General features: G+C 46.3%; 5 protein-coding genes and 2 non-coding genes across 19 annotated transcripts; 3 read left to right on the forward strand and 4 right to left on the reverse strand.

The window, feature by feature from the left end:
* Positions 1-1,510: 1,510 nt before the first annotated feature.
* On the reverse strand, positions 1,511-57,506 carry ZC3H7B (zinc finger CCCH-type containing 7B). 5 transcript variants are annotated; one of them, XM_087448861.1, is made up of 24 exons: positions 57,145-57,506; positions 51,163-51,294; positions 35,516-35,574; positions 32,510-32,543; positions 32,176-32,373; positions 31,002-31,160; positions 28,020-28,100; positions 27,124-27,180; positions 21,300-21,342; positions 20,613-20,806; positions 19,946-20,270; positions 18,908-18,966; positions 18,050-18,212; positions 16,080-16,241; positions 14,187-14,392; positions 13,023-13,123; positions 11,809-11,990; positions 9,499-9,584; positions 6,040-6,173; positions 5,792-5,897; positions 5,571-5,679; positions 5,160-5,293; positions 4,862-5,025; positions 1,511-4,474 (listed from the first exon to the last, which is right to left on the reverse strand). In XM_087448861.1, the coding sequence occupies exons 3-24, from the start codon at positions 35,566-35,568 to the stop codon at positions 4,228-4,230; spliced, it is 2,997 nt and encodes a 998-aa protein (XP_087304987.1). In that variant the 5' UTR covers positions 35,569-35,574; positions 51,163-51,294; positions 57,145-57,506; the 3' UTR covers positions 1,511-4,227. The 5 variants fall into 5 exon arrangements, with proteins under 5 accessions (XP_087304987.1, XP_087304988.1, XP_014648732.2 ...); XM_087448862.1 differs by lacking the exon at positions 51,163-51,294 and having other exon boundaries at positions 19,946-20,096; XM_014793246.2 differs by lacking the exon at positions 51,163-51,294 and having other exon boundaries at positions 57,145-57,505.
* A 6,774-nt stretch (positions 57,507-64,280) lies between these two features.
* On the forward strand, positions 64,281-91,369 carry RANGAP1 (Ran GTPase activating protein 1). Of its 4 annotated transcripts, none has more exons than XM_014793245.2 (16): positions 64,282-64,509; positions 67,165-67,314; positions 72,149-72,276; positions 73,500-73,559; positions 76,186-76,365; positions 78,862-78,996; positions 81,747-81,905; positions 83,038-83,151; positions 83,566-83,665; positions 83,751-83,835; positions 85,150-85,339; positions 86,530-86,649; positions 87,923-88,025; positions 88,645-88,733; positions 89,002-89,123; positions 90,342-91,369. In XM_014793245.2, exons 2-16 carry the CDS (start codon positions 67,203-67,205, stop codon positions 90,409-90,411), a joined length of 1,767 nt encoding a protein of 588 aa, XP_014648731.2. In that variant the 5' UTR covers positions 64,282-64,509; positions 67,165-67,202; the 3' UTR covers positions 90,412-91,369. The 4 variants fall into 4 exon arrangements, with proteins under 4 accessions (XP_087304991.1, XP_014648731.2, XP_014648729.2 ...); XM_014793243.2 differs by lacking the exon at positions 64,282-64,509 and adding an exon at positions 66,439-66,541; XM_087448865.1 differs by lacking the exon at positions 86,530-86,649 and having other exon boundaries at positions 64,281-64,509.
* Positions 91,370-97,963: 6,594 nt separating this feature from the next.
* On the forward strand, positions 97,964-103,539 carry CHADL (chondroadherin like). Its single transcript, XM_087448584.1, has 7 exons — positions 97,964-98,005; positions 98,106-98,202; positions 99,355-99,566; positions 100,092-101,786; positions 102,339-102,505; positions 103,209-103,395; positions 103,489-103,539. Exons 1-7 carry the CDS (start codon positions 97,964-97,966, stop codon positions 103,537-103,539), a joined length of 2,451 nt encoding a protein of 816 aa, XP_087304710.1.
* A 2,698-nt stretch (positions 103,540-106,237) lies between these two features.
* L3MBTL2 (L3MBTL histone methyl-lysine binding protein 2) lies at positions 106,238-123,412 on the reverse strand. 2 transcript variants are annotated; one of them, XM_004437899.3, is made up of 17 exons: positions 123,308-123,412; positions 122,713-122,953; positions 120,942-121,075; positions 118,462-118,585; positions 117,525-117,604; positions 115,827-115,944; positions 115,250-115,384; positions 114,871-114,959; positions 112,289-112,520; positions 111,768-111,844; positions 111,466-111,570; positions 110,625-110,772; positions 110,179-110,261; positions 109,608-109,842; positions 109,047-109,112; positions 107,948-108,064; positions 106,238-107,476 (listed from the first exon to the last, which is right to left on the reverse strand). In XM_004437899.3, exons 1-17 carry the CDS (start codon positions 123,329-123,331, stop codon positions 107,364-107,366), a joined length of 2,121 nt encoding a protein of 706 aa, XP_004437956.1. In that variant the 5' UTR covers positions 123,332-123,412; the 3' UTR covers positions 106,238-107,363. The 2 variants fall into 2 exon arrangements, with proteins under 2 accessions (XP_004437956.1, XP_087304990.1); XM_087448864.1 differs by having other exon boundaries at positions 109,047-109,115.
* A 16,803-nt stretch (positions 123,413-140,215) lies between these two features.
* On the forward strand, positions 140,216-140,319 carry LOC147913716 (small nucleolar RNA U13). Its single transcript, XR_015556429.1, has one exon. It is a non-coding gene; the product is annotated as a small nucleolar RNA U13 (small nucleolar RNA).
* A 46,750-nt stretch (positions 140,320-187,069) lies between these two features.
* On the reverse strand, positions 187,070-265,766 carry EP300 (EP300 lysine acetyltransferase). Of its 5 annotated transcripts, none has more exons than XM_087448868.1 (33): positions 264,464-265,766; positions 260,680-260,723; positions 257,811-257,853; positions 244,277-244,914; positions 235,460-235,636; positions 234,032-234,293; positions 233,064-233,177; positions 231,251-231,496; positions 224,782-224,875; positions 224,070-224,207; positions 222,011-222,128; positions 221,139-221,313; positions 215,219-215,296; positions 214,634-214,743; positions 212,829-212,966; positions 211,986-212,423; positions 210,518-210,697; positions 210,148-210,292; positions 208,168-208,286; positions 206,735-206,974; positions 206,219-206,307; positions 204,166-204,276; positions 202,140-202,196; positions 201,399-201,476; positions 199,400-199,467; positions 198,297-198,447; positions 198,029-198,175; positions 197,281-197,394; positions 196,329-196,494; positions 195,007-195,171; positions 193,769-193,930; positions 190,630-190,911; positions 187,070-190,353 (listed from the first exon to the last, which is right to left on the reverse strand). In XM_087448868.1, exons 1-33 carry the CDS (start codon positions 264,555-264,557, stop codon positions 188,152-188,154), a joined length of 7,383 nt encoding a protein of 2,460 aa, XP_087304994.1. In that variant the 5' UTR covers positions 264,558-265,766; the 3' UTR covers positions 187,070-188,151. The 5 variants fall into 5 exon arrangements, with proteins under 5 accessions (XP_087304994.1, XP_087304995.1, XP_087304993.1 ...); XM_087448869.1 differs by having other exon boundaries at positions 204,166-204,246; positions 257,805-257,853; XM_087448867.1 differs by having other exon boundaries at positions 257,805-257,853.
* Positions 198,615-198,721, reverse strand: LOC147913717 (U6 spliceosomal RNA). The gene has a single exon (XR_015556416.1). It is a non-coding gene; the product is annotated as a U6 spliceosomal RNA (small nuclear RNA).
* Positions 265,767-287,726: the final 21,960 nt, after the last annotated feature.

The following is a 287,726-nucleotide window of genomic DNA, read 5'->3' on the forward strand; positions in this document are numbered from 1 at the left end:
ACCTTCTCCAGGAAGCCCTCCTGGCTCCCCAGCCTGGATGAGGTGCCTTACCTGGCACCTGGAGTGTCTCCCACCACTGCACTTGTCACATCAGCCTACACTCTTCCATGTAGGGCCGTCCCCCCGGCAGACTGTGGATTCAAGGGAAGCCATGTTTCTTCAGTAATCTTGTATCCCCAGGATCTGAGATGCAGTGGGTTCTCAGTTAATGCTTAGCAACTGAACCAAATGAGGACCAGAAGAGAACGTAGAGGAATTTATGAGAATTTAAGAATTTAGTCCACGAGGTTCACCGAAGTCCTGTTTATCTCTGATTTTCTGAGTTCAAGGGAGGTGCTGATGCAGGCTCGTGATCCCTCCTGCCTGAGGAGGGGTCTGCATTCTTCTCTCAGGCACTGTACCTTGCCACGCCACTTTGCTTGTCCACGGTGCAGGCAGGGGTGCTGAGAACCCCAGAACGTCAGCGCTGGAGGGACCTTTGCCGATCGCCTAGGGCCCAGTGGTTCTTGATCTTTTTTCTACCTCCTTTCTGAGGGTCTTTGGAACCTTCGCTGAACCTCTGGGCTCTAAGATGTGGACACCAAACATGCACGGTCGCTGTGGAGAACAGACACGCTGTATCCACAGGGCCACGCGCAGAAGCTCCCAATCAGGTTGGCTGCTTCTCTTACTCATCTGGTCATTTTTCAAGCATCAGAACCCCTACTGCATACCTGGCCCAAATGATTCCCCAGCCTCAGAGAATTCACAGGCTTGGACCTCTGTTCCTGGAGCCTCCCCACCCTGCAGTTTACAGCTGTCTGGTGAGAGCCTGCCTTTGCACATGTGCAGCCCCTCCCATCAGGACCCCCCTCCATCACCTGCGACCACGAACAATCCAAGAGATTTGAAAAAGTACCTCCCACCCCAGCAGATGCAGGTGCCCCCGACTGAGAATTCCCGGCCTAATACACTCTCTCTTTTTAAAGACGAGGAAGCTAGGCCTGTGTGACTTGGCTCTCCCCTGGGCCCAGAGGAGTCTGGGTTGCAGTTGGGATCATATTCCAAAGCATGGCACGGCCCCTCACCTTTCTGGAAAAGCCACCCCCACAAAGGGCACAGAGCCAGCCCTCTGGAACCTGGGTCGGTGCACGTGGTAAAAGTTGGGAGGTGTGGGTACCGCTGGAAAGCCCCACGCAGAAGGCTGGGAGCAGGCAGGCTGCGGAAGAGCCAGCAGAGGGTGGCTCCTGGGGCCACTTGTGCAGAGCACAGCTTGTCCCTGCCAGCTGAGGTGCTGCCTGAGCTGGGTCAGCTGGGCTGCTCTGTTTATACAGGGACACGGACCTTCCGCCCCTCACCCCTTGGAATGTCTGCCTTGAGGCATGCCCAGCGGCAGCCAGCTCTGCTCCATGAGTACAGAGCCGCCCAGGCCCCCGGGCACAAGTGCCAGGCAAGGAGGAACAGGAGTGACACCTCGGGGACAGAGGTCAAAGTGCACACGTTTATTTTCTAGAACAAAGGCTAAAAGAGGCAAGTTTCTTTCATTTTATTTTAAGAAGGACAAAAATTGTTATTAAAACATCTACATTATTATCAAGATACTAGACCTTATGCATATTTAATATTAAAGTGTGGTATTCTTAAATTTTTAATACACAGACATTTTAAAAGGACCATTAAATTGATTACTGCCCAGCTGAGAAATGCAGCATCCCTCTTTGCCCCACCCCAAAGGGACATTCACATCAGGGGCACCTGCTGCCCATCACCATATTCACCATGACGTCTTGTCCCTGCCTGCTGGCAGTGGGGACAGGCTCCTGATTCAATTCTCTGAGCCTCCTGGCAGGGTCACTACTGAAATAATCACCCTTGTCATCAAAGTATACTCCTATCCCTGCCACCCTACTCCTTGCTTCTCAGTCTCTTCCCAGCCCAGGGATCCAGCCTGGCCAGGCCAGGGAGCCCCAGACCCCAAGGGCCCCTGGACGGATTACACATTGAAGAAGAAATATCTGGACTCTAATCCTATTCCTTTGGGTGGGAGACAAACACTGATCATTTTCTTCCCTGAGCACTCCTGCTCTCTCCCCGCTGGGCTGGGGTGGTCTGGAACCCATCAGGCAGAGCTGGGCCCAGGCGGGGCCCCTTCTGCGCCTGCTGCCCAGATCACCTCCAACCCATGGCTCCAGTTTCTGAATCCTTGCAAATGGCCTGATGACCCTGAAAATTCCTCCTAATTACACTAGGATGACTGCATTTTCCTGCCAAATTCTTTATCTGTAGCCCTCATTAGAAGTGATTCCTCGGATACCACACACATATATAATATTATATAGAGCGATATATTTAATACCTGTGTATATATGCATCACGGGGGCGACATATATACACACTAAAAACAAGGCTGGTGACAGACTGCAACACCACGGATCAGGGAAACAAGTGTCATCAACATTCACGGCCACAGCCCCCACCTTGGGTGTGGTCTCTCCTCCCCTCCAGCCAGGCCACCAGCACCCAAACTGCAGTGCTGGCCTGCTGGGGGAAGGGGGCAGGGAGAGGAAAAGATGCATGCCACAATTATCGGGAAAAGGGCAGGCAGTGGCGGCAAGAGGAACAGTGTTCCCTGCAGCCCTGGCGCCCGTCATCACATCATCGCACACTATCAATCCTTGCTGGAGGAGAAATAAGGGGCATTCCATTCTCTCTGTTCCATTCTCACCCCCTCCCCTGACTCCAGCCGTGGTCCCCAGTTCCTTCCGGGGGTCCCCACCATTGTGCCAATGGTGTGGGGCATTCTGGAATGTCTAGGGAACCAGGGGAGGCTGGTCTGCCCACAGCGGGTGGGATGGAGAGGACGGGGTGCACGCAGACGCTTCAGATGAGAGGGATGAGAGAGGGTTTGGTGGGTGGAGGCAAGGACTGGGGGTCAGCTAGGGTCCCAGGCAGCTGGCAGGGCTGGGGATCAGGGAGGGGCTGGGACAGACGGTCATAATTGTATGTCCGGGTCTAGGGGAGAAGGGGGAGAGGACCATGCTGGGTTCCCAGGAAAGAAGGGCTGTGTCCGATCCTGGAATGGCCCATGGTGCCCAGGGTCAAGTCTCCCTTCTCTCCATGTCCCCCAACCACCACCCTGCCCTCCCCCAGCACCTCATGCAGAACCTGAGCCCATGGGTGCCCTGCCTGTTACCACCTTGCCCAAAGCAGGCATGGGGAAGTAACCTTTGCTGCTATACTCCCTACAACCATCCTCAGGAGGGGACTGTCCCTAATAGGGTGCTGAAAGACCAACCCCTGAGCCTCCCTTCCCCAGCCCCTGGTTGGCGCTGCCCGGGACTCTGGCTGCACACGGATTCAGAGACTGTCACATCTCTGCCCAGAGCCCGGAGGCGCCTGTCGATAACCGGCCTTGAGTCTTCTGACCACATTTTGCATCCCAGCTCTACCTCATGCCATGGGCTGGAAACCCCGGGCAAATCACTCCTCCCTTCTAGGCCTCAGTGTTCCTATCTGCAAAATGGGGGTTTGGGCTGGGTCATCACCAAAGGCTCTGAGGATCTACCGTCTACATTCAGTGGCCCATGAGGGAGAGGGGCTGGGCTGGTAGCCTCACTAGAGACAGCCAGACTCCAGAGTCAGCTCCAGAGATGATCCAGCCCAGCCCCTCCCACTCTTCCAACCAGAGGGGAAATTGAGGCCCAAAGGGGAATTGACCAGTACAATGTTTCCAGCTCCATCCTGGGGGCGCATTTTAAAGCTATTGGGGCCTCCTGCCCTCTGCTGTGTCCTAATCTGCCCCCAGGGAGGTGGGGGTAGGGTGAGGGTGGAACAGGGAGAAGGCCCTCCTGCTGCAGGTTCAAGTGGGGACCCCACGCCCCGCAGCCCTGAGCTTTGGGCCCCCTTTAGGAGCAGACAGAAGTTAAAGCTGTAGGCTGAAGCCGGAGGGGTCAGCCAGGCCCCTCCCTCTCCAACCAGGAGAGCCGAAGGCGGGGATTGGGGGAGGGTCTGCCCAGGGTTTCAGCCAGAGGAGGACCCTGGGACTGCTTGGGACTGCAGCTGGTGCACCTGGGTATGCATACTGGAGCGGTGGGGGCAGAGAGGATGGACAGGGCTCCAGGGGGCTGGGGGCTGCCTGACGAGGGCGGCCCCCCACCCCCAGCCCTGGCCCGTCCTGGCCCTTCCGTCAGTCCCTCGGTCCCCACCCCCACCCGACCCTGGAATTTCACCCATGGCCAAGACCTGGCCCTACTCCCCCGTGACGGTGGCAGCAGCAGGGGCTTCTGGGGCGGCACCAGCGGTGTTCCTGTCCTCTTGCAGCAGGAAGTTGTATTTGCCGAAGTCGTCGTCCCGCGGGCAAAGAAGCATGTCCTTGCGGGCCTTGGCCAGCTTCTGCTTCAGCACCTCGCGCCGGTCCAGCCACTCACTGAGCTCCTCCTGCCCGTGAGCGCAGCGGCACTTGTCCCCGTCTGGGCAGGCCTTGCCCTTCTGGAGCCTGTGGGCGGCAGGAGGCTCACTGCCCAGCCCTGTGCCCTTCCCACCACGGCTGCTGGACTTGGGGACGGCCGCTTAACACCCCCCAAGACAAGCCTGTCCCCAGGCAGCTTCAGTCCCGGTAGAAGCTGGCATGTCCTGGCCTTCTCCAGGACTGACCCAGGGCTGCAAAGTAGGGGTCTGGGCAGGTCTGAGCCTCCCTCCAATCCTACCCCGCCCCCATGCCCTCACATCCGGGAGCAGCTGTTTCTGGACACACCTCGCCCTGCATGCCATCTCCAGGCCAAGAGGAGCCAGAGCTAGCCATGCCTCCATCTCCTCAGGCCCCCCAACATGTCCACCCACAGCCTGCCAGGCCCGTCCCATGGCCCTGCCCGCCCGGGAGCACCTGTCGCAGAGCCGGAACTCGCCCATGGGGAAGCGGTAGGCCCAGCCGCTCGCGTCGCTGTCGGACGTGAAGACCTTCTCCTTGTGCTTCTCAGATTGGATGTGCTGCTGCCACTGCTTCTTGCTGTTGCTGTTCTTGCCGCAGAGCCAGCAGTGGTAGCCCATCTGGGGGCACAGCCACCATGGGTGCCCGCTCCCACACCTCTGCCGGCACCACGTGCCCCAGGGAGGCTGAGCCCCTCCCCGAGGCCCCTCCAGGTCCGGCTCAGACCCGGCCCCCAGCGTGTGTGGGGCATTACCATGATGTCGGCGTAGTCCGTGGGCATCTGGATCTGCTTCTCCCCTTCCCGAGAGCTGATGGGGGTCCCTTCCCCTGGCTTCCCTGGGTTGTGTTTCTTCAGCCACATGTCATAGGTCTGCTGCATGTCCAGGACTGGTGGGAAATAGGGGACAGAGTGCCCAGTGAGAAGGGATTCTCCATCCATTCTGCCCCATGACCCCTGCTGGCCTTGGGAGCCGGGGGTATCCTAGGCCCTGTGCTGGGCTGTCCAGTCAACTGCAGACAACCTAGAGGGCGTGGCCTGTGCGATGGGGAAGGCCCGGACGGCAAGGGGGTATGGCAGGGGCACTCGGGCCTGCCGATAAGTCTGGGTGCCCGGCAATGAGGGGAGCCCCGGCCAGGTCCCACCCCACCCGGGCTGCCCACTCACTCTTGTTCTCCTTCATGAACGTCCACATGTCCCTCTCCTCTGGGCTGTGTGCGAAGGAACAGTTCCCCACGTACTGGCACTTGCGGCCGTTCTGCGCGTGGATGCAGAGCTGTGGGCAGTTGTGGGGGGGGGGCCCTGCTGAGTCAGCTGGATTGTGTCCCTGCCCCATGGGCCCCACACCCGAGGTCCAACCGCCACCTGAACCCGACCCCGGCACTCACATCGTATTGCTGTGGGAAGTTGCGAATGGATGGCAGTGGCCTCACTGACACCCATTTCCTCTTGGCCTTGGACATCACCAGAAGGACCCGCCGCTCCTTGGTCCAGCTGCAGGACAGAGCAGGGGGCCAGTCGGGGAGTGCTCAGGGCAGAGCCCAAGCTGTGTGACCTCCACAGAGAGCCCCGGCCTCTTCACTGTGGTGCTCAGTGGGGTCCCGCCCCGCCCGCGCCCCCGCCTGGCCCCACTCACCAGTGCCGCGCCTTGGCACTGCAGTACTTGAGGTCTTTGTCAGGCTCCACCACCTGCCCGTTCCTCCAGCACTGGCCGCACACAAACTTCATCTGCAGGTCAAAGGTGCTGGGCCCATGCGTCCGCGGGGCACCCTGTGGGCAAGAGGAGCTGGTAAAGCCGCAGGCACCAGGGCTTAGGGGTCCGTCATGCAGGTGGCCTCTGGGAGCGTTAGGGCTGCCCAGAGCCCTGGAACAGGTGGGTCCATTACCACTTTCCAGCAGGAAGTGACCCCTCAACTCCAGGCCCCATGGCGTCTCAGTGTGGGAGCCAGACCTGGGACGGGGCTCCTGACTCCTGATCAAGTGCTCTCCGCCTTATCTGGGTAGTCCCCACGGGCCTGCACTGTAGAACTGCTGGCATTTCCCTGGACACAGCATGTGACCTCATACCTCCCTGCTGTTGCACATGCTGTTCCCTCTCCCTAGAATGCCCCTCCTCTGTTCTTCATCAGGCTTGTTCTAGAAACTTTCAAAATTTAGCTCAAGTACCACCTCCTCCAGAAAGCCTTCTCTGGAGCTCTCCTAAGTAGCAGCTGCCCATCCTATGAGCTCCCATAGTACCTGAACTACCTGATGTTGATAGACTCATCTAGTTATGAGGGCTGGGCCTGGTGGAGAGCAGGGCCAAAAAGGTGGGAAGCCACTTTCAGGGAGTGGGGCTGGAAGAGGCTGCCTGGGACGATGGGACAGACCTCTGGGCAGCCCTGGACTTTCTAAGACCCCACCATGTTCATTCCCCATCCTCTGCCCCAGCCTCTCCTTTGCAGGCAGGAGGGCATGCTCTTCTGCACCCCTGGGATAGGGTGGGGGTGAGAGGTGGGAAAAGTGCCCACTCAGCCTATCTCCTGCCACCTTCACCCCCCTCATCCAGCTATGTTGGCTAACCTGCTGTCCCTCCCATTAGCTGGAGCATCCCCGTCCTCCCTGGAGCCTCAGATGTGGGGTCACCCTCTGGACAGCCCTCTCTCCTCCAGGTTGGGGGGGTCCGTGTCCCCTGCCATGGGAGCACCCCTGTGTCCCTGGCACTGCCTGGCCCAGGGCTTGCCCTGGAGCAGGAAGGGGCTCTGTCCTTGCTGCTTGTTGACTGATCCTGGCCTGGTGCTAGGGGACTGGCAGCCTGGCTCAGCTTCAGGTCAACAAACACATCATCCCCAAAACGAGGTAGAATCGCGCCTTTGTAACCAGGACACGGCCTGTGCTAAAGCGGGCAGGAGGTGTGTCCACATCACTCCTGATTTTTAGGTGTTCCACTGGATTCCCACAGAAGCGTGAGAGGACACATGTCACAGTTGAGGGAAGTGGGGCCCAGAGGGGCTTCACCATGCCAGTTCACTGAACTTCCCTTTTCACAACCGCACAGTTTCCTGGCTCCTCGCCGCAGCCCTGGGGGCAGACGGGATAATTCCCATTTGACTGAGCAGAAACAGAGGCTCACACAGGTTGCTAACCCACCCCCGAGTAAGTGGCCTGAAGACAGGGACCTGGCGTGAGGCAGGTGCTCGTGCTTCTTTGTGGGATGGCACAGCTGCGCCATGGGCACGGGCCAGAGCAGCTTTTTCCCTGGCATTCCATGCTCGGCCTCACAATGCCACGGGCCCCGCCCTCTGAGGGCAGGCAAGCAAGACACCTCATGCCTGGGCCATGGCCAGGCCTGGCACAGAAGCCCTGTTCCTGCACCAGGCCCGAGAGTGGCATTTTGGCTAGGCAGAGGGGGCCCCTGGCAGCAAGAGGGGGTTGAAGCCCGTCACGGCACCCTCAGGCAGCTAGGCCTGCACCCGTTCCCGGGGACCCCAGCAGCAGCCCTGGGCAGGATGAGGGGGGCTCACAGGGATAAGAGGTGGCGAGGACTCAGTGTTCTCTCTTTAGAAGATGACAGTGCAGGTCCAGCCTGAGCCCCTCACTGCTTCCCAGACCGGCTCCTGGCCAGGAGCAAAAATAAACCACAAAGGGGGGAGAGAGAGGGAAAAAAAGGACAGGAGAGGGACAGAGAACAACCAGGAACGAAGGGACCAGGGAGACAGAGGGAAGACCCAAGCGGGCTGGGCAGCCCTGGGGACAGCCTGGCCATGGCCCACCCCACCAGCCAGCCTGCCCTGCTTCCTGGCTCACTGCCACACCCAGGTTGGCCTCAGGAGGGGCCAGGGCCCAGCCTTCTCCCAAGTTGATCAGTGGCTGGGACCGGCATGGTGAAGGGTCGTTCCTCACGTGTGGAGGGCACGGAGGCCTCACTTCCCACTCACTGTCTCCTGGGCCCTGAGACTATCCCTTCTGTCCCCACTGTCATCTAAGCTTACAATGATCCCTACCTCCTGGGGAGGGTATGAGGATCAGCAATGGCAGGGGGCAGCTCCTGTGAGCCTCACACCCACCCTGGGAGACGGCAGGCAGGATTATGATCCCCATGGTATGGATGAGGAAGCCTCGGGGGTGACGGGAATGGTGCTGGGAATGGTGCAAGGTAGGGAGGGAGCAGAGCGAGCTCTAGACAAGATGTCAAAGAACCTGGGATTTACTCCCCTAAGTGTACTCCTGGGCAAGTCTCTAGCATGCTCTGAGCCTCAGTTTCCCCATCTGCAAATGCCACAAAGTGACAGCTCACTTCTTCAGGACCAGGGTGAGGATCCAGAGGGATGGGAGATGATACAATCAGCAGGTGAAAAGTTTGAGAAATACCAAGATATTTACATGGTCTCAAAGTATCTCCCCAGAAGATATTTATTAATTACAAAGAGGACAAATACAACTTTATAGGAGAGAAACCTTTACAGTGCAGGCACCTTTAATCAAGTTATTACCAGTAAAGGAACAAATCGAGATGATGTGCCTCCCAATGAGTGAATTGAGAAGAACATATCATCTCTGTGGTTTGAGGAACCATCAGACAATCCCAAATGGATGGCCTTTTACAAAACAACTGGCTCTTCAAAAACGTCAATGTCATGAAAGACAGAAACTGAGGAACTACTCTAGATGAAAGGAGACTAAAGAGACACAATAAATGAATGCAGTGTGTTACCTGGGATTTGGGGACAATTCACAAAATCTGAGTAGTACACCATAATCTGAATAATTACACCAATGTTCATTTTGTGATGTTGATAATTACATTGTGGTTATTATGTAAGAGAGTCTCCTTATTTTTAGGAAATACACACTGAAGTAAATATTTAGGGGTAATGGGGCATCCTGTCTGAAACTTACTCTCAAATGGTTCAGAAAAAAGTGTGTATATTTCTGTATGTGAGTGTGGAATGTGGTAAAATGTTAATATCTGGGGAAGCCAGAAAAGGGTACACATGAATTCTTTGTACACTTCTTACAATTTGCTCATAAGTCTGAAAATTATGTCTGAGTAAAGGTTTGGGGGACGGCCCTCGTGGGGCCTGATCCCACCCCCAGTGCCAAGCCGGGGCCTTACCAAGCTGCTGCTGGCCTTCCCTGCATGGGCCTCCATCTGCTGCCAGTATTTCTTGGATTCCTGGACAATGTCTTCGTGGGTCATGCCTGGGGAGGGCAGGAACGGACATGGGTGTCCCTGAAGGGGCTCAGCAAGGAGAAAGGCAAGGGATCTGTGACGGGCCAGTGCCACCCTCAGGCCCAGGCAGAGGAGCCCCATCCCCCAGTAAGGTCCTGCCACGGAAAGCTGTGGGGGTTCAGGGAAACCACTCATCCTCTCTGGGCCTGTTGTTGATCTGCAACTGGGGACAGAGGCCTGCTCCAAGCCCTCACAGGGACTGAGAGGAGAAAACGTAGCCAAGGGTAGGAAAACGCAGGAGAATGACGTCGGCTCTGCAGCATGGCATGGTGACCCCTGCCCCCAGGTCAGTGCCCCTGTCTCTTCCTTAACCCCTACCTCTTTTAGTGGGGCCTCAAGCCTAACCCCCACTTGGCAGCCGCTAGCCCTCCAGTTCTCGGGGCTCCATGCCTGGCCCAGCCCACCAGCCCATCACTGAGGGGCCACGGCTCTTCACTGCCAGCCGGCAAACAGCCAACACCCAAGCCTGGTGGCCTGGTCTGAGGGCTGACCCTGAGCGCACCCTCTGAGGTGCAGCTTGGAGCTTCCTCCATGAAGCTGCCCTCCTCCCAATCCCCTCCCCCTTCTAGTCCCTTTCCCAGAACTGATTTCGTTTTTGACCTTGTCCTAGGGATACTATTCCATGGCGGCTGCTCGTCATCAGGGCTTACTCTACGCCAGGCACTCTGCTTGACATCCATTTTTTTGCTGATTCCCAAATATGTGTGTCCAGCCCAGATCTCTCCTGTGAATTCCAGACTCCCACATCTGGCTGCCTGCCCATCTCCACTTCCAACAGGCAGCTCAGAACCCCCATGGTCCCCACTGAACCCTGATGTGACCCCTCAAACCTGTTCCTCCTTCAGCCTCTCCTTCCCAGAACATGGCAATGCCATTCCTCCAGTTACTCTGGTCAAAAACCTTGGAGTCGACCTTGACCTTGATCAACAACTCCTGTTGGCTCCACCATCAAAATCCACCCAGAATCTCATCACTCCTTCCACCTCCACCGCTGCCAGCCTGGTCTTCCTCCACCCGTCCCCGCCCCTCTATTCTCCACCCGGCAGCCAGAGCAACTTTTTAAAAATATTGATCAGATCATAAAACTCCACCCACATAAAACTTTCCAGACTCTGCACATCGTATTTAGAACAATCCCAACTATTTCTATTTATGACTTACAGACTTGTACACACTCCGGTCCCTGCCCACCTCTCAGGCCTCATCTCTGACACGCCCCCTGCCCCACTCTGCCCGATGCACTAAGCTGCCCTGCCCTCACAGACAGTCTTTTTGTATCAAGCTTGCTCCTACCTCAAGGCCTCCAGCCTTGCTGTTCCCTCTGCCTGGAATACGCTTCCCACCCTTCCCTGCTCAAATGCCACCTCCTCAGAGAGGCCTCCTCTGACCATCTTACCCCAAATGCCCCTACCCTGAGTGCCTCTCCATCCTACTGCTCTGCTTTTCTTTCCTCCCAGCACTGGGGCACATCTGAAATTATATCACCCTATTTCATCCACTCGAGAGGACATCTATTGTGAGATGCACCATTATTTCATCTTACACACACACAGAAGAAATGCTGCTAATTCAATTATGACATGCAGTGGAGGAGAATGTGCATCCGAGAATAGATGGAGTACAGGATTTATTAACTACGTGTCATGCTGCCTGCCTTGGCCTCACTCACAGATATCAGATGTTCTCTGAGAGCAAGGACCTTGGGCAGGTCTTGCTCAGTCCCTGACACAGAGCAGGTGCTCAGTGAAACCCTGACTGATGAATGAATGAGCGAGTGAGTGAACAGCTTTCATTCTTCTTAACCCTGAGACAGAGATTACGATCGCCATTTCACAGATGAGCGAACGGAGGCTCAGCAAGGGGAAGTGACCTGCTGACGCCCACCCTGGAAGCCAGTGGAGCAGGAGCCCGGCTCTGCCTCCCTCTCCCTTCTCCATGCGTGCTCCTGGCAGTGCCCGCACAGGGATAAACCCAGGATCTTCCAGGCCTGGAAGCTCCCTGAGAGCAGAGCCTTTGCAACCTCTGTGACGTCTAGGGGTCTAGGAAGCACCGGCTCCTCCCCGGCAGCCCCTCCCCCAGTCACTGCCCTCCTCTGCACTCCTGAAGGTCCCTCCACCACCTCCATCGGCCCAGGCCCGACCCCCTTGGCCAGTTCCATGCCTCCCCTTCACCTGTGCCTGCCCGGCCGCGCACCTGAGTATTGCTGCAGCAGCCAGACCTTGAGCTCGATGAAGCTGTGCGCGAAGTGGCAGCTGTCCTCGCGCAGGCAGCCGTAGCGCACCTCGTGACGGCACACGTCGAACTGGAAGTGCTCCTGAAACTGGCGGATCTTGGAGTACTTGAGGGAGGTGGAGCGGACGATGTGCACCAGGCACCTGGCGGGCAGGGGGCGGGGGGCACCATGCGGTCTGCAGCCCCCAACCCTCCCCCACCACGCCTAGTAGGGCCACTCTCCCCCAGTGCCGGGCAAGCCTGAGGGGAGGTGCTTCTCCCGGGTGCCTCCTGCCCTGTTAACCGTTTCTAGAACCCGATGGCACAGTAGGTAAGAGGTGGGGGTCCTACACTCAGGCAGTCCTGGGTTTGAGTCCCAGCTGTGTGCCCTCCTCTGGCCTCAATCTGGGGCCAGCTCAAAGAAAGCTGCCAGCAGGAGGAGGGCACCAGGTCCCACTGGCCACGAGGCTGGGAGAAGGGAGTGTCCGTGGGTGGGAGAAGGGGCATTTCCCTCAGGTTCCCCAGCTTGATGCTCCAACACTGGTCCTGTACCCAGAGAAATACTAATCAAGCACCTCCTCTGGGCCAGGAATTTTAATTACCCTCACAGCAACCCTAGGAGATTGGGATCATCATCAACTTTACAGATGAGGAAACCAAGGGTCATAGTGGCCAGAAGACATCAAACAGGCCATTGCCCAGACTGGGATTTGGACCCCAGTCTGTCTGACTCCAGGGCCTGGACTCCATCATCCATACTGGGACAGAGCCAAGGGGAGTCAGAGGGAACAAAGGTGGGTCCAGGCCTGCCCCAGCCCCTCCCCGTCACTGTCTGACGCCGATGTCATGACAGTGGAGGGCATGAGACAGGAGTCAGGGATGTGGCCTCCCACTTGCCAGCTGAGTAAGCTACTTCCGAGCCTCGGCTTTCTCATCAGTACAAAAGACAGTAACTCCACCCTCACAGAACTGCAGAAATTATCATAATTCCAAGAGAAGCTTGGAATACAGTAGATGCTTAATAAATATGGTCCTGTCCGTTCCAGGTGGATTCTGGATCTGAGTCCCAAATTCTGCCCCTTGCCTTGACACCCCAGGTCTACCCTCTGGCCTCAGCTGCTCCCCAGGCATCTGAGCTGCCCCAGGGTGTCCCCTCCATGGCCCCCAGCCCCGGCCTGGGCTCAGGTCCCACTCACTTGTTGTTGTAGAAGCTGTGCTTGGCAGCCAAGTTGGAGCAGACAGATGGAGAGTCCTTGGTGCCTTTGCTGATGATCCGGGGTTTACTGTCAAAGCAGATCTGTCCAGGGAGAGGCTGGGCTGGGACCTGGCATGGCTACCAGGGAGGGACAGACTGGGTCCCTGCAAGCTCTGCTCTTCGTCGGGGGAGTGAGGAAGGGAATCCCAGGGTCTGCGGCCCCCGCCTCTCTGGCTCTAACTCACAGATGACCTGGGCCTTGGCTCTCTGATCCCATCACTCCACATGCCTGGGGCAGGGGTCACTCCATGTCTCTGAGCCTCAGTCTCCTCAACTGTAAATTGGGGATAACGACACCTGCTCTGTCCCATAGGTTCACTGTGAAGCTCAAAAAGGATATAATGGAACTGCAGGTGCTTTGTAAAGTACATGCAGCCACCTGGCTGTGAGTGAGTGGGCAGTCAGCCCTGAAGGGAGTGGGCAGTCCACCTGCTCCAAGAGTCAGAGGGAAGGGCTGACTGTGCAATGGATCAGGGTTGGGCTGAGCTGCACCAAACCCTGCCAGCAACCCGGACCCAGAGCTCTCAGTCCACGGAGATGGACCTGACATTGTCTCTGACCTCATCCCCCTGGGTGGGGAGGCAGGGGGCTGGCAGGGTCTTCTGTGACAGCTCTGGGGAGGGAACTGACAACAGCTTGGTGGAGCTGCTCGGATCACAGCTGAGCCTCAGAGGGCCTGGGAGGCCTCCAGAGACAGGGCACAGCCTGGACACGGGCAGGGAAGGGGGCAGGAAGGTGCAGTGGGCATTGAAGCCAGGCATAGCTGGAGGAGGCGTGGGGGCGTCGGGATGAGTAGAGCACCTGGCACTGAGCCTGGCCTGTGACGGCCGTAAGAGCAGGTGTGATTATTTCTCTGGCCTCAGTTCCTGCCTCTGCAAAACGAGGGGGGTGGATAGGATCTGGGCTCTCGCACCATAGGATCCTATGGGCCTAACTTTCTGACAGTCCAAGGACCTACTGATTCTAAGATCAGGCCTCCCAAACCCACAGGCTCCAGGACTGCCATTCCACCATGGAATATGCCACAGAGCCCCCTCCGCTGGCCCCATCTGTGCCATGGACTGTGGAGGTGACAGGTGGGGGCTGGGGGAGGGCGGGCAGGTACCTCACAGAGGAAAGTGAAGATGCCCTGGTGCTCCTTAAGGAGCTTGGCTATGGTGAGGCTGCCACGCTTGACGCCCCCCAGCGGGTCAAAGAGCAGGTCACGGTTGAGGGTGCCCTTCCGCTCCTCGGTCCACACGTCGATCTCCTCCTGATGGTAGGCGAAGGTGCAGTTATCCCCGTACTTACAGTCCTGCTTGTTAATCATGTCTGCAAAGAGGCAACAGGACACACGTTCCGCCAGGCGGGATGGCAGCCCGCAGCGCCCCCAGGCCCACCGCTGTGGCTGGAGGGGCCAGCCACCACCCGGCGGGGCTCGGGCTCATCTCCCACATGGTGGGGTGGTGGCCTGCTGACCTCGAGGACTTAAGAGAGGTGAACAGCAGAGTTTGGAGAAAGCCCTTCCCAGGCCAGGCCCCTTCTTTGCTCTACACCTGGGTGTGTGCGGGGGGTATCCGCATGTTCATCAGCAAAGCATGGCAGCCATCCCGGCTCCACCACCCCACGGGGCTGCCTTGTGCAGGTCAGGCAAGACGAGGGTGTGAAAAGGGCTTTGTGGAAGTATACAAGACTCTAAATAAACACAAAGGATTTTATTATTATTATTCACCAGGAAAATACCACTGGTTAAGGGTGGGGGCGTTGGAGTCCGGCAGACTCAGGCTGGATTCCTGTCATTTCTGAGCCTCAGCTGTCTGTCTCATACGCAAAGCACATGGGTTGTTATGGGGATTAAGTGAAATAACAAATAAAATTCCTGGGGGCCAGGGAGCTGGGAGGGCAGCAGGCTCACAACCCGGAGACCTGCCATTTCTCGGGGGTGAGAACTGTTTTTCTTTCTCTCGAGAGCCTCCCTCACACTCTTTCTAAACTGCCCCACCCCATCCCTCTGCCAGGCCACAGGTACACACGGCCGAGCGGGCCAGATGCCGGTGATCACCACAGACTGTTCTGTGTGTAACCAGCTCTGCACCCAGGGGAAGCCCTGCAGGGAAGGGCTCTGGAGATCCAGCCGCTGCCTGAGGAGGAGCAGAGGATGACCAAGTTAAAGGGCACAGCACGTGCAAAGGAGCCAGGGTTCAGTGTATTTGTGGAATGGTTAGGGCAGACTTATAGGCCTCGTAGAACTTGGACTTCATCCACACTGGCTGGGGAATGGCTGACAGAGGCCTTCAGGCCCAGCAGTGATAAGGCCTTAAGATCCTGCTGGGAGGACAAAGAGTTGGTCCAGAAAGCCTGGGTGGGCTGCTGCCACCAGCTGGGTTGGGGGACAGAGGCGGAGCCTGGGGAGGGCTCCTGAAGCCTCAGTTCCCTCACTCAGAGTTGTTGCGAGCATGGGTGATGGTGGGTACAAATGGGCAACACTATAAAGGGCCTCACAATATCACGACTGGACATGGATTGCCTTGTAGACTGCACCAAGACGCTTGGCTGGGGAACAGGTGAAAGCATATAAGGTACCTGACAAATGGCCGTTAAATATCGACCAAACTGACAGGAACCAGAAGTGAGGACAAGGACAACGGCATCATGATTTTTAAAAGCTAGTCTTTATCGAGCCCTTACTATGAGCCAGTTTTAAAGGCTTTACATGGATTCTCTCCACGTCCTTCCAACAGCCCTTTGGGACCTGCAGCAGTGACAGAAACTAGCTCTCCATGAACTGTCTGACCCTCACGCTGGAGAGCACAGGCCGCCATATGTAACATCCCGAATGTTCCCGCCAGTCTAGGGAGCTGGTCAGGGTAGGAGATGCTCACTCTGACGTGGGATTCATCCTCGGTGACCCACACCTGCGCTGTCTACCTCTGTCTCCCTGTGATGAGGAGCAGAGCAGCGGCTGGGCGAGAAGAGCTGGGCCCTGCTGTGTTGCCCGCCCCTGCCGCAGCCCACCCACCTTTGCACAGGTAGTAGGAGCCCACGAAGCTGGTCTTAGTGGGCCGGGGCCGGATCCGCTTCCAGGTCTGGTCCTCGGAGCTGCGGAGCCGGCCAAGCAGGATGTCCCGCTTGCATTTGTGCTCAAGGCCCTCACGGTAGGTGTAGTCGCCTGCCCTGGGGCCTGTGGGTACAGGGTGGATGGGGACTGTGATGCCGGAAGCAGAACTGAAGAGTGACAGCTAACGGGCCCAAGCAGTCGGAACTGGCCCCTCTGCCTGAAAACCTCCCTCCCTTGCCTGGGCTTCCCGCCAGCTCTGCCTTCTGCTCCCTGGAGACAGGGGGCCCGCGTTGAGCCAGTTCTCAGCTCCATAGCCTTTCCACCACCACCACGACTCTCCAGTGAGCCTGACCACGTCAGCGTTTCCCTACAACGAACTATGAAGACAGTACTTGACAGAGAGCAGGCCCCGACAAGAGCCTGCCCTCTCCTCCTGCTCCGGAATGGCACTGCCCAGATTTATTCTCCCTCTCCTTCCCCTTCCCTTTCTCTCTTTCCTGCTCCTCTCAAATCTTCTGACCAAGGGCCTCCTCTCCCCTGACAAAGGGGTGGGGCGATCTCCTCAAAGAGACCAAGAGGAAATGGCCCTTGTGGGGACCCCATGTGATCCAGCTGTGCCTGAACCAAGTGTATACCACTTCATGGGGTGTTAGTCTGCCTCCCCAAGGCAGGGGGCAACGGGCATGTGGACTGGGGAGGCAGTCTGTGGTCCATGCAAGGAAAAACTTCCTCATGGGCACAGCCACCCAACAAGATGGCATCCTGTTCCCCGCCCACAGGAGCTTTGGGGGCATGACTCTCAGTCATGACACGTATGTGGGGTGACACGTATGTGGCAGGGGGGACGACGGGGCAGTCCTGCAGTGGGTGGACGACAGCAACCAGATGACCTCTAAGGTCCTGTTAACTTCAACACCCCTGAGATGGAGAATTCTAGATGCTAAGACTTTTATTTTTTAATTTTTTATGAGGAAGATTAACCCTGAGCTAATACCCAATGCCAATCCTCCTCTTTTTGCCGAGGAAGATTGGCCCTGGGCTAACATCCGTGCTCATCTTCCTCTACTTTATATGAGACGCCGCCACAGCATGGCTTGACAAGCGGTGCATCGGTGTGCGCCGGGGATCTGAACCTGCGAACCCCGGGCTGCTGAAGCGGAGGGCGTGCACTTAACCACTATGCCACCGGGCCAGCCCGAAGATGCTAAGACTTTTAACCCTGGGATCCCAAGAGAATATCATTCTAAAACTTCAGGACTGTGGGATTCTGGCAAATGAGATGCTGTGAGTCTTAAGAGTCTAGAATTCTGAGATTCTAGGTGTGCTGAAAATTGTCTACCAACATTGGGCATCTATTCTGAACTGCTTCTATAGTCCCCTTGGATTCTGGGGGCTGGGAGCCTAGGAACTACATTTCCCAGACTCCTCTGCCAACTGAGTTCTGGGCAAGGGTTGAATTTACCAGTGAGATGCACTCAGGTGCGAGGTGGACCCAGAGGTGGAGTGTGGAGGCAGGTGCAGGCTGCATTTCCTCTGGTAGATGTGTTTTTGCAGCAGCCAGCTGGACTTGCCTTCCACGGGCAGGTACCAGCCTCCGGGCTGAGGGGCGGCCATGCTACTGGCCAGGAGTTCTGGCAGCCCCAACCTCTGCATGAGAGCAGCACCACCCAACTTCGGGTCCTTGCCTTGCGGAGGAGTAGCCTACAGGCCCAGCGGAGCCTCCTGGCTTCCACTCCTCCAGCCTTTCCAGCAGTTTTGAAAGCCCCCAACTCTCATGTTATGTCCCTATCTGCTCAAAATACCTGGAGGGGATTCTGTTTGCCCACTTATCTCTGACTGGAACACTAGGATTCTGTCTTTCTGGGATTCTATGCTCCTGAGATTCCTGGCATCTCTGGGCAGAGGGGTGCAGTACAAAGGGGTGACATTACCTGTTTTGGGGTAGCACAGCTGGCAGGCCTGCTTGAACTCGTGGGTGGCAGCCAAGGGGTTCTTGATCAGCAAGGCGGTGTTGGGCATGGAGGGCTCTGGCTGTGACAGGAGGAGGTTGGCCATCTTGGGCACTGGACGATGGCTGGAGCCACCTGGGCCAGCCTGGGCACCAGAGGTGGGGGGAGCTTTATGACCCCCCCATCCCACCCAAGAGCAGAACTGTAGCCCAGGACCTTCCCTCTTCCTCTACCCTCCCAGCCGGGGAAGCTCCTTGTAACATGAACCAAGAATCCAGAATATCAGGACCTAGTGGGGGTGCATGGGTGACAGTGATCTTGGCCCAGAACCTTTCCTTGGTTGAAAACCCAGTAGGAAAGCAGAGAAAGAGGAGTGGCCCAGACTGGGGCTTAGGTACATGCCCTCCCTCACCCACTATCTCCCAAGCCCCGAAGGCATCAGCAGATGGGGAAGAAGGCAAGACTCAGAGAGGTTTAGTGACTTCCCTGGAGCCACACAGCTACTGTCTAGGCTGAGGCCAGAGTCAGGCCGCCTAACTTCTAGTCAAGTGCTCTCCTCAACTCAGAACCTGGCTGAGTCCCAAGACCAGGGATGTTACTAACCCTGGAGAAGTTACTTAACCCCTCTGAACCTCGATGTCCTCTTCTGTCAGACACGTGGCTCAGTTTGGAAAGGGTAGGAAGAGACCATCTCTGGCCCATCTGCTCTGAGGGGGCCCCTCCTTGGCTTCCTTGGGGGGTGCAGCACCTTATACCACACGGAGGGCTCACCCCCTACTCTGGAGCCCGCAACCACTTTCCTTCCACTCCCGGGAGGGCAGGAGGTGCCTGGTCACTCACCGAGGAGGCTGGTTTCTGAGTACTGCTGGAGGGACGATGGTCCTGTGAGTTGGTCTCCTCTGTAAGGAGAAGACACGGGGTCACGTGCCCTGCTCTGAAGGGCATGAGGGGCCCTCTGAGGACTGTTTACTGTGTATTTCCAACTTGGAGAAGCCGCCTAGGCCACACGTCCTCTCCTGTTTCTGCTGATCCTGACTCTACCCCACGGCCACTCCCGGGGACAGAGAAGTGTCCCAGCCTGAGCATGTCCACTCTGTGCTTACACCTTCCGCAGCCCCCGCTGCCCCTGGGAGGAAGCCCAAACTCCTCAGCCTGGCTCCCAGGATCTCTGAGACCAGCTTCAGGTCTGCAAGGCCCCCAACCAGCCCTCCCCTCTGACCAACGGCTCGGTTCATCTGCCAGCCCCTCCACCACAAAGGCCTGGGTCACACTGCTGCCTCTGCCCGCAGATGGCCTTCTCCTTCAACACCCCACTCAGCCATCACCTCCTCCAGGAAGTCTCCCTGGGCTCAGAGGCTGAGTAAAGCCGTCTGTGCTCCTGCAGCCCCATGAATCTCCCTCAGCCAGGAGCGCCTTGGGCTAGGTCTGACTGTCATAAAGCCAGTCCTGCAAGGGCCTAGATGGGTCTGTTTCCTCTCTGGGTCCCTGGGCCCCAGCTCAGAGTGGTGTTGACGGAACCCATAGCCTTGCATCCCTTCCCCCAGCCTCAGGATCATCCCTCTGGGACTCCACCAGCCTAGCAACCCCAGGGCCCAGAGAGAAAACCCACAGAGGCAGAGAGTACCAGACTGCAAGTCTGGAGTCCTGGACTGTCCCAGCCCTGCTGTTTGATCTTGCACAAGACACCCAGACCCTCACGAGCACTGCAGGAGACACAGCAACTCATAAGAAGTGGTCCCGGACCACGCAGGGGTGGAAGGGCCTGGACTTTGGCAAAACAGAGCTGTAATTCCAACTCCATTCTCCAGAGACTGGAGATGTAACAGCACTTTGCAAACTGTCAATGGGGTGGGGGATGAAGGTGCCACCGGGCCTCACCCATGAAGGAGTTGGGCTTGTCCAGAGAGCCACGAGTCGACGACCCAAAGCTGTCAAGGGCATCCAGCCGGGTCTCCGAGTACGGCAGCAGGTCCAGGGAGTCCAGTGTGGAGCCTGGGGGGTCGAGGGCATCCAGCACAGAGGCAGCCAGCTTCTTGGAGGGGTCCATGACAAGACCAAAGGAGGCAGGGGGCAGTGGGCTGGAAACAGGGATGGAGCCACCCACCACAGGTGGCAGCAGCGGGGTCCCGCCGGGGAACACGGGTATCAGCTGGGGCAACTCGCTGGGCACGCTGCTGCCGGGCAGGCCACCCTGGACCAGAGACTGAGAAGTGGGGAACGGAGGGAGGGGTTGGAGGAGAACTTGACCGCCAGGCCTGGGCATAATTGGGTACTGTGGGCCCCAGGCAAGCTGACCGCTCTGTGCCTCAGCCCCGACCTGTCCCACTGGGTGGAGCCAGGGATCTTTACAGTCCCTTCTGGTTGCACATTCTGTAGCTCCATGTTTCTATCCTGAGCACGTCCCTTCTCCTCCCAAGGCCTCCGTTTCCCCAACTGTGACATGGGATGGGGTCTCCCCCCGCCCCTCCGGGACATGAGGATGAACGTGATAGGGTCCCAGGTGGGAGAGGGATTCAGGGGAGCAGGAGGCAGCAGCATGGCTCACCAGTGAGTCCAGGAGGGTGTCCAGCTCTGGACCAAAGACGTCCCCGTCGGAGAAGTCGTCTAGGCTCTCGGTGCTGGGGAGGGCCCTGCTGCTGCTGTCCAGGGGGGCCAGCAGGTCCAGAACATGAGGGAACAGGGGCATCATCGGGGTAGAGGGGAGGGGGGCCGGGGAGCCTCGCAGGTCCACATAGCACTCTGTGGATGGAGGGGTGGGCTCAGTAGCCGCAGGAAGGTCCTCATCCAACACCTTCCCGCCTTTCCTCAGCGCCTGCCAGGAAGGCCGCCTGTCCCGTTGGCCTGACCCCACTGGTGGAGGCTCCGTTGCAGTGCAGGAAGGCCACCGCCGTGCGGGAGAAGGTCCCTCAGTCCTACAATATCTCCCCGATGGGCCCGGCTCAGAGCCTGGATATCCCACCTCTGGGGTAAGCAAGGCCCTCTCGAAGGGCTTGAGTGGAGGACCAGCACTACCCCACTGTGAGACACCCCCGCCCTCCCAGGCGGGGGAGATGCGCTCTCCTTCCTAAGTGTTTTCCTAAACCCACTATTTTCTTTCATGCTTCAGGGAGTCCCCAGGGCAGAGGCTGGGAGGGGCTAGACTCGTCTGACTTTCCAGGGGTCTTGGGAAGGAGGGTCTGAGCCCTCCCTGGGGCCCCATCTCCACCCCGTCCCCTTGCATCAGGGACACTACCTGTTTCGATGTCATCTATAGACCCCAATCCATTGGAAGTTCCCTGTGGAGAGGAAGGACATGGCAGGTCAGGCAGACGTGGGCTGGGAAGGCCATGGTGCCCGGCACTCAGGGCCCCGGGCCCCTCCCCAAGTGACTTCTGCTGATATTAACCACAGGGCTGGACAGGCCAGGCTGGGAGGCAGGGGGGGTGGGGTCAGACAACCCTCCCATCTGCCCCTCATCCTCGCGGGAAGTGCCCTCTGAGCCTTGGTTTCCTCACCCGTCACAGGATAGGGGCCATACCCTGGGGAGGGTGGCAAGGGTTTTACCAAGTCCTCCGCACATTGTGCCACACAATAGTTTACAGCTCAAAGACAAAAGTGCCACTCTCTGAATCACCAGTGTCCCCTTCCCCAATTACAGCCTCAGGCCAACAGGCCAGGTGGGATCCCACTGCTACCTGTGGACCTTCTGTTGGAGGAAAAGGCGGGTCGAGCTTGCTCTGTGGTCTTGCCAAGCTCCTCACCCTCTCTGGGCCTGTTTCCTAACTCATAAAGTGAGGATGACGCAGTCATCCACCTCCCAGGACTGTTATAAGGATGAAATCACCTGACATTTGTACAGAGCTTAGAACAGTGCCTGACACACAGGAAGAGCATTACATGTGTGTTAAATATGTAGCATAAAAATTTAAATCCAAGCTATCACGAGGTTGGCCTGGGTGACCTGGGTGTTCTGATTCACCAGCCTCCGTGTTCCATCCCCATGGACTTGCCTGGCTCACATCCACCTCCGGGCTGTGGCCCGAGTCACTCCTCAAGCCTGGCACATCCTCCCCTTCTCTAAGGCCTGCACTGTCCAGGTACAGTCCTCCTTCCCTGTTGAGGCCCTGGGTGACCCATCTCCTCTGTGCCCCAGGGAGGCTGGTAGGAGGACCAGACCCTCACTGCTAGCCACCCCATCCCATGGATCAGCAGGAGCAGCAACAGCAACAAGATTTATCCAGCGCCCTGCCTCACACCAGGCCCAGGCCAGCACTTCACACCCCGTCGAGTTTAGCCCTTGGTCCAGGCGCCCTGCAAGGTGCTGTCCCTTGGCAGAGATATTGGTCCAGAGAAGCTGCCACTCACAGTCAGAGTGTCTGTCTGACTCGGGAGCCTGCCCTGACCCCATCCCCTCGGCCTGTGCACTCCCCACCCCACCGGCACAGAGCACTTCCTTCTCACACCCTGAGCCTGTCCCAGGCACACAGCAAAGACGTGCAGCTCAGTCTCCAGGGCGTGTGTGGCCGTCACAGACAAGCTGCAGAAACCAAGGCCATCACGCAGGATCAGAGAGCTGCTCCTCTCCCGGTAAGTAGATATAATATTCGAGGGGAGAAAATAAGTGCCAGATAACCATCTCTAGGAACACCTGTGTTTCTCCCTGCCCAGCGCTATCTACGGGCCCCCAAGACAGTCACCCTCTCAGCCCCCTGCCCATCACCTGGCCCCAGCCCAGCTCTCCAGGCTCATCTCTGCCCCCTTCCTGCTGATGACACTCATTGAGCACCGCAGGTTCATGGGGCACCCCCTCTCTGGAGGCGCTGTGCTAGGAGCTTTCACGTGTGACCCACTGTGATCCTACAACCACCACGAGATGGCAGGTACCAGCACATCTCTAAGAGGTGGAGGGGCCACCTCAGACAAGGGGTGCACTCAGAATCTGAACCAGGGGCCGGCCCGGTGGCGCAGCGGTTAAGTGCACACGCTCCACTTCCGTGGCCTGGGGTTTGCAGGTTCGGATCCCAGGCGCGCACCAATGCACCGCATGTCAAGCCATGCTGTGGCGGCGTCCCATATAAAGCGGAGGAAGATGGGCACTGATGTTAGCCCAGGGCCAGTCTTCCTCAGCAAAAAGAGGAGGATTGGCTTGGATGTTAGTTCAGGGTTGGTCTTCCTCACAAAAAAAAAAAAAAAAAAGGATCTGAACCAAATACGCCCAGCTGCAGGGCCCAAGTTTTTTGAACCCTGGCGGGCAGAACTGGTCCTGCGGTCTAGGCCGTGTATTCCCTCTCCTGCCTCTAGGCCTTTGTTCAAGCTGTCCCCCTGGCTAAAGTGCCGCTCCCTCCTCACCACCTGTCTGAATCCTGCCCCCCTGGCTCTGTGAAGTCCTCTCCAAGCAAGGCCGCCTCAGGCTCTGTCTGTTCCTAGAACTCACAGCCCTCCTTGCATCTTGCTCTCCACGCTGCCAAGAGGCAGCTCTGGCACAGACCCTGTGCCTGCAGGGCCTCTGCCTGTTTCCCAGGTCAGGAGGAGCTCCCTGTGGGCACAGCTCGTGCAGTCTCCACTACTAGGCTCACATGTGCAATGACTGAATGAACAGTACTCCCGTGCCGGGATATTCAACAAATATCTTTTGAGCAGTTGCTGTGCCTGCCCAGTGCAGCTCTACTGGCTGTGACGGGCAGTTGATACATCGCACACTCACTCACTGGCCTGCAAGGATCCTGGAGGCAGGCTCCCCATCCCTGACCCCTGGAAGAGCCTTGTGAGCTGGGCTGGAAAGGGAAGGGGAGCGAGCACCAACCCTGCCTCGGGCACCATGCTGGCTTCCCAGGCCTGCTCTCATTTCATCCACGCAACTACCCTAGGAACCAAGCACAATTATCACCATGGTACAGAGGGAAACCCAGGGCTCAGAGAGACGAAGTCCCTTCCAGTAGGTCATGCCCCCAGCGAGCGGAGACCAGGCCCGTCTACTCCAAAGCGGCGCCACATGGAGGCACAGAACAGAGGAACCCACAGTCCCTGCTCTCGAATGAGCTCATCGCAGAGCCGAGGAGATACACACACACACACACACACACACACACACCCCCGTCTGGTGCTTGAGTAGATAGAGGTGAGAACAGGCAGGTTGAACAGGCTGTGGAGGAGCCTGAATGCCAGGCTACAGTATCCAGACATCGATTAGTAACATTACTTTTAAACCTATACTTGAAAACAGATACTTTAGTTAACAACCGCTGAGGGTTTCTATGCTGGGGAGAGACCCATGAGGCCAGGCTGACAGAGTTCACCTTGCAGCAGTGCTGGGGGACAGGAAGGGGAGGCCAGCCACGACCTGGACAAGTGGGATGTAGCCTGAACCAGGGCAATCACTGCGGGAAGGGAAGGAAGGGTGGGCACACCCCATCACAAACCCAGCCAGGGTCACCCCAGAGTTGCCCTATAATGCACAATCATGCCTCTATCAGCAGAACATGAAAGGGAACCACAGTTTCTCAGGCCCCAGGAATGAGGCAGGAGCCCCTGAGATCCAGCAACTCTGTATAAGATCTGTCTGGTTAATTCCCTGCCTCCCCATCACCACTGGCAGGAGGGAAGAGGAGCCCTGCACAGTCCCCTCCAGCCGCCCTGGCCTCCTGGCTGTTCTTCCCACACACCGGACACACTCTTGCGTTAGGGCCTTTGCACTGGCTATTCCCTCTGCCGGGTCCCCCAGACCTCCTCATGGCTCATCCCTCATCTCCTTCAGGTCTTTGCTCAAGTGTCTCCCTCTTCCCAAGGCCTTTCTTGATCACTGTTAAGACTGCAACCCTTGGGCCGGCCCCGTGGCTTAGCGGTTAACTGCGCGCTCTCCGCAACTGGTGGCCCAGGTTCGTATCCTGGGCGCACACCGACGCACCGCTTCTCTGGCCATGCTGAGGCTGCATCCCACATACAGCAACTAGAAGGATGTGCAACTATGACATACAACTATCTACTGGGGCTTTGGGGGAAAAAAAAAAGGAGGAGGATTGGCAATAGATGTTAGCTCAGAGCCGGTCTTCCTCAGCAAAAAGAGGAAGATTAGCATGGATGTTAGCTCAGGGCTGATCTTCCTCACAAAAAAAAAAAAAAGTCTGTGTGTGGTGTGTTATAAAAACAAACAAACTGAATAACACAAGATGCGATCCATCAATTAGACTGTAAGATCTATGAGGGTGGGGCTCTTTGGCTGTTTCTCCCTCTGCTGTACCCCCAGTGCCGAGATCAATTCTATGCTGTGCACGTAGAAACACTAGATAAATACTTTCTGAATTAATAAATAGAATCAATGCTATCCCCCTTCAATGCCTTCCCAACACTCTTATGATGAAGACCCAGCTCCTCACCAGGGACTAGGTGGTCTGGCTTCTGTCTACTGTTCCAGCCCCACAGGAGCCCTACCTCCCCTCCACTTGGTACCTTCCACACTGAGTTCCTCCCAGCCTCAGGGCCCTTGCACATACCTTCCCCTCTGTCTAGAGTGCTGTTTTACCTACACACCCTGCTCCTGCCTACTCCTCAACCTTGGGGTCTCAGCTTAAAGGTCACTGATGCCCAGTCTAAATCAGGCCTCCCAGGTCCAATGGCCCATGACTCCCCACACTCTGCCTTTACAGCTCTCATCTGATCATGGAAACGATCAGGCTAATGTCCATCTGCCGTGGATCGTGAGCTCTTTGAGGGCAGGGACTATGTTTGTTTTTTTCACCACATACCCAGCCCAAGCTCAGTGCCTCGCAAATACTGGGTGAACTCAGACTAGTCCCCTGACTCCTTAGGCCTCGGTTTCTCCTTGGTAATACGGGGTAAAGAGTACCTCCCTCCAGGCACTGGTGTGAGATTATTTGTGATGTTCATTCATTCATTCACTGCTACGGTCTGAACGTTTGTCCCCCAAATTCCTATATGGAAATCCTAACCCCCAGGGTCTGGCATTAGGAGGTGGGACCTTTGGGAGGTGATTAGGTCATGAGGATGGAGCCCTCACAAATGGGATTGGTGCCCTTACAAAAGAGACCCCAGAGAGATCCCTGGCTCCTTCTGCCTGGTGAGGTTACACCTAGAAGGCGCCATCTATGAACAAGGAAGCAGGTCCTCACCAGATGCTGCATCTGCCAGCACCTTGATCTTGGACTTCCCAGGATCCAGAACTGTGAGGAATAAATTTCTGTTGTTTGTAAGCCACCTAGTCTATGCCATTTTGTTATAGCAGCCCAAACAGACTAGGACATGTCAGCAGCCTGGGAGGTCCCCAGGCGCAAGGACATGCCTGTGTCAGCTCTGGCCCAGAGCCCAGCCCAAGGCCAAGAAGGGGTTCCCTGGGGGTCTGTTGAGTGAATGGATGAAAGTGCTGTAACACTCTGGAGGGAGGGAGGCCCGCTGCTGCCTCGCTGTGTGACACAAGCCACGTCCCCTCCTCACTCTGTGCCTCAGTCTCCCCTTATGTACAATGAGGAGACAGGACACCAGGCTCCATCAGCACTCTTACAGCCTGTCCCTCATCTTCCAAAAAGCCTCCAGGTCCACCTGAGCAGCTCCTGTGTGGTGAGCAGTGGGGGCATCTGATGCGTGTGCTGGGCGCTGCCACCATCCCCAGGACAAGGCCTGGGTGGTCTCGTCCAATGGCCTTTCTTTCTCCTTCCTTACCCCCCACCCTGCCTGCTGCCATTGTTTTCTTTCTCAGGGGTCTGTGAGGGCGGCTACCCCTGACGGTTCCTCTGCAGTGACCACTCCCACCACCAGCAGCCACGGCCCGTCCCCACACTCTGCCCCTGTGGTCACAGGAAGTGCTGTGCGTCCCAGAGCTGTCCTCATGAGCCTGGCCCAGGTCCAGGCTGTCAGTCATCCCCTCTTCCCAGGGCAGATGTCTGGCTCACAGCAGTGGGGACATGGAAAGATTGAGCCCAACTCCTCAGTCTGATGCCCTTAGACCCATTTCTTTAGGTCATTTATACCCCAGAGAGTGAATCCAAAGCTCTCACGACAGATGAACCAAGACAGGTTGCTCCTGGGGGCGGGGAGGGAGGCTTGGGTTCTGGCTTCCGTCCTACCTGATCTGCCACACCAGCTGCAGTGCCGTTACTGAGCAGAGAAAAGGTTTCCAATTCCTGCCAGAGATTGGAGAGAGGTGGGAAGAGATGAAGATTCTGGAAAGATGCTCTGGGTCCCATCAGCCAGGGCAGCAGAGGGGCCCCAACACAGGCAGCTGGGGTCTGTGGGGCCCTCTGAGGCTCCCTGCCCCAGGCCTGCCGGGATCACTCGCTCTGTCTCTCTGGGTCAGATTTGGGGGTTCTCTTCCTGCAACCACGACCTCGGGCAGAGGACTTCCACGCACACACTCCTCCTGTGTGCTAGGCACTGTGCCAGCCGCTGTCTCAAACATCTTCTCATTTTGATCCTCCCATGAACCCTCTGGGGTGGCATAATTATCCCCATGTTCCAGATGTGGAAACCAAGGTGGAGAGAGAAGAACTGACTTGTTCAAGGTCACGGTAGGGACTTTACAGCCATACGCTTTCTTACGTGTGGCTTCCTGACACACAGTAGGTGCCAAACGAATATATGTGGATCTGAATAAGCCAAACAGATACCAACATTTCAAATATGCATCACACAGGGGTTATTTGAGAACACAAGGCTGGAGGACACCCGTGTCAACTCAGGCCATCTCTGGGATGTTGAAGTTGGCAGGGGAGGGAGAGGGTTTTAACAGCTGGTGTCTAAGGTGAGCTGGAAGCTTTGGCTGTTCTTTCCTTTTCCAAAAGGTTCTGGAAGTCGTTCCAGGGCTTTCAGCCAACAGGGAGGGAAGATCATCTGTCGTCACTGCCCTCTGTCCTGGCCTGGCCCTGGCCACCCTCACCCACTTCTCCCAAAGTCACCTGGTCCCCCTCTTCAGCTCTCCCCATCTCCACCCCCGCCCACTCCCCAGCGCCCAGAGACCACCTACCTGGGGCCTCTTATATGCCTTCCGAACTCGCAGCCCAAGCTTCTGAGCCAGCTCCTGACCAAGTTGAGTTACACTTTCATCCTGGGAAGGGAAGACACAGGGTGGAGTGGGTTAGTCTGCCCCGGCACACGAAGCTGTGCTCCTGAGACCTCGTGCAGCCCTGCAAGGGGGCTGCTGTTACCCTGTGTGACAGACAAGGAAGCAAGGCCTGGGAGGGGACACTGGCTGCCCGAGTCACACAGCTAGTGCGTGGTGGGGCTGGGACCAGGAACCCAGGCTTCTGCTTTTCCTCTTACTGTGGGGAGGGGAAAGGAATAATTTTTATTTTTTATTTTAATAATATCTGTGTATTTCCATAATTGAGCAAGTAAAAGAGTCCCTGTAGAGGCTGAAAGCTTACAGAGAAAGCAAGTGCTCCCCTGGAGCACGCCCACCCTCACCCTAAGCTCCTCCCCAGAGGGAGCACGCCCTGTAGGTCTGACCTGTTTCCCTACAGATCTTCTCTAGAAATTTACATACACGCATACGGAACTATAAAGGATGCTTAGTTTTGCTTTGTGGGATTTTCTTTCTTTTTTTACATAAGTGGGATCATATTATACTTACAGTTCTTATTGCTTCTTTCACCAAACAATGTCTTGGAACTCTTTGCAAATGAGGACACAAGGATCGTGCACAGGGCCCAAGAGCGAGGACGTGTGAAGCTTCAAACGTGCCTGGCTCCACTTAGTGCTCAGTAACAGCACCAGCATCCCTTCCTCCCTCCAAGACTGTATTACTGTACGTGTGCTACGTGCCAGGCACAAGCTAGGGGCCAGGGACACCATAGTCACAGGGCAGATGGGGCCAGGCCTCATGGAGGCTCCAGTCCAGTGGGGGAGACCAATCAGTACATAAAGAAACGGTGACTGTGGTCTGGGCCGCAAACAGACAACGGGGATGCTGTGACATCCTGTGCATTTGTCCACCTCCCCACCTCACTGCTGAGCTCCAGGAGCCCGGGGCCGGAGTCCGAGTCATCTACGGTCCCCGTGCCCAGTATGGAGCAGATCTCAGTCAGTATTTGCCCACAAAGACTGGAAAGCGGGGGAATTCCCCAACTCAGAGTCAGAAGTCTTCACGTGGTACTTTCCTCGGCAGAGTTCCCAGCCCTCGCTGGGCCCCAGCTTCCTCCCCTATATAGCAGGGTATAAACCGCCCTGCCTCCAATGAGTGGGTAGCCATGAGACCTGGATGGATGTGGACCTGCTGTGAAGGCAGGAACATGCTGTATGGATCAGGGACTACTGTCATAAGGAAGGCTCTCGATTGTGAACTAAACTGAACTGGAGAAGCAAGAATAATAAACAAAACGTGTAACAACTGTGAACGTTTTCTGAACACTTACTGTGTCTGGCTATTGTGCCGACTGCCTTATATGATTTTCTGATTCCATCCTCAACACAGCCCTATGATGCATTGTATGTTATCATTCCCATTTTACAGGGGTGCATTTTACAGTGGGCCCACCTGGGCCCACTCCTGGGCCAAACCCAGGCCAGCTCTCTGATGCCAACATCCTTGACCACTGTGCACACAGCCTCCCCTCTGCTCGCCCACCCAAATCCTTCTTGCTTCTTCTAGCCCCCCTCAAGCCCCACCTCCTCCAGGGAGCCCTTCAGGATCCTGACCACTTCTGAGCCCTCTCTGCCCTTCCTGGGCAGAATTTACCCTTCTCTGAGCCCTTTCACACCCATATTTCAGGGATAAAGTAGTAAGGGCACTTTATAGACATGAAACTGATGAGCAGAGAGGGGAAATGCTTTGTCCAAGGTCACGTGGGGGGCCAGGGGTAGAGCCAGGCCTAGATCTCAGGGCTGTTTCCATTTGTCTCCTAGTGGACTGTGGATTCCTGAAAGGCACAGATCCGGGCACTAAATACTTGTTAAGTAGATGAATGAATCGGGGGCGGGGGCCAGTTATGTGTGAGCTGGGACAAGCAAGGCTCTCTATGGGTCATTTCCCATTGTCTCTTCCCCACCTAGTGACAGCCTGGACATCAGGACCCTGGCACACATGGCACTCCTTTTAGCCCTCACTGTAACCCCGTACTCTCAGAGTGCAGAGGTTCAGAGTGCCGACACCAGAATTAGACTTCTTGGATTCAAAGCTTAGCTCTGCCGCTAAGTTCCTTTCTCTCTGCGCCTCCCTCTCCTCATCTTTAAAATGGGGATAGGGCCGGCCCCATGGCTTAGTGGTTAAGTGCGCGCACTCCGCTACTGGCGGCCCGGGTTCGGATCTGGGCGCGCACCGACGCACTGCTTCTCCGGCCATGCTGAGGCCACGTCCCACATACAGCAACTAGAAGGATGTGCAACTATGACATACAACTATCTAGTGGGGCTTTGGGGAAGAAAAAAAGGAGGAGGATTGGCAATAGATGTTAGCTCAGAGCCAGTCTTCTTCAGCAAAAAGAGGAGGATTAGCACAGATGTTAGCTCAGGGCTGATCTTCCTCAAAAAAAAAAACAAAACAATAATAATAATAATAATAAAATGGGGATAATAAGAGAATCTACTTCAAAGGGTTGTTGCAAGAGTTACACACACACAATGGGGCCGGCCCCGTGGCTTAGCGGTTAAGTGTGCGCACTCCACTACTGGCAGCCCAGGTTCGGATGCCGGGTGTGCACCGACGCACCACTTCTCCAGCCATGCTGAGGCCACGTCCCACACACAGCAACTAGAAGGATGTGCAACTATGACGTACAACTATCTACTGGGGCTTGGGGTGGGGGGGAGTTTAAAAAAAAAATACACACAATGTATTTTCAGCAACGCCTGGCACACAATCAGAGCTCAGTGTTAATATCAGTATCTGCAACTCCATGTCACACTGAGGCTCAGAGAGACGTGGTGGCTTGGCCCAATGAGGGCCAGATCAGAGGGCCTGGAGCCTGGACTTGGAGCCAGGCCCCTCGGGTGGACACAGAGCCGCACTCACGTGGGGCAGGGCAAGGGAGCACCGGCTGCTGCACTCGTAGGCCTCCTTGTGGCGTCCCAGCTCGTTGAGGGCGCGTGCCTTGCGGAACAGTGCCCGGATGTTCTCGCCGTCCAGGCCCAGCGCCTTCTCGCTGTCCTCCAGCGCCTTTTCATACAGGCCCTGACGGAGAGGAACAGGTGGCTCTCCAGTCAGTGCCTGTTCCCCTCCCTCCCCTAGGCCCCCTGCCCCCACCAAGACTGAAGCTAGCCTCCCTTCCCTGCAGCGATAGAGGATGCTGGAGGACCGGCGTCAGGGAGGAGGCTCGTGAGTCTGGTGTTCAGACTCTGGTCCAGGGCTTCCATGCGTCCAGCTGAAGGGGCTGCCAATGGACACTGGAAGCCACTGGAGGGGAGGCGCCTTCAAATTCTAGAGTGATAAGCCTGGTCACTCAGCACATCTACTTCCATATCTGCCTTTACTTCAGAATATCATGGATTGAGAGTAATAAAGGCACCTCTGAGAAGAAGTGAAATCATGAAGGCAGCTCAGCATACAAAGCAGAGTGTGAACAGGCATCTGGCAGACTTGTTTATCCAGAACAGTCCACTCTGGATTGCAGAGGTGTTACTGGAGCCTCTGCAGAGCCCACAGCAGAGCCTCCCACAGGATCTGGTGAATGACTGAGTCAGGGAGCGAGCAGGACAGGGAAGGGGAGGAGGCTGGAGCTTGAAGGAGGAGAGAAGGCGGAGGTGACTGAAGGCTAGAGAAAGCAGCAGGCGGCTGAGGGTGTAAAAGGAGGGGAGGAGCCCAGGAGGGAGCAGGAGAGGTCAGAGGTTTGCAGAGAGAGGCTATGGATGATGAGGGTAGCAGTTCTCAGCCCTGACTGTCCACAGACTCCTGCCAATGCCGCGCCATACCCAGATTCTGACTGATTCATCTGGGGTAAGACGTAGGCACCAGTAGCATTAAAAAAATTTTTTTTATTAAGTCTTAGTACTTCAAAAGCTCTCCAGGTGAGTCCGTTGTGCAGCTTGGGTTGAGAGCCATGGAAGTGGATGGTGAGATTCAGACAGGAGGTGGTAGAGGAGGCAACCCTGCAGAGGCTCGCTGGGCTACAGGCTTGGCAGCTGGGCACCTGGGGGAAGCGGTGATCAGGGCAGAGGTGGAGGAGTGGAAAGGAGGGCACCGGGCTCACCATGGTGAAGTAGCAGGCAGCCCTGTTGACATGCAGCTTGCACAGCAGCTCCTGGGGCAGAGCCACCTGGTCGGAGGCAGCGTAGTCAGCCACGTTCAGCCCCTCCATGTACTGCACCAGGGCCTGCTTGTAGTCCTTCTCTCGGAACAGGTCATTGCCTTCAGCGAACAGGTTCTGCACCAGCTTGAGCAGAAAGGCCTGCCAGGAGGCAGGAGGCAGAGGGGGCTGAGGGGGCCTTCTCTATCCAGCTCCAGCCCTGGCACCCAGCCCCCGCTCTCCCTTTTCTGGACACCCCTGCCCTTCGCCTTCCCCCAGCCCCGCAGCTGACACTCACCTCATATTCTTCTTGCTTTAGGGGTAGTGTCGACCTAGCAGGAAAAGGAGAGGGATACAAGGTCTGGGTGAACCCAGGGGTCCCTGCCTCATGGAGGCCCCAGGAGCCAGAGCCACAGGCCAGAGATCATGCCAGGAGTGGGCTCCTCCAGCTCAGACTTCAGACGTCACCTTGTGGATCGGGGTGAGGGGACAGTAGTGTTTTCTCCCTAAATCAACACCACACTGGCCTTCCGTTTCTGATGCAAAGGGTGGAGGAAGGCCTTGCGGCTGCCCCAGGGTCTGGCAGCTAGGCTTCCCCAGGTGCAGACGCTGAGAAAGAGCAGACCAGCTCCAGCTCCAGCCAGCTGTCCTCTGCCTAAGAAACCAGGCCCCTGGGAATGACCAGGCACTACCAACCAAACCTGCAACTGCACGCCCACAGGTGGCACCAAAAGTCCACCTTGGGTCACCATAGCTTGGGAGTCTCTGCCCTTCTTCCGACCCCTCCTGCAAAACACACATGACCCCAGCCAATACCAGGTATACTCAGAGCCTGTCAACCCCTCATGCCAGACTCAACAAATTAGGGGGGTCTTGGGCACCCTCTCCTCTCCTGTGGCCAAAAAAAATGCCAGCTCAGTATGGAAGAAAGTGTCAGCTCAGGAGAACTGAGGCATATCTGTCAGGCTGAATGGCTGAGCTGGAAGGGAAGCTGGGGTTTGTCTCTCAGTCCCTCATGTCACCGAGGGGAAAAGAGACACTCAGAGAAGGGCAGTGGCTTGCCCAGGGTCACACAGCAGGTCATTGTCAGAGCCAGGGCCAGAGTGCAGGCCTGGAGCTCTTTCCGTTGCCCAGAGCCTCCGCTACACCTGGGCAAGAAGGAGCAGCCTGAGTGAGTGAGTGAGAAGAGATGAGAGAGGAGATGCTAGAGATCCCCTGTGTGTGGGCAGGAGGTGGCCCTGACTGTGACACCGGGGCTCACCAGCCCACCCTCCCACTTGCCTCCCCACTGTCAGAGACCAGGGTGCATCCCTCCTTCCCCGCACTGCCCCAGCCCAGGCCCCATCACTGTCCTCCTAACTGGTCTCCTACCTCCAGCCGCTCCCCTCCCAGCAGCAGCTTCATCTTCAATAGGTCACACCCTGTCCTAAAGGTCACCTCATCCTGGTGTTTACGGCCCTTCACAAGGCAGCACCAACCCACCTGTCCAAATCACTTCATGGCTCCTACAGTGCTCTGTGCCCAGAGGTGCCTAATAAATGTCTGCTAAGCACATCAAGTATGCACATGAGAAAACAGCAGTTTTGTAAGGAGGTCCTACCGTGTTATCCTGCAAAGCGGTCCTTTAGGAGGCCAACATACAGGTTCCCAGGAGGCTGTCCTATTGCTAAACCTTCTCAGAAGTCCCCTTTGGAAAGGGGAAGGGAGGACACAGAGCTAACATGCACCCCAATCACTACCCTGGCCCGGGCCTGTTAACCCTCACAATGTCTCTGTGAGGGAAGTGGCATTATCTCCATTTCACAGGCACAGAGACCACCCAGGAAGTGGGGGAGCCAGCATGGGGATCAGGTCTGCAGGGCTCAGAGGTCCAGCTCCACAGAAATCAGTGACTTAATTGAAACGCAGAATTCTTATGCAAGACAGTGTTCTCCAGGTTCACCTTGTTCACCAGACAGGCCTCTGAATAAAATATGAGCACTTCCCCAAGATCAAACCCCTCCCCCAAATGGAAGAAGACTGGCCCCCAGTGAAGAGTGAGGAGGGGGCCACAGCTCTGACGGCCATTCCCGGGCCAGGAAGAGGACTGCGTTCCCAGTTGAGGAAGGAGAGAGAGTGTGCTGTACGAATATAAACTTGAGCTCCGTGAAAGCAATGGGACACTGCGTGTGTGTAAAGGCACCCAGTTTGTGGTGACAATGTGGGTGAGACAAGCAGCTCATGTTTTATAGGTCTGCATGAGAGACCAAAACTGGGGAGCATACGAGGGTATGTAGATGCAAATCCCAGTTTTGTGGGGAATCCTATTTAAGAAAAAGAGCACAAAATGAGAAACACAGAATTGCTAGGGAGGCTTCTAGGGCTTCGGAAGGGCAAGTGAGGGGCCCTGAAGCTTACACTTCATTAATGTCATGATAAATACGCCTCTGAGGATCTATTTAAGAGACATAAAAGAAAAAAGTTAGTAAAAATATTTTGTGTGCAAAGAAGAAAATGAAAAGACGAACATGCATGTGGGTACCAGGGGGCACACAATGGAAAGAAATGTAGGTTCTGGAGTCAGGCAGACCTGGGTTAAAACCCTATCACTTAATAGCTGACTTTAAACAAGTTTCCGAATCTCTCTGAACCTCAGCTTTCTCAACTGTGAGATGGAGATAAGACCACTACTTTACTGGGCTGTTGTGAAGATTAAAAAGACGATGGATGTGGGGCCAGGCTGGTGGCGTAGTGGTTAATCACATGCTCTGCTTCAGCGGTCCAGGGTTTGCGGGTTTGGATCCCAGGTGCGGACCTAGGCACTGCTCATCAGGCCATGCTGTGGCAGCATCCCATATATAAAAGTGGAGGAAGATGGGCAGAGATGTTAGCTCAGGGCCAATCTTCCTCACACACACACACAAAAAAAGATGATGGGTGTGAAGGGCCCAGTACAGAGACTGAAAGATGTGCTCAATGAGCAAGGACTACTGATTTATTATAAGATGTGCACAGACAAGCAAGAGAATTACCAGGGAGCGTATGAGCAAACGTGGCGGGTGAGGGTAAAATGCTACACTGGACAAGACGGAAGGGCAACCAGGCTCAGGGAGTGTGTGTGCATGTGGGGTTCACGGCTTACGTGTGGGGTTCACAGATCCACCCCCTTGGCCCCTGCTATGCCAGCTCCTTCCCACCTCCTCAGTCCCCAACACACGCCTGAACAGCAAAGGCTCAGGAAGCAAGAAAAGGGAGAGCTGGAGAGAGCCCATGCGCTTCGGGCGGAGGACCCACCCCCGCCCGGCCAGCCCTACCACACACTCACTGAATGAACTGCAGCCCCTTCTCGATGTCCGCCTTCCGTCTCTGCCTCTCCATCAGTCTCTGGGGGCGAGAACACAGCTCATCAGTCAGGTAGCAGGGGCCAGTCACCGTCCACTCCCCCCACCCCCCATTCCACCATGTGCTCTCTCACTCCCGCTCTCAACCCATTTATCCGGGGCAGAAGGGAGTCACTGAGGACAGTGAACTGTCTCAGGGTCTACAAAGACCGTCAGAACCATGCCACGTGCTCCTGCCCTCCATGCCACGTCCCACTGGACTCCGAGTTTGTACAGTGCCCTTGATGGGCAAGGGACTGCATGGGGGCCCCCTGCCCTTTCGTACACATCGCTTGGGTTGCGATACTGCACAGGACACCCTCAAGTTCAAGGAAAAGACCTTGTTTTACCACCAAACTCAGTCCGGGAAAAGAGCTACAGAAAATGCAAAATGATGCCAATGATGATGGCTACAATGTAGCACCAGGCACCGGGCCAGGCACTTTGTATAAGCATCTTACTGCATCTTTCAGCAATGCCACGGGGCAGGTGTCATTTTTTCCCCATTTTACCCAGGAGGAAACTGAAGCTCTGAGAGCACCATCAGATTTGAACCCAGGGCATGCTCCTTTCACACCCCTCAGCTACCCCCCGACTGAGGCTCAGTGAGGCTAAGTACTGGCCTGAAGTTGCACAGCAAGTGACTGGTAATGAAAGCGTGCAGGGGACCTGCTTGAGAGACGAAGGGAGTGAAAGCTGAAGGTGAGGGTGCTTAAGGAGAAGGGAGGATCCGGCAGAGCCGTTAGGGGTCTGGTACCTCTAGGGTAAGCCCCACGCTGGCTGGGAGCTCATGGCCAGATCCAAACAGCCCCCCTGGCTTCCCCTCCATGCCACCACACACGGACTGGAAGGCCCACTGCACGTCAGCTTGTCCTACCAGTTAGCAGCCCAGGGCCTTTCCCTGGGTCAGAACCGAGCCTGGGGCTGAGCACTGTCTGTCCTGGCCATTCATGAGCCCTTTCCAGCCTCTGCCCTGCAGTGTGGCCCCCATTCCCTTCCCATCAAATGATTACTGCGAGAGGACTGTGGGCAAGGCCCAGAAGGTGGGACGGCCCCTGCCTGGGGCTGCAGGACAGGCCCTCCTGCCTTGTACTCGGCTCCCACACAGCATCAGCAGACGGCTGGGACGTGGACACAGGGAGTGGATCCTCACTGCCTTGCTGGCACCAAGAAGTAAAAAGGTGTAAAAAACACTCAACTACTTTGGGAAGGGAGCAAGTGTACAAAATTCATACCTTCTAAAAATTCTTTACTTTCTTGTTCTTTACTTCCATCTGTGCCCAAGCACCTTATCCTCACAACGACCTTGTAAAGTAAGTGGGGCAGGGGTCACTAACTCCACTGTGCACATGAGGAAAGTGAGGCACAAAGATGTGAAGTCTCTTTCCCAAGGTCACTGACCAGTGAGTGGGCAAGCAGGGTTGGAACCCAGCTCTGTCAGACCAAAGGCCAGGTCCTTTGTCACCCGCTGAGCTGTGAGACGCCCTGTGGCCGGGGCAGGCCGCTTTGCACCTCACTTTCCTCATTTGTGCAGCATGTCAACTAACTAGCCTCCCCTGGCAAGGTGGCTGGGCGGCTCCAAGGAGATAAGAGCGTGGGGGCAAGGAGCTCAGTTCACGGGACTCTCCCTCCTCTCGCTTGTCCTTCCCAGGGGGGCGAGGCCACACCGAGTCTTCAGGCTCCCAGAACAGTGCTCTTCATGCCAAATCCTCACCTCGAGCAGGGCCATTGACAAGTGTCGACTACATGTCTGCTCGCCCTGCCAGGGCCTTGGGTCTGGGCTCTGCACTCAGACAGACCTGGGTGCGAATGCCAGCATTTGCTGTGTGACTTTGGGCCTTGGTCTCCTGATGGGGAAAACAGGGCTGATGGCAGGTCTTGCCACATTGACTGTCATGAGGGTTCAGGAGACGACATGCACAGAGCACCTGGCGTAGAGCAACAGTCCAACAACCTGGAAATAGTATCATCCAAACACTGCTGTTGCCTCTTGAAAAAAACTCTGCAAGTGTTTCCTGGGGTGGACACGACTGCTATGATCTGCTCCCCCCCAGTATGCAGGCAGTGACGGCCCGGGGCCGCCTGCACCTTGCCGAGCAGGCCTCTTGGTGGGTCTCTCCGTCCTCAGCTTCCCTGTCTGAGAAACAAGCTCTCATCATCCTCACGCCCACCCTACTCCAGGCCTCCAGCCAGAACAGGCTGCTGGGGGATTCCTGCCTCCTGGCCTTTGCCCTCTGGTTCCTTCTACCTATGCAGCCACACTCTTCTCCCTTCCTGCGAACGAAACTCCACCCCTCCTTCAAAGCCGAGCTCCTCTACGGAGCCGCTCCAGACCCCTTCAACAAGACCACCATGCACTCAGTCATCCCGTCTCCCGGGAGCCACAGATGGGTCAGACCCAGTCCCTGCCCTGGAAGAGAGGATCATCTGGAGGGGAGGCAAGGGTGCGCCAACCCCCACAGTGTGGCCCAACGCTGGCAGGGGAGCTGTGGGAAGGCAGAAGGCCCCCACGCGCCTGGACAGCCAGCACCACAGGGCATGGCCCCGGTCATGGCCACCGAGCCCTGCCACTTCTACCTGAGTCACAATCCGGTCTCCGCTCCTCCCCACTGCTGGGGTGTTTCCTGCCCCCAGAAGAGTGGACCAGCTTCCTCATGCCCCCCCACCTCCTTGAGGCCATCACGGGGGTCTTTCAAACCCACAAATTGGACCCTGTCCTCCCCTGCACAGAGCCTCTGATGACTCTCTTTACCTTCGGCTGATCACAATTGCCCCACACCAGCTCACGCCACATGGGAGCCACTGCCCTGTCACCCTCTCAGAGCCCTGCTCAGGCCATAGTTCTCTCAGAAAACCACAGCGGTCAGAGGGGAACGTTTCAGTCAGCTCTCAGCCCTGATGTCTGAGCAGACTTAACAGAAACAAACATGGCCATAACCATCCCAAGGGGTCACGCCCAAGAAGGCTGAATCCACTGCCAAGGAAGAAAGATTCTCTCTCCAGGCGGTATGAAGGCTCCTCACACAGCCCGGCGAGAAGCCACCTCTCCGAGCACCAAACACCCAAAGCAGCAGGGTGGCCGTGCGCATGGGCTCTGGAGAAGGTTCGAACCCTGAGCAGGTTACTCTGCCTCCCTAAGGTGCAGTTTCCTGTTGTGCACACAGAGATTACAGATAGCGCCCACAGACAGGATTAATACATAGGAGGCACTCATTTGAGGGCTGGTACATAGCAGGTGTACCTGACAAATGGTGGCTATCACATCAGAATTCCTATGCTGGGCATTCAAGACATGTGCCATAAGCGCATTATATGCAGATGAGAAGGCCAGGGTGCCCACCCCACCCATGCCTCACACCTGGTTAGAGACATGGAAAGATATCCCAGAGGCTCCATCCCAAACCAGAGTTCTGTGGTGAACACAGGTGGGGTGAGGCACAAAGAGGGTGGAAGCTCCTCGAAGGGGGCGACATTTGAATTGAGCTTTGAAGGTTGAGTAGGAGATGGCTCCTCGGTGTCAGGAAGAGGAGGCCTTCTGGCGGGCTGCACGTGATGGTTTATGAAATCACTGTCATCCCCCACAGTTTATCCACTCCTGACTGATGACCCCAGGGGCTGGGCTGTGCTGGGACCGCATTCGAGACAGGAGGTAAGTGAGGCTCCGAGAGGTCACAAGGCCTGCAGCCAGCAAGTGGGGGCCAGGCCTGGAACTACTGACCAGGTCAGTAAAGAGCTGCTGCTCTCCCCGGTCAAAGGCGTGGTTGAGGCGGAACCAGCCGGCACCTGTGTGCACCCAGGCACCTGAGCTGAGCTTGGTGTCCGCAAATGCTTGTGCCCCAGAGAGGGCAGATGTCCCTGTGGGGTGATTTGGGAGAAGGCTCCTGTACAAAAGTACTATGCTTCTCCTAATTTCCTGTCCCAGGGTCTATATATTGACCACTCTAGAGTCATTCCATTGAATGTAAAGGCCCCAGGCCAGAGCTGGCAAATAGATTTCATCTCACACAGCAACACTGCCAGGCAGATGGGGGCTGGTCAGGGCCATCCTGAGGAGCTGAGCACTAGAGGGGCTTTAAAGAAAGAGTGCCCCCATATGTGAGGTCGGCCATGAACAAGGGGTGTCCAGTGGTGGCACAGATGCCTTGGGCCTTCAGACCCCCTTCCCACCCCCTTGAGAGTAAACTATTGCTAAAATTCATGGTAATACAAAGTAACACCAAGTCAGAGGCCCAGGTCTTACTGGGGCCCAGGATGCAGGCCCCTCCTTTGGCAAGATTTTCTGACTCCCTCAAACCACACTGGTGAGTTAGTCTCCTCTGTGCCAAGTGCAAAGACAGACCTGGACAGGGAGGATTTAATTCAGCTCAACCAACATTTATGACCTTCCTGCTTGGTGCCAGGCTGGGCATGGGGGCGGGGGAAGATACAGAATAGAGCACTCAGGCCTGGCCCTGCCCTCCTAGAACTCCTGGTCCAGAGGGAGGGAAAGACAGGTGAGCTGACAGGAGCCACCCGCTGCAGTGCAGGCTAGCTGTGGGTGCAAGGCGCCTGGGAATCAAGAGGAAGGAGAGGGGCATCCAGGGGAGGAGGCCAGGGAAGGATCTGCAGGAGGTGGTCCTTGGGCTGGATGTGAAGGAGAAGGACCAGTTTCTTGGGTAGATTGGGAGAAGAGGGACATTCCTGACAGGACACCTGCCCAAAAGCATGTGCACTGAGCCTGGTCTGTACCCCTTAATTTCCTGTGGCACCCCACAATCTGCACAGCCATGAGGATGGGAAGCCCAGGCCCACCCCCCTCTAGGGCTGCAAACAGGGGTCGGCCAGTAGGCCTGGCCCTCAACTAGCAGAAAGCCAGAGGGTCAGGTGGCAGTAGGGGAAGGAAACCCACATTTCCTGGGCGCCTGCCATGCACCAGGTACCGTGCTCATCTACCCCCAATTGAGGGGCCTTTTGCTGGCAACTCCAGTGGTCCCTGCTGAGGACAGGAGTGGCAGAGACCACTCCCAAGAGCTGCGTGGTCTGGCTCTAAGTCTGGCTTTGCCCAACCATGCCCATCACAGAAAGCAAACTACTAAGCACCTGCTAAGTGCCAGACCCCCGGATGGAGGGGCACACTGCTTGGAAGAAGAAACCACAGAGGCTGCCAGGACAGTGACCCTGGGTGAGCTGCGGGAAGTAGGGGAACCACATTCATGCCCTCAACTCACTCATTCATTACACATGAGTGGGCACTTCACTTGTGCCATGTCCCACTCTGGGTGCAGGGTACTCAGTCACGACTGAAACAGAATCCCTGCCCTTGAAGGGCTCACAGTCTAGCGACGAAACCAGTCTGGAAAACAGTTACAATATGATGAAATAGGAACTTCAATAGAGCCAGCTAGCCAGCCATCCACCTACCCATCCATCCACCCATCCACCCATCCACCCACCCATCCATCCATCCATGCAATAAGCACTTAAGGAAATGTTCTAGGCCTGTTGGGGATTTAGCAATTAACAAAGGTGACAAAATCTCTCCTCTTTTAGAGCATATGTTCTGGTGGAAGAGGGACATAAATAAATATATTATGTAATACAGGAAGGATACACACAATGAAGGAAAAAATAAGGAGACAGAGTGACAGGGAGCTATGATTATACAGGGGACTCAGGGATGGCCTCTGACATTTGAGCAGAGGTCTAAAGGATGGAAGGGAGGAAGCCGCATGACTATCTGGGGAAATGTGTTCAGGCAGAAGAACAGTGAGTGCAAAGGTCCTGAGGTAGAGACAGATTGGTATATTTGAGGAAGAGCAAGAAGACCAGTGTGGATGGGGTGGAGTAGGCAGTGGGGAGCGTGGTGAACAAGAAGGTCAGAGAGATTAGCAGGGAAGACCACAGGTGAGGCCTCGCAGGTGGGGTGAGGGCTGTGGCTTCCACCCTAGGTAAGATGGAAAGTCACAGGAGATTTTGAACAAAAGGGCAGCTCTGTGTCTGGCTTTGCCCTACATGAAAACGAATCATCATTGAATAAATGAGATTTATTTAAATATTACTACAACTCTACTAGGCAGGAAAAGAGTGCTCCAAGAAGCTAGGAACGTTCAAGGCCACACAGTGATCCTGGAGCCTGGGTTGTAGGGGCCTGGGAAGATGGGCATCAGACAGTCTCATTAACAACGTGCCAGGGGAGCAAAGGCCCCCAGCCCTGGCAAGTACCTAACACCCGACACCCTGCCTCCTCGTCAATTTCCCTCCTCTGAGACGAACATTTTTACAGGTGGTTGTTATAGACTGAATGTTTGTGTCCCCCTCTAAATTCATATGTGGAAGCCCTAACCCCCAATGTGACTGTACTTGGAGATGGGGCCTCAAAGAAAGTAATTAAGGTTAAATGAGGGTGTAAGGGCAAGGCTCTGATCCAGTATTTTGTTCTGGCAGCCTGCATAGACTAGTACAGATTTTCGTAGTGAGAAGTGGGGTGCTGCTATAACAGACACCCAACAACATAGAAGTGGCCTTGGAACTGGATGACAGGTAGGGGTGAAGGAGTCCTGAGGTGCATGCTAGAAAAACCCTAGATTGCCATGAAGGGACTGTTGGTAGAAATACGGACTTAAAGGCGATCCTGGTGAGGGCTCAGAAAGAAAATGAGCAACAGGTTACTGGAAACTGGAGGAAAGGTGATACTTGTTATAAAGTGGCAAAGAACTTGGCTGAGTTGTGTTCTAGTGTTTTGTGGAAGGTAGAATTTTCGAGTGATGAAATAGGATATTTAGCAGAGAAGAGTTCTAAGCAAAGTATGGAAACTGTGGCACGGGTCCTCCTCACTGCTCACAGTAAAATGCGAGAGAAGAGAGATGAATCGAAGAAGGAATTGGTGAACAAAAGGAACCAGAACTTGAACTGGAAAATTCTCAGCCTATCCATATTACAAAGAAAAAGAGAAAGTGTGTTCTAATGAGAACACTAAGGGTGTGGCTGAACAACCGTCTGACGAGGAGATCAGTATGGGTGGGAACTAGATGTACTCAGCCATCGGCACAAGTCAGAAACTGAGACGGGATTATACCAGCGGGAACACTGCCAGTGTGAACTAAAGGGGACAGAGAAAGCTGGACCACGGAATGAAGGAAGGCTGTTGGACTTCTGGATTTCTATGGGATAGCACCATAGAGCTATCTGACTGCAAACAGGCTTTATCCTTCAAGAAAAGAGAAGTATGACCCAGAAGGTGATTCAGAGATCATCAGGGCTGCCTTCTTGGTTTCAAAGGGTGGGGCCACTGCTTCCTTTTCAACAGGCCCCGTTGCTGCCACCCAGAGCCTTGGGCGGGGGTGGGAGGGGGGTACGGGGCGGGGTGGGAGGGGGGGTACAGGGTGGGGGGTGAACCGCTGGCAGAAACTTGGGAGGCAAACTGCTGGCAGAGCTGCAGGGTGATGCTACACCCTAGTGGGCTGGGAAGGAGAGCATCAAGCCCCAAAAGATGATTCTCAAGCCTTAAAATCAAATGGAACTTGCCCCATTGGGTTCTGGACTTGCTTGAGATCCAACACTTCTTTCTTCTTTTCTTTTTTTTTTTTTTTTAAAGATTTTATTTATTTATTTTTCCCCCAAAGCCCCAGTAGATAGTTGTATGTCGTAGCTGCACATCCATTCCAGTTGCTGTATGTGGGACGCGGCCTCAGCATGGCCGGAGAAGTGGTGCGTCGGTGCTCGCCCGGGATCCGAACCCGGGCCGCCAGCAGCGGAGCGCGAGCACTTAACCGCTAAGCCACGGGGCCGGCCCGTCTTTCTTCTTTTCCATGAATCCCTTTTGAAAGGGGAATGTCTATCCTATGCCTGTGCCTCCACTGTACTGTGGAAGCATATAACTTGTTTGGTTTCACAGGTTCACAGCTGGAGAGGAATTTTGCCTCAGGATGAATCGTATCTGGAGTCTCACGCATACCTGATATAGATGATATTTAGATAAGACTTTAGACTTTAGATTTTAGAGTTGATGCTGGAATGAGTTAAGACTTTTGGGACTGCTGGAATGGAGTGAATGCATTATGCATGTGATCAGAACATCAGTTGGGGGGGCAGGGGCAGAATGCTATAGATTGAATGTCTATGTCCCCCTAAAATCATATGTTGAAGCCCTAACCCCCAACGTCACTCTATTTGGAAATAGGTCCTATAAGGAGGTAATTGAGGTTATATGAGGTCATAAGGATCTGATCTGACAGGATTAGTGTCTCTATTAGAGGAGACACCAGAGCTCGCTCGCTCTCTCCCTGTTTGCATGCAAGCACCAAGGAAAGGCCATGTGAGGACACAGCAAGGAGGCAGCATCTGCAAGCCAGGAAGAGCTCTCACCAGAAAATGAATCAGCCAGCACCTTGATCTGGGACTTCAGGCCTCCAGAACTGTGAGAAATAAATTTCTGTCATTTAAGCCACCCAGTCTACGGTATTTTGTTATAGCAGCCTGATCAGCCTAAGACAGTGTTTAAAAGATCATTTGTTCTCAGCTGAAGAGGGAGGTGAGCTTCTTGAGGGTGAGGGCTGGGCATGGCTCAGATAGGGCACTTGGTGGAAGAACAAAGAACATGTAGGCCAAACGAACTTTGTTTCTTTTTAAAGAAAAAAGTCCAAGGGGAAAACTGAGGCCCAGATCTGGCCAGGATTCCACTGCTAGGCCAGCAGTCCCCTCCCCTCAACTCCAGGTCCTGGTTCTGATAATTCAGGAATTTCAAGCTGGACCTGCCTCAAATGGGCTCTTCCCAGAAACAGAGCTGTGAATTAAGGAACCATCAGGACACGATTCCCTCAGCATGTCAGCACAATGTGTGACCACATACTCGGGGTCACACTTGGGTTCAAATCCAAGCTCTGTTTCATATTTAAGCTGCTTAATTTCTCAGTGTTTCACTGCCCTCACCTCTACAACAGGGATACTAATACTACCACACGGGGTTGTTGTGAAGGTTCAATGAGATGATATATGATAAACATTTAATTAACATTAACTATTATTATTTTGTAATTGTTACAATTACTTAAAAAGATGAGCTGGGGCCAGCCTGGTGGCGCAGCAGTTAAGTGCGCAGGCTCCACTGTGGCGGCCTGGGGTTCGCAGGTTCGGATCCAGGGTGTGCACTGGCGCACCGCTTGTCAAGCCATGCTGTGGCGGCATCCTATATAAAGTAGAGGAAGATGGGCACGGATGTTAGCCCAGGGCCAATCTCCTCATCCAAATAGAGGAGGATTGGCATCAGATGTTATCTCAGGGCTGATCTTCCTCTCACACACTCACACACACACACACACACACACACACACACAAAAAGCAATGAACATAAACAGGAAATTGACAGGAACTATAAATCATTAAGAAAAGATACTCAAACTCACAGATAGAAGAATCACACATCAGAACAAGACACCACTCTTCACCTATGAGACTAACTTGAGAAGAGAGCCTGGTTGAGGAGTGTGAAGGACTGGGCACTCCCCAACACTGCAAATACAATGCGAGGGTGAACTGGGAGATCTCTGTGAAGCAAGGCAGCAACATTTACCCAATGAGCCAGGGCTGCCTACCCAGGAGCCAGCTTCCCTTCTTCCTCCCTGGCATAGCCCCAAAACTGTTCCTTTCCCAGTTACTCAGGTGAACCTGCGCTGGGCTCAGCCAATCATAATGGTCCTTTTCCCTGCCAGTGATTGGCTTAGGCAAGGGCATGTGACATCATCCTGGCCAATGAGAAAGGAGGGGAAGTCAGCCAAGGGGCTTCTGGGAAAGGTTTCCTTCATACTTAAAATGTGACAGAAGAAATAATCCTTTTTTTTGCTGCTGTTTGCCAGAGTGTAGTAAGAAGATGAACACACTGGGGATGGCCAAGCAGAAACATGGAAAGACCAAAGGTGTTTAATGACATGTCCAACCTGATAAATTAACAGACCCTGTTAATTTATCTGCCTCACTTCTTATGTGAAATATTAAACTCTCGTTTTGAGGTAGGAATTCTATTACTTGCATCCAAAACCCCTCCAAATGATAAAATGTCCTTTCCCTTTGACCCAGAAATTTCACTTCCAAGAATTTAACCTACTGAAACCCTTGCACAAACACTCAATTATATTTACACAGGGATTTTTTTTTTTTTTTTTTTTTTTTTTTGCTGAGGAAGACTCACCCTGAGCTGACATTTGCTGCCAATCTTCCTCTTTTTGCTTGAGGAAGATTCACCCTGAGCTAACATCTGTGCCAACTTTCCTCTATTTTGTATGTGGGTTGTTCCCACAGCATGGCCAATGAGTGGTGTAGGTCTGTGCCCAGGAGCCAAACCTGCGAACCCAGGGCCACCAAAGCAGAGGGTGCAAACCTAACCACTAGGCCATGGGGCCAGCCCCAGGATGTATTTTTTTTTAAGAGTTAAAAATCAGAAGCAACCTTAATATCCACCAAATTGAAAGAACTAATCAATCAATCAATTAAATTATAGTATACCCATACCACAGAAAATACAATGCAGCTATTGAATCTATATGTATTGTCACGGAGACGCCGCTGCACATAGTTGAGAAAGAAAAAAAGCAGCAGACTTCAGAACACTTTGTGTTGTACGATAACATGTGTGCGATGTGTGTTTATATAAAGAAGGAGCGTGAAAGAATATTCTCCAGTTTAACTGGTTCTCTCTGGGGACTGGGATCTGCCAAGGGGGAATACAATACAACAATTTCCTTTCCATTTTATATACCTCGGCATGGTTTGGATTTTTTCGCAGAAAGCAAGTATTGACCTTGTAATCTGAAATCCAAAATGAGATGACTTGAGGCCAACCCAGTAGGGCAGGGGCCAAGTGGGAACCAGTAGCCTGGTTTTAAACCTGGTGCTCTAGGTCTCCAAAATGTCCACGGGCTGTTTTTCCTGAGAAAAAGACCAAACCATGGACCTGAGAACCAGGAAGGAAACACTTTTTTCCACTTTGGAAAAAGTTAGGAGATGACAGAATTTTAGAGATTCAGATCTTCATCAGACCAGACAAGGATTGTGCCAGCCTCTTTGAAATCTCAATGTCTGGCCTGTGCTTGACACAGAGCAAGTGCTCAGTAAACAGCGGTAAAAGAAATGGATGAATGTATATCAACTCATCCAACCCAGGCATTATATAAATGACAATATGAATGAGTGCTGAATAAATAAGTGAGAAAAACTGAAACCAAGAGAAATTAATAATAGGTAACACTATTAACATTTGCTGAGTGGTTCCCAAGTGTCAGGGGCTGTCATGATCGCTTTACACATAGTACCTTCCATAAGGCTGGCACAACCCTATGAGATAGGGACTGCTGGGCCGGCTCCGTGGCTTAGCGGTTAAGTGCGCGCGCTCTGATGCTGGCGGCCCGGGTTCGGATCCCGGGCACGCCCCGAGGCACCACTTCTCCGTCCAACGCGAGACCGAGTCCCACGTACAGCAACTAGAAGGATGTGAACCTATGACATACAGCTATCTGCTGGGGCTTTGGGGGGAATAAAATGAATAAATAAAATCTTTAAAAAAAAAAAAAAAAAAAAAAGAGATAGGGACTGCTATCATTCTCACTTTGCAGAAGAGAAAACAGAGGCACAGATAAGTTAGGTGACTTGCCCAAGGTCACACAGCTGGTACATGGTGGAGCTGGGATTCAAATCCCAGCAGCCTGGCCCCAGAGCCCATACACATCACATCACCCTTACTGTCGCCAAGGCCCCTCATCTGTCATCATGCTCAAATCTCCCCCACCCCTAAAATAATTTCCCTTCTCTGATCCCAAATCCCTTTTGGCTAATGCACAACCTCGCTTCCCCTTCCCCCACATTTTGGGGAAGAGTTGTCTACACTGTCACCACATCCTCACCTTCCACTCCACTCCCCAACTCATGGCAAGCCCACTCCCACTCCACTGAAGGAGCTTGCCAAGAGTCCTCCCCATCCCAGGGACCTCCTAGTTGCTGAGTCCAGTAGAGGGGCAGGTTTTCACTCGCCTTTTCCAGGACTCTTGGCTGCATCTGTCAGGTCCTTCCCCACCTCTCTGATCGTTCCTGCTCTGTCTGTTAGGGGCTCCTCTTCCTCTGCCCAGGTCTCGAGCCCGATGCCCCGAGCTTCTGTTTAGGGACAATGGTCCTGCTCTCCTCACTGCACACGCTTGCCCCACAGGAGCTCTTGCGTTTCATGATCTCAGGAGTCATGTCGATGACTCATCAATCTATTCCTCCTGCCAGGCTCACCCCTTCCCCAATATTTCAGAGTCATATCTCTTACCTTCTGGGCAGTGCTACGTGGATATCCAACAACCAGGCTGCCTATGACCTCCGTGCCTTTCCTAATCCTAGGCCCTCCACCTGGAATGCCCCCAACACACACACACCTAGCCAACTCCTACTCCTACTTTAAGATCCAGGTCGGATGGCTCCATATCCAGAAAGTCCTCCCTGATGCCCATCCCAGCTGGGCTGGGTGCCCCTCCAACTCAACACATTCCACATTTAACTCAGTAGCTCCTCCCCTAATCCTGCTCCTCCTCCATTAGTCACCAACTCAAGTCAGAGCTCCAACCATCATCCTGTTCTCAATCCCCAACTCCTTCCACCTTTCCCTCTGAAACACTTCTCCACACCGCAGCTCCTCCCATCATCTCCACAACCTCAGCCATCTCGCAGGCCCTCATCATCTCGTGTCAACAGCCTCCAAGGAGCCCCCTCCAATCTGCTGCCCTCTGGTGGTCAAGGATATCTGTCTACCATATATGCCAATGTCACTCCCCTGCTCATAACCCCCTTCCAGGTGTGCGCAGGCACACATGCAAATGAATGTGGGCTTAAAAAAACGTGCAAACTGATTGAGCTCTGTAGTCCAGTAATATACCAATGCCAATTTTCTGGTTTTGATAATGTTCATCAGCTATATAAGGTATCACCATCAGAGGAAGCTGGGTTAAGGAAACTCTGTACTATTTTTGCAACTTCCTGTCAATAAACAGTTAAAAAACAAACAAAACCTTCCATGACTCTCACTACCAGGAGGACAAAGGCCAAGCTGCTCTTCTGGGGCACACAGCACCACAGGGTGGGCCTGGCCTCCCCTCCAGCCCCGTGGCCTGCCCTAGAATATTACACTCCAGCAACGCTGGACCATCCAGCTTCCCATTCAGGCTGCCTGCTCTGTCTGGAACAACCTTCACACCCACTGCCTCCTTCCTACCCTGGCTAATGCCCAGTGCTTCTTGAAGGCTCAGCTGAGGTGGCTCCTCCACCAGGAAGTCTTCCTTCCCTGACCTCCATCCTAGCACAGCACCCCAAGCTCACCACAACCACTGCACTTATCCTAGTTAACTGAAATTCTGTGCTTATGTCCCCATCTCTCCCTAAACTAGGACCTCCCTGAAGGCAGAAGCTGCATCTGATTCATCTCTGAGCAGTACAGAGAAACAGTGCTCAGGAACCTATTCCGAGTAAGCAGTCTCATGAATCCTAGAATAACAGTGAAGATGCTGATTTCAGTCATCATTTATTAAGCACTTCCTCCTACCAGATACTGTTCTAAGAGTTTACACATAGTACTTTTTTTGTGTGTGTGTGTGAGGAAGATCAGCCCTAAGCTAACATCCACGCTAATCCTCCTCTTTTTTTGCTGAGGAAGACCGGCTCTGAGCTAACATCTATTGCCAATCCTCCTCCTTTCTTTCCCCAAAGCCCCAGTAGATAGTTGTAGGTCATAGTTGTACATCCTTCTAGCTGCTGTATGTGGGACGTGGGCTCAGCATGGCCGGAGAAGCGGTGCGTCGGTGCGCGCCCAGGATCCGAACCCGGGCTGCCAGTAGCGGAGCGTGCGCACTTAACCGCTAAGCACGGGGCCGGCCCTACATATAATACTTAATCCTCACAATACCCCAAAAGAAATTATTATTATCATCTCCATTTTACAGATGAGAAAACCAAAGCACAAGCAGGTGAAGTAACCTGCCAGGGTTATGCAGTTAGTAAGTGACGGAGCTGGGATTTGAACCCTAGCAGTTCGACTCCGGAGCCTACACAGTCATCTCCCAACCCAATGGTGCTCCTCCCCCACGCCCATAGGCTGCCTTCAGCCTGGGCCCACACTCCACCCACCTGGCACTCACTGCCCCAGGTTTCATGAAAGTCAGTGCAGATTGCAGACATGCCACACACATGAACACTACCTGAGGTTATGTCCTCTCCACGCCTGGCAGTTCTCCTGACTCACCAGGCCCCCGATGGCTTACTCAAAAAGACCAGCAAAGGTTTAACGTTGCTGTCCCCAACCTCACTCGTCAGCTTTCCAGGTCTGCGTTATGCCTTCCCCACGGTCCTCATGCACCCTGTGTGTCCACCCAAGGACCCTCTGCTCCAAGGAGGTCAGGGAGGGGTCTCGGCTCATTTCTGGAGATCACCCACTGGGTGTCAAACACCTTCTATGGCAGGGGTTTAGAACCTGGGACCCACAGAGAGAATTCAGGGGTCCACGAACTTGGATGAGAGAACATTCACAACTTTTTTTCCCTAACCTCTACCTGGTATTTAGCGTTCCCTTCCATTATGAATGTAGGCAATAAACCACAGTAGTGTCGGCATAAGAAATCACAGCTCTTACTCTGTCACACTTCAGCTACTGCAGACATAACAAAATCTTGTTCACGCTCATCACAACTTCGAAGTCACGGTAGTTATATCAGACTCACTGCTGGATCTTATTTTTTAGTGCATTGATAAAAAAGCCCAGTTGCAGTTCAAGAGAACTGGTTTCCTTTGTAATCTGTGTATTGTACTTTATGCATTTAAAATCAGGATTCGGAGAAGGCATTTGTGGGCTTCCCCAGGCCGCCCAACAGGTCTGCGGTGCAGAGATGATGCAGAAGCCCTGTTCTAAGGAATCATGTTATTTATCCCTACAATAATCTCAAGGGTAGATATTATCTCCACTTTCCACAGAAAAGCGAGGCTTGAAAAACATAAAGTCTTTAACAAAAAAAAGTGAGACTTGGAGGAGTCCGTGACTTGCCCAAGGCCACACGGCTGCTGAGGAAGAAAGCTGGAGGTCCTGGCAGTGCCCCAGGCCCCACCAGGAACCACCTGTCAAGGAATGACCATGAAAGGGAATGCCCATAGGCCTCAGCAACTTGTAGTTTGTTTTCTTTTAACTGGCCACCTTGAACAGAAACCAAAGTTCAGGAAACTTCCCCGGCCTCCCCCACAGCCCGACCTTCAGCCAAACTAAGAGTCAGCAGCAGAGTATAATCCTCTCTCGCCTGCCGCATTCTGGCTACAAAGGGCTTTTACTTTCACGATCTTGTCTTATGCTCCCAACAACCTGGGGGCTGAACTACACAGCAAGGGTTCAAACCCACCTCTCTATCTCCAGGGACCCAGGCTCCGGCTTCTCCGTCACAACCCACCAGCTGTGGTGCTAAAGTGAGATGTTTAAACAATAACTCTTTTTTTTTTTTTTTTAAATAGAAAAGTAATAGAAACTCCTTGTAAAACCCTTGGGAATCATGGGCAAGTATTAAAAAACAAAATCCAGAAATCACTCATAGTCCTATAGCTCAGATTGACTGCTTACCACTGTGGAGTGCTTTCTTTCTTTTAACCAATTAGAAGTCACTGTTCCTGCTCAGAGAAGCTCAGAAATCCTCATGGTTGTACCACCCAGGCATCGAGAGAGTTCCACGGGCTGCTCTGCCCACTTCACCGCCTGAAGACAAGGAGGCAGGCTGGGTCAGTGCAAGGAGCCCTGAGCTGTGGATCCACCAGACCTCGGTTCCAATGCCAGCACTGTCCCCCACTAGCTTTCAGGGCACCCCCTGAGCCTCAGGTTTGTCACTGGCAAGAAGGAGCTAATGACATCCACCTTACAAGACTATGGAGGTCAGAAATTTGTGTTTCTGCTGAACTGGGAACAGTTAGAGCACCTGGCAACTCACAAAATTATCCTGTAAGTGCTTTTCAATCAGTCAACACCGATTTCTTTGCAGTTTCTGTCGAGGCCACTCTTTTTTGGCAAGGACTGCTCTGGACCACCCGGCTACTATTACTCATTTATTCAACACATCACGACAGAACACCTTTCTGTGCGAGGGGCTCTGCCAGATGCTGGGGGAAGAAGGCTAATCAAGTCCCTGGCCTTGTGGAGCTTGTCCAGGTGTGGGAAGACAAATACACAGGTCAGTGTTAAACGTACAAAACAAGTATAGAGATAAGAGTCACAAAGAAACGAAAATGGGAACCCTGCAGGGGGGGCTGGGGCTGGGGTGGGAAGGCCCTTCAGAGGAGGCAGCATTGAAGAGACAAGATGGAGCCAGCCATGGCAAGATGCAAGGCGAGTACGAGTGCAACTGGCAGAGGGTACAGCAAAGGCTGTGGCCCTGGGGTGGGAACAAGCTTAGAATGTTCAAGGAAAAGCCAGACGGCTGTGTGACTGCAGCACTGGAGCGAGGGCAAGCCAAGAAGAGAGTCAGGTGTGAGAGGCAGGCCGAGGCAGGCCCCGCTGGAGAGCCAGTGCTGTTCTGCGTGTGTCAGGAAACCACTGGAAAGTTTTCAGCAGAGGAATGACAGGGTCTCATTTAAATCTCAGGAAGATCCATTTGGCTGCTGCGTGGAGCATGGATGACAAAAGAAGCTAGAAGATTAGTTAGGAGGCTACTGCAGGGACCCAGGCCTGGATCAAGGTGGGGAGTTGAAAAGATTCAGGAATATTCTGGAGGTTATTAAATGTTCATGGCAACCACAACCACGCCCTCACACCAGGTGGTCTTCATAGCTTTCAAAGTTCCTTCATTTGACTCGCACAGCAAACCCAAGGCAGACAGGACTGAATCAGCAAGGCCATTTCACGGAACAGGAGACCGAGGCCAAGACTGATGAAATGATTGTGCCCCAGATCATGCAGCTAACAAGTGCTGAAGCTGGGAATGAAACTCAGGACTTTGGACTCCCTGCCCTGTGTTCCCTGTCCTGCAGAGGGACCGGGCACGACATGGAATGCTCCAGAGAACAAGAGTATAGATGAACCTCTGAAAACTCCAGAAAGGTCACAGCCTTGACCTCCCCTGCGGCCTTCAAAGGAAGTGCTCAATAGATGCTCGCTGGCTGACCCTGGCACTTCAGAAGACACGGCTCTTGGTCACAGGGAATCTGACACCCTGTTCCCTTTCTGAAGAGCTGGAACAAGACAGAGACAGGGTAGGAAGAGCTGGAGGGTGGATGACCCCTTGGTTTTTTTCTTTTTCTGAAAAACAGGGACATTCTTACGTTAGAAGGATGCTCATGAGGATTAATGAGGGACTGTGGACACAAGCACAATACAAATGTTAGATAATTAGGATTTCCAGACAGATAAGAAAAGAGCTTCATGGAGACTGAAATAACTTGAAGGCATCTCTCCTGCATGGCAGCTAAGACCTCGGACTCAGGAGTCTAACAGGCCTGGCTCCCTCTGACTCCTGCTCTCCCACTGCTGTGTGATCTTGGAGACTGTCTCCTCACCTGCAAAATGGGGCTGCTAATAATCATTCCTGTCTCAAAGAGTTGGTAAGAAAGAGATTCAGAAAGAGAAGGCACAGAAAGGGCCAAGCACAGTGCTGACACACGGCGGTGCTAAATGCATGCTGGCTGCCGTCGCTACTGCACCATTGCCGTCGACCCCGTGTCTCAGCCTCTGATACAGGGCTCGGGAATTGCTGCCGAACCGCAGTTGACTATAGACGGGTTCTGAGTGCAGAAATGCTGGTGTCCCTTCCCTCTGGGCCTCCGAAGGCTGCCGGGGAAGCAACGCTCACACACCTGCAGAAGCCATCAGGACGCCTGTAAGAACAGACTTACTAGGGGAAATAAATAAGGCAGGAAGGAGCCCCGTAGCTGGTGATGACAGAGAAAGGAAAATGAGCCCATTTTCTATGGGCCATTAAATGTGATGAAAGGAGCTGGCCTCTGTGGAGGCTCCTGGGAGCTGACACACGGCAGTCACTTCATCAACTGAGGCTGCAGCCCGGGCTTTGGTTGCAGCCAGACTGCCTCAGAGGACACCTCCACCTTCCGCTGACTGAGGTCTGCCACTGCGGCCCCAGCAGTCTCCTCTCCCCCTCCCAGCCATACCCGGGCCCACACTGGGCCAACTCAAGAGCCAGACTGCCTAGGTTTGCTCTGCAGCTCTGCCACTTACACAATGCCACTTAACCTCTCTGTGCCACAGTTTCTTCGCCCGTAAAATGGGGATAATTATAGTGCCTACCTAGAGGGCTGTTATAAAGATTAATAAGCTCATCCAGGAAAAAGAACTCACAACAGGGCCTGGCCACTAGGTAATCGCTGGATTGGTGTTTGTTAAATCATTAAACATTTTAAACCTCTCTAGTTTCTTTCATCTGAGTCTCCTGTCCCATCCCCGGGCACTGGGATTCTCCACACATTACCATCAAACATCATCAAAGTTTAGGGCTTGTTTTCAGAAAGGGAAACTTAGGCCCAGAGAACCCAAGGGACCACCGTGGCAGAGCCTGACTTGAACCTGGACTCACACCTGCTGCCTCCACTGTGGCTGTACCAGACGACCTGCCTGTCCCTTCTTTCCACTGTGCTGCCTTTGCCCGTCTCAGGGCCTCTCCTCAGAATGCCCTTTCTCAACCTATCTTTCAAATGTTCAACTGGCACTTCTTCTATGAAGGCCTTCCACCCCCGGGGAAAAATAAACCTTCCGCCTCTACACTGGGGCATAATTCACTTTGACAACACAATAGCTGAACGTGTCCTCCTGGCACCTCCTCTGGGGCCTGGGGCACCAGGGCTGAAGCAGACCCAGTTCCGGTCCTTGGGAACCTCAAGCTGATCATCCATGTCTGTCTCCTTCCCAAGCTACAGCCTCCTCCCAGGTACAGAGCCAGGCCCCCGGCAGGCACCAAAGAACTGAACGTACATCTCTGCGCTCAGGGCCCAGTCCTCCTTCCACCACTATTCTGCCTTCTCCAGTCACACTTCAGAATCTCCTGAGAGTACTTTCACTAGGCCAGGCCTCCGAGGCCCTGGGACACAGGGCGAGTTCAGTAAAACTCCCTGGCCTTGGGGAGCCTGCTGACCTTTTAGCTTAAGCCCCACCTCTGTTGCATTTGCCCACTCAACTGTCACCCAGGCCTGGGTTCAAATCCAGCTGGGTGACCTTGGGCCAGCCACCTAAGTCCTGTGTTCCTCAGTTTCTTCATCTGTGAAATGGAGATAATAATGCCCACTCCACATAGAGCCACTGTAAGAATTAAAGAGAACGCACGTCAACCTCCCAGAGCAGGAGCAATTGTGGCTGTGGTGAGCCCAGGAATTCCCTCCTCTTCTCCACCCCGGCCAAGCCTCCCCATTCTTTCAAGCTCAAGCTTCCCTTCCTGGAGGAAACCTTCCCTAACTTTTCTCGGTTACCTGGCTACCTCTCTCTCCTCTCCCCTCCCACAGCATTGACCCCGGTATTGAGCATTTCCTTGTTTTCTCATTGGTTCACTATAGTTAACTTCCCTCTTTCCAGCCAGACTCCAAGTGACAAACTCAACCCCAAGCCTGCCCCACAACATCTCACCATGCTCACAAGACGTGCCTAAAAAGTAACTGGCTAAGGTAGCCCAGGACTCTGGGAAAGGGTGAAGATTTGGAGTCAGAAAACCAGGCAGGAATCCTAGCTCTGCTATGTGACTTTCCAGGGAGATATTCAATTCTCTAAGCTTCAGGTTTCTCATCTAGAAAATGAGCATTGAAAAATGTCTACCTGACATGGTTGCTACGGAGGACAGATGAGCTAGCATATGTGAAAGCCCTTTTGTTATAAACTAAAAAGTGCTATTTAAGGGATTATTATTTTCAAATTCTCAAATCCAAACCTACTGATGCCTCAACTTTCCTATACCTAAGACTCAAGAGACTAGCTCATCCTATAGAGCTTCATAGCCCCAAATAATCAACCGAAACACACATTCTTAACTGTCCATCCCAAACAAAAGCCAACAGCCTAGAATTCACAGCATCCATGGAACACAAACCTCATCCCAGCTCAGGGACCACAAAATCTCTCTCCCATCCTCAGATCTCATCCCTCCTGGACACAGGTTTCTCCTTCCCCATCAGGCACCCCATGCCTCAAACCTGCTCAAAATTCTGTTTTGGCCAGGCATAATTTCTAGCTTGCAGTCCAACGTCTATGGGAAGTGAAAACGGGGAAAATAGACTACGGTGGCTACGGTTGTATGCAGGGAGAGGGGAGGAGTCTTGGTAGTAGAACCAAAGATTCCGCTGGAATTTTATGTCCAACAGTTGCTAAACGTACTATAATTATCACACTTGTGTGAAAAATTCAAGGATCTGCATTCTGCTATTTTCATGAGACTCGATCAATTGCAGGCGCTGAGGAAAAGTAAGAACTTGGGGTTCAAAGTCTTGTACCTAGGAACCAAAATCCTAGTGAGCAACCCCAGAGAAATGAAACCCCTAACAAAGCCGCTGTGGGCCCCCAGCCGCCCACTCCCGGCCCAGACTCCCCAGCCCGCCATTCCGGGGCCCAGCCCCTACTCTTCCCGGTTAATGCCATGTTGGCACCACAGTCATCAGGGTCTATCAGAGCGAATCGTTTCTACACGATTTTTTTTCCCCTGGGAAAACTGCTTTGTTTCTCTGAAAGACCCCAAAACCAGACACCTTATAAACACCTGAGCCAGAGAGATTTTCGGGGAAAGAGGGGAAAGGAGGGAGCAGGCCCGGAGGGATCCCTGAGGCCCGCTGAAAGCAGGACGGGGGTCCCAGGCCGGGGTCGGCGGCTCCCGAGCACCCATTTCCCGGGGGCGCCCCCAGGCGCTGGAGCTGGCGCCCCGCAGCCCCCGCGCGCTCCTGGCCCCGCGATCGGGACCCCCCAGGCCTCCGAGCCCAGGAACGGATCCTGCGACCGGAAATGGCCCCCTGCCCAGACCGCGCCCCCCTTTCCTGCCGCCCCCTCCCCCCGGGCCGGGCCGCAGGCCCCGGATCCCCGGGCTCGCGTGGCCGCCGCAGCCGGCAGGGGCGGCCCGTCGGCGGCCGCGGTCCTCCGTCCTCGCCCCTGCAACTGCCGGCGCTGCGGGGCCAAGGCGCACAAGAAGGGCACGGGCGTCGCTGGCGCGCCCCTGCCAGCCCCTAGACACCCCTCGCGGGGGGCGCAAAGCATCCGCGCACCCCGAAGCTCCGGACGCCGAGGAGAGAGCCTCCCACGGAAGAAAATTCCAAGGCACCCCCCCGGGAGCTGCAGGGGCGGCCACATCCCCCAGCGGCAGGTGCCCCCGGTCGCACAATAACTTTGAAACTTTGGGGCAGGGCACGGGGTCGGGGAGCCCCACAAAGGAGGAAGCGGGGAGAGGGGAGCTATTCCTTTATTTCTGAAAATGCACTTTCCAGGTGGCCCCGCGCAGCTCCGGCCTGGCCCCGGTTTCCCGCGCCTCCGCCCGGCCCCGCGCGGCCCCCGGGCGCCCCCGAGCCTCCCGCGCCGGCCAACGGGACGCGGTCGGGCCCCGGCCTCTGCCCGCCGGGTCGGGCCTCGCGCAGCACTCACCTCGGCCGGGCTGCGCTCTCCGCGGGCCTGCGCCGAGCCCGATAAGTGGTATGCTATGACTAGAGGTATGATTACGTTATTATTATTAGTAATAATAAGAGTAAATGCTATTTAATTACGGGCGGCCGCATCCTGCTCCCGGCGCCGCCGCCCCGGCAGCTCCGTCCATGTGGCTCCGGAGCGCTTTACTTTCATTTCCAGCCCCCTCGGCCGGCCACTCGCGGCAGCACCCGCTGGAGGCTCCGTCTCCCCGCAGCTCTGCCTCCTCGGGTCCTAGAGCGCGGCTCCCCTCGCCTCGCGTCCGGGGTGGGCGGCGCGGGCTGCGCACCTGGGGGCGGGGAAGTCCCCCTTCCCCGTGGAAAGCTCATGCCCGGAATCCACCTTTATTTTCTCTAAAAGTGTCCTTCCTTTTTAGGGCTTTTTCTTACGGCGATTCTGCATTTCTGGGCGGACGCTGGTCAAACCCAGCGCCTCCGCCCTTCCCCATCTGTGTAAAAAGCCCCCCGGTTTCCAGTGCTTTCACTGAAGGCTCCACCAAACCCTAGTTGCTTTGTGTCCTTTTCGCGGATGAGGACCAGAGGCTCTGAGAGGCAGCAGGACCTCACTTGGCTGGTGTTTTATGTGTGGGATCTTTCCAGAAAGGATTTGAGGCTACATAGAAGACCCAATAGGTAAAGGGAGGTTCACCAGAGAGACCAGCTGTATTGCATCCCTGGAGTAGGATGCCTCAGAGCTGGCCAGGGCCAGGCTGGATTTGAATTCAGAGCTTCTGAGTCCAAATACAGGGTCACCCCACCGTAGGATGCGAGGAGGGACAAGAATTTGGGGCTATGTTTACTTATTTAATTCTCACAATAATCCTGGAAGATTGGTTTTAGCATGCCCATTTTACAGATAGAAAACTGAGGCTCAGTGATTAAGTGACTGTCCAAGGTGGCAATTCTGACTCCAGAGCCTGTGTACTTTACACAACCTCTTATGCTTTCCACTGTCTGCCCTAAGGACCCTTGAAAGGAGAAAAAAATGCACCTGCACCTCAGAAGTTCTCAAACTCTTCCATCTGTGGGTGCTCTCGCTCTCCTCGCTACTTGAAGATTACAAAACAAAAAGGCAGCCTCTGGCGTGATGAGGATGGGCTTTTATGTCCAGAAATGAAAAGCAGAGTCCAGTGGCCCTCAGACTCACTGTGGCGGGGGGCTTGTTTAAAATGAAGACTTCCAGTCCCCCTCGCCCAGGTATCCTAATTCAGCATTTCTGACAAGCACCCTTTGGAGATTCTGATGTTTAGTGGGAAATCAATCCCTGGGTCACCTGGGATAAACCCAAGATCGTGGGTTAAAGCCACAGGCCCAGAGAGTCCCGAGCTCTGCCTCTTGCTACCTGTGTGACCCCGGGCAATTTCGTAGCATCAGTTTCCTCATTTGTAAAATAAGGATAGGAACACCTAAGCAAGGTTAAGTTTGTTTCAAGGATTACACTGAAATACCTGGAAGGCATGTACCAGTGCCTAGCCCATGGTGGGGGATGAATACATGTTCATTTCCATATCCCCTGTACAATTTACAGTGAAACCCTCGACAATATATCAGATTAGGCGCCATTGTTATTATCACTCCGATTTTATGGATGAGGATGCTGAGGCCCGCTGGATCACTGCATCCTGCCTCAGATGAACTAGCTAGTAAATGATGTGGTGATTCCACCATCCCAGGCTGCCAGTAGAATAACACATATCCTTAAAAGAGGACTGCCCATCATTTAAGGGGGATTCAGTTAGACATCAGCCTCCCGTCTCTCCAATTTGGCATCAACTAGTTAAACTGTCCGAGCTGCCTTAGATGGTAAATGGGCCTTTACAAGACCCAACCAGAGGCAGTGGTGCTTTGGAGAGAAAGACTCCAAGGCTGACACCAGCAGGTTGTTTTCTGGGAAGCCCCAATGTCGTTGGGCAGCAATGCTCTATGTCCCCACATTAAAGCCGATACAGCAGTAACAGCCACCACTTCTTGTTTACTATAAGCTAAGCATGTTGCACATGTTGATTCTCTTACTCTCCCTAAAACCCTGTAAGGTAGGGATTGTTTTTACCTTTTTTAGGTGAAGAAACAGACACAAAGTAGTTAAGTGACTTGGTTGAGGTCACGCAGCTAAGAAAGAGGCAGAGACAGAATTCAGACTGTCCACCTGTCAGGCCCAACCACTGCACAGTGATGTGGACATCTCAAATCTGGATGCATCACTGGTTACCCCCAAGGGCCTGTCGCATGAGTGGGTTGCTGGAGAGTGGGAATCGGACATTCATGCTCTGACCTTTGAGGAACTGCCAGGTACATGGTTCAGTTATCCCTTCTCCAGTCAGCACCTCCTACTCCAGGCTTAGGCCTGCCATGGCCCGGCCCCCAGAAATGCCTCGTTATCTCCTGGGGAGAGCTGGAACGCATGGCAACCTTAGGTGTGACCATGTGCCGCCGTGTTCATTCACTCACTCAGCAAACATTCATTGCCAGGCCCCATGCTGGGTCCTGGGACTGCAGAGAAACCCCATGTCCCCACAGCTCCAGTATAGTCCCAAGTCCCAGCCCTCCAGCAAGGAATCTTAACTTGGGATTTAGCGAAGGACCATGAAGATAGATGCACAACTCGAGGCTTAGGTTGGGGATAGTAAGAGTACTTTCTCCACAGGGTCACTGTGAAGATTAAGTGAGTTCCTGCATACAGAGCATTGATAAGTGTGTGATTAAAAAATAAATAAGGGGGCCGGCCCCGTGGCACAGCGGTTAAATGTGCGCGCTCTGCTGCTGGCGGCCTGGGTTCAGATCCCAGGCACGCACCGAGGCACTGCTTGTCGGGCCATGCTGTGGCGGCGTCCCATATAAAGTGGAGGAAGATGGGCACAGATGTTAGCCCAGAGCCAGTCTTCCTCAGCAGAAAGAGGAGGATTGGCATGGATGTTAGCTCAGGGCTGATCTTCCTCACAAAAAAATAAACAAATAAATAATACGTTCTTCTGGGAAACAGTCCATAGAATTCAGACTCTCAAAGGTGAAGTTGAGGGCCGGCCCCGTGGCTTAGCGGTTAAGTGCGTGCGCTCCGATGCTGGCGGCCCGGGTTCGGATCCCGGGTGCGCACCGACGCACCGCTTCTCCGGCCATGCTGGGGCTGTGTCCCACATGCAGCAACTGGAAGGATGTGCAGCTATGACATACAACTATCTACTGGGGCTTTGGGGGAAAAATAAAAAATAAAATAAAAATTAAAAAAAAAAAAAAAGGTGAAGGTGACTCAAAAAAAGAGAAGAGGAGGACTCAGGAGTTTAGAGACTGAGATAGCCACCAGACTGTAATACAGTAGATGACATGCAGAGGATAAAACATGGTTCCCAACATGTTATTATGAAAATGTTCAAGCATACAGAAAGCTGAAAGAACTATACAATTGTTAACATTTTGCTGTATTTGCTTTCTCACATATTCATCCATCCACCCATCAATCCACATCACATTTTGGTTAAAAACAAAACAGGTAATTTTTAACTTTCTTCTTTATGCTCTTTTGCATTTATACTAATGTTTTTTACATTACTGTCAATTTTCATTAAAAAATTATTTCCATTTTGGAACAAAAGAATTATTAAAAGAGAACATAATCTACCAAAAGCAATTGGTACCGGGAAACCCTCTATAAATGTTAGACTCGAATTGAAGCTCCTCAGCAGACACCATCCTTTCCTATTTCATTCATCACTGGATTCTCAGAAGCTGGAACAGTGCCTGGTACATAGTAGATGATTGATAACTATTTGTGGAGTGAATGAATTCTTTTAATTATGGTTGTTTATGGAGGTTAAAAAAATAATTAAGGGGGCCCTGGGCTTGAACCCAGGGGAGAATGTGGTTTGAGTTGTCTTTAATAGATGATGTAGCCACCCCCTCCCACCAGGGGAGGTGACCCTTGGGGATAAAGGGGCAGGCTCCCTTGCAAGTCTAGTAGGCCAGGCCCACCCACCTCTCTCCAGGGGCCCAAGGCGAGCACCCGATTGGACCTTGGGAATTTCTCTCCACATTCCTCACGTGCCTGGCATACTTCAGGCATTTGTTTTTGATCTGACTAAATGGCAAGTCTGCAGCCTTGGTAGCTCTTCAGGAAACCAGCATAAATATTGTTATTTATTCCATTTACGATTGGCAATTAAGTTTGTTTTCAGTCACCAGAATGGAATTTAAAACACTCAGCTAACGTAAACCAAACTAATCAGAGGCAGCCTGCTTTTCTCTTCAAAACATTCTTTTATAAAAAGCTGCACAACAGAGAGAGAAAGGTCTGGAACACCCCCCCTCCTTTCTCCCCCCATACCCTGCTCACACTCACAAAGTGACTTGTTTTGTGTGCGTGTTGAAAAGGGTCCCAGAGATCTGGCTTCTACTATCTCTTTTCTAAATTACTGTGTATTTTGGGTGGGTTATTTGACCTCTCCGGGCCTCAGTTCTTCATTTGTTGAAAAGACGAAAGAGGTGGCCTAAGATGGCTATCCATCTGACAAAGGCAATGATTCCACTTCTTGGGCCAGGCAAACCGACTAGCTCTCAGGTGATACTTGAAAGAGAAAGAGAGTTGCAGAAAGGAAGGAGAGAGGGAGAGAAGATGACAAATGTGTTGCTTGGAAACACTCATGGTTCTGGACTCTTCTGACTCACTGTGCAAACCCCCTTCTCCTTTTTAAACCCAGTCTCCCCATTTTAAAGGTTTTTGAGATAAAATCTAGATCCAAACGGAATCTGCATTGCTAAGGGGTGCTGTCAGGCTGGGTTTGTGATTTTTAGCTGTGAATGTGAACACTTTTAGGCAGAACATCTACTCTCTGGCTCTCCACGAGCCTGGCCGGGCCCCCATTACCTCCTATTACCTCCTTGGCCCTTGAAGGCTATTGAGTTTCTGCTAAGAATTCCCTTCCAGTTCTGAAAAACGCTATGATCCATCAGCTGGACGAGGAAGGGGAAGATGGTCTAAGATGTCCTACCACCTGCCTTCCTCTCCCCTTCAGGAGGTTTCCATCAGAGGGCCAGGGAAAGTCTCAGGAAGTAAAACTGGAAAAGGGAGCCTGGAGATCACCCCAAGGAAAATCAGACTGATTTGACCAGTCCTAGCTGTAACCAGCACAGGAATAGAATCGGGCCTGATTGGGAGCATTTCAGCCTCTCAGATGATGAATCATTTTAAGCAAATGTCCGGTGACCCTGACTGGAATCCAGTTCAAATGAGGAAACTTGAAGCACCTATGACAGGCGAGGCCCTGAGAGGATGCTGCCAAGAAGGATACAGTACCTGTCCTCGAGGCTCTCCCAGGTTGAGAAGGAAGCTGCCAAGAATACTGTTAACAAGACTGTTATCTCTAACTGTGAAAAAGCCCTCAGAGCCGCAGACCAACTGCTGAGGGGGCTTTCAGCTTGCTATGGAGTCCCAGAAGAAGGTGACTTATTCTGACTGGAGTTCTGTAGGAAAGCTTCCCAGAGGAGGTGGCATTTGATATGGGCCTTGTAGGCAGAGAAGGAGAGGGAGGGTGAAGAGAGGACTCACATCTCAGTAGTTGTGTGAACCGTGAACCAGGTTCATTTTTCTCATCTCTGTGCTGGGAAGGGTGGTAATGATGCCCACTTCCTTTGTGGTTGTAAAGATTAAATTAGCTGAGTGTGAAAGGATCTGGCACATAATATATTTAACTCTGAATCGCAGGTGAAGCAAAAGCATGTGTGTGGGCCGAGCTGTGAGAGTTAACTTTGGAAAAGAAGGCCACACGTGTTGACAGTGATTATCTCTAGGTGCTAGAGTTTCCTGGTAATGTTTACTTTCTCTTTATCCTGTTCTGTATTGGTTGAAGTGTTTATAATGAACACGTTATTTATATAAGGGTTAAAAAGTTCTTTGTGAAAAGAAAAAAAAAAAGCTATTTGTGTTTCTAAAAAAAATTCAAACCTACAGAAAAGTAGCAAAAATGTTCAAATTCCCCCCCAAATACCCTTCACCCAGATTCACTTATTATTAACAGTTTGCCACATTTGCACCCTATAAATATATGTACACATTTTTTTAACCATTTGAGAGTAACTTGCAGACATGCCCCTAATTATTTCAGCATATATTTCCCAAGAACAAGGGCAGTCTCTTACATAATCCAGTACAATAATAAAAATCAATAAATTTAACACTGATACAATACTATTATCTAATATACAGTCAAGTTTTGCTAATTGTCTCAATATTGCCCTTTATAGTAGTTCCCTCCCCCCACTCCTGGATCTAGTCTAGGACCATGTATTGCATTTAGTTGTCATGTTTTTTTAGTCTCCTTTAATCTGCAGCAGTTCCTCAGCTTTTCTTTTGTCTTTCATGACACAGTTTTGGAAGAGTATAGACTAGTTACTCTGCAGCGTGACTCAGTTTGTGTTTGTCTGTTTCCTCATGATTAAATTAATTTTATGCATTGCTGCTGGATGGTGATGCTGTGTCCTTCTCAGTGCATCACATCGGAAGGTGTGCGATGGATGTCAGTTTGTCCTGTCATTGATGTTAATACGGACCACTCGGTTAAGGTGGTGTCGCAGTTTCTCTACTATAGGGTTATTATTTCCCTTTTAATTATCAATTAGTTTGTGGCTATTTATGTGGAAGGCTTCGAATGTCCTTTCAATTTCATGGGTCAAAACAGGCGAGGCTTTCCCTTCAGGAAATAGATACCCATTTCTTGCTGAAAAGATCCAGCAGCATGCCTTCCACAGTACCAGCCTTGTCAATAAAGTTACGTGAACGTTAACCCTTTCGGAAAAGCTGAGACTGCTAGGCCGCAAGGCATTAAGGGAATTGTAGTCTCCATGGGAGCTCGCGGCTGAACGCCGCCCTGTGGTCTCCCCGAGAAAGAGCCAGAAGCCGAACAGGGAGGGCGAAGAGGCAGCGGGCGGAGGTGCTGTGGAGCGCGGTGCATCACGGGACTGGTAGTTCGAAAGCGCGCTGCTGCCGCGCCCGCGCTGGAGAACTGGACTACCATGCCCGACAGGCCACGCGCGCGGGGGAAGGGAAGCCGGCCTGAGCCTTGAACAAATCAAATCAAAGGAAAGAAACTGCCGGCTTTCAAAATCCTCCTCCTCCGCCATCATCCGCCGCCGTGCGGAGAGCAGGTGGTGTCGGAGGCAGAGGCGAGTGGCGAGAGCCGCCGGGAGAGCTGACGGACGAGCGGGCTGGGCATCGGGACCGCTGGACTCGGAGGCGGCTACCCCGACCTGACCTGACCCGGACCCTAAATCAGTCCCCGCCCCGCCGGGCGAACGCGCGCGCTCGTGTCGCCCCACGCGGTGGCGCCGCCGCTTGTTCACGGTAGGGTCGGGGTCTCTTTCCTTTGCCCGTCACCTGCCTGGGATGGGGGCGGGGGCGGCGCCGCCCTGGAACTGGGCGAGGGAGGCGTGGCGCCCCTGAGCGCCTTCTGCGCGCTCCCGGCCTTCTCCCCTGAGCCTTCGACGGCCCAGTACGGAGCGGGTGGGAGTGGGGGTACTGGGGGGCTCTGGCCCCTGTCACAAGCAGGGAAACTAAGGATTAGAGAGGGCGTCTCGGTCGCCCGGGCCGCCCAGCCCCAGCTGCCAGCAGTGGCGTCTCCTGTTAGCGTCGGTGTCAACTAGGGGCGGTGCGCGTCCGCCGGGGCTCCCAGATGGGCCTCGCGCTGCCCGTCTGTCATTTGCCGCCCGCACTCGCGCGTTGCTGCCTCGCCGCCGCCTGCCAAGGGGCCCACCCCCGCGGAGGGCCTGGGATCGGCGTGAGTCACTGCGAACGCTTCGCAGGAGCCATGGGTGTGCGCCTAAGGAAGCCTGCGACGCTTCTGCCAAGAAGGGAGAGGACTGTGTGTACCGTTTGTCTTTGCTCTGCCGCTGACCCTTTGCAAACCTTGGACAAATCAATTCACCTCTCTGTGCTTCGATTTCTTAGTCTTTAAAGTGGATCGTGTGTGTGTGTGTACTGGTCTGAGGAATGGGCCCCACTCCAGCTGAGAGGTTCTGTGTTCCTATTCCATCAGAGGCCCCGCCACCATTTTTCTAGCCTCAAATTGTCCCATCGCTTAACTGCAAGAGGTGGTGGGGTTTCAGGCTAATTTTTATTCAGTTTCAGCGCGTCATTCTTGGAGTACCTTCTAAATGCCAGGCCTTATGTGGCAGATAGAGTGATCCTGTAAAAACACAACGTCAGATCACGTCTGTCCTCTGCTAGAAACGCTCCAGTGGCTCTCCTTGTCACTCACAGTAAAAACCATGGTTCTTAAAATGGTCTTTGTGACTTAGTCCTCTTGTTAATTCTCTTTTCTCATCTCTTGCCTCCTTTCCCCATCCCTCTCTGGGCTCCAGCCCCCCTGGCCTCCTTGCATTACCTCTAAACCACCCCCATCCCCCACAACAGCATTTGCATTTGCTGTTCCCTTTGCAAGAATGTTCTTCCTCCGGATATCTGCATGGCCCAATCCCTGATATCTGTCAAGTTTTTGTTTCTTTCTTAATAATAACTTCTCTAACTATTCTACTTTAAATTGCAACCCCTCCAAGAAATTTCTTACTGCCTTCCTTCCTTGTTTGTTTTTCTTCTTATCACTGGCTAAGATACTAAATATCTTGTTTAGAACATATGTTTGAAGAGGGCAGGGTTTTTGTGTTATTCACTGCTGTACTCCTGCTACCTGGAACAATGTCCAGCATACAGTAGTACTCAATAAATGTTTGTTAAATGAGTGAATGGACGTCTCCTTACCTAGAAGAATAATTCATGCATATTGCTAAAGACGTATAGACAGACAAACCAGGGTGGTGAGGATTCAGGTAAGGAGAAGGGAGTGGGAACCTGGCTGTTTGAGCCCAGAGGAAGCCTGCGGGAGTAGGAGGGTGGGGAGCTATCACAACTGTATCTTGATGAGTAGATTCGGGGATTAGGCATTCTGGATAAGAAGTCATCTCGGTGGGCACCTCCTGGTTCTGTCCCTGTATCAGTCTTTCTTGGTCTCTGTTGATCACCTGCCATTTCCTCTTTGGGAAAACTGAGTGGTCCTTTCTTCCAGTCTGCTGAGCTCCAGGCTGGAAGCTCCTTTTTCCAGCAGCTCTGCCCCTGGTCTATTGTGATGGTGACTGTTGTGATGTAGAGATCTCAGGTCTCCTAGGAGCCCTTGAGGTCTGGCTGCCATGCGCTGCCCAGTCTCCTGGCCAGGGTTGAAACCAGACGTGCAGTGGGCTGACCCCTGGGCCCCACCCCCGGAGTCATGTCAGCGTGGGTGGTGGGGCATTCTCTGGGATGGACGACCTGGATCCCGTAGCCATCTATGTCCTGTTTGAGGAATGGGACCCTCAAACAGAGAGCAGTCAAGATGATCAGACAGGTGTGTGCTTGAGGCAGACTCTTTGCAGCTGTGGGCCTGGGACTCAGGTGCTGTTCACTGGGGGCCCAGGAACTGGGCAACTTTACATGGCTTTGCTAGGTGTCCCAGCTGGCGCAGTTGGCAGAGGAGGACGTGTAGTGAAATTGTAACTCTTCAGAGGCTAAACATGATTTTTCTGCTTTCTTGCTACCTTCTCCACCTTTCTAGACTGTTCCTTCTCTAATGCTGTTTTCATTTCTACCAGTGGTTTAGCTCTTGGGGTCTCCATAGCAGGAGGAGGTGGGTCAGGCTGATGTCTTATCCTGCCTTTCCCAACCAGGGGGCCCCAGGAGACTCCTCTGTTTTGTTTTGTTTTTTGGTGAAGAAAATTAGCCCTGAGCTAACATCTGATGCCAATCCTCCTCTTTTTGCTGAGGAAGACAGGCCCTGGGCCAACATCTGTGCCCATCTTCTTCTACTTTATATGGGATGCCGCCACAGCATGGCTTGACAAGCAGTCCGTCGGTGCGTGTGAGATCCGAACCTGCAAAGCCTGGGCCGCCGAAGTGGAGTGCATGCACTTAACCGCTATGCCATGGGGCCGGCCCGACTCCTCTCTTTTAATGAAACTTTGGCCTCCTCAGTTTGCAGATTGCGGGAGGAGCCTACGAACGTGGCCAACATGGCCTCTGAAGACATTGCAAAGCTGGCAGAGACGCTAGCCAAAACCCAGGTGGCCGGGGGACAGCTGAGTTTCAAAGGCAAGAGCCTCAAGCTCAACACTGCAGAAGATGGTGAGTTCCTGCGGGGGCTGGCCCCGGGAAGGAAAGGGAGTGCGAGAATGAGCACTTAGTCTAATGCTCATGAGGCTCTTTGAGCTACCTTACATGACGTTATTTGTCCTAGCAGCTCTGTGAGGTATCATTGGGCCTATCTAACAGTGAGGCTCAAAGATGGTTTGCCCATGAGCACACACAGGCTTCCCTGCCAGTCTTCTTATAATTTTTTTTTTTTTTAATTTATTTTTCCCCCAAAGCCCCAGTAGATAGTTGTATGTCATAGCTGCACATCCCTCTAGTTGCTGTATGTGGGACGCGGCCTCAGCATGGCCGGAGAAGCGGTGCGTCAGTGCACGCCCGGGATCCGAATCCCGGGCTCCCAGTAGCAGAGCGCACGCACTTAACCGCTAAGCCACGGGGCTGGCCCCCTGCCAGTCTTCTTGTTTGTGGTGGGCATCCCTGCCGGTGACAGGTCAGGCTGGCAGGTGGGAAGGGCCCCTTTATCTCTTGGAGGGGATGGTAGGCAATGAGGGACTACAGTTAGCGGCAGTCCCAACATATAGCCCCTGACTTCTTACTTCAGATCCACCCCTACCTACACCCCTATGATCCCAAGCTGCTCTGGGAATACCTGTCGCCTTCCCCAGGGCTGAGGCCTTCATGGAGCCTCATGTTGTTAAAACAGCAACCCAGGCTCTCTTGGGAGGTTCTGGTCCATGCAACTGGGTGCCCCTGGGAGAGGGATGGATGCTCTTGTCTGTATACCGGCACCAGAACTGGAGAGAGCTAGAAACCAGAATGCAGACCCCGTCTTTCCATCCCTGGCCAATGCATGGCTGGCACTGATCACCTCTGAATAATCTCCTGGCATCTGGAAGTGAGGGCACCTACATCAGTGCTTATAAGGCCTCTTGAGGTTCTGGCCCAATCGGGGAAACTGGTCTGGACTTGCCTGGTTCTCTTGGTGTGTAGGCAGGCTTGTTCCCCTCTGCTGCGTCAGAGACTGCTCGAGTCCTTGGGTTGCTGGGAGTGTGGTGATGCATGTTCCTAACGTCTCTACAGGGCATTAAAACTTAGAGTTCCTCCCTGTGCTTTTATCACTCTTGATCCTTGCATTATCCCTGAGGGAGGGAGGTAGAAATGATTCTGTTTTATAAATAAAGAAAAAGAACTTCTGAGACTTAACTTGCCCAAGGTCGTACAGCTGGTAAACAGCAGAGCCAGGATTTTAACAGAGGTACAGCTGAAGCCCTGTTCCTGTGCTTCTCAGTAGACATTCAGCTCAGTTCAGTAAGCATGAATTTGCTTTTTTTTTTTTTTTTTTGGTGAGGAAGATTGGCCCTGAGCTAATGTCTGTTGCTAATCTTCCTCTTTTTGCTTGAGGAAGATTGTCGCTGAGCTAATATCTGTGCCAGTCTTCCTCTATTTTGTATGTGGGATGCTGCCACAGCATGGCTTGATGAGCAGTGTGTATGTCCGTGCCGGGGATCTGAACCCACGAACCCCAGGCCACAAAAGTGGAGCGCGTGAACTTAACCACTATGCCACTGGGCCAGCCCCATGAATTTGCAAAATGGGGATGACACCTACGTCAAGGGTTTTTGTGAGGATAAATTGAGATACTATTTATATGGCATTTAACACTCTGAGACAGTGTTCAATGAGTAGCCTTTAATAGCACATTCATTAAATAAATCCCCATTTTGCAGATTGGAAAATTGAGGCTCAGGGAGGTGATATGACTTGCCTAAGGGCACAGCTGTAAGTAGTGGAGCTGGGATTAGAGCTCAGGTTTGGCCCTAAAGTCTGTGCAGATACCCACTTCACCAGCACAGGCTGGCTGTGCCTCCTCTCGTTTTATAGGTCACCAGGGATGCCCAGCTCACAGCCCCAGCCCCTGAGAAGCTCCTAACCTGGAATAGGAATGAGGTACCCAAATAAGTAACAGGAGGCAGGGGTGAAACATGCTCCGAGAGACGTGAAGAGAAGCTCTGGGAAGTAAGGTGGGGGAAAGGGATCACTCTTACCTTAGGAGGGCACAGGAAGTTTCCCTGGATGAGGTGGTGTTTGAACTGTCCTTGAAGAAGATTTGAAGGAGAAAGGGCACTGCAGGCAGGGAGAAGCACGTGAGTTAGGCACAGGAGCTGAGACACATAGGGTGGGCTTGGGAGAAAAGAAAGCAGACTCCCCGAGGGAGCCCAGGGCAGAGGCCCTTGAATGCTGCGCTGAGGAGCCTGGCGGCCTAATTATGGGCCCAGAAAGGGACTCCATCTTGGCTGGGAGTGAGCTGGCGTGGTCTGGGGAGGCCAAAGGCCTGTGCGAGGAGGCCATGAAGCTGATGATTAGAACAAGGCCCTTTTCTCTCCCCAGTAAGTCATTTTAAGGACCAAAGAGAGGCCTTTCTGCTTTACATGGCAGAGTAATAAACACCTGGAACTTGTTACTTTGTGGGGTGGTAGAGGCTGAAAAGAGAAATCCCTGCCGCACAGCCTCAGGACAGTGGGTTATTCAGGGCTGGTTGGGGCCCATCCCTAACCTGTTTTTAAGTTACGTTTAGCTCTATTTGGATTGAAAACCAAGTGAGAGAGGCTGTGACCTCCACCCTCTGCTGTCCCTGTTCTTCCCGTTTGGGTGCTTTTCCTTCCAGGCTCGCTCTGTGCTTGTGACTCTCCCCAGGGCTGAACCTGTGGGAAGCGCAGTACCTATGTATCTCTGTGCTTATGGCACTTAGACAGCAGAGGTTAAGTCTTCCCTTGGGGCCCTGGCTTCTCTGTCACCTTGCTTTTAAGGGCTACATAAGCATTCCCTTGAGCAGCCTCCTCTCTCCTCAGTGACCTGGCCAGTCCTGGGATGTTAGAGGGAGCTCTCTTTTGGAGCAGGTCTTCCAAAGGGTGAAGGGTCATCCCAGCCCTTGCCCTGGGTGCCAGCTGCAGAGGATGCCTGGGCAACTGGAAGTTGGAGCTCCAGAGTGGTCACCCGGGAGGGGGGATGGGGGAGGGGCTTCTCTGGGGGGGAGGTGCTGCCTAAAGTCCATGGTTGTGCACAGAAGCCAGGGTTTGGGGAGGAGCACATAGGTTCAGTTTTGGAACACCAGTCCAAAAGCCCGACTCTGCTGTTTTCCCTGAACTCCTGGGCAGAGTTGCTTCATTCCTTGAAACCTCAGCTTCCCCTTCTAGAAAGTGGTGGCTTATACCTGTCTAGCCTTCCTTGTCGTGAAATGGAAAATCAATGCTGGTCTCCACTTTTAGCTGTGTGACCTTAGTAGGCATTTACTTACCCTCTCTGTGTCTCAATTTACCCAACTGTAAAATAGACGTAACAGTAACTACTTTATTAGATGCGGTGGAGAATGTTAAGTGCTTATCTCTGGGTGATGTGACAAGCAGAGGCAAAGAGAGTCCCTTTCCTCACGGAGATCGTGACCCAGTGAGGAACATGGTGTTAATAAAGTTTCCATGTAATGATCAGGCAATTGTTCAGATGAGTGTAAAATTGTCACAGGCTGCACATGAGAGATCGGGGGCTGGGAAACCTGTGGAGTAGAGATTTGACCTGGTTGGAGGTTAGCAAGGGATTCTGAGGAAGTGCTGCTGCAGCAGAGGGGAGAGGGAGAAAGATGTGCACAAAGGCCCCTGGCTTGGGCAGCTTCTTAGGGAGCCCTTACATGTTGCAAGTCACAAGCCTTCTGAAAACCCTTCTGTGGTCTTTGTAGCCTAGAAGGTCAAGTTCACCTTTTATTTCCCATACACATCTCCATCTCTTCCCTACCACATCACCCCACTCCGTCCTGTGCCAGCCGCACTAGAATTGTTTCATGTAGCCTGTGTGTTTTTATTCAGATCGTAGTATTAATACATGCTCCTTATAGATTACAGAAACATTGAAAGAAGGAAAAAAATATATCTGCACACAGCTCACGCATGTAACTACTGTTAATTTTAGTGCATTTCTTTCCAGTCTTTTTTTTTCCCTTAAATGTAGCTGCATTCCTTTTTTTTGTTTGTTCTTTTAATAATTGGGATCATACTTACAGATACTTTAAAAGCTGCTTTGTAACCTGATACATTGAGAATATATTGAGCATATGATGGAAGAACTCAGAGTCGCCCATAATCTTACCACCTAGAGATACCTGCTTTATTTATTATTTGGTTTCTATCCTAGACCCTGTCGTGTGTGTGTGCGCGCGCGTGTGCACGCGAATACATATAACACTTTAGAAGTATGATCAGACCAAACCCCATTGGATAATCTCATTTTTCACTTATCACTATAACATGAATGTTTTCCAAGTCAAGTAAACACCTGCGTCACCATTTATCATGATATTAGTGTAACTGTTTGTATAATGTACCCCAGTGAATTAAACCTATCCTCTGTTGGTAGACGTTTTGTTTGTTTGGAATTTTTCATCATAATAAAACAATACAGTAACGAGCATCCCACACATGAATCATTTAACACTGAAAGCCTTCGTGCTGTCATGCCTGCTGGCCCTCTGATTTGGGTTCCATTTCCTTGCTTGGCCTGGTGCACCCTCCGTTCTGGGAGGCTCCACACACACCACCCACAAGGTGCCCCAAGCAGCCAGTTTCTCTTTTCCCTCGGCTCTCAAGCCTTTCGTACGTGCCTTGTTTTAACACTCACGACGGAGAAATTGTCTGTGTAGCCGTGTCCCCTGCTAGACTGTGAGCCTGTCTGGTTCTCCTTTGTAAGCCAGGGCCTGGCACACAGTGGGTACACCATCGCCATCGGAGTTGTGAGGGACAAGGTGCTGGCTGAGCTCTCTCCTGCCTCAGCTGTTCGTGACTCCAAGAGTCTAAGGTTTTGTTCTTTGGTCCCCGGGCAGCCAAGGATGTGATTAAAGAGATTGAAGACTTTGACGGCTTAGAGGCTCTGCGCCTGGAGGGCAACACGGTGGGTGTGGAAGCAGCCAGGGTCATCGCCAAGGCCTTGGAGAAGAAGTCTGAGTTGAAGGTGAGATATTCAGGGCGAGCAGGCCCAGACTGGTTGGGGACAAGCTTCCGCTCACACTATCACAGCCCCTACCTGTTTCCAGACCCCCTCGGGCCCTTGCCTTGTTGGTGGTCACCACCAATAGCTCCTCTTGCTCTGGCCTCCCTGGAGCATACAGCACTGGCCAGAGCCCCTCTCTCCACGTGATGTGTCCATTCGGGTCCTCCAGTAACAGACGCTGAAATGGTGTTAGGAATGTAAGAGGTGTATCAGGTACCATGTGTGAAAGATAAAGGGAGAAGCAGGGAACTGGCCAGGGAGAGCCTTCAGCTCGCGATGCAGATCTGGCACCTGTGAGGAGGGAAGGGCGCAGAATTGGGCAGTGAGAGCCTCGGGCTGAGGCTGTTCTGACAAATGCTCAGCCTGCCCATTGAGGAGCTCCAGAGCAAAGATTGCCCAGTACAGAGGAGTCTTGTGTTGGGCAGAGATGCCCAGGCCTCCGCTTAGATGTTGTGGCGGACTGGGAAGGTGCTGCAGCCAGAAGCAGCTGGTTGACTGCACTCCTCATGGCTGAATGGCAGGTTCCTTCTTAAAGGTTAGATCCAAGTGGTGCCCCTCTTTGGTCGACACAAAGATTCTTCTAGTGTGTCCCAGAGTGGGTTCCACGGACACCACTCCTTCAAGATCCTCTGTGAGAAAGGTGGAGTATCGCGTTCAAAACGTCAGGAGGATGTCACTGCATGCTCCCTTTCCTAGACTCCCAGTGCATATGAGCGTATTAAAGCCTCGGAAGAGTCATGAGACTTGAAAAAAGAGTAACTTCCTCGCTGCTGGATCCTGTATTGTTTACTCTTCTATTCCTCTGCCACTCAAAATCATGTCACATGTTGCTGCAGCCCACACCGTGTGGGAAACAGGTGTTGGAAAGGAGCACTGGGTCAGGAGTCTGGTGGCTTGGTCCTACCACTGCCTTCCCATGGAACCAGGGGCCAGTCTCCTCCCTCTCAGCCTGATTTCCCTTCTGGAAAACCAGAGGGTTGGACAAATCAGGGGTTTTCCTAACACTTCTCCTGAGCCACCATGGCCCTTGGGGGCCTCCAGGTCCCCCCAGCTTCAGCCAGAGCTGGTCCAGCCCAAATTAAGTGTTGTAGTGCTTGGTGGTCCAAGTCCACAAGGATGAGGTGCTGCCTGCAGGCCGCCTCTAAGGGTCTTAGCTAACTCTTCTTTTCTTCCTCCTTCCGAAGCGATGCCACTGGAGTGACATGTTCACGGGGAGGCTGCGGTCCGAGATCCCACCAGCCCTGGTAAGTGAACAAGGCTGCTGCTCCCCTCCCCTGGGCACAGGGTCCCCTTTGGCAATCCCCAGGACTTTTTCTCACACTTTGTTCACCCTCTGGGTGACTGAGATGCTGAAATGAATGTCAGGCAAGCACAGCATCCGCCCTGTGTCCTGCCGGGTAGGTGGGAGTCAGGGACCCTGTGCGACAGGGAGGCCCAGTGATTCACTGGGTTCATTCTTGAGCTGTGTGGATTGGCCCCACTGTGGATTTTGCTCCCTAAATGGTTACTTGTCTTGTCCTGGCACTTTCCTCCCCTGCACCATGAGGTTCTGCTCCCTCACAACCTCAGTCTGCACGCAGCCCGCTGTGGCCACCCCATCTCCCTCCAGCCCCTCACTTGCTCCATACCACTATTTTTTTTTTTTTTTGAGGAAGATCGGCCCTGAGCTAACGTCTGCCAATCCTCCTCTTTTTGCTGAGGCAGACTGGCCCTGGGCTAACATCCTTGCCCATCTTCCTCCACTTTATATGGGACGCCGCCACAGCATGGCCTGACAAGCGGTGCGTCGGTGTGCGCCCGGGATCCGAACCGGCGAGCCCCGGGCCGCTGCAGTGGAGTGCGCGCACTTAACCGCTTGTGCCACCGGGCCGGCCCCTCCATACCACTATTTTTGCTTTGATTCTCATCATGGGTGGCTTCCTTCTGCCTCCATTTCCCCATTGCTGGTGCTCAGTTGGCTTGAGTCAAGTTCCCAGCCACGCACGGCATGTGTGTCTGTGGGTGTGTGTGTGTGACAGAACAGAACAGAACACGGCTTGCCTGGGCCTCAAGGGAAGGAGGCAGAGCTGGCAATGAGCAGCCTCTCAGTGTGTCCTCCTAGCACGAGGCCTAGCACACGGGGTCCCCTCAGGGTTCTCGGTCAGTTATTGGTGTGATCGTCCATGTTACTGAGGCCCTCACCCTGGTTGTGCTGGGGCTGCCTTCTCAGGCCTCCGTTCATCTAGCCAGCACTAGGGTTTCTGAGACGCCCGTGCACCACCCTCATTTCTCATGCACCTCAGTCCAGCAAACAACTAAGGGTCATCCAGGCTGTGCCCTAATGGGGACCCTGGAGTGAGTGCTCTCTGGGTAGGGGATCGAGGAAGCCCTCAGAGAGTTGGTCAGGTTAGTTACCAGCCAGCCTCAAAGGGTGAACAAGAACCAGGTGAGGCTAGGGTTTAGAATGCAGGTTAAGTAAATTCATTTGGGTGACTGTAAGTAAAAGGATTTCAAGTTAGAAAAGAGGGTGAAGAAAACTTAGTTGTTGGGTTCTAGCTGTGGGCCTCCGTGCACATTATTTAACCTAAGTTTTAGCATTTAATTTCCTCAAACTTTGAGGGAGGTATTCTTATTCCCACATTACTAGTGAGAATAATGCATCTCAGAATGGGGATGAGAGAATTGGGGTTGGGGAAAGGCATGAAGTGCAGGGAAGGTGGAGTGGGCACAGAGGGTTTGAGCAGCTCTGGCCGCTTGAGGCTGGAGGTCAGGTGGGGCCCCGTAACCGGGGGCTGGGCCTTCTCCTGCAGGCGAGGGAGCCAGAGACTGGCCCCCACTGTTGATTCAGCATGGGGAGGACAGAGGAAACTGTCTCAGCTGCCCTGTCCGTGGTGCAGGTGAGGGCAGTGTCTCCTCTCCCCGCTCCTCCCGCCGTGAGCCACCCGCCCCATCTACGCCCAGCTCCGTTTCTGCCCCCAGTCCGGCGGAGCCTCCTCTCCTCTCCCATTTCTCCTGGGGGACTGTAGGTATCCCCAGCCCAGTAAGTTCCCAGGAGAGCTCAGCATCTTCTTGCCACATCTGATCCTGGGCTGTGGCGTGGAGATGTGCATCTGCCTAGTCACCGCCAGAAACTCTGGTGCCTCCCTCTCTCCTACACATCCAGTGAATCCCCAGCTTCTGCAGGTCTCCCACCCTCTGTGAGGTCTGCGGAACCGACTTGAGGCTCGGTTTCCTTTCCTTTGTCTCCGACAACACCAGCCAGCCAGCATCCTCCTCTGTTGCCTGGATTACTGTCTCTCACTCCTGGGTGGGCACTCAGCCTCCAGCCTCCTTCTGCCCGTCAGTCTGCTCTCCTCAGGGTTGGGGGATATGTCTTCCCTGTCCCTCATCCCCCTGAAAGCCTATTGCCCTCAGGCTCAAGTTCACAGTTCTTGGCTTGGCGTTCAAGACTCTTGCCTGATTTGACTCCTTGCTTCCCTTCTAGCCAAATCCCACTTTCCTTCCAGCCTCAACCTCTTCTGGAGTCTACCAACTGCTTGCCCCAGGCACATGCATGCTGCTTCATTCTGCCTCTCTCTGCTCATGATTTTACTGCTGGCTGGAATCTTCTCATATTTGATTGTCTGATTCTCATCCAGACTGAGATCAAGTGCCACCTCCTACAGGAAGCCTTCCCTGACCCCACCCAATGTACACCAGGAGCCATGCCCCAGCTGAATTAGAGCCCTCTGCAGGGTTTCTGGTCCTGAGTATATAACACAGTTCTGTACTGAAATAGTCTATGTCTCTCCCAGTTCTGCACTAGCCAGGGTGCCCCCTGAGGGCAGGGCCTGGCATAGGAGCAGCACCTGGTAGGTGTCTGAAATTGACGTGAGCTTCCTCTGTGTCCAGATCTCACTAGGGGAGGGACTCATCACAGCCGGGGCCCAGCTGGTAGAACTGGACCTAAGTGACAATGCATTCGGACCTGATGGTGTGCGAGGCTTCGAGGCCCTGCTCAAGAGCTCCGCCTGCTTCACCCTGCACGAACTGAAGCTCAACAATTGTGGCATGGGCATTGGTGGCGGCAAGGTGGGTGTAGTGGCCCCTTCCCCCACGTCCCCATTGTCTCTCACCCTCCTTCCCAGCCCAGTCCCTTGCTACATTTACATTTGTCTGAAGTATATGTCCTTGACTACCCACTGTCTGGGCTGGTTGGCCTGTTGTTTTTCTTTTGAAAGGAGAAAGGCCTCAAAGGCAGCAGCCTGTGGCCAGTGGGGAGAAGAGATGGAGTTCAGGAAGATGCGGTTGCCAGGCAACCATCTCCAGTTCTTATGTTGCCTTGGCAACATGGAGGCAGTGTTGCATACATACTCTGACCTACTGGCTTTGTAAAATGCGGGGCTTGGAGCATCCCAAGACTTGCTGTACCCTCAGAACAACTGGCAGAGCTACATGAGGCCTGGAATTTGTGCGTGAGGAGGGAGCCCACGTCACAGCTCACCTTTGTTCCCGGACAGGGCCTTGTTCCGCCGTCTCTGTTGTCCTGCCAGCAAGTCAGGCTGGTCAGTGTAGAAAGGAGGCTCTTTTCTTCCCAGAGCCTGCACCAAGGGAGGCCAGCGCTGTTTATTCTCTTCTTCGTCCAACCTGTGTCTTTTAGGCCTAGATTCTAGAAAGGCTAAGATCCAGTCTGCTTTCCTGTCCCCCTTCCTCTCCTCATCTTCTGACCAAAAGGAGAAAGGGGCTGGGACACAGGAACTGCTAGCGACTGGGGACATCTCTGTGCTTTACCTTAACTTTCCCACCCCAGTTGTTCAGATAACTAGACTTGGGCTGAGAGATCTTGGGTCGAGTGCCCCAGGTGACATAGCTAGTGGGGGACTGATGTGGGATTTAAACCTGGGTCCATGCGGCTCTGTCAGAGCAGCAAGATGAACCTGTGTGATGCTCACAGTGCCACAGGCTGAGGAGCCGGAGTGGCCTCCCTGCAGAGGAGGAGAGAGGTGGGAAGGAGAGCAGGGGCACGCTCCCATGTCCGTGTCAGCCAGCCCTCCCCCAGGCTGATTGGGCAATAAGCTGTGTGTATGTGAAGGCATAAAACAGGTCCAGCGCAACCTGGAGTACGATGTGCTGGGAGAGCCAGAGTCCTGTTTGTAAACCGCCTCAGTTTTCCATCCGTCTCATCTCCGCCATGTGGCAGTCCTGGGGAACTGAGGCTCTCCGAGCTTCCCCGGTTGGCTGGTGGTCGTCTGGCCTCGCCCTTGCCTGGAGTGGAGGTTTGAACCCTCGGGCCAGGGGCCTCCCGGACAGACCAGCACCACTTCAGAATCTGACTGGTAGTTGTCTGTCACCTCCCTCACCACTGATTTGGTAAGACCTTTGGGTGCTGGCCTTCTGAGCTGCACCTCCTGGGAGCTGCAGGCACCGGGTCCTGGGTGTATAACCAAAGCCTCCAGCTCCTTTGGAATCCATGCCCTCCAGCCAGAACATATTAACATGGCCCGTGGGCCACGCACCATGGGAATAGGAGCCCAGAGGATTCAGATGGGAGTGAGATGTGGCCCTATGTTCCGCCACCACCTGGAGTCACACCCTTATGTTCCCCCAAGGACAGAGAGCTGTGTGCATTCAGACTGATCCGCCTGCCAGTCACAGCTCCACTGGGTATTTGCTGTGGGACCTTGGCCGATTCACTTACCTCTCTGAGCCTCAGCTTTCTTGTTTGTAGAGAGGCTGATACCGCCTGCGCCTCAGGCTCGTTTTGCGGTTAAAATGAGAAGGTGTGAAGGTCCCTTTGCTGCGAGTGCCCAGGATCTATAAGATGCTCTATGAATGTTATTTCTGTCCTGCTGCACTTCTTGTGAATCTTTTATATCTTATTTTCCATTGTCTCTCCAATTCCCACCGACCAACCAACATTTTTGAACACTTGCTCTGTGGTGTCACCAGGGCAGAAGCTACGTCCTGGCACCACACCAAGGACAGGACAAACTGGGTCTTAGGCTTTTACCCCCAGCAGCTGAGACTCTGCTGTGTGGCTGGCCTCGGCACAGGTGTGTATCAGATGGGTGCGGCAGGGCCTTGGTCTCCTTGACCAGCTCCCCTTAGGCATTGGGGACTGTGGCAGAGACGCCAGAAGATTTGGGTTCTGGTCAAGGGTCTGCCACTTGCTTAGCGACCACAGGAAAGTTTCTGTCCCTCTCTGAACCTGAGTTTCTTCAGCTGGAAAGTGGGAATCATGATGGTCCCCACCTGATAGAGGGCTTATGACAGTAAAGTGAGCTGTGAAACCCCTTCCCTGGGACCTGTCTTAAAGTTGGCCACTCAGTTAGTGCCTCCCTTCCTTCTGGGCCTTGATCTCCCCTTCTCTAACATGAGGCCAAACTCCACAGGGTGGTGGGACGCACAAATGAGGTGGCAGCTGTAAAAGCCCTTTGTAAACTGTAAGGTGCTGGGCATGTGTGAGCTGTGACCATTGTGCTTTTGGACAGTTCTTTGTCCCTGTATCCACCACCAGTGGGTGGCGTGGGATGTTGAAGACCAGTGCCTCCTGCCTTAGGCCTGGGCTCCTGGCCATTTCCCCCACAGATCCTGGCAGCTGCTCTGACTGAGTGTCACCGGAAATCCAGTGCCCAAGGCAAGCCGCTGGCCCTCAAGGTCTTTGTGGCTGGCAGAAACCGCCTGGAGAACGATGGAGCCACTGCCTTGGCAGAAGCTTTTGGGGTGAGTGGTTTCTGCCCATCCTGCCCCACCGTGCACTGAAGCTGGCTAAGCTTAGCAGGCCAACAGACCTGGGTGTGCATCCCAGCTCTGGAACTTAGCTGAGAGACCTGGGGTGAGTCGCCCTCCCTCTCTGAGCCTGCTAGCTCCTCTTAGAGTGGGGCAGAGTTCCTGTCACGCGTATCTGGAAAGTTGCGTGACCCACCCCCGCAGGTGAATTGGCGGTGGCTCCTGGGAGCACTGTCTGAGAAGATTGTGAGGCTGCTTGGAGCAGGGAGTGATGTCTGCAAGGCTCAGGAACGGGGGTGGTGGTGTCAGAGCAGTGTGAGTGCTGACCACAGCCTGGCATGGTGTTGGCCTGGGCAGGGACCCCTGAGGGTCAGAGTCCCGTCTAGTGGGCAGGGCACAGAGATGGAAACGATCAGACTTGCCCTTGAGACAGGGAGATAGGAGCAGCGGCCCCGGTGCTGGGATGAAGCACGCTCGGGATGAAGCACGCTCGGGATGAAGCACGCTCGGGTGTCGTTACCGCCCCCTCCCCTTCACTCTCCTCCCCACTCCCAGCTGCCCCCCACCTCCTCCCAGGACACTGCTGAGTCCCTGCTGGTGAGCTCTGTGAGAGGGCTGTGCCTGCCCCCTGGGGCTGAGAACTGTGGGATTTGTTGCTCTCCTCTTGTTTTTTTTTTTTTTTTTTGTGAGGAACATCAGCCCTGAGCTAACATCCATGCCAATCCTCCTCTTATTTTTTTGCTGAGGAAGACCTGCCCTGAGCTAACATATATTGCCAATCCTCCTTTTTTTTTTTTCCCCCTTTTTCTCCCCAAAGGCCCAGTAGATAGTTGTATGTCATAGTTGCACATCCTGCTAGTTGCTGTATGTGGGACACGGCCTCGGCATGGCCGGAGAAGCGGTGCATCTGTGCGTGCCCGGGATCCGAACCCCGGCCGCCAGCAGCGGAGCGTGCGCACTCAACTGCTAAGCCACGGTCCGGCCGCAGTCCCCCTCCTCTTAACTTAAATGTTTTCTTTGGCAAACAGTATTCTAGCAGCATTAACTGTACTCACGCCAGAGCAGCGTCCCCCACGGTCCTGCCACTTAAGGTGGTCCACCTGCTGAAGGTCACTTGCCTCCAGCAGAGGGGGCACATTGCAGGGAGAAGTGCCTTGTGTCTTAGTGGACCCCTGGCTGCAGGGGAGCTCCTGCCCCCTCCTCTGGAGCTGGGGGACCCATGTTACCATCCTCGTGACCATCGTGATGTTACAGGTTATGGCTTCGCAGCACCCCTTCCCTCCACGTGCTGGGCCTTCAGCAGCTGTCGTCTAGTGCTCTTAGAATGGGGGTCTTAACTTGGGGTCTGTGGGATACCACTAGTCTATGGATAGAATTCGGGGAGTCTTTAAACATGTATGGGGGAAAATTGCATGCTAATTATCACTAACATAGCTAAAGTGTAGTATTACTTTCAATTGTGAATAGAGACAATAGACCTCAGCATTTTTAGAAATTTCTGTGACTTTGTTACCGATAGAAATCACAGATATGTTCATGTCAAGTTATAGCTGTTACAGATGTATAGAAATATTTATCTTTCTCTCACATCACGGTTACGGCAATGGTAGACCTGCCCCTAGGTCTCGTTATTCAGTGCCGTAATAAGAAGTTACATCTATTACTACAGCACACGTTTGGGGGTTTTTCTAAATATTTTGATAAGTGTCTTCCAATTGAATTGGTTTCCTTTGTTATCCTATATAATTTATCTTAAAATTTAAAAACATTCTGAGGAGAGAGCCCAGGGGCTTTACCTGACTGCCTGAAGGGCCCGTGGCACAGAAAATATGTAGAAGCCCTGACTGGTAATGTGCCTCACTTGGCCTGCCTGTATTTATTTGTGAACGCCCCATGCTGTGCTGGGCGCCCCAGGACAACAGAAGGTGCCTGGGTACAGAGTTATACCGGGCCTGTCCTCCACCCCAGGTAGCAGTGGAGATCGGGATGTGGGCCTCTCCGGGAGAGCTTGGGGGCTGATGGGGTGTGGACAAGAAAAGGTGGCTTTGATGCTCCAGGATGATGACCACCGTGATAGAATAGGGACAGGGTGCTCTGGGGGCACATAGGAAGAGTACTAGACAGTGCCTGGGGGAATCCAGGAAGCCTTCCTGGGGGAGAAAGCATCCACAATGAGAGCTGTAGAATGCATAGGAGTGAGCCTGTCGAGAAAATGCCAACAAATAAGGAAACCAACTCTTCCAGGTGGAGAGAATGAGGTGCCAAAAGGCCAGATGAAAAAGGGCTAGGTGGGTTAGGAGAGACTCTCCTTACCCCCAAAAAAAGGGCGTGACCGCCAGTCATACTGTATAGATAGGGCGGGAGTGCCCCAAGAGAGAAAGGCCAAGTGGAGCTGCATTCTGCAGAGAAGGGCCATGGCCGACTATGGGGCCAGAGCCCAGGATCCCCACAGTGCAGAGGACACCAGACTAAGGAACCTGTGTTCAGAGCTGCGTGACCCTGGGCAAGTCACTTAGCCTCTCTGATCCCTATTCTTCTCTACCTGGTGGAGATTCTAATCCCAGGTAGGTCTCCCTCATGAGGTGGTGGAGAGGGTCAGATGCAGCCGTGCCCAGAACCCCAAAACATCCACGGACAAGCCCCTGCCCGTGCTGCCATCCCACCTGCTGGATGTCACTGGCCCTGGGCTGGCCCCTGGCACTCGGGGGTCCACCTCTCTGCCCTCTCCCTCCTGCCCCTCACAGATCATCGGGACTCTGGAGGAGGTCCACATGCCACAGAATGGGATCAATCACCCTGGCGTTACCGCCCTGGCCCAGGCTTTTGCCATCAACCCCCTGCTGCGGGTCATCAACCTAAACGACAACACCTTCACCGAGAAGGGCGCTGTGGCCATGGCCAAGGTGAGGCGGGCCCCGTAGGCAGGGTCTGGCTGCTGCCTTTGCAGTGAACCCTTTGGCGGGTGGCTGCTCTGCCCCACTCCCTGCCTGTGTGGTGTGCACCCCTTGGGTCCAACCCCTGTGAAAGTGTCCAGCACAAGGCGTATCTCACCAGCTCACTGTGTCCTTCTTGGGCAGCTCTGAGTGTCCGCACCGCCCTCATCCTGAGCTGCTTCCGTGTAGCCCCAGCCGTTGGTGCTGGTTTTGTTCTCAGAGGCTACACGGAAAGCTGCTCCAGCCTGAGTAGTTAACCTCATTGATTCTTTCTCCAGCTGTTGATTGAGCCCCTGTCTAGTGCCCGGCCTTGTACCAAGTGTGGGCCACGCAGAGTTGAGTCAAAGACTCCGCTTTTGAGGAGCCCCTAGTTCGAAGAGGGAAGGGTGTGGCTAATGGGTGACAGTGCAGGGCCGTGAACATAGTCGCTGGCTGAGGTTCAGGCCTGTGGGTGGGAGGGCTCTCAGGGCTCCATGACCCGACAGAAGGTTAGTCCTGCTGCTGTGGGGTGTTAGCAGAGATGTGTGCAAGTGTTGGGGAGCACAAAGGAAGTTCAAATCAGACTTAGGGCAGGCTTCCTGGATGAGGCAACATTTTGGCTAAGTTGTACAGGACAAGTGGACTTCTTTGGACAAAGAGGGTGGGAGGGGTGTTTCAGGCAAAGGGATCAGCAGCATGTGGGAAGGCCCAGAGATGGGAGGGGGCCTTGCTCGATTGGTCCTGGTTTGAAGTGACCAGGGTTCAAGGTGTGTTTGGGGGCTGGAGGAGGCAGAGAGTGGGAGGCAGGACCCTGTGGCCTTGCTGACTCCTTGAGGCTGTCTCCTATAATAGGGAGCCATGGAGGGTTTAAGCAGGGGCGTGATGTGGTTAGATTTGTGCTTCGGGGAAAAGGGTTCTAGCTGTGACACGGGAATGGGGTGGAGGGGGTTTAGCCAGAGGTCGGGAGGCCAGTGGGGGGATGACGAGAACTGACGAGGTGCTGAGGAGGCCAGGCTGGGTACAGAAGAGGACAGGGTGTGGTGGCTGGTACAGGGTGTACCGTCAGCTCGCGGAGCGCTGGGGTGAGGCTGGCAGCCTCACCCTGGCCCTCGCCTCCTTGCAGACCCTGAAGTCCTTGCGGCAGGTGGAGGTGATCAACTTCGGGGACTGCCTGGTGCGCTCCAAGGGCGCCGTTGCCATCGCAGATGCCGTCCGCGGGGGCCTGCCTAAGCTGAAGGTGCCGGCCCGGCTGCTGCCCTCTTCGCTCCGGGGTCTAGGCTTCCCCCACATGCGGGGGTAGCCGCCATGGGTGGTAGAGGCGGTGTGTGTGGGGGGTGGCAGGGGGTCTGGTCTTCAAAGGCGGGTGGGGCTGGGTTCATAGCCCAGTTCTTTCACATCCCTGCCTCTCTGATTTTCTTTCTGCAAGTCTCGTCACCTCTCTGAGCCACAGTTTCTTCATTTTTAAAATGGGAGGAGGGGAGCGACGTAGGTCGGTATAGTATAGTGCAAGTAAACACACTGAGTAGCTGGCCTGTCGCTGGGGAAATGGCATTATTTTTGTCGTTAGTGTTACTCTGCCCAGCTGGAGGACAGAGCCTGCCTTACCCTCTGTGGGAAATGGAGGTTTCAGAGTAGGCCCTCTTAATTTTAGGAGCTGAACTTGTCATTCTGTGAAATCAAGAGAGATGCTGCTCTGGCCGTTGCCGAGGCCGTGGCGGACAAGGCTGAGCTGGAGAAACTGGACCTCAATGGTAACAGGGGTGGTGGCCTTGGCACAGGCCTGCAGGGCGGGCCCTGGTGCCCGTCCTGACCCTCTGTTCCCTCCCCCATGAGCAGGCAACACCCTGGGAGAAGAAGGCTGTGAGCAGCTCCAGGAGGTGCTGGATGGCTTCAACATGGCCAAGGTGCTGGCGTCCCTCAGGTAGGAACTCCAGGTCATGGCCCATTTGTTTCTACTTTTGTTTATTCTAAAAACATTGGTTGAGCCCTTGCTATGTGTGAGTTGCTGTGCTGGACATTAGGGGTGTGGGAATAAGACAGTCAAGGTTTCTGACTCACGGGACCTCACTGTAGTGGGCGGGGGATCAGGAAACGAGACAGAATAATTCAGTTATTGTACTTTCAGCAAAAGGACAGATAAGGGGCTGAGAATGGTCACCCTGTAGAGCGGGTGAGGTGGGGAGGCCTCTGAAGGGACGACCGTTGATCTGATGCTGCCAGGTAAGGGGGGGTAGTGGTGAGGCCAGGGTAGCGATGCAGGTGGCTCAGGATTGTTCTTAAAATCAGTCACTGTTGGCGCCGGCCCTGTGGCTTAGCGGTTAAGTGCGTGCGCTCCGCTGCTGGCGGCCTGGGTTCGGATCCCGGGCGCGCACCGACGCACTGCTTCTCCGGGCATGCTGAGGCCGCGTCCCAGATACAGCAACTAGAAGGATGTGCAGCTATGACATACAACTATCTACTGGGGCTTTGGGGGAAAAAATAAATAAATAAAATTAAAAAATTAAAAAATAAATTGAAAAAACAAAAAAAATCAGTCAGTGTTGGAGACTGACTCTAGAAAGGAGGAGATTGATGAAAGAGAGCTAGAGATTCCTGGATTTGCAGAGCCCACATGGAGGCAGGCATGGGTGGAGGGCTGCCTCCTCCACGTGGACAAGAGTTGGTTCGGGGCATCAGCACCCATCTCCCTCGCCCCTCTAATATCTGTGTCGGCTTCATTCACTTGTCAGATCCTCCGTTGTGTCCCCTCAGCACTAGGCCCTGTGCTGCTACTAGGAACTGGGGGCTCAAAGATGAGCCTCTTGAGCTCCTGGGGAAATGGAACAGCCTTCCTCAGGGGGCAGGGAAAGTCCCACCTCTCCCCACCAACCATAGCTTCCTGTGGTCAGTGAGATGTGGGTGGCATGGTCCTGGGCATCTCAGCTTGGGCAGTATTGTTGCCAAGCTCTGGGCCCCAGCTGTGACATACAGTTATCTTCTTTTTCTCTGTCTCACCAGTGAGACAGTGCGTTCCTTTGGGACAGGGATGAGATCTGGTTCTTCCTTGTCTGCAGAATAGGCCTCCCTGGGTGATGAGAAATGAATGATGGGCTCCCCGGTGACCCAGGTGTCCCCACCCTGGGAGCCTCTGCTCCGCCTGCCCGCCTGGGGTCTATGGGCTCACAGAGCCGGGCCTTGAAGCCAGCATGGGCCCCTGGGCAGGGAGGGTTTGCTTTAGCAAACTCACCTTCTGCAGTGATGATGAGGGTGAGGATGATGAGGAGGAAGAGGAGGAGGAGGAGGAGGAAGGAGAAGAGGATGAGGAGGAGGAGGAAGAAGATGAAGAAGAGGAAGAGGAGGAGGAGGAGGAAGAAGAGCCACAGCAGCAAGAGCAAGGAGAGGAGTCAACCACACCATCAAGGAAGATTCTGGACCCTAACAGTGGGGTGAGTTCCTTGTTTGTCAGGATCAGAGCCCTGGTCCCCTGATCGTGTCATCTTAAGACACCTTCGGGGGGTGATACGTGTGGAAGCCACTTAAGCACAGTGGCCACAAACTATTTTTGATTGCGTGCTCCTCTGAGTAAAAAAAGAAAATCATCCCAATGTACTTATATTTATAAGTCAAGTATAGGGCCAGCCCCGTGGCTTAGCGGTTAAGTGTGCGTGCTCTACTACTGGCGGCCTGGGTTCGGATCCCAGGCGCGCACCGATGCACCGCTTCTCCAGCCATGCTGAGTCTGAGTCCCACATACAGCAACTAGAAGGATGTGCAACTATGACATACAACTATCTACTGGGGCTTTGGGGGGGGTGGAATATATATATGTTTATATATATATATATAAGTCAGTATAGATGTGTTTATTCATTTATGAATTGCAACATGATTATAACGCATATAATGCTGCTGCATTGTGTATATTATAAAACATATGTAAGTATTTCTAAAAGAATAAGGTAAAAAAAAAAACCATAAATAGAAATTATTTTTTCTACCCATCTTGGTGACTGGGTAGGGACAGCCCGGCATTCCAGAGACTGGCTAGGACCGTGACCCAGCTTGGTCATTTGGTGTCCCTTGAGCCTCCAGGCCGGGAGGCTGGTGGAATTAGGGCTGCCTCGTCTATTCCCTCATAGGTTCCCAAATAAAGCTTCTGGAGAACTTTGGGTTGGACAAGGACCCCCACACTCATGCTGAGTTTGGCTTCTTTTCCAGTTTCGTAGAAGCAGTTCAATAAATGGCATGGTGGTGTTAGTTTTTCTGTAGGTGTCTCTGATGCTCACTAGCCGTGCTTATCCAGGCTAAGTCTCTAGTTCCTAGTGGGGTCCGCTTTAGCCCTCACATAACCTCTTGAGTCATTTCTGGAGCACTGCATGTCATGGTGAGGATCCATTTGACTGCGCCAGCTCTCGGAGTCCCAGGGAGATGACTTGCCCCTAGCCCAGAGGCTCCTGTCCTAGGAGCCAGCCAGGGCCAGCATCTGTGGGCCCTCCACCCTGTGGGGAACTGCATTTGAGTAGGAGGAAGAATTCTAGACTCTGAGCCTTCACTGGCTAGAGTGAGGGGCGCATGTTCTGGGTGAGGGGTCTGGGTTTGGACCTCTACAAAACTGCCTGTGCTGCCCATCCCTTAGGAACCAGCTCCCGTGCTGTCCTCCCCGCCTCCTGTAGACGTCTCCACCTTCCTGGCTTTCCCCTCTCCGGAGAAGCTGCTGCGCCTCGGGCCCAAGAGTTCTGTGCTGATAGCCCAACAGGTACCAGAGCTTCCGACTCCACCCCTGCCTGCGCGTAGCTGCTGGAGCTGCCAGAGTGAAGGGACGAGCAGCACGGGGCTGGGAGGGGACTCTGTCAGCTTGGGGTGCGGGTGTGCTCCCAGGTGGCTTTTTTCTAATACATAGAGATGTAAATGAGTGTGACCAGCCCGCCCACCTCCGGTGGTTGTGGATGACTGCACCCACTGCGAACACGCTTGGGCTGCGTGGAGGGGCACACTGACTGCCCCCATGACACCTGGAATGAGGGGGTTCTCCCAGGATGCTCCCGGCACACCCACCCAGGCTTCGCTCTGCACGTCCTGTAGGGCCAGCTGCTTCTGGAATAGCCGTCCTGCCCAGGGCACCTGTGTCGGTCACGTGCTTGTGGGCTCTTGCTCCAGCCTCACTTGTTAGTTAGTTCATTCATTCATTCATTCGCTCATTCAGTCTGAGATGGTTGTCGAGCACCTCCTGTCTGCCGGGCACTGTTCTGAGTCCTTGGCAATGATTTTATTTAATCCTCTTGGTGACCTGAGATGTAGACGTGTTGCCCTTGTTTTACAGATGGAAAAACTGAGGCTCAAAGAGGTTAAATGATAAATACAGAGAAATAAAGCAGGCTGCTCCCAGAGCTGGCTGGGCGGTGGCCAGTTTCCTTTATGTTTATTTTTTTTAATTAATTAATTAATTTTTTTGTGAGGAAGATCAGCCCTGAGCTAACATCCGATGCCAATCCTCCTCTTTTTGCCGAGGAAGACCGGCCCTAGGCTGACATCCGTGCCCATCTTCCTCTACTTTGTATGGGACGCTGTTACAGCATGGCTTGACAAGCATTGTGTCGGTGCACGCCCGAGATCTGAACCTGCGATCTCATGAGAACCTTTCTTCTCATGCCGTTTACCCCGAGAGGGGATGTAGCACTTAAGCAATCCACTGTGTCTGGACATTCACATTGTTTCCACTTTTCTGTGTTCTCATTGAAGTCGAGGTAAGCTTCCTTATGTTCTGGATTTTTTTTTCAGGTTAGATTATGAGAAGGGGATTACTGGGTCCCAGGGAGAATGGTTTGTAACGCTTATTCTCTCATTCTTTCTGTGCTGCACACCTTCTGTGGGCCAGGCCTGTGCCTGGCTCTGAGGGGACAGCATGGGGCGAGGCAGGACCTGTCATTGCCCACCAGAGGCCCGTGTCTTGCCAAGGCCTCTATCCATGGTGTGCCAAAGCCCTGGTGCCCTGGCCTCTGGTGACCAGCCATTGTCTTCTGTGTCCTCAGACTGACACATCTGACCCGGAGAAAGTGGTCTCCGCCTTCCTGAAGGTGTCGTCTGTGTTCAAGGATGAAGCCACCGTGAGGACGGCGGTGCAGGATGCAGTAGGTAACGTGGGGAGGGTGGGGTGTGGATGGCTCAGGCTCCAGGGCTCAGATGATGTTTATAGTGGCCGGAACCCCTCTGCTACCGTGCTGATGTGTGAACTGCTCTCTGACCCCTCCTACCTGTTTTTTTTGTGTGTGTGTGTGTGTGAGGAAGACCAGCCCTGAGCTAACATCCATTGCCAATCCTCCTCTTTTTGCTGAGGAAGATTGGCCCTGGGCTAACATCTGTGCCCATCTACCTTTACTTTATATGGGACGCCACCACAGCACGGCCTGACAAGCAGTGTGTTGGTGCACACCCGGAATCCAAACCCAGGCTGCCAGCAGCGGAGCGCACGCACTTAACCGCTACACCACAGGGCCTGCCCCCTGAAGCCCGTTTTAGTGGGTGAGGCAGGACAGGGAAGGACCGAGGTGTCACAGCCCGTAGGTCGAGCCCTTTTCTAGTGCTGACTGTCCCCTCAGTCTGGTACCTGTGCCCATGTCCTACCTCCTGTGTTCACCTCCTGATGAGGGCAGGAGCAGGACCCAGCCTGTGTGCAGGGGCCGTGCGCCCTTTGGCCTGTGACCAGCCCTTTGCCACAACAAGCACTCTGCCCCATGCTGCTTCTGCCTTGCAGATGCCTTGATGAAGAAGGCCTTCAGCTCATCCTCCTTCAACTCCAACGCCTTCCTCACCAGGCTCCTCATCCACATGGGTTTGCTCAAGGTGCGGCTGGAAGGAGGGGAGGGAGGAAGTGCACTAGAGGTTGCCCTGGCCCGCCCACTAACCCCATCCCACACCTGGACTCCCCTGGGGCCCCTCACCCACACCGTCCCTGGGCCTAGGCCTGCTTAAGCAGATTCAGTTTTTGTGATGGGATTCAGCTTGATCCTGGCCATGGAGCTCTCAGCAGGGGCTGAATGGTGGAGACCTAGGGCCCCCCGGGTGACCTCGAAGCTCACCCTGCCTTCTGCTCTGTGTGTTCCTCTTGCAGAGTGAAGACAAGATCAAGGCCATTGCCAACCTGTATGGCCCTCTGATGGCGCTCAACCACATGGTACAGCAGGACTACTTCCCCAAGGCCCTCGCACCCCTGCTGCTGGCATTCGTGACCAAGTGAGTGCGCCCTTGTTGGCTCACGTGGCAGGCTTCCCTGGCCTGTCACTCAGGCTTATCAGAGGCCCTCACGCCTCCCGGGCTCTTGGCATCCATGTTTGGGTCTCACCGCCTGTGAGGCCTCCTCCCCTGTGCCCAGCTGAGGACACGGGGCTCAGGGACAGTGTCTTTCCGTGAGACAGACAGAGGACGTGTAATGGCCCCCACTTTTGAGATGAGGAAACATGCACTGGGTCAGTTAAGGAGTTTGCTCATGGTCACACTGCTCATGGAGGTCCTGCACTCAGCGATATCTCTAGGAGCAGTTCTGGGACATTCCCATCAGCAATCTAGGCCAAGGGGTCCTGGTCACGCCGGTCTTCTGCAGCCACAGGCCCTCCCCTGGGGACGCCAAATGCTCAGAGACATGGAGACCTGGAGGGTCCTGGGGCACAGTTGGGTACTGGCCACAGTCGTGTAACGAGGAGCCTCCAGACCCTGGGGCCCACCAGTGATGAGTTGGGATGCTCGTGCCCTGTGTGGCCCCCAGCCGACCTCTGGCCTTTCTCAGGCCTCTGTCTCCCCGTTTGCCCAACTGAGTGACATACATGCCCCGTTTCCCTCAGCTCCTGGCCAAATGGTCTGGGATCCCAAGGCCAGCCTGGACCGGGTAAGGTGTCCGTGGGCTGTGGGTCCTGGTTGTACCCTACACTCGCTCATGCCCCCCGGCATCTTGCGTTAGTTTCTTCCTCTGCAGTGAGACGGATGATTTTGATGACAACAGTGGTCAGCCCATTACTTATGAGGGCCCAGGTGGGACTCCAGTGGCCTAGTCTTACGTGTCCACTAGTGGCTGCTGAGGGTTCCCTGGCCCTGTGCCCACTGGAAGGGCCCTTGGAGAGGCTGTCTGGTGGAGAGCAGAGGCCTAGGTTCCTGACTGGGCAGGCCTGCATTCCGGCCAGCCCTGGGCCATGTGGCCTTGGGAGCACTGCCTGCTTCTCTGAGCCTCATACACACCCCACCCCTATCCCTACCCTACCCTTGATATGCAGAAGGTGGGGGCTGACATCTCCCTTGCCAAAGTTATTGTGAGAATTACAAAAATTGAGTCTGGCACATTTCTAGCCTCAAAAATGGCCCCCACCCCTCTTCGCAGTTGGGAGATGGGCCCTGCTGTAGCTTGAGTTCCCCAGACCCCTGCGGTGTCTGCCTCGCCCACTGACCCTTCTTTCCCCGCAGGCCCAACGGCGCCCTGGAATCCTGTTCCTTTGCCCGCCACAGTCTGCTGCAGACGCTGTATAAGGTCTAGATGCGAAGCGGCCTCTCCCCATCCCTTGGCCTGGACCAGTGACTTGGGAAGGGACTCGGATGAATGACTCTGGCCATAGGCAGGGAGGGTCTTTGTCACGTGTGTCGTGTCAGTCCCCCGAGTATGTCTGTCGGTGTGGTGCTTGTGCAGGTGTGTGCTTCCTGTCGGCGTTTGAGTTTTTAATGTCTCTCTGCGGACCTGGCCCTGGTCCCTCTGGAGGGGAGCTGGCCCCCAGGTGAAAGGGCTGCGAGCTGCTCTGCCATTAAACTCCCTGCCATCTGAGGGCACTCCGCTGATCTGTGCCTCAGGCTCGAGGTCCTGGTGGCTGTCCCCACCCACCTTGCCTGCCTTACCCTCCTGGGCTGCACCAAAGCCTGGGGCGTTGCTGTCCGTGTGCTGTCCCCACTGTGTAGTGGCTGGCCTGTTTCCTGCTCCACCTGCGGCCGCTCACTTGGTGGCTGCTTCCTGTCACCAAGCCCTGGTCTGCAGCCACCACTATCCTTGCTGTCCCCACCGTTCATCCCTGCTGTGCTGACTCCTCAGCCTGAGGGGCAGAGACTGCCGCAGGTGGGGCCGTGGAGTGGCGCCCACACTGTGGGCAGGAAGAGAAGCCAGTGGGCAGACACTGAAGGGTCTTGGAGCTGGACTTGCCTGCCATGGCGCTGGCTCTGGACCCAGTGGGGCCGTCCTCTGGCTGCTGAGATGTCTGTGACTGGTCTGGGGGCCAAGCTGGAGGGGGCATCTTGGCAGGTCCAAACCTGTTCTCCAGTCTGGGGGTGGGGCACGGCCCACCGGTACCTGAGCTGCATCTCGGGTGCTCTTACAGGACTTGGGCAGGGGCAGGTGGGGACTGGACTGGGCTGCAGGTGCCCCGCCATGCCCTGTGCTTTCCCCTTCGTGCTCTGTGTGTGTCTGGGCTGTGCCCAGGACTTCACAAATAAAGTCGTGTGTGGCAGCAGTGGAGACTGAGAAACCTTTCACCCAAAGTGGTCCGTTCTTGGGGCCTTAGAGCCCGAAGTCCCAGCTCAGGGTTGGCATGGTGGCCCAGCCCCAGTCTGTAAGGGGCAGTCCCTCTTGCAGAAGAGCCCCCATGCCAACCTTGTATCATCATCTGGGGCAAGCCGCTCCCTCTTAGGCCTGGATGCTTCCTCCGTGTGGGTGTGCTCCCCTCTAACAGCTGGGTGGGTGGTGCCCAGGAGAGCGCCATGACTCATGGGGTTGGGGAGCGTGGAGGATCTCCCTCTCTGGGCTCTGGAGGTCCTGAATTGAGGCTTGTTTGACCTGCCCGGCCCACCTCACCGTGTTTTATCAGCCTTTGGGCTATCTTTCCACTGGCCCCTGCATTGGTCCATTTATGGACCTGGGTCTGGCTAGCAAGGTCGCTTCACAGGGTTGGGCCTGGCTGGGAAGTCACAGGATGTCTGGCCATAGGGCCTGGAGTAGAGGGCACCTACCTTGGGGTCTTTCCCTCCTGTTGCCACACATGGTGTGAGGACAGCCCAACAGACCCTCCTTAGCACCTACCCTGGACAGCAGGCACATGGGGAGCCTGTGTCTCCCATAGGAACGAAGGGGTCCCTCCAAGGGCAGCGTTTCCTTGCTGGCTGTGGACCCCTCAGGTGACATCTTTCTTGGTCAGGTGGCGGAGGAGATGCCCTCTTCCCCATATGAGGTGACATGGCAGGAGGCAGGTGGAGGTCTGACCAACTCCAGCCCCTAGCCCCCTTGCCAGGCCCTGTTTTGAGCTCTGGGGCCGCAGGCGCTGCCTTTTGAGAGCTGCCAGTCTGGTGCAGGAGACCCACAATTGTGGCCCACTGTGGGCAGTGAGGTCAGGAAAGCCTTCAGGAGTTGTGGAGGCAGGAACTGAGTCTGGAGGCTCAAATAGGACTTCTCACCGGTGATATTTGACAGGTGGAAAAACTGAGGCTCAGGGCTGATTAGGACCCTACAAGGTTCTCTGGGCTGGCTGTTCTTTCCCTCCAGGCAACCCCGGGCTGGCCCCTGTTCCCTCCCGGGTAATACACGAGAATGCTTCAGCTCAGACTGAGGGGAGAACCACAGATCTCACTTAACCTCATGACAGGCCAGCAGTGCCTGGCTCGAACCCGCACACTGAGGAGCATCCTTCTGACTGCCCTGGCCCCACTCAGTCATTCAGACCAGCTCAGAGGTTGGGACCCCTGACCAGGCCCAGGTGCAGGGAGGGGCCTACGGGCTCTAACGTGCTCCTTACTGAGAGACCTGCACCCTTTGGAATGTCCCCCCAGACTCAAATGCTCCTGAGAACTACAGCCAGCGCTGAGATTACCCAGGCTCCAGGTCCCTGAGCCCTGTGATTTGGGATCTGCAAGATCACAGATGCTTCAGTGGGAGCAGCCTGGGACCCCCAAATGGGAAGGGCCTGCTCAGCACCAGGCTGTTCCCACTAAAGGGACCTCCACTACGACTTGGCTAAACCAAACCAGCAATTCCACTTGGAAGCTCAGACTAGAAAACCCCCGGGGCAACTTGGTCAAGGGCGCTCCTAGCAGCACTGTCCCTCATAGCAAGAACCTAGAAACGACTCATAGGCCAACATCGGGAAAATGGATCAAGTGCGAAGCCACACGACGTAATGTTACACAACAGTACAAATGCATCACCATGGCTATGTGCGTACCGTGCGTACCACGGATGAATCAATAGCGGTGTTGAGTGAAGAGAATCTCAGTATGATTCCATCAATTCAAAAGCAAATAAACTAAACATGTTTAAGCGTATGTCTCTGATAAACCAGCATTCAGAATAGGAGTTAGTCTGGGGAAGGCAGGGGACAGGTTGGGGTGGCAGCAGCAAGCGTTCGAAGTGATCCAAGTCCACCCACCTAAAAGCCACATTCTTAAAAAGAGGAAATAAAACACAGGAGAGCATTTTTTTTTTTTTTTTTGGTGAGGAGTTCAGCCCTGTGCTAACGTCTGCCAATCCTCCTCTTTTTTTTGCTGAGAAAGACTGGCCCTGGGCTAACATCCGTGCCCATCTTCCTCCACTTTATATGGGACGCCGCCACAGCATGGCTTGCCAAGCGGTGCATCGGTGCGCACCTGGGATCCGAACCAGCGAACCCCGGGCCGCCACAGTGGAGCGCGCGCACTTAACCACGTGCGCCACCGGGCCAGTCCCCACAGGAAAGCATTTTTGACAAAAAAGCACAAACCATAAAGAAATTTGCCTTTGGGCAGGCCCCGTGGCTTGGCAGTTGGGTGCGCGCACTCCGCTACTCCGGGTTTGGATCCCGGGCGTGCACCAACGCACAGCTTCTCCGGCCGTGCGGAGGCCGCGTCCCACATACAGCAACTAGGAGGATGTGCAGCTGTGACGTGCAACTGTCTACTGGGGCTTTGGGGGAAAAAAAAGAAGGACCAGGATTGGCAGTGGATGTTGGCTCAGAGCCGGTCTTCCTCAGCAAAAAGAGGAGGATGGGCATGGATTGTTGGCTCGGGGCTGATCTTCCTCACAAAAAAAAAAGAAATTTGCCTTTGTCAAAAATGAAAGACAATGACCCAGAAATACCATGAAAGTGAAGACATTGCAGCATAGATAGCATGAAGGAATCCGTGCTGAGAATATCCGTCCAAATGAAAATTGGGCAAAGGACATGAGCAGGCAGTTCACAGAAGATGAAACCTGAAAGGCAAACTCAGGAAGAGTTCAGCCTCACTGGTACTCAAGGAAATGTGAAGTAAATCCATGCAGATAGCACTTCAGACCAGACTGGCAAATGTCATTAAGAGAGGTGACACCAGGAAAGACGTGAATCTGTCACACGTACCACATGTGTGGTGCTGGAGGGATGTCCAACTAATAAAACCATGTTAGGGAGCAATTTGGCAGATACTGAAAAATGCATACTTGAAAATGCATGTAGCCTGTGACCCCCCAAATTCCATTTCTAAGGATCTGCTTTAGAGAAACTCGTCTATGTGCACAAGGAGACAAGTACAAGAGCGGCTTAATAAGGGATACCAGAAAATTAAGAAATCACCTGTGTCCATCGGTAGAGGAATGGTTAGATTATGGCCTGTGCATGCAGTGAGATACGGTGCAGAAGCTCTCTGCATCCACGGGAATAAATCTTGAAAACGTTGAGTGACAAAAGCACGTTTGCAAAATAACGTGCACTGTTTAATACATTAGAGAAATTGAATGCCGTATATGTATACTACTCCATGAAAGTGGTTGCCTCTGGGTGGAGAGGGAGGGAGAGAATGAGACGGGTGGAGAAAACGGGGGGCTTCAACTGAGTTTATAATCTCCCCTCTGGGTGTGTACCGGAAAGAAATGACAGCAGCATCTCCAGCAAATACTTGGATGCCCGTGTTCACAGCAGCAATACAGCGGCCAAGAGGTGGAAGCAACACAGTGGCCGCCAGCAGATGAACCGATAAACAAAGTGTGCTATATGTTTACAATGGAATGTTGTTTGGCCATAAAAACGAAAGAAATTCTGACACATACTACATGGATGAACCTTGAAACATTCCACTTAGTGAAATAAGCCAGACATGAAAGGACAAATAATGTATTATTCCCCTTATATGAGCTATCTAGAATAGGCACATTTATAGAAACAGAAAATAGAAGGGAAGTTAGCAGGGGCTGGGGGGAGGGAGGAATGGGGAGTTAGAGTCTAATGGGTACAGAGTTCCTGTTTGGGATGATGAAAGAGTTCTGGAGATGGATAGTGATGATGCTGCATAGCATTGTGGATATACTTAGTGCCACTGAATTGTGCACTTAAACATGGTTTAAAATTGTAAATTTTGTTATGTGTATTTTACCACAATAAAAAAATCCTAAATGTAAAAGACAAAACTGTAGATCTTTTGGGGCCGGCCCCGTGGCTTGGCAGTTAAGTGCGCGCGCTCTGCTGCTGGCAGCCCGGGTTCAGATCCCGGGTGTGCACCGACGCACCGCTTCTCCGGCCGTGCTGAGGCCGCGTCCCACATACAGCAACTAGAAGGATGTGCAGCTATGACATGCAACTATCATCTACTGTGGCTTTGGGGGGGAAAAAATAAATAAAATCTTAAAAAAAAAAAAACTGTAGCTCTTTTGGGAGACAGTGTAGATGAGTATCTTCAAGACCTTGGGAGTAAGGAAAAGATTAATAAATTAAGCTATATTTACCTCCTTGGTTTGCCATTATTGTGGGATAGTCATTGTAGGATAATGAATACTATGTAGCAATGAGAATTTTTCTGTTTATCAAGGCATCATTAAGGGAGTAAAAAGGCAAGTCACAGAGAGGGAGAATATAATTGCAATATTTGTTTTAAAATAACTCATTCAGAATATATAAAGAACTACAAATTAATAAAAACTATAAAAAAACGAGCAAAAGGCTCAAATGGGCACTTTACAGAACACATGAAAAAGTGTTTAATGTCATTAGTCATCAGAGAAATGCATATTAAAACCACAATGTGATACCAGTATACCCTCACAAGAATGGCTAAAGTACAGAAGACAGGCAATACCAAGTGTTGGTGAGGCTGGGGAGCAACTGGCACTCTCCTACACTGCTGGTGAACGTGTAAATTGGGACAGCCACCTTGAGAAACTGTTTGGCAATATCCATTGAAGCTGCAAACAAGCATATTCCAAGACCAGCAATTCCACCCCTAGGTGTATCACGACAGAAATGGTTGTGATGTGTTTGCCAAAAGACATGTGCAAACATGATAATCATAATAGCCCCACCCTAGAAACAACCCAAACGTCCATCAAGAGTGGAATGGATAAATTAATTGTGGTACAGGGAGATACCAAGAAGGCGGAAGTGGGAATCGTCTGCCCAAGCAGGGAGGAACAGTTTAGCGTTGACATTGTTTAGAATTGCTGGGGCATGATGACAATAAAAAGCCAACCAACTCTAATTGGGTTCCATTGTATTTAAATTCCCTCCTGAGGGAACACCCCCTTATTGCCTGCATCTGGGGCAAATCACTCTTCTGCCTCTGCCCCATGCCAGTGTTGTGGGATAGTTCTAGAATGGAATGCTGGAATGCTACATAAAAATGAAAATGAACAAATTAAAAAAATACACATCACAAATGAGTTTCACAAACATAATCTTGAGTGAAAAGAGTCAGACATAAACGAGTACACACTGTGTGATTCCATTGATACCAGAATTGGCTGAGTGACATAAAGCACATGCAGAAGTCTGTGTGTGTGTGGGGGCCAGTCCCGTGGCTTAGCGGTTAAGTGCGCGCGCTCTGCTACTGGCGGCCCGGGTTCGGATCCCAGGCGCGCACAGACGCACCACTTCTCCGGCCATGCTGAGGCTCCGTCCCACATACAGCAACTAGGAGGATGTGCAACTATGACATACAACTATCTACTGGGGCTTTGGGGGAGAAAAAAGGAAGAGGATTGGCAACAGATGTTAGTTCAGAGCTGGTCTTCCTCAGCAAAAAGAGGAAGATTAGCATGGATGTTAGCTCAGGGCTGATCTTCCTCACAAAAGAAAAAAAAAAGTCTGTGTGTGGTGTGTTATAAAAACAAACAAACTGAATAACACAAGATGCGATCCATCAGAAGCACAGATCTGAAAAATCATAGGAGACATAAATGTTTGCTGTGGTCTAGATGAACTATTTCATTTTAAAAGATGCACATGTGCCCAGGAAGATAAGTATTTGGATATTCTTTGCAACACTGTTTGTAATAACAAAAAGTGGGAGGCAACAGAGATTACTGGGTATGTAAAGTGGACACATTGCTGCAGTGGAATACTATACAACAGTCAAAACTAATGGATAGGACTAAGAATCAGCTTGGATCACTCCCAATAATCTGATGTTGAGTGGAAAAACAAAATTGCAGGATATTGTATGTACAGTGTTAAACAATGTATGTAAATGTGTAATAAGCACAAATAGAGGTGACGGTTCTGGAGCGCCTACTAGGTGCCAGTGCCCACCTGAACTCCCACAGCAGCCCTGTGAGCTAGTTACTAATAGTATGTTTTTTCTCACAGAGTAGGAGACTGAGACTCGGTGAGGCACAGCCCAGCCAAGAGGGAGCCCTGGTCTGGGACCCACTGGGCAGCCCCTCGAGGGCCCTCTCTGCTAGGCTGTCCCAGGGACTGGCTGCCCAGGCCAGGCTCTCAGGCCTGGGCCAGGATCCTGAGCCGGCACCGGGCAGGAGGCCCTGTAACTCCAGCCGCTGCTCCCGCCCCTGCCCGCCCCTCCTTCACCTCAGCCTGGGGCTGGGCTGCCCACAATGCCTCCCATTCAGCCCTGCCCCTGCTGCCAGGCCTGCGGCGGGGAGGGGGGCTGCATCCAGACGGGGACCGTCGCCGGCCTTTTCCTTGTGCAGCACCTCCAGGCTGGACTGGCAGTGCAAGGCAGCATGGAGGGGTAAGTCTTTGGGCCCTAGGGGTGCAAGGAGGGCTTAGAGAGGCTCAGTGGCCGCAGGCAAGCCCCTGTCCTTCTCTGGGCCTCTGAGGGGCTGGAGGATGGGGCTCTGGGGTCTCCCTGGGCAGAGATCCCCTAAGGGTCTCTCGGAAATGGGCTCTGAAAAGGCCGTGTGTGGGAGTGTGGCTGCCCCTGTGCGCTAGTCCTTCGGGGCCTTGTCTGAGAGCTCAGCAGCCCTCTGAGCCCTGGACGCCTGTCCCCCAGGGATCTGTCCCCATGGGCCCCCCTCCCTAGCCCACCCTGAGCCTCAGCCTCATCACAGCCTCTGGAGGATGCCGCCAGCCCAAGGCTGGGGCTGGACCCTGGGAGCCCAAGGAGGCTGAAAAGCACGGTGACAACCCAGTGAGCGGGAATAGGGGAGGCACAGGGTGGGGGCCCAGCCCAGGGATCAGGGAAGGCTGCTCAGAGGCCGTGACTCAAGCTGAGAACAGAAGGAAAAGCTGGGTGAGCTGGTGTTGCGGGGTAAGAGGAGGGGGCTCTGGTGCTGTGTGCTTATGGTGGGAGAGCCGAGGGGTGACACTGAAGACTTGGAGCAGATTCCAGTAGGGGAATCAGGAGTCAGGACTCTCCACCAAAGGCAGTGGAGAGATGCTGGAGGGTTTTCAGCTGGGGGTGTCAGGATATATCTGTTTTTTGGAAAATTCCCTTTGGTTGCTGGTGGTGAGTGGAGCACTGGGGAGGCCAGAACCACCGTGGCAGCAGTGTCCCTAAGAAGAAACAGGCAGTGGCTGTAGTTGTGAGATAAAGGGGTCCAGGTGGGTAATGGATGGATGGATGGGGGGGGGCAGGTGGATGCACAGACAGGTAAGTGGATTGACTTTGCCCAAATCACAGCCCCAAACCCATACCCTCAGTTCTCCCAGCCCAGTCTAGGCCAGCTGGGTGGCACTAAGATGAAGGAGGACAACAGGGGAATAAACAGGAGAAGAGGCCTGAGCCACCTGCTCACCTGTCACTGTGGCTCTGACATTAGGCTCCTAAGGGTCTCAGAGCCCACAATACCTGGTCCCCCAAGTCCTGCCTCACAACTCAGGCCGGGCCTGGGTTCCCTCTCCCGCAACCAGGTTGTCTTCTCGAGGTGGGTGCCAGTATGCTCCCTGCCACCGTGGAGCTGGCGCCACATCTGCCTGAGGACTGGCGGCTTCTCCCTCTGCCACCCACCTCACACTGGGAGGTCCAGGCCTCCCCCTGTACCCAGGAGCCTCACCACAGCCTGGGCACACGCTCTGAGCCCCGGAGCCATTCTTTCATTCATCAAGGCTTCCCGGAGCCAATGGGCGGAGACAGTCAAAGGGACTCGCCAGGGCGCCTTTCTGAGCCTCAGTTTTCCCCAGTGTACAACAGGGCTAACAATAGAACCTCTGCAGCCTGCGGGGTTGTGAGGCTCAGGGCAATGACCTTCCCTGGGCCCAACAGAGGAAGACGAATATGTTCAAGGGGCTCTGGGAACAGGACCTGGGGCTCAGTGAGTGGACAGTGTGAGCCCCTTGCCCCTGTGAATACCTGACCCTCCCTCCCTCTCCCAGGTCCCAGAGCGTCTCCTTGGTGCTGCTGCTTCCTCTGCTATTGCCGCTGGGCCCCACTTGGCATGCCACTGCCCAACGCTGCCCACAGACCTGCATCTGTGACAATGTCAGGCGGCATGTTTCCTGCCGGCACCAGAACCTCACTGAGGTGCCTAACGCCATCCCTGAGGTCAGCAGGGGAGGGGTCCAGGGGAGGACAGCAGGAGGAGGAGCCTGGGCTGGCACCAGTGGATCTGCCACTGCCTGGCTGGGAGAACTTAGCAAGTCCCTTTTCCTCTCTGAGCCTCAGTCTCCACATCTGGAAAATGGGAATGATAATAACCAACCACAGGGAGACAATCTATTTAAAATCCTATGTGATTGGAACAAGTAGGTGAACTATAGATAAATATTGAATTAACTGCAGACCCTGCGGCAGAGACTGGGGATATCCTGGGATAAGAGATGGTCTCTGCTCTGTGGAGTCAAGAGCTAGTGGGAAAGAGAGAAGGTAAATGGGCAGTGACAATTCAATGTGAAAAGTGCCAGAGTGTGGGATGCCCTGGTGGCTGGGGAGGAAGGCTTCCTGGAGGAGGTGTCTGATGAAGAGAATGTGGGAAAGGTGAGGGAACAGCACGTGCAAAGGCTAGGGTTAGCAAGGGGCACAGGCCGTAGTCCTTGTGCTGCTCAGCCTCTCTCACCTCTCCCTGCTCAGCTGACCCAGCGGCTGGACCTCCAGGGCAACATGCTGAAGGTCATCTCTCCAGCTGCCTTCCAGGACCTGCCCTACCTGACACATCTGGACCTGCGGCACTGCCAGGTGGAGCTGGTGGCTGAGGGTTCCTTTCGGGGCCTGGGCCGCCTACTTCTTCTCAACCTGGCTTCTAATCGCCTGACCGTGCTGCCCCAGGAGGCGCTGGACGGGCTGGGCTCACTGCGGCGCCTGGAGCTGGAGGGGAACATGCTGGAGGAGCTGCGTCCGGGGACGTTCGGGGCACTGGGTGCACTGGCCACGCTGAACCTGGCCCACAACGCCCTTGTCTACCTGCCCGCCATGGCCTTCCAGGGGCTGATGCGCGCCCGCTGGCTGCAGCTGTCCCACAATGCGCTCAGCGTGCTGGCCCCCGAGGCCCTGGCTGGCATGCCCGCCCTGCGCCGGCTCAGCCTGCACCACAATGAGCTGCAGGCCGTGCCTGGCGTGGCCTTGTCTCAGGCCCAGGGCCTGGTCCATCTTGAGATGGGCCACAACCCATTCACCTATGTGGGCGAGGAGGACGGGCTGGCGCTGCCCAGCCTTCGGGAGCTGATGCTGGACCACGGAGCCCTGCAGGCTCTGGAGCCCAGGGCCTTTGCCCGCTGCCCACACCTGCACACCCTGGACCTCCGTGGGAACCAGCTGGACACTCTGCCGCCACTGCAGGGCCTGGGGCAGCTGCACCGGCTGCGGCTGCAGGGGAATCTGCTGTGGTGTGGCTGCCAGGCCCGGCCACTGCTCGAGTGGTTGGCGCGGACACGCGTGCGCTCAGATGGCGCGTGCAGGGGGCCCCGGCGCCTGCGAGGTGAGGCCCTGGACAGCCTGCGGCCCTCGGACCTGCGCTGCCCTGGAGATGGGGCGGAGGACGAGGAAGAGGAGCTGGCTGCCATGCGGCCCCGAGCCCCTCTCGGCGTCCCCAAGGAGGATGATGGGGCGGCCAAGCCCTGCCCGCGCGCCTGCGTGTGCGCCTCCGAGTCGCGGCACAGCGGCTGTGAGGGCCAAGGCCTGCGGGCCGTGCCCCGCGGCTTCCCCAACGACACCCAGCTCCTGGACCTGAGGCAGAACCACTTCCCCTTGGTACCCCGAGCGGCCTTCCCAGGCCTGGGCCACCTGGTGTCGCTGCACCTGCAACACTGCAGCATCGCGGAGCTGGAGGCGGGTGCCCTGGTGGGGCTGGGCAGCCTGATCTACCTCTACCTGTCTGACAACCAGCTCTCAGGCCTCGGCGCTGCCGCCCTTGAAGGGGCCCCCCGCCTTGGCTACCTGTACCTGGAGCGCAACCGCTTCCGGCGGGTGCCGGGGGCAGCCCTGCGCGCCCTGCCCAGCCTCTTCTCCCTGCACCTGCAGGACAACGCTGTGGACCACCTGGCCCCTGGGGACCTGGCAGGCGTGCAGGCCCTGCGCTGGCTCTATCTGAGTGGGAACCGCATCACCCAAGTGTCCCCTGGGGCCCTGGGCCCAGCTCGGGAGCTGGAGAAGCTACACCTTGACAGGAACCAGCTGCGAAAGGTGCCCACTGAGGCCTTGGAGGGGCTGCCTGCCCTCCTGGAGCTGCAGCTCTCGGGGAACCCGCTCAGGGCCCTGCACGACGGGGCCTTCCGTCCCATGGGCTGGTCCCTGCAGCACCTCTTCCTGAACAGCAGCGGCCTGGAACAGGTGGGCACAGGGGGTGTAGGGGTGGGGGGAGGCAGCATGAGGGCCCACGCAGTGTGCACTCAACAAACTCTGCCACCCCCGCAGTGCCAGGCCCGAGGCTGGGTCTGGGGACCCTGAAATAAGCCAGACACTGTGTGTGCCCCCAGGGAGCTCAGGTATGAGCAACAGACCAGGCAGAATCATATGCCACATGGAGAGGCCTGCCAGGGAGGGCACTGCTGGGACCTGGAGGAGAGAGGAACGTGGGTTCATAGGATTACCTACTGTTGTATGCTTTGAGGGCAGGGCTGGAGCCCCCAAGAGGCTTTGCCATTATGCGGGGTGCTCAGGCACAGCAGAAGGAACCATGAACTGGGGGTCTGGGTGGCTTGCAAAGGGCAAGTGCTTTGGCATCAGATCAACCTGGGTTTCCACACCAGCACTGCCCTTCCTGCCTGCGCCACCTTGGGCTCTCCTCCTCCCTTCTGCTGGGGGAGCACAGGGCTCCCTCCAAGCCTGGGGGTGGGGTGGGCCTGGCAGGAGCTTACACCAGAGGCTGGCACCTCTTTGCAGATTTCTCCTGGGGCCTTCTCGGGCCTGGGACCCCGGCTCCAGAGCCTACACCTGCAGAAGAACCAGCTGCAGGCCCTGCCGGCTCTGCCTGGTCTCAGCCAGCTGGAGCTCATCGACCTCAGTGGCAATCCCTTCCGCTGTGACTGCCAGCTGCTCCCGCTTCACAGGTGAGCACCCACACCTGGAGCCCCAGCTGGGACCCACCAGCTGCTCTCATCAAGCCCCCAGCATCTCCCCAGGGCACCATGTCTGCGCCAGCCGAGCAGCTTTTGGGGTAGGGTCCTGCCAGGGCTGGCCACCCTTCCAGGGGGAACCAAACGTGCACGGGGCTTGGGGTGTACTTCTCTGAGCCTCTGTTCCCTCATCCATAGAGGGAATGAAATCTGTGCAGCCTGGTGTGGTGGGACCTAATACATATGCGTGGGCACTTGGCACAGTCATATAAGAAAGCAATAAGAACCCCGGAGTCAGCAGACCTGGGCTCAAATCTGGCTCTGCGACTGGCTAACTCTGTGCTGGTCGGTCCCTCATTGTAAAGGGGCTGATAGTGCTCCTGTCCACCCCGTGGTGGTGGTGGTTTGTAAGAAAACATTAAACTCATTAGCATATATACATTGGTCTGAACAGTGTCTTGGTCGTCAGCCCTCTGTAACTGTTCATTACTGTCACTGCCCCCTTTTTACAGAGAAGGGATCTGAGGTTTGAAGGGACTTGCTGGGGGTCACGTGATTGGTGAGCGGCCGAGCCAGCACTCTCTCCAGAGTCCGCTCTCACCCGCTATGCCCCACTGCCCCCAATTCCCGAGGGCCTCCTTGCCCTCCTCAGGAAAGCTAAGCACAGTGGTTTCCCCGAACTCTCTCTTCTCCTCAGGTGGCTCACTGGGCTGAACCTGCGCGTGGGGGCCACCTGTGCCGCCCCTCCCAGGGCCCGTGGCCAGAGGGTGAAGGCTGCAGCTGCTGTCTTTGAAGCCTGTCCGGGCTGGGCTGCCAGGAAGGCCAAGCGGACGCCTGGTGCCAGAAGAAGCCCCATGAAGAGAAGACGGTGGGGAGCCGACAAGGTTGGCCTCGGGGCAGGTGGGGGTGGGCCTTGGTGGGTGGGTGAGGTTCCAAAACCCCCAGGGTAGCAGGAGTCTGACTTCTCTTGGTCTCAGGTTCATGTGGTGCCAGATCTGGGCAATGACCCTGTTGCTTCTGTTCAGTAATGTCCATTCCTCTCTCCTCACCTCCTCCACCTTGGGGCTGGGCCCAGGGTGGGTTTGTAAGGAAATGACTATACGCTATTCCATGCTATGGGACAGTGGCCTTTCCAATAAGCCATAGCATGCCGGGACCCGGTGTGTCCATGGAATCAATCCCGCTGTCACCGTAATTGCTGGGTCACTGTTGACCCTTTCCCACTCTGACCTCAAGGGCCCCTCTCATCCCTGGGACGGGAAAAGCAGAAGTACAGGTGTAGAGTTGGCACCGCCTCCCACCCCTTGTCAGCCACATGTTGGACCCCACTCTACATCGTTCCATCACCCCCTTGACATCACACCCACCATCCCGACAACCCATTCACACCCGAATGCTCAACTATAGCAAAATCTCACAGTATGTCAGAGAAGAGCGAGCAGGATATGGGCCCCCCTCCATGTGGGAACCCCTGCTGTATGGTGAGGGCATGTGGGGGGCCCATAGGGAGAAGCCAGTCCTTAGAGGAAAGTGAGAACAGAACAAAGGAAGGTGGGGAGAGGGCTCTGCCTGCCTCTGGAGCCGCATTTGAAGATTCGGGGTGCCTGGGGGCCACGAGATGGTGCTTGTATTAGTTTCCTTCGGGCCGCCGTAACAAAGCACCACAAACTGGGCGGCTTAGGACAACAGCCATTCATGTCTCACTGTTCTGGAGGTTAGAATTCTGAAATCAAGGTGTGGGCAGGGCTCACTCTGAAGGCTCTAGAGGAGGATACTTCCGGTCCCCTTCCAGCTTCTGGTGGCCCCAGGTGTTCTTGGATGTTGGCAGCACAGCCCCAATGTCTGCCTCCATCTTCATGTGGTGTCTGCCTGTGTCTCTTCACATCATCTTCCTGCTACATCTGTGTCCAAATTACCCTTTATAAGGACACACGTCATACTGGATTAGGGCCCACCCTAATGACCTCATTTTAACTTGATTACCTCCGTGAAGACCGTATTTCTATATAAGGTCTCATTCCGAGGCATATCTTTGAGGGCACGTAATTCAACCCATGACAGTGTTCCTTATGGAGGTAGGCTGGGAGTGAGGAAGGAACCCCTAAAAAGACCCCACACTAAAGTTAGCAGTTCTCGGGGCCAGCCTGGTGGCACAGCAGTTAAGTGCGTGCGCTCCGCTTCGCTGGCCGGGGGTTCACGGGTTCAGATCCTGGGCGTGCACTGACGCACCACTTGTCAAGCCACGCTGTGGCGGTGTCCCATATAAAGTAGAGAAAGATGGGCGTGGATGTTAGCCCAGGGCCAATCTTCCTCGGCAGGAAAAAAAAGTGAGTTCTGCCTTAGAAGCAAGACCTAGAGCTAGCATAAATCAACAGCCAATATTAATCTCAGCCGACACTTGCGTGGCACCAACTTTCTGCCAGGCATTGTGCTGATAATAAACAGCATCAATGCCGTCTCCCTGCGTCAGCCCTGGGGGAGCGCGTGTGGGCGCTGAGCCTGGCTCAGGAGCAGAAGCTCTCATGGGTCTGCCTCCAGGTCAGGGCTTTAGTTACAAGAGAAGCCCGCCCCGCCTAGTATGGCAGCTGTGGCAGGAATCAGGACATCACGGACTCTTCCATCCAGCCACCCTTTCTTACATGGAGATGTTCCACCAACTGCCAGCCCTGGAGTTCTAGGTTTTTCTTTTTTCTTTTGTTGAAAGTGGCAGTTTCCTCCCAGGAATACAAAGGAGTTGAAAGATAAGGATCCTGAGCCCTGCCAGGGTGCTCACCTTGCTGAAGGCACCAGGCTGAGCTGCCAGCGCCTCACTCTCCTCGGAGGTGCCAGGCTCTAGTTTGGTGTCTGGCCCGTGGAAGGGGCTTAGTAAACACTGTTGAAGGAGAGTGAGTACTGGTGGTAACATGGCAGACCAACAGGGCTTTAGTCCCACCGCTGTCATTTAACAGTTGTACGCTTAAGCAACCAAGTTACTAAATCTTAACGAGCCTTGCTTTTTCTCATCTGTAAAATGAAGTCAACACGTACCTCACGGGGATGCTGTGGAGATGAAATAAGCTGTGGCAACACGTGTAAGCTAGTGCCTGGCATATGAGGCTGTTATGGCAGTTCCCTTGCTTCCCTGTCCCTCGAGCAGAGCCGAGGGTCTAGATGGGGGACAGTAAAGGTGCAAGGGAGCTTCCTCTAGTGTGTGCTTTTGGTCTCATCTGTGCCAGGGAGCCACTGCAGGTCACTGAGCAGCGGGAGCAGGGAGTGCGAGTGCTTCTGGATAATGTTCCCCAGCCAGCGGCCCCACTGCTGCGAGACTCCGGGACTGTCAGTTCCTTCCAGGGGCAACCGAGGCACAAGGTTCATTGTGTGCCTTGAGTGAAAATGTCCCTCCCAGAGGTCAACACTTCCATCTGTGACAAATCAAACTGACCTTTAGGCCCCAGCAACACAACAAGTCATGTACACTTCCACACCATACGCACTCACTGGGGCCAACTTTGTGCCAGGCACGAGGGACAGACAAGACCCAGGCTTGGACTTTGGAGAAATGGCAGAAACATGAATCAAGATAATACAGCATGTGGTTGCTATGGAGATGGGGCGCTCAACAGATGACAGGAGACATTATTGTTCTGTGCACACTTCACGTGTGAATTCACTTCATCTTCATAATTCATACTATGAGGTGACATATCAGAATACACTCTGCTGTAAGGAACAGAAATCTAACTGGACTTCAGCAAGGAAGGGATTTAATTGTCTCATACAAGTTAAGAAGTCTGGGGAGCCAGTCCAGGGCTGGAATGGCAGCTAAACTTGTCTTCCAGCTCTGCCATCCTTACCATGGGGCTTTTGTGCCCACAGCACCTGTAGGCATGTCTTCATTCAGGAGGAGGGAACTAAGGGCCGAAATGCCATACAAGTCCAGTTTTCCCAGAAGCTCTTCAGCCAGAACCGGATCCCTTAACTGCAAGGGAATCCAGGACGATGAATTATTTTTAGCCGGGCACATAAGCCTCAACAGAAGTTGGGCTCCATGAGCAGGAGCCAAAGTGCACACCTGGGCCATCTTCCTCTCCTGGGGCTCACTGGCCCATCACTGCTCAAGTCTGGGGGTGTGTGTAATGGCGGGAGAGGCAGGGCCCCTCTGTCCTGAGACATGCCCCTATCCTTGGTCTTCACTGTGTTCCAAACCTAGTCACTTCTTGGAAAATTCAGACTGCGCCAACAGGCCGCTTTCTGGGCCTGGTTTCTGCACCATGTGGGGCTGCCTAGTGCCTTTAGCAAAGGAGATAGGATCAGGTTCTCTATGAACCAGCTGGAAATCGGCTCCCCTTGGCCTGGTCACCCATCTTTGGGATGATACCAAACAGCCCAGGTCCTGAGCAAACCAAGTTAGCACCCATCCAGCAAGCACAGGCGACCGTCTCCCCAAGAGAGCTGCTCCAGGCCTTCATATGACTTGCTCAGACACACACACACACACTTCACTCACTGTCTTGTCTTCCAGAGTGACTGGGGGCAGCCCCAACCCCCGGCCACTGAGGGATATAGTGGGTACAGAGAAGGCTACTGTGAGGAAGAGCTTTGGGAACTCCAGCTGGAGATGGAGTTGCTCAGAGACAAGTCTGGGGGCCTCAGGCAGCCCCAGTCACGTAGGCCTTGCCACAGAGGAGGACAGAGGCAACAGTGTGGGTCAAAGGAGACCCCAGCTGTTGCTTCAGTGCCGGGCCCTCACAGCACCAGGCAGAATCTAGGCAAAAAGGCTCAGTCTCCAAAGTCAAGTGGGGTGGAGGGATGGGGGCAATGAGGAGCCTGGGCTGGCTTCCAGCGAGGTGGCCAGGCTGCCAGTGGGGAAGGCTTAGTCGTCTGTCTCCTGTTTGATGTTCTTGATGGGAACAGGCAGCTCTGGACTTGGGGCCTTGTCCGGCGTGGCCACGTCAAGATGCTCTTCCTTTACACGCACAGCAATGACTAAAGGGGGAGGTGGGGAGGGCCGGGGAACAGAGTGAGTGTGTGTGTAACTCTGCGGAGGGCAGGGGACCCAGCATCTGGGGAAGGGATCTGGCTTCTTACAGATGGGGGCCCTCAGGATGTGGCAGGGAGAGCACCTTCCCCCTCCATGGGGGCAGGCAGCAGAGAAGGCCCAGGGCCCTGTCACACCCCAGCCAGGCAGGCTGTGCCAGAGCCACTGGCACCTGCCTCTCTGCTGCCCACTCTGCCAAGCACACGAGGTGGGGGCAGAGAAGTAGAGGGCAGGCTGGAGATGCTCGGCTCCATTCAGAGTTGGGGGTGGATGTTTGGGAAGCTCTCCAGGCCCGGTGGTCCGAGAAGGACTGCTTGGTGCCCAGAAAATTCCCTTTAAACTTTACTCTTTTGTGCCAGGTAGGGAAGGAGAGGGGCCGTCTCTGAGCACTGCCTTGACCCCACCCAGGAGGCTCTTACTTTCATCGGAAACGGGCTCTGACGAGGTCTTCTCTGCGGCCGGCAGGTCGTTCTCCAGCAGGGGCTTCTTGGACCCCTGTCTGAGGGGCCGGGTCTTGGTTGGTGGTATTCTTTTCCCTTTGAATAAAAAAGGAATTAAACCAGCATAGGGTTGTATCCACGTGAGGTTCAAAGGCTGGGTCTCATCCAGCAGAAGCGAAGGTGCCGACCTGCAGGAACAGGAGGCCTGAACTCTGACATCGCCCCTCAGGGCTGCCTTGAGGCTCAGAGAGGTTCTCTCCAATAGGGGATTAATGCCACCCCCTGCCCATGCCCCCAACCCCCCACCCCACCCCCATGGTTGTTAAGCTTCTCTTTTCCAATCCTTACTTTCTTCACCTGTGAAATGCAACTTTCCCAGCCCTACGTTTTGAACGGCACAGGGGCCTCCCACTTAATCAACTCCATATCCTCACAGCATCTTAATGCTGCACAGGGACCATATCCATTTCCTCTTTGTCCCACTTTGTCCTCTTCTCTGGGTGGTGCCATGTCGTGGAGACCACCTCACAGCCACCAGCCTGCAGCTCTGGAGGACGGCATTGCCCCCTCTACTCCCTGCCCCCTCCAACCTGCTGCCTGAGCTGAGCCCACGCTAGGCTCAGGACCTACTGAGAGGGAGGCCCCGCCTAGGGAGAGACACCAAAGCTCGGTGGCTGCTCTTGCTCCCACCCCTCAGGGGGTCACGAAGGAAGAACGACAGCCTTGGCGAGCAGCTTCCACTTCCTCCCAGGCTTGTTACTTGCAAACACAGCAGTTGCACACTGCCGAGGAAGCCATGCCGATTTCTGACTGTGGGGCAGTGGGGCTGGATCCCTGCTTCTCTCTCTCAATTACAATCTCCTGTCGCTTTTCCTTGGCATCCTGACCACTGCCAGAGACTAAAGACTCCCTATTTATGCTCGGGGACAGGCCCGTGGGGCCAAAGGGCGAGGGCGAGGAGATGGAGGGACCATGAAGAGCGCCACCTAAGCGGCAACTCCCCCCTCCGCTCCCAGGACACAGGCCCAGCCGATCCCAGGTCCCACACCAGCCCAGGGCTGCTTAAAGCATCACGTACTTTTCTTCCCAAACTGTTTCTTTTTCTTCTTCGTGGCCTCTTTGGCCTTCAGAGGTGTGGTCGGCTCTGCTGTTGAAAGACAAGGGCAGGAGGTGAGAAGAGGGTTGGGAGAGGACATGGGGTACAGGCACATCCCAAGACCCCTGCCTACCCCTCACTAGCCTCCCTTACTCACAGGACACCCCAAGAAGGAGAGCCAAAGTTGGGCAATGAGAACCGGGGCAGGGGGCGCTGAGGGGAGGGACTGGAGAACAGCTGTCCCTTCTGCCCACCCTCGCCACCAGGGCTGCTCGGAGGGACCTGGGTAGTTTACCTGGGTGCACAAGGGCACGAGCATATGACAGGGTGGGGAGGTCAAGGAAGGAGCTCTGCAGGCCAGAGGGAGACAGAGAAGTCAGGAGCGGGGGGAGGGGAGACGAGGGCCCCCCTACTCAGAGGTGGCCCAGGAGACTTCTCGATCTCATGCCAAAGAATGAGGTGGGCATAGGGCAGGGGAGTGGGTGGCAGGAAGGAAAAAGAAGAGGAAAGTCAAGAGCCCTTGAGGGCTGCAAGAGCCCAGACCTGCAGCCACGGGCGGCTGGAGCTGGTAGCCTGTGAGCTCACACCAGCCGACGGGGTAGATGTCCGGGGACTCACAGTCCACCCACTGGTCATACTCGCTGTCCCAGCCATCGAAGTGGATGCTAAGGAGCCGATGCACCACCCGCTTCACTGTGGCCACGCAGATGAGCCGGGGTTCCATCAGGTCCACAGCCTCCAGCTTCATGCCCACCTTGAAGCCGTGGTTGGGGCAGTCCTGGGGAGGGGGAAGAAGGCAGTGACCAAGCCAGCCAGCTCCCTGCCCCAGCGGGGCAGAATCGGGGGGAGGGTGCAGGGCTGAGTGCCCACAGGGGAAGGTTCCTCTGACCAATGACGCCACTGCACTTTGTTCCCACGCTCCAGCCCCTCTGGGAAAGGGACTGGCTAAACCGCTCAGCACAGTGCCCACGTCAGAGTTGCGGCTTCTCCCCCAAAGTGGCTGATCTCAGCAGTAGAGACTCAAGAAAAGAGAAGGGGCTGAACTGCCACCACTGACCGTGGGCAGGGCCAGTCCTGAGGCCGTCCCAACCCCATGCATCCTCAGTCTCCTCACCATGTTAAAGAGTCTCGATGGAGCTGCTTTGGACTTGGTCTTCTCCAAGTAGGTCTCCCAGTTGAAAGTGTGTGGCTCGTACCCTAGAGGAACAGAATGCACAGATGTGGAGGGAGAGGAGGGGGATGGGAGGGAATCCAGGAAAGGAGCACACTGCCAAAGGGGTGCCTGCAGCTTGGTCAGGACCCAGCCTGGAAACTCCCCAGAAGGCTTCTTCCCTTCTCCCCATGCTCTAGGACCACTGTCCTGTTGTACAGGTTGTTCACTGCCCAAAAGGACAAGTGGGAGCTCTGCTCACCAAGTCACACACCAGCTAGTGGTGGCCTTGGGTGGCTCTGTCACCTCTCCTCTCCAGTCTGAGACTCCACGCTCCAGGGGTCTGGTTTGGCCAGGAATCTGGGCCTGTGGCCTCACCCTGCCCCTTCCGACTGCAAGGCCAGTCTTACCTTTTGGGAGTGTGAGCTCAATGTCATTTTTCTGGCAGAAGGTGGCTGGAAAGATGGCGTGGGAGGAGGCATGGTAACAGAACCAGTCGGAGCCATCTGTGGAGGGGCCCCCATCCACACAGATCATCAGGTAGCCGTCCAGGAGAACCTAAGGGGTGGTGGGGTGGGGGCAGAGCAGACGGAGAAGACGGTGTCGTGAACTGCACCCCCATCCCAGGGTAAGGTGTCTATGGTGGGGATGCGAGGCAGATGTATCCAACCGGAGCTAGAGCTCAGCCTTCCCTGAGCTTGTGCTTCAGAGCACTCAGCACTCCTGTGACCCAGACCTGTGAGGTGATTTACCATCCTCACTAGACAGCCAACGCCATGCCAGCAGGGACTACATCTGTCTTTTTGCCACTGTGTCCTCAGTGGTGAGCACAAAGGCCCAGGCTGGAGATTTGCTGAATGGACAAGTCAGCATGTCCCCCAGGAGGGCCAAAGGGTGGGCATTTGCTCCTCGGGCTGCAGCAAAGTCAGCCCGGCTGTGGCTCTCGGCTAGACCAGCACTCAAAAGATGGCAAGTGGCAGTGGGAAGCCCCCAGTGAGGTGACAGGGCGGGGCCTACACCTGACCAGGCTCAGGCCAGGTGTTCAAAAAACACCTGTCCAACTCGTCTCGGAGCCTGACATAAAAGCAGATTCTGAGCAAGGAGCAGATAAGTCCGCTACTCACAAAAATCAGGTACCCCGGGAGCAGCCTGTGCTGGGCAGGTGGGATGGACATGGAGTGCAGAGCTCTGTGCCATCTCCGGCCCCTCAGAAAGCCACACTGGAGGCAGCAGGGCCAGCCCCACGCTCACCTTGCAGATGGTTGCCACGCAGATGTTGCCCAGATTCAGGGGGTCAATGGCCTCCAGTTTCATCCCCTCCTCAAACCAACCACCTTCCGTGTAGACAGCTCGAACCTTAAAGGAAGGGGGCAGTTGGGGCATCTCTGGGTTGGCCCAGGTGAAGCCGGGGGGATGGGGGGGAAGCAGGCCTCATCTGCCATAGGCCTGGGAAGGAAATGGGGAAGGAAAGGGACATCCCGGGAAGAGCCAGGGGCCTCAGGCCTGGAATGGACCTATGGTCAAGGGGAAAAGTGCCCAGGGGCGTGCCTCACCTTCTTGAACAGGTAAGGAACAGCATCACAGTAGATTTTCCGGAAGGTGGGATGGTGGGCCATGTCACTGCGCCTCTCTTTTGGGGAGATGGCAGAAGGAGTGAGGGAGAGAAGGGAAATGAAGGCTGCTAACAGGGCCATGTTCACGCCTCCCCCAGAAATGTGGGGGCTGCCTTGCTCTAACCTGTACCACAGCACCCCCAGCCCCCACCTAGACTAGAAGACAGAAAACATCAGGAGCTCTCTGTAAGGACTTTTCAGCCCTTGAGACCCCGACTCTTCCCACATGACAAGGGAGAGGATGGGGCCTGTAGCCTCTGGGTTCAAACTGATTTTACCACTTATAAGCTGAGTGACCTTGGTCAAGTCTCTCGACCTCTCTGGACCTCAGTATTGCCATCTGCAGGGTAGAGATGACCACCTCTACCACAGAGCATTGTTGTGGGGTGTAGAGAAGGTGCTCTCACCCAGGCCTTGGGGCAACAAAGCCTGGGGTCACGCTGGATTGGGGCTTTGCTAACCTGATAGCTTGATGCCGTGGCCGACACGCCGTGACCAACCCACTGGGTGGATCAGGGGGCTCCACATATGGCACCAGAAGTCATCATCACTGTCACCATCTTCGTACAGGAGCCGTAGGCGACCCCCAATTACCGTGTCCACTACGGCCATGCGGGTCCGTGACACCTGAGACTTGTCGACCACCTCCAGCCGCATGCCTTGCCGGAAGGGGTACTTCATGCTCTCCACCATCTGCAATGACATCAGAACACAGGCCTGCTGTGGTCATGAGGACCCTCCACCCACCTTCCTGCTCTGTCTCTGGAAAGTAACCAGAGGACAGGGAAGGTGGGGTGGAACCACCCCAATCACTAAGTCAGGAAGTGGGCAGGTGAGCCCTCCCATCCTGGTCCCCAATTCTCTAGGATGATACTGAGGGACAGTGCACAGCTTATAACGTGTGCGCCAAAATGCCAGTCAGTCAATATGATGGGAACTACAAACCCATTTCAGACTAAGGAAACAGGTGCCCTGGAGAGGTCAGGTGACTTGCCCAGAGGCACACAGACGCATTAGTGCCAGAGCTGAGACTGGAACTTGGTCCTGGTGTCCAGCCTTGTGCTCTTTCAGGGATCTGCACTCTGATCCCACAGGTACCCCACACTCCGCTCTACCTCCTGACCCCCTGCTGGGGTCACATACAAGCCTTGTGTCCAGAGAACTGAGTTCCCTTGTGCCCGCATAAGTCTAATTCTAGCTCTGACCCTGCTGGGCTGAGGCTATGAACCTAGCACCTCAGTAGCAATGCCTGCCCCCTCTGACCCAGCAAGGGACAGGGACCAAGAGGACCACAGACTGCTCAAGAGAACCCCGATGGCAGGGCATGGGTGAGGGGGTGGGAGATTCCTTTTGTTTGCTGTGACTTTGGTGCCATCTTGCCTGGGGCAGGGGAATGGGTGCGGTCAGCTCTGTAGGGCCTTCCAGCCCCAGGGCACTGCTAGCTCAGTGGGAACCAGCCCCAGCCTGGGCGTGGTGGGGAGTGAGCAGCGCCATTTCAAATCCCACCAGAGGAGGAGAGCCTCAGAGGTCACAAAGCAGCCACCAGGAAAAGCTGCCAGAGTCCTGCACCACAGACCCTCCAGCCCTCAGCTCAAGGGCTGGAGCACACCTGACACCGACTGCCTGACGGGCCCATTCAGGAGAGTGAGGCGCCTCCCGGACCTGGCCCCTCCTTGACACCCTCCTTTCCTGTGGGCCCACCCAGCACAGCCCCGACCCAACACCACTTCACTGCCCTGTTTTGTTCACAGTCATGTGTGGGAACGGGAGCCCTGTAAGGGCAAGGCACTGTGGGCAATACAGGAGAAAATGCTTACAGTTTTGCTGGAAAGATAATATGAAAAGATAATTAACATTCAGGGACATAAACAGCAAATGAGTAGTACCCAGCGAGTTCAAATAAGGGAAAAATCAATTCTACTTTAAGGAAAAAAAGCCAGAGAATGCTTCCTTGAGGTGCTGGAACCATTCCTTGCTGAAGGCCATTTCCCCCGCATCAGGCCCCTTAGGTGACATGGCCCCCACTCCCACTCCAGCCTTGTTTTCCACTGCGGGCTTCCACACCACCCCCACCCTACCCATCACGGCAGAATCAAATGCCATTTTCTCCACAAAGCCTTCCTTAATACCCGCTCCTCCTGAGGCCACAAGGCCAGTTCAGTTTCGTGTCATGGCAGTGCCTGCCCTGCACCCCTCCACTCACTGCTGGGACACTTACCCAGGGCAACCTGGGAACCACACCCATGAGCATCTGGGTCAGGAGACCTCAGGTGTGGCCTAGGCCCTGTGTGAGCGAGCCCCACACTGGAGGTCTGGTATATAGAGTGGGAGAGACTAAGTCTTCACTTGTACCCTGTGATCCCTTTGAATTTTTACCATGTGCATGATTTTCAAGTTCAACAACTAAATGATTTTTTTAAAGTGAAATTAAATGCCACACAAGGGCCGGCCCCGTGGCTTAGCGGTTAAGTGCGCGCGCTCCGCTACTGGCGGCCCGGGTTCGGATCCGGGCGCGCACTGACGTACTGCTTCTCCGGCCATGCTGAGGCCACGTCCCACATACAGCAACTAGAGGGATGTGCAACTACAACGTACAACTATCTACTGGGGCTTTGGGGGAAAAAAAATAAATAAATAAAAATTATTAAAAAAATAAATAAATGCCACACAGATGATTCTGAGGTACATCCCTGGTTCAGAACCAAGGCTATTTTATAATTATTCAGGTGCATGACTTCATTTCCTCTGCCAGACTGGAGAGTCCTGGATGGCAGGGTCTGTATTTCCTACAGTGCCTTGTTTACAACAAGTACTTAATAAAATCTGTTGAACGGACGCTCCTGAAAAATGCTATGAGCAAAGGTAAGGGTCTGGAAGAGCAAATGGCTGGATCAAAGAGTCTGGGTGGGGAGGATGAGCCACTAAACCGTCAAGCAGGGGAGTCTTAGGAAAAATACTCCAGTGAGCAGCATGAAGGACAGATAAAAGGGGAGATAGGCAGGAAGGAGGTCAGTTAGGAGACCCAAAGGGCTCACTGCCAGACCTTGATATGGAAATCCACGGGAAGCGTCCTGGAGCCTACCAACCGTTTCATGAGGTAGCCCTTCCAGTCGGTGAACTTGGCATGGATGGCTGTGGAGAGACAAGCTGATTACACAGACAGACAACACTCCCACCGACAGGGGGTGCCAGAGATCAGCAGAGGGGACAGAACAATTTTTTTCTGCCTCATCAGGCCAGCAATCAACCTCATCTTATAAAATCAGGCTGCACAACTTGGATCTGCCACAGGGCCTGAGTCAGGGGAGAACAGGAAGCAAGGTGGCAAGGGGGTTCTGTTCTGCTCTAACCTAAGACAGAGAACTCCCCCTTCTACCAAAGGCCCGCAGGAACCAGGACAGAGAATGTTCTCATTAACTCACTCCGAGGGGGCACCAGGATCTTGCTGTTGATGGCACACCAGCCAATGGGGTGGACATCCACAGTTCCCAGGTTGCACCAGAAGTCATGGCTAGCGTCATTTTCAAAGCCTTCGTACCGGAGCAGCACCCGGTACCCTGAAAGAAGGGAAAGGGCACCAGTGAGGGAGGGTGGGATGGGGAAAGGTATATTCTTAGGTCTTCTCTCTTCTGCAGCCTACAGCGGACTCTCCGCTGCCTATTCCAAGAACTCCTTCCAGGAGCTGAGTCCCTGTTGTCCACAACAGTCAGAGCCCAAACAAACCCATGCCACTTACTTGGAAAGCAGTACGGCATAGTGGTGAGAATTTTCTATAGCCTGATCATCCTTGGAATCAACTTAAAAAATGGGAGTTTCCAAACTTGCCAAGCTGAGGTCCCCTCCAAGGTAGGGAAGGTAGGAGAATCCCAGGAAGAGAGGCAGAAACTGGGTGGGTTTTTTGTTTGTTTTGTGAAGCCAATTTCTTCCTATAACACTGCCCACCCATCTGGAGATACCACTCTCCAGACACTGACCCTACGTGGCCAGAGGAACACCCACCTGCTGCCTGGATGACAGAAGCGATCCAGTATACCCGGCTGGGGAGCACAGCGTCACTGTTGAGCACCTCCACCTTCATCCCCTTCATCACGTCCTCCCACTGGTCATACAGAGGGACCTGTGTGGGGATGAGGCATTCAAGGAGGGACAGTGAGCTGCCTGGACAGGCAGGAAAGAGTGGCTGGCCTCACGAGTCATTGCGTCCTTCTCTGCACCTCAACTTTTCACATCACTCATGGTGTGCGGAAAGCCAGGCACTGGGACCAGGGATAAAGAGATGACCAAGACGTGTCTGCTGTCCTTAAAGAACTGAGTCAGGAAATAGAGGGGTGGTGGGCAGAGATCCAGAGTCAGACAGCCCCGAGTGCTAATCTTTACAGGACCAGCTCCTAGCTGTACTGTCTTGGGCACATCACGCCTGTACCAGCCTAACACTTCCTCGTGCTCACCACGTGCCGGGCACTGTGCTCAGCACAAGTATCACCTCTCAATCATCACTCGAGCCTGGGCAGTAATGATCATGACCCCCTCATCTCTCAGCTATTACCATGCTGGCTCTCTCAGAGCTGTCTACCTACACATTATTTCTGGCACATTCTTTCTCCACCTCTCCAGCTGGTCTTCTCCTGTGAAATGCCCCGTCAGCAGTGGACCATTGTTGGTTGCCTCCCCAATAGCTAATCCTCACTTTGCTGCCAACAGCACCTCGATCCTCCTTTGGGGAAATTGACCATTTTTTCATTCTCAGCCTTGGCTTAAGCCAATTGGGGTATCCCATTCTATCTCCCTGGCCACAGAGACTAGGTCCATCACAGAACCTAGAAATGGTTATGCTACACAGGGGTGGGCTTTTTACAGAGCATAGTGGATGAGATATGTTAAATGCAAGTATGATGTACCTGCCCTGCAATGAAAATGCCAGGACTGCTAGAGAATGCACGGCAAAAGAGCCTTCCCTACCAGGTGCACCTTCATTAGTAATTCAGAGGGGAGGAGTAAGAGAGTCAAGCTGCTTCATTGTTGAGGACGCTCCTCAGAGTTCAGTAGCAGTTCAGAAAGGAGAGGCTAGGATGTGGGTTTACTCTGGTGAGAGGACTCCACGAGTGAGGAGGCCTCCTCCTGAATTTCTTGAGGTTTAGGAAATCAGCTTGAAAGACAAAACAAGAGTGCTGCTCTCGGCTTCTCTCCTGGCCTGCAGACTAGCACAGGCTATGGATGCCGCATGTTAAGTTCTTCCACTCCAAGCCCAACCCTCCAGGGCCTCACCCTCCTGGTGTTTCTCAATGATAGGGGGTCAGGGAGGACCAGGGGGCCCAGGGCAGTTCAAAAGCACCAAGCTTTCAATGGGAAAACAGTAAAAACAGGGAAGAAAGGAGAAAAGGATTTCAGAGTTGGCTCTTAGACATCAACCAGCACAAAGTTCCATTAGATAAATAAGCAAAGTGGGGACCTCAGAGGGGAAGCACAGTGCTAGAAGCCTTCAATGAGGATTTGTGGGAGGACTTTCCGAAAAGAAGTGGGCAGAAAGGTAAACCGGAGCAAGAGGCAAAGCTGGGCTCTGACCACCCAGACCTCACCACTGTTCTCTCCCCAGTGCCAATGTCCAGCCTGGAACGACGCTCACGATGCAGGTGGGTGAGACGGGTGGCGAGCACCGGGGTTCCCTGCTCTCCCTCCCCTCATCTCCAGGGCACTCACGTGTTTAAAACAGCTGACAGGAGCAGCCTTGTAACTGTGATCCTTCAGGAACTTTCCCCAGTCAAAACCCAAGACCAGTGCTGCAGAGCAGAAAGAGGAAGAGTTGAGAGAGTTGAGGCTGGGAGCTCAAGCAGCAGCCACTCTAGGAACCTGGCCCTTGCAGAGCGTGTAGAAGCAGCTCCCTTTCCCACCCCAGCAGCACCTCGATCCCAAGTCCATGGGGGGCCACCCTCTCCTGAGCAGCCCTGTACCCACTCCCATACCTGCCCTATCAGTGGCCATCAGGATGGGGGAGGACCTTATCCAAAGGCTGCCAACTCTCAGAGCATAGGAGACACTTACAGGGAAATGTCTGACCTTTCTTTCCCCAAAGGAAGGAAATTCAAAGACCCTTGGGTTTACATTCCTCAGACCTCCCCCAACCTCTCATTGGCCACAGCCAATCTAAATGGGTGGGAGGTGCACACACCCAGGCCCCTCCAACCCTCATGCCTGTGGAGTCCCACTTGTTAAAAACTCAGACCATCTAGAGCGGAGTTGCTCCATGCCTACATTTAATTTGCTTAGAAATTGCTACACACACTCAGAGAGAAAGGTTCCTTTCCTTATCCCACCACCCCTCTTCAAACCAGATCTGGGTCTCCAGTGCCCCAGGAAAACAAAAGCCATAGAGCTAAAAGCAATGCAAAACAAAAGCAGCCAATTCTCTGCTTGTCAATCATTAGGAGTAGGGCAATGTAAGAGCAATTGAAGGGATTTTTCTGAGGTAATTTCCACAATACCTACCAGGTGAGGAAGATGCAATCCTCCATGAGCCTGGGTTAGGTCACTTTCTAGCTGGCCATCTTTTTCCATTCCTGGCTCCTAGGGAGGCCACCCCAGTCCTGGCACCCCCCGCCCCCAGCACTTCCTGAGCACCAGTCCTCTGCTGTCTTACCATCTTGCCCTGTTGGCGTCCCATCTGCTAGCTGTCCTGTCCCCTGGGAATGGAGGAAGGCTCCAATTTTGGCAGACCAGGCAGCCTTGTGCAGGACCTTGGCTTTCTTGGTAGGTGGTTTCCCCTGGAGGGAGGAGGAGAGGATGGGTATAGCCTAACGGCTAAGAACATGGATCTGGATTTGGACTGCCTAGGTTTATCCAGGCACTGGTTCAGTTAACTTCCTTGGGGCTTCAGTTTCTTCATTTGTAAATCACGATGATAATAATAACAATGCTTAGCTCAGAAGGGCGTTAAAGGTTGAGAGTGACTACTGAGCCCTGCACTCACTTAAGTGGTCAGCTCTTGTTCAACTCTGGAGGGGTGGGGAGGTGAGGCAGGGAGGGACACCTGTTCTATCTTTTAAGCCTTCACTTCCTCCAGCCATCTCCTTCCTCTGGTGCTCCTACAGATTTATGGCAGACAATGGGCTTCAGAGGGTCTGTGAGCTGAAGCAGGAGACAATATTTTGTACACACATGAATGTTCTGGAGAGGGTCCATGGCTTTCATCAGGTACTCAAAGGGGTCATCCCCCAAAATGAAAGGCCACTGATCTGGTCTGTAATTTATAACTTAAGCACTGATCAGAAAGGCCCAGAGAATTTATTAAAGAGATCAGTAAAGTAGAAACGTGGGTTTAAATCCCACAAAGACCTCAGTTCCAATCCTGGCTCTTCAATTTTATTTGTGTACCTTTGTAAGTTACTAAAAGTTTTTGAGCCTTTAAAATAGGAATCTTTAAAAATTCATCTTTTAGGGATCAGTGGTTGGACTGAGAGTGCCAAGTCCTTAGCAAGTACCCCCAAACTGTAGCTATTAACAATATTACTATTAGCTCACTGAGGAGAGGGATTTTTCTGTGCCTTGACTAAAATCCGCAAAATGAGGGAAAAAATGGTAATTGTCTCACAGAGGTGAGAGATAATGTATGAAGCACTAAGCAGGAGACCTGGCATGCTGAAACTTCAATTGTTAAAAAAAGAGACAACAGGACCAAAATGGAGTCACTTGTGCTCAACCCCATGTCTGCAAACCAGGACTGAATACCAAGAGCAGTTGCCAGTTCTCCCAGGAATGCAATCTTAAGTAAACCTGGAACTTCCTGGTCAGCACTAGTGAGGTAATCCGCCTGCTAGATCCCTTCCGTTCCCCAAAGAAAGATGAGGTGATCTGCTCTTTCCTTGTCCCTGCCCCCTTCTGCCTATAAAAGTCTCCCATTTTGTTCAGCTCTTTGGGGCTCCTTTCTATCTGCTAGATGGGATGCTGTATGATTCATGAATCATCGAATAAAGCCAATTAGATCTTCAAATTTACTCAGTTGAATTTTGTTTTTAACACAATAAATGTCAGAGCAGTGGGTCTTCAGCTTTGCTGTACATTACAATGACCTGGGGAGCTCTTTAAAGCCCCTATGTCCAGGCCACACTCCATCCCAATTAAATCAGAATCTTTGGGAGTAAGACCCAAGCAGCAACATTTAAAAACCTTTCCAGGTGATCCCAACGTGCAGTCAAGTTTGAGAACCAGTGTTGGGGACTGTGGCCATAGTTACCATGAAAGGACACGAGGCCAGGCACCTGAGATTAGGTTCCAGTCCCGGTTCTGTCGCTGTCTTCCTACCGAGCCACCCTAGGTAAGTCGTTCTTCCTCTCTGGACCTCAGCAATTAATGTGTGGTTTAGACAACACATCTCTAAGAATATTCCATTTCTAAAAATTCTATGAATGTCAATAATTAACTAGAGATTGGTAAGACATTCTAGGTGGCTGCCTATGACATGGAGTCAGAGACGATGCATCAACGTCCTAAACCCACCATAGCTGGTGAACCTTGTGCCTGTTTCCCATCCTACTGTCAGAGCATTTATAAAAGTATGGTGGGGGGCTGGCCCAGTGGTGCAAGCGGTTAAGTGCGTGCACTCCACTGCGGCGGCCCGGCGGGATTCGCCGGTTCGGATCCTGGGTGCTCACCGACGCACTGCTTGGCAAACCATGCTGTGGCGGCGTCCCATATAAAGTGGAGGAAGACAGGCACAGATGTTAGCCCAGGGCCAGTCTTCCTCACCAAAAAGAAGAGGAGGATTGGCAGATGTTAGCACAGGGCTGATCTCCTCACACACACAAAAAAAGTATGGTGGGAAGACCAAGGGCATCAGACTCCCTCAAAGTTCTTGTTTAAAACTTACTGAACACATCAGACTCTGAGGGGTGAGGGTGGGGAATGGAGGGTAGCCCCAGGAATCTGCAATTTAACAAGCTCCATAAATGGATTCCCCTGCCCTGTATGGTTTGAGAACATAATACCATGAAATTTACAACCTCAGACAGCCATAAGCAAGGTCCTTCCCTAGCCCTCCTGGCCCCTTGCCATCAGTCAATTGTTGTTGCTATCTCAGCACCCAGGGCCCTGGGAAGGGTCTTCCAAATGACTGCCTCTCACCTGTAATCTAGCCAAGATACTGGCTTTCTTGGAGTTGGAGGAGTAGCTCCTGGAACAGGAGACACTGCAGAATCTCTTGGTCTTGGAGAAGAAGGCTTCCCTTGTACCCACGATACCACACATCTCACAGACAGCTGGGAAGAGAACTTAGCACATGACTCACCTGATGCGGTTACCCCAAATCAAACAAAACGATGGGCCCTTCAAAAGCTGGGGCACTGCATTAACCAGGTTAAGTCCCAGTCCCCCTAAGGCTGGCAGAACTGGAAGAGAAGGAAGTTCTGGGGTGTCCATCTGAACCTATTTCACCCAAGATAAGCTGCTTGGCATCCCTTGGCTACATGTGTCAACAGTGGCGCTAAGGAAAATCCATGAGGATGACAGAGGAAACAGGTGAGGAAAGTTTGTGAAGAGAAAACTGAGAAGGAAAAAAGTGCTCACATCACTTAACTTCTGTGGGTCCATTTTCTTCTCTTCTATAAAGAGACTGAACTAAATAAATGTTTCAACCTTGACATCGTATTAGAATCACTGGAGGAGCTTTTAAAAATGCCCAAGCCTGAGATTCTAATTAGCTGGTCTGTGGTGGGACCCAGGCATTTCTAGTTTGTTAGAAGCTCCCCAAGTGATTCTTTTTTTTGTGTGTGTGTGTGTGTGTGTGTGTGTGTGAGGCAGATCAGCCCTGAGCTAACATCCATGCCAATTCTCCTCTTTTTGCTGAGGAAGACGGGCCCTGAGCTAACATCTATCGCCAATCCTCCTCTTTTTTTTTTTTTTTTCCTTTTTTTCTCCCCAAAGCCCCAGTACATAGTTGTATGTCATAGTTGCACATCCTTCTAGTTGCTGTATGTGGGACGCCGCCTCAGCATGGCCCAACAAGCGGTGCGTCGGTGCGCGCCCAGGATCCGAACCCGGGGCCGCCAGTAGCAGAGCGCGCACACTTAACGGCTAAGCCACGGGGCCCGCCCCCTCCCCCCAGGTGATTCTAATGCACAGCCAGGATAGAGAACCCCTGCAGTAGATGGTCTCTAATGGTTCCTTCTAGTTCTAAAGTTCTAAGATTCTAAAAGAATGGTTGAAGAAGATAGAGGGGAGAAAGATAAAAGAAAGGAGAGAGGAAGGGAAGACATGACAAATAGAAAGGAAATAAGATTCAACTGGCAAAGAGTATTCTTTTCTGAAAAGTTTAGGTACCAAGCAACAGGAGTGTTATCACAAACCGTCTAGCCGGCCTCTTTTCACAGGCAGTCCACACGCTGGAGGCACTGACAGTGGGGTCCAGCAGCTGTCCAAGATCACATCTCTGAAGCCAAGTGGCTTCCAGATGATCCATGGGGATTCTTATCTGCTCACCTCCACCCTACTCCTCTTACTTGGAGGTCACTTTATTCTATATTTCCCTCCCCCTCACTCCCACCCCGCAAGCTATTTCTTGTCCCTACCCAGAGAGTAACCAGAACAAATGTTCTACCTTCTCAACCTCCAGGCTTAGAAATCCACTAGCTATTCACACAAATGTACAAGCAGCACCATGTTAATGACTGGCATGTAATGTGTGCTGAATAAATACTAGTTGTATGAACGAAATCCGACTACTGCAGAAGAAATGATCCTTGGGGCTACTTGGGATGCTCTGTCTCTCTCACAGGTCCTTAGACATCAGATCAAACAGCCCTTTACACCTGGAGGGCTCTGCCCACATGGCTCTATCCCCCTCTTCCTCCATAGCCTCCTGAAACCTCCCCATCTTCAGGGGACACTCTGAAGGCACCTGGCTCAGAACCACTGCCATCCAAGGAGCGGGGAGTCCCAGGGCTGAGCAAATGCAGCGGGGAAGTGGGCAGCTCCCCTGCTTCCCGATCCTCATTTTCTGCTTCACTTGACTCCTCTAGGTAGGAGCTGCTCTCACTGCCCGCACTGCTGTTATAACTCCGGAAACTGTCATAGCCACCAAAGAGCTCCAAGTCGTCATCTTCCTCTTCTTCCTCCATTGGTTCTGAAGACGGAGTCTCCTGGTTGAAGGATGGCACAAAACAGGCAGAAGGAATCATGGTTGGTTTAGTGTATGGGGAGGGAGGTGGCAAATCTACCAGCTCCCGTTCCAGTTCTTGGTGAAGTCAACACTCTTGGGCAAAGTGGCAGGCAGAATCAAATACCCCTTTTGCAAACACCAGGATCATTACTCTTGTTTATACATTTCTCAACAGGCAACAGCGACCGCCTCTGGCCCGGGTCAAGCCTAACTACCTCCGTCTATCCATCATTCCACACTCCGCCCTCCAGCCTTCACTAAAAGGCCTAAAGGGTCCACGAGCGAGGCTCTCGGGGTTCCCCTTCTCAGTCACGATAAGTCCTTCCCCCCTCACCTCGACTCCCCGGGGCTTCTCCATGAGACCCAAAACAGCGTCTTCAACCGTCACCAGGCGCAGGAAGCCATATTGGCCTCGCCGCTCTCGCGAGCGCACTCATTGGCCGTCTCCCAGAGCCGCGGACCAATCACGCTTCAGGAAAGAGGGAAAGCTGGTTCCGCGCTCGCTCGCGCCCCTCCTCCCCGGGGGCGGGAAAGCCGCGGACGCTTGTGGGACTTGTAGTTCCCGGGTGCGTGCGCGTGGAGCGGGGCGTTGCTACAGCGACGTGAAAATCCCGAGCTCGGGCCTTCCAGCGGCTGTTGCGGACTGTTTTCCTACCTCTACGTCAGCGTCTTCCCTTCACCCCTACCCTATCCTTCATTAAACAATTATTGAGCACCTACGGTAGTCAGGTACTGTTTCAGGCTCCAGGGATAACCTCGCATTCTCCCTGATTAGAAATTTCAGGTGCCGTTGGGCCGGAATGCCTAGCAGAGAGACTCATTTCCAATTCAGGCCGACTGGAATACTCTTATGCCCAATGCTGTAGATGTCCCGCATGCTCAAAATCCTGCAACACTCGCCCTCCATCACCATCTTCTGAATAAAACCTGGAATATGAGGCTCGCCACCTCGTCGCGTTTGGATTTCCCACAACCTTCTTACACGCTGGGAGCTCTAGGCGTTCTTGTGGAGCTTTACAAACATCTCAAATCCGCAGACATCCAATCATCGTTTTAAAGATGAGGAAACAGCGGCTGTTCGGGTTTAGACACTTTCCAAGATCACATAGGACTGGAATTTAAGATTTAGTCCAAGTTCTTTGCCTATGCTATGCTGTGCTCCAATTAATTAAGAAATTAAATGTAATAAGTGGAGGCTGAATATATGTTAAATATATTTCTAAATTTGAGGTTCACCACATAGATGTGAAAATCTTCCTTAATTTTTTTCTTTCCTTCAATCCGTTCTATCCCCAACCCCAATATCCACATTATGGACAAGTACTGTTGGTTCTTCTACCTCCAAAATATATCCTGTACAGGCCGGCCCGTGGCTTAGTGGTTAAGTGTTCACACTCCGATGCTGGCGGCCCGGTTCAGATCCCCAGCGCGCACCGACGCACCGCTTCTCCAGCCATGTGAGGCCGCATCCCACATACAGCAACTAGAAGGATGTGCAGCCATGACATACAACTATCTACTGGGGCTTTGGGGGGGAGGGGACAGAATATATCCTGTATGCCTCCACCACTACCACCCTAATACAAGCCACTGGTCCACTGCAACAGCCCTCCATCTGGTCTCCCTGTTTGAATCACCTCCTTCTTTAATCCACACAGGTGATCTTTTAAAATCATAAACCAGCTCATATTCATTTTCTTGCTTAAAACGCCTAATAGCTTCCCCATGCACTTTGAATAAAATCCAAACACTCCACAAGACCCTGAATGACCTAACCCTGGCTTTCTCTACAACCTCCTCTTGTACCACCCTCACCACCTTTCCCTGAACCCGTCCATGCTCCTCTTCTTAACTGCCAAGCTTGAGTTGGCCTCAGGGCCTTTGCACTTGCTGTTCAATTTGTGTGGGACATTCTTCCCATGGCTCTTCTCACGGTTGGCTCCTCATTTTTCAGATTTCAGCTCAAAGTCACCTCTTCAGGGACCTTATTTAAAGTAGTTGCTCCCTCCCCTCACGCTGTATTCCTTCACCATTTTACAGTCTTGCATAGCACTTGTTTCTGTCTGAAATATTCTTGTTCATTTGTTTACTTGTTTATTGCCTATCTCCCAGCACTGGAGTGTCAGCCCCATGAGGGCAGAGATTTAGTCTGTCTTGCTCTCTGCTGCATTTCCAGAGCCAAGAACAGAGCCTGGCATACTCTAGGTACTCTGTGACCAACGAGCTAGACAGTAAGACTTCAAGGATGACAACGGGCTGCTTCTCGAAGGCAGAGCAGGATGGGTAGCTTGCTAGTCTGACCATTGTGAACAGTTTTGTTTTTACCATTAACAGGGTTCCAGGCCCAGTTCCTCCATCAGGAGACTTAGGCTTTCCTTCTCTGGGCCTTACCTTCCTCATCAAGTAAACTGGATTAAGTTAATCTCCTTCAACTTGAAAAATTCCATGATTTCAAAGTGCAGTAAACAATTCAAGATTCAACATCAAGAATGATAAGCAGATGGAGTCTAGGTTTTAATTTGTAAAACGGGACTAATAGGACCACCTCATTGGGTTGTGCAGTGCCTGCCATGCACGGGGCACAGTAGATGGTAGTTATTAACACCTATTAGACACTAGAATGGCAGCAACCAGAAGAGTAAACCAGCCAGGAAGAATAACCTTCATGAGTTGCTTAACTCTTTATTAATTTTTATAAAAGTGCAACCATGAATCTCACAGGCAGAAAGTCTGCTCATAGCAAAGCATTTTATTCATCAAATAAAGTACCTACTGTGTGCCAGGCATCATGCTGGACTCTGAGGAAACACAGGTGAACATCTCTGTCCTTACAGAGTTTACTGCCTCCTGCAGGGAGACTGTGAAAACTTAAAATATCTAGTTCCAACTGAAAAGGAACTTGGCAGGGTGCTGTGATGGGAAACAGGGAAGGGAGCCTCCGGTAGAGGGTGTGAGAGAAGGCCTGCTGCGTAAAAAACAAACCTCCTTGACTTGTAGGATGAGAAGGAGCCAGTAGGAGAAGAAGGTTTTTGGGAGAAGGGCATTCCAGGCAGAGACACAGAATTCAGGGAGGGACGTGAACAACTCCAGTTGGCAGGAGAATATAATGGGAAGCCCTTGGAAGGTTTCAAGCAGAGGAATGAATTGATTCAATTATGTTTTGAAAGATCATTCTCTGGGTGGAGGTGGGTCAAGAGAAGAAGCCAGGAGGGGCTGGCCCGGTGGCACAGCGGTTAAGTGCGCACGCTCCGCTTCAGCAGCCCAGGGTTCGCAGGTTCACAGGTTCGGATCCTGGGCGCGCACCTACACACTGCTTGTCAAGCCATGCTGTGGCGGCATCCCATATAATGTAGAGGAAGATGGGCATGGATGTTAGCTCAGGGCTACTCTCCCTCAGCAGAAAAGAGGAGGATTGTCATTGGATGTTAGCTCAGGGCTGATCTCCGCCCCCCCCCCCCCAAAAAAAGGAGAAGCAGCCAGGAGACCAGTTAGATGGCTCTTGTAATGATCCAGATGAAAGATGATGGTGGCCTGGACTAGGGCAGACTCAGAGGGCATGCAGAAAAGTAGAAGAATTTGAGAAATGTGTCAGAGGCAGTAATTAATTGTATGGAGTGGGTAGAGGGAGGAATCCAGAATGACTCTGGGTAGATGTGTCAGATGGGTAGATGGTGGGACCATGTTCTGTAATGGTTAAATACTGTAGGAGGAATGAATGAGTTTGGGTGGTTAAATAGAGTGAATTAAGTGTTCTGCTTAGTCTGAGACGCCTGTGGGCAAGTGGGCAAGAAGGCAGTTGGAGTTCATCAGAAAGCCCTGAACTCGAGATCTAAATCCTGCAATTTTTGGCAACTGGAGATTTAAATCCCTCCTGCCTCTCTGGCTAATCCCCTCTCCTCTGCAGGGCCTTCCTTTTCTACCTGAACTCTTTTCTTCTTCCTTAAAATCGAATGAGAGTCCCTAAATCCATCTTCTCTGTGAAGTATTATTTTTCACATCTCAATGCATATATTATTAACAGTACAAGAAAGAAGAAACCTGAGCTTTCCAGTTTCGTAGCATTTCAACAAAAGAGTCGGAAGTACCAGACTTTGGGCGAGGGAAAGAAGCAGAGTGGGGACCCCAGTGACAGGAACTGTTAGCATAAGTTGAAATGGCGGTTAATAAGGAATTCAGTTGAAACATCTTATTAAAGACAGGTTGGTAAGCAACAGTGACCCTTGGAACAGTGTGGCTGTTCCTTTTGCTAAGGAGCTCCTGGGCCTGGGTCTCATACTGGAGCAAAGGTATGCTTTTTGGCTGGTCTGAGCCACGCCTGTACACATGGACCTCATATGCTGCTCTCTTTTCAGGGCCTTCCCTCCGTGAGTCACTGTTCCTCTCTCTGGGATCATTGATCTCTCTCTCTCTCTATTGGATCATCCCCAATCACAACATGAACGAGCTCCCGTGTTACCCACACTTTACAAATAAATCCCTCGAACCACACCCTCTGTCCCCTGCCCTTGTGCTATTCCAACCCCCAATCTCTTGAAAGACTTGTCTGCACACACTACCTCCACTTCTGCTTCTCCTCACTTCTCCATCTGTCCCCAAACTCCACCAAAACCGCTTTGTGACATTCACGCAGCTTCTCCGAGGACAGCCATGGATGGCCCTCTTCTCCCAGTGGCCTTTGACATAAGTGATGACTCCATCCCTCCTGAAACACTGTCCTTTCTTGGGCCCCTCTTGGTTCCCTCCTGCCTCCTGCCGATCCTCTCTCCTCTGCAGGGCCTTCCCTTTCTACCTGAACTCTAAATATTGGCGTTTTCCAGGGATTTGTCCTGGGCCAGCTTTTTTTTCTTTACTTCTCACCATAAGTGATGTCTTTTATTCTTAGTGCTGTAAATACCATTTATAGGCCCCAAATTCACATGTCCAGCCCACGTGTTTGTCCTCTGAGCTCCAGATTCATATACCCATCCTTACAGATGACAACTTGATATTGCATCATAAACCACAAAACAGAACACTTGATTCCCTGACCCCAAACCTGTTTCTCTTCTGTCCGTTTCAGGACACAGCACTACCTACCAACCAGGAACCTCCTCCTGATTCCTCCTTCTCCATCCCTCACTTTCAATCCACCAGCAAATCCCATTAATTCTCCACAATCTACCTCAAATATTTCCACTTCTTTCTGTCCCTACTGCCATCACTTAAACTCAGACCACCATCATCCCTCCTCCGGATTCCGCTGAAGCCTCCAAGCTGATCTCCTCTCTTACCCAGCCCATAAATTGGATTGAGTAACTCCCCTCCATCAGTCATTGGCAGGCTGGGTGCTCTTTTCTATATCATACCACTCCCTTCTCTCTGGCCTCCCCCAGTTATTTCATAAGACCTTTGGAAATGGGGCAGGGTGACCCAAGTTGAGGTGAGAGAGTTAGGGAAGGGCCAGAGTAAGAGTAATTTACCGCGTGCCCACTGTGTTCTGGGCACTGTGGATACAACAGCGAACGGAACACAGTTCCTGCCCTCGTGGAGCTTCCGTTCCAATATGATCCAAAGGAAAGGAGACCAACGCTTTTCGGCCCCGACAACGAGGTGGCGGCGCAGCGCTTAACCGCTTTGACACCCGGCCTGCCACCTGTGACTCTGGGAAGACCTCAGTGAGCCTCATCTGCAAAATGGGATGATAACTGGTAGCTCATGACCCTGGCGCTCCCGTGGTAGGGAGGCGGTGTGCAGCTGGAGGGGAGGAGGTGGTCGCACCACCCGCCCCGCCCCCATCCTGGCCAACTCCAGGCCCGGAGGGGCGCGGCGGGGGCGGGTCGCAGAGGTCATGTGGCCGGGCGGCGCTCGCCGGTTCCGAGCGCCAACTGCCGGCCGCCCCGCCCCGCTCTGCCCGCGGCCCGCCCCCCGCGCGCGGCCCCCCGCCCCTCCCCGCTCCCGGGCTGGAAGGCTGCAGCCCATGCCGGTGCGAGCCCGGCCGGAGCGGGGAGGAGCGTAGCGCGGGCTCGCCCGTACTGCTGGACAGCGGGGTCCAGTCTGGGGGGAACGGTGACGGCCGTGTAGGAGGGAGGCGCTGGGGGCACAGCGGGCAGCGAGACTGGAGAACTATGGAGCTGGGGGCTGGCAGAGCTGGGACGCCCGCCCCGGGGCTGCGCCCAGTGGGGGAGGGGGACGGCGAGGCCCCTTCCCCCCACACTTTGTCTCAGCTACACTGAGGAGGGGCTGCGCTCGGCCAGAGCAGTTAGCACAGTGCCTGGCACCGACGAGCCCTCCAAGTATCCCGGCTTGATTGCAACCACAGCGCGGGGAGAACACAGCAAAGAAGTGATCACTGGGCTGACAAAGGGTAACTGCCATTATTAAGCACCCAGGCTGGCCAGGCGCGGGCACCACCCCTTCCTTCCCGCAGTGGCAGCCCAGGCACACAGGGCACAAGCGTGTGTCCTGGGATCGTGGAAGAGGCAGAGCTGGGATACGAACCTGGGACGTTTGGTTCTTGGCCCCCTGCGCCAGGCTGAGGAAGACGTGTACTTGAACCAGGCTTTGAAAATTGGCAGGGGGTTGATGGGTGCAGGTAACTGAGCGAGCTCTGTCCTAATCGCTCTAAGACCTTGCGGAGACGTTCGATCTTTATAGGCCACACTTTCCTCCTACGTAAAAGTGGCTGGATTTAGGAAAACTAGTAACTAATATGTAAGAAGTGTTTTGCAGCGGGTAAAGCGCTTTGAATTGCGTTGTCATAGATAAAGCCTCACAGTTAACTCACCACATGAGCGTTTTTATTAGCCTCCTTTTACAGATGAAGAAATTGTGTCCTAGAGAGGTTTATTAGATCAGGGAGCAGTAACAGCATTACTACTGAAGGAATCAAAGGTGTTTCAGGATAACCGCCTTGGATGAGCATAAAGCTCTGAAACTCAAAGGTCCTGTGACTCATCATCCCAGCTCCTACCTACTAGTTTAAAATAATAGTTTTGCTGGATCTACTTGCCCCTCCCCAACTACCAACAACTGTATCCCAGCAACTCAGATCACCAGACACAGCAGTTTTAATTATTATTATTTTTTTAATGTTTCTTACTGGTTTGGGCTGGACCAACTATGAGGAGTCCTTGGGCGAAGTCAAAACTGAGAGGTAGTTGGATGGGGGGGCGGAGGTTGATTGAATTCTGAAAATTCCAACTGATTGCTTTGGGTTTTCTGTGTAATAATTATTTTGAGGGCATTGGTGATAAATAATAATTTTTATCCTTCCTATTGACAGGTCCACCTCCTAGCAAATTATTGGAAGGAACATGAGAAATGTAAGTAGGGATTTTGAAGTATCAGTTAAAGGAACCAAAATTGTTTATTTATAGAATAGTGGCAGTTAATTTGGTGATACCGTTTCTGGATGTATAAAGTTAATTGGCAGGTGCCTGTCAAATGCCCGTTTTTGAGGAGTATATTTACGAAGACGTGGAGAGAGGTCTACACAGGTGGCAGTCCATCACTGCAAACACTGACAAATACCCTGAGAGAGGCGATTTTTTTTTTTCACTCCCCATAGGCCTGTGAAAGGGAAGAGGGGCCAAGTGTTTCCTAATGTCTGTGATATGTTCTAGGTGTTTTCTGGGCTCAGTGTCTTCACCTATCCTGTAACCTCCTTTATCCTCACAACAGACTTAAAGGGCAGGAGGAATTCTTATCCTTTTTAGAAATGAGGAGACTGAAGCTGAGGAAAGTTAAGTAAACCAGCTGTGTCGGTGCCGAAAAAAGTTGTCCCTAAACTACAGCTTTCACATTGTTGATCCAGGTTCGGAGTCAACAAATACTTAATGAACATCTGCTTATGCCAAGTGCTTTCAAGTATTTTATTTAATCCTCATGACAAGCCACCATACCTTTTGCTCCTTTCAACTGATCACCTTGAAATCAGTTAGCAAGCCTTTAAGAAAAAATAGCCTACTCCTTCATACAGGACAGGAAATGAGCATTTGTAAATCTGTGGTAATGTTATAGCCCCCCCTTTCTAAATATGACGTGGTACTGTGGGGATACCAACCGCAGCAATTCCTTTAATACAATCCTGACGTCTCAAAAAGAGTGATGCAGAAGAAAAACGTGGGCCGTATGTAACAAATTTGAATTGCAAGAGCATTTTCTTCCACTGATGACAATTGAATCTGAAAATGCCACTGGTTTCCTGTGATAAATGCACACAATATTGATTAATGGGGCTAACTATTGATCTGACACTTGGACCAATTAGCTGTTACTTATGAAAAACATCCAATGAAAATTCCAATGTGGCCAGCAAGAAAGGTGGTTTGTAGATGGTTAAAAGGCCTTCACATGCTTAAATCTGAGCATTGAGGGAAATAGTGACAGAGGCAGCCATCAGTCTTAACCCTCCTCCAACCGACCTCCACAGCTCTGAGTGATGTTTTTAAAAATATAAGTCTGTTCAGGTCATTTTTTTTTCTCTGCCTTTAGTGGAAAGACACATTTGTACAATCAGGAAGCAGATCAGTGGTTGCCTGGGTTGGAGATGGGAACAGGCATTGACTGCAAACAGACAGGAGGGCTCTTTTTGGGGTGATTGAAATCTAAAACTGGATTGTGGTGATGGTTGCACAACTCTGTAAATTTACTAAAAATCATTGAATTGTACACATAAAAGACATGAGTTTTACGGGATGTAAATTATACCTCAATAAAACTGTTAAAAAATAGGACCGGCCCCGTGGCTTAGCGGTTAAGTATGCGTGCTCTGCTACTGGTGGCCCGGGTTCATATCCCGGCACGCAGTGACGCACCGCTTCTCCGGCCATGCTGAGGCCGCGTCCCACGTACAGCAACTAGAAGGATGTGCAACTATGACATACAACTATCTACTGAGGCTTTGGGGAAAAAAAAAAGGAGGAGGATTGGCAATAGATGTTAGCTCAGAGCTGCTCTTCCTCAGCAAAAAGAGGAGGATTAGCATGGATGTTAGCTCAGGGCTGATCTTCCTTACACACAAAAAGTAAGTAAAGAAAATAAATAAACAAAACCTCTTCTGGTTCCCCATCTCTTACCCAGTCAAGCCCCTGCATGCTGAGAAGCTGTCTGCCCTCCAGCCTCTCCCAGCATACCAGGCATGTTCCCTGCATGTGAGTGCTTTGGAGCTGGTTGCAGGTCTTTCGATAAAGGCTCGGTCTCAGTCATCTCCATGGCTTTGCACATGCTGCCCCTCTGCTCCGGCTCTCCTTCCTGCCCTCGTCTGCCCGGGCAACACTTACTTTCTTCAAGACTCAGCTTGAGCATCTCCTCTGCCAGGAAGCTTTCCCTGACTTTTCTAAGCAAAATCAACTGACATTGCTGTTATTTCCAATGTACACATCTGGTACCCTCACCAAACTGTGAGCCCTCTAACTGTGAGCTGTTCATGTCTAGAGCCCAATAGGTCTGATGCATAGAATGATTGTTGAATAAATGCCTGTGTTGTCAAGGTCACTCTTCGGAGCTTACCATGTACACATATACGGATGGGGAGTGATCCATCCATCCATTCATTCACGAACATTTCGTGCCAAAGTACTGATCCCTGTGAGTTCAAAAGTGATTAAGACGGGATGCTAGTCCTCAAGGAGCTCCCGGGCTAGTGCGGGAGAAAGTAGTGTTAGGTCCTGGCCCTGCTCTGTCTAAACCGTGTGATCTCTGCAGGTTACTTAATCTTACGTAAAATGGGGGTGGTAGTCTTAGCTACCTCAGAGGTATGTTGAGAGGATTAGATGGGTTTTTACAGGTAAAGTGCTTCCAGCAGGGCCTGGCACAGAGTGTGCTCGGTAAGTGTGTGTTAGCCCTGCGGTGCATGGTGAGCAATGGGATAAGGGATCAGGGGAAAGATTCCTGGAGAAGGTATCATTGAGCTGGGCTGTGAAGCGTGAGTAGAAATTACTTTTTTCTGTTTACCCTGACGCATGTTAAGTGCAGTTTCAGATACATTGCAAAAACAGACTATCAGCGTTATTGTTGACGGGGAAAGATATGAGGACGGACAGGCTGAAATCATTTGTACACACCTGGCAAAGGTGAAGGAGTAGCACCTTGTGGGCGGTATTCATTTTTACGGTTTGCCCCAGCTTCAATTTCCTAAGAAATCTTGTTGAAAAGAGTGGTGCAAACTGGAGGCTTACGTGCTGAATTCAGACTGCATAAGGTGTTGTGGTTTTTTTTTGCTGAGGAAGATTCGCCTTGAGCTAACGTCTGTTACCAATCCTCCTCTTTTTGCTTGACGAAGATTCACCCTGAGCTAACATCTGTTGCCAGTCTTCCTCTATTTTGTATGTGGGTCGCCGCCACAGCATGGCTTGATGAATGGTGTAGGTCCACATCTGGGAACCGAACCTGGGCCACCGAAGCAGAACGTGCTGAACTTAACCATTTGGCCAAAGGGCCGGCCCCACTGCATAAGGGTTTGTTTGGCCTGTACTGTGGTTATAAAAGTTTTTGAAGTAACATTTAAATTTTACAAAAATAATCTGGATTTCCAGCTTCTCTCTTAAAATTAGAAGATGTGGTGACACTGAACTTATATGCCTACATGGTGGGCAGCATGTGGCTGGAACTGCTACTTCTGTTTCCTCTGGAAGGCGTTGTCCTCTTCTCTTTGCTAGTCCTCACTGTTTACAGAATGTAGGCGTCTGTACTCACATGTGGCCACTGAAAGCACACGAGTGTGCCTGCTGGTTTGTCATCTGCATAGTGCTCATCCTTGAAGAGAGCTGTCACCCTGGATCCCTGTCTCCTAACTTGTGATTTAGAATGGAAGTCTAGGGCAAAAGAGTCCTAAGAAACCATTTTCTTCTCCCAGGACAAGCCCCTGACCTGCCCAAGGCCATACCTATTCTTTTTTTTTTTTTTTTTTGGTGAGGAAGACTGGCCCTGAGCTAACACCTGTTGCGAACCTTCCTCTTTTTGCTTGAGGAAGACTGGCCCTGAGCTAACGTCTGTGCCCATCTTCCTCTATTCTGTGTGTGGGCTCCACTACAGCATGGCTTGATGAGTGGTGTAGGTCTGCTCCTGGGCCACCGAAGCGGAGCACACTGAACTTAATCACTACGCCACCAGGCTGTCCCTGGCCATTCTTATTCTTAAACATGACCCCTCTCTCCAGGGTTTGGGAGTTTGTGAAAAACACTGGATATGGATTGGAAGACCTAGATCTGTTTTGAATTTTTATGATTAATTTTACTATATCTTTATTTTTCTGATTTTCAAACAGTACATAAAAATATGTAAAATGGAAATTTAGACTCCCTCAAAATGTATCCCCCCACACTCCATACTCACCGTTAACAGTCTGCTATATATTTTTTGCACTTTTTAAAAGTTGCCGTTTACTGAGTGCTTGATGTATGCCAGGAACTTGGCTGAGCACATTACATAAATTCTCTCTTTTGATCCTGGCAACAACCCTGTGAGGTTATTATCATTCCCATTTTACAGATGGAGACATTGAGTCTTAGGTTAGTAACGTTTCAGGGTCACACAGTGAGTATGTAGTGGAGCCAGTGTTCCGACACGTTTCTGATTCCGAAGCCCTTTGTCCTAACCGTCTCGGGGTAAAGCCTCTCGAAGAAGACCGCCAGTTAGGAGCTAAACATACCCGCCTGAAGAGGTGTATTCGTAAGGGTCTCCTCCTTCTACCTATTCCCCATTCATTCATCAAATGGTCCCTGAGTGGCTGCTGTGCGGGGGTTTTGGGAATGCACAGCAGGGATCACGGTGCTCGCCCTCCGGGAGTGCACAGGTGGAGATACAGATACTCGCGGAGCGATCAGTGAAGTACTGTAATTATGTGCAGTGCACAGTGATAGTAGAAAGGAGAGAGCGCTTCTGCCCAGGCGGAGAGGAAGGGCGGATACGTGATGTTTAAGCTGTGTCTTGACAGATGAGTAATTGTTTAACAGGTACACGAGGGAAAGGATACTTCAGCAGAGGAAACAGCGTAGGGAAAAGCATGGTGAGTTGGAACAGTAGTGTATTCAGGGAACTGAAATAATTGAGCATGGCTAGAGGCTAGGGTGGGGGAAGGGGCTGGCCAGGTAGGCAGGCAGAGTCCCGAGTATGGAGGGACGTTATTCTAAGGCATTTGGGTTTTAATCTGTAGGCACGGGAGCCATCGCAGTGTTGATGAAGGGGAGTGACGTGATTGGTTTCTGTGTTAGGGAGAGTCCTGCCGCAGAGTGGAGGATGGGTTAAAGCAGGTGGAACTGGAGGCAGGGAGGCCAGGAAAAGAACTATTGCAGTTAGTTCATCGGAATGAACGTGGAAATGTCCAGTAACTGATGAAAGTGATAACAGCTAACATTCATTGAGCTTTCCCTGTGTGGCCAGATTCTGTGTGAAGCGCTTTGCGTGCATTGTCTTATTCACTTTCACAGCTACTCTGAGCCAAGTACCATTTTACAGGAAGGAAGCTGTGAAGATGACTTATATAAGGTCACACAGTGACTAAGCGATGGAGCTAGAATTTAAATCCACGTCTGACTGAATCTAAAGCCCTAAGGTTGCAGATCTAAATCTATGCTGCAAATGTAACCACCTGTGACTAGTTTTAGGCAGGATATCCAGATCTTTGTACCGCGGAACTTGCGTATAAAGTACAAGTCTGGTTGGTTCTACCTCTAAGACACATCCCAAACCTGTCCTCTTACCTCCGTCCCCTGCCACCCAGATGAAGTCACCGTCGTTTCTTGCCCGCAGTCCTACAGCACACTCATAACTAGTTTCCCTGCACCCTCCCTTCCCACCCTAAAGCCTGTTCTTCACACGACAGCCTGCCTCATCTCTTTAAAATAAGTCAAACCATGCCATCCTTCTCCTTAAAACACTCCTCTTGCTCCTCATCGTTCTTCAAATGAAATCGAATTCCTTACTCTGACCTACAAGGGCCTGTGTGATCTGTCAGCTGCCTGCCTTGCCACCTTCATTTTGCATCATTCCCTCCCTCTCTCATTGAATTCCAGCCCTACTGCCATTCTTTCTGTCGCTGGAACATGCCAAGCTTGTTCTTGCCTTGGGGAATTTGCATTTATTGTTTCTTTCTAGAATGTTCTTTTCCTAGATATTCTCATGTCTGACTCCTTCTTGCCATTTAGGTCTCAGTTTAAATGTCATCTCCTCAGAGAGGCCTTTCCTGAGCACTCAGTCTCAAGTGGTTCGTGAAGTTCTCTATCACATCACCCTTTTTAGTTGTCTTCATTGAACTTATCACAATATACTATTCAGTGTTTGTTTCTTTTCTGCTTCCTTCCACTAGAATGAAAGCTCCCTGAGCTGTAACAGCTAAAACTTCTAGAGTGCTTCCTCTTGTTAGGCACTATTCTAAGTGCTTTAATATGTTAACTTATTTAATCCTTATAACAGTTCTAGGAGGTGGATACTTTATTATCCTCATTTTACAGATGAGGAAACTGAGCCTTAGGGAGGTTAAGTAACTTGCCCAAGGTCACACAGCTAATAAGTTGTGGAATTTGAACCCAGGCAGCCTGGCTCCAGCATCCACACTCATCATCAAGTGACAGCAGGGACCGTATCTTTCCTGCCTCTGGATCCCAGTACCCTGGACATAGCTGGTATTTTGCAGGCCCTCAATAAAAATTGTGAAAATGAAAGATCGTAGTCACAATGGAAATATAACTACATTCTGAATAAAAACCTAGGAATTATCCTTGATTCTGCTGTCTCCCACTCACAGACCCATCTGGAAGTTCCGAGTCTGAGCTACTTCTCACCACAAACGTATCCCAATATGTCCACTTTTCTGCATTCCCACAGCTACCATCCTCCTCCAGTTCATGATTAGTTTTCTCCTGCATGACCGCCAGCAAGCTTCCAACTGGTTACCTAAATCTCTGGCCTAGAGTAACTCCTCTAATTGGTGATTGATACCGGCTGAAGCAAAGAATCAGGTGTGTTATTAGGGCAGAAACGTTTGTTTATGCTAAATGAAAATTGGCTGGCTGACTTATACCCTCGCAGTATGTCCATTTATCTCCATTACTGGTTTGAGTAGGGTCAGACTCATGGAATATTTGAGACTCTAGATCTGTGGTTCTCCAACCGTGTGTTGAGGTGCTCTGAGGCATGGCAGGAAACTCACAGGGGTGCTGAGGGGTATTTTAAAATGTTAGGGGAAATGTAGTGTGTTGGTTTGCTAGATTGCCATAACAAAATACTACAGACTGAGTGACTTAAAGAAGAGATTTATTTCCTCACAGTTCTGAAGGCTGGAAGTCCAAGATCAAGGTGTTGGCAGGTTTCGTTTCTTCTGAGGCCTCTCTCTTTGGCCTGCAGATGGCAACCTTCTCGCTGTGCCCCTCACATAGTCTTTTCTTTTTGTGCATGTATATTTGTGTCCTAATTTCTTCTTATAAGGACACCGGTCATATCGGATCAAGGCCCACCCATATGACCTCATTTTACCTTAATTACCTCTTTAATGGCCCTGTCTCCAAATACAGTCACAGTCTGAGGTACTGGGGGTTAGGACTTCAACATATAACTTTGAAGGGGGAGGCACAATTCAGCCCGGAACACACAGTGACATCTGTCTGGTACTGCACAAACTGCTAGTTTGAGGTAGTTTCAACATTAGGTCATGCTACATTCCTTTTGATAATGTCATGTCTTTGCGAAGCTGAGGTTTTGATAAAAAGCAAGTATTGTGTGTAAATCATTGCAGAACAGGAAATGAGAGTGGTGGTGTCCAGTCTGATTCCAGGGTTTGGGAAGGTGTGTGGTGCCCAAAATGCATTAAGTTGTTAGGGCATAAACACTTAACTGAGTTTGTTTGAGCTTATCTGCTTAATGAACAGAACTGTTAGGTATTCCTGTAGGCCTAGGGGCGTCATGAAACAATCATTGAGACACTAAAGGCACCATGAATGGAGAAAATTTGGGAACCTTTACTCCAAGTAAGCAAGTGCATCTCAGAGATCAAGGACCCTAGGGGAGGTTTTTAATTATACAGATTTCTGCAGGTCCCACCCCAGACCTATCAAAAAAATAGGTGGGAGTTGAGTACAAGAACCTGGGTCAGTTTTGGGATCCACTGGTCCAGCCTAAACCCTTCATTAAGGCCTAGAAAGGGAAATCTCTTGCCAGAGGTCATATAGCAAGTTAGTGGCTGAGCTGAGGATAGAATCCAGGTTCTAATGGAATCCATCAGATTCTCCTCCTCTTTGTCAGCATTTCTGATACCCACACCTGCAGATGTTGTCATGGCCGTCTACTTCTTAAGCAGACGAGGCCCTGACCTCAAAGACAGAGAGTATTACATGGGCAGACTCCATATTGAATACATCAATTGCATTTTAAAAGTTTATGTTATACAAGATCTATATGAGGAAAACTACAAAACTCTGATGAAAGATATTGAGGAAGAATTAAGTAAATGGAGAGATATTCCATGTTTATAGATAGGAAGACTCAATACTGTCAAGAGATCAGTTCTTCCCAACTTGATCTATAGATTCAATTCAATCCCAATCAAAATCCCACCAAGTTATTTTGTGGATATCAGCAAACTGATTCTAAAGTTTGTATGGAGAGGCAAAAGACCCAGAATAGCCAGCTCAATATTGAAGAACTACATCAGAGGACTGACACTACCCAACTTCAAGATTTCCTATAAAACTACAGTCATCAAGACAGTGTAGTATTGGTGAAAGAATAGATAAATAGATCAATGGAACAGAATGGACAGCCCAGAAAGAGACCCCACATAAAAATAGTCAACTGATACTTGACCAAGGAGCAAAGGCAGTATAATGGTGCAAAGATAGTCTTTTCAACAAATGGTGCTGGAACAACTGGACATTCACATGCAAAAAAAAAAAAAAATCTAGACACAGACCATACACTTTTAACAAAAATTAACTCAAAATGGATGATAGACCTAAACGTAAAATGCAAAACTATAAAACTCCTAGAAGATAACATAGGAGAAAATCTAGATGCCCTTGGGTTTGGCAATGGCTTTTTAGATACAACACCAAAGGCACAATCCATGAAAAAAATAACTGATAAACTGGATTTCATTAAAATTAAAAATTTCTGCTCAAATGAGACACGAGAGAATGAAAAGACAAGCCACAGACTGGGAGAAAATATTTGCAAAAGACATAATCTGATAAAAGACTGTTATCCAAAATATACAAAGATCACTTAAAATGCAATAAGAAAACAACCCAACTAAAAAATGGGCCAAAGACCTCAACAAATGCCTCTCCAGAGAAGATACACGGATGGCAAATAAGCATATGAAAAGCTGTTCCATATCATATGTCACCAAGGAAACGCAAATTAAAACAACAATGAGATGTCACTACACACCTATTAGAATGGCCAAAATCTGGAACACTGACAACACCAAGTGCTGGTGAGAATGTGGAGCATCAGGAACTTTCATTCATTGCTGATGGGAATGCAAAATGGTATAACCACTTTGGAAGACAGATTGGTGGTTTCTCACAAAACTAATAATCTTACCATATGATTCAGCAGTTATACTCTTTGGTATTTACTCAAAGGAGTTGAAAACTTATGTCCACACAAAAACCTGCACATGGATGTTTATAGCAACTTTATTCATAATTGCTAAAACTTGGAAGCAACCAAGATGTCCTTCAGTAGGTGAATGGATAAATAAACTGTGGTACATCCAGACAATGGGATATTATTCACTGCTAAGAAGAAATGAGCTATCAAGCTATGAAAAGACGTAGATGAACCGTTAACGCACATTATTAAGTGAAAGAAGCCAATCTGTAAAAGTTGCATACTGTATGATTCCACCTATATGACATTCTGGAAAAGGCAAAACTATGGAGACAGTAAAAGGATCAGTGGTTGCCAGGAGTTAGAGGGGAAGGAAGGATGAACAGACAGAGCATAGAGGATTTTTAGGGCAGTGAAACTTCTATGTATGATCCTATAATGATGGCTGCATGTCATACATTTGTCCAGACCCACAGAGTGTACAACACCGAGTGAACCCTATTGTAAAGTATGGACTTTCAGTGACAATAATATGTCAATGTAGGTTTATCAATTGTAACAAATGTACCACTCTGGTGCAGAATATTGATAACGGGGGAGGCTGTGCCTGTGTGGGGGCAGGGTGCGTGTGGGAAATCTCTGTACCTTCCACTCAATTTTGCTGTGAACCTAAAACTGCTTTAAAAACTAAAGTCCAATAAAAAAAATTTTGCAGTTGCTTTTGTGGTTTATAAACGTGATAATTGGGTGTTCATGCTGTTGTCTGAGATGCGCCTCCCTCAAACCTTGTTACGATGTTGACACGTTACCTGTCTGACATGAAAAAAATTTTTGTATCTAGAAGTCAATAAACAAATTTATGTATTCTCCATTAGTAGCATTACCCACTTAGTGAAGTAAAAAGAGGCCTGTGGGAATTACATAACTCTCTAATTAATCAAAAATATTTTAATGAGCATCTACCATATTCCTCTTGAAAGACACAGGGGACAATAAAAGAGAAATATAAAACACTGTCCCTGCGGAGCTAAAAGTCTGGTTCTTTGCCCTGAATTGTGATAAATCATCATGCAAATGGACTTTAAAATCCCCACTGCTCTGTTCCATCTCTGTGTCTGTAATTCAGAGGTTGAGAAAAAGTGTCCACTGTTAATGGCATGTTCTCCAGCAGATATGTATCTTCTTATTTGCCTCAAATGAGAGAAGAAATGTAAAAAAAAATACTCTGTAAACTATAAAGTGCTTTACAAAGACAGATTATTGGCATTGCTTTGTGGGTTGCACATCTTAGTTCCTACCTGTTGAAGGTATACAGTGGAACAAAAAGACAGTCTAGAATCTGAGCAAGGATTAGAAAGGAACCCCTTGGAGATTTTCACTTCCTGTCACTTGAGGATTTTACAAGTTTCAGATTTAAGGAGCAGGATGGGGACCTTAGAACTCAGTGGAGAAGAGCAGAGATTAAAATGTTTTTGGAACATGGGGCCCAGGAAGAAAGACTACAACTATTAAGGAATTAGAGCTATTAAGCCCAAAGAAGATCAAGTATCTGTTTATTGAGAAGATAAAGCTAAACACATATTTGTGTTGAAATAGGCCAAGGGAATCTCTGAAAAGATGATTCTGCTGCCACCACCTATGGGAATTTTATCTGGGACTCTGGGAATAAGCCCAAATTCCTCTTAGTTCTCTCTGGTACTTCTCTATAGTGTCTTCTGCATAAGAATATGCTCAACCATACAGAACTTCTCAAATTCTAAGAGTCAGACTTTTGAAGGTGGGTAAGGGTTAAGGTGAGGTAGAAGGTAGAGGTGGGGTGGGGGCGAGGTTAGCTAGCTCCCCGCACCCCCCCAGCATCTTTTTTACTAATAGGTATCTCTGTGGTCTCAGAAAATGTTAACAGTTGCTCCGTTGGCTAAGGATTCTTCAGGAAGGTTTACTCAGGAGGCCCGTGATTCCCCATCAGTAGAGACTCCTGGCCCTTCAGGAAGCTATAGTACTGGTAGCTATTCTCTTTTGAGTGGCAAATGGAAACATGTTAGCCCTTTTCTGAGCAGTTGCTAGTGATTAGTAGGCCAGAGAGATTCCCCTGGGACTTCGGCAGGCGGCTAGTGGTTATTTAACAAATTCACAGGGTTTCATTTAAGGAGAGGCACAGGAGTCATGGAGCCCAGTGGAGAAGGGCAGAGAGAAAAATGGTTTTAGCACATGCGACCCAGGAAGAAAGATGAAAGGGCTTGAAACAATGCCTGGCGCACGGTAAGCCTGTTGTGTTTCTGGAAGAAGAGGGGGCAGATTAAATAGAGGGTAAATCTCACTGAGAAGGCGAGATTTGAGCAAAGACTTGAAGAAGGTGAAGGAATTCGCCCAGTGAGTCTCTGAGGAAAGAGCATTCCAGGCAGGAGGAACGGCTTCAGCACAGGCCTGGCGTGTTCCAGAGCAGCGTGGACGCCCCGGGGCTGGGGTTGTGTGAGACATTCATAGGAGGCCTGTGAGGACTTGGGCGTTTACTCTGAGTGAAATGGGGGCCGCCACTGTTTAGCAGAGGAACAAGATCTGACTTACGCTCTGCTGTGTTGGGAATAGACTGGGGGTATCGAGTGGCGAGGGTCGCAGTAGGAAGACCTGGTAGGAGGCCTGGGAAAACTGGGCAGGAGGTCATGAGGCCAGAGTAATCATGGAGGTGGTGGGAGAGTCTGAGTCTGGAAATACTGTGAAGTAGAGCTGGTGTTAACCCCTGAGTATGGTATACTCAGCGTATGGAGTGGTGAGAGTGGGCCCAGCAAAACTGGCCGTCTTTTCTTAAATGCTCGGATAACCCTGTGTGGTTTGGCCTGAGCAGTTGGATGGATGTGGCTCTATCAAGTGGCTGTGAGAAATAAAGGATCGTCTTGAAGTTGGCAGTTCTTTCATTCATTCAAAGTATTTACTGAGCACCCACTGTATGTTAGGCATGAAAGACAAGCTAAGACATTACCCACACGGAGCAACCATTCTAGTCAGTAGAATTAGACAGTAAACGTGAACAAATAATGCTAACTAGAGATTGGTGCCATGAGGAAAATAAAATGGGGTGTTGTGATGGTATCTTGGACTGGGCAGCTGTAGGGTCTGGAAGAGCCCTCTATGGAGGTGATATCTGCCCTGACTCCATTTATCTCTGGATATCAAAAACTTGTCCTTAGAATGATCTAGAATATCAGAGGACTGTGTCATGGCCTCTCATAGAATTGCTTGAACTGAACTTCATTTTGTTGTTACTTCACGAAGCCTTTGAAACAACAGTCAAATGAAACTCCGTGTGTAAACTAAGGGTATTGTTGAGAATGTTGTCCACCAACTCAAATAGCATCCTTTCCTGAGGCTCAGTGGGTGAATTTCTCTCATATCACAGTTCCAAAAATTGTAAAAATACTGAATGACTGATTTTTTTTTTCAATCTTTTGGCAACAATCATGTAACTGATTGTTGTCCATTCTTTGCTTCTGTGACTAATCACCTAAAAGTAAAATCTGTAACCCTCCCGTTGCAAGTGTACAGGGTCCAATGGCCTGCATTTTGTTTACTAATGTAACCGCAGTTTCAACTCACTTTTTAAAAATTTGAGGTATAATTTATATATACTTCTACTCCACACTCCACAGACAACCATTGTGGTGATTTCTATAATCATAGCTTAATTTTACCTGTTCTAGAATTCTATATAAATAGAATCATGAAGTATGTACTCTTTTTTCTTTCACACAGCATGATGTTTTTCAGATTTAGCCATGTTCATGCATGTATCAGTAGTTCATTCATTTTTATTGTTGTGTAGTGTTCTGTTGTACCAATTTGTTTATCCGTTCACCTGTTGATGGACGATTGAATTGTTTCCAGGTTTTGGCTACTATGAATACAGCTGCTGTGAACATTCTTTCTTCTTCTTTCTTTTTTTTTTTGGTGAGGAAGATCAGCCCTGAGCTAACATCCATGCCAAGCCTCCTCTTTTTGTTTGTTTTTGCTGAGGAAGACTGGCCCTGGGCTAACATCCGTGCCTGTCTTCCTCCACTTTATATGGGACGCCGCCACAGCATGGCTTGACAAGTGGTGTGTCGGCGGGCGCCCAGGATCTGAACCAGGGCCGCCAGCAGCGGAGCACACGCACTTAACCACTATGCCACGGGGCCGGCCCCTGTGAACATTCTTTTTCTGGACAGATGTTTCATTTTCTTGAATAAATACCGGAAGTAGAATTGCTGAGTCATAGGGAAAGTATATGATTAACTTTTTAAGAAATGGCCAAGCCTTTTTCTAAGATAGTTTTACTATTTTATTCTCTACCAGCATTGCAGGAGAGGTTCAGTTGCTTTACGTCCTTGCTGACATTTGGTATTGTCAGTCTTTTCATTTTAGCCTTTCTAGTGGGTGTGAACTGATGTCTCATTGATGCTTTTTTTTTTTTTTGTGAGGAAGATCAGCCCTGAGCTAACATCCATGCTAATCCTCCTCTTTTTGCTGAGGAAGACCGGCTCTGAGCTAACATCTATTGCCAATCCTCCTCCTTTTTTTTCCCCAAAGCCCCAGTAGATAGTTGTATGTCATAGTTGCATGTCCTTCTAGTTGCTGTATGTGGGACGCGGCCTCAGCATGGCTGGAGAAGCAGTGCATTGGTGTGCGCCTGGGATCCCAACCCGGGCCTCCAGGAGCAGAGCGTGCGCACTTAACCGCTAAGCCATGGGGTGGCCCTCATTGAGGCATTTTAAAAGTAAATTTTAATCTATAGATGGCTTTAGGAAGTATGGACATCTTAACTATGTTAATTCTTCCAATCCAAGAGCACGGAATATCTTTCCATTTCTTTGTGTCTTCTTCAGTTTCTTTCAGAAATGTTTTATAGTTTTCAGTGTACAGATCTTTCACCTCTTTGGTTAAGTTTATTCCTCGGTATTTTATTCTTTTTGTTGCAATTGTAAATGGGATGGTATTCTTAATTTCTCTTTCTGCTACTTCGTTGTTAGTGTATAGAAATGCAACTGATTTTTGTATGTTGATTTTGTATCCTGCAACTTTACCATATTCGTTTATTACTTCTAAAAGTTTTCTGGTGGATTCTTTAGGGTTTTCTATATATAAAATCGTGTCATCTGCAAATAGTGACAGTTTCACTTCTTCCTTTCCAATTTGGATCCCTTTTATTTCTTTCTCTTGCCTGATTTCTCTGGCTAGGACTTCCAGTACTATGTTAAACAGGAGTGGTGACAGTGGGCATCCTTGTCTGGTTCCTGTTCTTACAGGGATAGCTTTCAGTTTTTCACTATTGAGGATGATATTAGCTGTGGGTTTGTCATATATTCAACGCAATCCCTATCAAAGTTCCAACAACATTTTTCACAGAAATAGAACAAAGAATCCTAAAATTTATATGGAACAACAAAAGACCGCGAATAGCTAAAGGAATCCTGAGAAAAAAGAACAAAGCTGGAGGTATCACACTCCCTGATTTCAAAATATACTACAAAGCTATAGTAACCAAAACAGCATGGTACTGGCACAAAAACAGACACACAGATCAATGGAATAGAATCGAAAGCCCAGAAATAAACCCACACATCTATGGACAGCTAATCTTTGACAAAGGAGCCAAGAACATACAATGGGGAAAAGAAAGTCTCTTCAACAAATGTTGTTGGGAAAACTGGATAGCCACATGCAAAAAAATGAAAGTAGACCCTTACCTTACACCATACACAAAAATTAACTCAAAATGGATTAAAGACTTGAATGTAAGACCTGAAACTGTGAAACTTCTAGAAGAAAACACAGGCAGTATGCTCTTCGACATTGGTCTTAGCAACATCTTTTCAAACACCATGTCTGACCGGGCAAGAGAAACAACAGAAAAAATAAACAAATGGGACTACATCAAACTAAAAAGCTTCTGCACAGCAAAGGAAACCATCAACAAAACGAAAAGACAACCTAACAATTGGGAGAAGATATTTGCAAACCATACATCTGATAAGGGCTTAATCTCCAAAATATATAAAGAACACATGCATCTCAACAACAAAAAAACTAACAACCCAATTAAAAAATGGGCAAAAGACCTGAACAGACATTTCTCCAAAGAAGATATACAGATGGCCAACAGACACATGAAAAGATGTTCAAAATCACTAACTATCAGGGAAATGCAAATCAAAACTACAATGAGATATCACCTCACGCCCATCAGAATGGCTATAATTAACAAGACAGGAAACAACATGTGTTGGAGAGGAAGTGGAGAGAAGGGAACTCTCATACACTGCTGGTGGGAGTGCAAACTGGTACAGCCACTATGGAAAACAGTATGGAGATTCCTCAAAAAATCAAGGATAGAACTACCATATGGTCCAGCTATTCCACTGCTGGGTATTTATTCAAAGAACTTGAAAACACCAGTTTGTAAAGGTACATGCACCCCTGTGTTCATTGCAGCGTTATTCACAATAGCCAAGACTTGGAAGCAACCTAAGTGCCCATCAAGGGACGAATGGATAAAGAAGATGTGGTATATATACACAATGGAATACTACTCAGCCATAAGAAACGATGAAATCCAGCCATTTGTGACAACACGGATGGACATTGAGGATATAATGCAAAGTGAAATAAGTCAGAGGGAGAAGGTCAAATACCATATGATTTCCTTCATTAAGTAGTAGATAATAACAACAATAAACAAACACATAGGGACAGAGATTGGATTGGTGGTTACTAGAGGGGAAGGGGGGAGGGAGGAGAGTGAAAGGGATAATTCAGTACATGTGTGTGGTGATGGGTTGTAATTAGTATTTTGGTGGTGAACATGATGTAATCTATGCAGAAATAGAAGTATATTGATGTACACCTGAAATTTTTACAATGTTATAAACCAATGTTACTGCAATAAACAAAAAATTTAAAAAAAACAAAGGACATAACCATTAAAAAAATAATAAAAAAATAAAAGTAAACTTTATTGAGGTATAATTTATATATAATAAAATTCATCCACTTGAAATCTACAATTCTGTGAGTTTTGATAGATGTATAAGGTTGTGTAACCAGCACCAGAATCATTTCCAGCACCAGAATCATTTCCATCACCTCAAAAAGCTCCTATGTGCCTCTTGCCTGTGGACCTAAAAATAAAACAGCCAGTTATTTTACCAGCAAAATGGGTTTATTTGGGAATAGCAAAGGAATTGCAACTGGGGACAAGCCAGCTGTAGCAAAAGCCATAGGCAAGTCCAGCAAGCAAAGGAGAGGAACATTATTTTATAGAGAAAAGGGAGGAAGTCGGGACAGGTTGTTTTGAACAAAAGTCCGTTGATGGAAAGCGATAGTTTGGGTTGGTGATAGTTTCTCATGGGCTGAGTTGCTGGGGTAATCGATTTCTTGTTGGGGATGCAATGTATAGCTCTTTCTGTTGGCGTCTGTAATTGGCATTCTGCCTGTTGACAACTTTTGTTGAGGTCTGTAATTGACAGTCCTTCCTGTAATTGACCTGGAGCCGCAGTGTGCTGAGGGCTCCCCCTTCTGGCCTCCCAGCTCCATTTTAAGTGAGGTTGCCCTTAATTTTCACATGCCCTTCTCCAATCATTTTCCCCTAGAAACCACTAATCTCCTTTCTGTTACTATATTATGGTCTTTTCTAGAATTTCATATAGTATTTAGTCTTTTGCATCTGGCTTCTTTCACTTAGCGTAATGCTTTTGAGATTTATCTATGTTGTGTTTGTCAGTAGTTTGTTCCTTAAGATTGCTCTATGTGGATAGATCACAGATTGATTATGCTTTCACCATTCGTCAGGCTGTTTCCATGGCATGGCTATTATGAATAAAGCTGTCAACATTCACGTGAAGGTCTTTGTGGGGACACAGGTTTTTCTCTTTCTTGGGTAAACATCTAGAAGTGGGACTGCTGAGTGGTATGGTTAAGTGTATTTTAGCTTTTTAAGAAGCTGCCAAAGTGGTTATACCATTTGACATTCCCACCAGCAGTGACAGAGAGTTCCTGTTGCTCCGTATCCTTGACAATACTTGGTCTTGTCAGTCTTTTTAATGTTGACCATTCTAATGGGCATGTAAAAGAATCTCATAGTGGTTTTAATTTGCATTTTCATAATTACTAACAATATTGAGTATCTTTTAATGTGTTTATTGGCCATTTATATACCTTCATTTGTGAAGTGACCACGTCTTTTGCCCATTTTAATAAATTGGGTTGTTGTCTTCTTTTAATTGAATTGTAGGAGGTTTTCTTTTAATATAATCTGAATATAAGTCCTTTGCCATATATATGTATTGTGACTATTTTCTCCTAATCTAAGACTTGCCTCTTCATTTTTTTTCTGATGAGCAGAAAATTTTAATTTTGAAGTCCAATTTATCAAGTTTTTCTTTTATGATTAGTGCTTTTTGTGTTCTAAGAAATGTTTGCCTATCTTAAGGTTGTAAAGATATTCTCCTTTGTTTTCTTCTAGAAATTGCATGGTCTTAGATGTTTACATTTAGTTTTATGATCCATCTTTAAATAATTTTTATATTTTGTGTAAGATAGGCATCAAGGTTAATTCTTTACCATGTAGATATCCAGTTGTTCCAACACTATATATTGAAAAGAATGTTCTTTCCCCATTGAATTATTTTGATGCTTTTGTTGAAAATTAGTTGATTGTACATATGTGAGTCTGTTTTTGACCTCTCTCTTCTTTTCTATTGATTTAATTGTTTAACTTTACACTATTACACCGTCTTGAATATTGACTCTATATCCTGCGACTTTGCTAAATTCACTTATTCTACTAGCTTTTTTGTAGATTCCTTAGGATTTTCTTTTTTTTTTTTAAACTTTGTTTATTTTCCCCCCCAAAGCCCCAGTAGATAGTTGTATGTCATAGTTGCACATCCTTCTAGTTGCTGTATGTGGGACGCGGCCTCAGCATGGCCAGAGAAGCAGCGCGTCTGTGCGCGCCCGGGATCCGAACCCGGGCCGCCAGCAGCGCAGCACGCACACTTAACCGCTAAGCCACGGGGCCGGCCCAGGATTTTCTATTTATATAATCGTGTAATCTGCAAATAAAGACAGTTCTACTTATTTATATCCAATCTTTATGCCTTTTATTTCTTTTTCTTATATTACATTGGCTAGGACTATCAGTACAATGTTGAATAGAAGCGTTTAGAGCAGACAGCTTTTCGTTGTTTCCAGTCTTATGGGGAAGGCACGCACTATTTTATCAATAAGTATGATGTTGTTACTATAGGTTTTTCACAGATGCTCTTTATTAGTTTGATGCAATTCTCTCCCATTCCTGGTTTGTGAGGATTTTTATCTTGAATGGGTATTGACTTTTGTCAAATACTTTTTCTGTATTTATTGAGATGGTGTCTGATTTTTCTCCTTTATTACATTAATGTGGTAGATTACATTGATTGATTTTCAAATGTTGAACCAACCTTGTATTACTGGTATAAACTCCATGTGGATATGATTATTATTTTTATATATTGCTGGATTCAATTGGCTAATATTTTGTTTTACAGCTCGGTAATAATATTTGCTAATTTGCATTTTTTTCTATGTTTGTGAATGATAATATCTGCAATTTTCTTTTTATATAGTATCAGGTTTTGCTATCAGAGTTATGTTGGCCTCATAAAACAAGTTGAGAAGTGTTCCCTTCTCCTTTATTTTCTGAAGGAGTTGTGTAAAATTGGTGTTATTCTTTCTTAAATGGTATAATTCACCAATGAAGCCATCTGGGCCTGGAGTTTTCTAGTTGGAAGGTTATTAATTATCACTCCAATGTCTTTAATAGATAATGGACTATTCATATATTTAATATTTTCTTATGTTTTGGTAAATTGTATTTTTCAAGAAATTTGTCCACTTCACTTAAGCTGTTAAATATATTGATTGACATAAAGTTGTTCATAATTTTATCTTATTATTCTGTAAGCTCTGTAGAGATGTCTTCTCTTTTATTCCTGATGTTGGTAATTTATGCTTTCTCTCTTTAATTAATCAGAGATTCATCAATTTTATTGGACACTTATTCCATTTACATTTAATGTAATTACTGATGTGATTGGTTTTAAGTCTGCCATCTCATAGTTGTTTGCTCTTTGTCCCCTCTGTTCTTTGTTTTTTAGGAGGGTTCTTTATTCCTCCTTTCCTGTATTGTTGGGTTATTTGAGTATTTTTAAGTATTTCATTCTTTCTCTTCTATTGACTTTATAGCCAGTTCTTTGAATCATTTTTGAAGTGGTTACTTTAGGGATTACACTATATATCCTTAATTTATCACAGCTGATTCATATTTAATGAAAACCTTTACAACAATATCATTGTATTTACATGCCTACTGTCCTCTGTACTTTGTCATTTATTTTACTCTATAAATGTTATAAACTTTACAATACACTGTTATTTTTACTTTAAACAGCCAGTTGATTTTTTAAAAATTTAAGAAAAGAACATTGATTTTTTAATATTTATCCACATATTTGCCATTTTCAGTGTGCTTCTTTCCTTCCTATAGATCTTAATTTTCATCTCTCTCTCCAGCCTGAAGAATTTCCTTTAGCATTTCTTGGAGTGTCTGCTGACTACAAATTATCCCAGCCTTTGCTTATCTAAAATGTCTTTATTTCTTTGAAAAAAAATTTTTTTAATTGTGGTAAAACACACATAACATAAAATTTATCATTTTAAAGTGTACAATTCTGTGCCATTAAATACATTCATATTGTTGTGCAACCATCACCACCACCTATCTCCAGAACTTTTTCATCTTCTCAAACTGAAACTCTGTGCTCATTACATACTATCTCGCCAATAGAATATAGAGCCCAGAAATAAACTCTTGCATATATGGTCAAATGATTTTCAACAAGGGTGCCAAGACCATTGAATGGGGAAAAGAGTCCTTTCAACAAATAGTGCCAGGAAAATTGGATATCCTTGTGCAAAAGAATGAAGTTGGAACCTTACCTTACATCATATACAAAATTTAACTCAAAATGGATCACAGACCTGAGAGACCTAAGAGATCTAACTGTAAAGACCTAAGAGCTAAAACTATAAAACTCTTAGGAGAAAACATAGGGGAAAAGCCTCATGATGTTGGATTTGGCAATGATTTCTTGGATATGACACCAAAAGCACAGGCAACAAAAGTAAAAATTGATAAACTGGACTACATCAAAATTTAAAACTTCTGTTCGTCAAAAGACACAATCAACAGAGTGAAAAGGCAACCTACAGAGTGGGAGAAAAATTTTCAAATCATATATCTAAGTGGTTAATATCCAGAATATATAAAGAGCTCCTACAACTCAACAAAAAACCCCAGATAACCCAATTAAAAAATGGGCAAAAGACTTGAATAAATATTTCTCCAAAGAAGATATACAGATGGCCAACAAGCATATGAAAAGATGCTCAACATCACTCATCATAAGGGAAATGCAAATCAGCACCACAGTAGAAAATAACAAGTGTTGACAAGGACATGGAGAAATTGGAACCCTTTTGCACTGCTCCTGGGAATGTGAAATGAGCAGCTGCTGTGGAAAACAGTATGGTGGTTCCTCAAAAAACTAAAAATAGAATATGATCCAGCAATTCCACTTCTGGGTATATATCCCAAAGAATTGAAAGCAGGGTCTTTTTTTTTTGAGGAAGATTGGCCCTGAGCTAACATCTGTTGCCAATCTTCCTCTTTTTTTTTTTTTCTTTTTTTCCTCCCCAAAGCCCCAGTACATAGTTGTGTGTCATAGTTGTACAGTTGTAGCTCTTCTATGAGGGACGCTGCCTCAGCATGGCTTGATGAGTGGTGAGTAGGTCTGCACCCAGGATCCAAACCAGCAAACCCCGGGCTGCCGAAGCAGAATGTGCGAACTTTCTGCTACGCCACCGGCCGGCCCCATGAAAGCAGGGTCTTGAAGACATATTTATACACCCATATTCCTAGTAGCATTATTCACAACAGCCCAAAATGGAAATAACCCAAATATCCATTGACAGATGAATAAAAACACTATAGACACACACACACACACGAATATTATTCAGCCTTAAAAAGGAAGGAAATTTTGACACATGCTACAACATGGACGATGAACCTTGAAGACATTATACTAAATGAAATAAGCTAGTCAGAAAAAGACACTGTATGATTCCACTTATGTGAGGTGCTTAGAGCAGTCAAACTCATAGAGATAGAAAGTAGAATGGTGGGGGCTAGAAGCTGAGAGGGAGGGGGAATGAGGAGTTGTTGAATGGGTATAGAGTTTTAGATTTGCAAGTTGAAATGAGTTCTGGGCATCAGTTGCACAACAATGTGAATGCATCTAACACTACTGAACTATACACACAGAAATAGTAAAGATGTTTAATTTTATGTTATACGTATTTTGCCACAATTAAAAAAAAATCTTTGAGAGAGAAAAAAGAACACTAATTCTGATTTCCAGTGTTTGGTGATTATGAATAATGCTGCTGTGAACATTCTTGCACCGGTTTTTGTGTGAACATAAGTTCTCATCTCTCTAGGGTAAATATTGGGAAGTAGGATTGCTGAGTCATAAGGTAAGTGTATGTTTGACTTTATAAGAAACTGTCAAACTGTTTTCTAGAGTGTTTGTACATTTCGCGTTACCAATGTCTGAAAGTTCCTATTGTTCTACATTCTTACCAGCACTCAGTATTGCCATTTTTTGCCCCTCATTCTAACAGGTGTGTAGTGAAATCTCATTGTGGTTTTAATTTGCATTTTCCTGATGTCTAATGATGTTGAGTCTCTTCTTATGCTTATTTGCCATTTGTATGTCTTTTTTGGTGCAGTGTCCAGATCTTTTACTCATTTTGAAAAATTGTGTTGTTTGTTTTTTTTTGAGATACAAGTCCTTTATAGGCTCTGGATACCAGCTTTTTAAAATTGAGATATAATCGACATATAACGTTCTATTAGTTTCAGGTGTGCTATGTAATGATTTTTTTTTTTTTTTTAAAGATTTTATTTATTTATTTATTTTCCCCCCAAAGCCCCAGTAGATAGTTGTATGTCATAGGTGCACATCCTTCTAGTTGCTGTATATGGGACGCGGCCTCAGCATGGCCGGAGAAGCGGTGCGTCGGTGCGCGCCCGGGATCCGAACCCGGGCCGCCAGCAGTGGAGCGCGTGCACTTAACCGCTAAGCCATGGGGCCGGCCCTGTAATGATTTGATATAATGTATATATTGCAAAATAATCACCACAATAAGGCTGGTTAACATCCATCACCACACATATTTATAATTTTTTTCTTGTGATGAGAACGTTTAAGATCTACTCTCTTAGCAACTTTCAAATATGCAGTACAGTATTATTAACTATAGTCACCATACTGTACATTACATCTCCAAGACTTATTTATTTTATAACTGGAAGTTTGTACCTTTTGACCCCCTTCACCCATTTCGTCCATCCCCACCCTCTGCCTCTGGCAACCACCAATCTGTTCTCTGTATCTGTGAGCTTTATTTTTTAGATTCCACATATAAGTGAGATCATACGGTACATTTTTTTGTCTGACTTATTTCACTTAGCATAATTGCCCTCAAAGTCCATCCATGTTGTCGCAGATGACAGGATTTCCTTCTTTTTATGGCTGAATATTCCATTGTGTATATAATGGAATAATAATATTATATACATATTATATTATATACATATTATAATAATATTATATAATAATAATATTATATAATAACATTCCATTGTGTATATATACCACATTTTTTAATCCATTCATCCATTGATGAATGGACATTTAGGTTGTTTCCTTGTTTTGGCTATTGTAAATAATGCTGCAGTGAGCACAGGGATGCAGATATCTTTTTGAGTTAGTGTTTTCATTTCCTTCAGATAAATACCCAAAAGTGGAATTGCTGGATCATATGGTAGTTCTATTTTCAATTTTTTGAGGAACCACCATACTGTTTTCCACAGTGGCTGTACCAGTTTACATTCCCACCAATAATGCACAAGGGTTCCCTTTTTCCACGTCCTTGCCAGTGCTTGTTATTCTTGCCTTTTTGATAATAGCCATTCTAATAGGTGTCAGGTAATATCTCATTTTGGTTTTGATTTGCGTTTTCCTGATTATTGTGATGTTGAGCACTTTTCATCTACCTGTTGGCCATATGTATGTCTTCTTTGGAAAAATGTGTATTCAAATCCTCTGCCCTTTTTTTTTTTTTTTTTTTTAGGAAGATTAGCCCTGAGCTAACATCTGTTGCCAATCCTCCTCTTTTTTGCTGAGGAAGATTGGCCCTGGGCTAACATCCATGCCCATCTTCCTCTATTTTATATGAGGCGCCACCACAGCGTGGCTTGATAAGTGGTGCATAGGTCTGTGCCCGGGATCCGAACCTGTGAACCCCGGATCGCCAAAGCTGAGCGCAAGAATTTGACCACTATGCCACCAGGCTGGCCCCCTCTGCCCGTTTTTTAATTGGATAGTTTTTTTTTTCCTCTTGTGTTGTATGACTTCTTTATATATTTTGGCTATTAACCTCTTATCAGAATATGTGATTTGCCAACATTTTCTCCCATTCAGTAAACTGTCTTCATTTTGGTGATGGTTTCCTTCGCTGTGCAGAAACTTTTTAGTTTGATGTAGTCCCACTTGTTTATTTTCACTTTCTGTTATGCTTGTTTGTGTTTTTTGGATACCATTTTTTGTTGTATATGTGATTTACAGATATTTTCTCCTAGTCTATGGCTTGTCTTTTCATTCTTTTTGCAAAGCAAAAGTTTTAAATCTTGATAAAGTCCAATTTATCATTTTTTGAGACCTGCTTATAGAGTCTTATCTAAGAATTCTTTGCCTAACCCAAAGTCACAAAGATTTTCTCCTATGTTTTCTTCTATGAGTTTTATAGTTTTATGGTTTACATTTAAGTCTATGATCCATTTTGAGTTAATTTTTGTATTTGATGTTAGGTATAGGTTGAGGTGTTTTTGTTTTGGTTTTTTTGCTTATGGATGTCCAAATGTTTCAGTACAATTTTTCAAAAAGACTATACTTTCTTCACTGGATGGCCCTTTGTGAAAAATCAGTTGACCATATTTGTGTGGATCTGTTTCTGGACTCTCTGCTCTGTTCCCTTGATCTATGTGTCTATTCTTTCTCCAAAACCACACTGTCTTGATTACTTTGAGTCTTATAGAGAGTCTTAACATCAGGTAGTGTGAGTCCTCCAGTTTTATTTATTTTTTTCAAGATTATTGACTACTCTAGTTGCTTTGTGTTTCCACATACACTTTAGAATCAGCTTGTCTATGTCTACAGAAAATACTGCTGGAATAATCATTGGGATTGTGTTAAATCTACAGATCAATTTGGAGAGAATTGACATTCTAACTATATTGAGTCTTCCAATCCATGAACATGGCATTTCTCTCCATTTATTTAGGTCTTCTTCGATTTCTTTCATTGGTGTTTTGTACTTGGCAGCACAAAGATCCTGCATACGTTTTATTAGATTTATACCTAGATGTTTTTCCTCCTCTTGTTCCTCGTCCTCCTTCTTTTTGAGATATTGTAAATGGTCCTGTAAAAAAATTATAGTTTTTAAAAAATGTTTAACTGCTAATTCTAATATTGGAGTGGTCTGTGTGTCTATTTCTATTGCCTGGTAATTCTCTGGGAAATAGATCATATTTTCCTGTTTTTTTTTGTATGTCTAATAATATTTAATTGTATACTGGACATTATGGATGATGGGTTGTAGTGACTCTGGATGGATTGAGTTATGTTTTAGTGGGCAGTTTAACTTTGATTTTATGGCGCTTGGTTTTAGGATTCGTTGGGGCAGTCTACCTTGGTTTTACCCTTAATGTTAGGATGAATCCCTTAGTCCTGAGATGTCCTCGTTTGTCTTCAAGTGTGGCTCTTCTGGGGTGTCAGTGAAAAGTCAAAGTGTTTACTGAGCCTCTGTAACCTGGCAGGACTCAGGCTCCAAATGTGTGTTCCCCTGCAGTGGGAGGCTGCTGAACCCTCTGGTTGGCCCTTTCAGCCTTCCCTTGGGTGCCTTGGAGTCTCACCCACTGAGTGTGCAGCTCAGGAACCAGCCAGCGCCTAGAAGGGAGCTCATTCACAGACTCTGGGGCTTCCTTCTGTGGTTCCCTCCTTTATAGGATTCTCACCCCCTCGATTTCTACTTTGGTAGCCCCAGACTCTGACCTCTGACTGCTCAGGCCATTAAGATGGCGTCTTTCAGCTCAAGCTCTCTCCCCTGCCTGCTCCAAGGACTGGGAGTGCTCTCCCAGTGGGGGCAACCTTAGAAAGGTGGATCTCACCCAGTGGTGGTCTCTTTTTAAAAGGGTAGAGTCCTCTCCATTTTGCCTGCTTTTTGTCCCTCTTCACTGTCTTCAAATAGTTAAAAAAAATTGTGTATATATATATATATATATATATATATATATATATATATATATATAAAGTACACTGCCGTTACTAACAGCTGGAACATTCACTTATTTTTAATCTTATAATTGTGAATCTTTATAAAGCATCTCATATCTTTTTGGAGATGAGATAGGGTACAAATTTAAAAATAACCATACACTATGACACGTGCTCTCCTGCTGATGGAGCATCATTATAGACACTCTGATGGCATCTTCTAAAGGAGGGTTCACTGTGTGCTCATCTTCATGCAGCTGTGATTCCAGCCCTCTTCCGCATTCCTGTTTTTTGGCATGGGTCACTATGTCCTTCCCCATTGCAGTCTGATTTCTCTTCCTCGTGTGCACGTCAGCCTGGGAATGGTGTGCAAGCCACAGCTCAGGTTCTCTTTGCATTAAAACGGCCTTGACTTTGAAATATCCATAGTCTGCTTAGTTCTCTCTCTCCAGTTACCTTTCAGCCACTTAACTCTTCTTCCCTGGTTCTTGGACTCTTTTCCTCCTCTCAGCAGGGCATCCCCAGAGCATGGTTCCCTTCCCATTCCTTCTACTGTTTTCTTATTATTCCCTGAGAACTTCTTTACTGGGACTCAAAAGATGCTTAGGCCAGGGCCAGCCTGCTGGCGTAGTGGTTACGTTCGCGCACTCTGCTTTGGCGGCCCAGGGTTTGTGGGTTTGGATCCCAGGTGTGGACCTACACACCGCTTGTCAAGCCATGCTGTGGTGTTGTCCATACACAAAGTAGAGGAAGACTGGCAACAGATGTTAGCTCAGGGCCAATCTTTCTCACCAAAAAAAAAAAAAAAAAAAGATGCTTAAGCTATAACCCAGTAAGTAGTTGAAATGCAGGTACAGAATCTTGTCCTAACTCACTTCCTGCAGCGTGCCACACCAATCAGATGTGTATACTCTCTCTGTTTCTGTTCTTCCCTGAGGGGACACTGCCTGCATCAAGTCAGCCTGTGATCTACTCTGTTCTTCCTGCTCCCTGAGCTCTGTTTCTGTTTGTTATTACTATATTTCATAGTCTTCTCTCTTTATTCCATGTCATCTTAGTATTCCAGCACTCAGGGCCACATGAGTTCACATTCCTGACCTGATTTTCTTCCCAGGGGAATATCAGTGTATCTACTTGTTCCTGTAATAACTTTGCCTACAAAGGCACAGATCAAAATACCATCCACACTGAATCCCAGAGGAGTATGTGGCTTCCTAGTCCCTAATTACGTGCTTTATGCCGTCCTCACCTCTGCAAAAGCTCTGATACTGGTGGAGTGATGCCCCAGCCGGTGAGGACCCCTCCCTACACAGAGGGACACGTCCGCAGGCTGCCACCAGCTCCGAGGCTTCCAGACAGCCCTGCCCTCCTGGTATGAAAGGAGAAGCTGAGGGGCATGCTATTGTACACAGTGTCCTCTACTCCTTAGCACCGCTCTGAGAGGTGAGCCTCCTGTTCCAGATGAGGGCACTGGGAACAGAGGAGTTTGTGTAATTCCACCACTAGTTCCCTATGTAACCTTGGGCAAGTTCTTTTTTTTTTTTTTTTGTGAGGAAGACCGGCCCTGAGCTAACATCTGTTGCTAATACTCTTCCTTTTTTTTTTCCCCTTTTTCTCCCCAAAGCCCCAGTAGATAGTTGTGTGTCATAATTGCACATCCTTCTAGTTGCTGTATGTGGGACGCGGCCTCAGCATGGCCCGACAAGCAGTGCATCGGTGCGCACCCGGGATTCGAACCCGGGCTGCCAGCAGCAGAGCGCGCCCTCAACCGCTAAGCCACGGGGCCGGCCCCTGGGCAAGTTCTTTAATCTTCCTGCTTCTCAATTTTCTCGAGTAAAACTGGAGTAATAATAGCACTTACCTCGCTGGGACTTTGTGAGTCCTAAATGAAGTGACGTCTGTAAAGGGCTCAGGAGTGCCTGGCAGGGAGCAAGTTCTCACGAACTTTTAGCTATAACTGTTGTTATTGACCAAAATCACACAGCCAGTGGGTCGCGGCACCAGGACTTCAGCCAGTCAACAGGGTTGAAACAATAAACAAATAGGAGAAAGTCTGGTTAGTGACAAGGGTCCTGGCGAGCATGAAAACAGGGCGGTGTGCTGGAGGACAGCAGTATGATACTTCACCCCGAGCTGGAGGACCTCCCTGAGGAGGTGATCCTTTAGCTGAGAGCTGCGTGATCAGAAGGAGCTCATCACGCGATGGTCGGGGGCAAGGCAGGGCCAGCTAGAGTGTGCACGCCTGAGGTGGAGTGAGCGTGTGCCGGGCACAGGCCCAGAAGGCAGGCCAGCATGGCACAGGGGTGTGTGGGTGAGCAGGAACGTGGTACCGCATGCAGTGGGGACAGTGTGTGACCAGGAGCCCAAATGTGCTGTGAGAAGTGCTCTGTTAGTTGAAGGGAAAAGAGTCTTTGTGGGCCAGTGGTCAGGGCAGCTTCTTGGAAGAGGAGGGCTTTGAGCCACCATTGGGTGCTTCCTGCATGTCCCTGGCCTGCGCTAAGTGCCATGGATGGTTGCAGTTTGAACTGGAAAGGAGATGTGCAGAAAAGCTGGGGAGTTACCTGGGAAAGGCCAGCTGGCCCCCAGACAGCTTCCCATCAGGGGACACTCATCACCTTAGCAAGCCAGCTGTAGTCCTCGGCCTGGATCTCCGCCTACAGGCTCAGAAACCTGACTCAGCACAATGAGGGCCTTTCCTGTGCTTAGGGCCCCGCACGCGATAGGCAAGGGTGCAGAGGCTGATGGAACGAATGCTACCCTATGAATTTACATGGAAAAATAGAGAACTGATTCAACGTACTTTTCCGAGAGCCAGACCAAATGGGACACCAGGTTATCATTAGCCTGTTGCTGGGACTTCCAGGAATCGCGCAGTGGGAGTTAGTTGGTAGTGAGTGTCATTAAGCTCTGAGAGCCTGAAGACTCATCGGCATGTCTGGGCTGACCCTTTGCCAGGCCTGCGATGTGTGTTAGAGCCAGCACTGTCTTCTCTTGGTGCAGCAGTGTGGGTATATCTGACCATCCTTTTTCTCTGTTGCCTCATTGACTGGCCCTTCTTCTGATGTGTTAACAACATGAGTCAGGGCGTCAATGTAGACTTGGGAACTGTTCTGTTTCTTTGTGGTGACTTTGTATCTTTGAGCTGATTCGTTAGAGGACACCCAGTTTCACGTTTCCATTTTTTCTCCTGAGTGGTGGGGAGAACCTTGTTTCCCTCGTGTAGTGACAGAGACCTCCCAAGAACCCCAGTTTATTCACTTGTAATATGAGGAGGATCATCCTCACTTCAGGGAGAGCTAGAACTGTGCTAATACAGTAGCCACTAGCCACATAGAGCTATTTAAATTTAAATTAATTAAATTAAGCAAAAATTCATTAGCCACCTTTCAAGTCCTCAGGAGCCACATGTGACATCAGACAGTGCAGATCTAGGACGTTTCCACCATCACAGAATATCGTATCTAGAGAGTTCAGTGAAACACAGTACATGGCGCAGAGTTCAGCAAGTGGTTGCTGGGATTGGTGGCCTGGCAGTGGGAAAGGCTAGAGAAGATGTGGCCTCTGGCCAGGAGGTTTGCTAAGTGAGATAAGATGGGACATGTCTTTATGAATCGACCCACAATAAGAGCATAGTAGACCAGAGGGGCCTATGTGAGTTGAAAGATTCCTTCTAGGCTCGCTGAAGCTTGAGGAGGGCAGAGAAGGGACTGAGAAGGTGTGCTGGAGGCTGGGGTAGGGGTAGGCTCCATGGAGAAACTGAATCTTAAGCTGGGTCTTGCTTTAGTTCTTTAAGAAGGAAACCATCCAGACTTCTCCTGTCACCTACTCCTCTTCCTTTGTTGCTCCTTCTAACCAGGATTTTTCCTGGAATTCATCAGCTACAAGGAAAAATTAGAACCCAAAGTTCTAAATCCCCTTGGATGCCCTTGGAGATGTTCTCTGCACTCCCGCTAACTAGGGGAGGAAGAAGAAGCAGGGTTGCTCTAAAGAGCATCAGGGTTCTCTAGAGCTGTTTGTGCAATCATTCTCCTGTTGCCATGACAACTGCTTGACCAGGCCAACACTTTGTAATGTCTCATACAAGAATTTTCAGTTGTTCATAAAATACAACAGGAAGAAAAAAATCACAGGAATATTCGGAGAGAATGAATTGAAGATGATGTGAATGTGTGCGTATGGGTGTGCAGTATTATGAAGTAGAAACCAGGGGGCCCAAGAGCTTGCTTTTTTCCTTCCTTCATGTAGCCATTTATTCTTTCATTCATCCATCCATTTATTTAACATTTATTGAGCAACTACTCTGTGCCAAGCACTGTGCTCTAGGCTCTGGAGGGACAGAGGTGAATGAGACTCTCTAGGCGTTCATGGTTTAGTGGAAGACAGATTCAAATGTAGAAAGTTATAGTACAATGTGGTGTATACTCACATGCTGGGGTATAGGTAGATGTCGAGTGCTCTAGGAGCATGGAGGGAGGGCCAGGAATGCTTATGCAGCAGGAACATGAAGCTGGGTCCTGAAGAATAAGTGAGAATTGATCCCCAGGAAATAATGCCCAAGGGCATTCCAGACAGAGGAAGCGTCATGAGCCCAGGGAAGAGAAAATACATCCAGGGTATGTTTTAATGGGAAATAGCGTGATGTTCTGTGGCTTGGAATTGTTGCAAGATGGTGTTGGAAGGAGGTGATAATGGAAAAGGAAGCAAGACTGCATTGTGAATATCATGCTAATTTGGAATTTGGAATCTGACTTATAGGTAAGCTGTGTTCTAGAAAGTTTTTAATCAAGAGAGTGATGAAGGTAATCTGGCTGTGGTTAGGAGTATGCATTGGAGGGAGAAAGGCTGGAGATTGGGATACTATTTTGGAAGCTATGACAATAGACTAGGAAAGAGACTCTCTGAGGGCCTGATCCAGGCCAGTGGGGATGGACAGAAGGGGACAAATTCATGAATGACTTGGGAGATAGAATAGACAAGACTTACATTGGTTGGGGATCACATAGGAGGGAGGAATCAAGGAAGACTCCCTGGTTTCTTACTTGAGCAACTGGGAGTCAGTGGTCATTAAAGGGACCCCAAGCTGTGTTTAGGGAGTAGGTGATGGCCCAGTATAGGACATGTGGAGGTGGAGGAAGATAGTATATTCGAGGTAGAGCTGTTTCCCCTGCCTTTGGGAAGAGTGTGGGCCTGAGGCTTAGGGGACAGATCTGGGCCCAAGATAAAGGTTATCAGGTAAAACTGGAAGTGGAGGAGGTCAGCCAGAGTATGTTGAGAGAGCAGCAGAAATCTGAAAAATACCAATATTTGAGGAATTGGCCAAAATTGTGAAACCTGTCTGGGAAAGAGTTTAAGGAGTATGGTTGGTGAAGGAGGAGGAAAATCAGGAGAGACAGTATTAGGAAGTCAAAGAAAGAGTATGTGTTAGAAGGAAGGAGTGAGCAACAACATCATGTCTTGCAGAAAAGTCTAAGGAAATAAGGAAGAAAGAAAGTCAATTAAATTTCTGTTTAATTAACTTTATTTCAATATAATGCATATACAATAAAATGCATCCATTTTAAATACAATTCGATGATTAACCACCACCACAAACAAGAAATAGAATATTTCCACCATCCCAAAGAGTACCCTCATAACTCTTTGCAGTCAACCCCTCTCCACCTGACTGTTCTGGCCCTAGGCAACCACTGTTCTGATTTTTGCTACTAACAGATGATCAGCTTTGTCTTTTCAAGAATTCCACATAAATGGAATCATACAGTATATACTTTTATATCTGGCTTTTTTCACTCAGCATGAAGTTTTTTGAGATGCCCCCATGTTATTGCATGTATTGGGTTATTTCTTTTTATTGCTGAGTAGTATTCCAGTATATGGATATCCATTCACATAGGGACAGACATTTAGGTTGTTTCCAGTGTGGGGCTGTTATGAATAAAGCTGCTGTGAACATGCATATACAGTTCTTTGTGTGGACAGATATTTAGGGTAAGTACCTAGGAATAGAATTACTGGGTCTTATGGTAAGGGTATGATTGGCTTTATAGAAAACTGTCAAGGGCCGGCCCTGTGGCGCAGTGGTTGAGGTCGGCGTGCTCTGCTTCGGTGGCCCGGGTTCATGGGTCCAGATCCCGGGTGCGGACCTACACCACTCATCAAGCCATGCTGTGGCGGCAACCTACACACAAAATAGAGGAAGATTGGCACAAATGTTAACTCAGGGCCAATCTTTCCCAAGCAAAAAGAGGAGGATTGGCAACAGATGTTAGCTTAGGGCTAGTCTTCCTCACCAAAAACAAAAACAAAAACAAAACAAAGCAAAAAGACTGTCAAACTGTTTTCCAAAGTTTGGCATTTTACATGCCAAACAGCAATGTAGGAGAATTCTAGTTGTTCCACATTCTCACCAACACTTGGTATTGGCAGTCTTTTTAATTTGAGTCACTTCAGTGGGTGTATAATGGTATCTGATTGTGGTTTTAATTTGCATTTCTCTGAAGACTAATCATGTTAAACATTTTTCATTTGCTTGTTAACCATTCACATATTGTATCATGTGAAGTATCTGTTTAAATCTTTTGCACATTTTCTAATTGGGCTATTTGTCTTCTTTTTAGTAACTTGTAGGATTTCTTTATCTACTCTAGATGCCAGTCTTTTATCAAGTATATCAAATAAATGTATTATGAATATTTTCTCCCAGTTTGTGGGTTGCCTTTTCATTTTCTTAATGGTGTTTTTTGAAGAAAAGTGTTAAATTGTGTTTTAGTCAAGTTAATCAAAGTTTCTTTTATGATTCGTGATTTTTTTATTTTATTTTATTTTATTTTATTTTTCCCCCCAAAGCCCCAGTGGATAGTTGTGTGTCGTAGCTGCACATCCTTCTAGTTGCTGTATGTGGGACTCGGCCTCAGGATGAACGGAAAAGTGGTGCCTCGATGCGCACCCGGGATCCGAACCCGGGCCACCAGCATCGCAGCGCGCGCACTTAACCACCAAGCCACAGGGCCGGCCCTATGATTCATGATTTTTATGTCCTATCTAAGAAATCTTTGCCTCCCCAAGTTTGCAAAGATTTTCTACTTTGTTTCCTTCTAGAAGTTTCAATAGTTGTAGCTTTTACTTTTAGGTCTGAATTAATTTTTGAATATGGTTTGATGTATAGATCAAAGTTATTTTTTGTTTTTTGCTTATAACTCTGTTCCACTACCATTTATTAAAAAGATTATTCTTTCATATTTAATTTCCTTGGCACCTTTGGTGCAAATCAGTTGTCCGTGAATGTGTGAGTCTTTTTGTGCACTCTCTATTCTGTTCCATTGATCTGCTTGTTCATGCTTACAATAATATCATACTATTTTGATTATTGTAACCTCATAGTAAGTATTGATATCGGGTAGGGTAAGTCCTTGAACTTTGTTTTTCCTTCTCAAAATTGTTTTGGCTATTATATCCTTTGAATTTCCATATAAATTTTATAATCAGCTTGTGAATTAAAAAATAACCCTGGAATTTTTATTGTGATTGCATTGAATCTATAGGTCAACATGGGGAAAAATGACATTTTAACAATATTAGGTCTTCCAATCCATGAACATGGTATGTCTCTCCATTTAATTAGGCCTTTTTAATTTCTCTCACTAATGTTTAGTAGTTTTCTGTTTATAGGGCTTTTACTCATTTTGTTAGATTTATTCGCAAGTATTTCATTTTTTATTGCTGTTATAAATATTATTATTTAAAAAAAATCATTTTCCCGGGGCAAGCCCCGTAGCTTAGTGGTTAAGTGCGCATGCTCTGCTACTGGCAGCCTGGGTTCGGATCCTGGCCGTGCACTGACACACCGCTTGCCCGGCCATGCTGAGGCGGCGTCCCACATACAACAACTAGAAGGATGTGCAACTGTGACATACAACTATCTACTGGGGCTTTGGGGAAAAAAAAAAAGGAGGAGGATTGGCAATAGATGTTAGCTCAGAGCCGGTCTTCCTCAGCAAAAAGAGGAGGATTGGCATAGATGTTAGCTCAGGGCTGATCTTCCTCACATAAAAAAAAAAAATGCTAAAAAAAAAAATCATTTTTTGGACTTCTGCTTCCAGGAAAATGGAGTAGAAATAGTTTTCCCTATTTCCCCTGTTAAGTACAACTAAAAACCCTGGACACTATATTTATGGAGACTATATGTTGAGCAAACTTAAGAAGGCTATGAAAGGTGGAGAGAAGAAAGCAGATCAGATAGGGACATTCGGACCCAAGAAATAACATGGTGGTCAGTTCCTGAGTTTTCTTTTTGCCTCACATTTCCCAGACTGGATCTGGAAAGACCAGAAACCTGGACCCTGGAAACATCAACAGGCACAGACCAAAAAATAAAAATAAAAAATCCTTCAACCAAAGGCCCAGGAAAGGGGCAGCCTTACAAGACAGGAATGACAAGGAAATCAAGACATTCTCAGATGAAGGAAGACTAAGAGAATTGTCACCAGCAGACCTACCCTAAAAGAATGGCTAAAGAAAGTTGTCTAAACAGAAAGGAAATGATAGAGGAATTGGAATCATAGAACATCAGTCAGGGAAAAAGAACACCATAAGAACAAAAATATGGATAAAAAATAGAGTTTGCTTCTCTTTTTTGAGTTTTCTAAATTATATTTGACAGTTGAAGCAAAAACCTAGTATTGCCTAGTGTGGTTCTCAGTGTGTGTAGAAGAGGGTACTAGAATGAGGCAGAATGAAGGGGCATAAGTGGAGTTAAGTTTTCAGTACTTCACTCAAACTGGTAAAATGTGAACACCAGTAGACTTTGATAGGTTGTGTGTATTTAATGTAACAGAGTAAACACTAAAAAGCTATACAAAGAAATGCACTAAAAAACACTATAGATAAATCAAAATGGAATTATAAAAATGTTCAGGTAACCAAAAAAGGCAGGAAAAAGAAAACAGAAGAATGAAAAGCAGAAAGAACAAACAGAAAACAAAAAATAAAATGACAGACTTAGGCCTTAACATACCAATAATTACATTAAATGGAAATTATCTAAATACACCAATTAAAACACAGAGACTGGCTGTCTTGACATGAGTACAGCCATGTTTGGCCGCTCCATTGACCTACAGCCACCAGCACAAAAAGAAATATAAAAGCTGCTTTCTGCGTGGTGGGAACTGGCCCTTCTCCCACGGAGAGAGTTACAAGTTGTAACATTTCAAGGCTCTTGGAGCGTCGTAGCACGGGATGGACTGGCCATCTGTGCCGGGCTAGGACGATAACCAAAGAAAACAATACACGTACGCAACTACTGGGCTGGGACATTAGCCAAGGGGCTCAGTGCACGTATGCCACTGATAACCATTTTGTGCATGGAAACACTAGATGCTTGCTCTGCAAACTCTGTAACTGCTTATATAAACTGCTGGAGACTGAGACCTGGTGAGAGTTCCACCTGTGGAAGGGACGCCTTGCCCAGGATGTGTGATCCTTGCCCAGCCGTGTCAATTGACAGGACTCTCCCGGCAGTGGGGCGTGGATGTTGTGAGTAATTGATTTACTGTGAAGTAATTGATCTGATGTGTTCTCTTTTCGGTCAACCTGGTGTTTCTCTTTTCGGTTGATTTGTGTCATTTCCCTTCAGTCGATCTGGTGTTTCCCTTTCCGATCGATCTGATGTTTTTCCCTCTTATTATATGACCTATTCGGATCTGCTGCTATCTCAGCCGATGTGGATGTTTTCCCTTTCCAGTCGAGCTGGTGTTTTTTTCCCTCTTATTATTTGACCTATTCGGATCTGTTTGTGGACTATCGCCTTTACTATCCTCTATATAATAAAATATACCTTTGGTCCATTTGTTTGAAGTGGAAAGTGTCTTTTATGTCTACGATTGAATCCCCGAACCTCTCATAACACTGGCAGAATGGATTAAAAAAACATGAGCCAATTATGTGCTATTTATAAGAAATTCACTTTAAATATAATATAATGTTCAGTATAATAATTGTAGATTTAAAGTAAAATGATAGAAAAAGATATACATGTAAACATTAATAAAAAGAAAGCAGGAGTGGCTATATTAATATTAGATAAAGTAGGCTTTAGAACAAAGGCAAGTTCTAGGGACAGAGAGGGATATTATATAATGATAAAGGGTCAGTCCACCAAGAAGACATAGAATCCTAAATGTATATGCAGCAAACAACAGAGCTGCAAAATATGTGAAGCAAAAACTGATAGACCTTAAAGTAGAAATAGACATATCCACAGTTATAGCTGGAGATTTCAACACCCCTTTCTCCACAATTGATAAACAACTAGACATAAAATCAGTAGGGATATAGAATTCAATAACACCATCAACCAACAGGATCTAATGGACGTTATAGAACAATCTACCCAACAACAGCAGAATACACATTCTTTTTTAAGTGACCATGGAACATACATCAAGATAGATTATATCTTGGGCTATAAAGCAAATCTCAACAAATTTAAAAAGATCAAAATCAGAGTATGTTCTCTGACCAATGGAATCAAACTAGCAATCAATAACAGAAGGATACCAGGAAACTCTCCCAACACTTGGAAATTAAACACAGCACAATTTTAAATAATCCATGGGTCAAAGATGAAGTCTCAAGGGAAATTTAAAAAAATTGAACTGAATGTAAATGAAGAACAACAGATAAAAATTTATAGGATGCAGCTAAAGCAGAATGGAGAGGGAAATTTATAGCACTAACTGTTTACATTGGAAAAGAGGAAAAGTTTCAAATCAGTAATCTATGCTCCCACCTCAAAAAACTAGAAAAAGATAAAAAATAAACCCAAAGCAAATAGAAGGAAGGAAATAGTAAAGACAAGAACAAAATAAACTCACACATCTATGGACAGCTAATTTTCGACAAAAGAGCCAAGACCGTACAATGGAGAAAGGAAAGTCTCTTCAATAAATGATGTTGGAAAAACTGGACAGCTACATGCAAAATAATGAAAGTAGACCATTATCTTACACCATATACAAAAATTAACTCAAAATGGATTAAAGACTTGAATGTAAGACTGAAACCATAAAACTTCTAGAAGAAAACATAGGCAGTATGCTCTTCAACATCGGTCTTAGTAGCGTATTTTCAAATACCCTTTCTGACCAGGCAAGGGAAACAAAAGAAAAAATAAACAAATAGGACTACATCAAACTAAAAAACTTCTCACAGCAAAGGAAACCATCAACAAAACAAAAAGACAACCTAACAATTGAGAGAAGATATTTGCAAACCACGTATCTGATAAGGGGTTAATATCCAAAATATTTAAAGAACTCATACATCTCAACAACAGAAAAACAACCCAATTAAAAAATGAGCAAAAGATCTGAACAGACATTTTCCCAAAGAAGATATACAGGTGGCCAATGGGCACATGAAAAGATGTTCAACATCACTAATTATTAGAGAAATGCAAATCAAAACTACAATGAGATATCACCTCACGCCCATCAGAATGGCTATAATTAACAAGACAAGAAATAACAAGTGTTGGAGAGGATGCAGAGGAAAGGGAACTCTCATACACTGCTGGTGGGTATGCAAAGTGGTGCAGCCACTATGGAAAACAGGATGGAGAGTCCTCAAAAAATTAAGAATAGAACTACCATATGATCCATCTATTCCACTGCTGGGTATTTATACAAAAAATATGAAAACATGAATGTGTAAACATATATACACTCCTATGTTCATTGCAGCGTTATTCACAATAGCCAGGACTTGGAAACAACCTAAGTGCACGTTAAGGGATGAAGGGATAAAGAAGATGTGGTATATATACACAATGGAGTACTACTTAGCTATAAAAAAGATGAAATCTTGCCATTTGCGACAACGTGGATGGAACTTGAGGATATTAAGCTAAGTGAAATACGTCAGATGATGGAGAGAGTCAAATACCATATGATCTCACTCACAAATAGAAGATAACAACAACAACAACAAACAAACAAACACATAGATACAGAGATTAGATTGGTGGTTACCAGAGGGGGAGTGGGGAGGGAGGAGGGTGAAAGAGGTGACTGGGCACATGTGTATGATGACGGATGGTAATTAGTCTTTGGATGGTGAACATGATGTAGCTTGCCCAGAAATCAAAATATAATGATGTACACCTGAAATTTATATAATGTTATAAACCAATGTTACCTCAATAATAAAAAAAAGATAGGAACAGAAATCAATGAAATTGAAAACATAAAAACAATATAAAAACTCAATGAAACAAAAAGCTTGTTCTTTGAAAAGATCAACAAAATTGACAAACCTCATTACTAACATCAGGAATGAAATGGGGACTATCACTACAGACCCTGCAGACGTTAAACAGATAATAAGAGAATACTACAAACAACTCTATACACACAGTTTTGACAACTTAGGTGAAATGGACCAATTCCTCAAAAAATATAAACTACCTCACATCATCAAATATTAAATAGATAATTTGAATAGCTCTATAACTATTAAGGAAATTGTATTCGTAATTTAAAATCTCCTGAAAAAGAAATCTCCAGGCTCAGAACAAACTCTCATTGGAGACTTCTAACAAATGTTTAAAGAATTAACACCTATTCTACACAGTTTTTTTAGGAAATAGAAGACGAGAACTCTTACCCAACTCATTATATGAAGCCAGTATTGTCACCGACTAGGTGCCTCGGGAAACTCAAAGGTGGATTTGGAAGCAATTAACTGTTTTCCAGGTTGTTTCTTTTCCTTTTGTGAGTTAAAGAGATGTAACCACCAGCCATCCTGAAACTGACCAAGCCAGGATGTCACCACCAGCCATCCTGAAACTGACCAAGCCTCACCACAAGAGCTATGCCCATGACCTTTGCCTTATCTTTAATGCAAAGATCTCTCCAGGAGGAGCTTAGGCCTCATTATGTGGAAGCATGTTCTCCAACTGAGCCTGTGCAAGTGACTAGCCGCCTCTCCCTTTTGAATTTTCATTCCCCAACCAAATAAAAGTTGCTGCTTTCCTTTGTTCGGGGACGCCGTGACTTTGGAAATGATTCCTCATGGCCTCCTATTTGCTGCAAATACACTTTACTTTGTGAGACAGCTTCCACTGGTGTAGAGTCTTATTTAACTCACCAGGAGGTGAGCCCACTTGGTTTGGTATCAGTATTATCCTGGTACCAAAACCAAAGACAGCACAAAAGAAAAAAACAAAAGGAAAAATAACCTACAGACCAATATCTCTCATGAATATAGACTCAAAAATTCTTAACAAAATATTAGCAAATAGAATTCAGCAATATATAAGAAGAATTATATGCCACAACCAAGTGGAGTTTATTCCAGAGATGCAAGGCTGGTTCACTATTTGAAAATAAATCAAGGTAGTCTCCATATTAATAGTGAAAGAAGAAAAATTATGTGATCATATCAATTGATGGAGGAGAAGCACTTGACAAAATTCAACACTCATTCGTGATAAAAACTCAGGAAACCAGAAGAGGGGACTTCTTCAACTTGATAAACAACATCTATAGAAAAACCTATGACTAACACCATCCTTAATGGTGAAATACTGAATACTTTTCCTCTAAGATCAGAAACAAGGCCAGTACGTCCACTCTTACCACTGCTAGTCAACATGGTACTGGCAATTCTTACCAGTGCAACAAGGCAAGAGAAGAAAATAAAAGGGACATGGATCAGAAAGGAAGAAATAAAACATTTCTGGGCTGGTCCCGTGGCTTAGTGGTTAAGTGCGTGCGCTCCACTGCTGGCGGCCCGGGTTCGGATCCCGGGCATGCACCGACGCACCACTTCTCCCGCCATGCTGAGGCCGCGTCCCACATACAGCAACTAGAAGGATGTGCAACTATGACATACAACTATCCACTGGGGCTTTGGGGGAAAAATAAATAAATAAATAAAATTAAGAAATAAAACATTTCTTTTTGCAGATGACATGATGGTCTATGTGGAAAATCCCATGAAATCAACAGCAACAAAAACTCACTAGAACTAATAGTGAGTTCAGTAAGGTTACAGGATACAAGATAAACATACAAAAATCAATGGTAATTCTATATACTATCAATGAGACAAATAAAAAAACCTAAAAAAATGGAACTCAAAATTAAAAGTATAATATTTTTATTTTTTATTTTTTATTTTTTGCCCCCAAAGCCCCAGTAGATAGTTGTATGTCACAGCTGCACACCCTTCTAGTTGCTGTATGTGGGACTCGGCCTCAGGATGGACAGAGAAGTGGTGCCTCGATGCGCACCCGGGATCCGAACCCGGGCCGCCAGCATCGCAGCGCGTGCACTTAACCACCAAGCCACAGGGCTGGCCCTAAAAGTATAATATGATTTAATCCACTAAAAAAAAAAAAAAAAGAAAAGAAATACTTAGGTGTAAATGTAACAAAACATGTACAAGACTTGCATGCTGAAAACTACAAAACATTGATGAAAGAAATCAAAGAAGATCTAAATAAACAGACATTCTGTGTTCTTGGCCTGGAAGATGCAACATAGTAAAGATGTCAGTTCTCGCCCAATTGATATACAGGTTTAACACAATTCCTATCAAAACCTCAGCAAGGTTTTGTTTATAAATATAGACAAGATTATTCTAAAATTTTTATGGAAAGGCAAAGGAACTAGAATAGCTAAAACAATTGTGAAAAAGAATAATAAAGTGGGAAGAATCACTCTACCTGATTTTAGACTTATATCTACATTAATCAAGACTGTGGTGGTATTGGCAGAGGGATAAACATATACATCAATGGAACAGAATAGAGAACCCAGGAACAGCCCCACACAAGTACAACCAACTGATTTTTGACAAATTTTCACAAACAATGCAACAGAGGAAGGTTAATCTTTTTAACCAAGGGTGCTGCAGTAACTAGATATCTATAAGCAAAAAAAAAAAAAAAAAAAAAAAAAAGGGAAAAGAAAAGAAAAAGAACCTCAAGCTAAACCTTTGTACAAAAATGAACTCAAATTGGGTCATAGATTTAGATGTAAAACATAAAACTCTAAAACTTTTATATGATAACATAGGAGGAAATCTCCAGGACCCAGGGTTTGGTTGAAGAATTCTTAGACATAACACCAAAAGCATGATCCATAAAAGAAAAAAATTGATATGTTATTGGACTTCATCAAATTTAAAACTTTTGCCCTGTAAAAATCCTGTTAAGGGGCTGGCCCAGTGGTGTAGTGGTTAAGCGTGCATGCTCCACTGCAGCAGCCCGGGGTTCGGATCCGAGCATGCACCATCATACTGCTTGTCAAGCCATGCTATGGCAGTGTCCCATATATAGTGGAGGAAGACGAGCACGGGTGTTAGCCCAGGGCCAGTCTTCCTCAGCAAAAAAGGAGGATTGGCTACAGATGTTAGTTCAGGGCTCATCTTCCTCACAAAAAAAAAGAAAGAAAGAAAGAAAGAAAGAAAAAATAGACTTCAGAACAAGGAATATCATCAGGAATAAAGAGAGATATTTCCTCATGATAAAGGTTTCAATTCATCAGGAAGATGTAACAATCTTATTGTATATGCCAATATATCTGACAATTTATATGAAATGAAAACATTCTTTGAAACACAAAAATTACCAAAACTGATACAAGAAAATAAAAAATCTGAATAATTCTAAATATATTTAAGAAATTGAATTCATTATTAAAACCTTCCCACAAACAAAACTCCAGGCCAAGATTATTTCACTGAAGAGTTTGATAAAACACATAAGGAAGAAATAATATAAATCATATACAAATTCTTTCAGAAAATGGCAAGAATACTTCTCAACTCATTTTATGAAATCAACATTATGTTAATACCAAAATTTAAGAAATTATAAGAAAACTAAAGACCAATAGCTCTCATGAACATAGATGTAAAAATCCTAAGCAAAATATTAGCAAATAAAGTCCAACAGTGTATAAAAAGGATACTATATCATGATCAAGTGGGGATGATCCCAAGAATTCAAGGTTGGCTTAATATTCCAAAATCAGTCTAATTCACCATATTAACAGAATAAGGGAGACAAAAAATATGGTCCTCTTAATAGGTGCACCATTCATAATAAAAAAAACCCTCAGGCAGGTGACGTCAGCATCATGGTGGAGTGAGCTTTCCCGTGAACTCTTCCCCCGACAAGATACAACAAAAGCAACAGTCACAGACCAACAACGGAATCCCAGACAGTGAAAAGCTAGAGCGGAGGGATCCACACTGCCGCACATCTGGGAGCAGAACGTGCTGGGCCCCCAGAGGAAGTGGGGAGAGGTAAGGAGAACTCCTTTCCCTCCCCATCAGATCAGCGATCCTGGTCTGCGCGGCTCCCAGAGATGGGGGAGGGGCGGCCCTCGGCGGGGAAACCGTGGCTCTTCGGACTCTCTCAGCCAGTGGGAAACTCCCGCACAGAGGACTCAGAGGAGCCACAGGGCTACCATCAACATCTGAGCACCCCAGAGAGCGGATAAAGAGGGGCAAACAAGAAGCCTCCCACGTCAGGGACCCAGAGGGCAAAAGAGAGAGCTCCCCCCTCCCCGCAAACCGGACTCTGCAGCTCAACCGACCAGACCAGACCTAGCGATCCGTGGCAGACCAGACCAAGTGATCCACGACAGACCAGACCAAGCGATCCGCGGCAGACCTGATCAAACGACTGGACCCGTGGATAGCAGCAGGGGAAAAAAAAACAAAACTGCGGATCGCAGCAGAAAAACCGGGGCAGAGCGCAGGGGGCTTAGACTACACAGCCCTTTACCACCAGACAGTGGCAGCAGGTGGAAATTGCAACCAGAGATTTCCAGGATGAGGAAAAACAAAACCAACACAGGAACCACAATGCAAAAATATATGAAATCACCAGACCAGAAACAAAATGACAAGCACCCAGAAATCAACCCTGAAGACACAGAAATCCATAAACTAAATGACAGAGATTTCAAAATAGCTATCATAAAAACACTCAACGAAATACGAGACAACACAGACAAACAATTCAATGAGATTAGGAGTTTCTTCACAAAAGAGATTGAAATCATAAAGAAAAACCAATCAGTGCTGATGGAGATGAAGAACACAATGAAGGAGATAAAGGAGAATCTGGAATCTTTAAAGAACAGAGCTGACAATATGGAGGAAAGAATTAGTACTTTAGAGAATAGGAATACAGATATACTCCAGATGGAAGAGGAGAGAGAACTAAGACTAAAAAGAAATGAAGAAAGACTCCGAGAAATATCTGACTCTATTAGAAAATGTAACATAAGAATTATAGGTATTCCTGAGGGAGAGGAGAGGGAAAGAGGAACAGAGAGCCTATTCAAGGAAATAATAGCTGAGAATTTCCCAAATCTGGGGAAGGAGCAGGAAATACCAGTAAGCGAAGCCAACAGGACACCTATATATATTAACAGACAAAGGCCTTCACCACGACACCTAGTGGTAAGGCTAGCCAGGGTCAACGACAAAGAAACAATATTAAGGGCAGCTAGACAAAAACAAAAAATAACGTACAAAGGAACTCCCATCAGGCTCTCAGCAGATTTCTCAACAGAAACTTTACAGGCTAGAAGAGACTGGAATGATATATTCAAAATACTGAAAGACAAAAACTTTCAGCCAAGAATACTCTATCCAGCAAAAATATCCTTCAAATATGATGGAGAAATAATAACTCTCCCAGATAAACAAAAGCTAAGGGAGTTCATGGCCATGAGACCCCCACTACAAGAAATACTCAAGAAGGCCCTCAGGCCTGAAAAAAAGAAGAGAAAGGGAACACAAAGCTTGGAGGAAGGAGAAAAGTAGGTAGACAAACTCAGAAAAATAGTAGATCTTTACCGGAATAGGTTAGCAACCACTTAAATACTAAATTCAAAGATCAAAGGAAGAAATTCACCAAAAATAAATTTAACCTCATCACTGTAAACACACAGCCACAACACAAGATAGAATAAGGTATAACAAGAACAACTTAGAAGGGGAAGAGGAAAGTGACTGAACTGACTTAGTATAAGGAAATAGGAGGCCATCAGATAATGGACTATCTCATACACAAGATTTTTTGCCCAAACCTCAAGATAACCACTAAACAAATAATCAAAGCAAAACCACATATGATAAACAAAGAGAAAACTAGAAGAGTCATAAAACAGAACAACCAAACTGAATTGGCAGTCCAAAACAAATGGGACAAGAAACAAAGGAAATGCAAAAGAACCAGAAAATAAGTGACAAAACAGCAACATTAAGCCCTCATATATCAATAATTACCCTAAATGTAAATGGATTGAACTCTCCAATCAAAAGATACAGAGTGGCAGGATGGATTAAAAAGCAAGACCCAACAATATGCTGCCTTCAGGAAACACATCTTAGCACTAAAGACAAGCACAGGCTCAGAGTGAAAGGATGGAAGACAATACTCCAAGCTAATGGCAAACAAAAGAAAGCAGGTGTTGCCATACTCATATCAGACAAAGTAGACTTCAAGATAAAACAGGTTAAGAAAGACAAAGAAGGGAAATATATAATGATAAAAGGGACACTACATCAAGAAGACATATCACTTATAAATATATATGCACCCAACATAGGAGCACCAATGTACATAAACCAACTGTTAACAAACCTAAAAGGAGAAATCAACAACAACACAATAATAGTAGGGGATCTTAACACCCCACTTACAGCAATGGATAGATCATCCAGACAAAAAGTTAATAAAGAAATAGTAGAGTTAAATGAAAAACTGGACGAGATGGACCTAGTAGACATATACAGAGCACTCCATCCAAAAACAGCTGACTACACATTCTTCTCAAGCGCGCATGGAACATTCTCTAGGATAGACCATATGTTGGGAAACAAAGCAAGCCTCAATAAATTTAAGAAGATTGAAATCATAACAAGCATCTTTTCAGACCATAAGGCTATGAAACTGGAAATGAACCATGAAGAAAAAACTGGGAAAGTGACAAAAATGTGGAGATTAAACAACATGCTACTGAACAACCAATGGATCATTGATGAAATTAAAGGAGAAATCAAAAACTATCTGGAAATAAACGAAAATGATAACATGCCATATCAAACCATATGGGATGCAGCAAAAGCGGTCCTGAGAGGGAAACTCATAGCGATACAAGCCCACCTTAACAAACAAGAAAAAGCCCTAATAGGCAACCTTAAATTACACCTAACAGAACTAGAAAAAGAAGAACAAACAAAGCCCAAAGCCAGCAGAAGGAGAGAAATAATAAAAATCAGAGCAGAAATAAATGAAATTGAGACCAAAAAAACAGTACAAAGGACTAATGAAACAAACAGATGGTTCTTCGAGAAGATAAAGAAAAACGACAAACCCCTAGCCACGCGTACTAAGAAAAAAAGAGAAAAGGCTCAAGTAAATAAAATTAGAAATGAAAGAGGAGAAATTACAACGGATACCATGGAAATACAGAGGATTATAAGAGAATACTATGAGAAATTATATGCCAACAATTTTGGCCTCCCAAAATTGAACCAAGAAGAAATGGAGAATCTGAATAGACCAATAACAAGTAAAGAGATTGAAATAGTAATCAAAAACCTCCCAAAAAATAAAAGTCCAGGACCAGATGGCTTCTCCAGTGAATTTTACCAAACATTCAAAGAAGATTTAATACCCATCCTTCTCAAACTATTCCAAAAAATAGAGGAAGATGGAACACTTCCTAAATCATTCTACGAGGCCAATATCACCCTGATACCAAAACCAGACAAAGACAATACAAAGAAAGAAAATTACAGGCCAATATCGCTGATGAACATTGATGCAAAAATCCTCAACAAAATATTGGCAAACCGAATACAAACAATACATTAAAAAGATCATACACCATGATCAAGTGGGATTTATACCAGGGACGCAGGGATGGTTCAACATCCGCAAATCAATCAACGTGATACATCACATCAACAAAACAAAGAATAAAAACCACATGATCATCTCAATAGATGCAGAGAAGGCATTTGACAAGATACAACATCCATTTATGATAAAAACTCTCAATAAAATGGGAATAGAAGGAAAGTACCTCAACATAATAAAGGCCATATATGACAAACCCACAGCCAACATCATACTCAACGGGGAAAGACTGAAAGCCATTCCTCTGAGAACAGGAACGAGGCAGGGCTGCCCACTCTCACCACTCCTGTTCAACATAGTACTGGAGGTTTTGGCCAGAGCAATTAGGCAAGAAAAAGGAATAAAAGGAATCCAAATAGGTAACGAAGAAGTGAAACTCTCACTATTTGCAGATGACATGATTGTATATATAGAAAACACTAAAGAATCTGTTGGAAAACTATTAGAAACAATCAACAACTACAGCAAAGTTGCAGGGTACAAAATCAATCTACAAAAATCAGTTGCATTTCTATATGCTAATAATGAACTAACAGAAAGAGAGCTCAAAAAGATAATACCATTTAAAATTGCATCAAAAAGAATAAAATACCTAGGAATAAATCTTACCAAGAAGGTGAAGGACCTATACAATGAGAACTACAAGACATTATTGAAAGAAATCCATGATGACATAAAGAAATGGAAAGATATCCCATGCACGTGGATTGGAAGAATAAACATAGTTAAAATGTCTATATTACCTAAAGCAATCTACAGATTCAATGCAATCCCAATCAGAATCCCAATGACATTCTTCACAGAAATAGAAAAAGAATACTAAAATTTATATGGGGCAACAAAAGACCCGAATAGCTAAAGAAATCCTAAAGAAAAAGAACAAAGCAGGAGGCATCACAATCCCTGACTTCAAAACATACTACAAAGCAATAGTAATCAAAACAGCATGGTACTGGTACAAAAACAGACACACAGATCAATGGAACAGAATTGAAAGCCCAGAAATAAAACCACACATATACGGACAGCTAATTTTCGACAAAGGTGCTAAGAACATGCAATGGAGAAAGGAAAGTCTCTTCAATAAATGGTGTTGGGAAAACTGGACAGCCACATGCAAAAGAATGAAAGTGGACCATGTGCTATCGCCATTCACAAAAATTAACTCAAAATGGATCAAAGACCTGAAGGTGAGACCTGAAACTATAAAACTCATAGAAGAAAATATAGGCAACACACTATTTGACATTGGTTTTAAAGGAATCTTTTCGGATGACATGCCTACCCAGACTAGGGAAACTAAAGAAAAAATAAACAAGTGGGACTTTATCAGATTAAAGAGTTTTTATAAGACAAATGAAACCAGAATCAAAATGAACAGACAACCAACCAGCTGGGAGAGAATATTTGCAAAACATACATCTGACAAGGGGTTGATCTCCATAATATATAAAGAACTCACACAATTGAACAACAAAAAAAAAACAACCTGATCAAAAAATGGGCAGAGGAAATGAACAGACACTTCTCCAAGGAAGATATACAGATGGCCAATAGGCACATGAAAAGATGCTCAACATCACTAATCATCAGGGAAATGCAAATCAAAACAACACTAAGATACCACCTCACGCCTGTTAGAATGGCTATAATCACCAAGACAAAAAACAACAAATGTTGGAGAGGATGTGGAGAAACAGGAACCCTCATACACAGCTGGTGGGAATGCAAATTGGTGCAGCCTCTATGGAAAACGGTATGGAGATTCCTCAAAGAATTAAAAATAGAGATGCCCTATGATCCAGCCATCCCACTACTGGGAATCTATCCAACGCACCTGAAATCAACAATCCAAAGAGGCTTATGCACCCCTATGTTCATTGCAGCATTATTCACCATAGCCAAGAAGTGGAAGCAACCTAAGTGTCCCTCGACTGACGATTGGATTAAGAAAATGTGGTATATATATACAATGGAATACTACTCAGCCATAAAAAAAGACAAAATCGTCCCACTTGCAACAACATGGATGGGCCTGGAGCGTATTATGTTAAGTGAAATAAGCCAGAAAGAGAAAGATAAACACTGTATGATCTCACTCATATGTGGAATATAAACCAACACATAGACAGAGAAAACTGGACTGTGGTTACCAGGGGCAGTGGGGGTGGACACAAGGGGTGAAGGGAGTCATATATGTGGTGATGGACAAACAAAAATGGACAACCCAAAATTTCACAATGTTAGAAACCATTAAAACATCAATAAAAAAAAAAACCCTCAGAAAACTAGGAATAGAAGTAAACCTCATAGCCTAAAATGAGCATCTACAAAACCCCACAGCTAATATCATATGTAATATAATGAAAGAGCAAATGCTTTCTCCCTAAGCTCAGGAGTAAGGCAAGAATATCCATTCTTGCCAATTCTTTTCAACATTATACTGGATGTTCTAGCCAGCAATATCAAGTAAGAAAAAGAAATCGAAGACAAAACGGTTGGAAAGAGGTAAAACTGTTTTTATTCTGTGTCATGATCATGTAAATAAAAAACCCTAAGGAATCTACAAAAAAGCTATTTGAACTAATGAATTTAGCAAGGTAGCAGGAGCCAAGAAAAGTTTACGAAGATTATTTGCATTTCTGTATACCAGCAATTAAAAGAAAATGAAATTTATATGTTCTAGATAGGAGTCTTTTGTCAGATATTGGTTTGCAAATATCTTCTGCAAGCTTGTATCTTGTCTTTTTATCCTCTTAGCAGGGTTTTAATTTAATTTTTATTTTTTTATTATTGTGAGGAAGATCAGCCCTGAGCTAACATCTGTCACCAATCCTCTTTTTGCTGAGGAAGACTGGCCCTGGGTTAACATCCATGCCCATCTCCCTCCATTTTATATGGGACGCCGCCACAGCATGGCCTGACAAGCAGTGCGACGGTGTGCGCCCGGGATCTGAACCCCAGGCTGCCTCAGCGGAGCATGCGCACTTAACTGCTACACCACCAGGCCGGGCTCTGAAGTCTACTTTTCTAATATTAATATTGCCACTTCAGTTTTCTTTTAACATCTGCATGTTTATCTTTTTCCATCCTTTTGCTTTTAACCTACAAAGGTTACAAGTCTTTACATTTATTTATTTATTTATTTTTTTGTGAGGAAGATCAGCCCTGAGCTAACATCCATGCCAATCCTCCTCTTCTTGTTGCTGAGGAAGACCGGCTCTGAGCTAACATCTATTGCCAATCCTCCTCCTTTTTTTTTCCCCAAAGCCCCAGTAGATAGTTGTATGTCATAGTTGCACATCCTTCTAGTTGCTGTACGTGGGACGCGGCCTCAGCATGGCCGGAGAAGCGGTGCGTAGGTGCACGCCTGGGATCTGAACCCAGGCTGCCAGTAGCAGAGCGTGAGCACTTAACCGCTAAGCCACGGGGCCGGCCCTCTTTACATTTAAAGTGGATTTCTTATGGAGAGCATTTAGTTGGGTCTTGTTTTTTAAAAATTCCAATCTGATAATGTCTTCCTTTTAATTGGAGTGTTTAGAACATTTATATTTACTACAATTATCATTATGGTTGAGTTTAAATCTTCCATCTTGCTATTTGTTTTTGTATCTGTTCTTTGTTACTTTTTTTCCCTTTGCCTTTTTTCTTTTGCATTAACTTTTAATTTTAAAAATTCCATTAGAAAAAGTCTATTTGCTTTCATTTTTGAAGCTTATTTTCTCTGGTTATAGAATTCTGGGTTGACATTTTTTTTCATTGTCTTCTGGCTTGCATAGTTTCTGATGAGAAATTTAGTCATCTTTGTTCTATAATGTGTCTTTTTATCTTCTGGCTGCTTTTAAGATTTTGTCTTTATTACTATTTTTCACCAGTTTTATTATGATGTGTCTTGGTATGATTTTCTATGTGTTTATCCTGTTTAGGATTCATTGAGCTTCCTGGATCTGTGAGCTTATGGTTTTTATCAAATTTGGAAAATTTTCTGTCATTATTTTTTCAAAAAATATTTTTTCAACCCCTTTTTCTGGAACTTTAATTACACATATGTTAGGTTGCTTGGTATTGTCCCACAGAAGCTCTGTTCATTTTCTTTTCAGTCTTTTTTTTCTCTCTTTCATTTTAGATAGTTTCCATTGTCATATCTTTAAATTCACCCATCATCATTTTCTGTGGTATTTAATCTTCTGTTAATCTCATCCAGTGAATTTTCCATTTTAGACATTGTACTTTTGTCTCTAGAAGCTCTGTTTGTTGGAGTAATGAGTGTCTCCTCACTGACCCTCACTCTCAGAATGGCACTCAGCACAGGCCTGTGCCTTACCGTTCAGTACTGGACTTGCTACTCGAAGAGGAATGTCCAATCAGGGCCAGCCCTGTGGCTTAGCAGTTAAGTGCGCGCGCTCCGCTGCTGGCGGCTCGGGTTCGGATCCCGGGCGTGCACCGACGCACTGCTTCTACGGCCATGCTGAGGCTGCGTCCCACGTACAGCGACTGGAAGGATGTGCAGCTGTGGCATACAACTATCTACTGGGGCTTTGGGGGAAAAAAATAAATAAATAAAATTATTAAAAAAAAATTTTAAAAAAAGGAATGTCCAATCACACTCTCTAGATGTGCTGTGTTTTCTTTCTTCTTTCCTATCTTTTTGTTCTTGTTTTTCTGCCTGTGACCACCTGGTGGCCCTGAGGTTGCGAGGCTGCTGTTCTGTGTAACTTATACCAGGCATTCACCAGCTCCTGCTTCATTTCGTGTCGTTCTCATCACCAGCCATATATGGAAAATGGTGCTCATTCTGTCACTTGCTGCGAGGACACGAACACCTCTCGCCCCTCTTCTTTTTCCAGTGCTGTTCTATGAGGCCCTGTTCTGAGTGTGAACCAAGAGGAAAGACCATGGCCAGGAATCTTTCCATCATCCTTACAGGGAATAATGTATAGTTGACTCCTTTTGGCTACTTGATTGACAGCATCCAGGAGAGAAAAAAATAACGTAATATATGGATCAGTGCTCTACAGGTTAAAACATACTTTCATTAACATAATTTTATGTAATCTTTTTATTGTGGTAAAATACATATAATATTTAACATTTTAACCATTTTTAAGTGTAATTCAGTGGCATTCAGTACAAAGTAAACTTTGTAATTCAAAATTTAATTCAGTGGCATTAAATACACTAACATTGTTGTGAAACCCAAACTGAACTCTGTACCCGTTAAACAATAACTCTTCAGTCCCTCTGTCCCCAAGCCCTAGAAACCACCATTCTACTTTCTGTCTCTGTGAATTTGACTACTCTAGGTACTTCACATAAGTGGAATCACACAATATTGGTCCTTTTGTGTCTGGCTTACTTCGCTTAGCATAATGTCTTCAAGCTTCATCTGTGTTGCAGCATGTGTCAGAATTTCCTTCCTTTTTAAGGAATAATATTCCATTGTATGTACATACCACATTTTGTTTATTCATTCATCCATCGATACACATTTGGGCTGTTTCCACCTTTTGGCTATTGTGAATAATGCTGCCATGAACATCGGTGCACAAGTATCTGTTCAAGTGCCTGCTTTCACTTCTTTAGTGTATATACCCAGAAGTGGAATTGCTGGATCATATTGGGTCTACATTTACTTTTTGAGGAACCCCTATACTGTTTCCACAGTGGCTGCACCATTTTACATTCTCACCAGCAATATGCAAGAGTTCTAATTTCTTCACATCTTCGCCATTACTCATTTATCTTCACAACCACTCAGTGAGGTAGTAGGATTTCACAGATGAGACAATTGAAGTCAAATTACTTGCCTAAGGTCATAGAAGTGTTGAGTTCTCTTCATAGTCATTAGTCCAAACTTTTTGCTTTTTTAAATTGAAATATAACTGACATATAACATTGTGTAAGTTTGAGGTGCACAACGTGTTGCTTTGATACATTTATATATTGTAGTATGATTACCACCACTGTAGCGTTAGCTAACACTGCTATCATGTCACATAATTATCATTTCTTTTTTGCAATGGGAACAATTAAGAGCTAGTGTCTTAGCACCTTTGAAGTCTATAACACAGTATAGTTGATTATAATCACTAAGCTATGCATTAGATCTCCAAGAGTTATTTATCTACTAGTTCCAAGTTTGTACCCTTAAACAACATCTTCCCAATTCCCCCACCCCCAGCTTCTGGGAACCACCATCCTACTCTCTGTTTTTACAAGTTTGGCTTTTTTAGATTCCATGTATAAGTGAGATCACACAGTATTTGTCTTTCTCTGTCTGGCTTATCTCACTTAGCACAATGCCCTCAAGGTCCATCCATGTTGTTGCAAATGGCAATATTTCCTTCTTTCTCATGGCTGAATAATATTCCGTGGTGTGTATGTGTGTGTATGTGTGTGTATCTGTTCATCTGTTGGCAGACACTTAGGTTGTTTCCCACACCTTTTGATTTCATAGTTTACTCTGACTGCCACTTCATGTTGTATTTCTTAGTTCTTCCTTCTTCTGTCTCCAGAGCTTATAATACACAGTAGGCCTTCAATGCTTCGTAAATGGGAAATGACTGATGGCAACAGTTAGGGTTATGAGTTGGGAGATGTTATCTGCTGCTTTTTCTCACTTTTGAGTTAATTTCTGTATAGTGAGTAAGAAGGATGTTAAACTTCCCCTCAAAAAACCTCGGGCTTAGGTGAGATCATTGTATCACTGTTGAGCATTCATTTATAAAGTGAATTACACAGGTTTTTTTTTCTGTCTATATCTTTATTAAAAGATTGAAGGTGATCTTTGAAGGTTCTCAGTTTCTTCTACTCTCAGTAGAAACTCACTACATCATGAGGCAACCCTATTTATCCTGGCACAAATTTTGCTGAAGCCTACAACTAAGAACAGGTCTTCCTCTTACTCGTCCTTCAGACTCATCCTTTTTGACTTTTCAGGCATCTCATCTGCAGGCCAAACATCCCTGAAACTTCAGGTGACCCCTGAGGTGGCCCCAGCTCGGCACTATCCTGGCTGGCCCTCCAGCTGGTCTGTGGCCTCCTTTTTAATTGTGATGTAACTCACATACCATAAAATTTGCCTTTTTAAAGCTTACAATTCATTGGTTTTTAGTATATTCACAGACTTGTGCAACCCTCATTACCACTATCTAATTCCAGAACATTTTCATCACCCCCAAAACAAATCCCGTTAGCAGTCACTCCTCATTCTCCCCTTCACTCAGCCCCTGGCAACCGATAATCTACTTTCTGTCTCTCTGGATTTGCCTATTCTGAACATTTCATATAAATAGACTCACACAATATGTGACATTTGTGTCTGGTTTCTTTCACTTAGCATAATGTTTTCAAAGTTCATCCATGTTGTTGCATAAATCAGTACATCATTTCTTTTAATGGCTGAAAAATCTTCCATTGTACAGGTATCCATTCATTAGTTGGTGGACATTTGAGTTGCTTATTATTTCCACTGTTATGAATAATGCTGCTATGAACATTCATGTACAAGTTTTTGCGTGAACATATGTTTTCAGTTCTCTTGTATAAACCAAGGAGTGGAATTGCTGGGTTGTATGGTAACTACGTATAACTTTTGTTGTTGTTGTTATGGGCAAATATTTATTGGGATAAGTTTTCTGCAGTGTGCAAATCATTCGTACAAATACAAATATTTAACTTTTTAGAAGAACTGCTAGAATTTTCCAAAGTGCACCATTTTATATAACAACTTGCAGTGTATGAGGGTTCCAATTTCTTCACAGTAGTTATTGTCTGTCTTTTCGATTATAGCCATCCTAGTGGGCGTGAAGTGGTATCTCGTAGTTTTGATTCGCATTTCCCTGATGACTAATGATGTCGAGCATCTTTTCATGTGCTTATTGGCCATTTGTATATCATCTTTGGAGAAATGTCTATTCAAATCCTTTACCTATTTTTTCATTGGGTTATTTGTGTTTTTATTGTTGCGTGTCAGAGTTTTATGTAGTCTGGACATACCCTTATCAGATATGATTTGCAAATATATTATCCCATTCTGTGAGTTGTCTTTTCGCTGTCCTGATAGAGTCCTTTGATGAACAAAAGTTTTCAATTTTGATGAAATCTAATTTTCTTTTTGGTTGCTTGTGCTTTAGGTGTCATATCTAAGTAACCATTGCCTAATCCAAGGTTATGAAGATATATACCTATGTTTTCTTCTATGATTTTTATAGTTTTAGCTCTTATATTTAGGTCTATGATCTATTTTGAGTTAATTTTTATATTTGGTCTGTTAGAGGTCCGACATTATTCTTTTGAATGTGGCTATCTAGTTAACTGTCTCAGCACTATTTGTTGAAAATGCTATTCTTTCTCCATTGAGTTGTTTTGGCAGCCTTATCGAAAATCAATTGACCTTAAATATATGGGTTTATTTCTGGACTCTCTATTCCATTGTCTAATGTCTGTCCTTATGCCACTACGATAGTCTTGACTATTGCAGCTTTGTAGTTTAAGTTTTGAAATTGGGAAGTGTGAATCCTCCAGATTTATACTTGAAGATTGTTTTGGCTATTTTGGCTCCTTTGCATTTCCATAATGTATTTTAGGATCAGCACGTCAATTTCTGCTGCAAAAAAAAAAAAAAAAAAAAGCCAGCAGATATTTTGATAGAGATTGCAGTGAATCTCTAGATCAATTTGGGGCACTTTCTTAACAATGTTAGGTCTTCTTGGTCTTCTGAACAAGGTTTTATCTTTTATTTAGGTCTTTAATTTCTTTCAAGGATGTTTTGTAGTTTTCAGTGTACAAGTCTTCCACTTCTTTTGTTAAATTTATTTGTAAACATTTTATTCTTTCTGATGCTTGCCTGTGTGCTCTTTAAACAGGGTGGCCTCATCATGAACAGAACATTCCAGGAAACCATCCGTCTACACATCAGTTTCGTTGGTTGTAAAAGAAGTCTGGGGCGCTTATCTTTATGATTCCTTAGGTTTTTTTTTTTCCCTTTCAGTTTTTAGTGTGTATTTTGAATTTGCTTGGAACAGGCCCCCTGTGCCTTATGTATTAGTTAATTTGCAGCCATCATTAGGGCGTCTTAACAGTAAGGGAGACAAAGGATTTGGAGAAGAAAGGAGTCCAACAGAACTTTGCCTTTCTGGTAACTTTTTCCTGGCTGTGTGATCTTGCGTAAGTTAGTTCATCTGAGCTGCAGTTTTCTCATTTGTCAGTTGGGGCTGTTTTTGAGGATTCAATAAGCTAAGTAAATGAAAGGTCCTGAAATATTGCTAGTCCCCATTGGCCCATTCCCTAGATTGATGTGTTAGAAACAGTCCAGTTGGAAACTTGTGGTGCCTTTTAGCTCTTCCCAACTTTTCACTGTGATAATTTTCAAATACATGGAAACATTGAAATCATCTTCTTGTATTCCTGATTCTGGATTAATCCATATCTTCTCCCTCCCTAGCACTACCTCTGGCCTGGGCAAGGATAGCTTTTTTCCCTCCCCATTTAATTATTTCTGCCCCTACTTCCTCCTTGCGACATTGCAGTGAAAATGTGGTCTACCACTTCAACCCAGCTGTCTTTAGCCAAAGAGACTAAAGCTATCAAAGCTAGGAATTTACTGCTTGAAAATGGGTTAGAATTCTCAATAGTTCCTTTTCGGTAGCTCAGATCAATCCTGAGCCCCTAGTACCAGGGAGCAAAGGAGCAAAATGGGGGTCTCTTTGTAACAGGCATTCACCATCTTCTGTAATCTGGTCTCAGCCAAGTGGATCTGAAGCTGTTTTCCCAACAGGATCTGATTCTTCCCTCTTCTGGGTGGAGTTCCTCTTCACTCCTCGCCACCTTTTCCCATTCATCTCCCCTCCAAAATCCACTTTAAATACCACCCTTTCCAGAAACTTTCCCAATTCCCCTCAGCCAGGTTTCCCCCCTACTTCCTCTACCTGTTTCCTGCTCACACCAATTAACACTTTCTTTTTATCTATTTAAGCATCATTCCATCTTTTCTAGATCTCAAGCTGACTAGCTTGAAGACAGGGCCTCATCCTGTCCACATGTGCTCTGTCCAGCCTGGCACAGAATGTAGGCGCTCCATGTACACCTGCTGGACCACTGACCTGAGGCAGGTGGATGCTTGATCCATTTTCCGAGGTGAGCTCTGATTAACGCTGAGCGTGCAAGTTCATCTCACATTAAGATACTGGTTATTTTTTTTTGCTGAGGAGGATTTGCCCTGAGCTAACATCTGTGCCAGTCCTGCTCTATTTTGTATGTGGGTTGCTGCCACAACACAGCTGAGGAGTGGTGTAGGTCTGCACCTGGGAACCAAACCTGGGTCACTGAAGCAGAGTGTGCTGGTCCTAAGATACTGGGTATTTTTGTTGAGACAATGTAAAATAGTAGAAAGAACAAACAGGAGCTTGAATTAGCTCCTTGAAGAGGGCTTGCTTTCTTTAGCCTTTAGCAGACTATCATATATGGTGTAAAAAGCTCTATAACAAAAACAAGGAAGACCTGCCAAATGATGCTAAAACAGCTAATAGTATTCTCCTAATTTTTCAGTTGTTCATAGCCAATGTAATTCAGTTGGAAGGACCGTAACCTCTCCATTCTTTTAACACCTAGCACAGAGCGGGACTCACTGTGGTACTCTCTCTCAGCCTTCCAGGTTTTATTTCCACGCAATTTTCCTTTCCTACAACCCTTTCGCCCCACTGACTTCTTGGCGGGCAGTTAGCAAGAACAAAACGTGTACGACAGAGGAAACGGCTGCACTGCTGCCCCAGCTTCAGGTACTATCTTTGCAAGTTGTGACAGGCAGACAGGCTCTCTCTCAGGTGCTCAGTCTCATCCCTTTAAGATGAGGGTGATTGGAAGACCATGGGGTCATCCATAGGGGACCATGGAGGAAGGTCCTGTATGCAGCTGTTAAAGGTGAATTAATCAATTCCAGTCAATAAAATTGACACTTAGCTGGGACTTGTAGTGTTTTTCCCTGAACTTTGGACAAATTTACCACAATCTACTTGTGAATTCACTTTATATAATTAGTTAGGGAGGCTGTAAGCTAGCGCTTGGCTTTTTCCTGAATCCCACGCATCAGGCACTTAAACTGCTGCATTCCAAGACACAGATACGATGGCGAGAAATGAAACAAAGTCGAGTGTCTGTCTCACACAGTTTATTTAACAATAGGTAATAAGAAATCAAATTTAACAGTCTATACAGTGATCCAAAGTTCATATTTATAAGTAATCAACTTTAATTGCATGATTTACAACAGTTGAGGGTTTTTGCTTTCTATTTTCAAGTTTTACAGAAAGTGTGTGTGTGTGGGGGCAGGGTAAGGAGGAAGAAAGCAAGCAAAGAAGAAACCCCAGGGACTTTGCATGTTAAAATCATCCCACTGGAATCGTTTCTTACCCTCTTTTTAATTTTTTTCCTTTGTTAGATGTAAAAATAACGAAAAAAATTCTTTCAAGAAACAGAACCACAATATATAATACATCAATTTGGCAGCTGCCCCTGTATATTTTGAAAAAGTCATTTTTCTCTCTACATGTACAAATTATTTTAATACTTGAAGTTTTTACGCTCAGACTTACAGAATAGAAAATTTTCTGGAGCACAAAAGTTGACTTGAAGGGAAGAAGGGGAAATTTTTTTTTTTTACATTTTTAAAAGAATGAACATCTTTGCACCCAGAGAAAAAAAACTGGTATTTTAATATATATTTATATATATTTATATATATATAGAATGTAATTTTAAAGTAACATTAACCCCTTTTGTCCTCTGGTTTTAGAAATGTTCTTTTTTAACTCTTCCATAAAGTGAGGAAAATAGGGAAAAATGTCAACCATCTGCACCAGTAAATAATAACTATTAATATTACATATTTTCATTAATTTAAAAAAAATAATAAAACCTATTGGAGGTGCAAGGCAGGAGCATGTGGTGGGCTTCACAGACCTCAGCCTCCTCCCAGTGCACACTTGAACCACACACACAAGGGAAAAAAGGCTGGTGGGAACCAGCCATAACAAAAATATATTCTCTGTATTCTATCATCCCTCAGGTTCATCTTGCATGTTTGCTTTAAACCACAAACAGCTACTGCACAGTTCTTATGTGTTCCAAGGAAAATTGTCTTTTAGGCTAAGAAAGATTCAAAAAAATTGTTTTCAGTACAAAAAGTCTTGTTAAGAGAAAATAATTTTTTTGCTCCCAAAATACTACAAGGTGTCTCTAGTGTATGTCTAGTGTACTCTGTGAGAGGTTTGAATTCAAGTCTGAGTTGTCGGTGCTGAGTCCCAGGTCCGCAGCGCTTGCACCATGGAGGTTTGCCATGCCTGGATTGCTAGCAAGCTGAGAAAGCATCGAATTCTGGTCCGGGCTGGCAAAATGCCCTTGTTCCATGGGGTTCGCCTGGGCAGCTACCAGTCCAGGATGTGGAGAACTGGTCTGTGGGGAAACGTGGTGTGGAGAAGGCTGAGGTTGCATCCTTGGGGAAGGGCTGGAGTGGGGGGGCTGGGACTGCGGCCGTGGAGAAGGGACAGGCTGGGGAGAACGCACTTGATTGGAGAGAGAAGAAGGGATCTGCTGGCCTTGTAGGTGTGGGGACTGAGCCTGGTTTGGGAGCATATGCTGTTGGGGGCTCATGGGGTTGGGCTGAGCAGGGGACCCCATCTGCTGCTGAAGGAGGCGCTGCTGATAGGCCTGCAGACTGGCTCCTGCCTCTGCTCCCAAGGCCTGGGGGAGCTGGCCCATTTGTCCCATGTTCCCTTGCTGCATCTGTTGCATGTGATGCTGCATCCGCTGCTGCTGCTGCTGCTGTTGCTGTGGGGGGTAGCCAACTCCTTGGGGTTGCTGGAACTGGTTATGGTTGGCCATTCCAGGGCCAATTCCCGGCCCTGCTCCCTGCTGCTGCTGCTGCTGCATCATCTGCTGTCGTCTCAAGATGTCTCGGAACTGCGAAGGCATGGTGTTGTGATTCATGTTCATCTGCTGCGCTTGGGGGCTCATCCCCCCCATGGGTGGCTGGAGCTGCTGCTGTGGTTGCTGCTGGGGCAGGCTAGCCCGCTGAACGCCTGCCTGCATGGGATTCATGTTCTGCATGGCTGGATTGGAGTGGACCCCCTGCTGACCCGGCATGGTAGGTGGCTGCAGCCCTGGCTGGCCCTGGGGCATGCCAGGTTGCCCAGGGAGGGATTGCGGATTAGAGTTGGCATACTTGGCAGCCCGCTGCTTGATGAATGCAGCCAGTAGCTGGGGGTTGGCGTGAAGGATACTAAGCACCTGTTGCTGCTGTAGGGGAGAGCTAGGAGACCTGAGAGTCCGCAAAAGGTTTTGTAAGGCTTGTTGAGACACAGTGCCTGGTTTGAGAGGGCTCACACCTACCTGGCCCAATCCCGGTTGGGGAGCCATGTTCAAGGGCTGACCATGCTGGGCCACTGACATCATGGCTGGCCTTGGCATCCCAGACTGCAGTTGCTGGGACTGAGGCAATCCTCCTTGGGCCCATGGCGGCTGCTGCTGCATCCCTGTGGGCCCCATCCCTGGCTCCAAATGCCCACTGGGACCTCTGGCCATGGGGGGTGGGTTCATACCCATGGGGGCCATTGGAGTCATCTGGGGCATCTGGTGCTGGATTGGCCTTTGAAATATTTGCACATGGGCCATCTGGCGCTGCGTCTCGGCTGCCCTCTGAATCTGCATTGCCATTTCCACTGCTGCAGGTGGGGGCCCTGGAAGGGGTGGCTGAGCAGTCTGAGGAGGGGTTGGAGGGGTCACCGGGCCTGCTGCCTTACCCTGGGACACAGGGCCAGCAGCTTGAGTCCTGGGCAAGTAGGGTGGCATGCTGTTGGGAGGGGTGGGCTGGGGCTGAGAGGGGGGCTGGGGCTGGGGTGTCTGTGGGGTGGTTGGCTGTTGGCCAGTCGGTGTGGTTGGAGTGGCAGGAGTGGGGGAAGGCAGGCCCTGTTGCTGCCCCACCACACCAGTCCGCTGCATGCTGGCCATCCTCCTGCGGAGCATCTGGGCCTGCTGCAGCCGGTGCTGCAGCTGCTGCTGCCGGAGCTTTTGCTTGATGTTTAGGCAGAACGGCACAGGGCACTTGTTCTCCTGGCAGTGCTTGGCATGGTAGCAGCACAGGGCAATGAGCTGCTTGCAGATGGGGCACCCTCCATTGGTTTTCCGTTTGCAACCCTTGGTATGCTGCACAACCCGCTTCATCTTCTGGCAAGAGGGCAGGGAGCAGTTGGCGTTTCGGCACTGGCAGGCATGGACCAGAGACTGGATGCAGCGCTGGATGCTCAGGCGGCGCGAGTCTCCTGGGCTCTGGGTGGCCGCAGCCTGCTGGTTGTTGCTCTCATCATCTAAGCCGAGACCTAGTTTCTCCATTTTGTGGTCATGGTTTTTAGTGTTATAGCAGGTGATACACAAATCATAATCCTGGGGGGTGAAACACAGGTGCAGGTCAACTCTCCAAGATTTAAGTCATTCAAAAGCATTTTACATATTCTGCATGAGCTAAAAAGCCCCTTCTTAGAGAAAGCCTCTTCACCTCTACCACTCAAATATGAGGCCAGCCCCTCTCAGCTTTTTCTATGTCTCACCCCTGGCACTGGAGCCCAGGAAGGTCCCCAGGCCTATCTAACATCTGTTTGCATTGCCTCTCAGGCAGTCGGACCCTCCCGCGCTCTCTCCTTCCCCAACCTGGGGGCCTACCTCGCAGACGGTGCAGTGCCAGCGGGTCTCCACGTGGTGCTTGCACTCATTGCAGGTGTAGACGAAGCGGTCCTGGCTCTGGGTGTGCAGCTCCACCAGCATGCACATGGTGGACCACTGGGCTCTTCGGAGTGAAGAGAACTCCAGGTGCTTGTCTCTTGCAAGGGTGAGAAAGGCATCCCGCCCGTCCATCAGATCGCAGGGGATGAGGGGGTCAGGATCCACGATGGGAGGCAGGGAGTTGGCAGCAGGGCCGGCGATGAGACGGATCACAAAGAAGACCTGCAAGAGAGACCATGTCATTCTGACCCTGGAGCAGAGCACCACAAGGCGCTGGGTCAGCAGCAGCAGACAGGTGAGTCAGGCCAGATGCCTGGGAGGCTGGTGAACGCTTTAGTGTATTTTACAACCGCATCATCAGGTTAAACGGTACACCCCCCTCTTTCTCCTGTTTCATGTATTTCTGGTCTCTTCTCTGAGAGTGATTACAATGGGCCTAAAATCTACAACTTGCTATCTTTTCTACCTCATTCAGTAATTCCTTCAAAGTAAGAATGGTCTAGGTCAGGTACACACATGCACAGTGGACATTGTGCCTCAAAGTGGTCTACTTTAAGACGCACTCCATGATTTAATCTGAATCTAATCACAAGGAAACAAATTAGGCAAATCCAAACTGAGGGACATTCTGCAAAACAATTGGGCTGGACCCTTCAACAAAATGCCCATGTCGTGAAAAAAAAATAAGGTTGGGAGCTGAGACATGGCAACTCAACACGACCCACAATCCTTGACTGGAGCCTAAGGACCAGACAGCAGATGGCGGCACTGGGTTAAGTTTCCTGAGTGTGAAACCACAGCGTAGTTGTGCAGAGGACGTCTTCTTTCTTAGAAGGTACTTGCTGAAATAAAGAAAATGTAGCAAAATGTTAACAACTGGTGAATCTAAGTGAAGGGTATGGGAGGGGGTCCTCTATGTAACTTTAAGTTTGAGGAGAAAAAAAAAATTGGTGGGGGTGGGAAAGATAAAAACCCCAAACCTCAGTCCTCGCTGTGGAAGCAACAAAATTTTTGTTCATTGAAGTTTGAAAACAAACAATAACCATTAAATCCCATAACCATTAGTGTAAAGGCTGCAACAGAAAGCTGGTATTATGTATGTATTTGAAATTATTAGTATATAACTATTTATAAAATGTAAAATGGTACCTTCAAGAGATCAGGAACTTGTGAGCAACTGCTGTATTGCCTACTATATTCTACCAGTTTTTCAGAGACTGAAAATCTGGGCAAACTGGCAGTAACAATTGTGATATACTTGGGCAGCAATGTTTGCATAAAACAAGAGTCTTTTAAATAAGATACATTTCTAGAAAAAGAACATAGGACAAGAGACCACACACTGAGTAGAGACACATATCAAACAGACGCCTAGAGTTAAAAGCACCAAGGGAGGACTGGGATGTGTTTGACCTTGTAATACTGGGTTTAAGACCGTGACTCAAAGAAAACACTCATAAAGCAAGGAAGAGCATTTTGAAAATGTGATGCACAGGAAAGCACAGAATCTAACAAGTGGGGAATGCCTGGAACAACCCATTCAAAATAGACGCAAATAAAACCATCTGACTCCCTAGGAAGTCTTCACTATGGCCAAGCACCCAATACCAACCATCATGATTGATTCCACTGTATGTCGTGCTAGATAGCCAGGACAATACTTGAATTTAACCTAAACTGACAACTTTAGACTCTAATTCCTAACAGGTGACTACTACCTATGTCTTCTTCAGATTAAACGAAGTCATAGAATGTGTCCACAATTTAAGTTGAACCTATTACAAAATAGGTAAAACCCTTTACCCTGAGGGCCTTTCCCAACTGCTCTGTTACACTAGAATTTTGTGATACTAAATATTGCTTGAAATAGCAAATAATTATTAATTGTTGATAATTATCTAAGTGAGGCACTCACTAGAACTAAGGAATCTTTCCATTTCACGAGCATGGCTAATGGTATTAGGCCTCTCTCATCTTAGGCTATCCAGTTGACCTTAGTTCTTTAATCTTAAATAAAAAAGGAGTTGGGGTAGAGGAGTGATGTGGGGGGAAAGATGCTTTGAACAGCTTTATAGGTGAAGCACCATTATAATAAATACCTATCTAAAGAAGGGTTCTGGGGGCCGGCCAGTGGCACAAGCAGTTAAGTGCGCGTGCTCCGCTGCGGCGGCCCAGGGTTCACTGGTTCGGATCCCAGGCGTGCACCAACGCACTGCTTGGCAAGCCATGCTGTGGTGGCATCCCATATAAAGTGGAGGAAGATGGGCACGGATGTTAGCCCAGGGCTAGTCTTCCTCAGCAAAAAAAGAGGATGATTGGCAGATGTTAGCACAGGGCTGATCGCCTCACCAAAAAAAAAAAAGAAGGGTTCTGCATAACTGTTTCTCTCTCAAAGACTGCTTAATCAATTTGGTTGTAATAAAAAAAAAACAACAACAAAAAACTGACATGAATTACCCTTCAAGACTCCTCACCTTACCAATGATGCTGCTGAAGGGAAAAAAAACGCCAACACATCCAGTTACATTCCCAAACTACCTACAACAAATAGGCAATTTGAATAACAAAATAATTCAAAGTTTTAACTCCTCTGAGAAGGGGCTACAAGTGCACAGTGTATGAAAGTTGAACTTTCCTTTAGTTCTTTCCACTTCCCAATTCACTTTCAGAAAGGCAGTCAACATTTTTATTCATTTGTTTTGCCAAAGTTCCATTACAGACAAACTGGAATGCCCAATGGAGTTCTAAGGAGCTTGGTTTAAAACAAAAGAACAAAAATATCCAATAAGCCCATCTCCTTAACAACAGACAGAGGTACAAACATAAGGAGATTACAAACAGGGTTAGACTCACTATGCTTATCCTTTTAAAACAAGACACAATCCAACACCATCTAGATTTATAACACAGCTGCAAATCAAAGAAACCTTATTATTGCCTGTTCTTACCACCCCAAGTAGCCATCCTCTTTTCTTTCTTCTGAATTTCAAGTGGCCTGGTGTTCCTCTCATACATGCCAAACATGCTGGGCAGTGTTTTAGAAAGCTTGCCCTGTTTCCCCAACTTGGCGGCATCTTACCTCTTTATGTTTCTCCATGGTGGCATACAGCTTCTGCGAGAGGTCATTGGAGACATTAGGCATGCCTGGCTTCTTCTTGTTGCCCCTACTCAGGCTGCTCTTGTTTTTGCTAGTTTTCTTATTATTCTTCTTTTTAGCATTTTTGCTGTCTCCCTTTGTCACCTGTAGGTTAGCACAAAGGGGATAAGAAAATGTTAAGTTTTTGTTAAGAAGTGATCTGAATGATACTAATGGTAACAAGACTTTCCTTTCTTTGAACCCAGAGATCATAATCTTATGCCTTTCACCAGCTGCTCTCTTCACTCACTCTTTTTTAAGCTGTTGTTTACAATAAACTAATGTTACTAATGTTTATGCACTGATTGTCTCCCAGTGAAGAATCCCTGCACTAAAACCCTTCACTAAGACAATGGCAGCCTTAGCTTTTTGACTAAAAGAGCTTAGACTGATCCATCCTATCCCAGATTTGAGGCTAGGAAACGGTGAGTGGCAATGTGGGGTAGTGAACAGTGCAGGCAATTGGGGAGCCAAAGACCACGGCTTCATTTCCTTCCACTCGTTCTAGAATTTTATGAGTCTACTATAAAAACAACAACCACCTTTAAAAATGGTCAATCCATGAAATGAAACTACTAGGCTGTAACAAGTTCTTTAACAGACTATTTAAAAGTGACTTTAACAGGTCAGACTCACTGAGGGCAATTCTAGATATGCTATGGGGAAATAACTGACCAGGAAAAGCTCCTCAGATGATTCTCCTACAAAGCCAGGTTCTGTATGGGGGACTGCCAAACTCAGGCCCAGGTCTGTTTTTGTATGGCTAAGAATAGTTTTTACATTTATAAAATGTTACCAAAAAAAAAAAAAAAAAAGCGCTGGAGACAATATATGGCCTGCAAGGCCCAAAATATTCATAATTTGGACGTTCACAGAAAGTAAAGCTTACCAACCCCTTTGCTCTATATAGGTAATTTTCTTATCAGTTTTTCAGGGTTTCCTTTCTTCTGTTTCCATTACTGGAAATCCAAGATTCCATTTAAAAAGGGGGTCTGATGCTAAAAAGGTTTAAAACCACCGAAACAGAACCATAGTAACTTATCTAAGTCAATCTTGTCCAATTTAAAGAGCTTTTTCACATCTCAAAGCTTTAAGACCAAGCTGAAAGTTTCAGCTCACTTCTGGATTATACATGAGAATCAAAGCAGAAGCTGGAAAGGAAAATGCAAAAAGGCCCTTACATCTGTGCTTTCATTGCTGGTGTTCTCCTCTCGCTTTCTCTCTTCCTCCTCCTGTTCCAGTTCCTTAATGCTCTCTTCCAGAACATTGGGCCAGAAATCACCCTCGAAGTAAGGCAATTCCTTCGCACTTGTTAATCGATCTTCAGTAGCTTGTTTAAAAATATCCTGTGAAAATACCCATGTACAAATAGGAATTTATATTGCCTTAAAAAGCATTTATTATACAGAAGCAGTCACAGCTAATGGACATAAGAAACAAGAGGGATTAAAATGTCTTCTGAAAGGCACCAGCCCAGTGGCACAGTGGTTAAGTTCACATGCTCCGCTTTGGTGGCCCAAGGTTCGCAGGTTTGGATCCCTGGCAGGGACCTATGCACCACTCATCAAGCCATGCTGTGGCGGTGTCCCATATACAAAATAGAGGAAGATGGGCAGAGATGTTAGCTCAGGGCCAATCTTCCTCCCCCCCCCCCCCCCCCCCCCGCAAAAAAAGGTCTTCTGAAAGGTGGTAGAGATTTTGTATCTAAGCTTCATGCCTGGGGAGACAGTTTCATAACAGTGAAAGGGGCTTGTCTGAGGTCAGTATTTCTGGTTTTCTCTTTCCTCTACCCACAAAGACAGGGAGATTACCTAACTTTACATAACCAAGCGGCAAATTATCCTGCTAGGACTAGTGGCGGAGGCATCATCACTCTCACCATGGCCTTTACCACTCCTGATGACAGAACGCAGTGTGATGTGAGGCAGTGCCTGCCTTGCATCCACCCTTGAAATTTCAGCAGCTTCCACTCGAGAAATATCTTCAAAACAACCCAAACTACAAACACTGGAAAGTATATGGCTACAGAATGATTTGCTGTGCTGCTTGGGCAAACATCCAGTTAATGTTTTCCTTCCCATCAGTAAAAACAGGTAAGAAATTTAGTAGTACACATTTTTATCATGAAATACCCTAGAATTATGAATGGCTATTAAGAATACATTTTTTAATTATTTTTAATTAGGTATTGTTGATCTAAGACTTGCTTAAAGCCTAGTTTTTCTTACTTTGAAAGTCTGTACAGAGAAGTAAAGAGAATATTGAAAACTGATATACTCACCTGACTAGAGTTAGCAATTTGAAAACATTTTGCCAGATAAACTTTATCTTAATACAACAATTCAGGCAAAATAAAAACACTTTATAAAATTAGCATAATTTTACAAATTACATGGAAAAGGGAGAACAAGCAGAAGAGTTTTGTTAAGATAGTGAAATGCCAGAATACAGAGCAGCAGGATTAGTACATTTCCAGTTCTAGCATTCCCTCACTCCTCCTGACCTTGTAGTCATGGACAATTCGCTCGGACACGGCCTTGTCAAGCATCTTTTTGTACCACTCCTGCAGTCGCTTGGGCTTGGGTATCTTCTGGTCAGGAGGATGGCAATGGAAGATATAGTCGTCTCCTTCACTTGGGGGACATGCCCAAATATGCCCTGTTGTATATCTAACACCACAAAGAGAAGGAACATTCAAGAGGAAAGATCATCCATTCTAGAATGTTAAACTTCAAACCACAAAGTGGAGTCAGTACAGAAACCAAGGAGTTTTCCTAAGACAACAGGAAGTATACAATTTAGTATCAGATCAAAATTCTTAGGCCAGAACTAGGCATAACCCACAGCACTAACAATGGATCTCACATTGCCTAATTCTTCTTGGAGACTAGCCCTGGATCCAAAAATGCCAAATATGCATTTCAAGACCAAATGAAAGCTACAACGCAAGGGAAAATGGATTCATTTCAACAAGAGAGCAAATGAAATGCAAAATGTTAAGTGGAATAACCTGCAAGGAGAGGTGGTGAATATTCTCAAGCACATATATATCTGGAAGGTAAGGAACCAGTCTTGATGCATTTTTATATCTCCAGACCTTACTTTGTGTTTGTTTTTGATATCCCAGGTGTAAAAGGATCAAATGCAGCCTAAGGTTCTGGCCCTAAATGAGTAACAATCAACCTTCAAATCAAACTGTACCTAACAGCTTACTTGTACAAAAAACTAATCTGGAACGGGTGCAACGAAGATATTTTCCATTTCCTTCCTATTGGCAACATTAACATCAAAGAATCTCCAACCAAGCTGAAATTATAGTTATACTAGACAGAAACCAAAGGTGAGGAAAAAAAAAGCAAAAAGTCACATTTGCATGTTTTACCCTGTGTCTCACCACAATATCACAGTGGTAATTTAATTATTTTTAAAATAGCATTTGTTATCAATATGCTTACCCCAATTTCTTGACGTATTCTAAATATCCAATTAGAATTTCATGATAGACTGCAGTCCTCAAGCATTTAGGACGGAAGAAATGAACACTATCGAGGTATGATATGTATACTCTCCTATACCAAATGGGGAGAAGGAAACCAAGTCAAGTTTCATAATGATATGGCTAAAAACAGTCTCTCTCTTCTGTGCTCTCTGCTCACCCTGTCATTTGTAATGCTCATCACACAGTGTTATAGTTAGGTAAGTGACTAGACTGTGAACCCCTGGGGGCATTTAGTGAGCCTATGGCTCTGTTCTAGTCTCAGCACCTAGTAGTACCTGAAACATAGTGTACCGGTTAAGATTTACGGATCCAAATGTATTCTGGCAGCTTTCTTATTTTGGCCTTTAAGAAATTCTAAACCATATCCTACCCCATTTGTATGACATTCTTTCTTTCACATACCTCTCAGTAAGGTACTGAACACAATCACAAAATCTCGATTTGAGCTCATTCTCTGAAAAGTAGTGAATTTATTTCCCATTTCCAATTTCAGGCTGCTATTCCTATCCCTTTCTTTATTACTATGACCAAAGAAGAGCAGTATTTTCTGTCTTTATTTTTTTTTCTGTTTTACTTCAATACTACACTTGAGAATTTGCTTTTCCAAACCAAGCACATCAAACATTTCTTGCCCCTTATGCTTTTTCACCTATTACAACCTCAAACTCCCACACAAATAAGAAGGAAGCCATAGTAAGTCCTACCTCTGGTTGGGTGGAGGGCAGTCAGAGCCATACTCTTGAACATGCATGCCAAAGAAGCACAAATCAACACCATCGATCTCTTCAAAGGCAAAGAGGGCTTTGGTTCGATATGGAAAGGATTCTGCCATCTCTCCACTATCTACAAACCTACACAATTCAGATTGGAGGGAAAAACCATTACATCTCATTCAGATTAGAATCATCAACAGTAACCGTGAACGAGCAATCGTGGATCCACAAGAGAAGACGAGGGAAAATTACTAGACACCTTGCTTTCATGCCTGGTTTGACTTCCACAGTTTTGTCAGAAGCATGAACTACCCGAACAGTGACTTCTCCTGACTCAGGGTGACCTTGTCGCCTCAGATATTCATTCACACGATTCTCCAGAAAGGTGCCAAGCCTGGTGGATGGCAACCCTAGAAACATAAAAGTTAAAAGTTTGTAGTAACCAAGGTGCAAATTTATTATTGTCAGTCTTAAGGTTCAATATCAAATCTCATTTCTGCTTTTTCAATACAAACAGGATAACTTGCTGGATTTCGCTAAAAGTTGGCAATGTAGTCAATACTTTAAAAAAATTCTTTTTAATATGGAACACTTCACAAATTTGTGTATAATCTTTGCACAGGGGCCATGCTAATCTTCTCTGTCTCATTCCAATTTTAGTTTATGTACAGTTACAGCAAGCACGGTAGTTAATACTCTTTACACGTTATTTTCCCCAACTTTTTATTTTGAAAATTTTCCAATTTCAGAGAGTTAAAAAATAGAACAAATCTCCATATGCACTTTGCTTCGATTCTAATACTATTTTAAAATAACAATGGTTGGGTATTATGAGAAACCTTACAGGAATAAAAGCAAAAAAATCCCAAAGGCATCTACAAAACTAAACCAAATACTATAATAAGATAAATTAATATCAATTAATTATATGATAAAATTTTTTACTCCCCCACACCCCCCCGCCCTGAAAAGATCACGTAGGCCTAAAAGCAGCCCCTACTAATGGCATGGACAAAACTGAGGGAATCACTCATGGGATGGCAATTCTGGACAAATATTTCCACATCCGGCCCCCATTAGGAAATGCCCCAAATATGGAGAAACGCAGGAACAAGAAAAACACACATCCTGCATTTTATAAATCCTGATCCTTGAAAATTTTTTTCTTAAGTCTAATGAATTTCACACCAAAAATTACATTCTAGTTCAACTTTAAGTAGATCATAGAAAAATTATTAAGATTTTTACTTTGGTTAATTATTTTAAATAAGGATGAAACAAAGTAATTCATTTTGTATGGTTTGTTCTCAACTTTACTTCAGTGAAGTTTTGCCAAGATTCACCTGTAAGAATGAAACTTACTTTTAGCAGAAAACTTATTTTCTTTCCTAGTTCGTGCAGTTTTCTTTAAACAGCCATCACAGACAAATCTAAAATGTAAACCAAGATTTTGCTTAGACAACTGAGACAAACATTTAAAGTAATGTATACTACAAAATCTACCTTATGTAACCATAAAGTTAAAATTCAAAAGACAACCTGGGAGAAATATTTCCAAATATGTAATAAAGACTTAATACAACTATATACAAAGAGCTTTTAGAAATCATTAATAAAAAAAGGATAAAAAACCTAATTGAAAAACAGGCAAAACACATGCAGAAATGTGTTATTAATGCCACCGAGTCAATTCTGACTCTGTGTACAGCAGAGCAGAACCCTGACCAGTCTTTTTTGTGCCATCCTGTTACCTTCCAGTGCTACATCAGACAATGCTCTGCTGCTATTCATAGGGTTTCCGTGGCCAATTTTTTTGCAAGGGGGTGGGCAGGTCCTTCTTCCTAGTCTGTCTTAGTCTGGAAGCTCTGCTGAAACCTGTCCACGCTGAGTGACCCTGCTGGTATTTGAGATACGGGTGGCATAGCTTTCAGCATCACAGCAACACGCAGCCACCACAGTATGACAACTGACAGACGGGTGGTGTGGTTCCCTGACTGAGAAATGAACCCTGGCCGTGGCATTAAGAGTGCCAAATCTTAACCACTAGACCACGGAGAAGGGCATACAAATTGGCTTACATGTGAAAAGATGATGAAGGATTACAGATTAAAAAAGGAATTTTGTTTTTTGGCCAATCACATTGGCAAAAGTCTATATTATTACTGGTGGGAATGTAAATAAGTACACTCTGAGAGCAATACCAATAGATTTAAACTGTACATTCTCTTTGTTCTTGCAATTACATAAGGATGTGTGCATAAGCAGAATTTCTTACAAAAATGTGAGCCCACTTTAAGTGTTTATCAACCAGCTAACTGATCCTAAGTTGCAAGAATCACTCCAAATCTCTTAATTATTCTTACTGACTATAATTAAGGAGAGCACTAAAAAGGCGTATCTAAAGACAAGCTGTATAAACATCAACTATTGTGATTTTCTGGAAATTTGTTAATTAGCCTCCTCTTTCCTGTGAACTCCAAACCAACATCAACAATCAGTCCAAGAAAAGAGTAGAGGACAATGTAGAGATCCCATCCTAATGAGTCATTCGATGCACAGACACCCCTCCTTCCCTTGCAACAGAACCTGGTTCAGCCCCATTCCTGGAGAGTGAGAGGTGGCCCACAGCAGTAGACAGGTAAGTGTCACAATGGACAAAAATCGACTCATTGCTATCAAAGTCACTGATGATGTGCAGCTTGGGTAAATACATGGAGAATATTCAGAAACAGAACATGGGTCCCAAGAATAGCTAGTTCACTGAAGTCTGTTACCTAGTCATTTTTATTGTAACTCTGCCTTTCACGGGACAACAGCCATGTAACTTATTGCCCAAGCTCCCTAAAAGATATTTAAATCAAATCCTAACCAGGGTCACCATTTAGAACACTATTCACAGTGTCATGTTTAACCCGAGGTAGGAATAGAGGGTGTGCCCTTGGCACCCTCCATAACTGTATCTTCTAATTTTTCTACTGCAGTATAAGTAACTTACAAAATCTGGCAAATTTAATTGCATCTAACACGTCCTTGCTAGTTTCTAGGTGCTAGAGATTTCTTGTTATCTCTATTAATAAATCTCTCAAAAGTATTTACTTTTGATGTATGATGATCACAAAAGAACTTAAAAAACAAACCAGCATGGATTAAAAAACAATGTGTGCAAGTAAGAGAAAAGATCTATATTTTTGGATTTTCGGTTATTTAATGTTTCAAAACTGGATTTTCATTATATTTTCCCAACCCAAAGAACAATTTTTAGTCATAGTAACTTTGAAGATATGATATAATCATTGCAAAGAAGACAAAAACTTGCTAAAATTCATGATGAAAAAGTCTAGAGAAAATATCGATGTCTTACCCAGATGGCCAGATGATCTCATGATGAAGGACACAGATCTGATGCATCTTTCTTCCACATTCTGTACATTCAACAAACCTGGAAATGAAAAGCCAAAATTTCAAGATTAAATCCAAAACTTTAATCAAATCAAAACCTCTAATATTTCCCGATTTCTGACAATTCAAAAGATAGCCAAGAATTGTCCAAAGAATTGAAATAATAGTTCTAAAAAGGTTTTGGTTTTTAAAAGCTCTTTAGCATTAAAGGTGGAGCAAATTTTAAAAGCAATTAAGTTTAGTCATTAAATGTGACAATTTTAAATGTGACTGTGGAAAGGCAGTAAAACATGAAAGATTATTGCTGCTTAAACTTCCAAATAAGTCTGACACCATGCTACCCATTCTAGGAACTCCTAGAATACTGTACATTTCAGTGCTCTGAAAGGCCTTACTACAAAGTAGGGATGATGAATGTGTTTGAAAATGCAGAGGACAAGAGGAATGGAATACACGGCACTGAGCAGAGGTAGCTCGGTGCTTCACTTGATCCTATAAGACACCCAACTATTAAGTTGATTTAGTGAAAGGTAAATGAATCCTAATGTAATGTAGACTTCCACATTTCTGCCACTGATGTTAGATGTATGTTACATAGATTTAGCCCAAGAATACAGAATCATCTCACTGTCCGTGCAAGTCAAGAGAATGAAAGGAAGAAGGAAAATCAAAGTGTTCTGACTATTCAAGGGGAACTACTTACAGTTCAGGATCCAGTGTGTCATTTTTTCTCTTGGAAAATTGTTCTTTATTTATTGTACTAAGGAGAGAAGAGGGACACGATGAGAAAAAGCAATATGGAAGGATGAGCAATCTGACTACTGTTCTAACCAAAGGAACAAATCTCATCCTCTAAGTGGATTATTTAAATATTCTAAGACTATACTGAGGATACATTAAACACGTACTTTCTTGGTTCCCACAAAATGCACGTTTACATAAAGGAATGCCTTTGTTTTTGGAAAGGATTTTACAGTAAATCTATTTCCCCTTACAGGAAATGGAGAACCCAGCAAGAACTAGAAACATGAGTTTGTTCTTCTTTTCCTTTTTAAATCTTGCCTACTACTCTTAGTGTTAGGTATTTATACCTTTTAACAGTTTCATGTTCCTAAGACCAAGCTATGAAAAATGAGTGTGTATACAGGGAGCTAAACCACTAAAAAATAATATCCATTTTCAGGACAGTCTAGTCAAATTTTGTATTAATAGAAAATTTCAATATTAAGAATACATACTGGTTATAGTTACCCCCAGAAGGGTAATTTTAAAGGGTAAAAATGTTTATTTTGTAGTGTTCATTTTAAAATTTTCACATGGCCTCCCAACCTGAAATCTAACATACCACACTGCTCACAGCCTCACAAATACAGAAGCTAACAGTCTTATCAGGCGGCCCAACTCTGACTACTGTGATTCCTCCTCACAAAAATGACGACGTCTCCACATTTAAACTGTTTCCCACTAGCTATACCCTAGAGATTCATCTCAAAATGGCCTAAGGCCTTGTTACTTAAAGTGTGTTCTAAAGACCAGCAGCACAGAAGGACCTGGAAGCTTACTGGTAATGCAGACCCTCAGGCCCACTCCAGACCTGCAGAATCAGAAGCAGGTTTCTATACTGTTCAAAGTCACAGATGTGCTGTGCTAAGGTGGAGAACACGTGGTAAGCCACTCAACACTACCAACGGTAAAGCTGCTTTCCTTTCCTGCATGAGGGAAACCTAGCTAGAGCTGAGTTCCCTGGTTTAGCCAAGGGTCAGAAAGGCTCCTTAAGGCTCAAGGAGACCCAGCATCTGCTCTCCAGATCAGCACTAGACCCTACTACATTGTATTTCAGTGGTGACTAAAGGAAAAGTGCAACTTCAAAATCCAATTTGGAAAAATTAACCAGTTTTTCTCAGAAGCCCTGTTTTTACTAATAACATAAGAATTCCATACTTTTTGGAATGTTCTGAACTGCTTCTGTTTATTATAGGTTAAAACAGGGAAGAAGCAGCTGAAGAATATTTTAAGTACACCAAACTCTTTGTTCTTCCTAAAACAGTCCAAATTTGAAATTGGTCTGTCTCACTAAATCTTAGAGATTAGAAGTACTATTAGTTTAGGCTATGTTTGAAAAATTTTCTTGGCATTTACCAAACAATAAGAACTTGTAAGATCACAAAGGCCTAACCAAGTCTCTTTCTAATAAGTCACTCCAATAAGCTCCTAAACCCCTAATGCTGTTAAATGATTTTCATGATTATAGTGATTTCTTGTATGGTTAACCTAAATGAAAAGGCTGCAAGGTGGTTATTTGTTCAATTCCCCTCAAACTCACAGTTAATGATGAAGTTCCCTTGCACTAAAGCCTTTCGATTTTTAGGAGAGAAGCTGATTGTTTCCTTACAGAAGAAATATATGTACAATGACCACCCAATGCTGGTATGTTCCCTAGATCAGTACTGACAGACTTTCTGCTATGATGTAAATGTTCTTTATCTGTGACCTCCATGGCAGTCACTAACCACAGATGTCTACTGAGCACTTGAAATGTGGCTAGTGCAACTGAGAAATAATTTTAAATTTTATTTACTTTTAATTAATTTGTATTTAAATAGCCATCTGTGGCTAATGGCTACCATACTGGACAGTGTAACCCAAGACCACTTAGAAGCCTAAGCATAATTACCTGGCAACATACTGAGAAATAAGATAGCATTTTCCAAAATAATGCAGTTACTTACGTTTGAGGCTGGGAAGGGTCATCCCCCAAAGAAACGCTCTCCCCTTGGATTTCATTGAAACACTTCTCACAGAAATGATACCTGTCGGCAAGAAGGCCATACTGGGGTGAACTGTTCCGTTCACACAACACAGCCCAAGCCAAGCAACGAAGCCACCAATCACAGCAGGCCAAGGAGGGGGACGGGAGCAGAGAGCAGGTCATCAACGGCGACAAGGACATTCAATGATGCAGATTTATGGACCCCACAGTTTGGGTTTTGTTTTGTTTTTTTGTTTTTTGTTTTTGCAATCAAAGCCAAGTGCAGACAACGACAAGCATGAGGGAGAAAAAAAAAAACACAAAACAAACGAAGAAATGAGGGATTGCAGGACAACAAAAAACATAAAAGCAAGACAAGACAACACAAAGCAGAAAGCCAAGGCAAAGCACAGATTAGCATTAAGTATCTCAAATGGGATCACAAGTAGCAAATGATTACAGCAAATAAAACAAAAAAAGTTTCACTTACACAGACCTACACCCTTTCAATTTAGTAATGAATACTATTTGATGCAAATATACAAAAAAAGGAAGAAGGATAAATATACTGGGGAGAGAAGAATTGCTACTTTATTACCTAAACATAGCAACCACATACTTCTCCCCGCTTAAAAAAAATCCACTATGGATATAGTACCAGGAAACAATCATCTAAAAACTACTGTAGCTTGAAAAAAACAAAATTTCTTTTTGATCCCAAGGAAGCCACATAAGTAAAAAAAAAAAAAAAAAATTGTTTTTCAATGAAAAATCTGCACAAGCCGTTAAGTACTGATTGTAGCCATCAACTGACATAGTTTAAAAGGCAAAAGAAAGGCAGTGGCGTGTGCAGGTACATGATTACACATGTTCCTTGGTACAAAGATTACAAATACTGTGGATTGATGTTAAAAATCCAAAAACGTTATAACTGTCAAGATTGTAGCATGAGAAAAGCTTATGTCAGTTGTTACTTGCTTTTTTGAACGTAAGGTGCTTATAACAACTTGAGACCCACTTTTCCTAGGTTTAGTGAGTAAAAAACTGTGAATTCTAATGACTACAAAGCATCAGGAGAGTGCACCTAACTTTTTGTAAATAAAACAAAAAGTTTAGGTGACTTTTTCAAAGCTAGAAATGCATCTGTAACACACAAGTTCAGCAAAAACACCACCATGGGCTTGGTGTTATTAAAGAAGTAAAGCGTATTGACTGCCCAGCCTTGCTTTTACTATCTCAGAGCCCCAAGTAAACATCCCATGCAAGCTATATTGCAGGCTGATTACTGAAAATAGGAGACAAATCATGGTTAAGAAAGACTGATGAATGCAATTGGTCTGATTACAGCCATTGTTTAGGCAGGAGAAAATAAGGCAGAAGTGCCTAATTTATTAGAACCCTACCATCCACTGTCATATGCAAGTCTTTGTAAGTAACAGTCTGGTACAGAGGTATTTTGGGAAGTGTTCCTTTTTATCTGCTTAATAGAGGCAAAGCAAATACTCCGGAATCCTCTGTTTTAGTATACTCCAAGAACAATTTAGGGATCGGCACACAAAAGGGAAACATTTACAAAAAGATACAGCTGGCGAGTAAACATCTAGTTAAAAGTTTTCTGGGTAGTTTTTGGGAAAGGAGAGAGTCAGCAGCAATTTCAGGGACAAGTAGACTAGTCTGAAAATCTTTTGTTTTGCTTGAGGCTGCGGTGAGCTATGAAAGGACAGTGGAAAGAGAAGTGGGGCCTGGGATATAATCCCGTCTATGCCACCAACTCACAAAGTTGCTTAACTTCCCAAGGCCTTGGGTTCCTGCCTTATAAAAATAAGGGCCCAGACAACTGACGCAAGGCTACTTTCTGCTGGAAAATTGTTTAATTCTGCATGCAAAGGCAGAATGCCAAGATCAGAACTTGTGCTGTACAGTTGTTTTCAAGCAAGTTACACATGAAGCATGACTGTATGTGTGCTGGTCCATCCGCATGCAGTCCCTAGACACGCGGACACACAGACCATGTCACACACAGTCGAGCTTACCTGTTCTGGTAACTGTAGTAAGTGGCATCACGAGGGATGGTGCATAACTGTTTGCCATAGCAACAGAGTGTCTGTGGAGAGAATTCCAACTGCAAAAGAAACCATTTGTTAAATAGTACATAGGCTTGAAGGACAAGCTAGAATATTTACAATGGCAAATCAGAAACAAAAGTCAGTGAAGTCTTAGTTCTCATTTATATTAATCATAATGGGCTATTTCAGTTTCCAAGACAGTTCACAGAACTAAAATCATTCTAGTTTCCTACTGGATTACTTCACCAATCTGAGGTCGGCTTAGTGGTCATATCTTTCCATCACTTATCAAAGAACTCAACAGGACAAGAGGAGCTCAATTTGAATTGGTATGCCTAAGAAAACCAGTACATGCCAGGCACTGTGCAGCCACAGGTGAATACGATCGAGTCCCTACTCCAGATGAGCTTAACAGTCTGAAGATTCAGCACTCTAAATGGTCAAATTTTCCATACAATTCTTATCTGTGCAAAAATTTCTTACCTTTCTGCCACAACAATATCCAAGGCTTTGCATGACTGGGTCAATTTCTTGTTCAAAGACCTCAGACAGCTTGGAGCAGTATTTGTACACTCGAGATGTTTTCCGATTGTATAACCAGGCGTTGTTGAACATGAGCCAAATGTCATCCACATACTGCCAGGGCTCCTGATACTGTCCAGTGTCTAACTTCCTCTTGATGGTAGAGAGATCCATGGGGCTCTTCACAATATCAAAGTAATCCTAAACGGACAAGTGACACCAAACATGACCCAAAAGTCTCAGTATATTTAAGGTAGATGGCGTATCTTTCTACCATCATCATTAATTTTTCAGATAATGTTAGGTCTCTGACCTGTCTGTATCTCCAAAGAATTGACTGATGCCCATCACTTCTTGAAATCATTAGTCTACAGAGATACGAAGCAGCTCAGAGGGCAGAGAGAATAACAGAGCTACCACAGACTTCCCAGGTAGCCGACTGATGGTCTACTAAAGCAACTCCAGATGCTTTACCATAGTATATGGGCGATCAGTTTCAAGACCAAGAAGTTAAAGATCCTTAACGTTTTAGTACTAGAAGGGGCCTACAGACAAAGAAACTAAGTCCAGAGAACATCGTTGATCCATCTAAGGGCAGAGAGAAATATGGGGAAAAAAGGTTCCTAGCGGACTTTTGCCCCTCGAAGCACTCCACTGCCTTATCCAATAACCGCTTAAAAGCCTCAAATGAAACTTGCCAATAGTCTGTTGTGCAAATGCAACTTTAAAAGCAGCTGAAGCTCATTTGGGTCCATCTTTTCTATCATGAACTACTGTTACTCAAGAGATAAAAATGAATAAACCATATGACCAGCAATCCCACTCCTAGGTATATACCCAAGAGAAATAAAAACCACACCCACACAAAAATCTGTACGTGAATATTCATAGCAGCACTATCCTCAGCAGCCAAAAAGCACAAACAATCCAAATGTCTATCAACGAATGAATGAGTAAAGAAAATGTAGTATATCTATACAATATTGCAGGGCCATAAAAAGGAATGAAGTACTGATTTGCGCTACAATACGGATGAACCTTGAAAACATCATGCTAAGTGAAAGAAGCCAGTCACAAAGAACCATACACTGTATGATTCCATTTAATGAAATGTCCAAAATAGACAAATCTATAGAGACAGAAAGTAGACTAGCGGTTGGTTGAGGGTAGGCGGCTGTGGGAAGAAATGGGAGTGACTGCTTGGATACGGGGTTTCTTTTCTGGGGTGATGAAAATGATCCCAAACTGACCATGGTGTTGGTTGCACAATTTTGTGAATACACAAAAACCACTGAATTGTACACTTTAAATGGGTGACTTGTACAATATGTGAATTATATCTGAATAAAGCTGTTAACTAAAAAAAAAAAAAAAATCAGAAGTACTATACTTACAGGGATTCCTAGAAGCTGAGGGTCCACAGGCTGACGAAAGGGAAGGGATTCTGGATCCTGTCGGTAAAGTGCCTCCAATGTTGGCATCAGCGCCTGTCGTAACTCTTCTGGTTTGAAAACTTAAGAAGAGTACATTTGAAATTAGTTATCAATTAAGAAAATGAAGAAAAAAATGCTCAAGTCAAAGCTATAAAAATATCTCAAGATTCACAAAACACAAAACTGCCTACATTGTCCCCATGGAAACATCACTAAGGGTGCACTTCCTGTTTCTAATTCCTGGTCTGTTTCAGGTAGCACCTTCCAAACACCGTGTCTAGTCACCTTTAAACATCCTTCATGGCTCAGCTAATTTTTCAGTGACAAATTCAGTTATGATAGTCTTGACCAAATGGAATCCTAAGCCTTCCAAAAATTTACAAAGACGTCAAAATAACATTTCAAAATAATACTGGCGATAGGAGGGAGATGCTGTCAAGCAAGAATAGAAAGAAGTCCTCATTTGTGATATAGTATTTGACAAGTCAGAAATTAGACCTGGTACTGTCTTATCACTAAAGGGAAAAGTCCCTCCTTAAAATGCTTGGTGTTTTAGAGCTTAGGAAGAAGACATATTTACCATTTTAATGGTAAATGTTAGGTTTAAATCTAAAGAAAGAGAGAACTAAATTATAATTGCCAGAACAATAGACTCAGTTATCAAATTACGTTCAAACGTGTTCTCAGTATGTTTCCCAAAAGTCAGGAAAGATTTGCTGGTGGGTCCCAGATAGAAGTAATTTAAGCTATTATTCAAGAAGCTAGTCATTAAGGGTCCAGTTTTGAGCTTTAAGACACACTCTCTGAGCAGAGGCCTTGTTATTTCTTCTATTTACAAATTAATTTTATTTATTTATTCAAAGATTCGCTCTGAGCTAACAACTGTTGCCAATCTTCCTTTTATTTTCTTTCCTCCCCAAAGCCCCAGTACATAGTTGTACATATTCTAGTTGTAAGTCCTTCTAGTTTTATGTGAGACGCCACCACAGCATGGCTACTGATAGACAAGTGGTGTGGTTCCGCACCCAGGAACTGAACCTGGGCCACTGAAGCGGAGCACGCTGAACTGTAACTGCTAGGCCATCAGAACTGGCTCTTTACAAATTAATTTTATCTTCAGGGGGTGTATTTGTCAGTACTTTAGATATTTTTCACCTAAGGGGTTGGTTAACTCCAACATTTTAAAGTACACTGTATTATTGGAACACTTTGATATACATCACCTCCAGGAGCCAGCAGACTCCCCCTTGGGATAAGTCCTGTCTGTGAAGGGGTCACTAGAGCCACAACAAATTCTAGTCCTCAACTAGTCAGTAAATTAATTTCTGTGGGAACTGTTTAACACTCTGTGCTAAGCAGTGCTGCTTACTCGGCTTGACCCATTAATATTCAGCAGAGTGGTTCAGAGCAGAGACTCTGAATCAGCCTGCTTGGGTTCACGTACCAGCAGAGTAAGCCGGAGCAAGTTACATAACCTTGCTGAGCCTTAGTTTTCCCTCCTGTAGAACAGGGATCAATCATCTCACAGTTGTTGTGAAGTTATTAGATGAGACATAGCAGGTGTGTGGCATGGTGCCTGGTGCACAGTACGTTAACAATAAATATACTATTATTATTGCTATTATTTCCTGCATTTTGGTCAAGGATGTTATTTAACAATTTCTCTCCTCTGAAAAAGATAATTTTGAGAGGTTGTGAACCACCTAACCCTGGAGAACTGATGGGTTATTACTGACCCAGTGACTGCAGGAAGCAAATACACCTAAGGGAAAGAAAAATTCTTTTCCAACACTAGTAATAATGAAGAGAACGGGCCAAGGGCTCCGAGATTAATGAAATCACGTTAAAGTCAATTTCTGAGGCCCAAGAAGCCCCATCCCCTTCTACTCAGGGTCTTTCATTTTTCCCCCACCTCCAGGAATACAGAGCCTATAGACTTACTCTTCTTCTTTGACTGTCCTGGGGCTGGAGATGACTGGGTAGCTGAAGTACTTGGCTGGTCTTCCTCCTCTTTTGTTTCAGTTTTTAATTCAGTGCCTCTCTCTTCTGTTTCTGTAGGTTCCACTTTACAGTCTTCTGCTTTAGTCTAAAAGGCAAGATAGGAATTTTTAGCATTTCAAAGACATGCAACTGGGAAGCAGTAAGATCATCAGCTTATTTACCCTCCCCTGTCCATGTATCTGAAGACCCTTTCTCAACTGGAAATCAATGAAATGAGACCTGATCACCAGAATACCTTCCTTAACATATTTAATTGGATACCTAGACTGAGGTCCTCACCAAATAACAGGAGTAATTACCCTACTCTCACCTCTGGAATATCCTCTGCTTGAGTATCTGCTGGTTCTGGTTGATCCACTTCCATTTTAGCCTCCATTTTCACTTCCTGTGAAGGCTGCTTCTCAGGAATGGTCTGAGAATTCACTTCTGTGCTACTAGTAGACGGAGGGTTTGATACTTGCCCTTCAATGCTTACAGCTGGCTGGGAAAGCTGGGCAGAAAGAGGGGGAAAAAACACAAAAAGTTTGCCACTTACACAGCCAGAATTTAAGCTACACAATAGGATAGCATGATTAACCACCTATTTCTAGGCTAGTATCATTACATCCATACTTTATACGGATATACTTTCATTTACTCTGCCTGTTTCACCCCCTTGAAGTAAATTATGCTTAAGAACAGGCCTTGCAGACACTAGCTAGCTGGCTGTACAAACAAGAGCCAGCAACTCTTTCTTCAGTAACTATCATTCTAAGGCAGTGTGTGAGGGGTGGGGGTTTCAGAGATGACTGCCTCAGAGGGGCTCACATTTACAGAGAAATGCAAAGAAAATAAAGATGACTGGCTATCTTGTTTTTAACTTCTCATTAGGAAAAGTTTCAAATGTACAGAAAAGTAGAAAGAACATAATGAACTCCCATACTATGGTGGCTAATTTGAAGCATTACATTCTTTTGGCTAACTAGCAATCTCTCTTTTTCCTACGTCTTTCAATAAGAAACCCTACAATGAGAAGTCAGTATTTTTAGGAACTATCCTACACAGAATAAAATCACAAGTTTCCCTTCTGTACTCTGCCATTCCTTGCCTATCAGAGGCCAGGAGGAAGCAGTCGCTGATGAAGTGGTTCATGAAGTAGCTGCAAATTATGGGGCTTCTCAGTCCACCAACATGACAGGGAACTAAAATATTACTATCAGTGATCAAGCCAGAAAGTTCTAAGCATTGACAGATTGAGTTCTATTAGTAAGGACGCAACTATTAGATGTGAATTTGGATTTCTACTATATACATAACAAGCCTCTCACAAGGAAGCTACAGGTTGTTCCAGGCCCATACTTTTCTCATCTTAGATTATGATTTTCTAACCTTGGCTAGGACCAAAAACACTCATTAATTCATGATTTTGTTGATCTGCTCTCGAATACTACAGCCCAGACTGCTTGAAAAAGATTCTTTAAACATATGTAAAATTCATGTGGTGTACTAAATGTACTATGGACTCTCTCCCATTGTCACATCCCCTTACATGCCTTTAAGCCTCAGAATACAACATAGAACATTTAGGTCGACGTCAGACTAAACAAAATCTTTGAGCTCCTTCTATGCTAGGCACTACAACAGGAAGAAAAAACAGAAAGGAAAAGAAAGTCCCTAACTACAAAGAGATTCTAGTCTAACTGAGGAAACAACAATAAGAGATAAAACTATAGAGAACAGAAATTGCACAGAAGTAATGTAACACTACCATTACTGCCTAAACACAAGTCTCTGCTTACTGGAGTTGCAGGCTGCGGAGGCAGCAGAGGCGCCGTTGGGGTGGGAACAGAGGCTGCTGTACTCTGCTGCGAGAGAGGCTGCTGCTGCGGCTGGTCAGCCGAAGGAGCAGCAGGAAGTGAAGGCTGCACTTGGGGAGGAAGTTGCGTTGGTGGTGGTGTAGGCGTCTGCCTTGGAGGTGGATGTAGAGCCTGGGACTGAGGCCCAGGTGGCATGGCTGGAGGTGTAGGAACAGGGGCTGGAATTGCTGTTGCTGGTGGCTGCTGAGCCCCTATGCTTGGGGGAGTATGGTGAGGGGTGGGGGTACGACTAGGTACGGGAGAGGGTGAATTCTGATGCAGAGCTGGTTGAGGGAGAGGGGGACAGTGAATGTGGCTCCCTTGAGACCCTGGAGGCATTATAGGAGAGTTCACAGGGCAGGAAGAACTGGACATTTGTGCCTGTTAAAATGAAAAAACAAGATGGCAATTCAGAACAGAATTAAAGAAATATTTACATAGGCAGGATACATGCACTTAAAGACACAAACTGATTAAATAGAAACTGGCAATGAATGTCTCCATTTCAAAATGTGTCAAAAATCCTGTTATTGGGGGGATATCTTTGAATAATCCAATCAATACAGTACTTAAATAGACTTCAAAACATTTAGCAGAATGGCCTCAGCTACGTCACAGAGTAATCTCTTCATGTTCAGAATAACCCATGTCCACAACTGTTCTTATTAAGAACATAAAAATCATCTATTTTCACTATTTGCTGCTACCCTTCCCTGTAAAAACCTACATCAAGAAAAGTTTCAAGAATCATGAAAACAAGTAAAAAAATCCATTTGTGAGACATACTTGAGACACTGGTGCTTGACCGCCAGACGGAGCCAAAGGCATATTTGTTACATTCATTCCCTGTGTTGAGAACTGAGTCTGGGGAAGGAACTGGCTCTGGCTGGAAGGCTGCTGCATGCGAGGTCCATAGCCCATAGGCTGCACAAAAAGAACACAGAACACCAAATTGCTGCATTACAGTTATTCTACTACAGCTGGAATCACCAACTGCTCTGGCCCTGCTGTGGGGAGGGCAGGGTAGGAAAGGAAGAAAGTGGTACAACAGCTGACTCTCATGCCAAGATAATGGAGAACAGTGTCACAGCTCACCTAAGCCTCCTCTAAGAAATCACAAGAGGATACAGACAAACATATTCTCTTGATACACAAATGCACATAGAACCCTGATGAGGTACAGAGGTTATTGTTTCTTTGTATACTGTTTGTTAAGAGAGGAGAGTGAATCACAATTTCACGAGGTCTTTGCTCATGTCAGGGGTATTGTAACAGCACAGATTTTAAGACCCCATAATAGGTACAAACAAGTAAAATCTTACAAGTTGTGGCTGAACCTGGTAGCACTCACGCTCCACAAATACTCTAGGACTGTTACATTTCACTTCTAAAATTGCCCCACACAAATCTAGGCCTTCAATAAAGGAAGGAATTACGGAGTACCAAAGGCTAGAAACTTCCTAACCCAAGAAATGTATTTGTCTTATAGATAAAAATGAAGACTAAGACTCCTCATTAAATAAGGCAGATTGGTGCCTAGACACTAGGCGAGACAACTTCAACAAGGCTCAAGGATTCGAGGCACTAGCTAACTTTGAAAGACAGGGTGAGGGTCGGGGCCAACATGGAAAGGTGGATGACAGATTTAGAGTTTGCATAAGGAGCAGTGAGATGACGAGTCCTTCTTCTCATCTGTAGAACCAGGCAACTACCCTTCCACCAGCCCTGCAAAAGACAGACAGTTTCCTGCCTGGGTAGGTTTTATGTCTAGGGAAGACAGGCATTATGGAAGAGAGGGGACTATGTCAATGTGTACAGGCTACTAAACACTGACAGTCTAGGGAAAGGTGACTGGCTGTTCTTCTAAGTTTCTAAGTATTCTATGGACTATCACTATGACTATGTCTATGACTGACTATGAACAGTACCTGCAAGCATCTTTCTTTCAGTGTTTATTTTATACAGATTATAATCAAGAGAGTTCTTAATTATATTGGATCCTATAATAACACGCTTTAGAAACCTTTTTTTCCCATTTAAAGCTATTAACAACTTTCATGCCATCATATAAATTCTGGAATTATTGCTTACAGAGCATTCCAATTTACATATGTAACATAATTTAAACATAACTAATCCCCTAATGTACATTCAGGATATGGCCTTTTTTCAAAATAGGGTACATAATATAACATTCTTAACTTGAATTTTCTTCAAATCAAATCCTTTTAGTATCTTTGATTATTTCTGTAGTACAAATTTCTAAAAACAATTTATAGGTAAAAGAGATAAGTGAAAATTAATAATTTAGTATTCACTGCCTAATTATGGTATATGGTTTAGTTTTCTTCACTCCACTTTTAAAAAATAATTATTTACTCTCACCTCTGAAACACATATAATCATTTAATTATGTCTATATTAAGGGCCAAATACAACAGAATTACAGAAAGAATCAAAGTGAAGGATTAATCACTTATAGTTAGCTGTTAAAGCAAGTGTGAGAATTTTTGTTTACAAAGGAGAAACAAAAACGATTTTTAAAATGTCAGATAACGGCCAAAAAGATTACCCAAAGAGGTTAAACTTACTGGGTTCAGAGTTCCAGGCTGACCTAACTGTCCATGGTGCTGAAGAGGAGACGTTTGCCGGGGTCCAATAGGGGGCTGGGGCATACTCAACTGGCCAAATTGATTCAATCCTGTGAATAAGTGTAAAATATTAGATCTAAACACCTTCATGGAATCCGAGAATAAGAGAGTTCTTATTTCTGACTCTACATCATTTTATCAGGACAAATAAAAGAACCTGCTTTCAACTGTGAATGAATCTGTTTCATTGACAGCAGCCACAGAAGGGCATTGTTAATTAACATACGGTCTCTGAATCAAATTTTACAATCTGGAATAAATTCCATCTTGGCCAGTTGTTTTTAAATGGATGCTTGATCATTTAATGTCTTTTGCCCCTTAACCTGTCAGCCAACTGCTCTTCAACATTCCTTCCTCCCCGGGCTCCAACTCCAAAAGGTTTTCTGATTTCCCAAGCAGGTAATTATGGTATTTACTGCTGGCCTGAGGCAGGAATCAAGGTGGCAAGTATAATCTTGTGGTACAGCAGGGACTTTGTTGAAAAAAAGGCCATAGTTAAGTACATGTATGTCTTTCACAACTTACCAGGTTGTGGAGTTATCCGAGGCATCATTTGGTTTGGCACACTGCCACGGATCATCGATGGATCAGGTAGAGGGCCATCTAGAGTGGAACAAAGATGGTTAGAAAAGAATCTTTCAGCCAGCTGCTCTTCCCTTAAAAACAAACAACCCCACAAAATATCTTTAGTAATATCTTGAAGAATTCCATCTGAATCTCAAAAGAATAAAGCTATGAACTAGACAGAAATCTGAAAAAAATGTTAGCTCTGGAATATGAGACAATGCCTCCAAATGGTTTTAGTTTTAGTACATTCCTTTATGGACCAGGGTGCTTTTAGTGTTGACAGAAAAATAATGTAAAATCTTAAATTAAAAAAGAAAAAAGCTACTATAGCATTTAATGTGCTATTGTTTAACTAAGCCTGATTCTTTGGTATGCAGAATATCTCCACAGACAAAAGCCGCAGATTTTGTCCCGTGACCAAATTTGATTGTGTACCCCAATAACATGTGTTTTATGCACACAAGCCCACTGCGAATAGTGACTTTAAACAATACACACATCATACTGCACTAGATTTCATGCACCTCTTAAAAAAATTACAAAGACAGAAATAATTAAAAACGACACTAAAATATGAATACATAAATTGTAAATGTTTTCTTGGATTATCTGCACATCCTCTAGCACAGTGTTTCCCAACCTTTTCACATCATGGTGCAGAGAGAAAATATTTCTGTAGTACTCAGGCAAAGACAGGATGCGTGTAGTGACCCAGCTCTATCCTGGATACCCCGCCACCCAAAGTGCTATGCACTCAGGCCTCTGAGCAGACTGTGCTCTAAAGAGAAGCCCACCACTTCAGACAACTCTCAAATTTTCCTGTCCCTTTTGCTCGTTTACTATAAAGTTTGCCATACTAAATAGCAACAAAAATGATCGCACAACTATGTGGTTCACTGTAATTCAAGTTACTTAGTACATAAGGATTTACTACTAATATTGCTCCTAATAAAACTATAATACAGTCAAATGGAAAACCGGAGAGAACGCTGAACATTTATTTATATAATCTTTTACCAACAACTGTGCAAGACTTACAAAATTACAAGTGTAACCTATGTTTACTATATAAAGATTAGAGAACATAAGCAAAAAGAGATATACTTCTGTTAATAGTTTTAATCTTCCACATACATATTTACATACATTTATACAAAACAAGGTTTTCTCCTAATATATGAGGAAATTTTTTTTCCTGTCAATAATATGGATAGGCATACAAGCTAAATGCCAGCAAGGGCTAGGCAGTTATTATCAATGAGTGAAAGACTGAAACCACAGAGAATAGGGAGGACTGTGGTGAAGTGGAGAAAGCACAACCCTTCTAAATACGCAACCACTACTCTAGCTATAGACAGAGACGTCCTTGCGGGAAGGAGAGCCAAATCTGCTTGATCCTTCCATTTTTAAAGGAAGCCAGAAATCCAGATTGTAATGCAAAATCTTCTGATTTTTACCTATGAGATTAATCAAATGAAAAAATAAAAACATAATCCTACTGCCCACATCTGGCCCAAGCACTTTCACTTACAACTATGATATACCTGATGGTTTTTACTGACTGCATGGTCTAAATGTGTCATAAAATCTACTGTTGGCCCATTAGGCAGCTCTTACTTTTTCATGATCATAAGGAACATCTGATGAACACCTGAAGGAACATTTTGATGATAATTTTTAAGATAGATATTCTGGGATAAAGAATATATACACACACATATAAAACCATTAATCAAAATGTCCATCATCCACACTTACTCTCTTAATGCAAAACATACACATAGATTGGAGAATCAAAAACTTTATAACACACAACATAAGTATCCAGGAATCCTACCACCTCTCACAAGAAATTATTGTTAACAGATTAGTATTTATTTCTTCCCACTTTTTTCCGGGAGTATGCCACATTTCAAAACAGAGTATAAAACACATACTTGTCTGTCGTCAACATTCTCCTGAAGTTTTTATATTTGTAAAAAATTGAGTTGTCAGCTCCCTATTCAACCTCATTAACAATTAGGTTTATCTTTTCCAGATTGCACATACATGTTGTTTATATTCAATTATTATGAACATCTTTCTAGGCCGATACATAGACCTATCACAGCCACCCTGATTATATAATAAATGCATGCTCTTTGCCAAAAAGATAAAACTTCACAGAAATACAAATATGAGAAAATTCAAGTCTTCCATAATCCTTCCTCTTACTCATATAATCATTTTCTCATGCAAATATAAAAATTAGATAAATTCACACTGAACTTAATACATCACATTAAGTGAGTGTGAAAACTGTGCCGTCCACTTTTCCCATTGTTTGTCTTTTTTTCAATTGAGATATAATTGACATATAACATTATATTAGTTCCAGGTGTGCCACATAATGATTTGATATTTGTATATATTGTGAAATGATCACAGTAAGTCTAGTTAACATCCATCACCATAGTTACAAGATTTTTTTTTTTCTTGTGATGAGAACTTTTAAGATCCACTCTCTTAGCAACTTTCAAACACGCAAAACAATATCATTAACTATAGTCACTATGTTGTACTTACCTCCCCAGGACTTACTTATTTTATAACTGGAAGTTTGTACCTTTGACCCCCTTCACCCATGTCTCCCACCCCACACCCGTGCCTCTGGCAACTACCAATCCCTTCTCTGTATCTATGAGCTCGGTGGATTTTTTTTTTAGATTCTACATATAAGTGAGATCATACAGTATTTGTCTTTCTCTGTCTGACTTATTTCACTTAGCATAATGCCCTCAAGGTCCACCCATGTTGTCTTAAATGGCAACATTTCCTTCTTTTTTATGGCTGAATAACGTTCCATTGTATATATACACACACCACATTTTCTTTATTCACTCATCCATCGATGGACATATTTTAGCTGTTGTAAATAATGCTGCAATGACCATGGGGGCATATTTCTATTTGTCTACCTTATTAAACTCATTTCTCCCTTATGGTACACTTCGGGCTTCTTACCTAGTCATATTTTTCATTCCTTTTCTTTAGGCTTTCGTTTTACTTTCTGGATGTATCCTTATCCACCTTTTTTTTTTTTTTGGTGAGGAACTGGCCCTGAGCTAACATCCTTTGCCAATCTTCCTCTTTCTGCTGAGGAAAATTAGCCCTGAGCTAACATCTGGTCCATCTTCCTCTATTTTGTATTTGGGATGCCGCCACAGCATGGCTTGATCAGCAGTGCACAGGTCTGCGCCCGGGATCGAACCTGCGAACCCCAGCCCGTCAAAGCGGAGTGTGAGAACTTAACCACTATGCCACTGGGCTGGCCCATCTTTTACTACTTTTTAACCTTTTAATTACAACTTTGTTTATCCAACATATCTTAATGGCCTAGAGAAGACTCTGAAAACAGAATGCTGGGTGTGATTTCTGGTTCTGCCACTCTCTCTATACCTTTGTTGCTCATCCGTAAGGTGGGGATAACGGCACCTACATATTAGATTGTTGGATCTCTCAAATCTGCTTTCTCTATCTCTCTATGGATTTGACTTTTGTTCTTTTCCACGTTATTTTGCCCGTTTAAATAAAGCTAAGTCTTATCTTCTATGTTTTATTACTAATATGTTTTTTAAACTCCCAGTTCCTTTTCCATCCCCTGCTGTCTTTTTATGTTTTCCTTTCTTCTGTGTAGAAATTTTTTCTTCTGAATACTTTGTTTTCTGTAATAATTCTTCAAGTAAATTTTCTATTATGCAGATTGTGACCTTCCCTTGCAGCTGTAATTTATCTACACAAGCGCTGCAGGTTGGGTATCTCTGTACAGGGAACAGCCCCCTCAAGGTGTGCTGTTCGCTCAAGTACAGGGTAGGTGGAAATCACCTCAGAGCTGTCATTCAGCCACACTGTGACCTTCACCTTTAGTAGAGGACTTCTGATGGTTGGTTAAATCTGTTCGGTCTTGCAACTGCTTGGGTGTAATGGGAATGCTCTGGGGACACCTCAATTAAAATATTCTAATGTACAGCTGCATGGTTACTTTAGCAATACAATTACTGGGGCACTTTTAGGATGTTTCAATAGTATAAATTATGCTACTGTGAATATTTCTGTGCAACTGTACTATTATTGTTTGTAATTAACTTCCTAGAAACAGAATGATTGGATTTAGGGAATGAACAAACATTTAAATTCTCACCAACAGCATATTCTAGAGTCATGTTACTACACATAGTCACTAATGCCCATTTTAACCTTTAGAGACCCCAAAAGGTCTCTATTGATTTTACTTTTTCTTTCATTTCCTTTTCCCATTTTTCTTCCCAGATGTTTCATTGTTTTTTCCCTCAAGTCATTTATTAAGGAAATTATTACCTTCAGTATTGAAAATATTTTCCTTGGTTTGTCCATTAATTATGTTTATATCTTGTGTTATTTTTTTCTTTAAATCCTCCAGGTAGTATCTAGTTTAGAAACCTTTTTCATTTTACATTTTCTTCAATATTCTGTGTAGTACTTTAAATTTTTTGTTTAACATTTAAAACTCTTGATTCTTCTACAATTGCCATGTATAGGATAAGGCAGGGATCTCATTCTACAAAATGCCAGATTTAGTACAAGCTAAAGGTCAACAGGGCTATTCAGTTCCACTAATATTTGTTCCTGCCTGCATCAGTACCATACTGTCTTTACTATAACATAAAACTACAATTCAATATCTGATAGACTTTAGACTTAGCTCAAATTTCTAAACAACTCAAGTAAATTCCACCACATCCAAGCATCTCAAATTTGTCCACTTGTCTCTACACCTTAGATACTGCCGTAGTTCAAACCCATCAGCACTGAAGCTGTCTCCTCAACTCTAGTCTTGACTTCGTTTCCAAACATTTATTCTCCTACCCACTAAAAAAATACTCGTGCTTTCCCCTGCCAATAGGCCTCCGTGTATACTATTCCCTCTACCAGAAACGCTATTGCTCTTCTCAATTCTTTTCACATCATGGCCCAATGAAAAAACGTATCCAGCACACTGCAGTTAACAAATGAGGCTGCTAAAGGCCAGTGGCAACCAAGAGTTCTCCACTTTACTACGTGAAGGCCTCAGGGGGATGAATTTCTCAGCCCACCTACATCAACTAATGGCATAAGAGCTGGTACCTGCTGGCTCAGTGGGCACTACCTATAGGTAGTCAGCTTTCCTTAACTCAAGAAATACAGATTTTTCCCTATCACAGCCTTTCTCACATCATTTAAATAGCCTGTATTGTTCCTCACTATTGCGTACCTACTCCATAGTTTACTGCATGGAACTAGTAATGAGTCAATGAATGAATAAAAGACAATGCATAATAATCTTGGCTATCTGGTTATTAAATCATTATTAGGTCGAGAAGGCTCCTATAATCAGAACACTGAAACTGTCAAGATGAATTTTAAATGATGCTTCTAAAAAATAAATAGTTCTTAGCCTTGGAACATATTGTGTCAAAAAGAAAGTGTGACAATGTAAGTAACACGATACTGTGTGTTTAGAATGTATGAAAGCCGGTGGAGCTTTGAACCTGCTCTGCCTATATCTATTGGCTGGCTACCACATGCGAGTCACTGAAACCTGTGGGCTATCATTTTCTAGGTGTCACTATGAGAGAAGAGTATCTTGGGTTCTAAAAATGACGCCCGATTATCAAGATATATTTAGTACCATGCCCAGAAATCTTAAATATACTGTTCAGCTACTGTTTTTTACTAGAGGATGAATTTCTTTGCAAAGGCAAAAAAGGGTCATTCAAAAACTCTAGAATAATTACACAAGCTAATATAAATTAATGACTTTGGTTAGAAATCATTTTATTACCAACTTCTCTCTAAAATAATTATAAGAAAAAACACTTACTAGAAGTCATTCCTGGTTGTGGCTGCCCCATGTTAGGCCCTGGATTCATAGAAACTGGCACCATGCCTGCAGCATTTGGCAGCATATTCTGTTTTTGTAGTCTAGTCCTTCGTTTTTCTTCTAGTTCTTTCTGGATCTTATAGATCTTCTCAGCTAGCAGATGGTAATATTCCGCCTTTTTGAATTTTGGAAAGAAAACAGAGATGAGGCAAAAAGAGGAACTATCATCAGGTAGCAGAAAAAATGAACTATGAACAGATATCAGCTTCATTTAAAGAAGTAGGCAGAAACTAAAAGGGGGAAGAGTCTAGTCTACCTTCTTAGATCATTCCAAATATAAGCTTATGTTTGGAATGATCACATGAAAAGCACCGTTATTATGAACCTACATAGTAAAAAGCATGACCTCTCAATGTAGGTTTACCAAATATGTGCAGGCAATTTAAGCACATGGAAAGAATATGCTACATTTTGAAGAAGTGTCAATTTAGAGAAGAAAGTTCAACTGATGTAGAGAAACTCAACTACTACTTAAGCTGAAAATACTAAGCAGCTGATTCACCATGTTCCAGTGAAAATAGCACAGAGCTGGTAACAGCTCAACCACTTTTTAAGTTGACAGAAGGACAACCCAGATAAAGTGCCACATGAGTGCACTGTGTTGTTAAAAGGAAAAAAACGTAAGATTCTTGATGACATACACTTTAAGAAAACAGCTTTGTTATCTTGACTGTGCATAGTGAGAATAAGACAGGACAGCTAAAGGGTATCTCCTGAAGTATAGTATTACTCATAGATGTTACAAAGAGGAGTAAACTAAACAACCAGAACAAGCCCATTTCTGACTTTATATAGAAAAAACAGATGCTCACTCGATTATTTGCAGATTCATACATGTCCCCTTCCACTTTCCGGGCATATGCAACTAGGTTTTCCATCCGTCTGTCTTTTAAAGCAGCAGGATCCGGAGTAGGAAATATGGCTTGAACACTAGGAATAGAAATCCTAACACTATTATATCATGTCAGCTTTTCATTCTCATCATAGAAATGTACAGTATTTTATACTTTCTCCTGATTAGTATTTTCTCATTTTTATACAATGAACACAGTAAGTAAAATAAAAAAAATGAGGGATGGGATGTGCTCAAATATAAAATAATAAGGGACCAAAATGAAATTGTCTCTTGGTGGTAAACAAAGGGTTTTCTGGATCAGAATGTAAGAAATGACTCCATAAAAATTCTCTCTGGTCCCTGTCACTCTAATGTAGAGCAAAAACTTACACTGTGCTATTTGCATAGAGGAAGTGAGGAAACCTGACCTTTGTCACAGTATCAAGTAGCAACAGCCTTCAGATCCTTCTACTCTCCTAAATTTATTCAGTGTAGAAAAACAAAACCTAATCACTATAAAATCTTAAAAGATCAAAAACTTGAAGTGAAGGGGGCAGAAATGCATAATGATTCTGCTAAATTCAACGTCTTTTACTTTCTAGCAATCCCCCACAAAATGCTTGGCACTAGCATTCCTAAAGAGTGACAAATCTGATTTCCAGGCGCTAATTTTATCATCTGGACACCTCATGTTCAGTTGTATAGTACCTGAAGGAACCAGATGGGGAAGGAATAAATGGAAGCCTGGAAGAATATCTGAGTTGGTGAAAAATTCACAAGCATATAATAAACATCATTTTTTTTTTTATAATTTTATTTATTTTTCCCCCAAAGCCCCAGTAGATAGCTGTATGTCACAGTTGCACATCCTTCTAGTTGCTGTATGTGGGACGTGGCCCCAGCATGGCCGGAGAAGCGGCGCGTCGGTGTGCTCCCGAGATCCGAACCCGGGCCACCAGCAGCGGAGCACGCGCACTTAACCGCTAAGCCACGGGGCCGGCCCAATAAACATCATTTTTAACATCAAATTTAAACATCAAGTCAGATGATCAATCCCAAATAATCTACTGTCTCTGTCAATTAAATAAAAGTTTCTAAACAATTCGATTATCACAAAATAAGTTTGTTTTGGTTATTCTTTATTAATTCATTTTATTAAAATCGCAGAATTTTCTCCTTGTTGTCAAATTCTATTTCTAGTGTTATTATTTTAGAATTCCTAAATGAAACTCAAGTATAACCGGTAGGCCAACGTAACATAAAAATAAAGAAGATAAAAATAAGCCACATGGTTCTAAAACAATAAAACATAAGGATGGAATGAAGGAGACTCTTCTACTAAGTGGGAGGAGAAATGAAAAAAGATTGCTTTCTCCAAGAAAGAAAATGCTGCATGTTGTTTGAAATGTAAGCTCTGTAATCAGTGAGGTCCAAGCTCTACCCTAATGATATTGGCCACATTACATTTTACCACTCCACATGCCTTCCCTCTCCTCCATCTGACAAGAACTCTTTAAATTAAATAAGACAGTGTTTGTGAGTCAGTGTCTGGGATATATCACCTTCCCAAAAAATAGTGCAGAGGTATTTCACCAACTATTGATAGGTGCACATTTAAAGGACCAGAAGACCACCCTACCAGATCCAACTTGTCAACATAATAAAAGCTTTACCAGAGATAACAGGAAAGTGTTGCCACTGCCATAATCTAATGAGCTGAGACCTAGTTTTTCTTCTAAAATACGTGTTTTGTAAAGTCAGTGACATTAAAATGAATAATTTTTAACTAATACATTGATTACTGTCACTAGGCAGAACAGTTCACACACTGTTAAAGCTGAAAGACTCCTACAAATGATGGTGAAAAGTTGAGAAGCCCAGAATAGAAGCAAGAAAGCCACAGAAGCAGAAGTATCAGCAGCAACAGCCAGACTATAGAAAAATCAATAATATTCCTCTTGTGGTTAAGTGCCTGGCAGATTGGAAGCATGTTGACATGGTAACTTTTTATGAATAAGACATGCCTACAATCTTACAGTTTGTGAACAAGATGATTTCGAAGATCCTGAGTAATATCTTCATGCCATTGTTTCCGAATTCCAGTACTGGATGGTTGAGCTGCTGTTGGCATAGGACCCAGGGAGGCCACACTGGTATTTTCACTCATCATCGGGCTTTAAAAAGGAGTCGTGAAACAGTTTTAGTGAACAAGGGTAGGAGGAAGAAAATTTCATTTAAGTAGAGCTGACAGTGATGGTTGCAATAGGTCCAAGACACTATGAGAAGTCTGTTTACATTAAGAAGTCAGGGGGAAATAGTGTGTATATGTTCGTACTTGTGTGAGGGAATGAGTTAATCCACAACATTTCATTGTGTGAAGGGGAGGATGAAGTCTTGGGTTTAGGAGACTACATCTTGTGTTATAAGACTAAGCTGTCACTTTGACACCAGCTTACCCCAGGGAATTCACTGGGCAATGGACTAATTCTTAACACTGGGATAGAGCAAACTCGGTTTTTAAGCAGCTGCATACTTTCCATGTCCTACTGTATACGGGAAGGTGCAGGTTACCAGTCCCAGATATAATTTCAAATAAGGTTACAGAAAGCCTAAAGTATGGACTCAAATATATTGTTTGTTTTCATTCATCAAGGCTATCTTAAAACCAAAGAAACTAAAAAACTGAAATAATGAATTTTAACAAGTACGTAAAACTTGACAAAGGGTACAAACCAAGACAAGACTTACTTTTGAGAATTTATGGCTGAATGCAACATGGAGTCAGAAAGAAGATTCGACGTTTGAACCCCTACACCGCCATTTACTCCCATAGGACTAGCACCTATGTCAAAACAAAAAACAAGAGAGAATATTTTAAATACCAATAACAAAAAAAACGGGAGGGGGGATAAAAAAGGGAAAAAAAGGAAATTAGGGAAACAAAAACCTATAAAAGTACCAGAAGAAAACATCACAAGAAATTTTTATCCTTTCAAAGTAAGACCAAAACTCTGAAGCCATAAGGACAACATTTAGAAATCTGAGTAATAAATAAAATAACCACCATAAACAAAGTCAAGAGACAAATGACAAATCAGGGAAAACAATACTAGCAGCATATACAATAAATAATTATTAGCAATATAATTAGCAACACATACATAAAGGCTAGTACACGAAAATACCCTTACAAACCAGTACAAAAAAGATGAACAATCCAACAGAAAACAGGCCATTTATATAAAAAGAAATAGAATAGCTTAAAAAAATGCAAATATGCTTGACCACACTTAAGTAAAACAAAGCGATATATTTTTCATGCATGAAATTGTCAGAACTTTTTAAAGTTTGAGAATACCAAGTGTTGAGAAGGGTTTTGGGAAAGAAGCATCTTCAGTGAAAATTCATAGGTATTAAACTGACACACTCTTGAGAGGGCTATTTGGCAACTGCTGACAAAAAAAAATCATGCACATATTCTTTGACTTAGAATTTCCACTTCTGATATTTTGTCTTACAGTTATATACGTATGGACGGACCTAAGTACGATGATGTTAAAAGGAGCAAAAAAACTAGAACCAAAATTGTTTAGGGAACTGAACTATACATGAATATGCTTTCATAAGCACAGACAATTTATGTAAGGAGATACAAGGCAACTAATTAAGTACGATGATCCCTAGAGAGGGGAATGAAAGGCAGTGCTGGATTAAAGTTAAACATTTTTTATTCAATACTCCTTCAAACTGGCTTGAGTAGCTCTATGTGCATACATTATTTCTTCTATTAACAATTTTAATGAATATGCTATTTATTTAAAAACCACCAACAGCAATATTCACACTAAACCACATTTTGATGTGGTTAAAAAAATTTTTCTTAAACATAATTCTATTAATATACCCCTAATGGTATTTTAGTTAAAAACAAGAAAACAAAACTTTCCATTAAAATGCAAATAACTGGCAACATCTGTAAACAACGCGTAATGAAGAAAAATACTATTGCCTTCTTTCATCATGCCCCCTAAATGCTTAGGCAGAACTCTGCTTCTGACAGCATCAGGTCAGCTCTGAAATGTAGCTGCTGGAAGCGGTCTTTTTAAACAGAATTGTGTTGTCCACAATTCTGTATCTGTCACTGTAAACACTCTGTGTAATACTCCTTTTTAGAAAAATTATGTACTCTTAACATAGATTTGTTTTACTGGTGGCAATAGTATGATGAGGTAAAAGAAAAAGTGATTACACTATATATCAATTACTTATCTTACTGCCTTCTCATCACATATGAAGACATAGTAAAATATTCTCTCAAAGTCGCAAGGTCGATTTAATATTCGGCACTGATTGCAAGTAATGGCTCAATCATAACTTGAGGAGGAACACCCTTACAGAGGCTAATATTTAAACCCTAAGAGTGAGCATTCATTTGAGAATACAAAAATGTAGGAAGCCAGACATTATTGGCACCACAGAGAACAAGCCAGAAAGAAAAAAATAAACAAAAAATTAATTCTTGGCAGCTAAAAATCGGCAAGAATATATATTTGTTTTCTAAGCCCTAGGAAGAATCCCATAATAATAAAATCTTCATAGAATAAGTAAAATCAATAGGAACTAGAAGATTAAGAATGTGGTCAAAGGCCGGCTCCGTGGCTTAGCGGTTAAGTGCGCGCGCTCTGATGCTGGCGGCCCGGGTTCGGATCCCGGGCGCGCCCCGAGGCACCACTTCTCCGTCCAACGCGAGGCCGAGTCCCACGTACAGCAACTAGAAGGATGTGAACCTATGGCATACAACTATCTACTGGGGCTTTGGGGGGAAAAAAATGAATAAAAAAAAAAAAAAAAAAAAAAAAAAAAGAATGTGGTCAAATATGGTCAGGGAAGGCTTACAGTAAAAAGCTCTAATTTTGGACTCTGGAGGGAATTCCCTTTTCCCCTCTCTGCTACAGAATCTCTATAAGCTGATATATGTAACAGAGATTCTATAGTTTTGTCTACTTAATCACTTACCTGGCTGTTCTGACTCGAGATGTTTGAAAGTAGAGATGTTTGAAAGTAGAGACCATGTCCTTTAGTACCTTTTTTTCAGCACAAAGCGCGTGTGAATGAATGCTGCTTATCATTTATTCAAATGCCCTTGTCATTCACAAGCAACTAAAATTTATAACTCAAGAGTGTTCCAGCATTACAGCCAGCTCTGCCACAGTGGGAGACACACGTGTAATCCCATGTTCTTAATGTGCATATATTTTTCCCATGGAAGCATTAGCATTTGTTTGCTTAGGTGCTTTAGCCTAACCCAGTACTACACACCTCAAGTAAAAACGGTGTGACATCAACCCATAAACATAAATATTACTACTTCTAAAAATCTGACAGCCTGGGAACATAAACTAGAGATCATATCTACCAAATAAGTGAGATATAAAACCTTTTAGAAGAGGGTACAAAGCAAAACTCAGAAGTTCTTGATATAGTTTCAGAGTTTCCATAAAATAGCTGAAAGATAGCTAACCAATAATTTGAAGGTCAGCAATAAAACTAGAGATTAGGGATACTGAAAAGGATAGTTAAACGCAAATAAAGAGTCCCAAGACATTTTTATGCTAAAATTATTAAAACCTGATCACATACACACCACCACCCATGACATATTATGTGTCCCAAAAATGTTTAACTTGGATCTAATTATATGGAAACAATCATACAAATCCAAATTACAGGACAATAGAGAGGGCTCATCAAAGGTCAATGTATGATGAACAAAGAAACGTGAGAGACTTCTACACTAAAAGAGACAAAAGACACAAAACAAAATGAATGTAAAAGCCTTGACTGACTTTGGAGGACAACTGGAGAAATTAAAATATAGACTGTACATCAGAAGACATTACTGAACAAATGTTAAATCTTGCAGGCGTGATAACAATATTGTAGTTGTGGAGAAGAATGTCATTAGGAAATATATGCTGAAATAGTTAGCAGGCAAATGTCAGGATATCTCAAGTCCACAAAGAAACAAAGCAAATGAGGCAAAAATGTTGAAAATTAGTAAATCTAGATAAAAGTATATATATGGTCTTTACTGAACTACTACAATTTTTAGGTAGTAAAACTGAAAACTCTAAATTAAAATTCAGAAGAAAAAAATGTATTCATAGGGGGGAAAGAAGTCACCAAAATACTACCTTTACCTTAAACCTGCAATGATTATGAAGAAGAACCTAGAATATTTTAAATTGCCGTCAGGGAGGATACACAGATGTTTTTATGGCCCAAATTTCCTGACAAAGTTTTCCCCTAGATTTCTAACCAAATATTCAATGCATCCCTCTTGGCAGGGCCCCCAAGAATATTTTAAGGTTAAAGTTATACCGGTGAGACCTGACGGCATTAACAATGTGGAGTCCAATCTCGGAAAAACATAAAAGATAAACATTTTAGGTTGCTGAGTAAACCGAAATACACTCAAGTAAGTCGCTTCTGTTTACAAACAGGGTAACAATCTTGTGCTGTTGGGGGACACAATGTAGCTCTGTTTTGGCTGTAGCCTACCAGATCAGGTCCAAACTCGAAATATCATACAACAAAGATCACTGGCGGAAGAAAACAGAAGTGAACAGAGCTTGGTTTAGTGTTTCAAAATCATAAAAGACATCAAGAGAGTAAGAAAATATAGTTATCAATACTAATTTAAGTATTTAACAACTGTGTATTTCTTTTACTCTTTGTGATAATATGGCACTAGGCTAAGGCCAAGTTGCAACTCCAGAGCCATATTTCTGATCATTATCAAAATTATTATATTCCCGGTAAAATCCATTATAAAACTCTAATAATGATAAAGGCTTTAAAAAATCACTTTAAGCACCTGAAAAAACCATTTACAGTAAAAACCCTTCATCCAAACATCACCCAAAAGTACAACGTTTTGGTTGAAACTAACAAATTGCTTAAGATTTTGGTGGGAAGCAAAAAAGCAGCCATATATTCATAACATGCAATAAATATTTTCTTAAAACCCCCTTAAAGACTGCTGAGAAAATTACATGACCAGTGATGGTGATTCCATTTTGATATTCATTTCCTTTATTTATTATCTGGGCTTTAGGGAACTCATAAAAAGAAAATGAAAATACAGGGGACACCTTTCAACATAAACATATAGGACTAATTATCTTTAAAAGGGCTTTGTATAAAACGAAAAACACTTTAAGTAGGCCTTTGTCTATCTGGGTTGTGCATGATGAACAGAAACCATGAGGATGTTACAGGTTGAAAAGCAGAGTACATGCTTTCATACCAGTTATCAAGATGGGATCTAACACAACAAAAGAAATAAATGAGGTATTCTAGAAGTTTTGGCTCACAATAATGATTATTACTAAAAAGGTATCACTAACTGAATAACAATAAATAGATGGAATTTGATTAATCTTAAATCTAATCCTAAAATAAAGAAAAAGACACAGAGAGGAAAAAAGAAATCCTAAGAAGATAAGTTTTAAATCATTTTGTAGGTATCCACAAATGTATGGACACAGATGATACAAGAGGAGATGAAAAGAGCTAAACTAGGAATTAAACAGAGAAATCTGAAAAATTAATGGGAAATAACCAATTACAAAAAGGAAAATCCAGGCCAGGGGTAGACAACTGCATTGCGTCAAGATCCTAAAATTCAAGGAAGACGCACTCTTCATAACATGGAAAGGGAGAGGAAAAAAGCAATCTTAAATGAAAAGAAAAAAAAAAAAAAAAAAAAGAGGGCTGGCCCTGTGGCTTAGCGGTTAAGTGCGTGCGCTCCGCTGCTGGCGGCCCGGGTTCGGATCCCAGGCGCACACCGAGGCACCGCTTCTCTGGCCATGCTGAGGCTGCGTCCCACATACAGCAACTAGAAGGATGTGCAGCTATGACATACAACTATCTACTGGGGCTTTGGGGGAAAAAAAAAATTAAAAAAAAAAAAAAAAAAAGATAAAAGAGAAGAGGGGGAAATGAAGTCCTTAGATCTCTTGCCATTTTTCATGTACTTCTAACACACAAGAGCTTGAAAACAAGCCTGAAAGGGCAGGATCACTCTTCATCTTAGTTTCTCTGCGCTCAATAACTATTTAACAAGTTAGCCTTGTTTGTTATAAAATAGTGTACATTTCCTTAAGTTAACAACAACAAAAATCATCAAGATTGCATTTTTACAAGAGTAGTGTGTCCAATTTTGTTTCCTCATTTAGCATCACATGATAATGGGCAGAAACTAAAGCCTACTGCAAATATCAATAAAGGATGAAAATGGATTCCATAGGAAAAAGCATGGTGGATTATTCAGAATCAGTCTGTTTTCTAGTTACAGAAAACTTCACCACCAAGAACAATTTTACAATAAAAGGCAAAGTATTAAAAAGTATTAAAGTCATGGCCTTACCAGTGCTAGATGTCTATTTAAACAAAATGGCTCCACTGCCTGACGGCAAAGCAATAATCACAGGACAAATCTCCTTTCTTTTACCACACAATTAGAGAATAAAAATACTCCAAATTAGGGTATTAGAACACTGCTCACTCTTCCCCTTTTCTCTCAGTCACATCATAGGAAGAGGTTAGGCAAAGAAGTGCATTTAATAAACGATTTCAAAAGGCACGCTACTCCTGCTGCCAGATACATGGAAATCTGTATTAACAATAACCACACCCATTTCTACACATTTCAAATCAAAACAATACTTCAAACCAAAACAATTTCTTTGTGCAGTTTAAAACAGCAAAAAAATTGGAAACCTAATTGTTCATCTGTAAGAGATTGTTCTATACAACAAAATACTATACAACCATTAAAAAGGATACATTAGGCATGGAAAGTGAAAGATATCCACATTCTGTTAAAGAAACTGTTATAGAACAGCACATGGGATCCCATTTCTAGAAATATAAACTCATATAGGCTTTAAAACAAAAAGATTAAGAAGGATATAAACCAGTAGCAGTTGCCTCTGGTACATGGATTACACGTGGACTTTTACATTGCAATCTTTAAAAAATTACTTCAAAAAATTAATCATGTAACAAAAAAATTGGCAGGGGGGAGAAACAAACACAGAGACAGATACACATACCTAGAGACTAAAATAAACTAAGGAGTTAATCCTGCATGTTACATGCATTTACACACATAACCGGTATCACATCTGTCACTAGGAGGATACAAACTTACTGATGTTGCTCATGGGCCGCATGCCTTGGGGAGACTGCCCAGACTGCTGATTTTGCTGGTTCTTTGCTTGCACCTGGGGCTGTGTTGGCATCTGATTTACTTGATAGGGTAGTCCAAGAGCTGCATAGGCTCTTTCTATAGAGCTGGGATCAATCTGACTAACAGTGCTTAAGCTAGGGGTAGACTGTTGACCCACACCTAGAGAGCTAGTATTTCCAAGTCCAACTGGTGCTCCCGTCAGGATTGCTAGAGAAGACAAAAGAAATGGTGTTACAACATTCAAGATGGTGAGGAAAAAAGACTAACATGTTTCACTGAATTTAAAAAACAAAATTATTATTACGTGATTGTAAAACATCTCAGTACATGCATCTTTTTTCCTTGAAAAAATTTCTAGATGCAGAACTGATTGGTCAAAGGGGATCATCAGCATGAATGGCTTTTGATCCAAAATAAGCAAAAGCCTTCCCACAGGCTGTATTTACGTTCCCACCAACCGGGTACGAATGTCTCAGAGCCATACAAATGCCAACACCAGGTAGCATCATTTCTGCCACTGTGATGGAAGAGAAATGGTACCTTATTTTGTTTAATAGTGAACTTTTTGGTATTTCCTCCTTCTAATGAATCGTCTATTTCCTAGTCCAATTTTCTACTGGGCCATTTATGATTTCTTCATTAATTTATGGAATTTATTTCCTTTTTCACATGCTGCACATCTATTTCCAAATTTGTCTTTCAATCTTAAATCTTTCATGTTTTATTTCTAAAGAAGAGTTACAGTAGCTGCACTTAATTCTTTTTTTTTTTTTTAAAGATTTATTTATTTATTTTCCCCCCAAAGCCCCAGTAGATAGTTCTATGTCATAGCTGCACATCCTTCTAGTTGCTGTATATGGGACGCGGCCTCAGCATGGCCGGAGAAGCGGTGCGTCGGTGCACCCCCGGGATCCGAACCCGGGCCACCAGCAGCGGAGCACGCGCACTTAACCGCTAAGCCACGGGGCCGGCCCAACTTAAATCTTTCTACTTTTGACTTTTCTTTTCTCTAAAGAAAGCTCCTCATCAAATGCCAGGTTTTTAAAAATAATCTCAAAATTATCTAAATATTTAGATCACACATATAAAAGAGTAACTTGCCCCACATCAAAGCAATGATCTTTTAAGTTTTCATGAATTTAAAAACGGAGTGTAAATTCAACTATTGTTTTTATAAAGAATGATAAAGTTTTTGGATCTTATTTTAGGTAATAAGCAGTTCAATTCTAACCTCATTAATGTGAGGTTAATGGGAAGTGGAAATAACCTAGTATGATAGCACTAGGCAGTCACAGAAACTTCACATAATCAAAAAGTATTCTTTGTTGTTGTTAGTGCCATTCAGTAGATTCCAACTCCTAGTGACCCTGTGTACAGCAGAGCAGAACCCTGCCCAGGCTTTTGCAATGCTCTGCTGCTTTTCAGGGTTTTCAAGGCCAATTTTTTTTGCAAGTGGGTGGCCAGGTCCTTCTTCTTAGTTTGTCTGGTCTGGAAGCTCTGCTGAAACCTGTCCACCATGGATGACTTTGCTGGTATTTGAGATACTGGTGGCATAGCTTTCAGCATCACAGCAACATGCCGTCGCCACAGTATGACAACTGACAGACGGGTGGTGTGGTTTCCTAACTGGGAAATGAACCTGGGCCACGGCAGTGAGATGGCCAAATCTTAACCACTAGAGCATGAAGAAGTACTCTAAATCTCAACAAACTGCACCGGTGAGAGTCTAAGAATACATTTAGTATAAAAACTTCAAAAGATTTTAATCACTTACACTGTTGATTTCTCTTATCCCCAGCATTTTTAAGGGGGAGACACACAGGACAATCATGCCTTGTACAGTTCTTCCAGTGTGAAATGATTTGTCGAGAAGATGCACAGTGTGCCACTAAAAGAAAAGAAAAATAATTATTTTTTCAAATGTGGATTATAGTTTTTTTAGTATCAGCTAACTTACTGACCAGTTAACAAGTGCTAAAATGTTATTAACTCATTTCATCTTCATAACACCTTCAAGATATTAGTCCTCACATTTTATAGTTGAGAAAACAGGCAAAAACTGGTTAAGTCACCTGCGCAAACTCAGAATACCCAAAGTGGGATTCAAACTCAAGCAGTCTGACTCTAGAGCCCATCTTTTCACCACTGAGCTATGCAATCTACTTTATTCTATTAAAAATCTATAGAAACAAATTTCTAATGACTCCATAAATACACAAATTGTACCATGTTGGGTAACACTGTTTTGGTATTTGCCTACAAGATAGTTAGCAAACACTCAACAATATTTAAAGTATGCTATGCTGGGGCAAATCCAAGTCAGTAAGGATCATCACAAAAGGAAAGCCCTTTAAAACTTCCTCTCCTACCACATCCGCAGATACTCACAAAACAATACTGAATTTTTTTATATCCTAATATAGAGTAAGACATTATCAGTAAAGGAGTCTCAAAATAGAGCTGATCACATTTTTTTCTCTTCTGACTGTAAATATATATATATCCTTTTTCCTGAGGAAGATTTGCTCTGAGCTAACATCTGCTGCCAATCTTCAACTTTTTGTATGTGAGCTGCCACCACAGCATGGCCACTGACAGACAGAGGAGAGGTACAGGTCCATACCCGGGAACCAAACCTGGGCCACCGAAGCAAGTGCACCAAACATAACTACTGGGCCACCAAGGCTGGCCGTGACTGTAAATATCAATCGCTAAGGACACAAACCCTTTGAGCCCACTCACCTTGGCAGGACTTGCCTGACTGGCAGTGTGTCATGTGGTTCAGGACGTTCTTCATCGTGCGACAGTGGGGAAGGTTGCACTGCCTCACTTCCCCATTAGCCTGCTCCCTGCGCTGGCACTTGTGAGCATGCAAAAGGAGAACAAGCTGCTGCTGGATGAGCTTACGCTTCTCTGGATCAGCTGTGTGTGCTCCAGAACCCATCCCTTGGGCTACCGGAGTCACAAGGCCTGGCTGCTGGACCGGCGGGGCCTGCTGTTGGCCCTAAGAGATAAAATGATAAAGATACATTTAATGTTAGGTGCCATCGTGTGCTAGCTCTAGTCCATAATAAATATGGACCTGGAAATTTTCAATTAAAACCTTTAAAGACAGTCTACTATATGCCAGACTCCATTTTTTGACACAAGGGATTCCAAGATGAACAAACAATGGCTCCTACCATCAAGAAGTTCAATTTAATAAGAAAACAAATTACTACATTACTAAGTGATATAATCAAAGTATGTATTATAGTATGTATACATGAGAACAAAAGTATGTATACAGCGAACAAAAGAAAGAGAAGGGACATAGTAAATTCCAGTGGGAGAGGGAAAAGCAAGGAGCCTGTAGTGAGGCACACGTCTAAGTTAGGTTTTTAAGAATAATGAAGAGCTTCTTGGGAGACCAAGCAGGGGCCTTTACGGTGGGTGAAAAATTAGTTTTTGTAAAATCTGGAAGAAATTTGGTTTTTCCAAGAAAAAAGTAAACATTTTTGGGGACAGATATGCCATGTTTTATTTATCTTTATATCTCTACTACATAGCAGAATATCTGAAATAAAGGCATTCAATGAATATATGACACACAGCAAAAAACTAAAACATCCGAAAGAGAAATAAAATACCTATAGGACAATTTTTTCCAAAGGTGAATGTGGACTACTTGACACATTTACAACTAGAAATAGTTTTACTTTAGAAAAACAGCAATGTTAGAAGCTTTGGAGATTTTTCCACAACAAAAATCACTGTTTAAAACCATGTGTAACTTGGAGAGAGAAGTTACTTTTATGTAGTAGTGTCAGATACACTCAATGGATATGGTCACTGAGAGCTGGAATCCTTTGCCAGGGAGTCTTTCCCAAGAGGAGGAAGGTTTCCCTTATAGAAATCCTATAGAAATGCTCACAAGCAGAAGCTGCATAGTATGGCAGGCCCCAAAAACTTTCATTGTAGCAGCTCCGCTTGCTCCTATTTGGACCAGCATCCTTACTGATCAATACAAGTAAAAGAATACGATGTGAAATGGAAGGAAAGCACAAGCCTCTTCAAGCAGGGGCCAGACATTATATCCTAGTGTGCATAGTAGGAGGCATGAAAGTTTAACATAATTCTTTTGTTAAAATGCCAGTTTGAAGACAAATCTCTAGATACGTTACTACCCACCATGTTGGGCATTCCTCCACCAGGAACTGCCTTTTTGTCCATTGCAAATGGAGATAAGCTATTTGGTAATACAGACTTTGTCTGAATCTGGAGACCAAGGCCACTGGCTCCAATCTGCTGTCCAGAATTCTGAGTGTATGGTGAACCGTAAGGATTAGGGTTGTTCATCATTCCCATCTAAGAATAAGAAACAGAAGAAAAATTAAATTGTATTCTCCATATTAACAAAACATTACTATTCTACTTCCTAATTTATATATATTTCCATTTAAAGGAAATCCTCTGCATTTATAAACAGACTATAGAAGTATGCTCATGAAAATACTCACATTTTCAAGATTATGATTTACAGGCCTCAGGTACAGTAAATTTACAGAGCTATTTTCTGTAAATATTTGAGATAAACGTGTTTTATAAAAACTTATAAGCATCTTCATTTAGCTATATCTGCTAAGCAATGTTTGCCATTCATCTCCACTTTTAATGCATTCAATGCACTTTCATGAATGTACAAACTATGGCTTAATAAATTCAATTCAACTCAAAAAGCCATCTTATCTCTAAATATATTCGAGTTTGATATATAAAAGCATTTGAATGCTTATTTCAGCATTTTGTTTACACAAAAGGCAGAAAACTGGTAGTTTGGGGGATATATCCGTTTTTATTTAGGGTCACAGTCATACAGTGATTTTAAAACTTTGAATCTGAATCCTTTAGATAGAGCATGCAAACAGCAGAGTCCACACCATTCCCTGCTGTCTTAAACCTAGCTGCTTTATTCATTAAATTACCTGCTTGGCTCTTAAAGTAATTTGAGTTTCTCTGCAACCCCTATGTAGTTTTAAAAAGTAGGTTTTTTTTTTCCTGTGTTTACATAAGTCCATCTGTAACCATCATACTGTATGATGATTAATTGAAAGAACAGAGTATTAATTATTCAAAACCCAACGTTTTACTGATAAATATTACTTTACTGATAACAATGATGCAACTTAAAATTCTATTCTTCTATATAAGATCCCACTGTAAGTCAATCTAATGGAAACAGACAGCAAGCACTCCGAATAGAAACTAAGGACACTATAGCTATTGCCCAATTAAAAAGAGTTATACTAGATTTCTCTCCTCCTCAGCCAGATGCAATTCTATCAAAGGATCCTTCAAATTCTACTTCTAAAGAAACACACACACACCCATCCCTAAAATCCTTCTCATGTATCCATGCCCACTATCATGGATATCACTGTCTTAATACAAGCCCCTCATCACAGCTTGTGTGGACTGTGTCCAACAGGTTTTTTCTGCCTTTTATCCTTTTTTCTATTCATAAAAGGGAAAAACCATGCTATACCAGAGCCTTCATGATCTTCATGAGGCCTGACTACCTCTCTCCACGGTATCCTACTATCTCCTGCACCCAGTAACGTGCAATCTGAGAGCATCACGCTTCTTGAATCTCCAGCATCTGCCTTAAGCTTTTCCTTTTCCCTATAACTAGGCAGTGGCACACCCTCCTTTCCTAATTGACTCCTGAATGCCAACCTGTAAAGGAAATAAAATACTAATTTCACAAAGAGGCAGTCCAATTTTCATTTTTTGTTGCTCACTTAATTGGTACAACTATAACTAAGCAGTAGCTGCAGATCCTACTCATCCTTTAAGATACATTTCAAAAAATACCACCCCTGCGAAGCATCTGTCTACTACCCTAGATGGCTAAAGAGCTCTTCTTCTACCCCAACACAAATTTTCATGCCTTTATTTAAAATACAACATAGGTGATAAAATAATCTGTTAAAATGCATGCCTTTTCTATTCCCAGACCACGCACAAAACAGAAAGAACCTTAGTTCATTTATCTTTGTAGCCCTATCACCCTAAACTGATCGACAAAAGAGATCACTGACTCAGGAAAACAGAAATTATAAAAGTCACAAAATCAATTACATGAACCTCTGTAAGTAAAATTCAGTTCTTTAAATCATATGCAGTATCTATAATCTGCAAATTCATATGAATGTGACATCTTTATCTGTTCAAAGGTTTGCCTGTAGCATAAAGGAAAAATAATAAAGAAAAAAAAAATTAAAGAACTTTTACATTTTCCAGATGAGATTAGAGACTAGGAGTTAAGTAACTTGCCTGGTGCTCTAACGACAACAGAGAATGAGACTGAAAGAAGTGGCACAGTTTGGGGGAAGGCATAAAAGAAGGCGGCACCTGCCGTGGCTTGGCGGTTAAGTGCGTGCGCTCTGCTACTGGCGGCTGGGTTGGGATCCCGGGTACACACCGATGCACCGCTTCTCGGGCCATGCTGAGGCCGTATCCCACATACAGCAACTAGAAGGATGTGCAACTATGACATACAACTATCTACTGGGGCTTGGGGGGGGTGTGCGGAAAGGAGGAGGACTGGCAATAGATGTTAGCCCAGAGCTGGTCTTCCTCAGCAAAAAGAGGAGGATTAGCATGGATGTTAGCTCAGGGCTGATCTTCCTCACACAAAAAAAGGGGGCAGCCTGAATGGGAAGCATCCAGAGTAAAGAACTTACTGATTCAGTCTCCAATAATTGGAATTTCCTAAGTGAATCTGGCCAGTAAGATTGTAACGACAATTAAACACAGAAACAGGCTTAAACACACGTTTGGGTTTCTGTTGGTAGTTTTGAATGTGGAGGCAAGTGCTGCTGCTACATATGCTTTTAAGGTACTACTATTTATACTAATGTAGTTCCAATAATATGCACGCCCACACCTGGCGGAGTTATAGTTCACTTAATTGTGTTTCCTATTAGCATGGATATTCATGGTAGACATAAAATGAAAGCCATTCTGTCACAGAACCTGCATGACGGGCCGTAAAAGACCAACAGACAATCAACTATGCTTTTAAGAATTCATTATTTACATAAATAAAATGCTGGGATTTGTAAGCTACCTTGATGTCTCGTTAATAAGCATAACATCTTTATTCAAATACATCCCAGTAGAATCCGCTCCTTCACGTTTGTTCACGCAGACACTGCCTTGCCTGCCTATACCAACTGCGTTTCAACCAGTTCCTGACATGCTTGTTCCCTCAATCATAATGCATTACCTAGAAATCCAAGTTCACTCTATAGCAGACTATGGTCTCAAATATACAGACTGCACTGACTGCTGGTCAGCTGGCAGTTAATTCATTCCTGACACTTCTGGTCACCCTGACCAACAAAGACTCGCAGGTTTTTGTTTTCCTGTCTCCCTCAGAGTTCTGCTGCCAGTGTTAGAAAATAAAATACAACCAATGCCCCATCCTTTACCCTTTCTATCTCCCCAACCCTCACTACTCACCCACCAAAAAGGAAGGGAATACACTGTGCAGTTAGTTATTAGGTCTTGTTCCCTTTATAGCTAATGTGATCCAGATGTCCAACTACCCACCACCTACCTGGACTGCAATGATACAGATTTCCACCTAAACTGAAAAGGCAGAGGACAAGGAAGCCATCAACAGTACTAGGCAGCTAAAACAAAAAGGACGTATGGGGTTCCTTTTTATTTTCTTTTTATAAAAACCTGACTCTACAGGTTGTTTCTAAGTTTTCAATATATTAAAAGCAGAAACTTAGGGAACACAGGAACGGAAAAAACACACGATAGTGACAATCATTGACAAATAAATAGGAAAAATAAAAAGTAGTGCCCAAAATATCAAGACTGTAACAGTTTAGGAACATTTAACACAGGGACAAAAATTGCTTAGTAAGACTTGCAGGCACCACAGTAACAAACAAATACTTTATGTGTGACTCCAAGATTCACCAAACAATAAAAACAAAATTAAACTACATTCAGACATTTCCTACTGGATTCGATAAACACCCGTGTCACGTATCTGTATCCACATTACACGCCAGGCACTACGTTAAACACCAGGGGTACACTGATAAACAAGGAAGACTAGGGATCTCTCAGAACCTACACCAAATCCTAAACATGATTTTTCAGATTCATTCCCATTACTCCTATACCATCGCCTTAGTTTAGGGGGCCTCATCACCCCATTAGGGACTACTCCCCTTAAATCGATATTGCACACCTAAAACTACATCCATCTAGATTGTAAATTTGGGCAAAAGAACCTCCTATTTAAAACCCATCAGAATATGGCATTTAAGATCGTCTTTCAAACCCATCAGAATATGGCATTTAAGATCGTCTTTCTCTCTTTCAACACGGATTCTTCCTCTCTGCCTTACACTTAACATCCCTCTAACTGGTCCTTCCAGCTTCACTCCTTGTCTATCCAACAACACCAGAGTTCTAAACCAGAGATGCAACAGAGATCAATTGTTGCTCTTACGTTAAAACTTTACAGGTTAAATACTCTTTAACACCACATGCCAGAGACCATCACAAACTGATGTTATTTTAAGAGAAGAGTTCCAAAACTGACAACATCAGTGCTCCTACCTCCTCGAGAAAATCTTAGAGAGAAAAGGAAAAAAGGAAAAAGAGAATTATTCCTAAGGCCAGCGCTCATCTGAATGAAGTTCAGAGTTTTTTTTTTTAAACACCAATTTCATCGGTCACAAAGCACACAAAGTTTGGATATGAACCCATCCAGATGCCAGGTAACAGAGACCTCTTCATAACATGTGAGGTAACCAGAGTCAGAGGAAAGGGAGTTAGGATTTGTTTTCTTTTTCCCCAGATGTAGGACTACAGAGAAAGAAGAACTGAAAGTTAATATATAAAGATGCTCCGAGGCTGTGTCTGTGAAAGGTCCAGGGATCACTAAGGCAGGATTATAGAAAACAGGCATGGCTCCTGCTTTTACATGTCTCAGTCTAGCAATGATCATGCGTGTATAAGGTTACAAGTCAGGCAGGAGGTGAAGGCTGCTGCAGCAAACATAAAAACCCAGTATTTGTTTTTATTTTTATTTATTTTTTTTAAAAAAGATTTTATTTATTTCTTTTTTTCCCCCCAAAGCCCCAGTAGACAGTTGTATGTCATAGCTGCACATCCTTCTAGTTGCTGTATGTGGGACACCGCCTTGGCATGGCTGGAGAAGCGGTGCATCGGTGGGCACCCGGGATCTGAACCAGGGCCGCCAGCAGCGGAGCGCACGCACTTAACCGCTAAGCCACGGGGCCGGCCCCAGTATTTGTTTTTAGCTGTGGAGGTTTCATCAATATATGAATCATAATAATAGAATGACATTATACTGCAGTGATCAACAACATGCACTTTTAATTCAGAAAGACAAGACTTCTCTGTAACAGCCCTGACTAAAACTATCAATTCATGGGGCTGATGTTGTGATGAATGGCCCTAAACCATATTAAATACATATTAATATTCAGGACCTCCTTAACATTTAGAGTCTAACACTAATTCAGGTATAATTATACTGTCTGATATTGTTATTTAATAATATTCTGGATCTTGTCTCCTTAATCATAACAAGCTCTTTCATAGAACAGATTTTGTTTTTATTTTCTAAGAAAAAAAGAGAAAACAAAAAATTCTAGAATATTAATGAACACTTCTTGAATAAAAAGTCCTTAACTCCAAAGAAAGCAAACCTTCCATCAAATTTATATAGCTTTAATACACTGAAGTCTCTATTAGTAGCATTCCCATATTCTTTGGCCAACTGCTGTTCATGGAGTATGTCGATTTGATCTCCCCCATTATAGCTGAGAGCTACACCTCTGGAAGATTCCAGCTTAACTACATGATGTAGGTTTGATTTCTGCCCCTCCCCATAAAGTGTTTTAAGAACATAAAAATGGGAACTGTAATAATACTAAGCACTTGTTACTACTGCTAGCGTAACAGTAAGTGCTTACTATATGCCACTCACGAACAGCTAGCTTATATTAACGCACTTAGTTCTCCAACAATCCCATGGGGTAAGTACAGCAAGCAGCTTGCCCAACGTAACAGCTACTATCTAAGCGGCTGAGTCCATTTTTAACCCAGGCAATTTTGCTCTATAGTCCATACCAGTAACTATGATGTTTGTCTTAGTTAACTTCATCTCTTCCTTCATACATAAAGGATGGTTACTGGGAAAAGGATTTTCAAAATGTTTATTTCTTTTGTCACCAGCATTTTTGAGGAGGCAGATAACATGTCTTGTGAAGTTACTGGAAAGTGAAATGACTTAACTGAAAAGCTGCATGGGGGCCGGCCCAGTGGCGCAAGTGGTTAAGTGCGCGCACTCCGCTGTGGCGGCCCAGGGTTCGCTGGTTCGGATCCCGGGCGCGCACCGATGCACCGCTTGTTAAGCCATGCTGTGGCGGCGTCCCATATAAAGTAGAGGAAGATGGGCATGGATGTTAGCCCAGGGCCAGTCTTCCTCAGCAAAAAAAAAAAAAGGAGGATTGGCATCAGATGTTAGCTCAGGGCTGGTCTTCCTCACAAAAAAAAAAAAGAAAAAAAGAAAAGCTGCACAATATGCAGCTCAAGAGGAGGACCCAGGCAGTATGGTTCAAAATCTGTGCACTATTCTGCCTTTTACTGTACCCTTCTGAACTACTCAGTCAGAAATAACTTTAAGACATAAAACATTTTGTCTTTCATTATTTTAATTTATCTAAAATTAAAGATTAGGGTAAAAGGGAGTATGATCCAAATTTCTTCCGATGTATCTCAGTTAGTCAGACTTCTGTTATAGTATATACTGTTACAGCAGTAATGTCATAACCTGCCTGCACATTTCATACCACAGATTCATCCAGAAAAAGAACTGTGTACAAAAGCCACTGTCATTTGAATAGGATTCAAGCCATCATGTCTCATTGAAAGTTTCCTTGTCTTAATTCCTGATTCTTAAATATCACCAGAACTCTCAGGAATTTTGGAGGAAATACAATGAATACAATCAACTCTACAAGGTAATTTTAGTAACTGGTATTGTGGAAGTGCAACTGCTAGTCAACAATTTGAACACCTCACTTGAATTTAGTTTAATCTTAAATAGGAAAATATAAATATTTTTCCTGCCATAAAGAGAAAATTAGTTGTTTTTTATAAAAGTACTTTTATAGTAATTGGGTATCTCATCCTAAACCTCCATAACTCCAAAAAATTCAGTTACTAAACATCTAGAGCTCTTCTTATGTGTCAGGCACTGCTGTAAGTGCTTCATAAATATCAACTTATAAAATATAGGTGGGACTCATTTAAAACATGGAAATATTTTAATAATAAAGTTTTTATATTTGAATTCCCCCGTCCCATGAAAACATAAGCTCCACAAGAACAAGAATTTGTGTCTGTTTTGTTCACTGCTATATATCTAGTCCCTGAAACAATGTTGATGCAAATTTGTGATTTAGATTATGAATAAAACAGTGCCCCACTTCCAGCCTAGGTATTCTCCCAATGAGCCTTTCCTTACTTTATTTTTCATCATAGCACTTACCTGAAATACTATACATTTACATCTTATGTACAAACTAGAAAGTAAGTTCCATGAAGTAAGTTTATTCACTGCTCTATCTTCAGCACCAGAGCGAGGACTCAGTAAATATTTGATCAATTAGTGAAGGTTTACTGTCTGTCATCCCACCCCTCCCCACTGGAATATAAACATCAGGAGGGCAGGGACTCTTCATAGCTATGTTCCTAGAACCTAGAAGAGGTACTTAATAAATTTTACCTTCTTGTTTCTGGTTCTCACTCCAAATACTCTAAATAAACCACAGCAACATAAAAGTGCCAGAAAGGGAGAATCTACACAGTAGGCAGGATGCCAAACAGAATCCTTTCCTAAGCTGTCAATATTCTTTATTGCATAGCAAAAAAATATTTAAGGGCTTTCTTAATCTACATGTGACCTCAGTCTCCCCACTCCCAATTCATCCCTATGTCTTAATTTCATCGTTGAACTCTCTCCCACCATCATGATTCGTAGGAACACAGAAGTCCTAATGCCTGCTCAAATTATTCATCTTACAGAGAAAGCTTGCTCTTTTTGTGAAAATCTTACCCATCTCCAATATCTCTCCAATGAGAGAGAGAAGCTTTCTCTCTCATTCAGCAAATATTTACTAACTACACGCCAGGCAGTGGCAACTACAGTGTGATGCCATTTTGAGAAAAAGGAACAAAATACGTAAGAAAAATATGAAGGCATAGCATAGTCTTAACTATATATACAGAATACACATTTAAAATGTTTTTAAAAATATATTTAGCATTCTCTACTTAATAAAGCTAAGAAAGTAGGCTTTTTAAAAAAGAAAAACCTTTCAATCAATGGCCAAAATCAAGTTAATTGGAATACCTGGAACGTTAGCTGAAGTTTCATAGTAAACTAATACACCTAAATTTCCATCAACTAATAACGAAAAACAGTATTTAATCAATCTTTTAGAATAAATAAATATACCTCCTAAAGCAGAGATATTGTGGGAACAAATGAAGTCTACCTGAAGACAGTATAATGACAGCTATCTCAAAACTGTATTTTTATACGGAGGCTATGAAGGCTAAAGTGGGTTTAGAAATGAGATGAAAATGTTCTAATACTTGTGCCAGAGAGAACAGGAATTAGCTGGCAATCATTTGGAACAAACTGTGAAGGTAAATAATACCAGTCAGTTGTAAAATAGATGTTTTACTTAAATTTAATATAAGAGCTTCATAAAATTTGTGACAACACAGTAGATCCTTGGCATATAGTATGTGGGGAAAGGCTACACAATGTAAAAAGATTAAACATGAATGGCAATGAATAACTGACCTCAAGCCCTCCCTCCACCACTGGAACCCTCAAGAACACTGATAGGGCATACAAACCAAAACTACACTTACCTTAAGAGGCTGGGGGCCTCTCAATCCTGTTTGTCCTCCCATCTGGGGAGAGCCTTGCTGCAGTGGCTCAGTCATTAAGTTGCCAGCATTTCCCATGCCTGGGTTTGGGTACTGCATATTAGGTCGCCCCCGGCCTGCTCCAATTGAACCATTCATGACTTGATTAGGCATCATCCCCTGTCCATTGCCTGCAGTCAACATTCCAGGATTCATGCCAGCATTCATCCCTGTGTTCATTCCCATGGCAGGTTGATTTACTGGACTGTTCATCATACCCGTTGTGGACGGCGTGGGACCCTGATTTGGTCCACTAGTGCCCATCCCCATGCTGGGAGAAGTCAGGCCTGCCTGTGCCATTGGGCTTTTGACCATGCTATTTATCAAACCTAATCCAGGACTGTTCTGTTGGGCCTGGCTGGCCATGCTTTGGCCTGGGCCACCAACTCCCATATTGAGGTTAGGGGAACTACCAGACCGGAGCAATTCTGACAGTTGTTTATGTTTAGAGGCTGCATCTTGTACTATGCCAAGACTTGTCTGAAGCTGACTAATATCACCACCATTGGTTAGTCCCAATTCTGTAGAGTTGATTAATTCATCTGGTAAGTCGTGCTCCAAGTCGAACAGAGAGCCAAAATCTAAGAGCAAAGAGGAAGACAAAGGTTAAAGTTTGAAAGAATCAAAATTACAAATTGCTCTATATTTTGTTCTTGATAAGCATTAAATATCATTTCCAAACCTCACTTCATGGAATTCTATCTGTATGTATTGCAGTTTTTCATGTTATACTAAAAAAATTTTTTATTATGTATGTATTTAAAACTTGGAGAATATTTGGTTATGCCAACAAGTTTAAACACTTATGAACTGTACCTAAAATAAGACCAAGGAAAAAAGGATTAAATCTTAGTATAACACCCATTACATGAGTTGCTGAAAGTCTGTATTGATAGTCATGAAAAAAAGACACACAATTAAGTAGTATAATACCCCAGAATTCCTTAGAAGAGGTTAAAATAAATTATCTACACACAAACTAAATTCAGAACAAAATATTTAAAATATTATTTATTAATAAAGAAAGACAACTGATACCAAAGATCTGTCATCTGTAGAACATTCAGTGTGAGCTCCATGCAGAGAGGGTCTGTCTACCCTTCTTTACCAGGTTCTTATCACAGTGCCTGACACAAAGTAGGTCCTCGATCTGAGTGAATTTGCTTGCACTTGACTTCAGCCTAGCGATTAGTTTTCCTTAACCAAAATCTAGCTGGAATAGGATACAAAACCATGCCTCTAGCTCCTTCAACAATATACAAACCACCCCCACCCCACCCCCACGAAAAAGAGGATGTAAATTATAGATTAACCTAGGGTTTCTCAACCTTAGCACTATTAAACATTTTGGGCTGGATAATTCTTTGTTGTGGGGGAAGGGGGACTGTCCTGTGCATTGTAAGATACTCAGCAGATCCCTAGTCTCTCCTCTCAACGCCAGCAGTACCCATACCCCATCTGTGACAAACAAAATTATCTCCAGCTAGCACCAAATGTCCCTGGATGGGCAAAACTGTCCCTGGTTTGACCTGCTGACAGCATTAACTCATTATATAGATTGAGGTGTTTGAGTTTTCTTTCCTTTTAATTTTCCAAGTAGTTTTCACATTAAAAAAGCATTACTGGGTATTTAATAATTAAATATTCTTGAATCTACAACTGATTACCCTATTAAAAAATAGTCTATCCCTTGAAGACATGATACCACTTTAATAATGATCTACTTGGTCCATTTAATCTCAGTTCCTAAGCACAACTCCTCCTCTACGTGCCCTTCCTGTTCTTATAGCATTCTGTCATGGCACTGAAATTACCTGTGTCTGTCTTTCTCTCTCTGCCCCCCTGCCATCTCTTCCCCATCACCAACCCCGACCCCACCCATGCACCCAGACAGTAGTTTTTTGGGAAGGACACGTCTTACCACTTATACACCAACCTCTTGCCTAAGGCTCAACACAAGTTAAGCAGCTGGTCATATTTTAATTAAACTGAACTGCATCCCAGGATCTCAGGGCATGATTTAGAGACCAGACTTTTACAGAATTATTTTCTTTCCTTTTGAAAAATCATACACGCCCCTCCATTGCAAAAATAAATCGTGTCTTATGAATAGTTTTGGAATATAAATACAGTTTCAAATAAAATTTACCTGACATCACTACTCAAAGACAATCGCTTAATATACTGATATATTTCTTTCATCATTTCTTTCTACTTACATAATTCACAAACCTGGGATCATACATACTTTGTGAGATTTTGCATTCTACTTTTCCCCTGGAGTATACAAGGAAATATTCTATCAGCATATTTTTAGTGTTGAACATTTAGGAAGAAATAAAAATAATGTCTACCCATTTAGAAATTTAAAAAACTACATATACATGAGTGATAAAGAAGAAATCACAAACGAAACTGAGTAAATAAAAATACTACATAAAGAAATGGAAAGATATCCCATGCACGTGGATTGGAAGAATAAACATAGTTAAAATGTCTATATTACCTAAAGCAATCTACAGATTCAATGCAATCCCAATCAGAATCCCAATGACATTCTTCACAGAAATAGAAAAAAGAATACTAAAATTTATATGGGGCAACAAAAGACCCCGAATAGCTAAAGAAATCCTAAAGAAAAAGAACAAAGCAGGAGGCATCACAATTCCTGACTTCAAAACATACTACAAAGCAATAGTAATCAAAACAGCATGGTACTGGTACAAAAACAGACACACAGATCAATGGAACAGAATTGAAAGCCCAGAAATAAAACCACACATATACGGACAGCTAATTTTCGACAAAGGTGCTAAGAACATGCAATGGAGAAAGGAAAGTCTCTTCAATAAATGGTGTTGGGAAAACTGGACAGCCACATGCAAAAGAATGAAAGTGGACCATGTGCTATCGCCATTCACAAAAATTAACTCAAAATGGATCAAAGACCTGAAGGTGAGACCTGAAACTATAAAACTCATAGAAGAAAATATAGGCAACACACTATTTGACATTGGTTTTAAAGGAATCTTTTCAGATGACATGCCTACCCAGACTAGGGAAACTAAAGAAAAAATAAACAAGTGGGACTTTATCAGATTAAAGAGCTTTTATAAGACAAATGAAACCAGAATCAAGATGAACAACCAACCAACCAGCTGGGAGAGAATATTTGCAAAACATACCTCTGACAAGGGGTTGATCTCCATAATATATAAAGAACTCACACAACTGAACAACAAAAAAACAAACAACCTGATCAAAAAATGGGCAGAGGAAATGAACAGACACTTCTCCAAGGAAGATATACAGATGGCCAATAGGCACATGAAAAGATGCTCAACATCACTAATCATCAGGGAAATGCAAATCAAAACAACACTAAGATACCACCTCACGCCTGTTAGAATGGCTATAATCACCAAGACAAAAAACAACAAATGTTGGAGAGGATGTGGAGAAACAGGAACCCTCATACACAGCTGGTGGGAATGCAAATTGGTGCAGCCTCTATGGAAAACGGTATGGAGATTCCTCAAAGAATTAAAAATAGAGATGCCCTATGATCTAGCCATCCCACTACTGGGAATCTATCCAACGCACCTGAAATCAACAATCCAAAGAGGCTTATGCACCCCTATGTTCATTGCAGCATTATTCACCATAGCCAAGAAGTGGAAGCAACCTAAGTGTCCCTCGACTGACGATTGGATTAAGAAAATGTGGTATATATATACAATGGAATACTACTCAGCCATAAAAAAAGACAAAATCGTCCCATTTGCAACAACATGGATGGGCCTGGAGCGTATTATGTTAAGTGAAATAAGCCAGAAAGAGAAAGACAAACACTGCATGATCTCACTCATATGTGGAATATAAACCAACACATGGACAGAGAAAACTGGACTGTGGTTACCAGGGCAGTGGGGGTGGGGGTTGGGGGGTGGGCACAAGGGGTGAAGGGAGTCATATATCTGGTGATGGACAAACAAAAATGTACAACCCAAAATTTCACAATGTTAGAAACCATTAAAACATCAATTAAAAAAAAAATACTACATTTCAAAACTTAAAGGCTTATATTAGAAAATAAAGCAAAAATTAATCACTTAAGTATCCAGGTTACTATGTTATAAAAAGAACAGCAGGAAAATGACGATCAAAGATAAAAGCAATATCAACAAAAGAGGAAAACAAGACATACAACTGAGAGGGTATCAAAACCAGAAGTTGATTCTGTGAAGAGAGTAATAAAAGATAAACTTCTGGGAAGGTTAAGGAAAAAAGAAAGTAAAAAGAGAAAGCAATAAGTACTAACCTACTTTATGCAAAAAAATTGAAAAGAGACAAAAATGGATAAATTCCTGAGAAAATACTCACCAAACGTTAATTAAAAAAGAAAAATTATAAGGGATAAATTTCCCAGTTTCTCCAACAAATCAACTGCATAAAAGGAAAAAAAAAGAAAAATGGGAGGAATTATCAGAGACTCAACAACCAGATGTACTCTGTTTGGATCCTGATTCAAACCAATTGTAAAAACACATTTTAATAATAACGTACACCCAAAATCACACAATGTCATAAACCATTATGATCTCAATAAAATAAATGCAAAAAAAACATTTTAAGAAGGGAATCAGGGGCTGGCCCCATGGCTTAGTGGTTAAGTGCATGCACTCCGCTACTGGTGGCCCGGGTTCAGATCCCGGGCGCGCACCGACGCACCGCTTCTCCGGCCATGCTGAGGCTGCGTCCCACATACAGCAACTAAAAGGATGTGCAACCATGATGTACAACTATCAGCTAGGGCTTTGGGGAAAAAAAGGAGGAGGATTGGCAATAGATGTTAGCTCAGAGCCAGTCTTTCTCAGCAGAAAGAGGAGGACTAGCATGGATGTTAGCTCAGGGCTGATCTTCCTCACAAAAAAAAAAAAAAGAAGAAGAAGAGAATCAGGAAAATATAAATATGGACTGAGTGGTGGGTAACACTACAAAATTATTAATTTTGTTGGGTGTGATAATAGCATAGTCACTATGTTAAAATAAATTCTTTTAACTAAGAGATACATATTGAAATACTTCTGGTGAAATGACACGTCTGGGATTTGCTTTAAAATACTGCAGCAAAAGGGGGGGGGTGGCAAACATACTAGTAACCTGAAGTATTAGCCACATGGGGATTCCTTATACTATTCTATTAAATTGAAAATTCCCATTTAAAAGAGTTTAAAAGAAGATATAGAGGGGCTAGCCCCGTGGCGTAGCAGTTAAGTGCTCGCGCTCTGCTGCTGGCAGCCCGGGTTCGGATCCCATGCATGCACCGATGCTCCGCTTGTTAGGCCATGCTGTGGCAGCGTCCCATAGAAAGTGGAGGAAGATGGGCACAGATGTTAGGCCAGGGCCAGTCTTCCTCAGCAAAAAGAGGAGGATTGGCATGGATGTTAGCTCAGCGCTGATCTTCCTCACAAAAAAAAAAAAAAAAAAAAGATCTAGAAAGCCTGAACAATCCTATTACTACTAAGGAAAATGAATCATTGGTTAATCTTTCCATAAAGAAAACACCAGATCTAAAGGTTTTTATAGGCACGTCCTACTGAACTTTCAAGGAAAAGACAATTCAACCTTACATAAACACTTCTAGAAAATAGGAAGAATACTCTAAAAATCACACATGACCAGTACAAGAGAAGAAAATCATGAACACAGAAGCAAGAATCCTTAAAAAAAGAGCAACCCAAATTCATTAGTGTCTTAAAAATGTAATTATCCTGATCAAGTTGGGATAATCTCAGACATCCAAGGGGAAGGGGTTTGCATGAGAACCTTAGAACATTTCTAAATGTCACTCACCATATTAACAAAGGACAAAGAAAATCTAAGATTCATCTCAATGGATTTAAGAAAAGCACTGGAAAAATTCCATACCCAATCACAATAAAAAAAAAAAAAAAAAACTAAAGCACTCAAGAAACTGATGGGAACTTAAATTGATAAAAAGGTTTCTTCTAAAACCTAAAAACTGACAGCAAATATGCCTAATGCTCCAACATTAAAAGTAGTCTCTTTAGCATCAGAACAAGACAGATACCCATGACAACCACTTCTATTCAGCATTGTACTGGATGAAGTATCTAGCCAAAGCAATAATACAAGAAAAATTATAAGTGAAAAGACGAAAGGAAGAAACACAACATTGTATGCAGATGATACAACTGTCAACATAGAAAATCCAAACAAAGAATTGGAAATAGTGAGAGGTTAGCAAGGTGACTAAACATACCACAAATACAAACAAATTAAATTGCATTTCTGTACAACCAAAAGGTTAGAAATAATTTCTAAAACACAATTTATGATGACATAGGGGAAAACAGAAAAAAATCAGACAATATGGTATTATAAAATACATGTTAATTGTGAAAGTAAAGACTACCTACCTAAATAATTAGAATAATAATCCCAAACATCTGGGTACAAATCCTGAACACTATATAAAGACATCAATTCTTTCCCAATATTGATCTATAGATTCAGCGCAACGCCAATCAAAATCCTAACAGTTTTTCAGGGAATCAGACAAGATGATTCTAAAGTATACACAGAAAAACCTAGTTTCCACCTCTGAATAATAGGAGAGTAACCTACTTCATAGGTTATGTGTGAGGATTAAACAAGTTAATATATGTAAAGTATTTAGAACAGTGCCTGGCACATATTAAACATCATGAAAATGTTATCTATTATTATTATTCAATGGAATCATTACCCTATTAGGAGACAAGACTAGCTTATAATAATGAGAGCAAACTTTTATCAAGCACTTTCAACGTGTCAGGCATTGTTCTTCACACCTCAATAATGGTATTATTCTCCTTAATCCTCTCAACAATCTCAGAAGTAGATAATAGCCACATATACAGAGTTCACTGAGAAGAAATCAACTTCAGTAATACAGAAGTCTTACTCTAGGCCATAGAATCTTGAGGATTTTAATGTAACGTACTACAGCCAAATCTGCTGCACTTGGTTGCTGTTTCATGTTTATGCAAAACATTTAACATCACATTACAAAGTTAGGCTCCACCGTGAAGCAGATAGGAGGGTTTACATCGGTAGACCTTGAAAATAAAGGTTATAGGGTTTTTTCTTTTTTTAATGGCAATCCTATACTTTCAACAGACCTAACTGTAGTTACTACTACAAGAGATCCACTCAGTTTCAACTCAAATGTTATTCCCAATACTCCTGTTTCCCGAGATGGCTCACTTTGTTACAACTTCAACTATGCACTTTATATCTTCTATCTTTTGTTATAAATATTTGTGAGCATCTTATTTCTTTACCAAATTATAAGTATCTGAAGGATAAGGGTCTCATTTAATAGATATGTACATCTCCCATATCACCTACTACGTGCTCACAGAATGAATTTGATAATAAATATTTCCAGCAATGCTACAATTGCATACTATAATTATTTATATCTGATTGGATATTTATAACTCTATAAAAGTTCTCTTACTTCTACTTAAAACCTTTTATTTTCAAATACTATATTGCTTATTGCTTACATTGGGAAGACTATGTAAAAAAGTTATATAGACTTGACCCCTGATCAAACAGAGCCTATCATTTCATCTGATATCACTGACTAACATCCCTACTCCTAAGCTATTATGATTGTGCCTTAAAGTTCTGGGCATTTGTGATTCCTAAATGTCATCAGCCACCACTGGTCTCCAACTTGGCACCGCTCAAGGAGTCCGAATACTTGGATTTAAACCCAATTCTACAAGCTGACTTCACTTAGCTGTCACTTTCTAACTGTGAGCTCAAGTTACCTCTTCCATCAAAAGTTATTTTACCTCCCTCATGGAGTTGTTTTAAGAGCCAATGAGATGGTTCTTAAAGATTCTAAAAGATAGATTCTAAAGTATATAAATGGGTAATATAAACCTGTGTCTCGATATAAATGTGTAAATTTATTCACCCTCTTTTTTAAAGTTATATACCAGGTGGGGCAGAGCAAAGGATCCTTAGGGATCATCTAGTACAGTGTACACTCGGAAACATGACAAAATGAAAAGCACAACAGTGGTGGCTGAAAAGGAATTGGGATGATGAAGACCCATCCTCCTCAGGCCTCTTAGAACACTGCTGCTTCCAGGGAGGGCCTAAGTTTGAAAAGCTTCCCTGAGATTATACTGTTTTGTTACTGAATATGGACCCAATTAAAGTGCCCTGGATCCCAGTCCAATGCTCTTTCTATGTAAGCAAGCAGAGAGACTTCATTTTTAGCAGTTTTTTTAGATTACTGAACATTATGAGAACTATAACTTTTTTGAACATTTTTAAACTGAGAAAACAATTTCTTAACAAAATGTAAATAATATTTCCAGACTAAGAAAAATTACTCAAACTGTCAATAATCAATTCTATACTGATAGCTAAAGCTCAAAAACCTAATATGTGGATTTCATTTTAGCCATCAAATTTCAAATCTATCCTCACTAGATCTTTCCACAAGGGCTTCCTAGAAAAAAACCTGGTAACAAGTTCATGAGCAGCATATTGTAAAAAGGCTACTAAAATAAGAGATTATGTCTTTAGCCAAAGTTTGTCATAAACAGAAAATGAAACATAGTGGTCTAAAACTAGTAGAAAAGCAAGTCTCAAACTAAGGCTCTCATCTCAACTTGCCCTTCACAGGGAGTGGTTCAGATCAGCTGAATAAAATGTAGGTGTTCAACAAACAGAAGAAGCAACTTCGAGGGTCCTGTAACATAACAGTTTTGAGATTTTTATTCTAAAGAGAAAACTGATCTACTGAAGAATTTTAAGCAGAAACATGCTATGAACAAATCTGCATTTATTAGAGACCACTAAAGCAAACAGGATGAAGAATGAATCAGAAAGACAAGTCCAGAGTCAGGGAGACTGGTTACAGGACTGCGGCTGGAGAAATAAAGAAAGCTAGCACTGAAGACTGGAGCAGAAGTACTAAAGCAGCAGAGGCATCAAAGAGGCCAATCAAAAGACCTCTCTTTCTGACTACAGGCAGGGGGTTAAGAGAAAAGAAAAAGACAAGGATGACTCCCAAGTTCCTGGCTTGGACAACCTAAGAGTACAGCAGCACCGTTATCCAGATGGGCAATCAAAGGAATACCTGGCAACGTGAGAGAAATGTGGAACTTAAGTCACCAGCGGACATTAAGGATTCCATTGGAAATGCCAGTATTTAAGGGACAATGATCTTAACTAGTAAAGGGTGCTAAAACCCAAGTCTCCAGCCTGTCCACCAGGAATAGTATCCTGGAAACAAGGTTCCAAGAAGGAAATGTTAATGGTGTCTCACTCTCCAGAGAGAATTCACTGAATGCAGATAATAGGAGATATTTAGTAAGAGCTATTAGTAAGATATTAGATTTACTAAGGAGATATTTAGGTAAGAGCAGTTCAATGGAGTTGTAAAGAGCAAAAGCCAGACTGCAGTAGATTGAGAAAGAAGCGGGAACTAAGAAAGTAAAAGACACCAAGTATTTTTTCTAGATATTGAGGTGAGCTCTTAGATATTTAATTTGCTTACTTCCCCCCCTTTCTCTTTGATAAGAAATTTATAAATCTGAAATTTATTCTATTACCTTTAGGCTACCCTATGGTGATTACGGAACAGTACCAAAAACAACTGTTGAAATGAATGAACTCTCACTATCTCCAGTAGACATTTCCTGCTTACTTTCTAAAATATCAACCAATCAACATCATCAGCAGGCTACTTCAACCACACAGTTTGTTGACAAGTTCCCATAGACATTTAATGATGCTCAAATACAAAATGACTTTGAGGAAAATGTTTCTTCATCTGAGTGTACATTCAGTCTAAATATAGTGATGCAAAATGTGACTGACAGACAGATTTAAATCTGATTTGAAAAGTTTAGCATAATACATGAGGTTTATCCAATGGACCGTATATCAGAAATGTGACAATTTAAGCAAAAACAAATTTGGATTGAACATGTGGGAAATTAATGTTGAGTCAAAACATCCTTTCACTATTACCTACTGATTCTGTAGGTCACCCTTGGTGTCTTCTATATTACTGTGGTCCTCACAGCAGATTTAGCCATATAATCTAATCTCTTGTAAAATAAATACTTAGTTCACTTAGCCTTTTCAAAATCAAAAGATCAAGACAATTCCATGATACATGAGAAATTAGACAAATACTACCCACCATGAAATAGATAAATGAAGCATAACCTTCAAAATTAGGATTATCAACAATATAATCCCAAACACTGTATTGTCTGTGAGCATAAATAAAAGATTCTTTTTTCAGTTACTAACTAGGATGCAAAACTTAAAATTGAAATAATTTTGGCTCAAAATCTAATTCTACTGCATAATAGTACCTCTTCCAGTTACACATTTTTTTTCCACTTAGAAGACTCAAACAATATTTGTTGAATAAACAGGCTTATTTTTGTAATCTCAGTAAAACTGAAGTCAAAAACTCAGTTCTACTCTTAAACTATGACATTAAGCAAAATACCCATACTAATCATTCTAAAATGAGCCAATTCTCAAGCATCCACTTAGAAGACAGAATCCATCTATTTATTCTCCTCCTTTCAGATAGTTTTCACTGGGGCATTAAAACGTTTTTTTAAAAATGAACATTCCAGATCTCGAAACATTTCTTTCACCTAACGCAGTGGTGAGGCCAGAGGATGAGTTGGAGCTGGACAGGTGAAGAGTGGAGAGAAAGAATAGCATGTGAACAACCTAAAGCTAAGCCAGTTCAGCAACTGAAAGAATTCAAAGTAGGGGGAGCAAAGTGAGTGATGAGGTGGGCAGAGATCAGAACACTCAGAGCCCCTAGAGTCCAGGTGAGGGATCTAAGATTTAAAAAAAAATAAGGATACAGACGAAAGTCAAATCTACATAACTTTAGCAATTCTGATAACCGTTTGGCTCGACACTGAAATGACCAATCTCAAAAAAATCTCTCCTTCTTATTGGTGTGGGGCACTCCTACTCTTACATTAACTCAGTTGTTTTGGGTGCTTAAAAAGCATGACATTTTGAAACATCGCAGACTTTGAAATGAGGCAATTTAGCAAACTTTCATGAATTTACCAGGTTAAAATGACTTTCCTAACCTTAATTCAGTACTTCATCTAAAGAATAGTATTTTAATATTCTGTAGATGAAGCTGAATTAATCTAATCATAAACAATCTACCTATCAAGGAAAGAAAGATGCACAAACTACTTAAAACTACTTAAAGGAACACTGAGAAAATTAAATGAAATTTCATGCTGGAAAGACAGGTAAGACTTCTAATACTTTCTAAAACAACTGGAAATGACCTGTGAATTATACACAAATTTGGATTGAAGATGATAATCAATATTAAGTTATAGAGGATCACACAGCCATGCAAGTTGGCAGCTGCTGAAATTGAATCCAATAGAGTCAAAGCTATTGAAATCCAATAGAGTCAAAGGGCAAAAGTGCAAGCAAATTTCAAAATGTGTGCACTGTTAACATTGTCCTGCAACCATGACATCAAAAGATGTATCTATACTTTGGGAAGTGATTGACTTGAAGCTGATTCTTTTTATTTTTTTTTTATTTATTTTTTTTTTTTTATTGCAGTAACATTGGTTTATAACATTGCAAAAATTTCAGGTGTACATCATTGTACTTCTATTTCTGCATGGACTACATCATGTTCACCACCAAAATACTAATTACAACCCATCACCACACACATGTAACGAATTATCCCTTTCACCCTCCACCCTCTCCCCTTCCCCTCTGGTAACCACCAATCCAATCTCTGTCCCTATGTGTTTGTTTATTGTTGTTATTATCTACTACTTAATGAAGGGAATCATACGGTATTTGGCCTTCTCCCTCTGACTTATTTCACTTTGCATTATACCCTCAATGTCCATCCATGTTGTCACAAATGGCTGGATTTCGTCGTTTCTTATGGCTGAGTAGTATTCCATTGTGTATATATACCACAGCTTCTTTATCCATTCGTCCCTTGATGGGCACTTAGGTTGTGAAGCTGATTCTTAACCCCAACACATTTAAGTTAGGTCTCAAAATTTAAACAAAGACAGAACGCTACAACTGATCAAGAATGTGGCCTGAGGCCCACTTTTTGAAGTTTTACACTGACTCTGCCTTTCTCTTTATCAATTTATTAATATACTGACACTTCTTGTTGTGAAATTAACTAAAAGATGAAGACACTGTTATTTATTAAAATCCCACCTTAAGAATCAACTCATTGACATGTTTATATTAAACCTAAACTGCACGCTAACTTGACCACTGATCATTTCTTGATTTTGAGTAGTAGTAATAACTTGTAAGAAGCTTTGCGCTGAGGCTAGGATTGGTTTTCTGGACTAGAGTTTGCTCCAAGGGAATGTCTATAGAAGATCTTAGATGATGAAGATATCATACCATTTCTTAAAAAAAAAAAAAAACGGCCTCCTAAAAATTGCATATCTGTAAAGAAAAAGGAGAGAGTGGATGTTTTTGAGTTACCTGCTATATTTTCTACACTTATGATAACTGGTAACCAAAACTTGGATCTTAAAAAACGTAGATAAATAGGGGCGGGCCCAGTGGTGCAAGCGGTTAAGCGTACACGCTCCGCTTCGGTGGCCCGGGGTTCGTGGGTTCGGATCCCGGGCAACCACCGATGCACAGCTTGTCATGTCATGCTGTGGCGGTATCCAATATAAGGTAGAGGAAGATGGGCACAGATGTTAGCTCAGGGCTGATCTTCCTCACACACACACAAAAAAGATAAACAATTCACTTTGACCGGTAATTACAATTTACCAAAAACTTCCAAGGCAAATGATAACTGCATTTCAAGAGATAAATGACATACCCTCAGTCTTCCTGCCATTAGGTTCTCTCTCTGCTACTGATCCTGTAACAGTGTCACCAGAATTAGTCTTTCCCCTTTCCTTGACCATGTCACTCTCCTGCCCATGAAATTTTTATCCTGATGGTAAGATTAATGTAAATTCTTTAGCATATTTCTGTCTTTTCATAATAGGACCCCAACATCCTTTTCCATCTGTCTCCCATGAAAACACTCCACAATACATACAGTCTGTGTTCCAGTTACATGAGAAGCACTTGTATTTGTTATACCTGAAATACCCTTCCAACTTTCCCTACTTCTAAGAAAAGGTAAGCTACCTTCAAGCTCTCCTACATTCATTCAAATACACATTTTTTCCTACAAAGTTTTCCCCCAATACTCCAAACCCACCCTGTTAGAAATAATCCCTATCCTTTGCCTTTAATCAGAACATTTTAAAAAACTTATCAGAGTATAACTTTTGGGAAAACTGTGTGTACACGTATACCAACCCCACCAGATCCTAAAGGCTTTGAGAGTAGAAACTGCACCGTGATTCACCTTTACCTTCCAAGTGCCTAAAACTTGATAGATAGTCAATGTTTGTTGGCTGAAATGAGAGAAAGGCACACCAAATGAAAACAGTGAGTAATCAATTCAGGAGAATCACACAACTTCAAAATGTCCCAAATTTAACTCATCAAAACCCCTCCCATCCACATGCATACACAAATACTTCTTTTCCTATGTTTGCTATCTTAATAAATGGTACCCTCACCAATCCAGCTGCCCAAACTTGAAGCTTGGGAATTATCCTTCTTTCTTCTATTGCAATATCCTAATATCTAATTAATCACCAAGTTCTGCTGACCTCTCACCTTCCCTCAAATCTTTTCACTTCTTTCCATCTACTAATCCAAGCCACCCTCATCACAGCTGGAATCCTAAAACAACCATCTCACTGGTCTCCCTGCTTCTAATTTTCCCTGTTCCTTTCCAAACCATTCCTCACTTCAGTCAATCATCTAAGGTACAATTCTGCCTCATCCATTTAAAAGAGCTAAAATGGAAAGTCTAACTCCAATAGGGATTATAAGCTCTGCATGACTGGCCCCTTGCTCTCCTCTATGGTCATATTTCTTGCTATCCCCCCAGCCAGATGGAACTGAGAGCTTCCCTGAATAGGCCATACTCTCTTGTTCCCAGCTGGGCTCACTCTTACTAACCCTAACTAATCCTTCAGATCCCAAGATCAGACACCAATTCCTCAAAGACAGCCACCAGAGTAACAGTTGTTACAGGTCAGGTCCCCGTTTCTCCCACTACACACTGTACTTCCCAAATACAATGCTGGTCACATCAGACTTAAATGTTGCTCTCCTCTCCTTATCTATAAGCTCCAGGAAGGAAGAGTCTATGTCTGTCTGGATTAACAGAGCATTCCCTGTACTGAGGATAAATGCCTAGCATACGGAAAATGTTGGTCTAATACAGGACAACTGCCAGCTTGTCAACTCTTCTAAAGCCAGCATTTTTCAAATTGTGGGTCACAAGCCAATAGTGGGTCATGAAATTAATACAGTAGGTCACAACCAGCACTTAAAAAAAAATGAAATGCAACAGAAAATATTACAAGTAGTAAGGGTAAGCATTGTTTGTTCACTTGCTGAGACAGGGTTTCTGCTTCTCCACATAAAATGTAGTTCTTACTTGGGTGTGGTCAAAAAAATTTGAAAAGCACCGCACTGCTCCTTCTCTTTTCGCCCTCCTCCTTTATAAGAAAGTCTTTTTTTAAGATACAGATAAGCAAATAAAAAATAGAAAAAATAGTACTCAACCACAAAATTCTTTAGCAAAAAGCTATTCCTAACTTGAGCATTTCCAATAAGAACAATCTGCTTTCTGATTTCTCATTATGCCTTAAACTTATTTGATTTTCATTTCAATTACTTACAAATACAAGACACCCTAGGTGACAGTATATATAGTACGTTCATCCTTTTTTTTTTTTTTTTTTTTTTTAAAGATTTTATTTATTCATTTTTTCCCCCCAAAGCCCCAGTAGATAGTTGTATGTCATAGGTTCACATCCTTCTAGTTGCTGTACGTGGGACTCGGCCTCGCGTTGGACGGAGAAGTGGTGCCTCGGGGCGCTCCCGGGATCCGAACCCGGGCCGCCAGCATCAGAGCGCACGCACTTAACTGCTAAGCCACGGAGCCGGCCCCGTTCATCCTTTTTTTAAATCTCTCCTGCCATATTCTAATATTCTCAAAAAACTAATCTTTGAGTAGATGATGTATAGGTTAATTCTGTACCGTAAGCCTTGCTTCTAATACTACTCTCTGAAATTCATGCACTTGGCTTTCTCTTTATCCAGTCTATCTATATAGCCATTAAAAAATTCTATCACTGCTTTTTTCTTTTCTTTCTTTGGTAAACCTTAGAAGTAAGGTTTAAAACAGTTAACACAATGAGCACACACTGCAGCAAGCACTATCCTAAGCATCTGATAAAGAGAATTCTCATTTATTCCTCACCACAATCCCATAAGGTGGGTACTACTACAGGTGAGGAAGCTGAGACAAAAAGTGATTGGCCCAAGGTTCACAGTTAATAATGGCAGGTCTGGGATCTGAACTTGACTATTCTGACTCCAAAACCAATTCTCTTATAACCACTCACCTTTTTTCAGTAGTTTTAATTTTACTCTCGCTCTCTCAACTAAATTACTCCTAACTACCTTTTTGGGCATTTATTAAAAAAAAGATCTGTATCTAAAAACAAATGATATTCAAATTGTTCAGAAGAGGCTTAACACTTCAATTAATATTTATTCTCTTAAACCATTTTTGAGAATTGAGCAATGAAAATTTCCCATTAAAATTTTAGAAGTAAACTACCACCCATTACATGAAAAAACCATCTGCAAAATTCAATGTTTTAAAATTTTACACTTGGTGTAATTTAAGTTTCAGTTTGCCCACTGATTTTTCTCTGATGTTTGCCACACTAAAAAAATTCAACTTCAGAAATTCTCAGAGGAGGAAACCCTAAAATCTCAAAAAACACACAAAAGAAGCATGTCTTATTTTGCCATTAATTGTTGGGTGTATGAATTGGCAGAATAACTCCTGAACTGTTTCTGTAAATATACCGGGAAGAAGTATTTTACACTCCCACTTATATCTGCAACATTCTTCCTACTCTTTTTTTCCTTTCCTATTTACCACTCAATGTCCCTAACAAACACCACTAGGCACTAATTTTCAACTTCTTGTTTCAATTTTCCCCCCTTTTTATAGAACAGACTAAGGAGAAGGTAGAAAAGCAAAGCATAAAACAGAGAAAATAACGCCAAAAGGCAACCAAGGCAGAAACCCTTTCCTCCTTCCCCATCCATCATCCAGTCACTGGACATGCCAATACATTTCTTACCTCTGCAACAGAACATGAACTCCTGCTGGAAAAGGGCACCCGTACTGTAACACATACAAAATTTACAACTTAACAAAAGTCACTTTATCTCACTATCAACCACAGATAGCCTTCTTGAAGTCCTATAAATGAACTTACAAAATCTTGAGAATAACAATTGCCCGAGTACAAGGCACTTGGTAAAATGCTCTGCGATTTAACAGTGAGGTCAGCAATACCTCACTGGATCAAGGAGCCATAACTGAAAAACTCCAGAAGCAGAACTCTATAATGCAAACATTCATGCCTAAAAAATAAAATTAAAACAATATCATAAGTTTAAGAGCTGAAAAAAGAAATGGCCTCCACCAAAAATAATCTGGTTATTGATGATAAACCACTAAGACACAATGGTTTTGAGAAAGTAAAACTGACATTTAAAAAATTCTTGCCACTTCTCTATTGTATACATTAATCTAGCTGTCAAAACAAAATCTAGCAGTCAAATAGCGGTATATTTTATATACTATCTATCCTGTGCCTTTGAAATGAAAAACGGGTGTAAAATCCAAGCCAATTCTGACACATGAGTACACAGCAGGGCCACAAAACTGTACCAAGACCAAGAAGGATCTTTACCCTACCTAATATGCCAGATCCTAAAGCTGTCACCCATCTTTCCAGAGCCTGTTCCTCTGGTGCATATGGCATTAAGTTTTTACAAAGCAGTGACAGAGCGTGTCCAGTGAGCAATGAAGGCAACATGTCATCTTCAACATTCCCATCCCTCAGGTTATTACTAGAAATAGATTCAAGAAATATTTCCAGGACTTGCCTGTTAACATTTCTGCTCAATAATTTTACCAAAAAATTTTTATAAATGGCTTTCATGATCTTTTTCTGGGAGGAGGAGGGGGTAGGATAGAAAGTCATGTGATTTATCAAATAGTTTTGACCTAACCATACCAAGTTAAATAAAATTTTCAATGGATCAAGTGCAAAGATTGAAACAGGAACACAAAGACGCAAAAGCTAAAAAATAAGTCTCCTCCTCTCCATTCCAACACAGAACTTGAACTTAATTCAAGTTATTTGAATCAACCCGGAAATTTTTTCAGAAGAATCTTTGGGTATTAAGTCATTTTTATTCTGCCTCAGTGGCTAATCGTAGAAATCAGAAGTTGGGATTTAAACGCTAATTTGTTTTGTAATGCTTTGGCATGTCAACCCAACTGGATTTCAGTTTTCTTTCCTATAAAACTGGCACATGTAAACACTCTTAGTAGGTACACTTACACTAATAAAATTGCAAGCCTCAATCATTAAAAAAAAAAAGTTTCTGGAGTCCAGAGTTTTGGGATCATTTTGACCAGTTCTAGGTAAAATTCACAATCAAGTACCAACGAACAAATTACTTTCACATTTCACATATCCAAAAGTCAAAATATAGAAATCACAAGTCTGAAATTTAAAGTTTTAAAAAGCGAAGTGTCTCCGTTAAAAGTTGCCTGCAAACGTATACTACACACTGCAGGACGCAAAAAAAAAAAAAAAGTAATGGTGCCCAACTTGAAGTACGTTCACAGGGGGACAGTATTTTCTTTATATCCAGCCTCCCACACAAAAAACCCAGCCTGGCTAGGAGTAAAAATTGGATACCAAATCATTTCTGGAGTAGAATCTTAATGGGGGGTGGGGGGGATCAACCCTCACTACAAAATACAGAAAAAGGTAACTAATGCTAAGATAAATTCTTAGTACTAAGATTGAGTTAATCTCAATGTTGAGGGCTTGTTTTATAAAAACTCACTCGATACATTTAGGACTCATAATTATCCAAAGATATTTCAAGTAGCAAAACAGTTTTTGTGTCTTAGACAGGTGAGACACTACCAAAAGGAGTTAGCTAAAGTTACCAAGTACACAGATCAAATATGGAGAACACAGGAGTGCACCAGAAGAGAGGTGTTCGAACATTTCAGGCCTTGTATTACTCCAAGACTAAGGAGCTCAGATCAGAAGTCATCAAAAGAATGCACATAAAGTTTTCTCTACAATATCCCAACTCACTGGCTAACTCAAATGTAAAAACCAATTACCACATTACACAGAAACTAAAGAGCAAAAACTACCACATTACATAAAAACTAAAGAAATAACACAAATCTACAGGTGAAAATGTGTCTACAGGTGATCTAAAAATTCTTCTGAATGACATCTGAGTAAGTGCAAAGAAATACAATACTCGATATGTGTATGAATTCTGAGAAAAAAAGACAGGTTAAAAAAAAAAATCCCTGAAGACTAGAGAAACTTCAAGGAATAAGGACAGATCAAAGTTCACGCATTGCCAATGTGACAAGCCTGAAGCAGGGGAACTCTGCAAAACTCCTCAATTTTTGCAGGTTATCTTAAACTCACGATACATCTTTCTTTGTAAGAGCAAAGAATCCAAAGCATTTGCCATAGCCTTACATTTTCACCCTTTGAAGCGAAGCCTACTTAGAAACATGCTTAGGAAGTTTTCTACAAACTCAAAGGGTACATTTAACTCCATTATGCATTCTCACTGGCAGATGGAGGGATGACGCTGAGCCCGTTCTCGGGAGTTAAAGAGATGCTCCGTAGTAAGGGGGAACATCTTGTGGACTGTCAGATAGCCAGCCATTCTTTCTCTTCATTATCCTGGCACCTCAAACAACTATGACAGCAAAAGAGAAGGTCGGGGACCATCAGGATAGCACCAAACTAACTGTAACAAGAGGACGATGGGAGGAAGTCTCCCAGACCTTCTCCTGACAAAAGGCTAGTCCACAACTTTGTGAAGCAAAGAATTCGTAGAGCCTTTTTAAACTGAAATCTTGATCTCCAAATACGTTTAAAAGCGTAAAAAAACAAAAACACAAATAGAAACCTAATGCATATTTTAAACTTTTGTATGATCAGCTCATGTTTGCAGTTCATGATTGGGGCTCTTTCAACTTCTAATCTTGATTTCCAAGTACATAACTCCACAAAATCGATTATATTTTTCCTGCGCCCCCCCAAAGAAAGTGACAACAAACTGCAAAGAAAATGCCTCTGCTCTCTCCCACCCTAAAAACCCAGAGTTTCAGACATTTTGGTCTCATACCAAAGAAATGGGAGATGTAAAATGAACTGCGCTCCATATTGATTCTTAAAGCAAATAAGAAGATTAAAAAAAAGAAAAAAAAGCTAGGAACGGTAGGTAAAATAATTCAAATCAAATTTCAGTTTTGACGTTAAAACTCACGTCAAACCTGAAATCCTGCATCTCACACACACAAATAAACAAAACCAAGATTTTTTACACACTCATACTCAACAGAAAATCTCGTGCAAAGAAGAGAAAATCTTGAAAAGGAAGAGTGGAAAGTACAGAAAACAGAATAAGTGCAATCAAAGAGAAAGGATTGGCAATTTCTCATTTATCAACAAATTAAAAGTCAAGTTGCATAAAAAACCCTTACACGCAAATGCATTGGCATTTCCAAAATTAAATTCCATGGGAGCAACAATAAAGGCCATTTCTACAGCACCATTCAAGAACTCTAATTCCAGAACACACATCGATATGACATAGTGTTGCAACCAGTGTATTAGGAAGCAAAGAAAATGGTTGGGCTACTGGACGTCTTTGACCAGCTCATTCAAACACCTTTAAAATTAATCAAGAGGCAGAGAACTAGGAAGAGAGAGAAAGGAAGAAAATCTGGAAGAAGAAAAGTGCACCGAGCAGCAAAGATTCAGGGGGATGTGGAGGGCCAGGGCTCCCGAGACTAACCTGTGCCATCGCTGGCCGACGCCGAGAGGGCCGGAGATGAGAGTTTAGGCCGCTTGGCTGAAGGCGGCCCCGGTTCCACCACATTCTCGGCCATTTTTAATTCTTTCGGAGATACAGGCGAGGAAAACGAGAATCCTCGGGCAATCTCTTCTTCAGGCCGGGGTCCCCGCCCCGCTCCTTGGGGTGGGCTTGGGGGGCTCCGCCGGCCCCCGATGGGGGTGGGGGAAGTTCCTTTTTCTCTTCGCCGGGTCGCGCTGGCCGAAGAGGGATGCGGACTCGATAGAAAGGTAGGGGCAAGTGCGAGGGGCCGGGCCTGGCCCAGGCCCGGAGGAGGGTACAGGAACACAAATCCGCCGAGCGCGGCCGCTGCGGCGAATTCCCGAGAACTCGCGGCTCTAGAGGCGCAGTCCCCGGCCCGCCACGGCCGGCCCCTGCCCAGCCGAGGTCTCTCGGAGCTCCGCCGCCGCCATCAGCCTCTTCCTCCTCGGCGCTGTCCTCCTCCTTCTCATCGCCACAAGGAGGCGGGGGCGAAAAGGGGGGAGAGGAGGAGGCGACGAGAGACACTCACCTCCTCCCGGTGCCCCCTCCCGGACCTGCGCCCCCACCCTCCGAGCCTTCCTCCTGCCGCCGCGCTCCGCGCCGCCGCCGCACCGGCCCCTAATGACCGCACAGAGCTCGCCCGAGCCGAGAGCCAGGCTGGCGCCGCCGCCTCACATCGCGCGGCGGGCGGCGGAGGCGCGGCGAGGACGCCGGGCGCGGAGCTCGCCGGCCCAGAGGGCCGAGGGGGCCGGGCCGAGCAGCGCCGCCCGCCCGCGCCGACGCCGAGCCCACCGAGGAGGCCCCGCTCCGGCGGGCGGCGCAGGCGGCCTCCTCTCCCGCGGAAAATAAATAAATACGGCCGCCGCTACGGCCCCCACCCCCGGCGGCCAGGTGCCGGGAGCGCCCGCCCCCCGGGGCTCCGCTCGGGGCCGCCCTCGGCGGCAGGCGAAGGCGCCGCGGGGCGCGGGGTTATGTAATGGTCCCCCCTAGGCGTCGACGCCGGCCCGGCTCCCAGGCCGCGGTGGGGGTGTGTGCGGACGGGAGGGGGCTGGGGGTCGCTCAGCCCGTGCGCCCCGGGCCCCCTGCCACTGTCTCGGCCCCTGCCGCCTCTCTCCGGCCCGGCTCCCCTCCGCACTCTCGCTCTCGCAGTTCGCACTCAGCCCGGCGTCCCGCTTGCCCACTCTGGCCCGCTCGCTCTCGCCCTCTCTCCCCCCCAGCCTAGCACACAAACAAGATGGCGGCTGTTGTTTCTTCCCTCTGCCGAATCCTCCTTACAGGCTAGCGGTAGCAGCGGCGGCCGGAAATGAGCCAAGGGGGGGTGAAAAGAAGGGGAGGGGTTGGGCCTCCGGAGGGAGGCGGCGAGGGGGCGGGGCCTGAGCCCGAGCCGCTCACACAATGGGGGAAGAGGACCCGGGGGCGGGGCCAGCTCCAATCACGGGATCCGCCCAAGGCCCCAACGCGGTTGGCGCTTCCGCAAACTCCCCCGGCGTCACCCGGTGGCTCCCTTTAAAGGGGAGGATTTGAAGGGGGGGTCGGGGGTGGACTTGCATCTATTTTCAGTCGGTGGACACTTACGGGGGAAGGTGCCTGGGTTGGGTCTCCGCGTAGGCGACCGGTGGGAACCGCGGGGTGACGGAGCTCGGGGGCGACGCCGGGGAAGGCGCCAGGTCACCGCGCAGGTGGCCGAATGAGAGCGCCGTGGGGATGGCCCTGCGTCCCGGGCCCTTGGGCGGCCGGTCGTGCGAACCCCGGTTGAATCCAGCGGGCAGAGGGTACCCCGCCGCCCCGTGTTCCGGGCCAGAGACCCAGTGCGTCCTCTCTCCATCGTTTTCCGAAAGGGAACGGTTCACGTCCAAAAATCACGCTGATTACGAGTTGTTTCCCTTTTCTCTGAATTTTACAATTTTTTGACAGTGAGCATATATTATTTTGATAATCAGAAAACGAAAACCACAGCAGTGGGAAGATGTTTTAGCACCAGACCTAAATTCGTTTCTTGCCCACCACGGGTCCACATGCCTCTATCAGATAGCCCTCTCACCAAAGGAGCCTGGAATTATTTTTCTGAACACGGCTGGGACCTGAGGACATTTTAGGGTATTTCTTTTCACCCACCGGCAACAGACCAGCTTAATAAAAGACCACGTTTAGGCAGCGCCTTAAAGATAATGTAATTATGGAAAAAAGCGAAAACGTAATGTGCTAAAGGTAATGTAAGGATGGAAAAAAGCAAAAATGTAACGATGGAGAAAAACACTTGAATATAAATAAAGTGCAATGTGTGTGACAACACGGTTTTGCAGAGGAGAGCCTCGCAGCATGCTTTCACATTCCTACACATTACAGGATTCCGCTGTGTTTGGCCTTGGGTAAACTGCTACTTGAGGAGGTGGCAAGGTTGTTGGTGTTCCCCAAGGAAACCCCCAATCCAGTATCTATGGAGATAGTTAAAAGCTTTTTAACATATTTCAAATCTCATGCTCCTTAGTTAGTGTTTGCTTATTATCGTTTACTTTGGTTTTTGTTGTTGGCTTTTTAAATGAATGATGAGAATAAGAACCTAGGAGCGAAAATCTTAATGAAGCAACTCAGGTTGCCAACAAAGAGGAATTCTGTCGTGTGATGTTCAGGCCTAATTCACCCAAACTGCAGTAAAAAAAAAAAAAAGCAAGCAAATTGAAAAGGACAGTACCTCCTTATCTTAGAGTTGTTAGAGGATGGATTCAACAAGTAAGGCTAAGGTCAAAACTGGCCTTCAGGAATGATTCGATTATTTTTAATAGTTTATACTCACATTCACAGTAAAGAGGACAGAGGAAAGAAATGTGAACAACATCTGGAAACTTGGCCCGTCATTTCCGTGTGGAAATTTGCTCACCCGATTGTGTGAAGAGTTTCTGAACTTTGGGACAAGATTTGCTTAGTTTTGCAGAGGATCCAGCTTGAGTCTAAGCAGCATTCAAACATACTCAGCTGGCTTAGCCAAAATTACTGTGGGACTAGGTACAGGAGGCCTCTGGAAGATCTGAGGAACCTCTCGTGGGAAAATTCTGCAAAGAGGAGTCAGGGGCCATGGACCTACCCAGAAATGAAGGCTCCGCTGTAGACTGGGAATTCTGATGCATGGGGCTCCTTCCTGGCATCCGCTCCTCTGGGTCTTTACCTGGGACCCTAAAGTCAGCCATGTTGGAGGTGGCTGGAGAAACAAGGATCACACAAATGCAATCAAGATGAGACTTCAGACGGTTTCAAAAAAGCAGAATTGAATCAGCCTGGATTGTATCTACCCTAATCAAATGAAAATTTAATCAGTTGTGGAGTGCTATGTGTAGATTAAGAGTGTGTTCATGAAGAAGGAATTGTCTTCCAGCAGCTGCTGGGTAGGGGAGGGTGGGAGAGGGAAACGCAGGAGACAGCAGAGACTGGCAGGTAAGAGCAGAGGCACTAAAGTCAGCCAGGACTGGGTTTAAGTTCTGGCTCTGTCACTTAGCAGCTGTGCAACTTGGGCAGTCTCCTCATTTGTAAAATAGATTTCTTGATTAGACCTACTTTATTGTTGTGAAGATTAAACACGATAATTTATGAATAATGCTTATCACAGTGCCTGGCACATAGTAAGCACTCAATACACCTTAGCTGTTTCTAGTCATTCATTCTGAAAAGGAAAGGATCTTCCCTAACTCGAAGAGTTGCTGGGAGAATGAAAATGAGATTACCGCATGTAAGGTGTTTGGCAGTGCCAGGGGCCTGGCACATGCTACCGGGCTACCACACTGACTTCTCCACAGTCAGAAGGAAATGTCTCACAGGGTCATCCAACTCCCTTTAGGATGTTCTCTGTTCACCTTGAAACCTTCTGATGATTAACCCAGCTTCCCAGGTGCCTTGATTGCCAAAGAGGAGACCCCTAGATAGTGGGCACAAGACTAGGAGGAGAAAAATATTAATTACTCCAGGGCAAATCTATCAGTTGCATCTGGTCAAGATACTGCCATATGATCCATAGGTATGGTAGCCTTAGTTCATCCCTACCCCCTTACCCCAGGATCTACACCTTTTGTTTTGTGCCCCTTATTCCTATGACTAGTCCCACTGGCCCCCTAGTTGTCCAGCTGGAAACCTGGGTGCCATCCATGAATCCACATAGGCCTCTCTCTTCCTTCTTTGTCACACCCAATCATCAAGTCCTATGGACTCTACTTCCTGAATTATCTTCCAAATCAAATGGATGTTGACCTATGTGCAAGTATTACCCATTCACAAAAATTAAATTAAAAAGGGCTCTTGTAGGTGTGGCCTCAACAAAGTTTTTCTAAAGCACTTGTCATCAGGGAAGAATGGTTCATGAACTTGGGTTACTCCTGCAAATGTGAACGTGGACAGAGTTGTGAAAGTGGTTGCACATCCATTACAAGGAATTATTGATTTATATACTCTTCTAAACTGTTGTCAGCATTTGCAAGAGTGCATTTTTTTTAAGACTTTATTTATTTATTTATTTTCCCCCCAAAGCCCCAGTGGATAGTTGTATGTCATAGTTGCACATCCTTCTAGTTGCTGTATGTGGGACGTGGCCTCGGCATAGCCAGAGAAGTAGTGTGTTGGTGCGTGCCCGGGATCCGAACCGAGGCCGCCAGCACCAGAGCGTGAGCACTCAACCGCTAAGCCATGGTGCCGGCCCAAGAGTGCATTTTTATTTACATCACACATTTAATAATATCTGTTCTTGAAAAAAATGTGAATAGCCAATATTGGCGAGGATGTGGAGAATTGGTGCTTTCATGCACTGTTAGTGGGAATAGAGCATGGTACAAACTTTTAGGTTTATACTAAACGTTTGTAGACTTTGAAAATCCCAGTATCTCTAGGGTGTATTCTACAAGTGCACAGAGATGTATTTGAGAATGTTCCCTGCAGCATTGTAATAGTCCCTCCCTCACTCAAAAAAAGGGTAAACAAACCAACAGCCCATGGTGAAGGGTTTAACATAAAATTTACTATCATAACCATTTTAAAGTGCACAGTTTAGTGGCATTAAGTACGTTCACACTGTTGTCCAACCATCATCACTATCCATCTCCAAAAGTTTTTCATCTTCCCATCTGAAAATCTGTACCCATTAAACAATAACTCTCCATTCTTCTCAGCCCCTGACAGCCACCATTCTACTTTCTGTCCCTGTGAATTTGACTATTCTAGGGACCTTTTATGTTATACGTATTTTACCACAATTTATAAAAAAAAATTTTTAAATGGTTAAAATGGTAAGTTTTATGTTATATATATTTTACCACAATAAAAAACAAAACAAAGAAATAGCTTTACAATAATGGGATATTATACAGTCTTTTAGAAATGAGTAGGTAGATATGTACTACCATAGAAAGATATCCATATATTGCTAAAGACAAAAAGAATATTATAGAACAGCAGGTATAGAATGGCTCTATTTTTATAAATACAGTTAATAATAGTAATGGGTAGAAGCTGAGAGAATATGCACCAAACTGTTAACAGCATCGAGGTAAGAGAAGTGTTATGGGGAGCTTTCATTCTACATTATAAATTTTTGTGGTGTGTGAAATCAGAACTCAAAAGCATTTTTGAAAAAACCTTCAGTGGTTCCTCTTTGCTGTTAGGGTAAAGTGTCACGTGCAAGAAATGGCCCTTGCCTACCTATCTCATTTCTCTCAACTTCTCTCCTTGCAGCCAAGTGGAATTATTTCCATTCTGCTCGTGTTGTGCTTTCTCTGTCCTCGAGACAGTCACACATATTCCTTCTTCTGAAACACTCATCACTCCCACCCTTGTACCCGCCTAATTCCCCATCACCCTTCAGGTTTCAGCTTATGCGTCCCTTTTTCTCTAAAGCCCTCTCTGATGCCCCCTGAGTCCTGGTTACAGACTCCTCCTATTCCCTCCCATGGCAAGCATCCTGTACTTCTAACAGCCCCACATTTCACACTGTGTTATAGTCCTTGTCGGTCTTTCCCTGTGACGGCAGGAAGGGTGACCATGTAGTCCATCTCTCCCTAGCTCCTAACTCAGGACCTGATGCATAGTTGGAATTCAACTCAAACTTCTTGAACAAATGAATGGATATCATTGATTTGTGAATCTACTCTGGGTGGGTGCTCATCCTCATCTATTCTACTGCAGCAACAAGGGCTTTCTGGCCTTGAAAAGGACATGGTCTATCTTACCTGTCCATCAAGGCACCAGGCCGTCTCCCTCTCTCCTGGAATCTTATATATCTTGACCCAGATTCTTTATAATTACAACACAAGGAGAATAAGTGTTTATATTCATTAATGATCTGGGGAACTGGGGTTCTAAAGCAAGTAAAATGTTCTTCATGAGACCCCAAATTGAGGCAAAGGGAAGGCTTGAACTCGGGTCTTCCAACATCACATACAGGCCTCTTACCACTGAACCCTTAGGGCAGGAAGCAGATCTTATGCTTCCTCACATCTCTGGCACCTAGTACAAGAACTGCCACAGAATTCATAGCCAATGAGTGTTTGTCAAATGAATGAATGAAGGAAGGAAGGAAGAAGGAAGTTCTATACATAAACACACACTCATAAAATATGCTCACAATATCTTTTCTATAAAATTAAAACAGGCAGTGCCAAAGCCACAGAAGCAGCCACAGAACTTGTAACTTCCCATGTTGTTAGGCATGGTGACCCACCATGAGGACTGAAGTGGACTAGCAGAGCCTAAGGTAACCAAGAAACTTGTGTTTTTTATACCCTGACCCAACCTTTACTGAGCATCTTCTCTGTGGCTGTGTAGTGTGGATTCCAAGATGGAGAAGACACTATTCCTGTCCTCTGGGCACACCATCTAGTTGGCGAGAAACTCAGAGAGAGAGTTACCAGACAGAGTGATGGAGGCTCTCTCAGGGCAAACAAGGATGGATAATTCGTGAGGGAAAGCACTTGTCACCGTGGCACCTGAATGCTACTCACCAAGGCTGGAGAACATGCTAATGAGAGCGCCCAGGCAGGAGAAGCTACTGAAAAAAGGGGCCCAGCGAGGGCACAAAGGACCATATGTGCCATGCTGGGAAGTTTGGGCTGAGACCGAAGTCCTGCTTTTTGTTTGGAATTTGTGGTCATTTGATCTATAAATTAGCACATCTGTACAGTAATTTGGTGGAATATTAAAATATGTTAGTAGTATTGTAAATAAAAATCTGATTGACCTCAAAATAAGAAAAACCACGACCTAAAATTTCATCCTTTATATTCTAAAAGAGTGCTCCAAAGAATGGCAAAAGAGACAGATATGCAAATAAGATGTTTTCGATGCCTTGTACCCCTAAGCTGATGGGAACTATCGCCACAATGTGTGGGCCTATCAGACTGTGACTCTACCTAAAGGATCTCAAAATAGCTCTGCTCTGCTCTCTGCGGCAGGCAAGCGTCTGCTCTATTCGGCAGTAGCTCATTCTTTACTATTGTTGCTATGTGACAAACTATTGGCTCTCAGTGTTAATCCAAGCCCGCCAGAGAAGGAGGGCGGGCAGAGGGCTTTGGGAGAAGCATCTTTCCTAGAATCGAATGTAACAAATGTTTCCTGAGCATTTCTTAGGTACCTCCACAGTACCTGGCCCTGAAGATACAGATATTCAGTTCAGATATAAATGTTCAGTGAACATTTATTGAACAGCTCTTATATGGGAGGCACTGTGCTGGGCTCCAGGGATACAAAGATAAATAAAATTCACATGGTTTCTGCCCTGGGTTGCTCACTATCTAGTGGGAGAGAGTCTTGTAAACAGAAGACTATAATCTAATATACAAGGTGCAAGGATAGAGGCTTGGGTGCTATATGGACCCTCAGACGGGGTGCTTTGGATGAGTTCAGCTTTGGACATGGTGATGTGCTTGTGTGACACCCATGTGGAGATCTCCCATGCGCAGCTGGACATACAGGTCTGTAGGGAAATCAGACTCGGCCCTTGCCCTGGAGGGTCTTGCTATCAAGTGAAAGAGATAGAAATGTAAATAAAATAGGTCAATTACAATACTCTGTAGTGAATGCTAACACAGGTTCACACAAAGATGATGGTACAACTATCTTGGCCTGGAAGTTTTGATGTCCCTCTAGGAGACAGCCTAGGAACTGCATCTTGAATGATTCAGAGTGGTTATCCAGCTAAAAGGAAAAAAAAAGGAGAGGCCTACATAAAATAACTGAACAACTCTTTGGCTCTGCAGTCCAGGCACAGTTTAGGGGAGAGTGCCCAGAGCTGGCATAGCAAACACCATAAAGCCCAGAACCTGGACAATGGACACCAATGATGTGGCTTACGGGGAGCTGAATGTATGGCATCACCTGGTGACATAAGATGTTTTGTGGTGTTGAGGTCATTAGAGGCATGCAAGGCAGCAAATCCTCTATTCCACACTCTGCCAACCTGACAACATCTCATTCCACAGGACTTCAATTGCAGAAACACAGCTGGAATACCTGCCTTGTCTTCCTACCTGCAGCCTCATTGCAGGTTTATTCTTTGCACTACTTCTTTGACTCATCTTGGCATAAATCAAAGTCAGAGCAATTTCAAGTCAAGTCCAAATCAATAATCTCACACATCCTTAAACCTTAATTAAATTCTGTGCCTTGACCCAGCTCAGCTTTCCAGGTCAGGGAAACAGACTCTACAAAGGCCTGATGAAGTCACTGTGGCTGCAGCTACAAGTGTGTAGAACAAGTGGTAGGAGATTCGTGAAGTCATTTATTAATTTATCAAAAATGTTTTGAATTGGCACCTCATGTGGCAAAGGGTTAATTTATTTAATCCACAGAGCTTTTGCAAATGGATAAGAAAAAAAAATAGAAAAGAAATTGGGCAAAAAAACCTCCCAAAACAACAAACAGTTGTGGTTGACAAACCCTAAAGGGACCCCCAATAATTCCCACCTCTTGGTGTCCATGCTTCTGTGTGATCCTCTCTGCCTGAATCTGGGCAGAATCTGTGACTTGCTTCTAACCAATAGAATATGGCAAAGGTGGTGACATGCCACTCCCAGATCATGTTGTGTTGTGTAAGGCTCCATCCTAGCTGATTGTATCAAGAGATTCTCCTTGCTGGCTTGATGAAGTAAGCAGCCACCTTGAGGAAACTCACATGGCAAGGAACTGTGGGTGGTCTCTAGGAACTGCAAGAGGCCAACAGCCAACAGTAACAAAAAACCAGGACCTTTAGTCATGCAGCTACAAGGAAATGAATTCTGCCAACCATCTGAATGAGCTTGGAAGCAGATTCTTCCCCATTTGAGCCTCCAGATGAAAATGCAGCCCAATCAATACCTTGATTGCAGCTCTGGGAAACCCTGAGCAAAGAACCTGGCTGAGCTATGCATGGACTTCTGACCCACTTAACTGTGAGATAATAAATGTATGTATTGTTTTAAGCCACTAAATTTGTGGTAACTTGTTATGTAGCAATAGAAAATGAATACAACAGATCAGGAAAGGAAATACAAATGTGACTTCTTTAAAAAAAAAAAATACAAATGTATGTTTAAATAGGTAATATATTAACATGGTTTAACAATTTAAAAGGTATATTTTTTCTCCTACTCTTGTCCCCCAGTCACCTGATGCCCCACCCCAGTGACAGTTTTTGTTGCCAGTCTCTTGCATATGCTTCCAGAGCTAATCAGTGCATATATGAGCAAACAAATTTACATTTCTTTATATTTTCTTTAAATTTTTTTCTTTTTATTTAAATGATGTTATATATATGCTCTTCTGAATCTTTTTTGTTGTTTTTTTTTAAATTGTGAAATACACATATATGTATAGTTTAAAGACAAAGCCAACACTTGTGTAACCATCATCCAGTCCATGAAATAAAATATAGCCTGTATCCTAGCAGCCCTGTCTCTGGCTGTGTGGCCTCTCCTATCATATACCCTTTGCTTCTCTGAAGACAGAACCACTACACTGACTTCAGTCATTATCATTACCTTGCCTGCTTAATATAGTTTTTTATCCTATGTATGCATCCTCAGACACTGTACAGTAGTTTATTTTCACCTCTTTTTGATCTTTTTATAAAGGGAGTCATACTCTTCTTTTGTGACTTATTTATCTCAACATTATTTTTATGCAACCCAGCCATGTTGATGCATGAAGCTGTGATTGGTTCATTTTATTGCTGTATGGTTTTCCACTGTATTAATAAACCACAATTTATTTTTCCACTCTACTATGAATGGACATTTAAGGTTTTCCATCTTTGTTCTGTTAGAAACAGTTCTGGTCTAAACATTCATTCCCATAACACCTGGTGCACATGGGCAAGGCTTTCTTAAGGAGTATAGATATCAAGAGTGGACTTTCTGGGATATAGGGCATTCATAGCTTCAGTTTTTCTGAGGAGTTTACCAGTTTACACTCTGGCCAGCAGTGTTTGAGAGTTCCTATTGCTCCACTTCATTGGCAACATCTGGTATTGTTTTTTTTTTTAAAGATTTTATTTATTTATTTTTCCCCCAAAGCCCCAGTAGATAGTTGTATGTCATAGCTGTACATCCTTCTAGTTGCTGTATGTGGGATGCGGCCTCAGCACGGCCAGAGAAGCAGTGACTCGGTGCGCACCCGGGATCCGAACCCGGGCCGCCAGCAGCGGAGCGCACGCACTTAACCGCTAAGCCACTGGGCCGGCCCGATCTGGTATTGTTAAATTCCTTCATTTTAACCATGCCAGTGGGCATGGAGTGCTGTCTTTGTGTGACTTGAATTTGTATTTCTGTTAATGTCCATTTGGATTTCTTCTTTTGTGAAGTGCCAGTTCAAGGTTTTGTTCAGTTTTTCATTGGTTTGTTTGTTTTTGTCTGATTGATATAATTTGTAATTTCCCACTTTGTCATTTGTCCTTTAACTTTGTGAATGGATCTTGAGTATATGATAAGATGCTCACCCTCAACTATAAAAAGAGATGACAAAACGACGATGGCATTCCTTTTGTCACTCTCAGAAAGATCAAGGCGTTTGATAAAACTGTGTTGGCAAGCATGTGAAGAACGTATAGTAGTACCTAATGGATGGGTGTGTAAATCGGCGAACTTCTGTGGAGATCAGTTTGGCATATCTAACACACTATGAAATGCATGTACGATTTGACTCAGTCATGTCATTTCTAGGAATTTATCCTATGGATATATTTATTTATGTGTGAAATGACATGTTCAAGGATATTCAGGTAACATTGTTTATAACAGCAAAAGGTTGAAAACAACTTAAATACCCAGTGGCTGAGGACTGGTTAAATAATTAATGATACATCTTTATAAAGAAACACTAATGTAGATTAAAAAAAAAAAAAAATCCAGGGCCAGCCCCTGTGGCCTAGTGATTAAGTTTGGTGTGCTCTGCTTCAATGGCCTGGGTTTGGTTCCCAGGTGTGGACCTACACCACTTGTCTGTCAGTGGCCATGCTGTGGCGGCAAATCACATACAAAAAGAGGAAGATTGGCAACAGATGTTACCTCAGGGTGAATCTTCCTCAGCAAAAAAAATCTGTTTTATATAGGCTGAAAAGGAGTATCTTCCAAGATACTTGTTAAGTGAGAAAATAGACAAGTGCAGAATACTGTGTATAACATGCTACCACATCCGCAGTATAAACGCATATATGGTTTTATTTGCGTAGAATATCTTGGAAAGATCCTCAAGAAAATAGGTAATAGTGGGTAGTAGGGGAATCAGGTGGAGAGAGACTTATTTTTTACTGTATGTCCCTTTGCACCTTTTGGATTTTCTACTAGGTGCATGTGTCATCTATTAAGAGTAAATTAAATAATTAAAAAATGTATTGAGCTCCTATTATGGGCCAGGCCTGTGCTAAATCCTAGAGCAACGGTGGTGAACAAAACAGAGACTTTGCCTTATGAGCTCCTGGTCTAGTGACAGGAGAGTCACTAGAACCATCATTTTGGTGACATGTGATGAGTGTTATCATAGAGGACATTGAGGCACTTTGGAGGAAAGTGACACATGGCAGGGACAGCTAACGGAGTCTTGGAGGCGGGTAGGGTGCCTGACGTTTACGTGGGGAACAGAGAGAAGAGGGAGCCAGCCTGTGGAGACCAGAGGCCCCAGCAGGGGAAACAGCATTTGTGGAGGGAGAGCAGAGCTCTGTCCATTTGAGGAACTGAAAGAAGTTCAGCTCAGCCGGAAGTTGACATGAGCTGGGTTGGTTTTCAGAAAAAGCCACACTAGAAATATGGAGAAAGGATCAAAAGGGGGCAAGAATGGAGTGGAGAAGACTAGTTAGGAAGCTTCTGTAGTCATCAGACAATAGAGGACAGCAGGCTGGATTAAGAGAGTGGCAGTGGGGACAGAAAGGATGGGACAGATTCAAGAGATATTGAGAATGTAGTATCTACAGACTTAGAGGTTGAATGACAGGTGAAGGAGAGAGAGGATCTTATAACAGTAAAGGCTAATATCTGGTAAGGATTTACCATGTGGTAGCACCTGGCCAGCACTTGATTGATTCTATCATTCCCTTCCTTTCAGTGATCCGGGGAGGTAGGTACTGCCAACAGGGGAGTCTACAGATTTTAAAGTCTCAGGACATTAAGGAACTTGCTTGAGGTCATATAGGTACTATGTGGCAGAGCCAGCACTGGAAGCCATTCATCTGGCTGCCAAGTTCATGCTCTTAACCCATCTTTAAGGATGACTCCCGGATGTCAGGTTTGGGCAACTGAGTGGTTGATGATGCTATTTATTGAGAGAAAACACAAGAAAGGAGGAAGGTTTGAGGAGGAAAGGCATTTGACTCCTTGAGTTTAAGGTCCTTGCAAGACACCCAAGTAGGTAAGTACAGTAGGCAGTGTTTTTTGTTTTTGTTTTTTTGGTGAGGAAGATCTGCCCTAAGCTAACATCCGTTGCCAATCCTCCTCTTTTTTCTGAGGAAGATTGGCCCTGGGCTAACACCCACGCTCATTTTCCTCTACTTATATATGCGGTGCCTGCCACAGCATGGCTTGATAAGCGGTGCGTAGGTCCACACCTGGGATCCGAACCTGCGAACCCCAGGCCACCAAAGTGGAGCGTGCGAAGTTAACCACTACGCCACCAGGCGGGCCCCCGGTAGGCAGTTTTATATGTAAAACTAGAGAAAGTCCTGGGCTGGAAATTTGGGCCTCATCAGCGTACAAATAGTGCCTGAGGTTCAAGGAATGGTTAAAACTAGACTATGGCGAACTAAGTAGGAGCAAAGAGGAGCCAATACAGTTTTTTAGCAGGGAAGTCACATGACCAAATCTTGTTTCTGGGGGGATAACTCTGAAGCAATGTGGAAGATTGGCTGATTTGGAGAGACAGGTAATAGAAAATCCAACACATGCATTCATGCTTTCATTTAGTCATCTTCCAAGCATCACCAAACTCTTTGTGCCAGGGACCACCCAGCCCAGGAAACACAGAGACAAACCAGACCCTGTCCTTGACCTCATGCAACTCCGGGGCCAGGAAGGAGTGAGGTTAGTGAGGCTTGTGCCACGAGAGGGGTAGGTGGGCACAGGGTGCTGTGGGAGGACAGAGGAGGGAGAGGAGATCTAAATCCACCTTGGGTGGGCAGGGTGTTCCTTGATAGAAGATGTGGCTGGTAGTAAGTCTTGACAAACAAGTGACTCCTAGATGAGTAATGGGCAGAGCATTGCAGGCAGAGCTGGCAGTGTGGGTGAAGGTACTGCTAACTTAAAATGATGCATTCAGTAACTGCAAGGGGTTTAGTGAGACTGGGGCAATGGGTACATGTGTGGGGAAGGGAGATAGATAGGGTGGAGATCTGGTTAAGCTCCTGAAAAGCTGGGTGTGCTTAAACAAGGAGTTTGCATTTTACCCTGAGAATAGTGGTGAGTCTTTGGAGGTAAGCAGGGAGCTAATGTGATTAGGTTTGTCCTTTAGAAAGTTCCCTGTGGCTGCAATGCGGAGAATGGGCAAGAGGAGGCCAGATGACAAGCAAGGAGGGTAGCTAGGAGGATGTTGCCACAAGATTGGGGAAAGAATGGTTGCAGTGATCCAGATAGAAATGATAAGGACCTGAACTGAGGTGTAATTACTACAGCTTTCTCTAAGTTAGGCTGCATAGCGAACAACTTTAAAATCTCATGGCATATGGCAACATATACTTGATTTTTGCTCATATAATATGAAGGTTGTAGGTTGGCTATCCCTCTGCTAGATTCAGCTGCACCTATCTTTTCATTCTGGAACCCAGGTTGAAGGAACAGCCACTATCTGGGACATGTTGTTCTCATAGTAGAGGGCTGGAGCAAAAGTACCCCAGCCAAGCCACATACTTGCATTTAAAGCTCTACTTGAATGTGACAAAGGTCACATACATTCACATCCCATTGGCCCAAGTATATTATGTGGCAAAATCCAAAGTCAATAGGCCAGGGAAACATGTTAAAGTTGGAGGGAATAAACCCTCCAACCTTGGAGGGCTTGTGGGATTGTTGGAGGGATTGTGAATGTATAAGATAGTTTATAGCAACCTGTCATTAAGGACAGAAAGGAAAAATAGATTAGAATCTTGCGATTTGGTGGAATTTGATTGGATGTTGGGGATGTGCCAAGGATTACCTCAGGCGGTTAAATTGAAGGTGGTACCACTCAACAAGAAAAGGGATACAGGAAGAAGAAGCTTGTAGTAGATGATGCCGAGCATCAAATCTGCCTTCTTGTAATAATGGTACCCTGGTTTTGCTTCTAGGGAACTATTTTTTCCCCACTCTCAGCCATTATGCTTTGGGTGAAACTTTTTCCAATCCTTACCAAGGGTAGAGCATGTGACCTAGTCCTAAGCCAATAAGAACATTCTGTACTCTTGAACACAATAATTGGTTCAAGACATGTACATAGCCAGCCAATCAGAGCCAGTGAGCCTCCATTTTAGGTCTTTAATTTGCTGACTTGAATGAGAAAAGTGACTTGAATGAGAAAGGTCAGAGCTATGGCAGCATGAGGGGAACAGAACCTAGGAATCTAGGAATGGAGTCAGCACAGAGAAAGCAGAGCAGGGAGGAGATATGAGACTGGTTCCTGGTGACATCACCTGAACTTTGACCAAGACATATGTGGAGTAATCTCAGGGAAATACTAAATCTAAGCATCTGAAACCCAGAGGAAAAAGCTAGAGAAAGAGTGGTTCATGGAGGTAAGAATAGTCCAAGCAAGAGCTAATAAGAGGTTGAAATAAATCAGTGGCTTTGGAAATGGATAGAAACACTGAACAAGAAACATGTTTGAAGACCATGGAATTTGTTGGCTCACAACATATGGAGGCTAGTGGAGAGAAAGGTGAAGATGATGACATGTCAGTATGTAGCTAGGAATATTAGTGAAAGTATTGAGATCAAGAGTACAGGGCCGGCCCCATGGCTTAGCGGTTAGGTGCACACGCTCTGCTGCTGGCAGCCTGGGTTCGGATCCCCGGCGCACACCGACGCCGGCCGCTTCTCCGGCCATGCTGAGGCTGCGTCCCACATACAGTAAGTAGAAGGATGTGCAACTATGACATACAGCTATCTACTGGGGCTTTGGGGAAAAAAAAAAAGGGGGAGGATTGGCAATAGATGTTAGCTCAGAGCCGGTCTTCCTCAGCAAAAAGAGGAGGATTAGCATGGATGTTAGCTCAGGGCTGATCTTCCTCACACAAAAAAAAGAAAAGAGTACAGAAAGTGGGGCGTACTTGAGGGTCAAAGAATAGGTTCCATTTGGAACAAGTTAAATTTGAGGTGCCTATTGCAGACCAAAATACTGATATGGAACATGATAAATAGGTCAAAAATGGAGATGTAGACTTGGAAAATGTCAGCATATAGTTAAGAATTGAAGCTAAGGGGTAAATGAGCTTTTCCAGAGAAAGCTGATAAAGTTGGAATGGAAGAAGGTCATGGAACTTGTAGAACTACATCATTTAAGGAGCTGGCAATGAATGTGGAGCAATGAAAAGACTTAGAGGCATGGTCATGGAGAAAGGAAGGGTGAAGAGCTGCCGAAGCAAAGGAATTAGGGAGTCTCCAGAAGTAGAGGGTCTTTCTTAACACCTCCTCTCCCATGCACTCTACATTCAATCCATTGACAGATGTGATCAATTCTATTTTAAGAATACATCTCAAATCCATCCACTTAAGTCCATCCCCACTCCCAGCGTGTGGTCTAAGCCACTATTTCACCGTATTACAAGACTTTTTCACTGGCCTTCCTGCTTCTACTCTTGCCCCCATTCAAATCCATTCTCTACACAAAAGTCAGAGTGATCTTTAAAAAAAGTAAATCGAATCATGTCACTCCACTGCTCCAAGTCCTCCAATGGCTTCCCATTGCACTTAGGCTGAAGCCTGTAGATGATAGGGAACCATTGGAGGGCTTTAAGTAGGGGAACGACACAATCAAATTTTTTAGAATTTGGAAAGCATTTTGAAAAGTTACTCTAATAGCTGGGTAGAGGGTAGAGAGAAGAGGAGCAGAGAGTACAGTGAGGAAGCTGTTACAAGGTAAAAGAAAATGAGAGGGGATGGATTTGAGATATATTTAGGTAGTTGAATCTATAAGGTTGGTGGTTGACTGGCTGGCTCCATGTGGGGTTGAGGTTTCCAATGAGGGGGTAATAGTGCTATTAACCAGTAAAAGGAGACAGGGAGAGGAGGCAGTGTTGCATCCAGGCAGCTGTACACTGCAGAGGCAAACTGGTACAGCTTAAAATTCAAGGTCACTCATCTCCCTGGGCCTTCAACAATGCTGAGGACATTACTGAGCATCTCTGGTCAGCTCTCTCTATCCTGCTGTCCATAAGACTATTGCTAATCTTTTTGCTGAACTATGCACTTCCTTGCCTTCCTTTTTCACTCTTAGTAGATGGCCTCGCTTTCCACCTCACAGAGCAAAGATAAGGCATCACAACGCAACACATCACATCCCTGCTACCAAATCCACCCACCCCTATGCCTCTGGTGCCTATCCCTTCTTCTGGTTTCAATAGTATGGGAGAATGAACCACACCCTCCCCAGATTAGAGGAGAAACTTGGAGATCAGAGATCTAGTTCCGCATGGTGCCATCCATCCCTGGTAGCTCAGATGGAGGCATTTTCATGTCATCATTTTTATGAAAAAATCCCCAGGAGGAAAGCAAATGCATTGTTGGGACAAAAAGCCCAGCGAATCTTTATCATCTTACAGGGAACAAGGCAAAATCATATCAACAGGGAGAAATTGTGTCTTTCATCTGACTAGACAGTGCGGAGTTGGAAGAAAATGAATTCTATGGTGATATGGTGAGTTTCCCTTTAGTAATTGAGGATCAAAACAGCTATAGCCACTACTAAAACAGACAGATCAAACTGAAGAGGAAATGCCTAAGATTTTACACCTCTGTAAGAGTCCAGAGCTCCCTCCCTGCCCCAATCTTCTTGGAAAGCAGGAGACATCCAAGCAGAGGAAGGTTCCACTGACAGCCAGCTGGAATGTGATGTCAGAAGGGAGATGGACTGGGACTGCTCTCACACCACAAGTGATGGGGAGTCTCAAGGGGCAGAGGTGGGGCTCAAAGTGAGGAAGGGCTTAGGGAGGAGGCTGGCAGAAGAACCAGAGGAGAAGTGAGGGAAGGGAATTAGGAAGGACCCGTATGCCAGACAGAGGAGGCCTTCGCTCCTCCTCTGTCTCATTTTCTGGGCCCTCCTCCCCTGCCTTTAAACTGCTGAGCTCCCCAAGGCTCAGCCCTTGGCCCTTTAATACCACACGCTATCCCTGGGCAGGCTTTCAGTGTCATCTCTACATGTGTGCAGCAAATGTGCATTGAATGAGTCGTGAATAAATGAAGGTGAAGATTTCTGGAGCAAGATGATGTTATGGGCTCATTTGTGTCCCCTTCAAATTCATAAAGTCCCAACGCCCAGTATCTCAGAATGTAGCTATATCTGGAGATAAGATCTCTACAGAGGTGACTAAGTTAAAATAAGGCCATTACAGTGGGGCCTTAATCCACTATGACTGGTTGCCTCATAAGAAGAGGAAGAGACACCAAGGATTTGTGCACACAGAGAAAAGACCATGTGAGGACAGAGGGAGAATGTGGCTGTGATATTGTGATATAAGAAATATATTTTTGGTCTTTTTATCCCTAGTTGATGGCACAGAGTTCCTAAAATCCTTGTAATTTCCTGAGTGATGGGGGTAAGAGGAGCGTCTTTTGTTATTCATAATAAGCCCCTTTCAAGCATACCTGAATTTATGGTAATGAGGTGACTCTTGGTGGGCCCCCTAGATAGCTTCAGTTTGGGGGCCCCTTGCCAGAGGAACCAACCATGTGATTCGAGGAACTTTCAACCCCATCACCACCACCCCCACTTCTGGGGAGGAGACAGGGGCTGGAGATTGAGTTAATCACCAATGGCCAATTATTTAATCAATCATGCCTCCATAAAAACCCTGAATGATGGTGTCTGGAGAGCTTCCGGGTTGGTGAGCACATCAATGTGCTGGGAGGGTAGCACACTTGGAGAGGGCATGGAAGCTTTGAACCCCTCCCCCCACATCCTGCCCTATGCATCTCTTCAATTTGCCTGTTCCTGAGATGTAGCCTTTATAATAGAGAGATAATAGTAAGTATTGTTCCTTCCTGAGTGAGCCATTCTAACAAATTCTTGAACCTGAGAAGGGGGTTGTGGGAACCCCCAATTTACAGCCTCTGTCAGAAGTACAGGAGGCCTGGGAATTTTGATTGGCGTGTGAAGCGGGGGGCAGTCTTGTGGGGACTGCCACTAACTCTGGGTAGTTAGTGTCAGAGTTGAATTGAATCATTGGACACCCAGTCGGTGTCCAGAGAGTTGGAGAATTGGTTGTTGGTGTGGGAAAAACCCATACATGTGGTGGTGTAAACAGTTCAGAGCGGCCACCGGCAAGCCAAGGAGAGGGGTCTCACCAGAAACCAAACCAGCTGACACCTTGATCTTGGACTTCTAGACTCCAGAACCGAGAAAATAAATTTCTGTTGTTTAAGCAACCCAGCCTGTGGTATTTTTTTACTGCAGCCCTAGTAAATTAACACAGACAACAGAGCCCTTGGGACAGAGGGACTTGTAGAAGGACCATGCACCGATGGCAGCAGACAGTTGGATATGTGGGTCTCAACCTCAGGGTGAGGTCTGGCTGGATAAAAAGATTCTGGATTGTTGGGTAAAGTGTATCAGAGTCTGTTATCTCTGTCTCCAATGAAGACTGTGGAAAGTGGGAAGAAAGAAAATCAATCATCACCCCCTTATATTCGGTCTGGGGGGACACTGTTGGTTGACTTCCCAGTGTTCATGTCCCCTTCTTCCTTCCTACCAGAACCTCAGTTTTGTTCAGGTGTTTGCCCCTTCCCCATGCAGCCCATGAGAATCTTGGGAATCTGACCCCATTCCCAGCTTTGGCATTTGATCTTGTTTAGTTTGAGCCAACATGGCAAACTCATTCCTTTTGCCAGTAATTAGTTCCAGATTTTAAGCTTAAGCTAATCATCTCAAGTCATATCTCTGGTCACTGTCATTGTTCTAGGGGTTGGCAGAGACTGTAGGTAGCCCTCAATATCCCTTCCTCCCTTAGAACTCTCAATTTTTAGCTAGGCATTTGCAACCCTCCCCATAAAGACTGTATTTTCCAGCACCATTTACAGTTAGGTGTGGTCATAAGTTTTGACCAATCAGTTGTAGATATAGTTGGTGAAGGCAAATTCTGGAAAATATCCTTAAAGGAGATGTTTTTATTATCTATTACTGCATAAAAAATCACCCCAAAGCTAAGTGGTTGGAAACAAGAAACATTTGTTTCTTGAAGTTTCCATAGGTTAGGAATCCAGGAGAAACTTAGCTGACTTAGCTGGGTGGTTCTTTTTTGTGAGGCTGCAATCAAGGTGTCACTTGGGGTTGTAGTTATCTTAAGGGATGATTTGCATCTGAGCTCACTCACGTGGCTATTGGCTGGCCTGGAAAGATCTATTCCCAAATTCACTCACATGGGGCTCTGTGCAGGAGAGCCTCACAACATGGCAGCTGGATTCCTCCAGAGCAGACCATCCAAGAGAAAGTGAAAGAAAGCACCCAAGACAGAACCACCATCTTTTTATGAACTAATCTTGGAAGTGACATCCTACCACTTCTCCTGTATTCCATTCCTTAGAAGCGAATAAATAAGTCCAGCCCACACTCAGGGAGAGGGAGTTACATAAAGATGTGAATACTGGGAGGCAGGGATAACTGGGTGCCATTATAGAGGCTGCCACCACAGGGAGAATGTGTTCACCTCTTTACCTTTTCTTTCTGCCTGCTGACTAGAAAACGGAGATGGTGGCTGGAATTCAAGCAGCCATATTGCATGAGGTGATCTTGGAAGTGGAGGGTGTAAAAGGCACAGCAAAAGGATAGAAGGAGCCAGGGTCCCTACAATATGGAGAGCCATTCCCTCCATGGGCTGTGTGTTTCTCAGCTTTTACTTAGAGAAAGAAAAACTCTTATCTTGTTTAAGCCATTGTTATTTTGGATTTTCCATTCCTGCCAGCCAAACCTAATCCTAAGTAATAAAGGTTCTCTTAGTGTGGCCCTGGGAACTACTCCAATTAATAAAAGGGCTGATTTCTTATTATTTTCATGCTTTAGATATGATAATTACAAGGATTTGCTTTTGATGTATGTTCATTGAAATCACTTTCAGTCTCTTGCCCTCGCCTTTAAACTCAGCCCCAAACTGTTCTGTGTTCCCTCATCCTCTCTCCCCTTTCAGCTATTTTCCCAGTAAGAGATAAAGACTTGAACGTATTTGTAGAACGTGGAGAAGAAACTGGCATAGAAGAAGAAATTAAAAATCCAGAAGGGAGTCAGGAATGACTGGAAAAAAATGCCCTAGAGCGGGATCAGCAAACTACAGCTGCCTGTTTTTGTAAATAAAATTTTATTGGAACACAGCCCCGCCCATTCGTTTACCTATTGTCCATGGCTGCTTTCTTGCTACAGGAGAAGAAAGGCCAGCAGAGTCTAAAATATTTGCTATCTTGTCCTTTACAGAAAGTTTGCTGACTCCTGGCCTAGAGGAGGCAGAAGGAGGGGAATTGGGAGCATAGAAGGAGTCAAATATGCTGGTGAGGCTGGAGAGATAATAAATAGTTCAAGAGAGTGACCGTGGACCCAAGCCCAGTAGGAAAAGCAGCATGATTACGGTGAGGCTGAGAGAAAGGAGAAAGATGCAGGGGGAAGGAATGGGAGGCTGAACACTTCTGAAAGACAGAGGGAGGGAAGGAGCGGGACAACTTACAGGGGATGATGGACACCAAGATTTCCAAGGTGCTGAGATCCTCATGATGGTGGTGAGAGTTTAGACTGGACCCACGGTCAATCACCAGCGCCATCGGCTCTCTGGCCCCTTTGCCTTCCACTGCCTGCCCCTGCCTGGGGGCTAGACGCTGAGTTCTCGATGAGTGTGACAGAGTGACAGGAGATGGCATGAGAGACTGAGGAATAGTGGTGAACTAGCAAGGAGAGGCTGCAGAGTTAGAGCCCGAGGCTCTGCCCCTGTGGCTGTCGGGACACAGGCAGGTTCGCCAGGTACCAGTGAAAACAAGCTGGTGGAGGGAGTGGGCTGAGTGTCGATGCCGAGGGGCTTTGTTTGCTAGGGAAGGGGGAGCAAGAGGCCAAGGGGAAAAGGCAAGGAGGAGATGTGAAGGGTGAGGGAACTCAAAAGAGTCTAGGATTGAACAAAGCAAAGAAAGCCAGAACCTGGGTTGGATTTCCACAAACTTACTCCAAGATCAATAACATGCAACTATTCCATTTAGAACATTAAAATAATCAGTGGCTAGCTGCTAAGAGTACCTGTAAGAATTAGGATTAGAAAACCTCAAGACAAACACAAGAATTTATTTCTTTCTCCAGTAAAAGTCGAGGGTAGGTCGTCCAGGGCTTGTATTAGGGACTCCAGCCGGTATCAGGGACCCAGTCTCCTTCTACCCTCTAGCTCTACCTTGTGCATCCTCCTTTCCCAAGTGATCTCTGCTCCAAGACTCAGCAGCCATCACGTTTCCATTCCAGCCAGGAGAAGGGAGATATGGAAGAAGGAGGTACGCCCCTCCCTGTAAGGACCCTCCCCAGAAGCTGCACCTGCCATTATATGTCTCATTGGCCAGAACTTGGCTACACCTTCCTGCAAGGCAGCCTTGGAAACATAGATTTCATTCTGAGTGGCCATGTGCACACCTACGTTTTACAGACCAAGTGGAGAACATATAATAGAAACAAATACTTTTCTCTGCCACATTCCACTTGTATATCTATGTATATACAAAGGATGACCATGCATCCCAATTTGCATGGGATAGTCCCAGTTTACACTATGATTCCATATAATTATTAATAGCATTCCTTTTCACTCAAAAGTGAAAAATAGGAAAAAATTTCTCAAAAAGTTAAACATAGAATTACTATATGATCCAGTAATTCTACTCCTAGGTACATACCCAAGGGACTTGAAAGCAGAGACTAGAGCAGATGCTTGTACACCAATATTTGTACCAGCATTATTCATAAAAGCCAAAGGGTGGAAACAACCAAGTGTCCATCAACAGATGAATGGGTAAACAAAATGTAGAATATACATACAATGGAAAATTATTCAGCCATAAAAAGGAATTAAGTGCTGACACATGCTACAATTTGGATGAACCTTGAAGACATCATGCTAAGTGAAATAAGCCAGTCACAAAAGGACAAATACTGTATGGTTCCACTTATATGAGGTACGTAAAGGAGTCCAAGTCAAAGAGACAGAAAGTAGAATGGTGGTTACCACAGGCTGAGGGGAAGGGGAATGGAGAGTTATTGTTTAATAGGTACAGAATTTCTATTTGGAATTATGAAACAGTTCTGGAAATGGATGGTGGTGATGGTAGCACAACAATGTGAATGTACTTAATGCCACTGAACACTTAAAAATGATTAAAGTGGTAAATTTTATGTTATGAATATTTTACCACAATAAAAAAAGTGAAGGGGCTGGCCCCATTGCCCAGTGGTTAAGTTTGGTGTGCTCTGCTTCAGCGGCCGAGGTTCAGTTCCCGGGCGCAGACCTACACCACTCATCAGTGGCCATGTTGTGGCGGCAACCCACATACAAAATAGAGGAAGATTGGCAACAGATGTTAGTTCAGGGCTAATCGTC

Source organism: Ceratotherium simum, chromosome 25 (assembly GCF_057802395.1).
Source record: "Ceratotherium simum simum isolate JZ-2026a chromosome 25, ASM5780239v1, whole genome shotgun sequence".
In the NCBI taxonomy this organism is placed as follows: Eukaryota; Metazoa; Chordata; class Mammalia; order Perissodactyla; family Rhinocerotidae; genus Ceratotherium; species Ceratotherium simum.

Bases quoted from the DNA above. Each gene is read 5' to 3' on its own strand.
- ZC3H7B (XM_087448861.1), bottom strand. From the start codon at position 35,568: ATGGAGAGGCAGAGACGGAAGGCGGACATCGAGAAGGGGCTGCAGTTC. The intron at 28,101-31,001 runs GTGAGTGCGGCT...TTCCCTTCCCAG, and splicing joins GCTCCCTTGCCCTGCCCCAC to GATGAAAGTGTAACTCAACT. The intron at 4,475-4,861 runs GTGCTCCCGGGC...TGCCGCCCACAG, and splicing joins GAGTTCCGGCTCTGCGACAG to GCTCCAGAAGGGCAAGGCCT.
- RANGAP1 (XM_014793243.2), top strand. From the start codon at position 66,457: ATGGACGACCTGGATCCCGTAGCCATCTATGTCCTGTTTGAGGAATGG. The intron at 73,560-76,185 runs GTAAGTGAACAA...CTCTGTGTCCAG, and splicing joins CCGAGATCCCACCAGCCCTG to ATCTCACTAGGGGAGGGACT. The intron at 81,906-83,037 runs GTGAGGCGGGCC...GCCTCCTTGCAG, and splicing joins GCGCTGTGGCCATGGCCAAG to ACCCTGAAGTCCTTGCGGCA.
- CHADL (XM_087448584.1), top strand. From the start codon at position 97,964: ATGGGCTCTGAAAAGGCCGTGTGTGGGAGTGTGGCTGCCCCT. The intron at 99,567-100,091 runs GTCAGCAGGGGA...CTCCCTGCTCAG, and splicing joins TGCCTAACGCCATCCCTGAG to CTGACCCAGCGGCTGGACCT. The intron at 103,396-103,488 runs GTTGGCCTCGGG...TCTTGGTCTCAG, and splicing joins GACGGTGGGGAGCCGACAAG to GTTCATGTGGTGCCAGATCT.
- L3MBTL2 (XM_087448864.1), bottom strand. From the start codon at position 123,331: ATGGAGAAGCCCCGGGGAGTCGAG. The intron at 118,586-120,941 runs GTGAGAGGCAGT...TCCTCCCTCCAG, and splicing joins GTATCTTGGCTAGATTACAG to GGGAAACCACCTACCAAGAA. The intron at 115,945-117,524 runs GTGAGTGCCCTG...ATCCCCACACAG, and splicing joins CTGTCAGCTGTTTTAAACAC to GTCCCTCTGTATGACCAGTG.
- EP300 (XM_087448867.1), bottom strand. From the start codon at position 264,557: ATGGCCGAGAATGTGGTGGAACCGGGGCCGCCTTCAGCCAAGCGGCCT. The intron at 244,915-257,804 runs GTGAATCACGGT...CTTTGCTCTTAG, and splicing joins TAGGCACTTGGAAGGTAAAG to ATTTTGGCTCTCTGTTCGAC. The intron at 199,468-201,398 runs GTAAGACATCGA...TTTACATTTTAG, and splicing joins GAGATCATCTGGCCATCTGG to ATTTGTCTGTGATGGCTGTT.